Here is a 288358-nt window from a genome sequence, read left to right on the forward strand (position 1 = left end):
GTGGGATCAGGACACAAAGGATGGTATTGGTTCTTCATACAAACACCCACTGGAGAACCAACTAGAGGACTGCTATCTGACAGAGTTCTCCCACAATTTTGTGTTTTAAACAAGTTCTGTACAGGGACTGCTGCTGCAAAGTCTGTTCCAGAGCCCATCTCAGGCTGCGAGGCATGTCACATCATGTACCATGATAGCTCGGGAGGTTAGGTCTGGAGGAGCCTCCAGCACCAGTCACAGACTATGCTTAAACCAGCCCTTCTCCATAAACTCCAAAACCCCTGTCTTGGTCCCTGTTCACAAGCCCCCTTTCCTCAGTCATTGCATTTACAGGATTTCATTGTCTGTCTCTGCCACTGGTTCTCAGAAGAGGTCTTTCTGTCCTAAGTTTACAGGTCTTCCTAACTTTGAATCTTGGGAAGCAGGTACAGAGTTCTCACATATTTTCCCACACTGAATAATGGGTGCCTTCCCCTCTTATATTTACATCACCAAAGGAGTTCTGTAGCTTTTATAGAACAATGAAGATCATTTCAAGGATACCACCCACCATGGGCACTCCATTCAATATCTGCCTTAACAGGCAATCTATTACACAAGCAACCACAAAGTTCTGCCCTTTTGAATGCCAGAATGCTTCTCATTTCCATTCATTTGCCTCACCACCACCTTGTTCAGGCTACATCTTTCACCTGGATTATGGTGGCGGCTTCCTAACGTTGCCTGCTTTGTATTGCTCCGTTCCAATCCATTCCCCAAACAGTAAGCAGAATACCCTTTGGAAACGCGAGTCAGATCATGTCACCTCCTTGTTCAAAACAAGTCAGATGTTTCCCATTGACCTCCTAGTGAACCCCTTAACATGATTTTACAAGACCGTTGTGATCTACATACTTCTTCAGCTTTACATGTCATCTTCCTCTGCCTCCGCCACTGCTCTCTAATCATCCCAGTCCTTCTTTCCTAGTCCTATCCTCCTGATTTATTTTCCCTTTCTGGCAAATACTAATCAATCAATCAATCTCTCTCCCTCTCTCCCCGTCCCTGTTCCCCTACCTTTCACTTCCCAGCCTTTCCCCTTCTTGTTCTCCAGCCTGAAATAATCTTCCCTCCATTCTTTACTGCTATGCTTCCTACTTCTCCTTTGCGTCACAATTTAAAGCCACTTCATGGAAAAAGTCTTTGCTGATCCCCCAAAACTAGGTAAGAGTCATGTTTTATATGCTCTCATAACTATTGAACTAACTTTATTGTACTGTAATACCCATCATGTTGGTATTACAATTGCCCATCTCATTTGTTCTGTCTTTTCTTTGTTTCCTAACTAGAAGGGAAGCTCATTGAGGGCAGGGACTTTTAAGAGTTCAGTCGATAGGAGGTACAGAATAAAAATGTAACCACAGGAGGTCACATACATGAAATAAAACCTAATAAAATTTAATATCAAAAGTAACTAAACTATTGAATTCAGGGCACTGGTAATAAATAGCCTTTGTTATGGTACAAATCCAGTTAGACCTAGATTTTTTTTTTTTTTTTTTAATTTTAATTTATTAATTTATTTATTTATTTTATTTTTGGCTGTGCTGGGTCTTCGGTTCGTGCAAGGGCTTTCTCTAGCTGCGGCAAGTGGGGGCCACTCTTCATCGCGGCGCGGGGACCGCTCTTCATCGCGGTGCGCGGGCCTTTCACTATCGCGGCCCCTCCCGCTGCGGGGCACAGGCTCCAGACGCGCAGGCTCAGTACTCGTGGCTCACGGGCTTAGTTGCTCCGCGGCATGTGGGATCTTCCCAGACCAGGGCTCGAACCCGTGTCCCCTGCATTGGCAGGCAGATTCTCAACCACTGCGCCACCAGGGAAGCCCTAGACCTAGATTTTACCTTCTTGAAGTTTAAATCTAAAAAAGATAACGGAGAAAGATAGATGGCAATAATCTCAGCTGTCTAAAACTTTATATAAAAATAGTATTTTATTATTAAAATGCATTTTATTATAGTTATGCAAGATGTTAGCATAAGGAGAAGTTTGGGGAGTAGTATACAAGAACTCTATATAGGAACTCAAATTTAAAAGTTTTTAAAAATGCTTTTTTGTATGCATTCTTTCCTTAGCTATGTAATCCCCTTCAAAAAAAAATGAATTCCACAGATATGTCAAGACAAAAGAGATGAGAACCTGAACATTTTTCAAAGTTAATACTGATCTAGAAATTCAGATATATATTTGGAGTGCCTAAAATATTCTATTCATTGCTTTACTAAAAGTATAATGATTTTGGTCTGTTACAAATTTCTTTTATTTCTATAAAGATAAAAGCATATATAGAAAATTGATATTTTTACCATAAACAGCTTTGATTCTCAAAATTCCATAATGCCTTCAATGGCTAAAATATTATTTTTAGGTAAGAAACTGCCACATCAATTTCGTTGAAATACACTACCGTTGTACCACAGTTCAGTAATAGGTTACAAGTCTCAATTACAGAAAATCCTTGACAGAGAAAAAAAAAATCACATGAAAAGTGAAGCCCCATGCTGAGGGTATAAGCTTGATAAAAGCCAGTAAAGCAGGAAAAAAGGCATCTATCTAATTTCATGTTTTCATTATATTTTAAAATATGTATTCAGAAAATGTTGCCCTCTAACAAATTAACCCTCTGTCATACGGACGACAAATGGTTATGACATAGGACATAGAACATAAAATAGAATAAAACATTTAATGTGATTTCTGATATATATAACCTAATTATTTAAACAGATTATTATTCCAGAAGGTTCTCTTTTAGTCTGCTACAAATTCATATAGTCACGTAACCAGGCCATGTTAAGCTAATGTAAAGTGATATTAAATGGTGCTTTTCTTATTGTCTGAGGGGTCCCATGAAGCCCTCAGAGCTGAGGCCAATGGGTGTCATGTGTCTAGTCATTCTAAAGACAGGTGATGACTTAATCACCCAAGTGATTGGTTCAGTGCCCACCACCTCCGCCAGCTTATTCAGGAGAAACCCAGAGAGACTTATTAGAAAAATTAGAAGAGAGGTAATTTCTCAAAGTGAAAAGAAATGAGAACATCCTGGTATTTTTGTTTTCTTTCTCGTGGGGTCATTCCCTCCTCCTTCAAACTTAGGTCAAGGGGGTCAAGGAGGCAACAAGAAACTCCTTTGGGGAGATGGGAGGACAGGACTAGGAAAGAAGGGAAGGGACTGGTAAGCAGTGGCGGAGGCAGAAGAAGATGACATGTAAAGCTGAAGAAGTATGTAGATCACAACGGTCTTGTAAAATCATGTTAAGGGGTTCACTAGGAGGTCAATGGGAAACATCTGACTTGTTTTGAACAAGGAGGTGACATGATCTGACTCGCGTTTCCAAAGGGTATTCTGCTTACTGTTTGGGGAATGGATTGGAACGGAGCAATACAAAGCAGGCAACGTTAGGAAGCCGCCACCATAATCCAGGTGAAAGATGTGGCCTGAACAAGGTGGTGGTGAGGCAAATGAATGGAAATGAGAAGCATTCTGGCATTCAAAAGGGCAGAACTTTGTGGTTGCTTGTGTAATAGATTGCCTGTTAAGGCAGATATTGAATGGAGTGCCCATGGTGGGTGGTATCCTTGAAATGATCTTCATTGTTCTATAAAAGCTACAGAACTCCTTTGGTGATGTAAATATAAGAGGGGAAGGCACCCATTATTCAGTGTGGGAAAATATGTGAGAACTCCGTACCTGATTCCCAAGATTCAAAGGAAGAGGAGTTAAAGGGGAATTATAGGAAGTCATTTCTCACCCTGGTCATGGAATGCAGCAGGGCCAACACCTCCAGGAGGATCTCTGAATAGCTCACACAAACAAGCCTTGAAATGAAGAGCCTTCAGTCGGGCAGGCTGCTGGGACAGAGGTACCAACAGCCAGACTGTGCTAAGGCCAATCCAGAGGGACTGCTCTTTGCCTTGAATCTCCACGTCAGGAGCCAGCCGGGACAGCTGAGCGAGCGCGGTCCGGAATGCAGTCTAGTCCTCTTCCTCACCGCCGGTCTGCAGAACTGGGGGCCCAGCCTGAGAAGAGAGGGAAATCTTTGAATTAAAGGAGAGATTTACAGTTTACATTTTTTTTAATTTAGTTATTTTATTTATTCATTTTTGGCTGCGTTGGGTCTTCATTGCTGCATGCGGGCTTTAGTTGCAACGAGCGGGGAGACTCTTTGTTGCGGTGCACGGGCTTCTCATTGTGGTGGCTTCTTTTGTTGTGGAGCACGGGCTCTAGGCGCGTGGGCTTCAGTAGTTGTGGCTCGTGGGCTCTAGAGCGCAGGCTCAGTAGTTGTGGCGCACGGGCTTAGTTGCTCCGCGGCATGTGGGATCTTCCCAGACCAGGGCCTGAACCCGTGTCCCCTGCATTGGCAGGCGGATTCTTAACCACTGTGCCACCAGGGAAGCCCTACAGTTTACATTTTAAATGTAAATGTACTCATCTCATTTGACAAAATAAACACTATAAAAAGATTATCAGTGAAAAATCTTACTCCCACCTCTGTTTCAATCACCTAATTCTTCATGAGGTAATTATTTTTATCAGTTTCCGAATGAGCTTCTTATGGCTACTGTAACAAATTACCACAAGCTTGGTGGCTTAACAGAAATGTATTCTCTCAAACTTCTGGAGGCCAGAAGTCTGAATTTAGTGTCACCGAGGAGAAATGAAGGTGTCAGCAGGGCCATGCTCGCTGGAGAGGCTCTAGGGGAGACCCTGTTCCTTGCCTCCTCCGGCTTCTGATGGCTGCTGGCGTCCTTTGACTGCGGCTGTGCCACTCTATTCTCTGTCTCCATGGTCACACTGCCTTCTCTTCAGTGTCTGTAATCACTGTCTGCCTCTCCTGTGAGGGCGTTTAAAGCCCACCTGCATAATCCAGGAAAATCTCCTTAACTGAATCACATCTTCTGCCAAATAAGGTAATAGTCACAGGTTCCAGAGTTTAGGAAGTGGTTCTATCTTTAGGGGCCATTATTTAGCCTACCAGTTTCTATGCATCTCTCCAGATAGAAGCAAATGCAATCATACAGGAAAATATACTCACATTGTTTCATATTCTAACACAAAAGGTGATTTGCCATACACAGTTCTGTACCTTGCTTTACTGATGGAACAATATATACCGAGATCTTTCCATATCACTGCATAGAGGGCATCCTCCATTTTGACAGGTGCATAGAATACCACTGAATGGATGTATGCAATTTCTTTACTTCCTTTCAGTTTTCACTTTTTTGCCGTTACAATGTCAAAGTAAATACATACACACAGATACATATGTTTGCAAATATATTTTAGGATAAATTCCTAGAAGTAGGATGTGTCAAATAGTATACGCGTTTGTAATTTCGTTTAGATATCGCCAAATTGCCTGGTTAAGGGATATATCTGCACTCCCACCTTTAAAACATAAGAGTGCCAGTTTCTCCATGTCCTTGATGGCAGAAGGTATTGTCAAAGAACATTTAAATTTGTGCCAATCCAATCAATGAAAATTGTTATCTCAGTAAATTGAATGATTTTTGAGAGTTGCAGAACATTTCATCACATGTATGAAACAAATTCTAAAACCATTTTTCCTACTGCTAGACATTTCATTTTTTACTGTTTGAAACATATATCTTTTCCCACATACTGGATTGCTTCCTTACAATAAATTTCTAGCAGTGTCCATGCTCAAAGAGTTTGAGTATACATAGAGTCTGTGATACATATTGTAAAGTGGCTTTGTAGAAAAGTTTTACCTGTTTTATTCTCACCAGTAGCATAGGAGGGGCAGATAGCAGAGTCTTAACTGCAATTATTTATAGGAATTGCTTACAAGTAAGCAACTACACGTCTCGGGTTTTTGGACCCAATTTCAACGTGTGGGGGTGGTTTCCACACACCTCCAACAAACAATTCTCTGGACACCAGCTGGTGCCTATCTACCCAGAGGCAGCATCAGATGCCACAGGTTAAGGGTTCAGTCCTACAAGGCAGCCCGCCCTCCCACTTCAGATGCCAGTCGCAAGCCCAAGTTATTACCTGTACTTCTTGACCAACCAGTTATATATCAGAGGTTCCCATGACCCCCTCCTTGGGTTCCATCAATTTTCTAGAGCAACTCACAGAACTCAGGAGACCCATTTACTCCCTAGATTACCAATTTATTATAAAAGGATAGAACTCAGGAACAGCCAGATGAAGGAAATGCATAGGGCAAGGTGTGGTGAAAGAGCCCGGAGCTTCTTTGCCCTCTTCGGGCACCACTTTCCCCAAATTCCCCCATGTTCACCAACCTGCAAGCTCTCCAAACCCAGTCCTTTGGGGTTTTTATGGAGACTTCATTATATAGACATGATTGATCAAATCATTGGCCACTGGCGACTGAACTCAATCTCCAGCCCACCCCCTCCCTTCCCCTGGGGGCGGGAGGGTGGGACTGAACATTCCAACCCTCGAATCACAGGGCTGGCTCCACTGACAACCAGCCCCCATCCTTAAGTGCAGTCCAAAGGTCACCTCATTAACATAACAAAACACACCATTGTAACTCTCTTTACAGGAAATTCCAAGGGTTTTAGGAGCTCTGTGCCAGAAATGAGCATGAAGACCAAATACATTTGACCTTTGAACAATGCAGGGGTTAGGGGCGCTGACCCTCTTCGAAGTCAAAAATCAGAGTGTAACTTAGAGTCAGCCCTCCATATCCCTGTTTCTGAATCCTTGGATTCAACCAAGCTCAGATCACATAGTACAGTAGTATTTACTATTGAAAAAAATTCACGTATGAGTGGACACTCAAGGTTCAAACCCGTGTTGTTCAAAGGTCAACTGTATATATATATATATATATGTATATATATATATGTATATATATATGTATATATATATATATCTTATTATATATCACAACATCACAAGAAGTTTTAACTCAGGGGTAATACTAATAATAACAATACAGACACTTATTGGGAGTTTACCATGTGCCAGGTGTTCTCCTAAACATTTTATATGCATCATGTCATTTAAGATCCCTCATTTTACAGTTGAAACTGAGGAGTCCAGCTTCTAGCCAAAAACCTATGCGTGATTTCTCAGGCCCAACCAGAGGCAATTACAAAGGTTTACCTGGCAGGTGTCCTGATGCATATGTGCCTTCCTAGCCCAGGCATCTTCATTCAGAGGCCTTCTTCTCATCCTCTGGTGCCTCCCATGAGACATCTGTATCAGGGGGGAGAAGAGGAGATCCTTGAACACACTTTCCTCCACTCAGACTCAGTCCTTTTCCACTCCTAGTCCTTCCCCTCTCCCTCCCCCTGGCCCCCAGGTCCATAAAACTGCAGCAGCCTCTTGTATGGGGCTCCCTCAGCAGGGAGATGACCCCTCTGTCTGTGCTGATCCAACTGATGCTCCACCAATGGGCCCTTCCACGTGGGCCCATGCTCTCTCCGCTCTTGCTTATACTATAACAGTAGGTACGTAAATGCTTGAATGCTATTCAGTACTTTTATTTTGGCTGGCTGTCTTAACCAGCTACTTTGACACCTGGCAGCTCAGCTCTCTCCAGCTCAGCTGAGCTCCAGACAAAAACCGAGGCCCGTGGAGGTTAAGTAACTAGCCTAAAGTTCCTAGCTACTAAATGGTGGATCCCAGATTTGAATCCAGACTGTTTTCTAAAATAAGAATAACATGCATGATTAGCTGAGAGTAATTAAACCTACAATGAGCCATTCCATGCAGAGTTCACAAAATAGTAAACTTTAGTTAGCATAGTTTAGTTAGTTTAGTAAACTTTAGTTTAGTATAAGACTTCATACTCCTTGCAAATAATTCACAGGGTTCTGGTATTAATTTTTGGTCTGAACCCTCCTGAAGCCAAGTGTGTGGTTGAGGGAAATGACTCTCCCAGTTCTACAAACTCTAGAAAATTCCCAATTAACTATATTTCTAGGTTTGCTTCCTTCTAATGACTCTGCAAAATGTTGCTTGCTCTTTTTACCTGAATGATCTCCACAAATCTGAACCATGGTAGTTTTTCACTGTGAAAATGGGGATCACATGATATTTGGTGTTAACTTTATATGTGGGTATATTCTGTAGTTTCTAGACAACATGGAACCTGAAAAATTAGTCTATTCTTACTGTCTGCAGATTAATATCACTATACTAGCCTGCTTTGGCTTAATGTTGGCATGTTATATCTTTGTCCACCCTTTTACTATTCACCTTTCTGTATCTATTTAAAGTGTATCTCTTGTATGTAAGACAGACAAATCTAAAGTAAGAAATATACAAATAACACTAACAACTTGTAACTTTTATCTGGAATATTCAATCCACTTACATTAAATGTAATTACTGTTATCGTTGGACTTATATCTGCCATCTTACTATTTGTTTTCTATTTGGCCCATCTGGTTTATGTTCCCTTTTCCCTTTTCATTTGCCTTTTTTTTGTAATTGAAGTATAGTTGATTTACAATCTTGTGCCACTGCCTTTTTAATTAATAAAATTTTTACTACTCTTTCCTTATGTTGTTGTTTTGGCAATAATTTTTTATCAAGGTAAATTTACATAAAATAAGATGCACAGACCTTAAAGGTATAGTTTGATGATTTTTAACAAATATATATTATACACTTTTTTTTTTTTTTTTTAAGATTTCTTTAGTGATGGATTGATTGATTGATTGCTATGTTGGGTCTTCGTTTCTGTGCTAGGGCTTTCTCCAGTTGTGACAAGTGGGGGCCACTCTTCATCGCGGTGCGCGGGCCTCTCACTATTGTGGCCTCTCTTGTTGCGGAGCACAGGCTCCAGACGCGCAGGCTCAGTAGTTGTGGCTCACGGGCCTAGTTGCTCCACGGCATGTGGGATCTTCCCAGACCAGGGCTCGAACCCGTGTTTCCTGCATTAGCAGGCAGATTCTCAACCACTGCGCCACCAGGGAAGCCCTATTATACACTTATGTAACCAATATTCCAATCAAGATTTAGAACTTTCTATCACCCCAGAAAATTTCCATGTGCCTTTCTAGATAACATCTTCCCCAGTCATGGATTTTTTATTATTATTATTATTTTTTTTTTTAATTTTTGGCTGCGTTGGGTCTTTTGCTGCGGCACGCGGGCTTCTCACTGTGGTGGATTCTCTTGTTGCGGAGCACAGGCTGTAGGCACGCAGGCTTCAGTAGTTGTGGTTCACAGGCTCTAGAGTGCAGGCTCAGTAGTTGTGGCACACAGGCTTAGTTGCTCTGTGGCATGTGGGATCTTCCTGGACCAGGGCTCAAACCTGTGTCCCCTGCACTGGCAGGCGGATTCCTAACCACTGCACCACCAGGGAAGTCCCTGGATTAATTTTATCTGTTTTAGAACTTCATATAAATGAAATCATGAAGTATTTGTTTTTGTTCCATACAACATTGTTTATGAGATTAATCCATGTCATTGTTCTTTTTTATTTCTGAGTAGTATTCCATAGTAGGGATATTATACCACAATTTGTTTACCTGTTTTCCTATTGAAGGACATGTGAGTTCTTTCCTTCAGCAGTTATTAAAATAAAGCCACATAAACATTGGTATACAAGAATTTTGAGGGATATATTTTTAAAATTATTTTGAGTAAGTACCTAGGAGTGGACTTTCTAAGCCATCCAAACATCTATTAACCTTTAGTGTTTAACTTACAGATTACAACATGCTTTTTTAGCTTACTACAGCCTAATACAAACTATTATTTTTTCATTTTCCTGATATGTTTAGAACCTAATACTCTTAAAATCCATTTACCCTCCAGACTGCTTTGTAATTGTTGCCATGCATTTTATATTACTATTTTAATAATTTATTTTTGACAAATAAAAATCGTATATTTTAAGGTGTACAACATATTTTGATATACTGTGAAATGATTACCACAATCTAATTAACATACCCATCGCCTCCCATAGTTACTTTTTTTTGTGATGAGAGTACTTCAGATCTACTCTTTTAGCAAATTTCAAGCATATATTAACTACATTCACCATGTTGTACACTAGGTTCCCAGAACTTATCCATCTTATAATTGAAAGTTTGTACCCTTTGATCAATTACTTCTCTTCCTCCACCCCCCAGCCTCTGGTACACACCAATCTACTCTCTTGTACTACCAGTTCAATTTTTTTTCCTTCCTCTTTTTTTTTTTTTAGATTTTACATATAAGTTAGATCATGTGATATTTGTCTTTCTCTGTCTTGCTTATTTCACTTAGCATAATGTCCTCCAGGTTATCCATGTTGTCACAAATGGCAGGATTTCCTTCTTTCTTAAGGGTGAATAATATTCAACTATGTATAAATAACACATTTTATTTATTCATTCATCTATCAGTGGACATATCTTGCCTGCTGTGAATAGTGCTGAAATGAACATGGGATTGCAGATGTTTCTTCAAGATACTGATTTTATGTCCTTTGAATATATACCCAGAAGTGAGAATTGAGGGATCATAAGAATTTTTCATTTTTAATTAATTAAACTTAATTTCCATTTTGAATTTTTTGAGGAAACTCCATACTGTCTTCCATAGTGGCTGTACCAATTTACATTCCCACCAAGAGTACACTGCTCTTCCAATTTATATTTTTGCTGTCACAATTTACACCTTTTTATATTGTGTATCCAATAACAAATTCTTGTAGCTATATTTTTTAATATTTTTGTCATTTAACCTTTACACTAAAGTTATAAGTGATCTATACACCACTATTACAATACTAGTGTGTTGTGAATTTCACTATGTATTTACCTGACTGGTAAGTTTTATACTTTCATATGATTTCATGTTACTACTTAGCACTCTTTCCTTTCAACTTGAAGAACTTCCTTTAGCTTTCTTGTAAAGTATGTCTAGTTGTGATGAACTCCTTCAGCTTTTGTTTGCCTCAGAGTGTAATTATCTCTCCTTCATTCCTGAAGTTCAACTTTGCTGGGCAAAGTATTCTCAGCTGGCATTTTTTTTTCTTTTAGCAATTTGAATATATCATCCCACTCTTTCCTGGCCTGCAAGATTTCTGCTGAGAAATCTACTTATGTTGGGGGTGGGAGTGGGGATGTGGTTTCTCTTGTATGTAATGAGCTTATTTTCTCTTGCTTATCTTCCTTTCTCTAGAAAGATGCTCCCTTTGTCTTTGATTTTGACAGTTTTATTACAATGTGTCTCAGTGAAGTCTTAGTTGGGTTGAACCTGATTGAGGACTTTTGACCTTTATGTACCGGGACATCCATATCTTTCCCCAGATTTGGGAGGTTTTTGGCCATTATTTCTTTAAATAAGCATTCTGTTCCTTTCTCTCTTTTCCTTCTATGATTTCTATAATGTGAATATCATTTGGCTTGATGTTGTCCTGTAGGCTTTCTTCGTTCCTTTTCATTCTTTTTTCTCCTCTGACTGGATAATTTCAAATGAACTGTCTTTTTTTTTTAATTAATTAATTTATTTATTTATTTATTATTTATTTTTTTGGCTGTGTTGGGTCTTCGCCTCTGTGCGAGGGCTCTCTCCAGTTGCGGTGAGTGGGGGCCACTCCTCATCACGGTGCGCGGGCCTCTCACCGTCGCGGCCTCTCCCGTTGCAGAGCACAGGCTCCAGACGCGCAGGCTCAGCAGCCGTGGCACACGGGCTCAGTTGCTCCACAGCACGCGGGATCCTCCCAGACCAGGGCTCGAACCCGTGTCCCCCGCACTGGCAGGCGGACTCTCAACCACTGCGCCACCAGGGAAGCCCTGAACTGTCTTCTAATTCACTGATTCGCTCTTCTCTTGCCCAAGTCTGCTGTTGAAGCTCTCTACTGCATTTTAAAATTTCAGGCATTATATTCCTCAGCTCCAAAATATGTTTGGTCTTTTTAATGTTTTCTCTCTGTTGAACTTCTCATTTTGTTCTTGCATCATTTTCTTGATTTTGTTAAATTGTCAATCTGTGTCCTCTTGTAGCTCTCTGAACTTTAGAACAGTTATTTTGGATTCTTTGTCAGGCAGTTTGTGGATCTCCATTTCTTTGGGATCAGTTACTGGAAGTTTACTTATTCCTTTGGTGGTGTCATGTTTCCCAACTCATCGTGATCTGTGTAACCTTGTGTTATGTGTCTGTGCATCTGAAGAAGGAGTCACCTCTTTCAGATTTTATGGACTGATTTTTAGTAAGGAAAAAACTTCACCTGTGAGTCAGGGCATGCTGGTGCATGCTGTGGCCCTTGGTCTGGTGGTGTGAGGTGCCAAGTGTGGGGGCATGTGGTATCTCTGGGTCTGGGGGGTGCATAGTGTCTCATTGGCTCAGGCAGCTGTTTATCACAATGTTGACAATTCCAGGATCCTCTGTGGTGAGAGCTGCAGGGTATCTGGTGGCTGCAATGGATGTTGGGGTCCTTAGTGATGCCTCCAGGTCCAGAGGTGAGGGTGTGGGACTGGTAATAGTTCTGGCCAGAGCTGGTGGTGAGCATGTTTGACTATGGGCACTGGCTGTAGGTGCCTTTGTGGGGGCAGAGGCCAGCTGCGGGTACACATGCAGTGATAAGGGCCAATGTCAGGGGCCAGGGCCATCAGTGGACACAGAAGTATCTGCAGGGTTCCAGTCTATATAATGTGACCTTGTGTGGCTGCAGGGGCTAACTGCAGGTACATGCATGGCAGTAAGGTCCAGTGAAAGGATGCAGGGCCAGCTCCAGGCATACAAGGAGCTGTGGTGCCTGGGCTTTGGCATGCACTCATGCATCTACTGGGGCTAGCTGCAGGTATGCACATGGTGGTAATGCATGGACCTAAGCTGGCATTACGCACCCACACAGTCACAAAGACCGTGGCTAGTTGTCAGTGCAGATCCTGGGTCCTGTGCATCCTGCAGCAAGGTCACCAGGAGAAGGTAGAGGAAAACAGGAAGGGACTCAGGCAGCTGCTGTCTGCAAATGCAAAATCCTGTGGGGCCCTCAGTAACAGACGCTGTAGGGGGTCCACAGTGGCTGTGGTGGCTATTGGTTTCCTCAACATCGAAAGCTGTTCGGATCATCTGTGGAGAGGTCTGCTGAGGTCTGTGATGAGGTCCTCAATGATGAAAGCTGCAGGGGTTCTGCAGCATCCTGAAGGCTGTCATGGTCCTCAGTGGCAAAGGCTACTGGGGTCCTCTGCAGAGCAGGCCACTGGGAATCACGTTCACTCCCACTGCATGGCTGATACTGGTAGCCCCTGCCCTTCTTCCTTGTTCCTAGCCATCTCTAGATGTCTCAGCTATGCCAGTCTCTGGGTAGGATGAAATCAAGCAAGTCTTTTGTGCAGTGCCCTGAAAGCCTGGGTAAGCTGATCACTTATTCCTTTCTCCTTTTCCCAGCAAAGGGAACTATTTTGGACCAGGGAGCTCCCTCTTGGCACTGAGCAGTGTTGACTTGGCACTGGGATGATGCAGGCAAAATGAAACTGTTCTTCCTACTCTTGTTTTATAGTTATTCTCAGGTTTGTGGTCCACTGTGTTGCTGAAGCTTCTTAAGTGGACTCTTGAGCACTCCCAGAGCTATTTTTCTTTGTGGATTGCTAATTGTAGTTCTTTGTAGGGAGATAGAGGCTTGGGTGTCCTGCTGCAATCTTGGCAATGCCACTCTTCTGTTGTCATGTATTTTAATTGTACATATAATTTAAACTCAAGACATGACAATTGTTTTGTACAATATTTATTCATATGTATTTACTATTTATCTTTTAATACATTCTTCATTCCCTCCTGCAATTTTCATGTTTCCATACAGCATCATTTTGTTCCTGCCTGGAGAAATCCCTTTAATATTTCTTTTAGAGCAGGCCTGCTGGCAATGAAATCCTTTAGTCTTTGAAAATGTATGTATTTCATCTTCATTTTTGAAGCATATTTTTGCTACACCTAGAATTCTAGGCTGTTATTTTCTATAAGCAGTTTTTTTTAAACATCTTTATTAGAGTATAATTGCTTTACAATGGTGTGTCAGTTTCTGCTTTATAACAAAGTGAATCAGTTATACATATACATATGTCCCCATTTCTTCCCTCTTGCATCTCCCTCCCTCCCACCCTCACTATCCCACCCCTCTAGGTGGTCACAAAGCACCGAGCTGATCTCCCTGTGCTATGCAGCTGCTTCCCACTAGCTATCTATTTTACGTTTGGTAGTGTATATATGTCCATGCCACTCTCTCACTTTGTCCCAGCTTACCCTTCCCCCTCCCCGTATCCTCAAGTCCATTCTCTAGTAGGTCTGCGTCTTTATTCCTGTCTTGCCCCTAGGTTCTTCTGACCTTTTTTTTTTTTTTTTTTAGATTCCATATATATGTGTTAGCATACTGTATTTGTTTTTCTCTTTCTGACTTACTTCAATCTGTATGACAGTCTCTAGGTCCATCCACCTCACTACAAATAACTCAGTTTCGTTCCTTTTTATGGCTGAGTAATATTCCATTGTATATATGTGCCACATCTTCTTTATCCATTCATCTGTCGATGGACACTTAGGTTGCTTCCATGTCCTGGCTATTGTAAATAGAGCTGCAATGAACATTTTGGTACATGACTCTTTTTGAATTATGGTTTTCTCAGGGTATATGCCCAGTAGTGAGATTGCTGGGTCGTATGGTAGTTCTATTTTTAGTTTTTTAAGGAACCTCCATACTGTTCTCCATAGTGGCTGTATCAATTTACATTCCCACCAACAGTTCTATAAGCAGTTTAAAGGTGAAATTCCCTTGCTTTCTGGGTGTCAATTGTTTCTGATAGGACATTGACTGTTGGTTTATACTCTTGTTCTTTTGAGGGCAATGTAGTCTTCCCTAATGCCTTTTAAGATTTTCTGACTTTGTCTTTATCAGCTGTTTGTCCATGATGCACATAAGTGCAGTTTCCTACTTGCTTCTTGAGTCCCTGGGTTGATGTCTTCCACCAGTTTTAAACAAATTCTCAACTATTACCTCTTCAAATATTGCTTTTGCCCCATTCTCTTTCTTCTTTTCCTCCAGAATTTTGATTACATGAATGTTAAACCATTTGAGTATGTCTTACATGTCTCTTATACTCTAATCTTTTTTCCACCCTTTCTTTCTCTGCTTCAGTTTGAGCATTTTTTATTGACCCATATCCCAGTTCACTAATCCTACATTCTGCTATGTCCCCTCTGATGCCAAATTCATACACTGTATTTTAACTTTTAGATATTGCCTTTTTTTAAAAAAATTTTTTGGCCACGCGGCATGTGGGAACTTAGTTCCCTGACCAGGGATCGAACTTGCACCTGCTGCAGGGGAAGCACAGTCTTAACCACTGGACCACTAGGGAAGTCCCTAGATACTGTCTTTTTCAGTTCTAAACTTTCTATTCGATTGTTTGTTGTTTTTTTTTAATAAAGTGAATGGTGTTTTTTTTTAAATTTATTTTATTTTTGGCTGCATTGGGTCTTTGTTGCTGTGCGTGGGCTCTCTCTAGTTGCAGTGAGCAGATGCTACTCTGTTGCAGTGCGTGGGCTTCTCATCGTGGTGGCTTCTCTTGCTGCGGAGCATGGGCTCTAGACACGTGGGCTCAGTAGTTGTGGCTCGCGGGCTCTAGAGCACAGGCTCAGTAGTTGTGGCTCACGGGCTTAGTTGCTCCACGGCATGTGGGATCTTCCCGGACCAGGGCCCAAACCCGTGTCCCCTGCATTGGCAGGCCGATTCTTAAGCACTGCACCACCAGGGAAGCCCTGATTATTGTTTAAACATTCCAAGTGTTTTAAATTTTCTATTCTTGTCATCTGTTTTGTCCTTTTCCTCTATTTAGACTATATTATATAACATATTTGAGTTCTTATCAGGTAACTTCAGTATCAGCAACATCTATGGATCTGCATCTATTTTTTTCCCTCTTAATTGCCAGTCTGACCTTTTTACACATCTAGAAATTTTACTGTGTGCCTGGTAGTGTGTATAGAAGAACCATAGAAGTTTCACAGAAAAGAGGGTTTCCCTTTTATTTCATTAGGCAATTAAGGCGAGTAGCTAATAAACTCCATCCAGTCAGAAATTGAGCTTGATCAGGAATATACTGTTAGTAAGACTCGATCTCCTTCTGGTATGTTCCTGTTCCTAGATTCTGGAAATATACATCTCCTCAGCCCTAGAAGCTAACAGACAGTTCTGACCTTCAGAGGTTTTCAGCCTCCTTTAGCCTCCTACTTCACGCAGCTTTAAAACTTGGCAAACGTCTTTAAGAGAAAACTCACTGTGTGTTTGAAGAAGAGCTCCTCTCTGGCAGCACTGTGTAACTGAGAGGTATCTCAGTCTGTCTTTTAGAAGTTTTTGTGCTAGCTCCACCATTTCTTGTGCAGCAACAATGAAAATATCCCAAGGTGAAAACTGTGTGCATTTAGGGTCCCTTAATATTTGAATTTGTCACTACAGTACTGTGCAACTGCTAAAAGGCTGCTGACTTCTCTGTCCTCAAGCAGAAGCACTTTGCAAGGAACAAGCCTGATCTACATCCTGCCCCCAGATAAACAAAGTGCTGGCAATTATCAAATCACTTTGTAACAATTTTCCCTTTTCTGTAAGTTCAGTTCATCCAGTCCTTTGTTTCCACAGCTCTCTGAACCCCTTAAAATGTGATTTTCGCAGTGTATCCAATTTTGTCTAGTGGGAGAGTGGGCCTGTGGCAACACATTTCATTTCACTGCTACATGAAAGTCCAGGGTTTTTGGTTTTGTCACTAAGGGTATTTGTTATTTTCATTTACACTTTGAATTTTATGTACAAAATTTCCTACCAGTCTGAACGTTTTTTACAGCATGCATTTCAAGGTTTAGGCTTGCTGAAACCACATATACATCCAGTTTACCAAGATCACAGAGCTGAAAGCTGTTAATGAAAGTCCAGTTTTATTGATGCAGATTTTTTTTGCTTTTGTGAAGTTGCACACGTTGTTAAATCTTTATTTGCATCTCCTTTTCAATTAGTTTTTTTTCTTTGCCCTTTTATTCTACTGACATTTTCCCTTTACCATTTTCAAGACATTTTCTCTGTAATGCAGATACTAGTCCTTATTTTGAGCTATGTCACAAATAATGTTTTTCCCATATTATCTTGTCTTTTCACTTTATTTTTTAATAAAGATGTTTTGAGTTTTTCGTTTCATGTGACTGAATTTTATGGCTTCTGGATTTTGTGAAATAGATTGGTAAGTCTTTCCCACTCTAAGTTAACATGGAAGTTATTACTTATTTTCATCTTTTTGTTTGTTACCTTTTTTTATACTTGAAACTTTGATCCTGGTAATGGGCACATTCTCCCTTGTCTTCCCCAGATGGCTATTTGGATTCCGTAAGATGATCCTTTACTCACTGAAGTGGAATGCTGTCATTATAATGTACAAATTCTCATATGCATTTCGTTCTATTTCTGAACTTTCTATTCTGTTCTATTCTGGTGTGTGTCTATGTGTGCACTAGAAACACACTTTTACTTATTGATATTCTACTACGTATCTTAATATCCAGTAGGGTGACTCTCCACTTGCCACCATGCTTTCCTTTTCAGAGTTTTCATGACCTTACTGGCTTGCAGATTTTTCCACAAGAACTTTAGAATCAGGATGACTTGTTCCAAAGAAAATCTATTGGTATTTTTATTGGGATTGGTATATATCCATAAACAAACATAGAGAGAACTGACAACTTAATGACACTGAGTTTCTACCTTAAAATAATGTGTTACTATTTATGTTTTCTTTTTGGAGGGGAGGATCCTTTAGTAGTCTTTAAATGTTTTCTTCATTCAGGCCTTGCACATTTCTTGTTATAGGTATTTTTTGTTGTTACTGTAATTATGCTGTATCTGCTTTCTTATATAGTCTCATTTTGCAGATAATAGATTGAAATGAACTTTTCAATACTTGAAAATGGAGATTGCTCTTCAGTACCTAGGAGTACCAGAGAAGCTATAGGGATGTGCGAGAAACACTGTTTGAGAGTAGGGAAAGAAGATTGCCTTCACTGAGTTCAGTCCATTTAATAAAAAACTGTTTTCATAAAATGGAATAGATTCATTGAAGGAGTTCAAACTACTCTTTTCCCTAAATTTTATCATTAACCCAAAATAAAAACCTGGGAGTATTCCTTGACTACTCCCTCTTGGTCTGCTGACCATCTATCCATGGTTTTTATTCTGATGGTGAACATGAGAATTATACTTGTAGCTTTTAAAAATACATACAGACTGAGGAGAGATGATGGCGGAAGAGTAAGACGTGGAGATCACCTTCCTCCCCACAGATACATCAGAAATACATCTACACGTGGAACTGCTCCTATAGAACACCCACTGAACGCTGGCAGAAGACCTCAGACCTCCCAAAAGGCAAGAAACTCTCCACGTACCTGGGTAGGGCAAAAGAAAAAAGAAATAACAGAGACAAAAGAATAGGGACGGGACCTGCACCAGTGGGAGGGAGCTGTGAAGGAGGAAAGGTTTCCACGCACTAGGAAGCCCCTTCGCGGGCGGAGACTGCGGGTGGCGGAGGGGGGAAGCTTCGGAGCCACAGAGGAGAGCGCAGCCACAGAGGTGCGGAGGGCAAAGCGGAGAGGTTCCTGCACGGAGGTTCGGCGCCGACCAGCACTCACCAGCCCGAGAGGCTTGTCTGCTCCCCCGCCGGGGCGGGCGGGGCTGGGAGCTGAGGCTCGGGCTTCGGTCAGATCGCAGGGAGAGGACTGGGGCTGGCGGCGTGAACGCAGCCTGAAGGGGTTAGCACACCACAGCTAGCCGGGAGGGAGTCCGGGAAAAAGTCTGGAGCTGCCTAAGAGGCAACAGACTTTTTCTTGCCTCTTTGTTTCGGGGTGCGCGAGCAAAGGGGATTAAGAGCGCCGCTTAAAGGAGCTCCAGAGACAGGCACAAGCCGCGGCTATCAGCGCGGACCCCAGAGACGGGCATGAGACGCTAAGGCTGCTGATGCCGCCACCAAGAAGCCTGTGTGCAAGCACAGCTCACTCTCCACACCTCCCCTCCCAGGAGCCTGGGCAGCCCGCCACTGCCAGGCTCCCGTGATCCAGGGACAACTTCCCCGGGAGAATGCACGGCACACATCAGGCTGCTGCAACGTCATGGAGGCCTCTGCCGCCGCAGGCTCACCCCGCATCCATACCCCTCCCTCCCCCCGGCCTGAGTGAGCCAGACCCCCGAATCAGCTGCTCCTTTAATCCCGTCCCGTCTGAGCGAAGAACAGATGCCCTCAGGCGACCTACACACAGGGGCGGGTCCAAATCCAAAGCTGAACCCCGGGAACTGTGCGAACAAAGAAGAGAAAGGGAAATTTCTCCCAGCAGCCTGAGGAGCAGCGGATTAAAGGTCCACAATCAATTTGATGTACCTTGCATCTGTGGAATACCTGAATACACAACGAATCATCCAAAATTGAGGAGGTGGACTTTGGGAGCAAGATATATTATTTTTTCCCCTTTTCCTCTTTTTGTGAGTGTGTATGTGTATACTTCTGGGTGAGATTTTGTCTGTATAGCTTTGCTTTCACCATTTGTCCTAGGGTTCTGTCCGTCCGTTGTTTGTTTTTCTTTGATTTTTTACTTAAAAAATTTTTTTTTCTTAATAATTATTTTTCATTTTTTTTATTTTAATAACTTTCTTTTATTTTATCTTACTTTATCTTATTTTATTTTACCCTCTTTCTTTCTATTTTTTCTCCCTTTTATTCTGAGCCTTGTGGATGAAAGGCTCTTGGTGCTCCAGCCAGGCATCAGGGCTGTGCCTCTGAGGTGGGAGAGCCAACTTCAGGACACTGGTCCACAAGAGACCTCCCAGCTCCACGTAATACCAAACGGCGAAAATCTCCCAGAGATCTCCATCTCAACACCAAGACCCAGCTTCACTGAACGACCAGCAAGCTACAGTGCTGGACACCCTATGCCAAACAATAAGCAAGACAGGAACACAACCCCACCCATTAGCAGAGAGGCTGCCTAAAATCATAATAAGCTCACAGAAACCCCAAAACACACAACCAGACGTGGACCTGCCCACCAGAAAGACAAGATCCAGCCTCATCCACCAGAACACAGGCACTAGTCCCCTCCACCAGGAAGCCTACACAACGCACTGAACCAACCTTACTCACTAGGGAGAGACACCAAAAACAACGGGAACTACGAACCTGCAGCTGGCGAAAAGGAGACCCCAAACACAGTAAGATAAGCAAAATGAGAAGACAGAAAAACACACAGCAGATGAAGGAGCAAGGTAAAAAAACACCAGACCTAAAAAATGATGAGGAAATAGGGAGTCTACCTGAAAAAGAATTCAGAATAATGATAGTAAAGATGATCCAAAATCTTGGAAACAGAATAGACAAAACGTAAGAAACATTTAACAAGGACCTAGAAGAACTAAATAGGAAACAAGCAACGATGAACAACACAATAAATGAAATTAAAAATACTCTAGAAGGGATCAATAACAGAATAACTGAGGCAGAAAAACGGATAAGTGACCTGGAAGATAAAATAGTAGAAATAACTACTGCAGAGCAGAATAAAGAAAAAAAAATGAAAAGAATTGAGGACAGTCTCAGAGACCTGTGGGACAACATTAAACGCACCAATATTCGAATTATAGGGGTCCCAGAAGAAGAAGAGAAAAAGAAAGGGACTGAGAAAATATTTGAAGAGATTATAGTTGAAAACTTCGCTAATATGGGAAAGGAAATAGTTAATCAAGTCCTGGAAGCACAGAGAGTCCCATACAGGATAAATCCAAGGAGAAACACACCAAGACACATATTAATCAAACTATCAAAAATTAAATATAAAGAAAACATATTAAAAGCAGCCAGGGAAAAACAACAAATAACACACAAGGGAATCCCCATAAGGTTAACAGCTGATCTTTCAGCAGAAACTCTGCAAGCCAGAAGGGAGTGGCAGGACATATTTAAAGTGATGAAGGAGAAAAACCTACAACCAAGATTACTGTACCCAGCAAGGATCTCATTCAAATTTGATGGAGAAATTAAAACCTTTACAGACAAGCAAAAGCTGAGAGAGTTCAGCACCACCAAACCAGCTTTACAACAAATGCTAAAGGAACTTCTCTAGGCAGGAAACAGAAGAGAAGGAAAACACCTACAATAACAAACCCAAAACATTCAACAAAATGGGAATAAGAACATACATATCGATAATTACCTTAAATGTAAATGGATTAAATGCTCCCACCAAAAGATACAGACTGGCTGAATGGATACAAAAACAAGATCCGTATATAGGCTGTCTACAAGAGACCCACTTCAGACCTAGGTACACATACAGACTGAAAGGGAGGGGATGGAAAAAGATATTCCATGCAAATGGAAACCAAAAGAAAGCTGGAGTAGCAATTCTCATATCAGACAAAATAGACTTTAAAATAAAGACTATTACAAGAGACAAAGAAGGACACTATATAATGATCAAGGGATCGATCCAAGAGGAAGGTATAACAATTGTAAATATTTATGCACCCAACATAGGAGCACCTCAATACATAAGGCAAATACTAACAGCCATAAAAGGGGAAATTGACAGGAACACAATCATAGTAGGGGACTTTAACACCCCACTTTCACCAATGGACAGATCATCCAAAATGAAAATAAATAAGGAAACATAAGCTTTAAATAATACATTAACAAGATGGACTTAATTGATATTTATAGGACATTCCACCCAACAACAACAGAATACACATTCTTCTCAAGTGCTCATGGAACATTCTCCAGGATAGATCATATCTTGGGTCACAAATCAAGCCTTGGTAAATTTAAGAAAATTGAAATCGTATCAAGTATCTTTTCCGACCACAATGCTATGAGACTAGATATCAATTACAGGAAAAGATCTGTAAAAAACACAAACACATGGAGGCTACACAATACACTACTTAATAACGAAGTGATCACTGAAGAAATCAAAGGGGAGATCAAAAAATACCTAGAAACAAATGACAATGGAGACACGACAACCCAAAACCTATGGGATGCAGCAAAAGCAGTTCTAAGAGGGAAGTTTATAGCAATACAATCCTACCTTAAGAACAGGAAACATCTCAAATAAACAACCTAACCTTGAACCTAAAGCAATTAGAGAAAGAAGAACAAAAAGAACCCAAAGTTAGCAGAAGGAAAGAAATCATAAAGATCAGATCAGAAATTAATGAAAAAGAAATGAAGGAAATGATAGCAAAGATCAATAAAACTAAAAGCTGGTTCTTTGAGAAGATAAACAAAATTATTAAAACCATTAGCCAGACTCATCAAGAAAAAAAGGAAGAAGACTCAAATCAATAGAATTAGAAATGAAAAAGGAGAAGTAACAACTGACTGCAGAAATACAAACGATCATGAGAGATTACTACAAGCAACTCTACGCCAATAAAATGGACAACCTGGAAGAAATGGACAAATTTTTAGAAATGCACAACCTTCCGAGACTGAACCAGGAAGAAATAGAAAATATGAACAGACCAATCAAAAGCAATGAAATTGAAACTGTGGTTAAAAATCTTCCAACAAACAAAAGTCCAGGACCACATGGCTTCACAGGCGAATTCTATCAAACATTTAGAGAAGAGCTAACACCTATCCTTCTGAAACACTTCCAAAATATTGCAGAGGGAGGAACACTCCCAAACTCATTCTACGAGGCCACCATCACCCTGATGCCAAAACCAGACAAAGATGTCGCAAAGAAAGAAGACTACAGGCCAATATCACTGATGAACATAGATGCAAAAATCCTCAACAGAATACTAGCAAACAGAATCCAAAAGCACATTAAAAGGATCATACACCATGATCAAGTGGGGTTTATTCCAGGAATGCAAGGATTCTTCAATATACGCAAATCAATCAATGTGATACACCATATTAACAAATTGAAGGAGAAAAACCATATGATCATCTCAATAGATGCAGAGAAAGCTTTTGACAAAATTCAACACCCATTTATGATAAAAGCCCTGCAGAAAGTAGGCATAGAGGGAACTTTCCTCAACATATTAAAGGCCATATATGACAAACCCACAGCCAACATCGTCCTCAATGGTGAAAAACTGAAACCATTTCCACTAAGATCAGGAACAAGACAAGGTTGCCCACTCTCACCACTATTATTCAACATAGTTTTGGAAGTTTTAGCCACAGCAATCAGAGAAGAAAAAGAAATTAAAGGAATCCAAACGGGAAAAGAAGAAGTAAAGCTGTCACCGTTTGCAGATGACATGATACTATACAGAGAATCCTAAAGATGCCACCAGAAAACTACTAGAGCTAATCAATGAATTTGGTAAAGTAGCAGGATACAAAATTAATGCACAGAAATCTCTTGCATTCCTATACACTAATGATGAAAAATCTGAAAGTGAAATTAAGAAAACACTCCCATTTACCATTGCAACAAAAAGAATAAAATATCTAGGAATAAACCTACCTAAGGAGACAAAAGACCTGTATGCAGAAAATTATAAGACACTGATGAAGGAAATTAAAGATGATACAAAGAGATGGAGAGATATACCATGTTCCTGGATTGGAAGAATCAACATTGTGAAAATGACTCTACTACCCAAAGCAATCTACAGATTCAATGCAATCCCTATCAAACTACCAATGGCATTTTTCACAGAACTAGAACAAAAAATTTCACAATTTGTATGGAAACACAAAAGACCCCGAATAGCCAAAGCAATCTTGAGAACGAAAAATGGAGCTGGGGGAATCAGGCTCCCTGACTTCAGACTATACTACAAAGCTACAGTAATCAAGACAGTGTGGTACTGGCACAAAAACAGAAATATAGATCAACGGAACAGGATAGAAAGCCCAGAGATAAACCCATGCACATATGGTCACCTTGTCTTTGATAAAGGAGGCAAGCATATACAGTGGAGAAAAGACAGCCTCTTCAATAAGTGGTGCTGGGAAAACTGGACAGCTATATGTAAGAGTATGAAATTAGAACACTCCCTAACACCATACACAAAAATAAACTCAAAATAGATTAGAGACCTAAATGTAAGGCCAGACACTATCAAACTCTTAGAGGAAAACATGGGAAGAACAGTCTTTAACATAAATCACAGCAAGATCTTTTTTGATCCACCTCATAGAGTATTGGAAATAAAAACAAAAATAAACAAATGGGACCTAATGAAACTTAAAAGCTTTTGCACAGCAAAGGAAACCATAAATAAGACCAAAAGACAACCCTCAGAATGGGAGAAAATATTTGCAAATGAAGCAACTCACAAAGGATTAATCTCCAAAATATACAAGCAGCTCATGCAGCTCAATAACAAAAAAACAAACAACCCAATCCAAAAATGGGCAGACCTAAATAGACATTTCTCCAAAGAAGATATACAGATTGCCAACAAACACATAAAAGAATGCTCAACATCATTAATCATTAGAGAAATGCAAATCAAAACTACAATGAGATATCATCTCACACCGGTCAGAATGGTCATCATCAAAAAATCTAGAAACAATAAATGCTGGAGAGGGTGTGGAGAAAAGGGAACACTCTTGCACTGTTGGTGGGAATGTAAACTGATACAGCCACTATGGAGAGCAGTATGGAGGTTCCTTAAAAAACTAAAAATAGAACTACCATACGACCCAGCAATCCCACTACTGGGCATATACCCTGAGAAAACCATAGGTCAAAAAGAGTCATGTACCAAAATGTTCATTGCAGCTCTATTTACAATAGCCAGGACATGGAAGCAACCTAAGTGTCCATCGACAGATGAATGGATAAAGAAGATGTGGCACATATATACAATGGAATATTACTCAGCCATAAAAAGAAATGAAATGGAGGTATTTGTAGTGAGGTGGATGGAGTTAGAGTCTGTCATACAGAGTGAAGTAAGTCAGAAGGAGAAAAACAAATACAGTATGCTAACACACATATATGGAATCTAAGGGGAAAAAAAAGGTCATGAAGAACCTAGTGGCAAGACGGGAATAAAGACACAGACCTACTATTGAATGGACTTGAGGATATGGGGAGGGGGATGGGTAAGCTCTGACAAAGTGAGAGAGTGTCATGGACATATATACACTACCAAATGTAAAATAGATAGCTAGTGGGAAGCAGCCACATAGCACAGGGAGATGAGCTTGGTGCTTTGTGACAACCTAGAGGGGTGGGATAGGGAGGGTGAGAGGAAGGGAGATGCAAGAGGGTGGAGACATGGGGATATATGTATAGGTACAGCTGATTTACTTTGTTATAAAACAGAAAGTAACACACCATTGTAAAGCAATTATATTCCAATAAAGATATTAAAAAAAAAAAGCAAAGAGGAAAAAAAAATAAAATAAAATAAAAATACATACAGCCAGGTTCTACCCTTGACCATTCTGATTCAGGTCTAGGGCAAGTCTAGGCATGTGTGTGTGTGTGTACACGACTCCAGTGATTTTGATTCCCCACCTTTTAAGAATCATTAAAAAATCAAAACCTAAGTCCTGTTGACCATACATCCTAAATATCTCTGCAATATACTTCTTCATTTTTACCTTTGCCAATTTAAACCAATACTTCATCATCTCGTGCCTAGACCACTCTAGCAATCTCCTTGTTGCTCTTCTTAAATCTACTCTTTGTCCCTTACAATCCAGCCTCCAAACAGCTAACAAGGCTATATATGTAAAATAAAAATCAGACTGTGCCACATGCCAACATAAATTCCTTCAAAACTTCCCGTCTATGATTCCTAAACACTGATGCACTGACGAGTGCCAGTCCCTACGTTTCCATTGGTGTGTTGCACAATGAGACTGAGAAAAAATAAACATGGTGATTTTTTTATGAAACCAAATTTATTCAGTTTAAATTATCTGCATTCTATGATTATATATTTAGCACCAATATGTTATGTTTTATGAAATGATGGTGGCATGGGTGCCATCTCTTAACATTAATTTTACGTGGTAAAACAAAAAGATGTCAAATCTATGCTGGTCTCCTCAATTGTAAAAATTACACCCGCTCACATAATCAAAGCCTGGGAACCACTGATTGAAGAATTAAGTACAAGCTTCCTAATGTGATCTGTGATATGGAAATCCCCTAGTACCACACAAACACACCAAGGTTGGCTCTTTACTTGAATCTGTTAAAACTACATTTCATTCATTAACATTTTTTTTTTAAATTTACACTAATATTAGTTAAGTACCAGTTATGTGCAAAGTACTATGCCAGATGGGATAAAAAGGTGATCAAGACAGAAAATGGGCCCTGCCCATAAGGAAGTTAAGCGTATTGGGGGTTTTAAGTTTTGGAGTCAACAGCCCTGATTTCAAACTGGAGTTAACTATAGTGCCTGCCTATAATTAGTTAGCTATTAAATTACAATTATAGTCACTGGAAAGAAGTACGGTGTACTACAAATCTACACACCAGGGGAACTTGGCCTGGTCCTCGAAGGTGAGAGGTTTCCATGAGGAAGTGAATTAAGAACTGAGATCTGAAGGATGAATGGGCATGAAACTAGGTGAATGAAGAGCAGGAATGAAGAGAGAGCAGCACAGATCATGGGAAGAGCATGTGCAGAATATGAGATGGGAAGCACAAGGCTGTGCTTGAAGAACTGATGGGCTGTCGGTGACTAGCGCCCACGGGGACAGGAGCAGAATCCTAGCTAGGTTCGTGAGGAAGACTAGGTGACACCGGACCTCACATGTCACATATGGATTCTGATCTTTATTCTAAAGGTAATGGGAAGTCGCTGAAGGGACACTGAAACAATGGAAAGATGATGACAGAATCTTATATTGGATTGGCCAAAAAGGGTCATTCGGGTTTTCCTGTAACATCTTATGGAAAAACCCGAATGAACTTTTGGGCCAACCCAATACTTTAACACTAACAACCATCGGCTTACAGTCCTATGCAAACATCATGCTGTGGTACTTTTCACTGCCTTTATAATAACCTACCCTCCTTCCTCCAATACACTCTTGATTTTTTAATATTTAAAACTAACGTAATGGATAAGTGTTGCATTAGTTTCCTAGGGCTGCTGAAACAAAATGCCACAAACTCAGTGGTTTAAAACAACAGAAATCTGTTTCACAGTTCTGGACGTTAGAAGTCGGAAATCGAGGTGTAGGCAGCGTCATGCTCCCTCTGAAATCTGTAGGGGAATCCTTCCTTGCGCCCTCCTAGTTTCTGGTGGCTTGCTGGTAACCTGTGGCATTCCTCAGCTTGCAGCTATGTAACTCCAATCTCTGCCTACATTGTCACACTGCAGTCTCCCTGTCTCTGCCTTCACATCTTCTTATAAGGACACCAGTCATACTGGAGTAGGGGCCCACCCTACTCCCGTATGACCTCATCTCAACTGATCACATCTGTAACAACTCTATTTCCAAACTAAGTCACATTCTGAGGTACTAAGGATTAGGACCTCAACGTATCTTGGGGGGGACAGGGGGAGGATACAATTCAACCCATAACAAATACCTACGTAAAAACATTTAGGTAGTAGTAAACAGGAAGCAGTGAGGTCTCCCTCTCATAACCCAGGCCTAAGCCAATAACTACAGGATATTCAGTGACCACAGACCATTTCAGGACTGAATGTGGGTAGTAAGACATGAGGGGAGATGTTCCTCACTCTTCTGTAAGCTTTCTCCCTCTGGACTGAGTGGTGTGTAGACGTGTACACCTTAATATCCTGCTGAGCTGCCTAATTAAACCATCTCAAGCTTGCACACCTCCCACCAGTTACAATAACCATGACATCTCCTTCACTGGTACGTTTGTTTTGAGTTGGATGTTCCTTTAATATAAGTCCTAATGGATAAAGGGTGTCATCTGGCATTGTACAATCATTATCTTTCCATTGTTTCAGTATTCGGAGTAATTCTTCATGGTTACAAATTAAAGAAAAGACACCTTTCCACAATGATTATGGACATAAGATATCGAAGATAACCTAAAGTGGGAAATGTCAAAGAAGAAAGTAAGATTAAGCTTATGTATTCCTTGGTTTTCCTTTCATCACCAAAGATGTTGGGATAATGCAGGGCAATATACTTCTGGGTAGGATTTATATCAATGGAAGCACAATGCCAGCAGAGATGGATGACCTTGTAGCTAGCCATCCAGAAAACACATCAGACTGTAAGGATTTTATGGAATGACAACAAGATGATATTTGGAAACTTGAATTTTCCCCAACACAAAAGTCCTGACTTTGACAATACCATAAAGTTGCTTATCACCTTGCCTTTCAGAGTGTGGTCCATGAACCAGCAGCATCAATATCACCTGTGAGCTTGTTAGACATGCAGTCTCAGGCCCCACTCTAGACCTGCTAAATCAGAAAGTAGAGTTGAACAAGATCCTCAGGTGATTTGTATATACATGAAAGCTTGGGAAATAACGGCATTATTACATTGTGAACAGAAAGATGACAAAGAGAAGTCTGTGAAGACACGTCCCCTGGAATGGCCAAGCTGATTTGCTGCTTGTTGTAATGCACTGGCTCTAGCTATACATCAGAATAACCGTGGGAGCTTTTACACTGATGCTAAGGCCCAAGGCAGAACCTAGACCAACTGGATCAGAATCTTTGGGGTGAGGCTTAGGATCAGCAAAGCCCTTTAAGAAGTCCTCAAGTAATTCTTATCAAAAACCATGGCTAAGGCTTCCCTGGTGGCGCAGTGGTTAAGAATCCGCCTGCCAAGGTGGGGGACACGGGTTCGAGCCCTGGTCTGGGAAGATCCCACATGCCATGGAGCAACTGGGCCCGTGAGCCACAACTGCTGAGCCTGTGCGTCTGGAGCCTGTGCTCCACAACAAGAGAGGCCGCGATAGTGAGAGGCCCGCGCACCGCGATGAGGAGTGGACCCCGCTTGCCGCAACTGGGGAAGGCCCTCGCACAGAAACAAAGACCCAACACAGCCATAAATAAATAAATAAATAAATTTATTTAAAAAAAAAAAAAACATGGCTGAGAATTATTAGTGTAAAGCAAGGGCTAGGGAGAGGAGGACTGAGAATTCATGTTTAATGAATAAAGAGTTTTGGTTTCACAAGATGAAAAAGTTCTAGAGATCTATTGCACAACAGTGTGAATATACTTAACACTACTGAACTGTACACTTAAAAATGATTAAGACGCAAATCTAATATTATGTGTTTACCAGAATAGGCAAAATCATTCAAATAATCAATTTTAAATTATTTGCTTTACTATACACAGATATGTTATTTGAATGTTTAGAATAAATTTGGTTTTCTAAAAGGGTTTTGAATGTAATTATAGTATGGGTTCACCAATACAGTAAAACCAATTTTTCGATCAATAAATATTTCAAAATTGCATGATTTAAATGCTTTAGACCACTTTTTACTGTCCCAAGTGCTCTGGTTTGAACTTCTTTCTTTGTGTATACGTATCTCTCTGGGCCTTTCTTCATGGGGCAGCAACAGGTCTGGTGGAGGATCCCTGAATCATCAGGCAAAATTCCAGTATATTATAATACCACTTAATCCACAACCACGCCAACATAAATATCCTTAGAGTTTATCAGATCCCCGAAGAGTCCTGTTATGCAAAATTAAGAACTCTTGCTTTCAGATGGTGTCCCTACTGGGTACAGTGCCCCATAAGGGTATTCCCATGAGACCCCAGGAATACTTTTATGAATTAGTATAGCATATAGCTCTGTGCCACTGTCTCTCCCATTAAGACTGCAAGCTTTCTGAAAGCTGTGGAGAGTCATATTTATCTTTAGATCTCTAGCACCTACTTATATATTTGGGCATGACAACGTATTCAATGAAACATCAATAAACACATGACTGGATGAAAGATCTCCATATCCTCTTCCACTTCATACACTATTGATATTTTGAAAAAGACAAAATGTTTTCTATAGGCACATCATTTGGAAGGATTAGAGCACACAAAGGATGAAAAAGGAAAACAGAATTCCACTCCTTTTCTTCTCAAGTTTTGTACTCATGTGGAATAAAGACGTAAGTTTTCTAAAAGGGCTAACTTTTCCTGGAATTCCAAGCTCTACTGCAGTGACTCCCAGCCAATGACAAACACTTCAGAGAATCTTAAGACTTCCTAGAGATGTCTCAAAGACAAGTTACTTAAGGGTTATTTAAAGAACTGACACTTTCTTTTAAGAAACCCCAAAATATAAATGAGCAATGGTAAATGCAATAATTCTGGAGAGTGATAGTTCTAACAAAGACAACTGAAAGGAAATAAGAAAGAGAGACTCAAGTATTTAGATATAGTTGGAGGCAGGAGTCAAGAGATAAAACTCAGCTGGGGCCAGCAATCACCTCTAAGAACTCGCTCATTATAGGATTTAAGACAACATGGCGCACAGCAAAGGAAACCATAACAAAATGAAAAGACAACCTACTGAATGGAAGAAAATATTTGCAAATGATATGATCAATAAGGGATTAATATCCAAAATATATAAACAGCTCATACAACTCAATAACAAAAAAAACAAAAAACCTGGTTAAAAAAAAATAGGCAGAAAACCTGTATAGACATTTCTCCAAAGAGGACATGCAGACGGCCAACAGGCACATGAAAAGATGCTCAACAACGCTAATCATCAGGAAAATGCAAATCAAAACCACAATGAGATTTCACCTCACATGTGTCAGAATGACTACCATCAAAAAGAACACAAATAACAAATGTTGGTGAGGATGTGAAGAAAAGAGAACCCTAGTACACCATTGTTGAGAATGTAAATTGGTACAGCCACTGTGGAAAACATTATGGAGGTGTCTCAAAAAATTAAAAATAGAACTACCATATGACCAAGCAATTCCATTTCTGGGTATATATCCAAAAAACCCCAAAAACACTAATTCTAAAAGATACATGCACCATTATTCATAACAGCATTACTTATAATTGCCAAGATATGGAAGCAACCCAAGTGTCCATCAACAGATAAATGGATAAAGAGGATATGGGGTGTGTGTGTGTGTGTGTGTGTGTGTGTGTGTACATACACATAATGGAACATTACTTAGCCATAAAAAAGAATGAAATTTTTCCATTTGCAACAGCATGGATGGACTTGGAGGGCATTATTCTAAGTGAAGTAAGTCAGACAAAGACAAATACTGTATGATATCACTTATATGTGGAATCCAAAATAATACAGCAAACTAGTAAATATAACAAAAAAGAAAGCAGACTCACAGATATAGAGAAGAAACTAGTGGTTACCAGTGGGGAGAGGAAAGGGGGGGAGGGACAATATAAGAGTAGGGAATTAAGAGGTACAAACTATTATGTATAAAACAAGCTACAAGGATATACTGTACAACACAGGGAATGTAGCCAATACTGTATAACTATAAATGGAATATAACCTTTAAAAATTGTGAATCACTAAATTGTACACCCATAACCTACATAATATTGTATATTAACTATATTTCAATAAAAAATATTTTTAAAAAAATAACATGGCCCAGATCATATAAATCTTTCACCTTTTACTAAAAAAAAAAAAGGCCCACATTTCCCGATATCTCAATATTAATAAATTTATACTTTTATTGAACTATACATTTTTTGTAAATTTTTAAAACAGTAAGTGCTTTTTGTTAATATAAAACCGTCAGAAGACATGGCACTATATTATTACAAATTGACTTTATTACAAACTGACCTTTGCTCTTTCACCACAAAGAGCATAGTGGTGAAAAAGCAAAGGTCCTGGAGCTACAATGGATGTCAATCTTGGCTCTGTTCCTTACTATAGCTATATGACCCTGGGTGTAGTATTAAACCTGTGTGGGTCTCAGTTTCTTGATTTGTAAACAAGAGATAGTTAATAGAGCACATCTTATAGAAGCATTGTCTAATAAAACTTTCTGAGACTAAGGAAATGTTCTATTCTGTACTGTCCAAATAGTAGCCACTAGCCACATGTAGCTATTGAGCATTTGAAATGTGGCTAATGCAAGTAAGAAACTGAATTTTTAATTTAGTTTTAATTCAGTTAAATGTAAACAGCCACACAAGACTACTGGCAATGTCCTGGAAAGCACAGTTTCAGAGAGTTGTAAGGATCATATGGGGTAAGCATTCAAATCAATGTCTGACACACAAAAATCAATAAATGTTAGCTACTGCTATTGCCCAGCACATCACATTATAGAAAACTAGTACCCAAGTGCAGATTAGTTTTCTTCAACTCTTTCCCTAAATTTTATGTAATCATTTTTCCTACTATTTATAGTTCCAGACTAATTCTTTCCCCTTCCAGGTGGCACTGGCTTCAGGAAACACAGACCAGTCTGCACACCAAGCCCCATCTCCCCTTGTTAGGCTCAACACATGTACTATATGGTCACTTTCTCTGAAGGTTTTGAAGACTGTCAGAACACATTTGGTCCTGGCTCCCTTCGGATGGTACCCGCTGCCTCCACTCCCAATGTTTTGACTACATTTACCAGAATCTTTCAAGTGTTAGAGCATATTCATTTCCTTTTTGGATAACGTATAAGAGGATTTTATTGTCACACTTGACATAACCAAATTAGTCATTCTACACCTTAAAACATTTTATCAGGCTTATAAAAACTACACTAAATATTTCCATCATCTTGTTTTTTGTACGAGGCTACAGTGAAGTTTAGAAAGGTTATCTTTTGCTCCCTGGTATATATTAAAATGCAACTACTCATGTTCTAGCACATATTTGTTACCTTTAAAAAGGCTGCAAGCTCTAAATCAATAAGGCTGTTCATCTCTTTTGATATAGCAATACTACTCTATTTCTAAAACAGTCCCATAATATCACATTCGTTTTTCCTAGCACAAAGACTCCTAGAACAATCAAAATTGGTAAAGATTCCTTTCTCTTCCCATTGGAGAAGATATAGCTGAGAATATGAGAACAGCTGTCAGAAGAGAATTACAAGACTGAATTCTCCTGCTATCTAAGTAACACAATAGATGTGGTCCTTACATTTATAATTTTATATTCTAAAACAGGAAATATGGAGAAATAGGTTAAATAATCTGACATATATCTCTAACCCAATGAGGAAGGCATCATTAAACAAGTGCCCTGGTGTAATACCAGAGGAAAGCTAAGGAAGACAGAAAAGATAAAGAATTTTTTAAAAAATACAGCTTATCTCAGATATAAACTACTATCAGGTATGAATTAATTTGAGTTGTAAACTTAAAAAAAAAAAGGAAAAGACAAAACAGGAAAGAAGCCTAGCAAGCCACTGCCCAGAAATGAACTGTGGGGAGTGGGGGCAGGGAGGTGCAGCTTTTGCCTGCACGGCTTTTAGCAGGTACAAGCGCCCTGCTTCTGTAGGAAACAATTCCTGTCCTGGGACTGCACATGTATGGACAGTCAGCTTGGTTCTCTGGGATTCTTTATCCCATTTCAAGCAGTGAGAAATGATTTCAGCTGCAAGTAACAGAAACCTTGACTTCTGTCACAAGGAATTTTTTTTTTTTCCCTGAAGTAATGGGCAGTCCCGGGAAAGGGTGAGCTTACATTCGATTCAGTGACACAATAAAATAATTTTTCAGTCTACAGTGTCAGATTCATTCTAAAGCCTAATTTCCTGTGATTCTAACTCTCAACTTCTCAAGTTAGGGCCAGCTACTTCCAGCGGGACAGGAAAAACCTCTTCCTAATTGGACTGAGGGGAAGAACCAAGCCTTTCCCCTCAGTCTGATTTGGCCCAATTTAGGTTTTGTGCCCAGCCCAGTAAGGGCTGCCTGGGAAATGGGAAATGTCCTGGGAATGCCTGGGAAATGTCCTGCACTAACTGGCTTACACTAGTCAGGACTAACCTCTGGAACTGGGGATGGAGTCCACTTACCCAGTCACATGAATGGTGGGAAGGAAGTTTCCTGAGCAAAATGAGAGTTCTGGTATGAGAAAAGGAGGAAATCGATGTGGACCAGGCAATCAACCGATTGCATCACACTTACCTCCCACTCCTGGCGGACTTGGTATCTAGCACTAAATGCTTTGGCTGGTTACTAAGAGTATGTTTTACTGGCCCATAACACTGCTTATACTTTGTGGGTAAGTGACTGCTGCTGTGGGGAAATGGATAATCCAAGATGAAGTTAAAGATGCCAAAGAAGTTTCCTAGCTGAACTCAGGACTATTATGTTGACCTCCAGTTAGGCACACAGGCACTTGTCCAGTATAGCTGCTCACAAGTGTAGCACAGGAAAAATCTGCATAGTGAGGGCACAGCAGGTGTCTGATTTTCTGCCCTTATGAACATTCACTACCTGAATAGTGCCTGCTACCCTACTGAACAAAAAGGCAACACAGGATTATTGAAATAAGGTCCTAGGAAATGGCCACACTATTAGCACTGTGAAGATACTCAACACAGTAGGATTTTACAGGATAGGGCTATTTTGTAGAGGCGGTAAGCAATTCAAGTCAAAAACTGAAAACAGAACAAAGCTTTGAAGGATTCAATTAAATACACTGTTTACAGATCAGCATTCTTTCCATTGCACCATACTGTCTTTAGCAGTAAAAGCCTCAAGTTCTCCAGAGGACATTACCCAAGAAAGAGGTCTCACTCTCAAATTGTTAGGATGTTAAGTAATGTTTTCACATTTTGAATACAAGAAAAAGGATACCTTTCAACATCTGGTATTAGCCAAGTTTTGGGGGGGGGAAAAAAAAGAAAGGATACAAAGCTTTGCTTTTATTGGGAAGGGCAAGCAAAGAAGTTAATTGGATCTTTTCCTTCCTGAGACAGGGAGAAAACTGAGTGGTCAATTCTATGTAGTACAAAGAGATGTTATCAGGACAATAGAAGATTCATTTGTACATTATTAGAATTCTTAAAGGGTCTGCTGATTTCAAAAAAATGTCTAACAAGGTTATAGGATCAAGTTGCTTGCATGCACCCCTTTAATTTGGTTTAACTTTTTTTTTTCATACTGGGGACAACATTAATGAGCTGCTAAGAAGGATTAAACCATATATATGTATAGATATGAATATTACTGTGCGTGGGGGGGTATGCGTGTGTTTTCAAGCTGTTTGGTATATAGTTGATAGTCAATAAATGAATGTTACATTTCTTCTTCCTTCCCTCAACCTAGTCACAAAGCTGAATAATGTCCTGCCAAAGCTGGCTGGCACACGTTCCTTACTCAAGGGATCAGGAGGCCAATGCAAAGTTTTGTGTCTGAAAACTGTGGTGGGCTCTGTTCCAAAACAAAACTCATTTCTACTTCAGCAGTGTGGATTTGCGAGGACAGGATTTCTGTTTTTCTTTTTTTTTAATTGAAGTATAGTTAATTTACAATGTTGTTTTAGTTTCTGGTATATAAGCAAGGTGATTCAGTTATACATATATATATATATCCTTTTTCATGCTCTTTTCCATTATAGGTTATTACAAGATATTGAATATAGTTCCTTGTTCTAAACAGTAGGATCTTGTTGTTTATCTATTTTATATATAATATTTTGTATCTGCTAATCCCAAACTCCTAATCCCTCCCCCACGTTCCCCTTTGGTAACCATAGTTTGTTTTCTATATCTGTGGGTCTATTTCTGTTTTGTAGATAAGTTCATTTGTATCATATTTTATAGTCTACATATAAGTGGTATCATATGGTACTTGTCTCTCTCTGTCTGGCTTACTTCACTTAGTATGATCATATCTAGGTCCATCCATGTTGCTGCAAATGGCATTATTCCATTCTTATTTATGGCTGAGTAGTATTCCATTGTGTATATGTACCACATCTTCTTTATCCATTCCCCTGTTGATGGACATTTAGGTTGCTTCCATGTCTTGGCTATTGTAAACAGTGCTATGAACTTTGGGGTTCATGTATCTTTTCTTTTTTTTTAAATTAAAAAAAAATATTTATTTGGTTGTGCTGGGTCTTAGTTGTGGCAGGCAGCCTCCTTAGTTGTGGCATGCGAACTCTTACTTGCAGCATGCATGTGGGAATCTAGTTCCTTGACCAGGAATCGAACCCGGGCCCCCTCCATTGGGAGCATGGAGTCTTAACCACTGCGCCACCAGGGAAGGCACCAGGTAGGCACCCTGGGGTGCATGTATCTTTTCAAATTAGAGTTTTCTCCAGATATATGCCCAGAAGTGGGATTGCTGGATTATATGGTAGCTCTATTTTTAGTTTTTTAAGGAACCTCCATACTTTTCTCTGTAGTGGCTGCACCAATTTACATTCCCACCACAGTGTAAGAGGGTTTCCTTTTGGGAACACAGGTTTTTGAGGACAGTCTCAGATCGTTTATGAAGTGGTCAAATGAATATGATTAAAGAGGCAAACACAATTGAATAATGAGAGCATGGCAAGGGCATCATTTCCTCAAACTCTGACTTTTCTACTCTGTAGTAAGTAGAAAAATTATACTGGAGGAGAGGAACCAAGATGGCAGAGTAGAAGGACGTGCTCTCACTCCCTCTTGTGAGAACACCAGAATCACAACTAGCTGCTGGACAATCATCAACAGGAAGACACTGGAACTCACCAAAAAAGATACCCCACATGCAAAGACAAAGGAGAAGCCACAATGAGATGGTAGGAGGGGCGCAATCACAGTAAAATCAAATCCCATAACTGCTGGGTGGGTGACTCACAGACTGGAGAACACTTATACCACAGAAGTTCACCCACTGGAGCGCAGGTTCTGAGATGCACGTCAGGCTTCCCAACCCGGGGGTCCGGCAACAGGAGGAGGAATTCCTAGAGAATCAGACTTTGAAGCCTAGTGGGAATCAATTGCAGGACTTTGACAGGACTGGGGGAAACAGAGACTCCACTCTTGGAGGGCACACACAAAGTAGTGTGCGCATCGGGACGCAGGGGAAGGAGCAGTGACCCCAGGGGAGACTGAACCAGATCTACTTGCTAGTGTTGGAGGGACTCCTGCAGAGGCGGGGGGTAGGGGCTGTGGCTCACCGTGGGGACAAGGACACTGGCAGCAGAAGTTCTGGGAAGTACTCCTTGGCGTGAGCCCTCCCAGAGTCTGCCATTAGCCCCACCAAACAGCCCAGGTAGGCTCCAGTGTTGGGTCACCTCAGGCCAAACAACCAATAGGGAGGGAACCCAGCCCCAACCATCAGCAGTTAAGTGGATTAAAGTTTCACTGAGCTCTGCCCACCAGAGCAATACCCAGCTCTACCCACCACCAGTCCCTCCCATCAAGCCTCTTACATAGCCTCATCCACCAGAGGGCAGACAGCAGAAGCAAGAAGAACTACAATCCTGCAGCCTGTGGAACAAAAACCACATTCACAGAAAGACAGACAACATGAAAAGGCAGAGGGCTATGTACCAGATGAAGGAACAAGATAAAACCCCAGAAAAACAACTAAATGAAGTGGAGATAGGCAACCTTCCAGAAAAAGAATTCAGAATAATGATAGTGAAGATGATCCAGGACCTCGGAAAAAGAATGGAGGCAAAGATCGAGAAGATGCAAGAAATGTTTAACAAAGACCTAGAAGAATTAAAGAACAAACAAACAGAGATGACCAATACAATAACTGAAATGAAAACTACACTAGAAGGAATCAATAGCAGAATAACTGAGGCAGAAGAACGGATAAGTGACCTGGAAGACAGAATGGTGGAATTCAGTGCTGCGGAACAGACTAAAGAAAAAAGAATGAAAAGAAATGAAGACAGCCTAAGAGACCTCTGGGACAACATAAAACGCAACAACATTCGCATTATAGGGGTCCCAGAAGGAGAAGAGAGAGAGAAAGGACCAGAGAAAATATTTGAAGAGATTATAGTCGAAAACTTCCCTAACATGGGAAAGGAAATAGCCACCCAAGTCCAGGAAGCGCAGAGAGTCCCATACAGGATAAACCCAAGGAGAAACACGCCGAGACACATAGTAATCAAATTGGCAAAAAATTAAAGACAAAGAAAAATTATTGAAATCAGCAAGGGAAAAACGACAAATAACATACAAGGGAACTCCCATAAGGTTAACAGCTGATTTCTCAGCAGAAACTCTACAAGCCAGAAGGGAGTGGCATGATATACTTCAAGTGATGAAAGGGAAGAACCTACAGCCAAGATTACTCTACCCGGCAAGGATCTCATTCAGATTCGATGGAGAAATCAAAAGCTTTACAGACAAGCAAAAGCTAAGAGAATTCAGCACCACCAAACCAGCTCTACAACAAATGCTAAAGGAACTTCTCTAAGTGGGAAACACAACAGAAGAAAAGGATCTACAAAAAGAAACCCAAAACAATTAAGAAAATGGTCATAGGAACATACATATCGATAATTACCTTAAACGTGAATGGATTAAATGCTCCAACCAAAAGACACAGGCTTGCTGAATGGATACAAAAACAAGACCCATATATATGCTGTCTACAAGAGACCCACTCTAGACCTAGGGACACATACAGACTGAAAGTGAGGGGATGGAAAAAGATATTCCATGCAAATGGAAATCAAAAGAAAGCTGGAGTAGCTATACTCATATCAGATAAAATAGACTTTAAAATAAAGAATGTTATAAGAGACAAGGAAGGACACTACGTAATGATCAAGGGATCAATCCAAGAAGAAGCTATAACAATTATAAATATATATGCACCCAACATAGGAGCACCTCAATACATAAGGCAACTGCTAACAGCTATAAAAGAGGAAATCGACAGTAACACAATAATAGTGGGGGACTTTAACACCTCACTTACACCAATGGACAAATCATCCAAAATGAAAATAAGGAAACAGAAGCTTTAAATGACACAATAGACCAGATAGATTTAATTGATATTTATAGAACATTCCATCCAAAAACAGCAGATTACACTTTCTTCTCAAGTGCACACGGAACACTCTCCAGGATAGATCACATCTTGGGTCACAGATCAAGCCTCAGTAAATTTAGAGAAAATTGAAATCATATCAAGAATCTTTTCTGACCACAACGCTATCAGATTAGAAATGAATTACAGGGAAAAAACGTAAAAAACACAAACACATGGAGGCTAAACAAGACGTTACTAAATAACCAAGAGATCACTGAAGAAATCAAAGAGGAAATCAAAAAATACCTAGAGACAAATGACAATGAAAACACGATGATCCAAAACCTATGGGATGCAGCAAAAGCAGTTCTAAGAGGGAAGTTTATAGCTATACAAGCCTACCTCAAGAAATAAGAAAAATCTCAACTAAACAATCTAACCTTACACCTAAAGGAACTAGAGAAAGAAGAACAACCAAAACCCAAAGTTAGCAGAAGGAAAGAAATCATAAAGATCAGAGCAGAAATAAATGAAATAGAAACAAAGAAAACAATAGCAAAGATCAATAAAACTAAAAGCTGCTTCTTTGAGAAGATAAACAAAATTGATAAACCATTAGCCAGACTCATCAAGAAAAAGAGGGAGAGGACTCAAATCAATAAAATTAGAAATGAAAAAGGAGAAGTTACAACAGACACCGCAGAAATACAAAGGATCATGAGAGATTACTACAAGCAAGTCTATGCCAATAAAATGGACAACCTGGAAGAAATGGACAAATTCTTAGAAAGGTATAATCTTCCAAGACTGAACCAGGAAGAAACAGAAAATATGAACAGACCAGTCACAAGTAATGAAATTGAAACTGATTAAAAATCTTCCAACAAACAAAAGTCCAGGACCAGATGGCTTCACAGGTGAATTCTATCAAACATTTAGAGAAGAGCTAACACCCATCCTTCTCAAACTCTTCCAAAAAATTGCAGAGGAAGGAACACTCCCAAACTCGTTCTATGAGGCCACCATCACCCTGATACCAAAACCAGACAAAGATACTACAAAAAAGAAAATTACAGACCAATATCACTGATGAATATAGATGCAAAAATCCTCAACAACATACTAGCAAACAGAATCCAACAACACATTAAAAGGATCATACACCACAATCAAGTGGGATTTATCCCAGGGATGCAAGGATTCTTCAATATACACATATCAATCAATGTGATACACCATATTAACAAATTGAAGAAGAAAAACCATATGATCATCTCAATAGATGCAGAAAAAGCTTTTGACAAAATTCAACACCCATTTATGATAAAAACTCTCCAGAAAGTGGGCATAGAGGGAACCTATCTCAACATAATAAAGGCCATATACGACAAACCCACAGCAAACATCATTCTCAATGGTGAAAAACTGAAAGCATTTCCTCTAAGATCAGGAACGAGACAAGGATGTCCACTCTAACCGCTATTATTCAACATAGTTTTGCAAGTCCTAGCCACGGCAATCAGAGAAGAAAACGAAATAAAAGCAATACAAATTGGAAAAGAAGAAGTAAAACTGTCACTGTTTGCAGATGACATGATACTATACATAGAGAATCCTAAAAATGCCAGCAGAAAACTACTAGAGCTAATCAATGAATCTGGTAAAGCTGCGGGATACAAAATTAATGCACAGAAATCTCTTGCGTTCCTGTACACTGATGATGAAAAATCTGAAACAGAAATTATGGAAACACTCCCATGTACCACTGCAACAAAAAGAATAAAATACCTAGGAATAAACCTACCTAGGGAGACAAAAGACCTGTATGCAGAAAACTATAAGACACTGATGAAAGAAATTAAAGATGATACCAACAGATGGAGAGATATACCATGTTCTTGGATTGGAAGAATCAACATTGTGAAAATGAGTATACTACCCAAAGCAATCTACAGATTGCAATCCCTATCAAATTACCAATGGCATTTTTTACGGAACTAGAACAAATCACCTTAAAATTTGTATGGAGACACAAAAGACCCCGAATAGCCAAAGCAGTCTTGAGGAAAAAAAACGGAGCTGGAGGAATCAGACTCCCTGACTTCAGACTATACTACAAAGCTACAGTAATCAAGACAATATGGTACTGGCACAAAAACAGAAACATAGATCAATGGAACAAGATAGAAAGCCCAGAGATAAACCCACGCACATATGGTCAACTAATCTATGACAAAGGAGGCAAAAATATACAATGGAGAAAAGACAGTCTCTTCAATAAGTGGTGCTGGGAAAACTGGACAGCTACATGGAAAAGAAGGAAATTAGAACACTCCCTAACACCATACACAAAAATAAACTCAAAATGGATTCAAGACCTAAATGTAAGACCGGACACTATAAAACTCTTAGAGGAAAACATAGGAAGAACACTCTTTGACATAAATCACAGCAAGATCTTATTTGATCCACCTCCTAGAGTAATGGAAATAAAAACAGAAATAAACAAATGGGACCTAATGAAACTTCAAAGCTTTTGCACAGCAAAGGAAACCATAAACAAGACGAAAAGACAACCCTCAGAATGGGAGAAAATATTTGCAAATGAATCATCCGACAAAGGATTAATCTCCAAAATATATAAAGAGCTCAGGCAGCTCAATATTAAAAAAGCAAACAACCCAATCCAAAAATGGGCAGAAGACCCAAATAGACATTTCTCCAAAGAAGACATACAGATGGCCAAGAAGCACATGAAAAGCTGCTCGACATCACTAATTATTAGAGAAATGCAAATGAAAACCACAATGAGATATCACCTCACACCAGTTAGAATGGGCATCATCAGAAAATCTACAAACAACAAATGCTGGAGAGGGTGTGGAGAAAAGGGAACCCTCTTGCACTGTTGGTGGGAATGTAAATTGATACAGCCACTGTGGAGAACGGTATGGAGGTTCCTTAAAAAACTAAAAATAGAATTACCATATGATCCAGCAATCCCACTACTGGGCATACACCCAGAGAAAAGCATAATTCAAAGAGACACATGCACCCCAATGTTCACTGCAGCACTATTTACAATAGCCAGGTCATGGAAGCAACCTAAATGCCCATCGACAGACGAATGGATAAAGAAGTTGTGATACATATACACAATGGAATATTACTCAGCCATAAAAAGGAACGAAATTGAGTCATTTGTTGAGGCGTGGATGAATCTAGAGACTGTCATACAGAGTGAAGTAAGTCAGAAAGAGAAAAAGAAATATCGTATATTAACGCATGTGGAACCTAGAAAAATGGTACAGATGAACCGGTTTGCAGGGCAGAAGTTGAGACACAGATGTAGAGAACAAACATATGGATACCAAGGGGGGAAAATCGCGGTGGGGTGGGGAGGGTGGTGTGCTGAATTGGGTGATTGGGATTGACATGTATACACTGATGTGTATAAAATTAATGACTAATAAGAACCTGCAGTATAAAAAAACAAACAAACAAAAAAACAACTAACACTAAACTTTTTTTGGGTTATTTGTATGGAAATATGTTAATATAAATGTTTCAGACATTACATGAAATTTCTAAAAATCTTATATGTTCTGGTATAATGTTATAAGTCATAATTCTAGTTATTACTTTAAAATGTATATCTCAGAAATAACTAAATTTCCTTGTCAACTGCATTATTATGAACTTTCATCAGATATTTAACCGTGGTCATTTTTAAGTCTTTTGTCATTTACAGACAGTTCTGGGTGTACTGTGATGCTTTTGCAAAAATGTTCCTATAAAAGGGTTTCATCTTCAGGGAATTCATGGAAAAGACTCTGACAAGTACAGGTTTCTGGTAACTGACTGTACTGCTGAACTGAATGAATAAGCATTTTCAGAACTCTAATGAAAAACTGATGAATTCATAAAAGTGCTAACAAAAGATCAAGATGAAAAAAAAATTAATTACATGGGACTGAGTGAACTGATGAGGATGATTATAATTTTGTGACTTTCTGTTTGAATTAAAAAAAAAATCCCACAAGGACTCAGAGGCAAAAAATATACAAATCAATTTTCACTGCAGAGTAAAGGAGCTGTTACAGTGGAGGATTACTGGACTGAATGTCAATATTATGACATAGTATGAGTGTGTTTCGTGTTTGGTAACTGCAATCACTGTTGCTTTTGTTGTAGTCATCCATTTACAATGCTTGGTGTCAGTGTATTTATCTCTTGTAAAAATAAAATACAGTGTGTGTATGTGAAAAAATAAAAAGAAAAAAAAGAAAAAAAAATTATACTGGAGTACAAAGCTCACTTGTAAAGAGGTTATTTGGTACATACAGATTAATACCTTTTGGTTGCTTTTATAAATAAAAAGTAAGCAATATGCTTTTTTTTTTTTACTATCCTAGCTTTTCTATAGATAAACTATTAAACTATTACAATTATATTCTGTTTAGTTTTTTGACAGCCTCCATTTTACAATTTAGTTCCTATATTTTCTACCTGGTTGTTCTTTCAGAACATGTCATGGGAAGTTTCACTACATCTACTGACACACATTGCTTTCAGACTTCCACAATTAATCCTGAAATTATCACATTTTCACTTCCAGAAAGTCTGAAATATTTTTCATTGAAATTTCATAGAAATCGAGCTATAGAGTTATAGAACTCAATTTGCAATGGATTACTAAAAAAAGAGGTAGCATATTATATGGACAACCATAAAAACCGAGACAAGACAGTAATAACCTAGCTTCTCAAAAACCCACTTGCATCACCAGATCATTAGGGACAAGCACTTCTGAGGCACGGGGTGGGGGGGATTAGCACTTCACTGCTGCAAGTGTGAAATACCGCTTTCTATAATCATCTTTATGTCTTTCAAGTGAGACAGAAACTTCCATCTCACTTACGGATTTTAGAGCAAAAAGGATCAGAAACATTCTTTTTGGCCCATATCCTTTTGTGTCTTTTCCCTTCTCCTGACATTCTCTTATTACTTCAGAATTCTTATTTTTTCCAAAAAGAAAAGAGAATAGGTTGAATTTTTATCCCTTTGAAATGCCTCATTGGACCCCTTAAAAATCACTTAACTGAAGTGAATTTTCACTTATTTTTAAACTTCTCAGTCCCTAAGGAGTGCCATATTCTTTAAGTTACTTTAGTTAGGATTTTACATTTTAGCTTTGCCTAGAGTTGGAATTTCAGATGGCTTAAAGGCAATTTCAATTTTTTAAAAATAGTGGCCTGTGAGGTATGCTTAGCCTTTTGAAAGAGAGATGCTTTTCAAAGAAATGCCCCCAAATTTTCACATGCCTATAGACTTATGCAATTTCATAGAGGCTTTCTAAGAAAATTTAATTTAATAAGGGTTTCCACCATAATGGTCTCACCTAGACACTCTGCCATTTAAATTTCCACAGGGGCTTGATGTTTACAGAAACTTCTGAATCGTGACAACCTTGTTTATCTGTTTGAAGCTCATTTTTATATGCTAGGTTTTACTAAGCAGAGTATAATAAAAGGGCTATTTAAGGTTTTTTGAAGATTTAGAACAAAATATTGTTCCATCACCTATGTCTTAAGTGGAAACACTAAGGCAGGATTTCTCCACCCCGGGCATTACTCACATTTGGGCTGGACCCTCCCTTGTCGGGGGCTGCGCTGTGCTGTGTAGGAAGTTTAGCCACATCCCTCACCTCAACCCACTAGATCTGAATAGCACCCCTCTCTTGCCCTCCCCACCTGCCACTACTTCTGACAACCAAAACATATCTCCAGACATAGCCAAACACCCCTGGGAGGCGAAATGAGCCCAGGTGAGAAGTGCTGCTCTAAGGCACGCTATTTTGTGCATCTTCAAAACCAAAGATTCTACAGTAAGCCTCAATCTTTATTTTTACAGAGAAGGCATACAATGTAAGATGAAAACAAGTAGGACCAAAACACTCTGGCAGGGAAAAGTATTCTAAAATATAACCAAGCTGAGGTTGTAATTATAAATCAGTCACTTTCTGGGCAGCAAGGTCTGATTTCAGCTGAACCTCAGCTAATTTCAAAGTCTTTTCTCTGTAAAGGGCACCACTCACTTTTAGGTTCGTCCCCAACATTTGCTCCTTTTCCCTCTGAAGCTCTTTTCTGTAGGGGTGGGTGCTTTCCTCTATGTCTGATAAGGCAGCCGCATCACCACTACTCTTTTCTTTGCTTGCTTCACAACTCTGCACCAAGTTGCTTTCAACCTTAACTAAGGCAGAAGAAAAAGAACCAAGGGTAACCAACTCCTTCTCCAAAGCTAATGCCAAATGACCAATTAGGAAATCCTCACTTCCTAATTTTAGATATTTGAAGAAACTGTTTATAGGGAGAACTCTGCTGAGATTATGAAGGCACTGGAACAAAACTGTTTGATTCCTGGAATAAAAAACCAAACACAATATTACACAACTTAGGACAGTGCAAAATGGTCATGTACAACATACTGTAGTAATCAATTAATATTCATTTCTAAACTCTCTAGTAATCATCAGAACCAATAATGCATTCATGTGGTCACTGACATAATTCAGACTGTAGCAATCAAATACAGTCAGCCCCCTGGTTGGTTGAATTGCAGATGTGGAACCCATGGGTATGGAGGGCGGACCATACTACGCCGTCTTCTAGGACTCGAGCATCCGTGGATTTTTGTGTCCACTGGGGTCCTGGAACCAATCCTCCATGGATACAGAGGAACAGCCGTATACATATCCTAAACCAACTCAGTATTAATCAGGTTGCTTCCTGATTAAAGTTCTTTCTCTGAGTAATACGATCAAAATTATATTTTTAAAACTTCATTGTGGGGGAGCAGTAAGGGGAAATCTTAAAGTCATTATTAGGCCCTAATCAACCCCACCAAAAAGCCAAAAACAAACATAAAATCAAAACGGCTTCAGTTTCTAAATGAGACCACCTGTTCATTCATGTTGTACCAGGCAATGACCTGGACATGTCCCACAATGGTATAGAACACTACCACGGGGATCCCTGTTGACACACACACACACACACACTTCCCTGGACCAATTCCAATTTGATGTGCATTACCTGGAATAGACTATTAAAATCCCTTCAAATGGTGTTCTTTGTTTCCAGTTGAAGAGTGTCCCATAGAAACTTCCTGGCCTTTTGCAAAAGCAAATTTCTGGAAATTCTTTGATAACTTCACATTCCATGTGTTCTAAGAGCCACACCTTCATTGAAGTCAGAGCATAGCTGGGTGATATGATTTGAAAACAAGCTCTCTGCCAGGCCGCAAGAAGCGCAAAGACATCTTCCATGTGTTCTATGGCAAAAACATGTCACAAGTGCTGTCATTAAACTCTGCCCATTATCACATAAAGGGAATTCTTAACATTTTCTGATTCAATTAGGTATATGATTAAAAAGGACCCACAAAAATTACCTATAGGTTTCTTCTTTGGAAATGTCAGCAGGTATTTCCCACTTGAAAGATCTTCTAGACTTAAAAAAATTCTGCCACACTGAACATAACGAGTTGCAGAATGGTTACCATTCTCTCTCTCTCTAATTTGTAGCAGCACAATGCAACAAAAATTACTGAATGCTAAAAGTGGTGAAAGAGATGTTACAGCAGTAATCATCTGCACATACTCTTTCTCAGATGGTTGTACACAAACAATGCTTTCCTCTTTCTCTTCCTCTTTCTCACTCTCAACACTCAACTTGATTTTTTTTACCTCTGATCCTATTTCATATGGCACTGAGCCTGGTACTGGGGAAGATATCCTACTCAACTTGATCACCCTATTTTGACACTTAATGAGCGGAAAGCTGGAGTTAGGGGCTTGATCCATTGACAGCGATAAAGTCACATGATTCAGGGACCTGTAAAAAATACAGAGCTCTGTTTACTCTAAAAGCTCATTCTTTAAAATCAAACAGATGATTAAATGCCATACAAACAACAACCAAAAAGTTTTATTCTCTCCTTTCCTAGGAAACATCATTTCAAATGTAAAATATATCAGAAAATGAAGTGTAAAAGCCAAACACATTTTTAAAGATTCTGTAATAGCACTTCTCTTGAAATAGGAAAGCAAAGACATTATAAATATGCTGGACTTAAGGAAGTAATTTTTTTAGGAGAAAGGAAAGGTAAAGTAATGCCTGTATTTTATTTTTTAGGTAGATTTTTCTCCTTGCCTCTTAAACAAGAAAAAAAAAACTACTAAGTTTTTAAGAGTCGATTTTGGTAATTATTTAGAATGAAATACCTCCATGCACTATATTTCTGTTGGACAGTGCTGTTGTAGAGCATCAAGATAATGTTATCATGTTAGAATTTACTTACACCTTCAAAGAAGATGTGGTTTTCACTCCAACAACCAAGCTATCCTCTATTACACGATACCATATCTTCTCTACCAGCTGTTCTGAATCTTGAAAATTATCTGATAACTTTTCATCAAAGGTATAGACAGGATTTTCTTCTTCACCACAAAGAGTGACAAGACATTCCTTATGGAAAAATGTTTAAATAACTGATTACAAAAAAAAAAAAAAACAACCTGCCAAATGCAGCAAAACTAAAAAAAATAATGTAAACCAGCTTTTGGCTGGGCCTTACGGCTTACATATTTTAAAATAAATTATCATCAATAATATACTATAGATTATATATAATTCACTAAAATAAAACTTATAAAACATACAATTAACCATCTACTTGGATCAAGAAGCATGGCCTGACTGTAAACAGGGCTCTGGGTACCCAACACAGAGCCAGCAGGGATGTAAACCTGGAGTCCATTTTGAAAAATAATCTCACAATACGTGCTCAAGGCATGCTGAGAACAATCCAATCTTTATTTTAGCAGTGACTAACTCTAAAATGTAACTGGAAACTTTTGTATGAATAACAGTGATTAAACTATCTTAGGACAGCTGATCGATTATTGCTAAAATGTTCTTCTTTTATTTATCCTTTTTTAAAAAAAATTCTAGTAGAGTTGATGCTAAAATTTTCTTCTTTAAAGTCCAGGCCACACTCACTTATTTCCGCACACATATGGATTTATAATAGAAATGGAAATAGGAGGAGGAGTAATGATAATAATAATACACAACACTTACTGAATGCTTGCTATATGTTAGGCACTGTTCTAAATGCCATTCATGCGTCAATTTGTTTAACCATCACAGTAACTCTAGTACCCTAGGTCGGTAGTATTATTATCTACATTTTCCAGATAAGGAAACTTGAGGCGTAGGGAGGTTAGGTACATCGCCCCAGGTCACACAGTTAGCAAGACTCAGCTGGAATCTGAACCAGAGGCAACTGCTTCCAGAGCCCATGTTGCATATTAACCATTACTCTATACTGCCCCTCTATGTGGTAATTACTGAAAAAAGATATGGGCACTTACATTACAGTGAACGAAACATGTTCCTAGGAATCTGACACTTCTGCCAGTAGCTGTCAGATTTGAGGCAGGCTATTCACCTGAAACCCGCAGAAATTTTTATTACCTGCCAGAAATGCTCTTAAAGTTAACAATGTAAAGGGCCCAAAACAGTGCCTTGCACGCAGTGGCTTCAATGCATTAATTTCTAACATTTCTTCCCCTTTTCTAACACCGGCAAAATCACCGGGGTCAAGTGGGGAAGGGAAATGGGAAGACTTTGAACAGTGACTTTCTACAAGGACTCACATTAGGTTTCCCAGGAGATGAGAACAGTAATACAGAAATGCAAGACGATGTGCTTTTGTTTTTTATGTTAATGGAATAATATTTTGGGCCAAAATCATCATATGGCTAAGACCGAAATACAGACACAAGGCAAAGAGCATTACAAGAACAGTAAATCTTAAAGGAAGTCAAAGCAAGGCACTAGAGTGACTTGAGGGAAGAAAATGTAACTTCAAGTGTGTCTATGTCCAGCTTTTCTTGATTTATCTGTAACTCTGCTATGCTATCTTTCTCTGTAGGGAACAAATGTGCATAAATCCTATTTTTTATGAAGTCAAAGCAGTTTTTGCTCACTTTCTACATTACTATACTGGCATAAGTAACTGCAAGGTACCTGAAGAGGTTCTTACGATGGTCAACCACAAGGGAAACGAGAGTAAAATTATAAAAAGCAGATATGAGGACTAGAAGAGCACAGCAATTTAGGGACATTAAGTAGAGGAATAAATATCCTTCGAAATGAACCATGCAACAGACTAAAAGAATAATTATATTAATGATGAAATTATGTCACCATTAATACAAGGTAAAATAATACTCAGTATATTCTGTTTAAGAAGTCAGAAAACATATACAATTGCCCCTTGAACAAAAGGAGTTTGAACTGTGCAGGTCCACTTACATGCGGATTTTCTTCAATAGTAAACACTACAGTACTACTTGATCCCCAGTTGGTTGAATCTGCAGATGGGGAACCAGGGATACAGATGGCCCACAGTAAAGTTACTTGTGGATTTTCACTGCGTGTAGGGTCGGCGCCCCTGACCCCCATGTTGTTCAAGGGTTATCTGTAGTTCACTTAGGAGTAATTTCTATTCAAACTATACAAATAAAACAGTTTAATATTTAAACCTTGTTTAAACAAAAGGACTTGTTCCCCGAGGTTCCTGATAACTGAGATTTTAATATCCTACAGAATAATCTGCAAATTGGTAAAATATTGGCTTTTTAACCAAATAGTTTCAATGTCATAAAAGCCCACCATTACATAATCCCTGCCACTTTGCTTCTTGATCCATTGTGCAGCATTTTCTAATATATTCCAATATTCTAATTTAAAGAACTCTTCAATAGCTTGTAGGTTTTCAATTCATAAAAATGATAAAATGGTCACATGATCAACTTTACCTCCTCTGCACTTGATGTACTATCATCTTTCCCTTGAAACAGGTTCATTAAAGCCTTGTAAGATTTTGAAATAATTTTTTCCTTAAGCAAGAGATGCTGCTGTAATTCCTGAACAGAAACCAAACCAACCTGTAGAGTATAAAGAAAAATCATTGCCAGAGATATAATTTCAAATGAAACCGAACGTACCAATAATACGTATTTTCTCCAAATTTGCTTATTAATTCATTTTTCTATAGACAAGTAAAGAATACATCTCAGAGCAAAACTATTTTATTTACAAATTTTGAGTCTCTAATTACAAAGGAAAATAAACACAGCAAATAATTACAATAGTTTACATATCAAATTGAGAGAATGCCAATGTATTTGCATCTGTTTCACTACTGAGTTAAGTAATGAATCAATATGAATATGAATAAGTCCAATCAACATTAATAAAAAGCAAGGCCTACCAACACTCCTACTCCAACAAGAAAACTGTTTTTCTTGTTGAAATAATTTCTGCTTCAAAAAGCAAGATGTATCATTATGAACAGAAATGCTTACTTTTGATTTGATACTGCTTGAAATCCTCTGTTCATATGAGCTTCATAGCAAAATTTTAAAGGTAACATGTAACAGATCCCAAACTGTCACACGTTAATTGTTGTGCAAATAAACTCAGTGCTCGGGTCCAGTCTTAACTACCGGGGGTAAAAATTGGCTCTGAACTGGGCATACAGCAAACCGTTCCTCTTATTATACCAGGTAAATAGATTTCAGCACTAAGGATGAAACATTCATGAAATATATTTTACTCCTGAAAATTTAAAAAGAGTCGCGTCACTGAACATTTAGAAGCTGTTTCATTTCAGATGGATATCTGAGACTGTTTAAGTATTAATCCAGCTTTTAATATAACATGTTTTTCTAGACTGAAAAAAAACAAGATGCAACCTCTATTTGCCTTTCTTTTAAATTACATTTTAAGGCAGATAAATTCTTTTTCCTTTTATCAATGAATAGAAGTTGGAGAGTAAAGACTGAATTCTATCTTCCCTCGGTGCACAAAGTATGTAAAGTGTCTACCTAACGTTTTAAAACTTCATCTGTTAGCCTAGTTCTGAGGGCTCCACGTCATTCACGTTCCATCACTCATTAGTCGAGTAACTCATGACTGTGGGGCCGTGAGATGTACCTGTCTGGGGTGGAGAGCCAAGTCTGAGGCTGCTGGAGGGGCAGGGAGTGGAAGAGAAGGATACACGGGCAGACTGACAATGAGGGCACCCTCAGAAATTATCCGTGGTCTCTCTTCCCTACTCTCTTCAATGTGACCCCCACTCCAGGAATAAATCGTGTGTCATTAGACTACTTAAATATTCTATGTTGTTACAAGTTTTGTTATAAAATTATGAAAATAAGCCCAAGATAACAAATTTAAACAACATAAAAAGACATCTCACCTTCCCTTCCTGGACCCTCAATCCCATTTGCACAGCCAAAAGATTGCTTATCTTTCCAGAACTTTTCCATGTATATGTTAAGGTATGCTTTCATTCTCCTCCCCATAAACAAAACCTACCCCAAACCAAATACAGGAGCACACTGCACTGCGTAACACCGAATCTTGCTTTCCTGTTCTTATTGTGATCTCTTTCATATGTGCAGAAGAGTGTGCAAGACAAAAAAGCAGTTCATAGACTAATGATGAAGTAGACACCCCTGGAACCACACCCAGGTCAAAAAAGCAGCACTTTAGGAGCAGCCCATGGGCCCTCCCCGATGGAGAACCTCTCTCTGCCGGAGGCAACACTACCCTGGCCTTTCAGGATAACTTCCTTGTTGGTCCTCATCATTTTACCACCATCATATGAACTCCTAAAGAATATGTTTAGTGTGTGTGTGTGTTGTGCTTCTGAGCTTTTGTAAGTGGAATCGTTCTGTATGTAATCGCTTTTCGAGTCGTCTATTTGTCGCTAGTAGCTGTAGCTCGTGCCTTGCACTGCTCTGTAGCACCCCATCGACTCACTACACCAGTTCCCCTCTCCTTCCTCCCGCTGATGGACAGTTGGGTTATACCCAGCTGTGGAGCATTACAAACAATGCTGCTGTGAACATTCCTGTACATATGCACAAGTGTCTCCAAGGTCCTGGCCTCTCCTTATCCCCTCCAACAAGTGGCTGGAAAATAAACTGCATAGGGGAAAGAACAATGAGCCGAACTCTAGTTCTAGCTCTGCAAGCCACCTCACATTTCTGGCTCTCCATCTGCTTCCTCGTATGCAAAATGGCGGAGAGGGTAGATTTGTTCATCTCTAAAAGGCCTTCCAGCGTTTAGAAATGTTTTGAGCCACATTGAGAGCTAGTGGTAACATGTGGATACTTGAAACAACATGGACGCTCAGCTATCTCTTAGTCCCTGCCTTCATATGTCCCTGCCTTCCCTCTCTGTTTCTTTCATATTTTCCTTCTTTGTCTCTGTTGATACCTTCTAGATAATTTTTCTAACAGTCCAGTTTGCTTATTTGCTCCACATCTCTTTGAGTCAACTGTTAAACTCATCTGTTGTTTTTTTTGTAATTTCAATTTATTTTTAGTTTATAGAAATGGTTATTTTCTGTGAATAATTAATCATGATGCCTTGTTTCTTCATGTGCTTAATTATTCTGTAGGTGGCTCATTTTCCTTAAAAAATTACTTGTGAGATTTAGATATGGGAACATATGTATATGTATAACTGATTCACTTTGTTATAAAGCAGAAACTAACACACCATTGTAAAGCAATTATACTCCAATAAAGATGTTAAAAAAAAATTACTTGTGAGATTCAGAAGAGACCTAGGATAAATGTGTATTCCTAGAGAGGATTTTATGTTGTTTCTGCCAGGTGACTAGGGCACTCTTGCTTTATGTTAAATACAAACGCTCCCAGGGCAATAGTAGCATCAGTGTTCTGCTTGTCTCCCTGGGTTCCAGCCTTTAGAGTTTGGCCCGCTAATTTATTCTCATATTTTCAGCTTTTTGAAGCCTTTAAGAAGATTTTAAAAACATATTTCATCTATCATTTTAAGTTGTTTTTATCATCAGAGTTGATCCAAATAAATTAAGTGACATATTACCAGAAGTGGAATTTCTAAAAGTCATGCTTTCATAAATTAAATTATTTTGGCATCATTTAAAAATCAGTATAAAGAGGTACCTTATTCTTTCTGACAGCTGCATAGTATTCCATGGTTCAGTTATATCATAATTTATTTACCATACTCCTAATGATGGATATTTAGATTTTGATTGAACTTTGTTTATTAATACTACTTAAACGTTCCTGTAAAATCAGCTTTGCTTACATGTATAAGTATATGTTTAGAACAGATTTCTAGAAGTGAAACTGCAAGAGTAAAAAGATATGTGCAATTCACATTTTAATAGCTATAACAAGTTTCCTTCTGAGGAGCTTGGACCACTTTACATACTCAACAATACTGTTTTAGAATGCCTATTTATATTAAGAAAATTAATCCTTTGTCAAATATGTTCCAATTTCTTTTTATATTAATTTGTCTTTTTATTTTTTTTACTTTGTTCGCAACACAAAAGTTTTTAATGTAATCAATCTTTTCCTTTATGGTTCTATGTCCATTATGTTTTATTTATCTACTGTTCACATTCACATCTAATATGTGTTCACTAAGCATTTACTGAATTCACTTTATTAAAATACTTGCAAAAAAAACTTTTAAAGGGCCTGCAAAGTACAAATATTTACTATCTGGCCCTTCACCAAAAAAGTTTGCCAGGGATAAAGGAAAAAGATAAATGACAACACAAGGAAACAGACAAATCAGAAAGGAGGGACAACTGGCCTGGCCTCCTCATTAGTGTCACTTTTTTCAAAAGGGGGAGAGGGCATAATTCTAGATAAAAAGACCAATGAGACATATAATAATCAAGTGCAAGTGTAAACTGATTGGATCCTGAAAAAAGCAGCCATATAAAACACTTTTGTGGCAACTGAAGCCACCTGAATATGAACTGAATAGTAAATAAGATTAAGAGATTATTATACTAACTTTCTAAGTGAATAATGGTATCGGGGTTACATAGGAGAACGTCTTTATTTTTAGGAGATTCCTGCTAAAACACATAGGAGTGAAGTATTAGAATATATGCAACTTTCAAATGGTTCTGCAAAAATGTACAAATACATGTACATACACACACACACAAGCAGAAACAGATGAGGCAAATGTGATTTTTTATAAAATAACAATAGTTGAATCTACATGGGGACTAGAGATAATCACTGTTTTAGTCTATGAATTTTCTGTATATTGGAAAATTTTTATAAATGAAAAAAGGCAGGTTACATAAGAACAGGCATCGTATAATCACATTTCCATGTAAACTTGCATATATTCATTAAAAACATCAACAAGAATATGCAAGTCAAAGTGTTAAAATTGGCTATATCACAGTAGTGGAATCATAGGTAATTGTTAGTGTCTCTTGAATATTTCTTGGCATAGTCTGAGTATTTTGCAGGGAATGTGTGTTACCTTTGTACATTTGGAAAAAAATCAAAAACTTTTTTAGAGAGCTTTGTATGGAAAACTTGAAGGTAAACTGATCATGTTTAGAGCATGTCATGATTCATCATATTTGCTGCTCCTTTAAGAGTTATGGTATATTGATCCTAAAAACTAGGAAGAATGTGTTTTCACAAGTCAGCCTCTATTTTATCTTATAAGGCTTATTAAATTTACATAATCTTACGACAAAAAGGTATCATGTTTAGATGACACATTTATAAGTAATGTCATAATAGCTTTTACAGAGGTACCAAAAAAGGAAATAGATCCTTTGAAATAAAGGTTTCCCCACTACCCAAAAGTAGATCATGCCTATGAAACCTTTTGAAAGCCATTATGAAATGATGTAAAGCAAAGAAGCAATTACCTTAGGACACACCTTGCTAAGGGATGCACAAGATAAATGAGAGATAAAGCACAGGTGCTCACAGACACAGGTCAGAGCTATGGCGGCTGGATGCTGAGATGCCGAGCGCAGTCCCCAGGAAGGAGCTTGGTGGGGCCACTCTCGCTTCTCGGGATGCGCGCTGCCTCTGTAACCAGCTTCTTGCAAAACAAATGCTGAGTGCTATTTTCACTTTCGCCTGTTTTCATAAAAGCGAGTCCTCTTTGGATTTCTTTTGGTTAGCAAAAACAGGTGCTAACGTAGGTCTTTCGTAAAAGCAAAGTGGCATAAAGCAAAGCGGCATAAAGCAAAGTGGCGTAAAGCGAACTTTCAAAAAGCAGGGGATGATACCTGTACCATATTTTTCCCTCCCAATCACTCAGTTTCTTATACTTCAAGGACCTTTCTTTCAATGTTCTTTCCTTCATTTAGAACAGCACTAATCCAAAAAAGCAAAAGCAAAAACCAAACAAAGACACTAACTTTCAATCTTCTTTCCAGAGGTGGAACCACCAAATAATTCTTTTTGTTGTCAAGTAAGTCATCTTCATTGTAATCCAATGTTTCACTCTAATAAATAAAACAATACACTAAAACTGAAATTTTGAAATAAATTGAAAATTCTTAAGATTAACAAAATACAATTAAAGTTTATCCAAAAGGCAGTGTGCCACAATACACATTGTTATATAAAAGACAAGATACATATTTTCCCCCTCATCTTCTCATAACTAGAAAAAAGAAATTATTATTTCCACTATTACCACCCACCTAACATTTGTATACTGCTTCAAAAAGTATCAGCTTACTAGGCTTTTATAAAATCCCTTAACTAGAGAAAATAAGAATTATCCTCATTTTACTAATGGGAAAAAAAAACAGAAAAAAAAAAACCTGAGGCTCAGAGATGTTTTATATAGATCTGAAACTTCCAGAGTATTATTTTCCTTATGCTCAAAATCTTAAGATATTATGAACTGTTACTTCTTTTAGTAAAGCAGTTTCGCTTTATTTTGTTCCTTAATTAATCCAATATTATCATGTTTATTGGTATAAAATGTGCTTTTCAGAAGCAATGATAAAGTTAATTTACAGTATTATTGTCACTTGAGTGAATACCAGATATACTATATTCCAAATTTGTAACAAAAACACCTATACTAATATGTATAAAAGAGATAACTAATAAGAACCTGCTGTATAAAAATAAAGAAATATTTTTTAAAAGTCAATTTGTATAACATTTGTTGAAAGAAGAGTCACTGTACTATTTAAAAGATTCAATGTATGTATTTTTAAAGTTCTAAAAGCTTACTTTAAGTATGAAATCAAAAATATTTAAAGGGTAAGTCAAAAACTTTAAAGTGCTCAAATTTTCTAAAATGTTCTTAAGTAATACATAAAAAGTAAACAGAACTTACTGAATAGTTTAAGCTGTCCAGGTCTGTTATTTTAAAGGAACTGAGGCAATCTGAATTCAAGGGGTCCTTAAAAAGTAGCAGTACTTGTTCAGTTCCAGTTCCAAGAAAGTCATCTATCAGTACTGAGCTAACTTTCTCCCACTTAGCAGCAACCTGAAAGAGAGTGGTAAAGAAGGAATAGAGAAAGAAAAAAATCAGATGTGAAGTAAGCTAAAGCCTTTTGTTGCACGTAGTTCTAATTTGTCATCTTCAATCTTACAAACAAGCAATGAAAATGGCAGGGTAAACACTGAAAACGAAACTAAAATAAAGATATTGGGAGATGAGAAGACATAAGGAGTCATCAATTTATAAACAGCAAGGTACTGAAATTTCTTTATCAACATTTGTCCAGGGACTGTCACGTTCCTGATTTCTATATTAAAATTTTATAATTTATAAATTCTAACACTTCTCATGACTAATTCTAGTGAAGATTCTTTCTCTAACTGGTTAATTTAAGGATGACCCTCACTCCCATAAGCCTTAGTGGATATGTATTTATAATCAAACCAATTAAACAAAGAATTCAGTGGCATTAGGTAACTAGACGGTACTAGCAAACACTTTAAGAGCTCTCAAAGCAGAATAACGTTTAAGAGTCCATATGAAATTAATTAATACCCTAAACTCTGGTAGGACAGAACATCGTCATTATGAGGGGCACAGAAAGGGAGGGATCCTAATAGTGGGGCACCTAGAATCATCCTAGCCTAATGAAATGATTTCTTAAGTTTATACAAGAACGTGACACCCCAAGTTTAAAACAGAAGACGGCTTCTTAAAGATCCATAAAGCTGAAAGCTTCCAGATTGGTCCCCTAGAAAACTAACACCATGGGGATCAGAAACCCCTTCTCCCTCAGGCAGAAAAGCTGAAACTCCCACTTAGAATCCCGCACGGATACATCCTCCCCTAGGTGGAGGGTAGCCGGCATTAGAGCAAGAACATAAGACTCTCAATCTATATAATGAAATATCAATCTTTCCCCTATAAGGTTAATTCCAAAGCAGTGATTTTTCACTCTTGCAGGGAGAAAGCTGTAAACTCATATCCTCCCTTCCTCCCACTGCCCCGCCATGAATAGCATGGACTATAATGAACCATGTGAAGAGACACTGGTAATAAGAATGTGCTCAGCACGCAAACACCATAGAGCTGTGCACGCATGCATGCACACACACGCTTGCAATCTCTAGCTCTACAATAGCGCCATCCAAAAGAAATATACGTGAGCCACAAATGCAAGGCACATATATAACTTTAAATTTTCCAGTAGCCAATAAAAGAAAGTTCTCTAGTAGCAGTAAAAAGGTGAAACTTATTTTATTTAATCTATCTAAAATATTATTTCAATGCAATATAATCAATAAAAATTATTAAAGAGATATTTTATTTCCATTTTTTACTAAGCCTTTGAAATCTGGTGTGTATTTGACATGGACAGCACGTTCTAATTCACACCAGCCACATTTCAAATGTTGAATTGCCACCTGGGGCTAGTGGCTACCGTATCAGACATCGCACCTCTAGAACATATTAGCCTCTTTCTATCTACAACACACCGCTATCTGTTTCACATATACTTGACAATGATCTCAATTTTGAAATGCCTGCTACATAGATACTTGTCAAAACTTGCAGAGACAATTTCTTACTTGTGGCATGTGGGATCTTTAGTTGCAGCACGCGGGATCTAGTTCCCTGACCAGGGATCCAACCCGGGCCCCCCCCCCCCCGCATTGGGAGCACGGAGTCTTACCCACTGGACCACCAGGGAAGTCCTGTGATAGAAATTTTAATTGAGCTTCTAATTAAATGGACAGGGCACATCAAGTAAGGCAGTATCTGCTTTTTTTCCCAAAGCAGCACAAGAACTTAAAAGGTTGTATAATGTACTAAAAAAACTACTTTGGAAGATCTTAAACTATAAACACTTCATATCACATAACTGAATGTGCTGATAACATCTTAAGCCAGGAGGACGCAATGTTAACAAAACACCAGGGTCAGAGAAATATTATCGTTACAATCCTCCAATTGCCTTTTCATTTTCTGCACCTTTTTACTCGTTATTGAATGCTCAATACCACTGAGTATTTTAAAGCAATTTCCCAACCTTACATTAAAAGACATGAGTACATGTAGATAAAATGTGAATGCTTGCTCAAAGGACAACTCTGAGTTTCAAAATGTAACATAATGAAATTCTCTAAGCAACGGTTTTTAGAAAAATTAACACATCACTTTTCTCTGGAGAACAATTATTTGTCTCTAAAGGGACAATGACAGCTTTCAAGGAATTCCTCTAGATTTCATTTTAAGTTTAAAACGATAATGACCAACTTTTAAAAAGCTCAACGACTGATTTGAGTTTTCTAGAAAGGTTTATGATCTTATTCTAAGTAAAAATACAAAGCCAATTATTACCAATTAATGAAAATTAGAAAGTTATAGTAAAAGACAAATAAATAGATAATAATTGTAGTTATGTATTTATGTATTTCCAAAAACTCAAGGGTTTTATGACTCAAAATCGCAAGGCAAAATCTTTATCAAGTAATATTCAGATAATTTTAAGAAAAAAGAATGATGTAACATATATGATTTTCTTTTTAGTGCAGCACCAAAAATTGATTTGGATAATAAGACTCCAGGATGAATCCTCTGAAGCACAGGGATGCTTAGTTGGTCTAAGACTATGCCAACTGAATGATTAAAAGTACCATACCTGAAAGTTCTTTTCCCAAACAGCACAAGCATCACTGGACCTAAAGGATATGACGAAAAGGAGGTCTCCTCCACCTGAATCCATAAGTTGAACTGCACAAGGATCTCCAAATGGAAGCTGGCACACACTTTTAGGAGTCCCATTTTGGAATGAAATCAGCTGATTCTTTTGAGTAAGAGCAATCAGAGACATTCTTAACTGGTTGTTGACAATCTCAGTTGCACAGACATGCACACATGCTATCACACTGGTATAAGCAGGAGGGATAATGTATGTTTCATTTATTACTTCTCCCCTTTCAAGGGAGTATACACAAAATTGAGTATTCCAAGTTGCATAATCTGATTTTGAAGGCTGTGGGGTACATCCTTCCTCAGGTAAGTAACATGTCTTTCGTCCTAACAAAACCATACCTACATTTTCAATCTCCCCTGCCCACTCAATAGAGGAAAACTTAATGGACACAGTAACAACTTTGCCAGTTTGGGAAGAGATATAAAATAATGTTTGGACATGTCTCCATAAAACTAAAGGGCCATTAAGGACCCTTATGCTGTCCTTCAACTCATAGAGTAGTCTAAAACTCAAACGCTTTTCAAATTTATTGGTACTGTGAAGAAATAGTAGAAAATATCTGAAAATGTTAGTCTCTTTAATGCACTGTATCATAATATAAGGCAGATTAATTCCAGTTCTGAAATCTGAAACACAGTCGCAACCCATAATTTTTAAATGAGAGTATTCTTCTTTTATGCTAAAGAATCCAGTGGATTTCTGAACAAATACTCCTGTTCCTCTGTCAAATACCATTCTTCTGACATGTAACACAGGTGTTTTTGTAGGCCCTTCATCTACAAAATTTCCTTTAGACAAACGAAAAACAAGGACTTCTCCATTATAACAGAAGAGCCTTTCTTGTTCATTAGATGACATTGCTTGTTTGCTAGTAAAGCCAGAGTATCAAGTCCAATTTTCGAATGTAAATCGATTCCAGTTGATGCTTCTAAACCTAAAAATGAAATGAGGGAAACTGCCATCCAGTAGGCAGAGCTGAAAAGAAAACACATGTTTTTGTTAGAGAACTATCACATAGGTAACTATAAACTTTGACATTTTTAAGCTTTTCATGCTATTTTAACAATGTCACGCTTATCAAAAAACTGTATCCCAAATATTATTTCTGTACAGCCCTTAAAAAACACAGTTTGCAAATAATCGCACCACAAAAGATAACCGAATGTGTTAACAGCATCTATTAAAAGGTGTGGGTGCTCTATTATAAGGAACTGCACACATTCTCTCTGGCTCAGGGAATTTCTTAAGGGTTCTACTTCTGTCTCTCAAACCTACCGACCTAATCTGGTTTCTCCCTCTCGGCCTCAGCCCCTCTACAATGACAACTCAGTCAGTCAAGGATTCAAATTAGAGCACTCCCACAGCCCAGGCGCTTGGGCTCCTGCTTCCCTGAGAAAGGAGTACGAACGGACTCGATGGCCAAAATGAAAGCCCAGAAAGAAAAACAGGAGATGCTGTAACATGGCTTTAAAAAATCTCCATAAGAGTAACAGAAATAAATCTTAAATCTTACTTTGCAAAAACAGTGCAGTTTTACACCCTAAGGAAGTCACTATCCTCATTCAAAGTAGAAGAAAATAGAGATTATAGAGGATCTATAAAATAGAGGATCCTCTATAAAACAGAGGATTAAAAGAGTATCATTATTATAATGAACACAAGAATTAAATAAAGCTATCAATTATTCATGCTTATTATATGCCAGGTACAATACATGCATTATTTCACTTAAAGCTCACAACTACTCTTTTAAAGTAAGTATTCTTATTATCCCATCTTATAAACAAGAAAACCGTATTTTAACAAAGGTCAGAAAATTCTTCCAAGCTGACAAAGCTAATCAGCAATGGCACTAGATTTGGAAGAGGGGCCCATGGCTCCTGAACCTACACTTTTAACCACTACAGTGTCCTGGCACACATTCCCTTACTCTGAACACTGGTTATAAGAAAGGCGACTTGAGAGAGTTAGTAAAGTAGAATACAGAACAAAGGAACACCCCCTCCACTGAACACATGTAAGAAAACATGTAAGAAAAAGATGTTGATGTCTCTTTATCCAGTGGCTATATATGCTGAGTCACTCCTGTAACAGTTACCAAATGCTTAGCATATGCTAAGAACCGTGCACCTTTAGAGCACCCTCTGAACGTTGGGCCTGCCTTTTACTAGATGTGTGATCTATGGCAAGTTACTTAACCCCTTCGTGCCTCACATCCACATCTATGTAATGGGGTGTAGTAACAGTATCTACCCCACACGGTGCTGGAATTAGCTAATACAACTCACTTGAAACAGAAGCTGGCACACAGAAAGTGCTAATAAAGGCTAGCTACTATCATTCTCATCATCATGGCCGGCTCTGGCTCATACAGTACCTAATCTTAGAAACATCAGAATAGTTGCATACTTAATGGTCTGTGAATGCTGAAATGTCTCTCGTCACTCACTATAAGTAACTCTAACTCATACTCTCTCTTTTCTCTTATTTGTGGATCACTTACACCAGGAAAATAAAGTACTTTAGAAATAAATGAAAACTAGGTCATGTACAAGGAAGTAATATTGTTTTCCTGTTTCAAATGAGAAGCAAACTCCAAAGGCTTAGGTTTTGTTCTTTTAATATAAAAATCTACCAATAGTCGAATTAGAAAAAAAATCACTGAACCATAATCTATAAATCTAACTTAATATAGCCTGCATTTTATTGAAATGACTTGATTTAGAGGCAATTCTACTTAAAAGCAGACTAGATTAGTCAGCATCTACATTCGAATTGGAGATGCTGCACCTTATTGTCTAACTTCCAAATACATGTGGTTTTAAAATACGCTCACACAGCAACTAAGCCCATGCGCCACAACTACTGAGCCTGCGCTCTAGAGCCCACGTGCTGCAACTACTGAAGCCCACACACCTAGAGCCCGTGCTCCTCAACAAGAGAAGCCACCGCAATGAGAAGCCCATGCACCGCAAAGAAGAGTAGCCCCCGCTCGCAGCAACTAGAGAAAACCCACGCGCAGCAACGAAGACCCAATGCAGCCAAAAAAATAATAATAAAATAAAATATGCTCACAAAGTTATTTGAAATTCCTTCCATCAAGAAGGAACTCTCCTCCCCTTGAGTGAGGCCTGGTCATTATGACTCACTTCCAGCCAACAGAATACAGCAGAAGACTGGGTGACAGAGCATGGTGGTTTCCTCAGTGACCTCTTCCTTGGCTCACTTGCACAGGGGAAAGCCACCTGCCGTATCATTAAGACACTCGGGCAGCCCCGCGGAGATGTACACATGGCAAGGAACTGTGGCTTCCTGCCAACAGCCAGCAAGGGACTGAGGCCTTTTGCCAAGAGCCATGTGAGTGAGCCTTCCAGAGATCCCATCTCCCAGCTCCAGTCAAGCCTTTCTGAGCAGAACCACCCCGCTAAGCGGCTCCCAAATTCCTGGTCCTCAGAAATTTTAAGTTAATAAATGTTTGTTGTTTTATGCTGCTCAATTTGGGAGTAATTTGTTATGCAGCAACAGATAAATATATTCCTCTATGCCATTTGGGGGTTTTTTTCAAATCGATGATATTGTTTTTGAGACTTTCAAGAAGTATTAGTGAAGTAACTGGAGATACTAGATCATAATACAAACTAGCAGAAGCCAGTTTCCTGGCTTGTTGTTAAGCAATTCATGCGGAGATCTGGGACAATAGGTACCCCAGAGTAGTTTCAGCTTCATCAGTAAAGAAGATAGGCAGGGTAACCAAAGGTGTGGCTTTTACTTATGAAACTACGTTTTACTTGAAAGGAGATACACATATTGGTTATATTACATCAAAATGTATGACTACTAATTTATTTCAAATTTCCCACAGACATCTCAGACCTCTTAGAGGACTTCTAAGAAAGTTTCCTTTTTTAGCACTAAATGATATATTCTTTTTTTAGCATTATATATTGTAAATATAAATTATATATTCTGAGGTAAAGATCTAAGAACTCATTGTCTTTTACTACCTACTCACTTCAAAAGGTGTTCAGATTTCTTAATACTAAAAACAACCAAAAATACCTTTTGTCCAGGAAAGGATTTTGTTATTTTAATAGTAAATGTCACAACTAATGTGTCATCAACACAATGCTCTTGTTCACCAACACCCAAGTGTGACAGGAGTAAGGAGGATCTTAGTGGTAAGACCACTAAGTAAAAGGTTACAGAACCGCCCCCTTCAAAAAACTTTGGAGTATGTATTGTTGCACCTTCATAAAGTAGTGAGTTAGGAAAATCAGGCCCCTTACATTCTATTCTTTTAATGCTATCACCAAGTTCCTTAATTTAGAAACTTCTTTCTTCCAATTCTCTGATCCAACTGCCACTACGATGAATCAGGCTTTCATCTCTCATTTACGTTGCGATAAAAGCCCTTTAATCAGTCTTCCTTAATCTAGTCTCTCTCCCCTCTAATATATCCATTCATTTATGCTACCTCAGTTATTGTTCTAAAACACAAACTTGACTGGGTAACTGTCCCCTAATTTAAAAGCTTTGCATGCACTTACCGCCACTCCCCACCACCGCCCAGATCTACGATCTATGATCCCTAAACTACTACCTGGAAAGACAGATGCGAAACAGTGTATTGAACGTATGAATGACATAGAGATAAACGGGTGCAAGCCACTGCTAACAAGCTTGGCATGGCATTCAAAGCCCTATTATAATCCTAACCCAACATGCTTTTAGCATGAGCTGTAGGCAAAAAGCAAAGTTCTTCTCATGGACTTAGACTCAAATAGATTTAAAAAACATAACTGTTACATAAAAGGTCATTATTTTTTTATTTTAAAATACTACTGCAAAAACATGCACATTTTTAAGATAAGTTATTCTAAATGGACCATCTTCAGGGTTAAAAATTAGAAACTTTAATATATTTACAAAGATAAATTTTTTCCTCAAACTTTCTGTAATCTCAAGGTTCACTGAATTCACATATCTGTGAATACCTGTTTTATTTTATACTATGCAACATCTTTTTTAAAAGTAAAAGTTCTGAGTATATGTTCATAAGACAAATCTTTAAGGCTATGGAGTAAGTGATAATGTTCTTTTTTCAGATAGAAATAATCTGGAAACAAACCCAGGTTCAATTTAGAGGTTCTTAAACCAATATAAACAAGCCTTGATTAATCAAATCAGGACACCAGGCTTAGTATTCCAGCCTATTAGTCACTTGACTTTTTACTTGGTACTCTTATAACAGTGGCTGCAGAATAAAACAGGTAACTCAAACCAGTTAAGTTTTACCTCCTGTTTCAGCTCTGAAGGAGGGTGGGGGAGGGAAGGAGGGAGGGGAGATTTGGGTGCAGATTATTTGCAAAATACTAGGTAGTTAATTTGAGCTTTTCCTGTTCTGTATTACCACACATCAAAGTTGACTGTATATATTTTACATACAAAATGAAAACAGATGTGTGAGTATACTAGAAAAACAATACATGCTAACCTAAATATAGTAGATGGGCAACGAACTATCACCCTTCTCTCCCAGCCTCCCACCAAGTAAACAATGTTCCTGTTCAATGCTAATAATAACATTTGGCATTATAAATTTCAGAACTCTTAAATAAACTACAAGTCTGGTTCAGGAAGATCCTAAAAGACACTATATTATCTGCAAATGAAAGCTATAAAACTCTAAGAAACCAATCGATAGATTGCGACCAATGGAAAGTGTCTTTGGAATCCTACCTTTGGAAAAAAGATAGAATTAAGACTCCCAAAGAAAAACTTCACCTAATAATATTAAACATAAACTTATGAGCGTAATACCCATAGATATCATTTTTCCAACATATAGGACATTGTTTACCTAAGTAAATTAACTTGGCTACAGAATGGGTCCACTGTTAAAACTTTTTCTACCTATATACCTAGGTCATTTGTTGGGGCTTGCCCAGAATCAATCTCCCCTTTCCCTTTCCCAACAACACTTAGTGTACCTGAAATGTAGATGAATGTGGGGGGATGGTGATCCACTAAGAGAATCAGGAAAGATTAAATTAAAGGTTCTTGATACCATACTAAGGAATTCTAGCTTTCTCTAAGCAATGATAAATCACTGAAAGATTTCAAAAATAGAAATCACAGGATTGTACTTCTGAATAATAAAGATCCTGGTGACAGTGTTGAAGATGGGGGAGTGAATTGAGATTGGAGGAGGAGCCATCTGTTAGGAAATCATTACAAGTACTTAATTAAAGGGAGACTTTGGGAGGCAATTTGGCAGTAAACAGAAATGCATATACCCAGCAATTTCATTTCTAGATATGAACCCAGAGAAATAATCCTACATAATAATGCACAAAGACATTGCTCTAGAATGTTCACTTTGCTGTTATTTGCATTTGTTTTTAAAAAGCAAAAACTTCAATGACCACCAATAGGGGAATGAATAAATACAGATGGAATATCATACTACAGTTAAAAGGAATGAATTAGATGTGTATCATTGTGGCTAGACTTCAAAAGTCAAATGAAAAAAATTAAGTTGAAGAAAAATGTATACCGTAGTACATTATGTATCAAAATCAAAACACATAAAACAGCATGATATATTTTGTTGACCTGCAATGGCTGTATTCCCTGACTGCTTTCTCTATGCCAGGCACTGTTCTAAGCACTTTGGACTAACTCATTCCTCATGACGTCCTTATGCTGTAGGCAGTATTATCCCAGATGGGGAAACTGAGGCATGGAGTTTAAGGCCTACAGATAGGAAGTGACAGAGCCAGGATTCAAACCTAGGCAGCCTGGTCCAAAACAAAAAAAGCAAAGGTGCAAAGATTCATGCCAAATCCCAATGACTGTTGATTTTGGAGAAGAGGAATATCAGAGTAGGCGAGTGGAGCCAGAGAGAGACTTTAGCCATATCTGAAATACTATTTCAAGGACGTATTCAAATACTTATTAAACAGTGTTCATTTTTCCCCCATAAAAAAAAGTGAAGATATAAACAAAATTTGGGGCAAAAGAGTGTCCATCGTGGTTGACTATGGCTGGTGGGAATACGGGGGCCGTTCTTAAAATTTCTTGGTAGTCTTCTGTTGCAAAAACCAAAACTGTCTCCAGACATTGTCAAATGTCCCCCGGGGGGGCAAAATTGCCCCGGCTGAGAACTACCTTACTTAAACCGTAAGACGCTTTACATCTTTTAACTCTATATACCTGTTTTAAAGATGTCAAAGATATATCCTCTGTTAAGTATTTCACCCTCCAAGTGAGAAAGATGCTGCAGAGGTGAAGAAAGTGTCAAGCGAAATAATCCCCGAACAGAGTAAGCACTTGGAGTAATCTAGTTATGCTTCCAGAGAAGGGTGGGCACAGGCCCCGGGAAGCCCACTTCCTTCGCGCTCTTCCGCAATAAAGGGACTTAGGGGAGCAAAACCCTGCGCCGCCGTCGCCACCCCCTCGGCGAAGGCTGGGTCAGGGAACACGCCACGGGCCCTACCTCAGCGTGTGAGGCTCTAGCCCACCGCGGCCGCCACGTCCCCGACGCCGAAAACCCGCTCAGCACCAGACGGCTCCAAACCTCCCGCCCGCGCGCTGCATCTTGGGAGGCCCAGGCCGGAGGCTGCGCCCAGCGCAGAGGAGGCGGAGCCTGCCTAGCCGGCCAGGACTCGGTTGCCAAGGGAGGCTGAGGAGGCGGGGCCTCCGGGGAATGTTGTGAAAGCGAATGGCAGGAGGAGCTAGCCCGGGCTGAGCTTGAAGAGGGAAGCGCCCGCGATCCGCCGGCTGGCGGGGGCGGGTCCGCAGTGCAGGAGATGTCGGGGGGCGGCGTCCGAACGGGAAGTGAATGGGAAGCCAGGTTGAGGGCCTGGTCCCGCCTCCATTCCCAGGCGGCCGCGCCGGATTGGGCGGCGTGGCGGCGCTGCTGCCCGCCTTCCATTGTCACGCGACCGCCTCCACCTCCCGCCCTTCCCTCTTTACCTCCGGGCCGGCTTGGCCTGTGATGAGATAGTCGGACCGCAGTCGTGGTAGTGGCGACGGCAACTGCAATCACGTCCACGACCGCGACCATGGCCGAGGTGAGGAGCGGACCGCACCGCTGCCGAGCCCCTCCAACTCGGACCCCGAAGCCGCCTCTGAGGCCCGGGGGCCGCGCGCCCAGGTGCAGGTGGGCTGGGCTGCGGGGAAGTGGGATGGTGCGCGTAATGTCTAAGCGTCCCTTCGTGTCTTCCTTATAGTATCAAGCCCAGAATAAAGCCAAGCTCATCTCTGACGTGCGACGGAGGTTCGAAGCTGAGTATGTGACAGGTGGGTACCGCAATCTCGGTGTTGAGGCAGGTGTGCAATGAGCGTCCCCAACTTTGCTGGGGTGTTTGCGGGAGTCTCTGTGGGAGGCGTTAGGGACCATTTCGATCCTCACGGGGTTAGGGACCGTGCCCTCCACGTTTCCCAGGTTTTACTTTCCGTAATATGGCAAGGACACTGCTCCAATTGGGCAAGTGATGCGTCCATTGCTTCCTAAAGGGTTAACGTAAGTTGGAAGTGTTTTGAGCGTCTCGAGTTTATGGAACTTGCAGGACACTTGTTAGGCCCTCGGCTCAGGTGACACTGTTCCTCTGATGACCTTTCACCAGCAACAATCGAGAAAATGAACCTGGAAACAGCTGTAATACTACTCACGTGTGCTTAATTGGGGATCTGAATTCCTCGGCCATTTTGCCTAATTCCACCTCCTACAACCCAGCAGGCTCCCCACGAAGTAGGCCCTCTCGTGCTGGAGCAAGTTCTTATCTTTTCATCCCACACTGTACGTAGCAAAGTACCTGTGAGTCCAGAATTGATTTATTGGGTGAACGTTCTGTGTCCAGATGTCACAGATAACTTGAGTAGTCCAGTATTTAACTGATGATTTAATCTTTGTAATTAAAGATTACAGTAATTTTCAGAAGCCTGCAGGATAATGTATTATAAATATGGAATAAGTAGTCTAATCCAGATCCTGCCACTTACTAGCTTGCTTGTCTTCTCTGAGCCCCTGATTCCGTAAGTGTGAAATGTGAATAATTAGGTTAGGAGAATTAAATAAAAAGGCATATATCAAACTGTGTAGCATGGGGTTAGCATATAGTAGGCTCTCAGTATTTTTCCTCAGTAGTCTTTTTGGTTATGTGAAAGTTCAGCTTCTACATCTTGACTTTAGTGCTGAGCGGAGGTTCCCTACAGCTTTAGACTGCCCTAGATGGTATGTCAGTTAATAACCTAGAACAAATAAAGAAATCTGTTCAGAATAACCTAGTCAGTAAATCTTTTCATCCCTCCCTGTCAGTTTTCTTCACATTCCAAACTTTGTACCAGAGAGTTGCAAAAGCACTTGATTCACTTTTAGCCCAGAGATCTCATTTCTAATGACAGCTGGTTCCAGTAAAGAGAGAATTCTAAAATTGCTTTCTGTAGAAATGTAACTCTTAGAGCTACATGGTTTATAACATTGTAAGACGTAACCCAGAACTTGACCTAATGAGCTAGTGCTCCCTAATGGTCATTTACTTAGGCCCGAGGGAGGAAGCAGGATATAGTCATGGAATTTAGCGATAGATAAGATCTTGTAGGTCATCTTGGTCCAACCTTCTCATTTTTACGGTGAAGAAAGTGAGCTCTAGAGAGATGAAGTGATTTGCTCAAACGCCCTAGTGTTAGTAGCTAGGCCGGGGCTGGTGCTCAGGTCTTCTGAATTCACTCTAGTAATCTTTTTATGCAGGAGCTGGATGAGCTCCATCCTCATCTGTTACTACTCCTCTTGCTTAGTATAGATTTCACCACTGCCCACAGTAAGAAACGTATTATACGTTGTAACTTAGTACACACACGCACACACATAACTGAAGCAAAAGTTCATTAAAAAATACTTATGCTGAAAACGTATGACTCCCTGATACAATGACCCGCAAAGTTGACATCTCAACCTACAAATGTGACCCACAGTTTGAATAACATGACCAGCCACACTGCTGCTTTTATGCACTTCAGATGGACTGAGTCTGTTTCCATCTCGGGACCTTTCCGCTTCTCTCTGCCTGGAAGGCTCTTTATAGGGAGTGAGCATGGCTACGTTCTTCTTTTCTTTTCCATCTTGGTTTACATGTATCTGAGAGGCCTTTGCCAATTATTAAGTAGCCTCCCTGTCTTGTCTCCTTTACGGCTCTTACCATAACCTGTAATTCCCTGTTCATTTGTTTCCTTATTGTTCATTTCCTTCAGTAGAATGTCTGTGGGTCTGGGGCAGCCTGTGGGCCTTGAGGGCAGGGTCTGACTCACCTCTGTATACTTAGCTCTGAATACATAGTCATTGATTGAATATAGCAATGCTTAAATACATACATATGAAGATAAGTCCAAGTCTAGATTAAGAGCTGTTCTGACTGTCTCCCCCCCAACCCCCCACCCCCCCACCAAAATCTGGCAAAGAGCAGCCCTCACAAAATGTCTCCTAAAGACCAGTGTTATTTCAAAGTAAAGCACTGTCTGGCATTAAGTATAGGGAGGGTTTTGTCACACCTGGGTATGTGTGAATGTATGTGGGTCGGTTATCTGCATAGCCATTGCAAATATTAATTTAATTAAAGACTTGCGTTGGAAAGGAAAATAAAAATTCTTTAAAGACTTTCTCCCCTTAAAGTTTCAGTTGTTTCCTGAAATACAGCACTGGGCAAAGGTAGAGTAGGAAAGTGGTGAAAAGGGTTTTTTGATTTGCCTGTGTTCTCCCTTTCAAGTTTACTTTTTAGAAATTAGGTGTTGAGAACATCCACTTTCCTCCTTCCTCTGTCTTTCATTTTACCCTTTCTCTTATTGTTAACAATATTTTGTTTCAGAAGAGGCTTAAGGCAGACTTAAGCAAACATGATGTTTTTCCTAAAGGAAAATATTTATTATTTGCAAGTATGTCGCCTTACACACTGGCTGTACTCCAACACCTCTTTGGGGAGTAGGTTCTTGGGAATTCCGAACATGTTTTTGTTTCCACAGAAATTAAGTTACCAATTATGGATAGATTTGTAGCTGCAAAAAGAATAAAATCTAAGTCCATAATTGTTGTAGCACTACTACTGTTTCTGTCCTCATTGTTTCTGTAAGAAATTTCATGCTGAGTCTCGACTGAGAAACATTTTCCCTTCTCTGTTCCTCCTTCTTGTGGCCAAGGAAAGAGACTAATCCCTTGTGACAATAATGTATTCAGTTCCTCACATACTTACTATGTGCTTAATTCTGGGAAGCTGTGTCAATATTAGAGAAAGAGCCGAAGAAGGATAGAGCCCCTTCCTGAACTACTGCAATCTAGTAGAGTCATTAAAACAGCTCTATCAAGAGGAATGAGTGCTAAAATCATTTCTGTACAAGTCAAAGAGCAGGAAAAAATCATATCTAGTGGGGGTGACTGGGTTAGCACCGAGTTAGAAAAAACTTCTTAGAAAAGGTGGTGTTTCGCAAGAACTTTGGAAGATGCTAGAATTCGGCTAGGTAGAGAATGTGATCCAGGTGGCTCAAATAGTCCAAGCTGAGATGCTTAAGTGAGAAGGTGTGGGGCTTGTTCGGGAAGCCCTAGAAAGTCCGCTTTGATGAGCCTTAAGGAGGGTAAGCACACCTGCCTAAAAACAGTGGGAATATAGTGTAGAGAGCCTTGGCCACCAAAGCGATGCATTTGTTCTTTATTGAGGTTTAAGAGCAACTGAGAGGTTTGTGGGTTTTGTAATTTTAGGTTTGTTTTCTGACTCTGTAAGTATATGAATTCATTTAAATAAATTTGGGTGATACCAGAAACAGTCTGGAGAATCTCCCATAAGCTTATCATCCAGAGATAGCTCTTCTAACAGTGGGTGCATTTTTTTCTGGCTTTTTTTTCTATACATTAAAAAAAATAGTTAAAAGGTCATTCTGTATGTAGTTTTTCTGTGTTGCATTTTTTTTATTGACATGATCTTATTTCCCCATATTACGAAGTAAGCCATGTTTTACATTACTACTTAATATTCAGTTTTATAAATAAAAGAGAATTTTCTTATGTTTTATCTGAAGTAGTCCCTTTTGGACATTTAGATTCTTTCCAGTTTTTTGTTAATACAATATTTTGCACAGTAGTTCAGATTTTTTCCTTAAGAGTCATGTGTAGAAGTAGAATTGTTGGTTTGAAGAGTGTGAATATTTTAAGATACTTCATATGTATGCTTAATTCTCCTCCATACAAGTTGCACCACGATTCATTCCCACCAGCACATATGAAAGTGTTAGTCTCAGCACAGCCTTAGGATCATTTAACTCATGCCTCTTTGTTTGCATTTGATTACTAATGAGAATAAACTTCTTTTCATATGTTTACATCCATTTGTAGTTTAAAATTTTTTTTTCTTTAGTATGGCTTTTAAAATTGCTTTGGGCTTTTCTTGTTTATGTCACTTTGACTTTTTTCCTTTTTTGAATGTATTCAAACTTATCCATTCCTTTGTGGTTTCTCCCATTGCTGTTAAGTTTAATAATTGTCTCTCGTCCAATAACTTTTTCTAGTCTTTTTGTTTTGTCTTGGCCTCTTATTTTTAATTTTGAAATATCTTTTATGTACAAAATGTATAAAACATGAATGAAATAAACACCCTTGTACTCACTATTCAACAAAAGAAAAAGAACTTTGTGGGTATCCTCAACCCGGATATTCACAAGGCAGCTGCTTATCCTACATTTGCCGTTACTCATTCTCTTGCTTTTCATTAGCTTTACCACCTGTGACGTACTCCTCACCAGTACTCTATTAAGTTTACCTCTTTTTTGAACTTGAAATATCAATAAAAGCTGAATATTTTTTTTTCCATGACTTGCTTCTTCTGTTGCTCGAGTCATTCATACTGTAGTTGATTCCTTTTTATAGCTGTGTTGTAGCTCACAGAATGAAAATACCAGTTGATGGATTTGGGGTTCTTTGTAGATTTTACTATTATGTACAATGCTGCTATAAACATTCTTAGATATACCTGGTGCCTAGACTTTCTCTAGGGCAGTGGCTGTCAAAGTTGGTCTAGGAATTATAGTTCCTTGAGCCCATTTCAAGGGGCTTGAGACTCCAAAACTATTTTCATAATAACAGTGAGACATCATTTTCCTTTTTCACTGGCATTCTCTCACAAGCATACAGTGGCGTTTCCCAGAGGTTACATGGCATGTGATGATATTGCTCTGACAGATGACAGAATGTGTGCTCGTGTGTCCTTATATTTAAATTTTTTCTGTTATAATACCTAATATAGTAACTACCAGTAAATATAACCCATATAAACAAACAAACTCTTTAGAGCCCTCAGTTATTTTTAAGAGTGTAAAAGGGGTCTGGAGACCAAGAAGTTTGAGAACTGCTGCTCTAGTTTGTAGCCAACAGTGAAACGGGTGGGTGGTAGAATAGGCACACGGTCCACTTTACTAGATAATGCCAAACTAGTTTCCAAACTGATTGCATCTGTTTTCATTTTAACCAGCACTTTTTGAGTGTCCTTGTTTTTCTACACCCTGAAATCTGGCATTGTTAGTGGTTTTTTAAATTTTTGCCCATCTGATGGGGGTGTTGGGATATCTCATTGTGGTTTTAATTTGCATTTCTTTAAGTACCAGTGTGTTTGAGCATCTCTCCATATCTTTATGGGCCATTTGGTTTCTGCTTATGAAAATCACTTCTTCAGGCTCTTCTTGGCCCTTTGTTCCTCCATATAAATTTTAGAATCAGTTTATCATGTTTTTGCAAAAAAACCCAAAAAAACAAAACAAAACCTCTTTTGGGATTTTGAGTGGAATCATGTGAAATCAGAAGATCAGTTTTGGGGGACTTGACATCATCATGGTTAAATTTTCTAAGAACCTGGTATACCCATCTGCTGAACTCTTCCTTCTTGAAAGATTTATAATTTTCTCCATAAAGGTTAACCCATTTTTGTTCAGTTTGTTTCCAGATACTTTATATGTTTTATTTTTGTGGTGGTTTAAACAGTATCTCTTCAGAATTTATTTTCTAAATGATTGTTGCTGGTTTATAGAAAGTACATTTGACTTTTTTTACATTAATATTGGACTCAACCTTACTAACTCTTATTAATTTCAATAAGTTATCTCTAGATAAGTTGTATTTCTATGTAGACAAAAATATCACCTTGAAATAATGATAGTTTTCTTTCTAACTTTGCAATTTTTAGAGCTTTAAGTGCTTCTGTTTTATACTCACTGGAACATTTAGAACACTGTTGAATTGAAGCATTGATAAAAGCCTACTTGTCTTATTCCCGGTCTTAGAGAGATACCCCCGAACACGATCTCTGTAGATATCTTTTATCAAAATGAAGAAGTTTCCTTCTGTTCCTGCTTTGCTAGTTTTGGGGTTTTGTTTGTTGTTTTGTTCCCATCACAGTTGAGGGTTGAATTTTACTAAATGCATTTTCTTCATCTATTGAACACATTGTATCTGATGAAATAAATGTTCACTTGGTTTTTTGCTTTTAATCTGTTAATATGGTAAATTATATTAATCAGGTTTTTAAAATATATTGCTGTAGTCGGTTAGCTGATATTTTGTTTGGGCGTGTTGCATCTGAATTGAAAAATTGGCCTGTAAATTTCTTTTCTTACACTTTTCTTGTGTGACTTTGACATCAAAATTATGCAACCTTCATAAAATGAGTTAGCAGTGTTTCCTCTTTTCTACTCCTAAAAGGTATGGTCATTGTGGAGTTCTAACCTGGTTTCCCATAAATCACCCCTCCTCCAATTGATTTTTGTTGTTCTATATATCAGTGGTTGCTTACATACCATGTATTTGCCAATATCTTTATCTATCATTCCTTAAGTTTCAGATCTTTTATCTGGTAGCATTATTGTTTCATCTTAAGTATAACCTTTAGATTTTCCCTTGGTGAGGTCTTGGTGGTAAACTTAATTTTGAAAATGTCTTTATTTTCTCTGTTTTCTTTAAATTATGCAGTTAACCTTGCAGAATGCCTTCATCTTATTAGGCTGAGGGAGACAAAGTAGTTAGAGAAGTAGAAGAACTAGGAAGTGGTAGTATCATAGATGATCTCTGAGAGGAGAATTTCAAGGACAGGAAGATCAGTGAATAGAAGGAAGCTCTGTACGTAAAAGGACATAAAAACGGGATTGTTCTTATCAACTGCCCTCTCTGGAAAGGAAGGGTGTAAGGAAAATGGCATTTAAAGTGGAACTAGTATAGCTGATTGACTTTGTTATAAAGCAGAAACTAACACACCATTGTAAAGCAATTATATTCCAATAAAAATGTTAAGAAAAACAAAGTGGAACTACACTCCTGGACATTTTACGTAAACTCTCTAGATTATGAACCATCCAAGGGGTCAGCTCAGGCTTTATTCATCTTTGCATCTGCAATTCCTAGCTCTCTTTTGAGCTAACATATGGTGGGTGATAATAAATTAGTCCTCATAACTAATGAATTATGTATTATCCCCAAGAGAGGAGGCCTTTAGAAGATAGGTAGACAGACACACACACACACACACGCACGCACGCACGCGCGCGCTTGGATTTCCTTAAATTCTACTCCAACATTCTCCAGGTCAACCTTTTAAAGTTCTCATGATCACAAGAAGAGGAAAAGATGTGTTAAGAGTTTATCAATTTTTGTCCTTAATACATGTCTAAAAATATCAAGCCTCTGCTAATAGAGAGTATAATATGATGTTGTAACTTTATGTGGGTAGAATATATATTTGTGCTCTTGGAACTTTTGCAAACATTCACCACATATTAAGTCATAAAGGAAGTCTCAGAAATTCCAAAGCAGCTAGATCATACAGACCATATTCTCACCCCATTAAGCAACTAAATGAGAGGTAAGGTACTTAAAAAGAAATCAAATGTTAGGAAACTAAAATAACACCTCTAAATAACCCATGGGTTAACAACTTTCCAGCAATGTGTGTAATTCTTACTTCTGCTAAATAACTCGTAGGGTAAAGAGGATATCACAATGGAAATTACAAAATACTTAAAAGCTGAACAAGAGAATATCTGTGGTCTCACTTTCATTTATTAGAAAACAAGGCCCAATAAAAATCAGCTAAAGATTCAATTCAAGGAGCTAAAAAATGAACACGAGTAAATTCAGAGAAAGTAGAAGGAAAAAAGAGCAGATATTCATGGTATAGGAAAGAAAGATAGTAGGTATAATAAACCTAAGTTGGCCTTTTGAAAGGACTAATAAAATAAACAAACCTAGGATGACTGATTAAGAAGACAGGGAGAACACTAGGAACAAAAAGCAGATAGAATTATAGATGTGGTAGAGATTTAAAAAATCATAAGAATTCAATGACCAGCTTTATCACAGTAAGTTAGAAAACTTAGATTAAGTGGAAAACTTTATGGAGAAAAGAAAAATCATCTAAAATTGTCTCAACGAGAAGTAAAAAACCTAAATACATCAATGACTATTAAAGAAATTGAATTGGTAGTCACAGACCTCTACCACTCTTCCCACCCCACCATCACAAAGGCACACACATACACATAAGGCCCAAGGTCTTTTGTTAGCCCCAGGAATGCAAAGATAATTCATAATCAGAAAATGCAGCAGAGGAATTTACCACGTTAACAAAATGCTTCTCAGTGAAGTTTTTGAACGGGCACAGTTCACAACCAAAACTATAAAAAGGTACACATTGCAAAGTGTCTTACATTTCGTATGCCTCTCCACTCCCTCTTCCTCTTCCTTCTTTAGCTAGCCATATTTGTTTTCTGTTTCTTTTTTCTATATTTGTTTAAGCAAATACAAACATATTTGCAGTAACCAAATTAAATGAGGGAAAATGTTTATTTCAGTAAAGACAGAAACCACACTGGCTATAATTCACCTTTATGAAAAACAAACAAAACTTTTACCAAACAAGATAAACTTTCTTAGCTCTGAAGCGTGCCTTCTAAAATTCTACAGCAAAGGTCATGGTTAATTATGAACCTTCAAAATGATTCCCAGAGTGTCAGGAAAAAGACAGTGATCTACAATATTATTTCTGTAATTCTACTGGATATAAAATAACCTAGTTATCAATATGGCAAGGAATATAAGAGGTATAACGTTTGCCAGTCTTGTCATTATTGGCTCATGGTAGCAACACAAAAATCTCTAGACTGCTTAATAATCTGATAGAAGAAATACACAACTTTTTTTCTTTTATGGAGAAAATTATAAAGTATTATTAAAGAATATTGAAAACAATAGATAAAAAGGGAGATAAGTCATTCAAGATATAATATCTCGTACATATCCAGCATATGAATTCAGCTCTTCAAGGATAGGAGCTGAAGCACAAAGCACCTCCCCTCTCTACAACAGACCAGAGGTCAGCAAAGTCCTGTTGTCGTTGTTGTTGTTTAATAGCCCTTGAGGTAAGAATATTTTTTTGTATTTTTAAAGTGTTGCTAAAAAAAAAAAAAGGAAGAATCGGCAGCAGAGGCCATATGTGGCTTCAAAGTCTAAGATACTTAGATGTTTACCATCTGGCCCTTTACCAAACAATTTTGCCAACCCCTGTGATAGACCCGTAGTTCTCAAAGTGTGGTCCCTTGGGCAGCAGCAGCATCCTGTAGGAATTTGCTGTAAGTGCAGATTCTGGGATCCCACCCATGAATTAGACACTCGAGAGGTGGGGCCCAGTTATCCCCGTTTAACAAGCCTTCCTGCTGACTCTGAGAGGTGCTAAAGTTTGAGAATCGCCGCTATAGGCCAATGGCTTAATCCCATCGTAGATGATCACCTGCCTCTCAGTCTCTCACCAGCTAGCTTCACAGGAAAGAGGAGATGCAGGGTAGGTTGTGGCCAACCAGCAGAGGATGCCCTAAAGGGAATATTTCGTTATTTCAGCCTGATCACACCCATTGTTGACATTTACATGGTCCAGCCAATAGAAGTGGTCCATCCAGTACAAATGCTCTTCCCGGGTCCCACCAGGACTTTAAGTGCATCAGTGCTCAGAGTCCTTGGAGAAATAACAGATGCTAAGAGGTTTTAAACTACTGTTGATGTTTGATAGCTGTATATTTGCTGCTTTTGAACAGTATGCCACCCAGTTCATAACTGTTTTCTGGTTTTCATTGTCAGAATACTTTTGTATTTTTTCAACCTTTTTATATGAATTCTAGGCACATTTATAATAACTATAATATACTTTCAAGATTTTCTCAACCGACTAATAGGTCAATTAGAATTTAATCTTCTGTTCATAGGGAGCATTCTACCTTATGTTAATGAAAATTCATTGGTATTGTGTTTAAAATTTTCAAAGTGCCCTTGATCTTCATTAGACTGTGGATAGGCAGACCTTATCTCCATTTTACAGAGAAGAAAATCAAGCGCAGAGTGACTTGCTCAGTCTCCCTGTACATAGTAGTAGCAGGGGCCTTCTGATTTCATCACTCTGCCCCATATCCTGAATCTGGCTATGAATTTTTTTCACACCTGTTAACCTTAAAACACAGTTTCTGGCTGGTTGGTAATTTCACCAGCCAACAAGTACAAGAGAGAAAAAGAAAAGTTAATAATGGAATTCTCTGTTTTATAAGCACTGTATTCTGTTTATCCTGCAACACTTAAAATTGTGTATGTGAGAGAGAGCGTGAAGGAGGTGAGCATGCACACGCAGGGAAGAGCGGAAGAAACAAAAAGCTGAGAGGTCATCTTTACCCTGGAACATTTAGTCCTGTCTAACCCAGAGGTGAGTTACCATTGCCATTTATCTAGTTCTTCCTCTGCAAAATTAGGAACTTTCCACTTTGGTGGGGATACACTGTATAAATATAAGACCAATTTACAGAGCAAAATTTATGGAAGAAGAAATAAATAGTAGAAAGAGACAGTGAACCATATAGGTGTGGTGATAGTTCACTGAGGTTTCTTAACAGAGGAGTGGCCAAAAATGAGCTTTGAGCTATTTTGAACAAATGTAAGGATGAGGCTTAAAAGTCCGCCACTTGAGATTAACGTTGGTTTGTGATGAAGTTTTCCCTGGTCCTCAGCAAGGTGAAAGTAATAAGGACAAGGTATTATGAGACTATACACATATATATCTGTGTGTAAGGCAGATCTCTTCCTCATCTCTGCTTTAATCACTGAGAGGTAAAGTATTTCAAAGTGATGTGTCTTAGGTGGGGGGGAGGGGTGTGCGCACATGTGTGTTTTGATATCTTCAGATACCTTTCGAGTGTACATCTTTAGCTTCTTCCTGTAACATCTGGATTTACTGAAGGACTGGTTTTCAGAAAACTCCCTAACACTTGAGGGTTCTGTGGAGGGGAAAACATTTTCCTTTTACCCTTCTAGGTTCTTTGACTGGCCTAATAATTAAATTGATACAAGACAGATGAACCGGAGAAAAACAAAAGTTTAATAACATGTGTATCCACTGTATACGTGGGAGAGACCCAGGAGAACTGAGTAACTCTCCGAAGTGGCCCAAGCCACCACCTTCAATACCATCTCCAGCTAAAGACAGAAGATGCTAGGGTGGTGAGTCGGTTATTAGAGGTGACCAAGAAAAGCTCAGTAAACAAGGGTATGGTTGTGCAGATTTATGTCCTTGCCTTTCCCATTGATAAGAATTTCTGGAGATTTCCAATCATTCTCCTCTTCCTGTTACAGAAAGGGAGGCACTTACAAATGGAGACTTCCCTTATACATGTAAATGTTTCTTATAAAAGGGTGACTTTTACTCACTTTAAAGACTCCTGTATGTGCTGTTTGTTAAAAATATCAGCCTAAAATAATCAGTATGCCAAAGAGGTATGTTTTGGGCTGTGTAGTTTGCTTCCCCTCAGTTCAGTTGTCTGGGAGCTGTGTTTGAAAGCAGCAAATTGTGTTGTCATAAGCAGTTATTATTACACTTGGCCTTGTGGTCCCAGGCCAAGTTTTCCTTACCTTGAATGCTCAGTTTTCTCTCTGTTTCTCCCTGTGTGTCCTTCTGTCTCTCCCTCTCCTCCCCTCAGCCCTCTTCTCTGTCCTCTTCTGCCCCTACTTTTCTCCAGCCTCTCTCCCTCCACTCCTACGTGACCTCCTCCCCAGTCCTCTCTTGCTCTGTCTTTTCTAGCTGCTTCCATCTCTACCTGTCTCTAGGGGTAAATGTTTAACAACAGGTGTCTCATATGTAAGTACATGTCCTATTAATAACAATAATTAATCATTTTAATCTAAATGGAGATTTCTAATTTCAAAGATCTGCATCCCTAAAAGCTATCCAAGAGCAATAAGCTTTACATTTCTTGGTAATGGGCACTGTGTTGTTTATGGTATCCGTAGTGGTAATATCAGCAGTGGTAGGAATAATGATAATAACAACAATAATGTTTGATTCTTCTTATGGCTAATATTTTTTGAGTTTTCACCACTTGCCACGTGTTGTCCTGGGGAAGTGGTAGTCTGCGGACCCTTGGAGATGCCCAGGACTCTTCAGGAGCCCATGAGGTCAAAGCTGTTTTCACAGTGATACTAAGAAGCTTTTTTCCCTTTTTCGTTTGCTCTGATTACACGGAAGCAACGGTGGGCAAAACTGCTGCCTCCTTGGCACTCTCAGTTAAAACTTTTTTTTTAAGTCAGTTTTATTTTAGAAAGCCCCCGATGAAGCAGTAAATTTTATTAAATCTTGACCCTTGAGTACATGGACTTTAAATGTTCTGGGTAACAAAATCAGGAAGTACACATTAAATACTTATGCGTATTTGAGTTGCTAGCTAAATTAGTCACATTTTTCATGGACCACCGTTTTTATTTGAAAGAACAACTGTTAAGTAAACTATGGTTATTCAGACTAGGGTATTTGGGAGAAATTTTCTTGAAGTCAGACAGTAATTTCAAGGAAAACACTATATTGGTCCAGTGGAGAGAGCTGTCCAGTGGCCAAACTGGATGATCTGACTTTAGGGGCAGGTGCTCCCAGGGTCCTTTTTACTGCTAAACAGTATATAAATTCTTTTGTATCTCAACTCGTGTTTATAAATCATAATTAAAGAAAAGTTGTCCTTTGAATACTGATGAACTTTTGAATAGACAGAGCTAAAATACCATTTTCCAAGGTTTACCTACAACAGAACCACTCATTGTGAAGATTAGAAAAATAGAGCCCAGATATTGAAAGCCATATCCAAGGTAACACTCTACAGATACATGATTTATGGCCTCATCTTATATTTTATAGTGCTTGAAACTTTCAAGTACTTTCATATATACATTTTTCTCTGATCCTCACACAACCCTGTGAGTATCTAAAACAGTTTAAAGATAAGGAAATTGGGACTCAAAGAAGATAATTCCATGGATGCTCTTTATATTTCCCCGCCCTTTCAGCTATTATCGCTGAGGGCCTGAAATAGCTCAGAACTACTGGAGAGGAGAGAGAATCTATACAATTTGGCAACTAACTAGGGGCAAAAAAAAAAAAAAGAGATGAAGGAGCCAGGCAATTTTCTGAAGTTTCTTCCTTGGGTCCCTGGGAGGGTACCACTTGACAGAGAAAATAAAAAATAGATTCAATCAACAAATGTTTCCTGAAGGCCTTTTCATTGGCACTATGTAATCTGCTCTGGGGGCTTCTTAGGATGTATATAGACTGTGCTGTTACGATCTCTATATGGGAAGATACGGCATAAACACGAGTAACTCTGATTCAAGGGTGCTAAGTGCGTAGTTTAGGTCGTGTAGCTATTCACAGGAGGGAAGGAATTACTTCTAGGCCCAGGGAAAATTTTTATGGAAGAGGAAGCATTTGAAAGGAGTCTTGCAGAACGGTAGAATTTGGATGTGCAAAGGTGGTTGTGAGGAGACAAGGAAAATTCAGTTACAGAAAGATAGAGCGGGGCGTAGAAGGAGGATATAGAGGTATGTAGAGGTTGGTGAGAACACAGCATGTGTGTAGGTGGATAATGAGAAATTATTGGAAATAATTATTCCAGTGAATTATGGGAAACGTTGACTGCTACATACATAGTTTTCCATTTTGTATTTAGTTCATTTTCAAAAAAGACACTTGGCAAACACATGTCTTTTTAAGTACAACCTAGTTCTTTCTTTATACATAAAAGTTCATTTTTCATTGACTAGGGTGAGTATTTTAAGTTCAGATGACATAATCGATCTTCCCAGATGTTGGTTTATGGTTTTAGAGGGTTATGCAAAATATTTTACTATGGTCTTATTTTTTAAATCTGTGGTGGCTTGTCTTAAAATAAAGCTGCAATTTTTAGATAACTTTTTTCTAGTTACACTTAGAAATTCCATCAATCCTTTAAATTGCGTTTTCCTCTGAACTGCATCCCTGTGTCTATCTTCAAGTAGCTTCGCTTTATCTTCCAGGTCTTTCTTCTCCTTTGGTATTAGTGTTGATTATCATTCACTGCTGAATTTATCTGACTTGGATATTTATTACTGTTTTTGCCCTAGATAAGTCAGATAAGTATGATCCACGTGATGTTGAAAGACTACAGCAAGATGATAACTGGGTTGAGAGTTACTTATGTTGGAGGCATAATGTTGTAGACGAAACATTGAAGATGCTTGATGAGAGTTTTCAGTGGAGGAAAGAAATGTCTGTCAATGGTAAGCTGTTCAATTTAACCTTGACTGTATACTATATCCCCTGCATAAATGTTACTGTTTTACACTTATAGCGTATTTGCAGATATTCTTGGCAGTCATCATAAATATCAGAATATAATGTTTTATAAAGACCCAGTAACATTTGAAAGGAACATCTCATGAATAAATCTTAAAATAGGATTATTCATAAGGAAATCAGATCACCAAGGGAGCAGAGTCACAGTCAGATTCTTCACTCACAGCGGAGTCTCCTATTCTGTGTCTGTTTGGTTTAGAACCATTAAAATACCAAGACAGGGCTTCCCTGGTGGCGCAGTGGTTGAGAGTCTGCCTGCCAATGCAGGGGACACGGGTTCGAGCCCTGGTCTGGGAAGATCCCACATGCCGCGGAGCAACTAAGCCCGTGCGCCATACCTACTGAGCCTGCGTGTCTGGAGCCCGTGCTCCGCAACAAGAGAGGCCGCGACAGTGAGAGGCCCGCGCACCGCGATGAAGAGTGGCCCCCGCTCACCGCAACTAGAGAAAGCCCTTGCACAGAAACGAAGACCCAACACAGCCAAAAAATAAATTAAAAAAAAAAAAACCAAGACAGCATCTTCACTACTAGGCCTAGAAATAAGGGGATACCATTTGCCTGTTTTTCTCAGTTGTTGCCTGGTGTCTGTCTCTATTCCCAGAATTCCTTGTGCTAATAGGTGCTCCATGTGGAATTACTAGACGAATGGGAGTCCCCAAAAAGCAAGCTTATCCCCAAGGATGCCTATAGCAGCCTCCTCTTAACTTCTTGATTTCAAGGCCCAATTCTAGATTGAAATTCCCCACCTCCCCAAAAAAGGAGTTTTAAATATTAGAGGGGATTTTATAATAGTGTTCAAGTAAATGGAGAACTCTTTTCAGGAAAGGTTACCCATTATCTCTCTCCTCCTAAAAAATTTAACAGGAAGAAACTGACACAACTACTAGTTTCGATGAGGTATAAAGAAGGATTTCCTGACCTTGAGGATTATAAACTCTGGAGTGACTGAGTCTGGAGACTTAATACAAAATAGTCAACAAATAAATCCAGAGCAGATACTCTCCCCAGTCATCCTACTTGGAGAAGGAATCTATCAGAAGGAGAGTATTTAAAAAATAATTTGATTGGAAATATAAAAACTGTAGGTAATTTCAACAGTGAAGCATTTATTAGTCAAGCAAAGAAATGTAAACCTGATGTTTCTAAATCATTTAAGTACAGAATAAACCTTTAAACTCAACAATTGTTTTCTCTTACATAGAATTGCTAGTTTCTAGTAGCAGACAGCAGAGAGATGATGAAAGGTGGGTGGGGAAAGATAAAGAAATCTTTGAGAGTTCTCGGAGAAGTACTGATGAATGACACAAAAGCCTTGACATTTGCTGCCTTGCTGTGTTGCTTCTCGGCCTCACTAGAGAGTGGACCTCCTGCTGAAGGATCTAGCATTTTTCTTGAAGTATTTCCCACCTGCCCCAAGATTATAAATGTATTAGACTCTACTGGTTATCAAACTTTGATTTCTTATACCACTTCTGAGGCTATAATGTGGATATTTACTGCCATGTTCTTTTGAAATTGTCCAATCGTGATAATATTTGTTTGCAAGTCATTATGTGAAATACAGCTAGAACATGAAGATGTGTCTACATGTAAAAGGAAATGGATTTTTCCCATTTCTGTCATCTGTGTCTTTATGTAGTTTTTTTTCTACTTAGTAAGAAACACCATTTTTTATCGTCCGAGGTTCTTTCCAGATGTTTGCATAAGCTTTTTCTTTTTTTAATAAGTTTATCTTTTTTTATATCAGAGCTACTATATTAACAGTAACCTTTATGTTGTAAGTTTTCTTTTTAAAAGGCCTCTAAGTTACAATTACTCATCAAACTTTATCACTTTTTAGACCTGACTGAAGCCTCCATTCCCAGGTGGTTATTGGAAATTGGTGGTATTTATCTCCACGGTTATGACAAAGAAGGCAACAAGTTGTGTAAGTATAATGTATGTACTGGCTTTTCAGGATTTTGAGATGTAGCCATCCATCTCAACTGAATTAACAATAGGCAGAGCTTTCTACGTATGTACCACACGTCAGGTTTCCTACAATAGGGATTGTTAGGGCCAGCTGGACCAATACTTAGTCAGATACTTAGTAGTTGAATGTACCATTTGCATCATAATAAAGTAGGCTGTAAAGGCAAATGCCACATCCCATTACACAGCCAAAATGATGTAACTCAGAGTCATTATCTTCTTTCTAATTTACTGATGTTAAAATTCAACCCAGTATCTTTATGGAAAATCTTTTTGATAGTCACTAAGGGTGGCTAAATGGACCAAGCCGGATTTTGGGCAAAGGGGATACAGGAATAACTTGGTTTGTACCAATGCTGGGACTCAGCAGGAGTGTCAGAGCCCCATCCTGAGCAGATGTCCTGCCAAGGCAGTTTCCTGCACGGTCGTGCCCACCTTGCGCACCCTGTGTGTGGCCCGTGGTCGGCTCCTGTTGTAACAGTACTCTTGTGATGGTCCAGCCACCGCAGGGGGTCTTCCAGGTCCCCACGCAGAGGGGTAAGGGACTGAATAGCACCGTGGGTATGGGGTCAGAAGGACCAAGACAACTGATGGTTGCAAGATACTTTATTTAGAATCTACTGAATCTTATATGGACGGAAGAGGAACTCATTATTAGACAGTGAACCCATAGAATTGCTTATCGTCTCAGTTCATTCACCACCATGGACGTCAACAAGTTTACAAGACCATCCTTGAACATTATCTTCCCCTAACCAGGCACACACACAGCCCCCAGCCATAAGGAACAACCAGGACTCTCAGTTCCCTGAGGTCTCCTGGCCTGAGATAGCTTTGCTAATCTCTTTTACATCCCTCAGGCCTGGGACAAAGAGTGCATTCCAAGTCAAGGATAAGGGATTTGCTTTTTGTGAGAGACATACTGTCTCCTCCAGGAGTTACCTCCGGCTAAGACTGCATGCCTCCCACATACTCTCGTAGCATTTTCCTCCCATTGCTGGCTCCTCCTCCTCAATCTTCCTTTCCCATTCCTCTTATTCCACCTGTACCTCACATGTGCTTCCCAGGCTTTGTTCCTTTCTTGGCCTCTTTTACTTTCCAGCTGATGCAGTCTCCTTGGGTGATCTCAAGTACCTTGGCACCTTCAGCTGCCTTCCCCCCAACAGCAGTGACTCCAGGCTGTCCCCAGGCCACATGCATGTACACATCCAGCTGCCCACCGCATTGATGGTTGGCCGCCTTCAGTACAACACACAGCTGAACCACATGCGTCCCACCACCCGCCCTCCCTGTACTCCCAGCTCGGGCCCACAGCTCTTCCTCTGACAGAGCTTCACTTTAGCCCCTCCTCTGATTTCAGTAGCACTTCCTCAGTTCACTCCCAACCCCTACCCCCTTAGCATTTCATGCAGAGTCCTTCAAGCCCCGCCTGTCTCTCTGTTTAGCTGCTCCTCTCAACGCTGGTCACATTTTGTCCTAGCTGCCACCACTGTGAACGGTTGCCAGGCTCCGTCCCCACACACGACACCCGCTCATGCTGCCATCGTGCTTCCGTCTGGGCTTTTCCTCTGGACGGAACATTTTCCTAGTGCTCTGTTTTCTGTTAAGCACAGTGTAGAGTACTTTTAGGTTATTACCAAATATTGTTTTTTCCCTTACTTACTAAGGGGGGAAGTGTATTTTCTAAGGGGGCAAAATAGTTTACCTTTCTGCTACTCTTTAAGGTTCCCAAGTATATACTATTTCGAAGAGATGTTTTTAATCTGAGAAACAAAATAAAGACAAATGTCAAGGAAAAGGAATGATATAATATATGCATAAATAATATTATAATGCCATAAATATTTTTTCTTATTTTTATCTTATGACCTGCTTAAAGTCTGGATCAGGGTGAAGTATCATATAAAAGACCATAAGACCATATTGGACAAAAAGAAGCTTATTGCGTTCTGGTTGGAACGGTATGCTAAGAGAGAAAATGGGAAACCTGTAACAGTGATGTTTGACCTGTCAGAGACTGGAATAAATAGCATAGTAAGCATTTTTCATTAATCCTAAATCATTGTTTATCATGGCATCCTCCCTCTCTCCTGTCCTCCCTGCCACTACCCCCTTGACCAAGTAGTCCTATAAAATAGAGCTAACCAAGTCATGTTTGGGATTTATTTCCACCCCCTGCATTGTGACTGAAGTCAAACGTGGAATAGGATTTGCGAAAACTTAAATGTGCTTCAGTATTTGGCATTGAAACTGTAGATTTCCTAGAAATGTTCCTCGTCTGATACACAGGATATGGAAGGAAGACGTCGAGGCTGACAGGGTAATGAGTAGATGTGGTAACAGTGAACTTTTCTATCAGAGCTAATAATACCCTATACAGCACCTCCCCTGTGCCTGGCGCAGAGTAATGCACTCAGGAAATGTGGAGTACAGTAATGTACGCTCTCCAGCGTACCATTACCCGCATGCCGTGTTTTGCAGTGGCGAGATGTTCACCTGCATTTTTGCACATCCAGCACTTTGTGATTTTGTTGAGGTTTTTTGTTTGCTCGTTTAGGTTCACTTTCTGTTTGATTTGGTTAGCTTTGGAAACCAGTTTTCTTCAGGTGATTTTGCCAAGCTTAAAAAGTAAATAAAACCTACCTGTCTTTAATTTGGGCCCTTGTGACCTTAGTGCTAACTACAAACCCTTCAGCAGCGATGGGGATTTGTTGGCGCATTTATTAGAGCTGTTGTCTCTAACACTCAAAGCTGGGCTAATTCTGGTAGCAGTGAAGTGGCGTTCGGAGACGTGCGTGGGGCAATGTTGAAATCTTTTTCAAAATCCAATTGGCTAAGTATGTTAATATCCCTGAAGTGTTCGTATTCATACTCTTTGCCTGGTAACTAACTTCTGGAAATCTATTCTAAAGAAATAAACCTGAGTATAGAAAAAGTGTACATCAAAATGTTTTCTCAGAGTGTCATTTAAAATGGTGAAAAATTAGAAAAAATGTAAATGTCAACACAGTGAAGTGGCGAATTATGGTGTATCTAATTGATGGAGTATGTGTAGCTATGTAAAATGGTGTTTGTAAAGAATTTGTAGTAATATTGGAAAATAGCTTTTTTTTTTTTTTAAGAGAAAAGGGCGACAGGGTTATATCATAGTGATACATAGCCCCCAAAAGGGAAACCTTAGACATTAAAAAAACAAACAAACAAAAAACAGGCTAGAGTTTTTTTAGGCAGTGGGACTACAAGTTTTTTTCCATCTTTCTTTGTCTCTAAGAGTCATTTGCCCTGGATTATTTTTTCAATCTAGTTTCCATGTCAAGGAGTTCTAGATTACAGAGTAAACCATTTTATACCCAAAACCTGAATCAAAATGCCTAGATAAATAAATATTGCATAAAAATAAATTATGATTCTGTTATCCTTTATGTATGATTTATTAACCCAGAATCATAAAAAATAAATCTTAATGTTTTTTATTGACAAATACAAGGGCAAGGAATTGAGCTGATTATTTTTCAAGCTACTTATATACTATTTCATTATCTTTAATTTATAAAGTTTATTTGCATTACTAAGTAGTTAAATCATTAATGTTTTCAAATACTAGAATCTTACTGAATTATGTTTATACATGACCCTCGTAATTCAGAAAAGATTTAAGTCAACCTTTAAAGATGTATACATAAGTGCAAGTCAAAATTTAAATTATTTACTACAGTTAGGCCACTAATTTGGCTTTAAGCTTGCCTGAAAGAAATGGAATCATTTAAAATTACTCAGTGAACACAACATCGTAAAGCAATTATACTCCAGTAAAGATAAAACAAATAAAATAAAATAACTCAGTGGACATACTTTAAAACCAGCATCTTAGGAGAAGTGTATCTATTGCTGATACTTGAACCAGAAGAAAAGTCTTTCTTTTTTTTTTTTTTTTTCTTTCAAGTTTTATTCTTTAATTTAAAAAATTTATTTATTTATTTATTTATTATTTTTTGGCTGCACGCATGTGGAATCTTAGTTCCCCTACCAGGGATCAAACCCACACCCCCTGCATTGGAAGCATGGAGTCTTAACCATTGAACAGCCAGGGAAGTCCAGAAAAGTCTTTCGTGGGTCTTCAAAGGGAAGACATTTTACAAGATAATGAATAGCATCCTTGAAAACATCCTCACAGAATGCAGAGCAATGGGTTTCATGGAGCTTCTTTATGTAGTACCCACTAATACACGTACACCAGTGGCATCCTATCAAATCGACTTGAATTAGCAGTAATTTGGGATTTTATAAGCAAGGTTATTCAATTAAAGATGAAAAGAATATTGGACAGAGACTTTTGGGGCAAAGTCTGGAGGCCACAGATCATAGAATAGGTAACCAAATCTTTACATAACTAATTATTTTGAGATATCTTCTTTGACTCTTACTTAACTACAAATTATTCAACTCTGTGCACAGTGGATATAATGATTAGTTATAAAGGTATTATTATATGCTAGGATTTATCCCATAATAAATACGTAATATAGTTATGGTTGCTTATTTTCAGTTTATTAGCGTTAAAGATGCTACAACTCACATGCTAGGAATAACTTTATAGACTCAGATCTCTAGGGCAGCTCACCTTTGAGTAACTGATGGATTTAAGTTTGCCTGGTTGTATCTTTCATCCTACAGTCCTTATAAGATGGCTGATCAGTAAGTCAGCCTGTGGTCAGTGGAAACACACAGAATGAAATGATCCATGTGAATAGTAACCCTAATAGTTTAGTTTCATGTTGCTGTGTTCAGTGCAGTAGAACCAATAGTCGGCTGTGTCTCCTAGAAAGTGAAGTCAATGAACAACATTTAAATATAAACTAAAAAACTCTAATTCTTATTCTGGGTTCCTACACAAGAGGAAAGAAGCTAGAAGTGAAGTAGATACAGCAGACCAATATGATCAGATTAACTGTTGTATAAAAGATCAATAAAATATATTTTATTGACTCTATTATGAGGTATAGAAATTAGGTTTAAAAAACAAACATATCAGAATTAACATGCATATATATTGTCGTACCAAGTAGTCAGGTTGTAAACTATATACTTGTTCTAATCATTCTTTAATTGTTCAACAGATTTTTAGAATTTCTTTATGGGGGTTCCTCTTTAGATCCGTTTTATAATGCCACATTACCTTAGCAGCCTGAAGTATCTAACTAGTCTGAGGTAACATGAATGATGTTTAAGCTAATTTCTTTAACTCAGTTTTAGGACTGATTATTATAAGTAGCTTAATGACTTAAAAACTAACTCCTGGGAATATAAATATTTATTTATGAGCTATTTTTAAAAGAATTTAATAATTACCTCATTTATATTTAATAATTTATCACCTTTAGAAATAGGCAATCTAAAATTCTCTAATGTGGACAGTCTTAAGGATTTAAATGTATAATCTTTCTTTTAGGACATGGACTTTGTACGCTTCATCATCAACTGCTTTAAGGTTTATTACCCTAAATACCTCTGTAAGTAACTTCCTCCTTTATAAAAATACAATATAGCGAAATCGTAGACAGTGTCTAAGAATTGTGGAGCTTTGTATTATTTTAGACTTTAATACCTGAGACATTGTTTTCTGGTGAAGAGCTTAAATGTGTTCTGGAAGTTGAAGTTCGTATCCTAGTAGGTACAGGAGAAATTTTTCATAAATAATCATTGTCCTTTACAGTTAGTTTTAAGAGTTCAAGTTATAATCTGTGTATATGCCATCCTATCTCACACACACACACACACACACACACACACACATACATACATACATGCAGAGACGTAAAAACATACATTTATTTCCAAGATTATCCCATTTTTACTAATTTTTCAATTGAGAAATTAATTTTAAATATTATTTGGAACTTCTTACATGCAAGAAACAGATGAGCAGTATTGGTAAGTAAAGTATACTGTGTGATAGGCAATACTCATACATAAAGTACATTGTGTTTCTAGTTGCTATTTTTAAATTGTCATTAAGAAAACACTTGACTAGTGTTCACGACCTTTGAATCTGGCATTTGGAGTTTGTTTTTAATTGTGACTCTTCTATTAATTACCTGAATGAAGAACTCCTAAATCTTATATATTCATTTTTGACTGAATAGGTTTATATGATGGCTTTCCCCTAGGAAAATCAAGATGCCATTCCACATAAACAGTCAAATATTTTCAGAAACCCCAGTGGGTTGAAAGTGAAGAGACAGAAGAGAGGCAACAGGGACATCAGAAAAGGAAACTCACAGGTCTGCCTGGGCACACCCCTGGCAAATACCGCAATTAGCATCTTTGGGGACTTGTGACTCAGGTGACACTAAAGCATGAAATGCCTAAGTCATTTTATTTTGATGTGCTTTCACATTAGTGTTAATGTGATGTGAGAAACAGACAGAAAGCATGGTGGATATGGAGGATCAGTGCCACTCCTAGCCCTGTGCTCTCGTGTCTTCAGAGAGAGTGTTCATGAACATTTTTAGGTAAAAGGAATGTCTAGTTTGGGGAACCTGTAGGATCTGCTGTTCCTTCTGAATTCTTCCTGGATCTGGCATATACCCTGATTCATTAAGACTTGCTGAGTGGTGCCAGTCATTGGTCAGTAGGGAATCACTGCCCTGTATTATTAGATTTTTTCTTTCATGTACAAAATGAAAATAAAATATCCACTTGTTTATTGAAATATCCAAAGGGGTTTGTGAAGAGCTATTTATAAAGAGCATAAATATCACTATTACTTTATAAAACACATCTAAGATTCTTTTGAGAAAACTATTAATAAATTCATGGGTCTATATAAAGATGAACTGAACACTGTCATTCCAAATAACTAGAGATAATGTATTTATTCTAGCTACATAATGTTTTGCAGACATTGAATTTTATAGAATCTTAAGTTGATCGTGTTTCAAAATTTGTCATGAAATACAAATATTCTTAAAATCTTGAGTCCAAATCTTTTTAGGCATATCTCAGATGAAGACTGAGGTATTGAGCACCAGGGTACCTCTTTGCAAGTACCTTGTTCCTTACATGTACATTATTTGTCCTACATTAATATAATCATTCTAGGAAGTTCTCTGTTCAGGGAAGAATGAAATTATGTTTTGATTCATCTGGAATAGAAGAATGAATTTGTTATCAAAAATCCCCTCTGTGGGTTCTGATTCTTTCTCACAATTGTTAATAGGGTTGCTTAATATCTTCATCTAAGTATACAAATAAAATTTCTGTATACTTTGGAATTATTGGCTTCCTGAGGCTCATAATATTAAGAAAAGTTGAAATAATTTTTGTTTCTTAAAACATAATGGTTTATTAAAAATGGGGCAACTGTCAGAGTGGGTTTAACAATATAATATCTAAAAAACTAGAATTGAAGCCATAAATTAGACATTGAAATCATTTTAAAGCTCAGTGGACTTTAGCACTGATATGACATGCCACATCCAGAGTTTCCACTTACCCACTTACTATTTTTTTTTGGTACCTTTCTGCAAACAACAAAAGCAATAAATGAATAAAAGAACACACTATTTGCCAAAGGGTAGTGATAGTACATTATTCATTTCACACAAGCCATCCTCCTAGGTGAGCCCCTCACCATTGTAAGAAGTCAGTTTAGTTCTAGCACCACTCACACTTTATGGAATTAAAACTGAGTCATCCATCTCAGTTTTTAGATACATTTAGATCACTAGTTTTTTTTAGGCCAGGTATAAGTGACTACTATTGTTGTACTAAGTCACAGACAATGAATTTTTTTTCATCTTTCAGCAAAAATGGTGATCTTTGATATGCCTTGGATAATGAACGGTGAGTATATTACTTATACTTTGCTAACATAAAACGTCTGATTTTTTTTTTCTTTGCCAATTTAGCCATATTTCTATGGTTGTTTTAAAAAGAATGTTATTGTGTTTGGTGTGTAATTTTAAGAGGCTGGAGCTAGAACACGCAAAGGCTGTTCCTAAGCAAACTGGGCTAACATTGTACCCCCAGGCTCTGGGGATACCCATTAGTCTTGTCTAAAAACAGTTTTAAAATGTCAGTCATTCAGGTAAAACTATAGCCAGAAGCCTGTTTGTCATCTACAGATGGGATATGTCACAGAATGCAGACCTTGGCTAGGTTCTCTCATGGGCTTCAGGTGTTGAGGAAGAAAATGGGATGAATCTAAAATTTAGTCCAAATCTCTATAGTCACATAATCCTTAAGACAGTCATGGTATATTTTTTGGCAAAAAAAAAAAAAATTTTAAACCATTGAAAAACATTCTTTACCAACTCGGATGTGGTTGTAAATTTAATGTTATTTTCAGAATGTGCATTTTCATTTGTGTTTGCCAATCAATTGTTAAATAGAAAGCAGTAGAGAAAACCAATGAAATCAAAACTCGGTTCTTTGAAGGGTTCAACAAAATTGACAAAACTTTAGCTAAACTGATGAAGAAAAAAAGACTCAAATTATTAAAATCAGGAATGAAAGAAGAGACATTACTACTGACCTTACAGAAATGTAAAGGATTATAAGGGAATACTGTGAACAGTTGTGTGCCAAGAAATTAGATAACCTAGATGAAATGGGCAAGTTCCTAGAAAGACACAAACTATCAAAATGGACTCAAGATTCTGAATAGAAGTATAAAAAAAGAAATTGAATTAGTAATCAAAAAACTTCTCACAAAGAAAAGCTAAGACCCCAAATGGCTTCACTAGTAAATTCTACTAAACATATAAAGAAAAATCAACACCAATTCTTCTCAAACTCTTCCAAAAAATAGAAAACACTTCCCAACTCATTTTATGAGGCAAGTATATCCCTAATAACAGACATCACAGAAAAAGAAAACTAATATTAGACTAATATCCCTTATGAATATAAATGGACCAGCCCTCAATAAAGTAACAAACTGAATCTAGCAGCATATTAAAAGGATTATATACTATGATCAAGTGGGATTTATCTCAGAAATGCAAAGTTAGTTCAACATATGAAAATCAACCAGTTATCCAACATATTAATAGACTAAAGAAAAAAAACCGCATGATCATCTTAATAGACCCCAAAAGTATTTGACAAAATCCACTACACTCTCCTGATAAAAGCATCTAAGAAACTAGGAATAGAAGGTGCAAAGAGTTGGGACAACTGCAAAGTTAGTTGGATCACAGTAGTTCACACAAGACTACCCTCACTTATGACACCAATTGTAAGTTCAAGCGGTTTCCAAAACTACCCTCAGATTTACTAGAATCATTCACAGAACTCACTGAAAGCTATTGTTCTCACAGTTATGGTTTATTACTAGGAAACAATTCAGATTAAAATCAGCCAAGGGTAAAACAAAAAACATATGGTAGAATCCAGGGAAGTACCAAATGTGGAGTGTGTTACTTTCCCGTCATCAATATGTGACAATGCTCATGAAGTATTTTCAAACAGGGAAGCTCACCCAAACCTCAGTGTTCAGAGTGTTTATCGGGGCTCCATTTCCTAGGCCTGACCAGTTTATCACATGGTTCATCTCAGTCTCCAGTCTCTCCAGAGGTCTACAGATACTGTGTGACCCAAAGCCCCCACCCTAAATTGTATTGTTCCAGTGTGACTCAGGGTCCCTAGGCAAACAAAGACTCCAACAGGCATGAAGGTTACCTCCAGAAGCTGAGGGTAAAGGCCAGACCTTTCTTTGGGTAAAGTTAATTTTTCACAGAAGAGAATTTCCTCACCCCAATAAAGGGCATCTATGTAAAACCAACATCTATGAAAACCCACAGCTAACATCATACTTAGCAGTAAAAGAATGAATATTTTCCCCCTAAGATCAGGAACAAGATAAGGTTGTCAGCTCTTACCACTTACATTGCCAGGGCACTTTGGCAAGAAAAAGAAATAAAAAGTATCCAGATTGGCAAAGAAGAAGTCATACTATCTATATATGCAGGTGACATCTTCTATATGGAAAATTTTAAGGAATACACACACACAAAAGCCTATTAGAACTAATAAATGAGTTCATCAAGGTGGCAGGATACAAAGTCAATACACAAAACCAGTTGTATTTCTGTACACTGGCAATCAATAATACAACAATGAAATTAAACAATTCCATTTATAATAGCATCACAAAGAACAAAATACTTAGAAATAATAAAAGAAGTTGAAGACTCATATGCTGAAAACTACGAAACACCATCAAAGGAAATTCAAGACCTAAGTAAATACTCATCTCTTGTTCATAGATTAAAAGACCTAATATTGCTAAGATTCAATGCAGTCCCTGTCAAAATCCCAACTGCCTCCCCCACTTTTTTTTTTTTTTACAGAAATTGACAAGTTTGTCCTTAAATTCATATGGAAATGCAAGAGACCCAGAGTAGGAAAAATAATCTTGAAAAAGAACAGTGAAATGGCAGGACTCAACACCTCTTGATTTTTTTTTTTTTTTTGGCTGGGTTGCGTCTTAGTTGAGGCACACAGGATCTTTTGTTCTCATTGCAGTGCGCGGGCTCTTTGTTGCAGTGCACAGGCTTCTCTCTAGTTGTGGCGCGCTGGCTCTGGAGCACATGGGCTTTGTAGTTGCGGCATACGGGCTCTCTAGTTGTGATGTGTGGGCTTAGTCGCCCCGCAGCATGTGGGATCTTAGTTCCCTAACCAGGGGTTGAACCAGCATCCCTTGCGTTGCAAGATAGGTTCTTAACGACTGGACCGCCAGGGAGGTCCTGTACCTCTTGATTTTAAAACTCACTACAAAGCTATAGTAATTAAGATGTTGTGGTGTGGACATCGGAATAGACACATAGATCAGTAAAACAGGATTGAAAGTCCAGAAATAAACCCTAACATTTATGATTAATTGATTTGTTAACAGTGGTGCCCAGACAATTAGGTGGAGAAAGATTAGTCTTTTTATTAAATGGTACTGGGACAACTGAATATCCACATTCAAAAGAATGAAGTTGGACCTCTACCTTCCATCATATACAAAAATTAACTCAAAATGGGTCAGAGTTAAAATTATAAAACTCTTAGAAAAAACCATAGGAGTAAATCTATATGACTTTGGAGTAGGCAGTGGTTTCTTAGGTATGACACCAAAAAAGCACAAGCAACAAAAGAATAGATATATCGTATTTCATTAAAATTGAAAACTTTTGTACCTCAAGGGACACCATCAAGAAGGTAAAAAGACAACTCTCAGAATGGAAGAAAACATTTACAAATAAGACATCTATGAGGGACTTAGGTCTAGAATACATAAATAACTTTTATAATGCAACAATAAAATGACAAATGGCCAAATTAAAAAGGGTGAAAGATTTTAATAGACATTTTTCCAAAGAAGATATGCAAATGGGCAATAAATACATAAAAGATGCTCAACATCATTAGTCATTAGAGAAATGCAAGTAAAAACCAAATGAGATACTACTTCACACCTACTAGGATGGCTGTAATCAAAAAGACAGACTAAAGTAAAAAGTGTTGATAATGATGTGGAGAAATTGGAACCCTTATACATTGCTGGTGAGAATGTTAAATGGTGCAGCCACTGTGGAAAAACAGTTTGGCAGTTCCTGAAAACATTAAACATAGAATTACCATATGACCCAGCAGTTCCACTCCTAGGTATATCCCCAAGAGAATTGAAAACATATGTCTACACAAAGAGTTGTACACAAATGTTCATGGTAGCATTATTCATAATAGTGAAAAGTGGAAACAATCCAAAGTTCATCAATTGATAAATGGATAAACAAATGTTACATATCCATAAAATGGAAAGTTATTCAGCCATAAAAAGGAATTAAATACTGATACATGCTACATCACAGATGAACCTCAACATGCTGAGTGAACAAAGCCAGTAGGAAAAAAAACACATGTTGCATGATTCCATTTATACAAAATGGGCAAATCCATAAAGACAAACTAGATTAGTGGTTGCCAGGGAATGGGAGAAGGGAGGATAAGGAGAGATTGCCAGTGGGTGCAGATTTCTTTTCGGTGTGATGACAAGTGTTCTAAAATTAGATAGTGGTGATGGGTTACACAACTCTGTGAATATACTAAATAAAAACCATTGATGTGTATACTTTAAAAGGGTGAATTTTATGGTATGTAAGTTTAATCTCCATAAAGCTGTTATAAAAAGTCAGATTTTGCACTTCAGTTAATTCAAGTAGCATAGCTTCAAACATGTCAACTCAGACTTTTTAAATTGAAATTAATAAAAATGTAAATGTTATGTAAAAAAATTTTAAGCATAATTAGCCAAAGTAAAAATGCAATTTTCTGAACTACTGTTTAATGTTTATCATGCTGTTTTATTTCCTGATTTTTTTTCATTGACGCTTTTGCAAATTTAATGCTGGATTTCTCTTTTAATTCCTTTAAAGTGTGCTTAGAAAGTCATGATGGAAACGAGGTTTAAAAGTTTAAGTATAAATCAGAATGGCATGACAGAACAAAATTGTAATTACTAAACAGCTGTGTTTGATAACAGTTTATTCTTGCAGGTTCTATAAGATCGTCACAGTTCTAAGCTGCAGGGCTTGGGAGAAAGGCACAGAAGTTTAGGCTTAGGATGGAAAGTCTGGGTCTGGCTCACGCATAATGAGGAAGCCTGCTTTTTTCTCTTCCTGACTTCTCATTTGAGAAGGTTTTTCAGATTGGGGGTTTATCAGAGAGGCATAAGGCAAATGACTCTTCTCATACTATTGTACATATTAGTGAATCACAATGCTGTTTGATTCATTGTCTGGAAATCTTAGTAGTTGGGATCATTGATGGATTTGTACAGAGGCCAAAACCCTGATAGGTTTATTAATGAACATCAGGATAATTTAATCTTCCTGAATCTTCCTGGAACATTTGAAACCCATAAGGGACAGTCAAAATGTAGATGCCTACAGAGATTAGAGAATGTGAATTAAGTACTGTGCCATGGAAAAATACATATTAACAGATTTTAGCCTGAACTAATTTCAGAGGACGTGGGTTAGCACATACAGTAAGTAAATCGAGAAAGAGAATGAAAGGAATTTAATGAAGTGACTGTTTTTTCTTCAGCTGCTTTCAAAATTGTGAAATCCTGGCTTGGTCCAGAAGCAGTGAGTTTGTTGAAGTTTACAAGTAAAAATGACGTCCAAGACTATGTCAGTGTAGAATACCTGCCTCTTCACATGGGCGGAACTGTAAGTACAGTACTTGAAACCTGTTTCTAAAATAAGACTGGGTCATGGCACATGAGGCTGTATTCTTTCCTCAAGGAAAAAGGAAAAGCAATATCTTACCATCCTAAGAAAAATCATAGATACCCTAAAATAGCAAGCAGTGTTACAGACACTTTTTATTTAAGTTTTCGAGGTGTTAAATTTTTATTTGTGAATAGGTCATGTCTTTACATGGTTCTAAACTGAAACCTATGGAGTGAAAGTATTCAGAAACAAGTATTCAGTAAAAAGTCTTTGGACTGCTATGCCAACCACACTGTTCCCCTCCCTAGTTTCATTTCTTATTTTTATTTCCAGGGATCTTTGTTACCTATATAAGCAACTATAGTAAATATGCAGTATATATATAAGCAACTATAGCATATATATATAATTCTTTCTCGCTCCCACCTGTTTTAAAAAAGTAGTGTATTTATACACTATTGTGTATCCTGCTTTTTTCTTCACGTCTTACAGATCATTCTAAATCAATATGTGATAAGCTGTCTTACTCTTGTTTATGGCTGCATAGTATTCCAGTGTCTAGAGATGAACCATAAATTGTTTAAGGAATAACCATAAGTTATTTAATTTCCTTTTGATGTGTCTTTAGTTTGCTTCCAGTTGTTTACTGTTGAACAGTTTTTAATTTAAAATGTAATATATACTGTCATTTCCATTTTTTGGAAATGATCTTACTACTTAGAAGTAAGAGACCAGGAGTAAGTAGATATGTGTTAAATTTTTAATACTCCATAACAATGAAACATATTTGGATAATGACTTTTTAAAGTAAACTGTGAAACCTATGGATTTGGTATGCTTTGGGTTAATTTGATTAATAATATTTCAATTATTTGATTTTTACAATCTACTTTGTACTGGCAAAATTGTATTCAACTAGAACCAAAGGACTAGCAAAATGAAAAGTTTTGGTGTGTGCTTTACTTTGTCTTCTTTCATTTTAAAAAAGTTGAACCAATATTTTTTGGGGGGAGTTATCAACCTTTTATTTTTACAATACATCTTTTATTTGTACAATACATCTGGCACCTATCAAAGATCATCTCAGCCACTGAATAAAATATCTAAACCACAATTTACTCTTACTCTCCACGAGGATGGTGTGTTATACAGAAAGTTCTCAGCAGCTTTTGGCAACCAGCTAAAGATGATTTTAAAAAGGAAAAAAAGAAAAGAAGAAATAGTACAAAGTCCCTAGACAACACTTATGATCTGAGACTCAGATTTATTTTAAAGGATAACAAATATATATTATCCTTAGGTCTGAGATTCTGTTTCCAGACTATCAGAACTCAACATAATCCTCCACAGAACTCCCAACACACTTCAACTAACTGCAAGAGAAACTGGGTGGGGTGGGGGTAACAGAAAATTAAATTTTTCCTATACAGACATGCACAATTATTTCTTCAGCCAAATTGGACCTTAAACTGGTTACGAGTATCTTGATTCCCAGACATCTGAAAAACCAAATGAAAAGTCTCTATTATTACTGAATGATGGTCATTAAAGATGGCTGCAGAGATGTTTCTTTTTTCCCCCTTAAACATCCAGTTATTTGTCTTTTTTTTTTTTTTAACTTTTATTGGAGTATAGTTGCTTTAAACTGTTGTGTAAGTTTCAGGTGTACAGCCAAGTGAATCGGGTATACATATGTATACATATATATCCATTCTTTTTCAGATTCTTTTCCCATATATTACAGAGCATTGAGTAGAGTTCCCTGTTCTATACAGTAGAACAAGCGACTGAACACGTCCTTGTTACTTATCTATTATATATATAGTAGTGTGTATATGTTAATCCCAATCTCCTAATTTATCACTACCCCCATGTTTCCCCTTTGGTAATCATAAGTTTGATTTTGAGATCTGTGAGTCTGTTTCTGTTTTGTAAATAAGTTCATTTGTATCATTTTTTATTAGATTCCACATATAAGTGATATCATGTGATACTTGTCTTTCTCTGTCTGACTTCACTTAGTATGATCATCTCTAAGTCCATCCATGTTGCTGCAAATGGCATTAATTCTTTCCTTTTATGGCTGAGTAACATTCCATTATATATATGTACCACACCTTCTTTATCCATTCCTCTCTTGGGCATTTAGGTTGCTTCCATGTCTTGGCTATTGCAAATAGTGCTGCAGTGAACGTTGGGGTACATGTATCTTTTCAAATTATGGTTTTCTCTGGATATATGCCCAGGAAGTGGGATTGCTGGATCATATGGTAGTTCTATTTTTAGTTTTTTAAGGAACCTCCATACTATTCTCCATAATGGTAGTACAAATTTTCATTCCCACCAACAGTGCAGGAGGGTTCGCTTTTCTCCACATCCTCTCCAGCATTTATGGTTTGTAGATTTTTTTTTTCTAAAACGATGGCCATTCTGACCAGTGTGAGCTGATACCTCATTGTAGTTTTGATTTGCATTTCTCTAATAATTAGTGATGTTGAGCATCTTTTAATGTACTTCTTGGCCATCTGTATATCTTCTTTGGATAAATGGTCTATTTAGATCTTCCGCCCATTTTTTGATTGGGTTTTTTTGTTTGTTTTTTGATTTTTTTTTTAACTGCATAAGCTATTTGTATATTTTGGACATTAATCCCTTGTTGGTCGCTTTGTTTACAAATATTTTCTCCCAATCTGTGGGTTGCCTTTTTGTTTTGTTTATGGTTTCCTTTGCTGTGCAAAAGCTTGTAAGTTTAATAAGGTCCCATTTCTTTATTTTTATTTTCATTTTCATTTTTATTACTCTAGGTGGTGGAACAAAAAAGATATTGCTGCAATTATGTCAGAGAGTGTTCTGCCTATGTTTTCTTCTAAGAGTTTTATGGTATCTGGTCTTACATTTAGGTGTTTGATCCATTTTGAGTTTACTTTTGTGTATGGTGTTAGAGAGTGTTCTAATTTCGTTCTTTTACATGTAGCTGTCCAGTTTTCCCAGCACCATTTACTGAAGAGACTGTCTTGCCTCCTTTGTCCTAGTTTAGTTGACCATAGGTTGGTGTGTTTATTTCTGGACTTCCTATCCTGTTGCATTGATCTATATTTCTGTTCTTGTGCCAGTACCATAATGTTTTGATTACTGTAGCTTTGTAGTATAGTCTCCAGATTGCTTTGGATATTTGGGGTCTTTTGTGTCTCCATACAAATTTTTAAATTTTTTGTTCTACTTCTGTGAAAAATGCCATTGGTAATTTGATACGAATTGCATTGAATCTGTAGATTGCCTTGGGTAGTGTAGTCATTTTGACAGTATTGATTCTTCCAATCCAAAAACATGGTATATCTTTCCATCTGTTTGTGTCATCTTCAGTTTCTTTTATCAGCATCTTATAGTTTTCAGAGTACAGGTCTTTTGCTTCCTTAGGTAGGTTTATTCCTAGGTATTTTATTCTTTTTGATGTAATGGTAAATGGGATTGTTTCCTTAATTTCTCTTTCTGATCTTTCATTGTCAGTGTATAGGGATGCAAGAGATTTCTGTGTATTAATTGTGGATCCTGCACCTTTACTGAATTCATGGATGAGCTCTAGTAAGTTTTCTGGTAGCATCTTTAGGATTTTCTATGTATAGTATCATATTATCTGTAAACGGTGACAGTTTTACTTCTTTTCCATTTTGGATTCCTTTTATATCTTCTCTGATAGTTTTGGAAGTCCTATACACAGCAGTGTTGTATAAAAGTGGTGAGAGTGCACACCCTTGTCTTGTTCCTGATCTTAGAGGTAACGCTTTCAGCTTTTCACCATTGAGTATGATGTTAGCTGTAGGTTTGTCATAAATGCCTTTTATTATGTTGAGGTATATTCCCTTTATGCCCACCTTCTGGAGAGTTTTTTTTTTTAATCATAAATGGGTGTTGAATTTTGTCAAAAGCTTTTTCTGCATCTATTGAGATGATCATATGGTTTTTATTCTTTGGTTTGTGAGTTTGGTGTATCACACTTACTGATTTGCGGATATTAAAAATCCTTGCATCCCTTTGGATAAATCCTACTTGATCTTGGTGTATGATCCTTTTAATGTATTGTTGGATACAGTTTGCTAGTATTTTGTTGAGGATTTTTGCATCAATGTTCATCAGTGATATTGGCCTGTAATTTTCTTTTTTTGATCTCTTTGTCTGGTTTTGGTACCAGGGTGATGGTGGCCTCATAGAATGAGTTTGAGGGTGTTTCTTCCTGTGCAATATTTTGGAATAGTTTCAGAAGGATAGGTGTTAACTCTTCTCTAAATGTTTTATAGAATTCACCTATGAAGCCATCTGGTCCTAGACTTTTGTTTCTTGGGAATTTTGTAATCACAGTGTCCATTTCAGTACCTGTGATTGGTCTGTTCATATTTTCTGTTTCTTCCTGGTTCAGTCCTGGAAGGTTTTACCTTTCTAAGAATTTGTTCATTTCTTCCAGGTTGTCCATTTTACTGGCATAGAGTTCCTTGTGGTAGTCTCTTGTGATCCTTTGTATTTCTGTGGTGTTTGTTGTAATTTCTCCTTTTTCATTTCTAATTTTATTGATCTGAGCCCTCTCCCTTTTTTTTCTTGATGAGTCTGGTTAAAGGTTTATCAATTTTGTTTATTTTCTCAAAGAACCAGCTTTTAGTTTTATTGATCTTTGCTATTGTTTTCTTTGTTTCTGTTTCATTTATTTCTGCTCTGATCTTTATGATTTCTTTCCTTCTGCTAACTTTGGGTTTTGTTTGTTCTTCTTTCTCTAGTTCCTTTAGGTGTAAGGTTAGATTGTTTATTGGAGATTTTTCTTATTTCTTGAGGTAGGCTTGTATCGCTATAAACTTCCCTCTTAGAACTGCTTTTGCTGCATCCCATAGGTTTTGGATTGTCGTGTTTTCATTGTCATTTGTCTCTAGGTATTTTTTGATTTCCTCGTTGATTAATTCAGTGATCCATTGGTTGTTTAGTAGTATATTGTTTAACTTCCACGTGTTTGTGTTTTTTTACGGTTTTTTACTTGTAGTTGATTTCTGTCTCATAGCATTGTGGTCGGAGAAGATTGTTGATATGATTTCAGTTTTCTTAAATTTACCAAGGCTCACTTTGTGGTCCAGCATGTGATCAGTCCTGGAGAATGTTCCCCGTGTACTTGAGAAGAATGTGTATTCTGCTGCTTTTGGATGGAATGCTCTATAAATATCAGTTAAGTCTATCTGGTCTAATGTGTCATTTAAGGCCTGTGTTTCCTTATTGATTTTCTGTCTGGATGATCTGTCCATTGATGTGAGGTGTTAAAAGTCCCCCACGATTATTGTCTTACTGTCAATTTCTCCTTTTATATCTGTTACCATTTGCCTTATGTATTGAGGTGCTCCTAAGTTGGGTGCATATATATTTACAATTGTTATATCTTCTTCTTTGATTGATCCCTTGATCATTATGTAGTGTCCTTCTTTGTCTCTTATAACAGTCTTTATTTTAAAGTCTATTTTGTCTGATATGAGTATTGGCACTCCAGCTTTCTTTTGATTTCCATTTGCATGGAATACTTTTTTCAGTCCCCTCACTTTCAGTCTGTATGTCCCTAGATTTGAAGTGGGTCTCTTGTAGACAGCATATATACGGGTCTTGTTTTTGTATCCATTCAGCCAGTCTATGTCTTTTGGTTTGAGCATTTAATCCATTTACATTTAAGGTAATTATCTGTATGTATGTTCTTATTGCCATTTTTTATTCTATTTTATTTTTTTGACCGTGCTGCATGACTTGCAGGATCTTAGTTCCCCAACCAGGGATTGAACCTGGGCCATGGCAGTGAAAGCACCAAGCCCTATGCACTCGACCACCAGGGAATTCCCTTCTTAATACCATTTTGTTAATTGTTTTTTGCATTTGTACATCTTTTTTCTCCCCTTCCTCTTTTGTTCTCTTGTGATTTGATGACTTACTTTAGTGTTCTGTTTGGATTCCTTTTTCCTTTTTGTGTATCTATTGCAGATTTTTGGTTTGCGGTTACCATGTTTTGATATAGCAGTCTATATACGAATAAGATTGTTTTAAGTTGCTGGTCTTTTAATTTCAAATGCATTTCCAATATCCCGCATTTCTACTTCCCTCTTCTCATGATTGATGGTTTTGATAGCATATTTGTGTGTGGATTATTTCCTACCTTTACTGTTAGTTTGCCTTTACCAGTGAGCTTTTCCATTCATAATTTTCTTGTTTCTAGTTGTGGCCTTTTTTTCCCCATCTAGAGAAGTTCCTTTAGCATTTGTTGCAAAGCTGGTCTACTGGTGCTGAATTCTCTTAGCTTTTGCTTGTCTGTAATGCTGTTGATTTCTCTGTCGAATCTGAATGAGATACTTGCTGATAGAGTAATCTTGGTTGTAGGTTTTTCCCTTTCATCTCTTTAAATATATCGTGCCACTCCCTTCTGGTCTGCAGAGTTTCTCCTGAAAAATCAGCTGATAACCTTCTGGGAGTTCCCTTGTATTTTTTTTTTTTTTTTACTTTGCTAATGTTGTTTTTATTTATTTATTTATTTATTTTTAATCAGCCATCAATTTTATACACATCAGTGTATACATGTCAGTCCCAATCGCCCAGTTCAGCACACCACCATCCCCACCCCACTGTGGTTTTCCCCCCTTGGTGTCCATACGTTTGTTCTCTGCATCTGTGTCTCAACTTCTGCCCTGCAAACCGGTTCATCTGTACCATTTTTATAGGTTCCACATACATGCGTTAATATACGATATTTCTTTTTCTCTTTCTGACTTACTTCACTCTGTATGACAGTCTCTAGATCCAACCACGTCTCAACAAATGACTCAATTTCGTTCCTTTTTATGGCTGAGTAATATTCCATTGTATATATGTACCACAACTTCTTTATCCATTCATCTGTCGATGGGCATTTAGGTTGCTTCCATGACCTGGCTATTGTAAATAGTGCTGCAATGAACATTGGGGTGCATGTGTCTTTTTTGAATTATGGTTTTCTCTGAGTATATGCCCAGTAGTGGGATTGCTGGATCATATGGTAATTCTATTTTTAGTTTTTTAAGGAACCTCCATACCGTTCTCCACAGTGGCTGTATCAATTTACATTCCCACCAACAGTGCAAGAGGGTTCCCTTTTCTCCACACCCTCTCCAGCATTTGTTATTTGTAGACTTTTTAATGATAGCCATTCTGACCGCTGTGAGGTGGTACCTCATTGTAGTCTTGATTTGCATTTGTCTAATAATTAGCGATGCTGAGCATCTTTTCATGTGCTTGTTGGCCATATGTCTGTCTTCTTTGGAGGAATGTCTATTTAGTTCTTCTGCCCATTTTTTGATTGGGTTGTTTGTTTCTTTAATATTGAGCTGAATGAGCTGTTTATATATTATGGAGATTAATCCTTTGTCCGATGATTCGTTTGCAAATATTTTCTCCCATTCTGAGGGTTGTCTTTTCGTCTTGTTTATGGTTTCCTTTGCTGTGCAAAAGCTTTGAAGTTTCATTAGGTCCCATTTCTTTATTTTTGTTTTTATTTCCATTACTCTAGGAGGTGGATCAAAAAAGATCTTGCTGTGATTTATGTCAAAGAGTGTTCTTCCTATGTTTTCCTCTAAGAGTTTTATAGTGTCCAGTCTTACATTTAGGTCTCGAGTCCATTTTGCGTTTATTTTTGTGTATGGTGTTAGGGAGTGTTCTAATTTCATTCTTTTCCATGTAGCTGTCCAGTTTTCCCAGCACCACTTATTGAAGACACTGTCTTTTCTCCATTGTATATCTTTGCCTCCTTTGTCATAGATTAGTTGACCATAGGTGCATGGGTTTATCTCTGGGCTTTCTATCTTGTTCCATTGATCTATGTTTCTGTTTTTGTGCCAGTGCCATATTGTCTTGATTACTGTAGCTTTGTAGTATAGTCTGAAGTTAGGGAGTCTGATTCCTCCAGCTCCGTTTTTTTCCCTCAAAACTGCTTTGTCTATTCGGGGTCTTTTGTGTCTCCATACAAATTTTAAGATGATATGTTCTAGTTCCGTAAAAAATGCCATTGGTAATTTGATAGGGATTGCATTGCATCTGTAGATTGCTTTGGGTAGTATGGTCATTTTCACAATATTGATTCTTCCAATCCAAGAACATGGTATATCTCTCCATCTGTTGGTATCATCTTTAATTTCTTTCATCAGTGTCTTACAGTTTTCTGCATACAGGTCTTTTGTCTCCCTAGGTAGGTTTATTCCTAGGTATTTTATTCTTTTTGTTGCAATGGTTAATGTGAGTGTTTCCATAATTTCTCTTCCAGATTTTTCATCATCAGTGTATAGGAATGCAAGAGATTTCTGTGCATTAATTTTGTATCCTGCAACTTTACCAAATTCATTGATTAGCTCTAGTAGTTTTCTGGTAGCATCTTTAGGATTCTCTATGTATAGTATCATGTCATCTGCCAACAGTGACAGCTTTACTTCTTCTTTTCCAATTTGTATTCCTTTTATTTCTTTTTCTTCTCTGATTGCCATGGCTAGGACTTCCAAAACTATGTTGAATAATACTGGTGAGACTGGACATCCTTGTCTCGTTCCTGATCTTAGAGGAAATGCTTTCAGTTTTTCACTTGAGAATGATGTTTGCTGTGGGTTTGTTGTATATGGCCTTTATTATGTTGAGGTAGGTTCCCTCTGTGCCCACTTTCTGGAGAGTTTTTATCATAAATGGGTGTTGAATTTTGTCAACAGCTTTTTCTGCATCTATTGAGATGATCATATGGTTTTTCTTCTTCAATTTGTTAATGTGATGTATCACATTGATTGATTTGCATATATTGAAAAATCCTTGCATCCCTGGGATAAATCCCACTTGATCGTGGTGTATGATCCTTTTAATGTGTTGTTGGATTCTGTTTGCTAGTATTTTGTTGAGGATTTTTGCATCTATATTCATCAGGGATATTGGTCTGTAGTTTTCTTTTTTTGTAGTATCTTTGTCTGGTTTTGGTATCAGGGTGATGGTGGCCTCATAGAATGAGTTTGGGAGTGTTCCTTCCTCTGCAACTTTTTGGAAGAGTTTGAGAAGGATGGGTGTTAGCTTTTCTCTAAATGTTTGATAGAATTCACCTGTGAAGCCATCTGGTCCTGGACTTTTGTTTGTTGCAAGATTTTTAATCACAGTTTCAATTTCATTACTTGTGATTGGTCTGTTCATATTTTCTGTTTCTTCCTGGTTCAGTCTTGGAAGGTTATACCTTTCTAAGACTTTGTCCATTTCTTCCAGGTTGTCCATTTTATTGGCATAGAGTTCCTTGTGGTAGTCTTTTGTGATCCTTTGTATTTCTGTGGTGTTTCTTGTAACTTCTCCTTTTTCATTTCTAATTTTATTTATTTTTTTTTTTCCACACACACACACTGTATTTTATTTTTACAAGAGATAGATAGACTGACACCAAGCATTGTACATGGATGACCACAACAAAAGCAACAATGATTGCAATTACCAAACATGAAACACACTTATACTATGTCATAACATTGACATTCAGTCCAGTAATCCTCCACTGTAACAGCTCCTTTACTTTGCAGTGAAAATTGATTTGTATATTCTTTTCCTCTGAGTCCTTGTGGGATTTTTTTTTTTTTTAATTCAGACAGAAAGTCACAAAAATTATACTCATCCTCATCAGTTCACTCAGTCCCATGTAATTAATTTCTTTTTTTTCATCTTGATCTTTTGTTAGCACTTTTATGAGTTCATCAGTTTTTCATTAGAGTTCTGAAAATGCTTATTCATTCAGTTCAGCAGTACAGTCAGTTACCAGAAACCTGTACTTGTCAGAGTCTTTTCCATGAATTTCTTGAAGATGAAACTCTTTTATAGGAACATATTTGCAAAATCATCAGAGTACACCCAGAACTGTCTGTAAATGACAAAAGACTTAAAAATGACCATGGTTAAAGATTTGATGAAAGTTCATAATAATGCAGTTGACAAGAAAATTAGTTATTTCTGAGATATACATTTTAAAGTAATAACTAGGATTATTACTTATAACATTATACCAGAACATATAAGATTTTTAGACGTTTCCTGTAATGTCTGAAACATTTATATTAACATATTTCCATACATATTTCCATACAAATACAAATATAAGATTTTTAGAAATTTCATGTAATGTCTGAAACATTTATATTAACATATTTCCATACATATTTCCATACAAATACAAATATAAGATTTTTAGAAATTTCATGTACTGTCTGAAACATTTATATTAACATATTTCCATACATATTTCCATACAAATACAAATATAAGATTTTTAGAAATTTCATGTAATGTCTGAAACATTTATATTAACATATTTCCATACAAATAACCCAATGAAAGTTTAGTATTAGTTGTTTTGTTTGTTTTTTTATACTGCAGGTTCTTATTAGGCATCAGTTTTATACACATCAGTGTATACATGTCAATCCCAATCGCCCAATTCAGCACATCACCATCCCCACCTCATCGCAGTTTTCCCCCCTTGGTGTCCATATGTCCATTCTCTACATCTGTGTCTCAACTTCTGCCCTGCAAACTGGCTCATCTGTACCATTTTTCTACGTTCCACATACATGCATTAACATACGATATTTGTTTTTCTCTTTCTGACTTACTTCACTCTGTATGACAGTCTCTAGATCCATCCACTTCTCAACAAATGACTCAATTTCGTTCCTTTTTATGGCTGAATAATATTCCATCGTATATATGTACCACAACTTCTTTATCCATTCGTCTGTTGATGGGCATTTAGGTTGCTTCCATGACCTGGCTATTGTAAATAGTGCTGCAATGAACATTCGGGTGTACGTGTCCTTTTGAATTACGGTTTTCTCTGGGTATATGCCCAGTAGTGGGATTGCTGGGTCATATGGTAATTCTATTTTTAGTTTTTTAAGGAACCTCCATATTGTTCTCCATAGTGGCTGTATCAATTTACATTCCCACCAACAGTGCAAGAGGGTTCCCTTTTCTCCACACCCTCTCCAGCATTTGTTGTTTGTAGATTTTCTGATGATGCCCATTCTAACAGGAGTGAGGTGATACCTCATTGTAGTTTTGATTTGCATTTCTCTAATAATTAGTGATGTTGAGCATCTTTTCATGTGCTTCGTGGCCGTCTGTATGTCTTCTTTGGAGAAATGTCTATTTAGGTCTTCTGCCCATTTTTGGATTGGGGTGTTTGTTTCTTTGATATTGAGCTGAATGAGCTGTTTATATATTTTGGAGATTAATCCTTTGTCCGTTGATTCATTTGCAAATATTTTCTCCCATTCTGAGGGTTGTCTTTTCGTCTTGTTTATGGTTTCCTTTGCTGTGCAAAAGCTTTGAAGTTTCATTAGGTCCCACTTGTTTATTTTTGTTTTTATTTCCATTACTCTAGGAGGTGGATCGAAAAAGATCTTGCTGTGATTTATGTCAAAGAGTGTTCTTCCTATGTTTTCCTCTAAGAGTTTTATAGTGTCCAGTCTTATATTTAGGTCTCTAATCCATTTTGAGTTTATTTTTGTGTATGGTGTTAGGGAGTATTCTAATTTCATTCTTTTACATGTGGCTGTCCAGTTTTCCCAGCACCACTTATTGAAGAGACTGTCTTTTCTCCATTGTATATCTTTGCCTCCTTTGTCATAGATTAGTTGACCATAGGTGCGTGGGTTAATCTCTGGGCTTTCTATCTTGTTCCATTGATCTATGTTTCTGTTTTTGTGCCAGTACCATATTGTCTTGATTACTGTAGCTTTGTAGTATAGTCTGAAGTCAGGGAGTCTGATTCCTCCAGCTCCATTTTTTTGCCTCAAGACTGCTTTGGCTATTCGGGGTCTTTTGTGTCTCCATACAAATTTTAAGATGATTTGTTCTAGCTCCGTAAAAAATGCCATTGGTAATTTGATAGGGATTGCATTGAATCTGTAGATTGCTTTGGGTAGTATACTCATTTTCACAATGTTGATTCTTCCAATCCAAGAACATGGTATATCTCTCCATCTGTTGGTATCATCTTTAATTTCTTTCATCAGTGTCTTATAGTTTTCTGCATACAGGTCTTTTGTCTCCCTAGGTAGGTTTATTCCTAGGTATTTTATTCTTTTTGTTGCAATGGTAAATGGGAGTGTTTCCATAATTTCTCTTTCAGATTTTTCATCATTAGTGTATAGGAATGCAAGAGATTTCTGTGCATTAATTTTGTAACCTGCAACTTTACCATATTCATTAATTAGCTCTAGCAGTTTTCTGGTGGCAGTTTTAGGATTCTCTATGTATAGTATCATGTCATCCGCAAACAGTGACAGTTTTACTTCTTCTTTTCCAATTTGTATTCCTTTTATTTCTTTTTCTTCTCTGATTGCCGTGGCTAGGACTTCCAGAACTATGTTGAATAATAGTGGTGAGAGTGGACATCCTTGTCTCGTTCCTGATCTTAGAGGAAATGCTTTCAGTTTTTCACCATTGAGAATGATGTTTGCTGTGGGTTTGTCATATATGGCCTTTATTATGTTGAGGTAGGTTCCCTCTATGCCCACTTTCTGGAGAGTTTTTATCATAAATGGGTGTTGAATTTTGTCAAAAGCTTTTTCTGCATCTATTGAGATGATCATATGGTTTTTATTCTTCAATTTGTTAATATGGTGTATCGCATTGATTGATTTGCGTATATTGAAGAATCCTTGCATCCCTGGGATAAATCCCACTTGATCGTGGTGTATGATCCTTTTAATGTGTTGTTGGATTCTGTTTGCTAGTATTTTGTTGAGGATTTTTGCATCTATATTCATCAGTGATATTGGTCTGTAATTTTCTTTTTTTGTAGTGTCTTTGTCTGGTTTTGGTATCAGGGTGATGGTGGCCTCATAGAATGAGTTTGGGAGAGTTCCTTCCTCTGCAATTTTTTGGAAGAGTTTGAGAAGGATGGGTGTTAGCTCTTCTCTAAATGTTTGATAGAATTCACCTGTGAAGCCATCTGGGCCTGGACTTTTGTTTGTTGGAAGATTTTTAATCACAGTTTCAATTTCATTACTTGTGATTGGTCTGTTGATATTTTCTGTTTCTTCCTGGTTCAGTCTTGGAAGGTTATACCTTTCTAAGAATTTGTCCATTTCTTCCAGGTTGTCCATTTTATTGGCATAAAGTTGCTTGTAGTAGTCTCTTAGGATGTTTTGTATTTCTGCGGTGTCTGTTGTAACTTCTCCTTTTTCATTTCTGATTTTATTGATTTGAGTCCTCTCCCTCTTTTTCTTGATGAGTCTGGCTAATGGCTTATCAATTTTGTTTATCTTCTCAAAGAACCAACTTTTAGTTTTATTGATCTTTGCTATTGTTTTCTTTGTTTCTATTTCATTTATTTCTGCTCTGATCTTTATGATTTCTTTCCTTCTGCTAACTTTGGGTTTTGGTTGTTCTTCTTTCTCTAGTTTCTTTAGGTGTAAAGTTAGATTGTTTACTTGAGATTTTTCTTGTTTCTTTAGGTAGGCTTGTATAGCTATAAACTTCCCTCTTAGAACCGCTTTTGCTGCATCCCATAGGTTTTGGGTCGTCGTGTTTTCATTGTCATTTGTCTCTAGGTATTTTTTTATTTCCTGTTTGATTTCTTCAGTGATCTCTTGGTTATTTAGTAACGTATTGTTTAGCCTCCATGTGTTTGTCTTTTTTACGTTTTTTTCCCTGTAATTCATTTCTAATCTCATAGCGTTGTGGTCAGAAAAGATGCTTGATATGATTTCAATTTTCTTAAATTTACTGAGGCTTGATTTGTGACCCAAGATGTGATCTATCCTGGAGAATGTTCCGTGTGCACTTGAGAAGAACGTGTAATCTGCCGTTTTTGGATGGAATGTCCTATATATATCAATTAAATCTATCTGGTCTATTGTGTCATTTAAAGCTTCTGTTTCCTTATTTATTTTCATTTTGGATGATCTGTCCATTGGTGTAAGTGAGGTGTTAAAGTCCCCCACTATTATTGTGTTACTGTCGATTTCCTCTTTTATAGCTGTTAGCAGTTGCCTTATGTATTGAGGTGCTCCTATGTTGGGTGCATATATATTTATAATTGTTATATCTTCTTCTTGGATTGATCCCTGGATCATTATGTAGTGTCCTTCCTTGTCTCTTGTAACATTCTTTATTTTAAAGTCTATTTTATCTGATATGAGTATAGCTACTCCAGCTTTCTTTTGATTTCCATTTGCATGGAATATCTTTTTCCATCCCCTCACTTTCAGTCTGTATGTGTCCCTCGGTCTGAAGTGGGTCTCTTGTAGACAGCATATATATGGGTCTTGTTTTTGTATCCATTCAGCCAGTCTATGTCTTTTGGTTGGGGCATTTAATCCATTCACGTTTAAGGTAATTATCGATATGTATGTTCCTATGACCATTTTCTTAATTGTTTTGGGTTTGTTTTTGTAGGTCCTTTTCTTCTCTTGTGTTTCCCACTTAGAGAAGTTCCTTTAGCATTTGTTGTAGAGCTGGTTTGGTGGTGCTGAATTCTCTTAGCTTTTGCTTGTCTGTAAAGCTTTTGATTTCTCCATCAAATCTAAATGAGATCCTTGCTGGGTAGAGTAATCTTGGTTGTAGGTTCTTCCCTTTCATCACTTTAAGTATTTCATGCCACTCCCTTCTGGCTTGCAGAGTTTCTGCTGAGAAATCAGCTGTTAACCTTATGGGAGTTCCCTTGTATGTTATTTGTCGTTTTTCCCTTGCTGCTTTCAATAATTTTTCTTTGTCTTTAATTTTTGCCACTTTGATTACTATGTGTCTCGGCGTGTTTCTCCTTGGGTTTATTCTGTATGGGACTCTCTGCGCTTCCTGGGCTTGGGTGGCTATTTCCTTTCCCATGTTAGGGAAGTTTTCGATTATAATCTCTTCAAATATTTTCTCTGGTCCTTTGTCTCTCTCTTCTCCTTCTGGGACCCCTATAATGCGAATGTTGTTGCGTTTAATGTTGTCCCAGAGGTCTCTTAGGCTGTCTTCATTTCTTTTTATTCTTTTTTCTTTAGTCTGTTCCGCAGCAGTGAATTCCACCATTCTGTCTTCCAGGTCACTTATCCGTTCTTCTGCCTCAGTTATTCTGCTATTGATTCCTTCTAGTGTAGTTTTCATTTCAGTTATTGTATTGGTCATCTCTGTTTGTTTGTTCTTTAATTCTTCTAGGTCTTTGTTAATCATTTCTTGCATCTTCTCAATCTTTGCCTCCATTCTTATTCCGAGGTCCTGGATCATCTTCACTATCATTATTCTGAATTCTTTTTCTGGAAGGTTGCCTATCTCCACTTCATTTAGTTGTTTTTCTGGGGTTTTTTCTTGTTCCTTCATCTGGTACATAGCCCTCTGCCTTTTCATCTTCTCTGTCTTTCTGTAACTGTGGTTTTTGGTCCACAGGCTGCAGGATTGTAGTTTTTCTTGCTTCTGTTGTCTGCCCTCTGGTGGTTGAGGCTATCTAAGAGGCTTGATGGGAGGCTCTGGTGGTGGGTAGAGCTGACTGTTGCTGTGGCGGTCAGAGCTCAGTAAAACCTTAATCCACTTGACTGTTGATGGGTGGGGCTGGGTTCCCTCCCTGTTGGTTGTTTTGCCTGAGGCAACCCAACACTGGAGCCTACCCGTGCTCTTTGGTGAGGTTAATGGCAGACTCTGGGAGGGCTCACGCCAAGGAGAACTTCCCAGGACCTCTGCTGCCAGTGTCCTTATCCCCACGGTGAAACAGAGCCACCACTCGCCTCTGCAGGAGACCCCCCAACACCAGCAGGTACGTCTGGTTCAGTCTCCCCCAGGGTCACTGCTCCTTCCCCTGGGTCCCGATGCACACATTACTTTGTGTGTGCCCTCCAAGAGTGGGGTCTCTGTTTCCCCCAGTCCTGTCACAGTCCTGCAATCAATTCCCACTAGACTTCAAAGTCTGATTCTCTAGGAATTCCTCCTCCCTTTGCCGGACCCCCAGGTTGGGAAGCCTGAGGTGGGGCTCAGAACCTTCACTCCAGTGGGTGGACTTCTGTGGTATAAGTGTTCGCCAGTCTGTGAGTCACCCACCCAGCAGTTATGGGATTTGATTTTACTCTGATTGCGCCCCTCCTACCGTCTCACTGTGGCTTCTCCTCTGTCCTTGGACGTGGGGTGTCCTCCTTGGTGAAGTCCAGGGTCTTCCTGTCAATGATTGTCCAGCAGCCAGTTGTGATTCTGGTGCTCTCGCAAGAGGGAGTGAGAGCACGTCCTTCTACTCCGCCATCTTGGTTAATCTCTCTAATTTTATTGATTTGAGTCCTCTCCCTCTTTTTCTTGATGAGTCTGGCTAATGGCTTATCAATTTTGTTTATTTTCTCAAAGAACCAGCTTTTAGTTTTATTGATCTTTGCTATTGTTTCTGTTTCATTTATTTCTGCTCTGATCTTTATGATTTCTTTCCTTCTGCTAACTTTGGGTTTTGTTTGTTCTTCTTTCTCTAGTTCCTTTAGGTGTAAGGTTAGATTGTTTACTTGAGATGTTTCTTGTTTTTTGAGGTAGGCTTGTATCGCTATAAACTTCCCTCTTAGAACTGCTTTTGCTGCATCCCATAGGTTTTGGATCGTCATGTTTTCATTGTCATTTGTCTCTAGGTATTTTTTTTATTTCGTCTTTGATTTCTTCAGTGATCTCTTGGTTATTTAGTAACGTATTGTTTAGCCTCCATGTGTTTGTGCTTTTCACGTTTTTTCCCCTGTAATTCATTTCTAATCTCATAGTGTTGTGGTCAGAAAAGATGCTTCATATGATTTCAACTTTCTTAAATTTACTGAGGCTTGATTTGTGACCCAAGATGTGATCTATCCTGGAGAATGTTCCATGCGCACTTGAGAAGAAAGTGTAATCTGCTGTTTTTGGATGGAATGTCCTATAAATATCAACTAAATCTATCTGGTCTGTTGTGTCATTTAAAGCTTCTGTTTCCATATTAATTTTCTGTTTGGATGATCTGTCCGTTGGTGTAAGTGAGGTGTTAAAGTCCCCCACTATTATTGTGTTACTGTCGATTTCCTCTTTTATAGCTGTTAGCAGTTACCTTATGTAATGAGGTGCTCCTTTGTTGGGTGCATATATATTTATAATTGTTATATCTTCTTCTTGGATTGATCCCTTGATCATTATGTAGTGTCCTTCCTTGTCTCTTATAACATTCTTTATTTTAAAGTCTATTTTATCTGATATGAGTATAGCTACTACAGCTTTCTTTTGATTTCCATTTGCATGGAGTGTCTTTTTCCATCCCCTCACTTTCAGTCTGTATGTGTCCCTAGGTCTGAAGTGGGTCTCTTGTAGACAGCATATATATGGGTCTTGTTTTTGTATCCATTCAGCAAGCCTGTGTCTTTTGGTTGGAGCATTTAATCCATTCACGTTTAAGGTAATTATCGATATGTATGTTCCTATGACCATTTTCTTAATTGTTTTGGTTTTTTCTTGTAGATCCTTTTCTTCTGTTGTGTTTCCCACTTAGAGAAGTTCCTTTAGCATTTGTTGTAGAGCTGGTTTGGTGGTGCTGAATTCTCTTAGCTTTTGCTTGTCTGTAAAGCTTTTGATTTCTCCATCAAATCTAAATGAGATCCTTGCTGAGTAGAGTAATCTTGGTTGTAGGTTCTTCCCTTTCATCACTTTAAGTATATCTTGCCACTTCCTTCTGGGTTGTAGAGTTTCTGCTGAGAAATCAGCTGTTAACCTTGTGGGAGTTCCCTTGTATGTTATTTGTTGTTTTTCCCTTGCTGCTTTCAATAATTTTTCTTTGTCTTTAATTTTTGCCAGTTTGATTACTGTGTGTCTCGGTGTGTTTCTCCTTGGGTTTATCCTGTATGGGACTCACTGCGCTTCCTGGACTTGGGTGGCTATTTCCTTTCCCATGTTAGGGAAGTTTTCGACTATAATCTCTTCAAATATTTTCTCTGGTCCTTTCTCTCTCTCTTCTCCTTCTGGGACCCCTATAGTGCGAATGTTGTTGCGTTTAATGTTGTCCCAGAGGTCTCTTAGGGTGTCTTCATTTCTTTTCATTCTTTTTTCTTTAGTCTGTTCCGTAGCAGTGAATTCCACCATTCTGTCTTCCAGGTCACTTATCCGTTCTTCTGCCTCAGTTATTCTGCTATTGATTCCTTCTAGTGTAGTTTTCATTTCAGTTATTGTATTGTTCATCTCTGTTTGTTTGTTCTTTAATTCTTCTAGGTCTTTGTTAAACCTTTCTTGTATCTTCTTGATCTTTGCCTCCATTCTTATTCCGAGGCCCTGGATCATCTTCACTATCAGTATTCTGAATTCTTTTTCTGGAAGGTTGCCTATCTCCACTTCATTTAGTTGTTTTTATGGGGTGTTATCTTGTTCCTTCATCTGGTACATAGCCCTCTGCCTTTTCATCTTGTCTGTCTTTCTGTGAGTGTGGTTTCTGTTCCACAGCCTGTAGGATTGTAGTTTTTCTTGCTTCTGCTCCCTTGTATGTTATTTATTGCTTTTAATATTTTTTCTTTTCGTTTAATTTTTGTCACCTTGATTAATATGTGTCTCAGGGTGTTCCTCCTTGGGTTTATCCTGCATGGGACTCTCTGCACTTCCTGGACATGGGTGACTATTTCCTTTCCCATGTTAGGGAAGTTTTCAGCTATTATCTCTTCAAACATTTTCTCAGGTCCTTTCTCTCTCGTCCTTCTGGCACCCCTTTAATGTGAATGTTGGTGCATTTAATTTTGTCACAGAGGTCCCTTCAGCTGCCCTCATTTCTTTTTGTTCTTTTTTCTCTATTCTGTTTCATGGCAGTGATTTCCACCATTCTGTCTTCCAGCTCATCTGTTCTTCTGCCTCATTTATTCTGCTATTGATTCCTTCTAGTGTATTTTTCATTTCAGTTATCATATTGTTCATCTGTGTTTGTTTTTTCTTTAGATCTTCTAGCTCTTTATTAAACATTTCTTGTATCTTCTCGGTCTGTGCTTCCATTCTTTTTCCAAGATCTTGGATCAACTTTATTGTCATTACTCTGCATTCTTTTTCAGGTAGATTGACTATCTCCACTTCATGCAGTTGTTCTTCTGGGGTTTTTATCTTGTTCCTTCATCTGGGACATAATCCTCTGCTGGTCTCATTTTGTCTAACATGCTGTGATTGTGGTTTCTGTTCCTCAGCCTACAGGGTTGTAGTTCTTCTTGCTTCTGTTGTCTGCCCCCTGGTGGATGAGGCCTGTCTAAGAGGCTTTTGCAGGGAATTCCCTGGCGGTCCGGTGGTTAGGAGCCCATGCTTTCACTGCTGAGGGTGCACATTCAGTCCCTGGTTGGGGAAACTAAGATCCTTCAAGCCACACAGTGTGGTCAAAAAAAAAAAAAACATTTATTTAAGAGGCTTGTGCAGGTTTCCTGGTGGGAGGTACTGGTTCCTGCCCATTGGTATATGGAGCTGGGTCTTGTCCCTCTGGTGAGCAGCTGTGGGCTCAGGAAGACTTTAGGCAGAATGTCTGCTGATGGGTGGGGCTGTGTTCCCACCGTGTTGGTTGTTTGGCCGGAGGCATCCCAGAACTGGAGCCTATAGGCTGTTGGGTGGGGCCAGGTCTTGGTGAGAGAATGGCAGCCTCCAGGAGGGCTCATGCCAATGAGCACTCCCCAGAACTACCACCAGCAGTGTCTTTGTCCCCACAGTGAGCCACATCTGCCTCCTGCCTCATAAGGAGACCCTCCAATACTAGCAGGTATGTCTGGCCCAGGCTCCTGTGAGGTCACTGCTTTTTCCTGTGGGTCCTGGTGCTCATCAGACCTTATGTGTGTCCTCCAAGAGTGGAGTTTCTGTTTCCCCCCAGTCCTGTGGAATTCCGGTGATCAAACCCTGTTGGCCTTCAAAGCCAGATGCTCTTGAGGGCTCCTCCTGATGCCAGACCCTCAGGCTGGGCAGCCTGATGTGGGGCTCGGGACTTTCACTCCTGTGGGAGAACCTCTGCCATCGAATTATTTTCCAGTTTGTGGGTAGCCCACCCAGCAGGTATTCAATTTGATTTTATCGTGATTGCACCCCTCCTATCGTCTCGTTATGGCTTCTTGTGTTTGGATGTAGAATATCTTTTTTGGTATGTTCCAGTGTTTTTTTATCAGTGTTTGTTTAGCAATTAGTTGTGATTTTGGTGTTTTCATGAGAGGAGGTGAGCTCATGTCCTTCTACTCTGCCGTCTTGTCTCTGCCCTCAATCAGAAATGTTTCGTTTTGGCGTGCTCAATTTTTGTCAATATTTTTATGCCTTCTAGGTTTCATGTTTTACTTAGAAAAGGCCTTCCCTTACTTAGGTTTTGTGTTTTTTGGGTTTTGTTGTTGTTTTTTTAATTCTCCTATGTGTTGTTCTGGAGCTTACGTTGTTTTTTAAAAATATACACACACATTTAAAGCTTTTATTCATCTGAAATTCTTTTTGGTATAAAGAATGAGCTAGGGACTTCCCTGGTCGTCCAGTGGTAAAGATTCCACCTTCCAATGCAGGGGACACAGGTTCGATCCCTGGTCGGGGGACTAAGATCCCACATGCTGCGGGGCAACTAAGCCTGCACGCCACAACTACTGAGCTTGTGTGCCTCAATGAGAGAGCCCTCATGCCGCAAACTACAGAGCCCATGCACCCTGGAGCCCGCACACCACAACTGCAGAGCGCATGTGCCACAGCTAGAGAGAGAAAACCCACACGCCACAACTAGACAGGAGTCCGTGCGCTGCAACGAGAGATCCCACATGCCACAACTAAGACCCGACACAGCCAAAAAAATAAAATAAATAAATTTTTCTAAAAAAAAAGAATGAGCTAAAGATCCAATTTGGTTCTTTTACAGATGGCTGGCCAGTTGTCCCACACCACATCCTGCTTTTTCCCTTGCTGTTTCGAAATGCTTGCTTTGTTTTAAATTTCACTATCTAATTAACTCTGTTTTCTTGGCCAGAGGAATGGATTTTAACTTTACTAAGAGAATTATTTCTCCACCCATCTCTTAGCAAGCTGATACAAAATTCTTTTCTCTCAGGATCCTTTCAAGTATAGCTATCCACCACTTGTAGATGATGACTTCCAGACACCGTTGTGTGAAAATGGGCCTGTTGCCAGTGAGGATGAAGCTTCAAGTAAAGAAGATATAGAAAGTGATGGCAAAGAAACCTTGGAAACAATTTCTAATGAAGAACAAACAGCTCTTCTTAAAAAGGTAATTTTCACAAAAAAAATGAAATTGAGACAAAAGCTGTGACCTAGCCCCAATTCTGCCACTAGCTGGCTATGTAATTTTAGGTAATTCACTTAACTTGCTGCCCTTCCACATCTTTGTACGTAAAAAGAAAGAAGGATGGCACTAGTTGACTGGTAGTGTGCTACAGTATATAAAAGGTTGATTCCCTGCTTTTGTATAAAAATTGGCTAAACACATCTTAAAAGAATCCTTTTATCTAAAATATTTTTTATCTATCTAAAATAAATAAAAAGTAATTAACTGAAAATATTACCTTGATTTACTTTTTTTTCATTTTTAAAGAACACTTAGTTATGTTTTTATGAGATATCAGGGACTTGATAGAGGGATAAATATATTGCAATGTAGAACAGATTTTAAAACGCTTAAAAGGGAGGGGAATTCCCGGGTGGTCAAGTGGTTAGGACTCTGTGCTCTCACTGCTGAGAGCCCTGGTTCAATCCCTGGCTGGGGAACTTAGATCCCACAAGCCGTGTGGGGCAGCCAAAAAAATAAAAATAAAAACTCTTAAGGGAAAGACCATGTTACATTTTCTAAAGGGGCCTATTTACATAGTAGGCACTCAAATATAGGTTAATCATCAGGTTACTATATGTTAAATATATAATTTAGATATAATAAACCTATGTTAAAGATTGTAATTTGGATTGAGTCACTATAATGCTTACTTTTTGACCTAATGAACTTCCTATCAGTGTGAAATTCAATTTCTTTATCTTTCTTTCTTCATATATATATATTTTTTGTCTTTAGGTTAACATAACAGAACCTACTTCCAAAGCAGAAGAGAATGAAAAAGTTGATTCCAAAACGAAAGCTTTCAAGAAACCATTGAGTGTGTTTAAAGGGCCCTTATTACACATCAGGTACTAGTTGAGGATTTTATTAGTTGTGCTTTCATAATATATCTTGATCATTTTGAGGGAACTGCAAAATTAAGAAAACTTCTGGACTGTTTTTGAAACTGGAAATATAAAATTAAGGGTTATCTGAAGACTCACCTTGGTTTCCAGATATAGTGGATATTTGTAGCTACCTTTTTGTTATTTATTCTGTTGAGTGTGTTTAAAGGGCCTTTATCCCACATCAGGTAATAAGATTGAATATTCATATATTAACAACAAATCTGAATGACGTGTATTTTTCTCATTTTACTGATAGTGTTTGACTTGCACAAGTTTGAGGTTGCCAGAAATGACACTGAAGTAGCCATTTATCGATTTGACCTTCCGAAAGCTAAAGCTGAACCAGAAAAATAGGGTTTTTACCAAAGCCAAATTTCAGCACATCTCTATTTTTCTTTCTAGGTTGTTCAATCCAAAAAATTCAGTATTGTTTCCTTATCATTATGTAAAGACCTTTCTCACTAATGATGCTTTTGGTTGGTAAATCTATACAGCCTTATGTTAATACTGCTTTACCAACTTTATTTAGTAATGGCCTACTGTATCATTTTCTATCCCTTTACTTGAAACCTTTCTATGTAACTGTTAAAGACTCATGAACAATAGAGCCAGACATTTTAAACATCAAATCTGAAATTCTCTGACAAGATGAGTTTGTTTACATATATTTTGATTACTGTTCTATTTGGATTTATCTTCACCATCTGCATGAGTGTGTGTGTGAGAGGGAAGGAGGGAAACACATGTGCATGTTCTCTTTTCCATGGTTTTTCTTTGTCGTTTCCCCCACTTTGGAATTTGTTTGTTTCCCATTTTTCCCTCTACTAGTTTGGAAGTTACTGTTTTTTCTCTGGAGGCCTGTCAAAACCATAGGTCCTGGCTTATAACTATCAACGTATGGCTAGAAGATCCGGCTAGGGAGAAAGCCAACTCTGCAATGCCCACCCATCCCTCCAGAAAATCAGTGCTTATCCTACACACACACACAGGGACCTAACCAACCTCTGTCTCCCTAGAGCTTTTCATGGTTTCTGTGCTGGATACTGAGAGCAGTTCTGAGATCCATAACCTTCCTGTCTTTTCTGTGGTATATTTCAGATTGGGTTTTAAAAAGACACCAGCAACCATACTAATTTATGTCTTGTCCAAAACTGGGCACAGCTCTCCTGGGAGAGCACTTATTTTAAAATGTGTGTTCTTTACATGAATAAATATCTCTGATATGCAGATATTCCTGATATAAAATGAATCTATTTAAAGGTGGAGCTCAAAGTCAAGGGCTATCTGAAGAATTCACCTTTTTATCTAAACATCACAGTCCGGGCTTCCCTGGTGGCACAGTGGTTAAGAATCCGCCTGCCAATGCAGGGGACACGGGTTCAAGCCCTGCTCCGGTAAGATCCCACATGCTGCGGAGCAACTAAGCCCGTGTGCCACAACTATTGAGCCTGCGCTCTAGAGCCCGAGAGCCACAACTACTGAAGCCCGTGTGCCTAGAGCCCCTGCTCTGCAACGAGAAGCCACCCCATGAGAAGCCCGTGCACTGCAACAAAGAGTAGCCCCAGCTCGCCGCAACTAGAGAAAAGCCCATGTGCAGCAACAAAGACCCAATGCAGCCAAAAATAAAAATAAATTTTTTAAAAGTAAGTAAATAAATAAAAATCACAGTCCTTTGCATTATTTGGAGGTACCCGATTTGGCTCATGTAATTAAACTACACAAACTTTGCTTGAGTCTTTTTATTTTTAATATACAGTGGCCAATAATAGTAAAATTTGCATTTTGAGCCTCACTGATTTTTTGACAATTTTTTCCTGTAGTTTCCACCCCATATTTTGTGTTTATCTCCTTCCATATTACTTAGAAAAAACCTTTCTATAGTCAGGACTTATTCTTTTACTTAAATACATCCCTGATGATCTTTTTAAGTTATACTCTTTTCTGTTGATGTATAAAAATGTGCCCCATTCTAATGTTTGTAATTAGGTAAAGTTGAAGCAGGAATTTCTTCTCTGATTTTCATCTATCAATCAATAACCTACCAAAGAGTTTTAATAAATAAACCTTAAGGTGGTGCTGATTATAGGACTAATTCAGAATTCCTAATTCACTCCTGTTCTTTCCTATTTTGCTTTTAGATCTTGGGGGAAACCATAGGACATTTAAATAGCGTGCATTGAATCAGTAAGATTAAAATACAAAATATATTAGGTAATTGTTTTGTAATCTTCTTTGATGAAATCTCTTTATACAAATGAGTGTAAAATATTAACCAAATATTTTTCTTCAAGCTGATGATTAGATTGTCATTTATTCTGAGCAATACCATTGGCTTATGCTTTTGTTGCCACCTAGCCCAGCGGAAGAACTGTATTTTGGAAGTACAGAATCTGAAGAGAAGAAAGCTTTAATAGTGTTGACAAACGTAACGAAAAACATAGTGGCATTTAAGGTAAATATCTGAAAGACATAAATTATGTGTGAAAATTGAAAGATTGATAATTTTGAACTTGCACAGTATTTTTATTTATATTTTTAGGCTTATACTGCCTTCTATCTCTAACCGTGTGTCACAGCTTATCTAAAATTTTCCGAGGTCTGTATCTTAGTCTTTAATGTGCAGTAATAGGGTACTGTCCAAATTAGTCCCAGGATTTAATGTTTGTTTAAAAAAAAAAAAAAGAATCACTTTTCATTGTATGAATAATTTAATTCATAGAGAGAGTGAAAAAATAAAACTATAAAATCTAAAGTGCATTTTCCCCCAAGTGTGGTATATTCTGGAGTATAGTTTATACTGGATACTAACCTGACAGACACTGAGCATTAAGTGTAACAGGACTGAGCCCACCGCTGCCCCATATTGTAGGGTATTCCTTCCTTAAATCATCTACTTCCTAGTGTCCTTTGATTACTGCTTTTAAATTTCTGGACACTATTGTAACATGTGTTCTAATGTGTGTTGTTTTTTGAACATGAATTATTAAATGCAGGTGATTAACAGGATAAATATTTAACAGTTGGATTTCTTTTTTTAATTTGAGAGGAAGGCTGACAGACTGATGAGTGTTTTTTTCTACTCGATTGAGATGCTTTTTTCCTGCAGATGGGAAAATATATATTCTATACATAACCACCAAGATTGTTTTATAGACTTTATTACTGATTTTTAAGTCATTTTAAAGCCATTTGCCCCCAGAGAGTGTAAAGGTCATGTGACTACTGTTTTTTATAAACAGGTGAGAACAACCGCTCCAGAAAAGTACAGAGTCAAGCCAAGCAACAGCAGTTGTGACCCGGGTGCATCAGTTGATATAGTTGTGTCTCCCCACGGGGGTGAGTTGTCACCTGGCTGGCCACAGTTGGGTATTATGGGGGGCCTGGGGCTGGGTGATGACTCAGCAAAGCTGGACTGGAATCTAGAAATTAGCAGGGTATCAGCAAGTCACCTCGCCACACTCTGGGCATCTGTTTTCTCACCTGTAAAATGAGACGGGTGAATGGCTGTCATTAAAACAAAATTTTTTTAACAAGTAAAATTGAATTTCAAACAAAAAAATTCATCTTCTTTAGGAGAACTTTTTCCTTTTTTAAGATAGTTCCATATTATTCTTTTTCCTTAGTGTTGTTTTCTAGAATAATGCCTAAGCCACATAGCCAACCCTTTGTCCCTTTGTAAAGGTTCCTGTTTGTTATATAATAAGTTACCTTTTTGGAATGCAGGTTTAACAGTCTCTGCCCAAGACCGTTTTCTGATCATGGCTGCAGAAATGGAACAGTCATCTGGCACAGGCCCAGCAGAATTGACTCAGTTCTGGAAAGAAGTTCCTAGAAACAAAGTAATGGAGCATAGGTATGCTTTTCCCTTACAGGCTCTCAAATTGCAATGGGAAAAATCCCAAAGAGGAATGCGCCTACATGGGCTAAGCAGGCATCCCTTCCTCCTGGCATTTGGCAGATATCTAGGCTTACACTGTGGGCCCCAACCCCTACAAGGCTCTGGGGTAGCCAGGTGAATAAGACCTGGAGTTTCCCTAGGAGATTGCTAATAGAGATTTGCTTGCCAGCCTGTGCAAGAATCTGGATGTGTCAAAATTACAAACACAGATTTTCTCTTACAGCAGTTACCTTTGTAGGAATGCTCACCTTATGTACTAGAATGTTTGCTGCAGTGAAACAAACATTGTTTTACAAAATTGTTTGTAGTAGTGAAAAATGGAAAAGAACCTAAATGTTCATCAGTAAAGTAATAGTGAAATGCATTTGAGAAGGAGTACTCTGAAGCCCTATCAAAAGAGTGTAGTACGTCTGTTTGTTCTGATACAGGAAAAAGACATCTGTGATATACTATTAGGAAAAGAAAAAAACCTACTCACAGAAAAATACGTATGACAATTATCCTATTTAATAGAAAACCCTGTGACTATATAGGCATACACATGTATGTCTGTGCATGTGTGCAAAAAAGATGTATAGAAAAGAGGAGGAGAATAGAGAAGAAGGTTGGTTGTGGGGTTTTTTTCGGAATGTGCCCAGTTTTGCCCCCCAAGGGACGCTTGTCAATACCTGGAGACATTGTTGGTTGTCATAACTGGACAGTGGGGTGCTGTGGGCATCTAGTAGGTGGAGACCAGGGATGCTACTCAGTATCCCACCATGCACAGGACAGCTCCCCATGACGAAGAATGATCCAGCCCAAGATGGCAGTGGTGCCAAGATTGAGAAAGCTCAGTTGAGGGTAGTTAAGGATGGCCACACTGATGACATTTGAGTAGGACCTGAAGGAAATGAGAGTAGGCCACATTAGATAATGGGGAAAAAGAGCTTTGCAGGTAGAGGGAACCATAAATGAAAAAGATGTGTGCTTGGCCTGGGTGAGGAACAGCAAGGTCAGTGTAGCCTGAATCCAGTAAGGGATGCCAGATCATTGCCATAGTGAGAACTTCTGATTTTGAGAGGAGAGACCATTAGTTGGTGCTGAGCAGAGCCATGAGGAGGTGATCGGCTTGTTTTTTGGGTTTTTTTAAAGGCTTACTCTGGGAGGCTTTGTAGAAAAATAGACTGTGGGCAGACATAGGTGAAAGAGTGATACTGAGTTAACAACACTTAGACTAGCGCTGGCATATAGCAAGTTCTATTTAAGTGTGTGACTCTTATTTATTCATTTAGTCACTAAAACAACCCTAGGTCATAGGTAGTTATTGTTCCCATTTTATAGACGAGAAACTGAGAAACCTAGTAAGGGTTGTGGTTGAGTTGAATCTTCAAATAAGGAGTTGAAAGAATACAGATGTGGCTGGAACAGAGTGTGAGAGGATCCATAGTAAGAAAGAATGTTGGAGGCAGACAGTGCCCAGAGGAGCAGCTTGGGCACCATTGTAAAACCACTGGGAGAACGTCAACCTGATCTGAAATGCCTTGGACAAGATTACCCTTTGCGGGCAATTCATAGAGCGTAGGAGAACAAGAAGAATAAGAATGGGCCTGGGAAGACGAGCTTTATTTCCTCTAGGCTAGGTCTAACTTGTACCCAGCGAGAGAGGGTGAAAGTTAGACAGACAGAGCTCAGAGGAATATTTAGTAGCCAAATGAAGGAGGACCATACAGGGAGTCAGGAGGGAAAGCAGTAGGTGAGCTGTGTCATTAAGGCCCAGGTTAGAGTGTGTTTCACAAAGTGCTGCCAATGTCAGTCAAGGATGAGGTGTGAGAGCTGGCCATTGCTGGTGACCTGATGGAGATAATTGATGACCTCACGGGGAACACTTTCAGGTGGTAGGAGCCAGATGCCAAAGAAACAGAGGTAGTAAGACTTCTGGAGGTTTGGCTTGTTGGGGAGGGACCAGGGTCATACATAGTTGGAAGGAAGACTGTGTTGTTGAGAAGGGGTTGTTTGGGATTTTGTAATGGGAGATATTTGAGCGTTGTTTAAAACCATAGTAAGGACCATTTCAGAAGGAGAGGCTGACCTTACAAGATAAACCATTGACAGTGGAATTCCTGAGAAAGTTAGAAGGAACAGAACCTAAAGCCGAGGTAGGAAGGAACACAGATCTAGATAAGGCTCATGCCAGTTGTGACGTGTTTTTAGATAGAGTAGACGTTTAAATTTTCAAGTTACGTTTCAGGAGGGCCTACTTTTGAAGTTCTTATGAAACAGTACCTCAAAATTATGGGGTTTTTTCTTTCTTTTTGGTTTTGTTATACATGAGTTGCTTTGTAAATCAACTTCTAATGGCTTGCTGTTCTGTAACTGTCAAAAGAGAATCACTTACCTCACCGAAACAGGGAGACTTGGTGGTTTGGTACTGAAGGCCCAGGTGAAAGCACTGCCTCCCATCTAGAAAGGGTGGTTTCCTTCACATCGTAAGATCAGGTGAATTCTACTGAATATCATATAAAAAAATTTTCTTAGGTTATTGAGCACTGTGTATAATTGTGTTATTTATACCTGCATTAAGAAGCTGGAGGATGTAGGAAAGGAAAAATAATTTTCCCTCTACCCTTCTAAGTTCTTGGCTGAGACCCACTGTAATAAAAGACAGGTGAACAGGAGAGAAAAAGAAGTTTCATAACATGGATACCTCCTGTATATGTGGGAGAGACCCAGGAAAACTGAGTAACTCTCCCAAATGGCCCAAGCCACCACGTTCAATACCATCTCCAGTGATAGACAAAAGAAAGATGTTGTGGGGTGGAGGAAAGCTATCAGGAAAAGCACAGTAAACAAGGGTAAGGTTATTATGCCAATTTAGGCAAATTCCTCTCTTCTTGAGGTCCCCAAAATATTGAGGTTCCTGAGCTTGCCAGGAAGTGACTTTCCTTACTCACCTAGTAAGGCTGTCTGGAGCCCTGTAAGCAAGGTACCAGGTCAGTTGTTTCCAAGGGTCTTTAGTTCCTTAAAGCCATCTGGTCATATCTGACTTTATGCATTTCATTTTCAAATATGACATTCAAGTCAAAACGTTGATAATACAACCATGTTTCCAATTGTGTCCTGTTACAAGGAGAACAGATTCTCATTGAACTTGTGCAAATAACTATATCACCATGAAAATGAGAATATTCACTAAGAGTTTCTAAATTCTGGAGGGATCAGGTATGGAGAAAAATTGTCTCAATTCTGCTTACAAAGGTATAATTCACCAAATTGCAGTAAATCATAGATAGCTTAAGAGGAAAAGTTTCCCTTAAATCTGGAGAAACAAAACATGTTTCAAACAAAAAGTCATAAAAAGTATAATCATTCTCATCAATTCATTCAATCCCACGTTATTAATTTTTTTTCTGCTTGAATTCAGTTTTTTCCATTAGTTCTGGAAATTCTTACCCAGCTCAGTTTTACAATCTTCAAGTCATCAGAAACCTGTGTTCTAGAGTACTTGTCAGAGTCCTTTTTGTGAATCTCTTTGAAGGTGAAACATGTTTCTATACAAATACAATCAAGAAGGTTTAGTATTCTTATTTGACAATGTGTCCCACGTAATTTAACATATCAAATAAGCCTAAGTGGTTTAATATCTTTTTATAAAGAGAGAGAACACATCTTTTGAGATGTTCCAGGGGCCCTGGGGAAAATCCCAAAGTTAGTTTGAGGTCAAAAAGACTTCATTTAGAATTTGATTTGGGGAAGTTTGTCAAAAATATCAAAAGGTTTTGGACGCTTGACTAAATAGAATCATAAATCATTATGAAACAATACTTAATTATCCAGTTAACCAAAGTGACAGTTAAAAACATTTCAAAGGCAAATACAGAAGGTCACATAGTTTCGAGCAAAACTTAGCCTTAATCTTAAAACTGAGTCTTTTAATCAAAGACCTGATGATAAAGATAACATGAAGCACAGGAAATTATTTTGATAAAATGCAAAATCTTTGCTTTCTAGGCAGATTACTTAAAAAGGTAAAGAAAAACCTTTCACAATCTCTTATCAGGAGCAGACCAGACCAACAGCCCAGTAAAACTGTCCTCTTAGCAAAAAAAGAAAATTTAGTTTTATGTAATTACACTAAGCTTATTAAGCTTATTTTTAAAACCCTTAAAACAAATTTATTCAATTTTAGCCAGCTTGACTACACAAGGTAAAATTTTCTCTTGCTCTCTTCCCAACTTTCTGTATCCCTTTAGTTTGTCCTTTATTCTCCTACTTTCTACTCTGAAATAACTATAGCTCTACTTTAGGATAAAATCACTTTCACTTCCCTTAACAAAAATGCATCTCCCTACTTCTCTTGGCCAAAAACACATCCTAATTCTTATGTACAGGGTTGATATACTTATTTCTAGTCGTTTTAATAATCCTTAGAAACCTTACTTTCTAGTGAAAACTAATAAATAAGCATTTGCAGTCTGTTACACCAGCATTCTTTAGATTGGCAAATTTATGAATATATTTCATAATTTCTAGAAATTATGAATATATTTCATAATTTCTAGAAATTATGAATATATTTCATAATTTCTAGAAGTAGATACTTCCTCATAGTATTTCATTGTGGCACAAGATATGTTTACTAATATGCCCAAATAGCTTTCATTCTGTAATAAGAAGCCAAAAGTAGATAAACCTATGTGTAGTAATTAATGTTTAAGTATTTTATCTTATTTGGAAATGATCTAGATATTCAGTGAATTTCCTATCATTTAACTGAGCAAAACTCTAAAGTTTCAAGTTACCAAAGACATTTGGAAAACTGTTTTTAAAGATATACCATAAAACATACTCATTGCTGGTAAGTTCACCTAACTTTTATCTCGCTGACATGTATCTAAATCACTTGCTCCCAACAATTGTTTAGACTCTTCACACAAACGCCAGGAGACATTACGCAAAATCAGCCATCATGCCAAGGTGGTGTTCTTGCTGACAAATTTTGTAACAGAGATAACATGAACTTATTTGAATAGTAAGCCCAGGTAGAATGAAGGTTGCATGTCTCTATTATATCTAATGTTGCTAACTCTGAAGACCTGCCTGTCTAATTAAACCAACCAATTAACCCAGTTTGTTTGTTTTCTATTGAAGTATAATTGATTTACATTATATTAGTTTCAGGTATTCAACATAGTGATTTGATATTTTTATAGATTATACTCCATTTAAAGTTATTATAAAATAATGGTTGTATTCTCTGTGCTATACATTACATCCTTGTATCTTATTTTTTTAACATATTTATTGGAGTATAATTGCTTTACAATGGTGTGTTAGTTTCTGCTGTATAACAAAGTCAATCAGCTATACATATACATATATCCCCATATCTCTTCCCTCTTGTGTCTCCCTCCCTCCCACCCTCCCTATCCCACCCCTCTAGGTGGTCACAAAGCACCGAGCTGATCTCCCTGTGCTTTGAGGCAGCTTCCCACTAGCTATCGATTTTACATTTGGTAGTGTATATATGTCCATGCCACTCTCACTTCATCCCAGCTTACCCTTTCCCCTCCCTGTGTCCTCAAGCCCATTCTCTACGTCTGTGTCTTTATTCCTGTCCTGCCCCTGGGTTCTTCGGAACCTTTTTTTTTTTTTTTTTTTTTTTTTAAGATTCCATATATAGGTGTTAGCATACAGTATTTGTTTTTCTCTTTCTGACTTACTTCACTCTGTATGACAGACTCTAGGTCCATCCACCTCACTACAAATAACTCAATTTCGTTTCTTTTTATGGCTGAAGAATGTTCCATTGTATATATGTGCCACATCTTCTTTATTCATTCATCTGTTGATGGACACTTACGTTGCTTCCATGTCCTGGCTATTGTAAATAGTGCTGCAGTGAACATTGTGGTACATGACTCTTTTTGAATAGTGGTTTTCTCTGGGTATATGCCCAGTAGTGGGATTGCTGGGTCATATGGTAATTCTATTTTTAGTTTTTTAAGGAACCTCCATACTGTTCTCCATAGTGGCTGTATCAATTTACATTCCCACCAACAGTGCAAGAGGGTTCCCTTTTCTCCACACCCTCTCCAGCATTTGTTGTTTGTAGATTTTCTGATGATGCCCATTCTAACTGGTGTGAGGTGATACCTCATTGTAGTTTTGATTTGCATTTCTCTAACGATTAGTGATGTTGAGCATCCTTTCATGTGTTTGTTGGCAATCTGTATATCTTCTTTGGAGAAATGTCTATTTAAGTCTTCTGCCCATTTTTGGATTGGGTTGTTTGGTTTTTTTTTGATATTGAGCTGCATGAGCTGCTTGTATATTTTGGAGATAAATCCTTTGTCCGTTGCTTCGTTTGCAAATATTTTCTCCCATTCTGAGGGTTGTCTTTTCATCTTGTTTATGGTTTCCTTTGCTGTGCAAAAGCTTTGAAGTTTCATTAGGTCCCATTTGTTTATTTTTGTTTTTATTTCTATTTCTCTAGGAGGTGGGTCAAAAAGGATCTTGCTGTGATTTATGTCAAAGAGTGTTCTGCCTATGTTTTCCTCTAAGAGTTCTATAGTGTCTGGCCTTACATTTAGGTCTTTAATCCATTTTGAGTTTATTTTTGTACACGGTGTTAGGAAGTGTTCTAATTTCATTCTTTTACATGTAGCTGTCCAGTTTTCCCAGCACCACTTATTGAAGAGGCTGTCTTTTCTCCATTGTATATTCTTGCCTCCTTTATCAAAGACAAGGTGACCATATGTGCATGGGTTTATTTCTGGGCTTTCTATCCTGTTCCATTGATCCATATTTCTGTTTTTGTGCCAGTACCATACTGTCTTGATTTAACCCAGCTTTTATTTACCAAAGAAAGATTATCCCAGATCATGTGAACTTGAAAAAAATTTGGGGTTAGTTTCTACATTTCTGAGAGTTTTAGGAATATTTAATTTGAAAAGCACTTATTTTTCTTTAAGCCAGTTGAATAGTTTTTATGAATTAATCTTGGCGGTACCATTCAGAGGTAGAAAAATATCAAACATTTATAACATACATATATAAACACATGTAAACATACAGATGCAAACCAGAGACCTTATAGCTTTGGTTCCAAAATTTTAGCCATGAATTTAGGTACAATGACAAAACTCACTAGCTTATAAAAGAACAGTTCGATCTGAACTCTGTTTCTGGCAGTTGGAATAAGTTTACCTACTTAGAGTGCTAAAGCTTTTTTTCTTTTTAAACTGATATTTGTGTGTGGGGGGGGTTTGTTTTGCTTTTCTCATTTGCCCAATTTCAAAATAGCTCCTTTTTTTTAACTTCTGATGAGCTTCATTTTCCTAAAGTTTGCATTTCTAAGAGCTGGCTATCAGGTCCTAGAGAAGGTGGGGTAGAAATTTTATATCTCAAAGGGACAGAAAAAGTAAGTTTTTTTCCTGGAGTTTTGGGGGTACTTTACCTATTATCAGAGGTTTAGAGTAATTAATTACCATTTAAATTTTTTCTTACTTTTCTAAGTACAGAACAGTTCTGTTTCCAGTGACCTGGTCTTTTATAATACCTACAAGTATTTTGAGATAAATAGGGCAGGTTTTGGAATGGTTAGAATAGGTGAACTTTGAATTGCTTCTAGAGCTGAATTTCTGGTTTTGTGAAGATTTGCAAGACAAAGACAGTTGCTTTTAATTCCTCAAAAAATTGGATTGCAGCCTGAATGACATCAAGGGACTGACCTGCCCATCCAACTACATTTTCTTCAATTTGCTTTAATATCAGGGAGATTTCCAATTAAGATGGAAATCAAATGATTTCTATGTTCTGGAGTTTCAGGGCTTAATGCAGCATGCCTTTACAAAGTCTGTATAAAGCGTTCAACAAAGGCCTTTGAATGCTCTCCTTTTTCTGAGTGCACAATTCAACCTTGGACCAATTCACCTTAGGGGAAAAAGACCCTACTATTGCTTCTGTCAGCCCCTGAATACTGGCCTTCAGCTGATCCATTTCCTGATAATTTGGGAGGAATTCTGGTCATGCTGCCCGTGTGAGTGTGCCTCTTTTCCCTAGGGGGCCATCTGGCTTGTCTGATAACTACAGTATAATCATGGGTGTGAAGAACACCCCTTAGCAGCCAATCAAGGTCCCTGTGAGTGGGGAACTGAATGGCCACTGATCTTTTTAACTCTTCTCTAAATTTGGTAGATATCTTCTGAAAGTGGAGGTAAAAAGAGCTTTGTAATTTCATCTTACTAAGGACGTCCCTAAGGCTGGCCACCATACTCCTTCATGTCCTCCTTTCAAGTTGGTCTTTCCATAGATACCAAGAAGACAGTTGTTTAGGCTGAGAGCTCTCTAAAAAATGTTTGAACACAGAAGTTTTTCCAATTCAAAAGATCCATCATTTGGCCAATGATGAGTAGTAGTAGGATCTTATATTAATCTCAATAGCAACTCAAACCTATAAGCCTTTTTGTGGCTTAACCATGGATGCAAGAGGCATCCCGAAAGGGGGTGCAAAAGATGCAGCCCTCACAAGATTCAGAAAGCTCACTCCCAGAGTTAGCCTAAGAAAGCAAAGACCTTCATTGTCACAGGTGGTAAGAATGGGGTCGTGAAAAGTGTCTCCAGTTTCCCATAAGAATGTGATATGCCTTCAGTTACAAACCTGCGACACTGGGTAAGCGCTACTGGAATAGGACTTTTCCAGCCCTAAATAAGACAAGAAGGTTGAGACAAGGGGTCCTTATGACAGACGCCCACGAGAGCCGGTACCATCGGAGAATGCTGCTTATCAGTTAGTGTCTCGGATCCCCAGCCTATTCAGGTGGTCGCCAGATGCATGCAGACACATGCATCATCCAGCTGGCAGAGACCAGAGAGAATATTCTCACTGGTCATAAAGCCAAGCTCTCAAGACAGAATAAAACAAAAGGAAAATCTCATCTGTCCTATGGTTCTCCTTATGACAACACAAAAGACAGAGATAAAAGAAAACAATGACCATCTCTGGGAGGAAAGAGGACCAGTAGAAGACAAAAATACTCAAAACAAAAATCTCTACCAAAGTCACAATACCTAAGGAACTAGCTGACACAAATATTTTCTCCTGCTAATCTCAATTTGGAAAAGAAGGGACAAGGTGAAATTTTTACCTTCCTCTCTCAACTGCACCAGACTGAGATCCAGGAGAGCTGACTTTGGTAAGAATTCTTACCCTTCTCGGGCTTCTGCCAGTTTTCCAGAATCCCATCTGCAGGCTCCCAAGTGAGTATGGTATCTCAGCAGCTCCCATGGTAGGTTGCCAAACTGTAGGAGAGGAAAAATAATTTTCCCTTTATTTTTCTAGGTTCTTGGCTAAGATTCCCCCCCATCCCCCTGTAATCATAGACAGATGAACAGAAGAAAACAGGAAAAAAACAGAAGTTTAATAGTTTAATAGCATGTATACCTCCTGTATACTTGAGATACCCAGGAAAACAGTAAAACTTCCCGCAATGGCCCATGACGCCACCTTAAGTACCACCTCCAGCTAAAGAGAAAAGATGATGTTGGGGGTGAGGGAGCCAGTTCTGGGAGGATGGCAGGAAAAGCAAAACATACACGGCTAAGGTTGTCCTGCGGATTTAAGTCTCTGCCTTCTCCATTGATAAGAGTTTCTAGAGATACAAAGTCCTCCTCCTCTACCTGGCAGAGAGGGAGACACCTTACAAATGGAGATTTCCCTTGTAACTGTACATGTCTCACAAAAAGGTCTGTTCACTTTTCAGAGCTTTTACTGAAAAGTGAAAAAGCTTTCCACTTTTGTCTGCTTTTTCTTAAAAAATAACCAGCTCAAGATAAACCTTGTGCCACAGAGGCACGTTTTGGGGTGGCAAATTCTGCTCCCCTTCAAAGATACACACACACTGAGCTAGCTGCTCCCTTAGGTATATCTGGGGAGAGGAATGAGTACTTTCACCTCTGTTACATACACTTCTGTGTTTAACTTTTTTCATTTTACATTTTACTATCTAAAAATTCATTAAAAACTTTAAGAAGTTATGTTTCCTTTGCACTTTCATAGGTTAAGATGCCATATTGTTGAGAGCACTAAGCCAACCACTCTTACATTAAAAGACCATGCCTTTAACATGTCAGAGAAAACCAGTGAGGATCTCTATCTACAAGTAAGTGTTCTTTCTTCCTAACTAAAAGTCTTTAATGTTAATCAATATTAGAAATCCATTTTTTCCCCACTGACATAAAGAAAACCTTTGGCGTAGACACGACAGAAATGCTCTCTTCTTTGTGAAGGGAAGCCAGATCAGAAATGGTAAGTGGTGAGTTACTTTTGGAGATCTTCTAACTAACTTTCTGAAAGCTCTGGCTATTTCAATTTGGGCTAGGGACCTTATAGCAAAGCGCATGGTGCTTTGGGGGGTATCGAAGAACTTGATCTCATGGAAAAGGTACCATGTAGTGCATTTAAATTTGAAAAAGGTGGAGGGGCTCTCTTTCTGAATAGCTGGTTTCAGTACCTCCAGGAAATGATTGCTTTGTTCCTTTCTCAACTAGAGAATTAGACCTTTTCAAAATGAGAATAAACAGATACACATCTGTTCACCAACCAAATCTAATTCTGCATTGCATTTCCAGCTCCCAGCCTTTCAGAGTAGATGGACTCTATCCCATAAATGTTTGTGGGATTTCTAATATTCCTGTTTGTCATGCACATGATTATTGTACTGTTTTATTGATACAAACCTTTCGTCCTTTTTTCCCCTCTTTAGCTCAATCGTTTACTAGAAAGCAATAGGAAGCTTGAAGACCAAGTTCAGCGTTGTATCTGGTTCCAGCAATGGCTGCTTTCCTTAACCGTGCTCTCGCTTGCTTTTGTCATCTCTTTCTTCTATTTGTTGTACAGTTAAAGAAGCGGTGCTCGGTAGGAAACATGGCTTTTCCGTTCATTAGTTGGAAAAAGTAACACCCAGAACTTCTCCACCGTGCTGAAAGTGTCGCACATCTGTGCTTCCTCCAAGGAAATGTACGGCATTTAGGGGGCGAACTGAAACATGTCTTGAAAATAAACTGTTAGAATAAGGAAACGCTGAAGGTATTGATTATAAGAGACTATAGGTAGTTAAGTAAGTAAAGGCATATCTGTTGTGTGACTTAATAGAGATAATTTATTTTTCCTTTTTGATTTAGTACTTTTAAAGCTTGTTTTATCATGTATATATGTTAGCTGAACGGAAAAGTAACATGCTTTGTTGCAGCCAAAAACTGTCATCTGCTTTTTTTTTGACAGAATTATTATAGCTGAGCCAACTTATTAGCTTTTCTATACTATGTATATAGAAGAACATGTATATTGAAAAAACATAGAGTAATTTCTGTAACCATGACTTTGTAATTTTGAGAACTACTAACAGATGCTAGTTGATGTTCTTTTGGAATGTACAACTACTTAATGCCAAACCACCTTTAGCCTTTGTTTCTTATCCGTCTTCCTTAACGGCCTGCCTGCCCTTTATTAATCTCAGACTTTTTAATGAACACTCACACTCTCTCATTTAGCTAGGATTTGGGGAACTAAGTCTGGTTGGATTTTCTCTAAATTCTGTCAGTCAGTAACGTCCAGAAGAAGAACCTCTCCAGTCTTTTTTTACGCAGTTCCACATTGCTCTCTCTGGCTGGACTCGGACCCTTTTGCTTCACTTATTCTAAAGGCCTGATCCTCCACTGGACCCCCTTCACCCTCCTTTCTAAATGAAAGGAGTTAGATAAAATTTTTTTGAAAAGTAAGTTAGTTTTTGAGATGCATAGCAGTATAATTCATTTACATTTCAATTCCTTGCTAAAATCAGCCACGAGAAGGGAACTTGATGAAAGACTGGAGTATCGGTAAGGGTGAAAAAAAAAAAATCGAAAGTGTCACTTCTCCGTTTAAGACTGAAAAATACTGTAAAAACTTCAGACCAGGGTTAATTGACTCACTTGATATATTCTGCCTTTGTCACAGCAATACTGAGGACGGTTCCTCAATTCGTAACATGATACACCTCGCAGGAGCGGAGCCTAATAAAAGTAGTTTGTTTTCTCATTTAATATAACCAGTTTCGGTCCATGTTGGTTCACATATAAATCTACTTTATATGAAGGAAAAAAATAGTCTGCCTGTAAAATAAATTTTGAGTTTTGATTGAGCCATGTTTGGAGAATGTTTTATTCTGAGGTTGTAGTGTTGGCGGCTTTCATCTTGAGAACGTGATCCAAAACAGCATTATGAAGAATGAAAAAACAGAGTTCCTTCAAAATTGGCCTAGGAAATAAAACCTTAAATGGACACTGGTCTGATACTTTGTCTTAATTTGGGTTTTTCTGTTTCAGTTTGCCACCTCCAGACGTGAAAGTGACTGCAGCCCACCCTAAGTACTGTCCATAGTATCTCCCTGTGTGTGTGCACAGCGGTTTCCCCTTATATGTTAGATTCCTGGCTTTGTTATAATCTAATCCCAAAGTATCTGTGTATGTGTTTTGTTCTTCAGCAAATAAGCGAGGAAATAGTCAAAATTGGAAATGTATTGTCCTAACGGTGTCCCTTTAATGTTTCACATGAAAATTACATTGACTCACTAAAATGTTTTTCCCTGATGTCTGGCCAGTTGAATTTAATAACATTTCTTGTTAACATTTGTGTGTCTATTAAATGTGACTAAGCAAAATTTACTGAAAATTAACCATAAAATCAAAGGCATCTAAACTTTTGTACTTGTCTTAATTGATCACATACATTTACATTTGATTTTATTGTCTTCATTTGACTTTATTTAATCACATTTGTATGATTATTTTGAGTACGCTATAACTAATAATTTTATTTTTTAATATGTCATTACCTGTTCATGACCAAATTGCCAAGGACCAACGTTCAGATTTAAATTATTTTCACTTGGAATGGAAATTCATAGAGTTTCCATGAAAACATTAATGAAATATCATTATAGGCAAGTAGCCTAAAAATATAATTGCTGGTAAACCTAGCCTCAAATTTCATAATATACCATAACTGTTTTTATATCTTGCCACTAATTTTGACTGGATTTAATAGCACTTTATTGTACAATTGCAAAAAAAAAAAATATATTCCTAGAATTGTTGCCGGTGTAATTTCTCTAATATTCTGGTGCTTTTCATATATTTTCAGTATTTTTATTACTATATTGGTATTTTCTTTGTATAAATTGATCAAAAGAACATGTTTTCTATTTTAATATGTTTTAGAAAAATAATTACATTTATGCAATAAATATCATCAGGAAAAACCTCTGGTCTCTAATTGATAAAGCATCTTAAAAATCAATGCTCAGGTTCACTCTGATCTTTCAAAGATCACATTAATTTCTTCTGGACCTACTTACCTTTTTATAAGGACAGCACCACAAACTTCCAAAGACACAATTGTGTCCTCAGGTGAACCCGTCCTTAGTGTGTCCCGTTTCTCCTCGCCCCTGGGTCAGGGTCTGGCTGCTCTTCAGGGGAGCTCTCCATTTTCCCGACTTAGCATTGGCCTCACTGTCACAGCTGGGGGCTCCATCACAGAACCTATCACTAGAGTGGCCACACGTGTCAGAATTGCCCTACATCCCCCAATCCTAGTACCTAGACACCTGCCTGCTGACAGGAACCTGCAGGAAGCAGGCTGACAAGAAGTCCTACCTGGCTGCCGGGAGCATGGCAGGTGGTCCCGGCGAGAAGGCACCGGAGCACGGGACGTGGGTGTGGTTCAGGAGGGGCGGCCCCGGATAGTGATGGCAAAGGCCCTGGGGATTGTTGGTGTGGTTCCCCTCGCCACTGGAAGACACAACTCCCAAGTGCAGCTCCATAAAATAGAACGAAAAAGACAGGTCCATCTTCTAAACTGCAAAAGAGGTCGAGAGACAAAACCATGGGAGAAATTCAAAACCGAGCCACAAAAACAGACCGGTAACCTACCAAGGAGCCCCACACCTACCCAGGACTCTGAGGGTGTGGCCTCCTTTCCCGAAAGATGCAATTTTCTAGGAAAGAGCTCCTGTGTGGGGAAAGCTCCAGCTAGAAAAGGATCAGTTACTTTACAGCAACCCAGCTCTTCTCTAAATTTTACCAGCAGCTTGAGGTTTCTTGATGTCAGAACAACATGGGTCCCCAGAAGCATAGGGCTCCTTTTCTCCCTGGCCCAAGGGCACGGAATGGAAGTCCTCCCATTTGTCCCAGCTGAGGGAGTGGTGGTCAGGAGTGAGGGCTCTGAACAAAGACTGCCCGGGTTCAAGTCCCCTCTCTGACATTTGCTACCTGTGTGACCCGGGAATGTTAATTAACCTCTTTCAGCCTCAGTTTCCTCATCCCTAAGTGCCTCTGATATCAAAGTACAACTTCCCAGGATGAGTGTGAGAGTGAGAGGAAATCTTGCATTTAAAAGCAGCCCCGGAGAGGCTAGCCTGGCTTTGCTGATGTTGCCTCCAACACCTTCCATTCCAGCTCCCTAGAACTTTTCACACTTGGGTTGATGTCCTGAATATCCCATCTCACTCAAAGCCAAATGTCAGTTCTCCAAACTTTTCCCTGCTTTGTACTACCATCCTTGCCTTCTTGGTACTTCACTCTGAATTCTGGTGCCCAGGTCAAGGGACACATGTAGATGGCCAGTGATGATCCACTGCCCTGAATCCTGTAAAGGAGTATCCCTTACCAGTCTGAGGAAGACTTGGCTTGATGCTTCCTTCCACCATTGCACCCACACCCCGTCATAACACCACACCCACACCTGGAATTCATCTTGCAATATTCCACCCATAACAGTTTCCCCTTACATTTGTAACAATTCCATAAAAATATCACATAGGATCTTTCACATCTTCGTAACAATTTCATCCTTAACGCTGAATATAATTACTTCCCTCTAATGTCCAAAGATTCTCTTCCCTACCCTACTCATGTCCCCTGCCATGCAAAGTAAAGCCAATCTCTTGCACGTGTTAAAATATTTGAGACAACTGGTTCAACTGGCGAGAATACAGAGGAACATCTCTCTGACCCATAGGAACACGATCATGCACACTTTCAAGTCTTTCTAGAGTGAGAATTTGAGTGATCCTTGAAATTACCAGTTGTTCGTGTTCCTTTGTCTGAATAATGTGAGAATACATGATAAGACCTTGTGTTTTACAGATAAGGAAACCAAGAGCCTGAGAAATAATTCTTTTTCCCAAGGTCACAGGCTAGTTGGTTTCAGAGCCAAGAGTTGAACTAGTCTCCCAAGTCCACTGCTTGTTACAACCACTCAGAACTGCCACATCTGAGTAACAGGTTACAATGTTGAAAGGACAGCTCTGAGAACTTTACCTACCCTAAACAGCAGGAGAGGAAAAAGAGAAGATAGAATACTTGAGAAGCAGAGGTGACAAAACACAAATAACCACTCAAGACCCTTGGTTGGAAACTTACTTGGTATTCTAAGCTACAGACAGAACTTACTTTGTGAAAGGTTTGAAACGTACAGGTTAATGTACTGTTTACTTTGATGGAGGGCTGTGTTGTGCAGCATCAACCTTCTGAGAGGTTTACCCATCACTCTGTAGAAGGGCACCTAGTAGGGTGTGTCGCTACTAGTCGTCTCAGCCATAGTCTAGTCACCTCAAGGAGTCATGTGTTTAATACAATCAGATCATAGAAGTTTTCTATTGCCACGTAACAAATTACCACAAAGTTAGCATCTTAAAACCACCCAAATTATTTCATAGTTTGTGTGGGCTGAGTCTGGTACAGCATGGCTGGGTTTTCTGGTCAAGGTCTCACAAGACTGTCAGCCAATGGCATCCTCCGTGGAGGCTCAACTGGATAAAGATCCACTTCCAAGGGCTCACCTGATTAGATCAGATCCACCCAGGACAAATCTCCCTTCTGATGAACTCAAAGGTAACTGATTAGAAACATTACATCTGACAAATCCCTCCTTCTGTGTAAGCTTACCTAAATCATGGGAGTGTTATCCCATCACATTCACTAGCCCCAGCCCCCACTCAAGGGAAAGGGTTATATAGAGTGTGTGTTGGGTAGAACCCGCAAGCTCATCCAATCTGGTCCCCTCACTTTGCAGACCAGGAGACAGAGGGTCAGAAAGCTGAACCCAATCTTACCCAGTCTGACTGACTGCTTTGAATTCACAGATGTCCTCACATGAAAAGAAATAGACTAGAACTTCTGTGTTACGCATCAAATGATAGTCGTGGAGGACAGTATGTCTCTATCCTGGTTGGCTTTCTCCAGTCTCATAACTTCAGTGCACACAAATATTCAAACTTTTATAAATCATTTGTTAAGGGAAAGTATGTCTCCACTATTTTAAACATTGATTCAATCATAAACACTCGAGAAACATTCTCACGATGAGTTAATGTACTAGGGCAAAGAGGACTTCCAGTAATTGTGTGCTTTTGTAAACGAAGCTGTAGTGAAAAACAATTTGTTTTTTTTTTAACTTTCCTTTTTTTTTTTCCGAATAATCCATTTCAGTTAGTTTATTTAAGTTAGTGTTCTCGGACATACATATGCTCTGTTAAGGTAGCTATGAGAAAAGATTAAAACTAAGAAAGGAAAAAAATCCTTTTCTTATGGAGGCTTGCATCATGATTCCCAGCATATTTACTGTCTAATTTACTTTGTATCAAAGTCCAGTGCCTTGAATTCTATTATTCCAAAAAGTCCCCTGCAAATTTTCAGGTCATTATAGAGCAGTGTATGTATATGTGTGTTGAAAATGTCACTAGCTTTTGTTAGTCACCCAAAACTCCTTCTGCATGGATTTGCTATTGCCCCATGAATTCAAACTTGATTTTACCTTCTATGTATGTTTGTTTCTGACGGCAAGAAACTTTAAAACTACTAATATTATGACTGTCCCCTTTTGCAGGATCTGGGACTATAACAAACTAAGACGTGAATCATTTGTCTTTCCCATGCCAATATTCCTTTCTCTTTTCTGCAGCAAACCCTCACCCTAATATTGTCATACAGATTCATTCAGTAGAACTTACTATTTGCAGTTAAATTTGCCCTGAACTGCTTTCACCCACTAACAGGCAGATGTGCTTGAGTCAAATACCAAATCACTGTTCTCAGGCATAAACTAAATGTCAAAAATGTGTTTTAGGTACTTTTCCAATACTCCGTGACTCCAACTACTTCCTTTTGCAGGGGTGGAGAGGGAGAAGGTTATAATTAGGGGGAATAACAATGGTATGATGCAGTCTACCAAAATTTAAATTTTTTTCATGTGGCTGAACTAATAAGTTGCTTAAAAGGAAACTGATGTAAAAAGCAAAGCTTCCTTGTAAACCCAGTATTTACTGCTCTGAGATCTCTTAAACCACTTAAGATCTTAGTCATTAAAGGTGGAGCTGTACCTTATAGAGGAATTATATCTTAAACTCAGTGCTTAGGGTAGAATTGAGTATAGTCAGAATTTTCTTTCCTAAATTCATTGGGAAGGTGCCAAAATAGAGATGGATATAGTAACCATATCTTGGTGAGTCCAAACCTTTCTAACACCAGATAAAGCATTTGGTTTGCTTCATAGTGTGTGGCGGGGGGGGTGGGGGGGGGTCATGTAGTATAATAAATATATGTATTGTCTTTAAAACTAGAATCACCATCAGCAAGATTCTCTTAAGAGACACAAGAGAATTGGGAATGAATGAAAGGAAAACATTCATATTTACCATTCTATATACAGTGGAATAGACCATCTTGATTCTAAGAGCTGAGAGCCAGATATAAGTGAGGTTGCTCACATAGTTAAGGCCAAAATCAGAAGTAAAATATGGGCTTCCTCTTAGACAAACCTCTTTAAGAAGGGTCCTCACCACATCTCCACTTCCACCTTGCTCCCTGCTGTCTCACTCCATCCTAGTGTCTATTCCCATCATTCTAGCAAAACAGTACTTGCTAAGGTCCAGCAACGACCTCCTTATCACTTCTTCCATTGCACTTGCTTCAGCCTGAATCCGAAGTGAGTTCTTGCAGCAGCATTTGGCTGTATCAACCACTAGGTTTCTGAGACAACAAACTCCTGCTTTTCTTTTCTCCCACTTTAGTGTCCTTTACTGGCTCACCTTCCTCCACCAAGTCTTCAAGACGTTAAAGTTAGAACTGGGCTCTCTTTCCTTTCTCTCCATAGGTGATCTCCTCTACACCCAGGGCTGCAATTAGCACCAGCAAGCCATTAACCCTTCGATATTCTAACCATACCTCCTGTTCTAGGTCTAGATATATGTATCCATCATCAACTCAGCAGTTCCAGGTGTCCATCACAAAATGTCAAAAAACAACTCATGATCCTCCCCCAGACCTAGTTTTCCAGTTCCTATCTCAATGGATGGTACCACCCTCCATCCATGTAAAACCAAGTACCCCTAAAACTGAGTTCCTCTGCTGAGTTTATGATTAACCTCTCTATCTAAAACTTTATTCCCTTTCTTGTTCCACACCTATTCCCCCTCAAGATTTAGGAGTATCAAGGAAAAGGGAGGATTGTAATCAAGCAGGACCCTATGGGGCCTTCCTGGGACAGACATTCCCCCCTGCCAGGTCCTCTGCCTGCCTCCTGTTTATAGAAAAACTTTAGCCTTTTAGGCCTTCCCCGAGTTACAAAGAGCAAATTTAATCAGAGGAGTGAGAAAAAGCAGAAACAAAGGGAAACAAGCAAGACAAAATAACAATAGTTTAGCTATGGAACAAATTTAGTTCCTCCTCAAGGACTATAGATAATATTCTGAGCCATATCCTTGAGCTGTTTTGCAAATACTGAAACTCCCACCAGGTGGAAGAAGTTAACTGCATGTTAGCCACAAGCACATAGACCCTAGACCAGTTGGAACCAGATGGTTGATGATGCTGAGTCCCGATTACCTCACCACCAACCAATCGGAAGAATGTCCACGAGCTGATCACACACCCTAGAACCTTCTCCCTCACCTCATCTTTAAAAACCTTTCCCTGAAAGCCAACAGGTCTTTTGAGCCTTAGCCATCCATACTCCCTGCTTGGCCTTGCAATAAATGCTGCACTTTCCTTCACCACAACCCAGTGTCAATAGATCGGCTTTACTGCACGTGAGCAAGCAGAACCCAGTTTGGTTCAGTAACACACTTACACCAGCTAGAAACCTGACCTTCATCCTTGACCGTACAGGGCCCCTCCCCTCTCCACTGCCATCCCCCTTCTTCAATCCACAGCATCTCTCACCTGGACTTCTGCAACAATCTCAGGCAGTGTCTGGGCCTCCCCTCTGACTCTCTGCAGTCATTCTTTCATATTGTAGTCAGGGACATTGAGGACTCTTTGAAAATGCACATCCTATCATATCACTCCCCAGGTTAAAACCTTAAGTGTCTTCCATGGCTCTCAGCCCATGATTAAATTTCCTAACTTGGCCTACAAGCTGCTGAAGGACGACCTTCCCAGCCTCATTTTCCCCCTCTCTCTCCCTCTAAATAGTCTGGTTCCATCTCTATGCCTGGAACTTCCCCCCATCCCAACCTCCCACCTTCACCTCTTCAAGGTGGCTCTCAGCTCCTCATTTGTTCATAAAAGGTACCTCTCTGCACACTCTCACCACTTTTCTTCAACATGGTATTGGAAGTCCTAGCCAGAGCAATTAGGCAAAAAAATAAATAAAATAAAAGGCATTCAAGTTGTAAATGAAGAATAAAACTGTCAGATGACATGATATTATATATAGAAAACCCTAAAGACCCCACCAAAAAATGTTAGAACTAACATATGAATTCAATACACTGGCAGGATACAAAATCAATATACAAAAATATGTTGCATTTCTATACACTAATAATGAACTATCAGAGAAATTAAGAAAATAATCTCATACACAAGTGCATCAAAAAGAATAAAATACCAAGGAATAAGTTTAACCAAGGAGGTGAAAGACATGTACAGTGAAGCAATATTAGTGAAAGAAACTGAAGAAGACACAAATAAATGAAAAGATATTCTGTGCTCATGGATTAGAAGAATTAATACTGTTAAAATGGTCCATATTGCCCAAAGCAACCTACAGATTCAATGTAATCCCTACCAAAATTCCAGTCCATTCTTTCACAGAAATTGAACAAGCAATCCTAAAATTTGTATGGAACCACAAAGACCCTGAGTAGCCAAAGCAATCCTGAGAACAAAGAACAAAGCGGAGGCATAATGCTTCCTGATTTCAAACTCTACTATAAAGCTATAGTAATCAAAACAGTATGGTATTGGCATTAAAAACAGGCATATAGATCAATGGAAAAGAATAGAGAGCCCAGAAAAAAACCCATGCATATATGGTCAATTAATTTATGACAAAGAAGCCAAGAATATGTAATGGGAAAAGGATAGTCTCTTCAGTAGATGGTGTTGGAAAAATTAGATAGGCACATGCAAAAGACTGAAACTGGACCACTATCTTACACCATACACAAAAGTTAACTCCAAATTGAACGTAAGACCTGAAAGACTTGAATGTAAGACCTGAAATCATAAAACTCTTAGAATACATGAGGGTAAGCTCCTTGACAGTGGTCTTGGCTATGATTTTTTGGATTATAACACCAAAAATCAAAGGCAATAAAAGTAAAAATAAGCAAGTGGGACAACATCAAGCTAAAAAGCTTCTGCACAGACAAAAAAAAAAAGGCAACTAGCAGAATGGGAGAAAATATTTGCAAATCATATATCTGATAAGGGGCTAATATCCAAAATACATAAAGAACTCATACAACTCAATAGCAAACAAACAAACAAACAAAACAATACAGTTAAAAAATAGGCAGAAGATCTGAAGAGACATTTTTTCAAAGATGACATACAGATGGCCAGTAAGCAAGGTACCTTAGGTCAACTGTATAAGGCACATGAAAAGATGATCAACATCACTAATCATCAGGGACATGCAAATCAAAACCACAATGAGATATCACCTCACACCTGTCAGAATGGCTATCACCAAAAAGACAAGTAATAACAAGTGTTAGCAAGGATGTAGAGAAAAGAACACTTATGCACTGTTGGTGGTTACATCTGGGGATGTAATGTACAACATGGTGACTACAATCAATAATACTGTATTGGATATTTGCAAGTTGCTAAGAGTGTAGATCTTAAAAGTTCTCAACACAAGAAAAAAAAATTCTGTAACTACATGTGGTGATAGATGTTAACTAGATTTGTTGTGATCATTTTGCTATATCAATATTGAATCCTTATGTTTTACACCTAAAACTAATATAATGTTCTATATCAATGATATCTCAAAAAGAAAAGGCCTCTCTCTTTCCAAGGACGTGGTTGATCAGTTTCCATTATCAGATGTTCCCATGATACCACCATGTTTTCTTCATAGCACTTATTGCTGCTTATATTTAGATATTTATGTGACTTTTTTAAAAACTGAAGTATAATTTACAATGCTTTGTTAGTTTCAAATGTACAGCAAAGTGATTCAGTTATACATATATATATGCACATATATATTCTTTTTCAGATTCATCTATTTTATATATATTAGTGTGTATATATTTTTTTGTTTTTTTAATTTTTGGCTGCTTTGGGTCTTCGTTGCAGTGCACAGGCTTCTCATTGCAGTGGCTTCTCTTGTTGCGGAGCACAGGCTCTAGGCGTGTGGGCTTCAGTAGTTGTGGCTCGCGGGCTCTAGAGTGCAGGCTCAGTAGTTGTGGCACATGGGCTTAGTTGCTCCATGGCATGTGGGATCTTCCCGGACCAGGGCTCGAACCCTTGTCCCCTGCATTGGCAGGTGGATTCTTAACCACTGCGCCACCAGGGAAGCCCTATAGTACTGTGTATATGTTAATCCAACACTCCTAATTTATCTCCCCCCCACCACTTTGGTAACCATAAATTTGTCTTCTATGTCTGTGAATCCATTTCTGTTTTGTAAATAAGTTCATTTGTAACATTTTTTTAGATTCCACATATAAGTGATATCATATGATATTTGTCTTTCTCTCATTTACTTCACTTAATATGATGATCCCTAGGTCCGTCCATGTTGCTGCTTGTGTGACATTTATTAATGACTTTCTCCCCATTAGACTATAAACTCCACAAGGGGAAGGGATGACATTCACCATCCAGTCCCTAGCACCTAGCACATACCTGCCACACGGGTGGAGCCTACTTGATGAAGGAATTAATTCCTTAGTTTTAAAAAATAGACTCTTCTGAAGTTCAAGGTTAGCCTTTCCCGTCCTCGTTTCTAGCTTTTGTTAATTAAGAATTAATTAATTGTTCATGTCAATTAATTAACATTTACCAAGCACAGCTTTAGGCAAAGCATGTAACTTGGTGGCATAGGAAAAATATCAAGTAAAAGAGACAGTGGCTGTCCTCAAAGAACCTAGAATAGCTGGTTTGCAGCCCTGAGGGGAATTATAGGTCAGCAAGGCCATTGTCTTTCCAAGCCTCACAATGATGGAATTCCTTCCGTCATTCGTCATGGGCTCACTAGAGCCAGACAGTGTTCAGGCTCACCCAGATGTTGAGTGAGCAGGGAGCTTCCCCCAGCTTTTCTGACCCTACTCGCATCTCAGCAGAAATGACTATAGCTTCATTAACATCATGCCCGAGCAGTTTCTCAAGTGCTGCTTTCTCTCTCCATAGGCCTGCATTTCCCCCCAAGGAGACCCCTTAGAATACTAATTCTATAGTTTACTCTGGGCCAAAAGGTTTCCATCGTCATACAATTTTGAGAAACACTATTAAACAAAACTGAAGTTTTCCCCCATAAACTTTCTCAGACTCTTTAGTGTACTAATGTGCCTGACAAATCTCTGAGAATATTATGTATTTCCCCAATTTTTATAACCATGGAATCCTCTTTTCAAGCAATATATTTTGGGACTAAGTACCCTAAGAATACACTCGGGAAAACATTGTGTTAGGAGTATTAACACATGTTGAAGGGATCCTGTATGCCTGTAAGCCCAGCCTGCAACAGAAATTTGTCAGAGCCAAAGGTGACGCTTCCAAGTTAAAATGCCATGACACATGTAAATATAAAGATCTATACTGTTCAGCCTGGTATTATAGCTCTTTAGACTCTCATTTTCTAAATTCCATTTGTAAAAGTAACTGAATATGGCAGAAAGTGTATTTTAACTCAATGCTACCTGCACGCTCCAAGACCTTCCTGTGGATTTGCATTTTGATGTCCACTTTCCCCCCTATAGCTAGTTTATATTTTAGTCATGACCAGACTGCCTATGTCTGACTCTCCCTTCCTTCCTAACCCTATCTGGACCAATATTTGTCTGCTACATTTCTGTGGATCAAATATGTGAAACGTGTTTGGGACTCCCTTAGATGGAAGCTTATCATGAATGGCAGCCATTGTTGCTCTCTGCTCGTCAGGATTTCAGCCAACCCATGCATGACTTTGGGCCCCAGCTCATAGCCCATAGGCAGCTATTACCTCCGGGAAACACACCCACTTTTGTTGGCTTTCCTTCACTAAGGGCAAATCCAAATAGACCTCAAGGCCATTATGAGAATCCTAATTTAGGGGATTTCATTACAGCCACTAAATGTAAGTATGTTTCAAGTTAATGGCATTTTTCTAAGTATTGGCAGACTTGGATATAACTGCATATAATCCTATCATCTCAGCCTGCCTCTCTCCCTGTGTTAATGGCATTTCCTTTTTGAGTCTTCTTTTCCATCTTGATGTTTCTCTGAAGACAGAAATGCTGCTGAGTACTTCACTTCATGCCAGTAGTAGTTTCTTCTTCACTTACATCTTTGAATTTCAAAGGTTCTGGCACTGATCTTTGGCTACTTGTACCTATTAACCCTTCCATTTCATGGCTTAAAAATCAGTATACAGGGGCTTCTCTGGTGGCGCAGTGGTTGGGAGTCTGCCTGCCAATGCAGGGGACATGGGTTCGAGCCCTGGTCCAAGAGGATCCCACATGCCGCGGAGCAACTAGGCTTGTGTGTCACAACTACTGAGCCTGCACTCTAGAGCCCGCGAGCCACAGCTACTGAAGCCCACGCACCTAGAGCCCATGCTCCGCAACAAGAGAAGCCACTGCAATAAGCCTGCGCACTGCAACGAAGAGTAGCCCCCGCTCGCCGCAGCTAGAGAAAGCCCGTGCGCAGCAACAAAGACCTAACTCAGCCAAAATAAATAAATATGTAAAAAAAAAAAATCAGTATACATTTTTTGTTCAAGGTTCAGGGGAGAATAAAAAGGTGACTGACTCCTGTGAGGTACCTGAATACAAATGCATTTTATTTACTCCAGGTACATTTTTCTCTAGCTATTGAATCTAATGTTCTTTGACTCAATTATAGGTGAAATTTCCACGTGCCTTTCCTTGCCCACAGGACTCATTATTCAATATTGGATTTGCCCGTCCTCCAGTAAAGAGCATGCATAATAGTATTAGACTGTTTGCCAGGCAGCCCCTAAACAAACACGGCTTGAATCAAATGGACTGCAAGTTCAAAGTTTTATGGTTTCAGGAAGTTACAAGAGATAGAAATCTGCTTTGTTGCCCCTCAACCATAAGCCTGGAAAAGCCAATCAATTATGAAGGAGCTATAGAGGCACCAAAGAAAATATCACTTCTCAAGAAGGACCTGGTAACCTGAGAGAGACAGAGACAGAGACAGAGACAGCAAGCACAATAGAGAGTCCTTGGCCCTTTTCAAAGAGTGAGTTCGAAGGAATCAAGAACCTATGAAAAAAGAGCCAGAATCTGATTAAGAAAGGCTGGGCGGGGCTGAAGATTCTGCATTTCTAACAAGCATCTAGGTCATGCTGATGCTGCAGCTCCCGACCACAAGGCTTTAGAAATGTTAGAAAAGACCATCTCAGGGCCCACAGCAGATCCCCTGCATTAGAAATTGCATACAGACACGATCCCAGGTGGTTCATATGCACATTAAAGTTTAAAAAACACTGATCTAAACTCCTTCCTTTTGCTCCAAAGTCCTTTTTCCTAAGGGCCTTCCCATTTTATTTGACTTTTCATCATTCCCTTGGCTGCAACAGTTTTGGTTAGAAGCTGTTATGCTCTTTTTATGGATTTTGCTAGCTAAATAGTTTGTGGCCATTTATAAGTGGGCTACGTATGTATATTCTTTAAAATAAGCTAAACATTTATTGACTGTTCTCTAGGTACTGGGTACTGTGCTGGGCACAGTGTTACAAAGAGGAATAAGACATGGGCTCTATATCCTCAGGGAATCACAGCCTTCAGATGGGGTGGCCCTGGCCCAGGTTTAACATATGGGGTATCACTTACACAAAAGGAGCTATTTTTGTCATGAAACTTATTCATTGTATACTCTGATAATTAAAAGGATGACACTGACATTTTCCAGCTGGCCGTGAAATCCATAGATTCCAGGTACATTTACCATAAGTAATCCTATACAAACCTGGTATATCCTGACAAAAACATTCCATAGGTAAGGACTCCCCATTAGCAAATACCATCATGAAGTCCAGCTAGCAAATCTACAAGATTTGCTCAGGTCATTTTCCCCTGGTGTGACCCCAAGGTGGGAAAAGCTGGATTTCAGATCAGCTGTTAACTCTTTCCTTCCCACTTATACAGCTGTGTCATGCTGGGACCTGGCTAATGAAGCACACTGTTTAGAGAGTGTGGGCTTTTCAGAGGCAGAAGGACAGGAGAGGCAAATTTCTAAAAGACTTATGTGGAAAATAGTTGACCTTATTCTAACAAAACTCATCCTGGAAATGTAGCATCTGAAGCAGGGGAGGCATTCAATAAATATTTGCTGAATGAATGACAATGTAAATCTGCCTTAGGGGAAACAGCTTAGAACACTAACCATAACACATCCCTGCACTGGTCTTGAGGCAATTAATGATTACCCTCTTCCACACTGGTGGAAGCATACCCCTTGTGCAGGGTTCATCTTGCACAGTAAAAAAAAAAAAAAAGGGCAGGGTATGGCCTGACCTCTATTTGGTTGGGTCTAGTTGTTAGAACTGCTGGTGTAATCACTAGTAATAAGTGGCTCTAGGTTTATTCTCATTTCAAAAATTACTTTGATATTCAGCTTTGCAAAACGAATTCAGATGTTTAATGCTCCACTGAGAATTAATGGATTCATTTAATGTTTGAAACCCATTAGCTAAACAGAGTTTATTCTGGGGACCAATTACTCAACATTCTGAGGCTCTCCAAAGCACCTATAAAAGAGACACCTTAACAGGTGCCATTAACAACTTTCTACCCTCTAAGATGGTCCTCGGAAACAGAAAATACTAACCGAATCCTCTCCTGGCAATCGCTCCTATTAAGTATGTTTTCTCTGGGTGCTAATTAAATGGATTTTTGCTTTGCTGGATCTGTGAAATTACTCCATTTCTTATTTAGCTCCTTTAGATAACCCGTAACTCCACTACTTTGTCTCCTTTATTTTCTTTATATCAAAAAGGGATTCCCAGGGACTTCCCTGGTGGTCCAGTGGTAAAGAATCCGCCTTCCAATGAAGGGGATGCAGGCTCGATACCTCGTCAGGGAACTAAGATCCCACGTGCTTCGGGGCAACCAAGCTCACGTGCCACGGCTATAGAGCCCATGCACCCTGGAGCTCTCGCGCCACAACTAGTGAAGAGAAAACCCACACGCCACAACTAGAGAGAAAGCCGCGCGCCTCAACGAAGACCCCGTGTGCCACAACTAAGACCTGAGTTGCAACTAAGACCCACTGCAGCCAAAAAATAAATAAATAAACAAATAATAAATGTTTTTTAAAAGGGGGGGATTCCTGAATCTAGGGCTAGCTACCAAGTATTGCCAGGACTGGAGAGAAGGGCAGGGCTTTTAGATTATGATTAGAGCCAAGAAATGTCACTGGAAGGCAGATGGGGAAAGAAGAGTTGTTTTGCATACTACAGCAACCCTGCCTGTACAAATAGGTTCTACAAATAGCCACTGAACAAAAGCAGCAACTCGCAGGCTTCGCTGCCAATACAACGATTAGATTCCTTCTTCCCAAGTGAGGAAAGTGCTTGGTTGTACTGGAAAGGGCTCTTGGCTCAAAAAGCCCTTTGAGTAGATGGTGGGATGTTCAGGATATTATGTGGAGGACGTGTCTCTCCAGGTTAGGAAATATAGGACCTTTGAAATTCACATAGGTCTGTGCAAATCCAGGCACCTCCCACAAATCCTCAGAATGGTTTTGAACTGTTCAAAACAAGACAGCAGGCCCCAAATGGAATTGCTTATGCTAAGCCTCATGTCACCGAACCAAGACTTAATTACATTTTCGGCTCTCCCAGAAACGGAAACTTAAACCAGTCGATAAGGAAATCACCTGATCAGCACTAGTTAGGTAATCCATGTGATAGACCCCTGCCATCCCCTGAAGGAAAGGAACCTTGCAATAACCAACCTGCTTTTTGTCCAGAATGACTTCCTTGTTCCTGCTCCCTTCTGCCTATAAAAAGTCTTTCACTTAGTACAGCTCCTCAGAGCTCCTTTCTATCTGCTAGACAGGATGCTGCCCTTCATGAATCGTTGACTAAAGCCAATAAGATCTTTCAAATTTACTCACTTGAATTTTGTTTTTTAACAGAACTCAAAACGAGGCAAAGATCATACAATGACAAAGAATAAAGATACAGGACAAAATAAAAACAAATTGTGACTTACGTTAGTTATATGATATTTTGATACTTTAAAAATGTTAACTATCAATCATCAAAAAACAAAATTAAAAAGAACTGTCACTCGGGCTTCCCTGGTGGCTCAGTGGTTAAGAATCCGCCTGCCAATGCAGAGGACACGGGTTCAAGCCCTGGTCCAGGAAGATCCCACATGCCGTGGAGCAACTAAGCCTGTGTGCCACAACTACTAAGCCTGTGCTCTAGAGCCCGCAAGCCACAACTACTGAGCCCATGCGCCACAACTACTGGAGCCTGCGCGCCTAGAGCCCGTGCTCCGCAACGAGAAGCCACCGCAGTGAGACGCCTGCGTACAGCAACGAAGAGTAGCCCCCGCTCCCTGCAACTAGAGAAAGCCCGCGCAGCAACGAAGACCCAATGCAGCCAAAAATAAATAAAATAAATTTAAAAAAAAAGAACTGTCACTGGGTATTAACAAGCAGCATAAACACAACTCTAGCACAGTCTATGACATGTTGTAGACACTCCATGTTTCCATGGCCGTTCTAGCACTAGGGCCCTTTCATTTTTTATTCATTATAGCCAAGATCTCAAAACTTGAATTACTTTTCTGGTTCTTTAGTTAATGGACCATAAATAATGATACATCTCAAGTCTCTGTAGAAACTACTCAACTCCGCTGTCATACAGAGAAAGCAGTTGAAGGGGAGCAGAATATGCCACCCCAAAATGTGCCTCTTTGGCCTGAGGATTATTTTGAGCTGATTATTTTTAAGAAATAAAATATTCAGCAGACACAGGAGACTCTCCAGAAACACGGTAGAAGCTACTCTCTTGTAAAGGACATTTACATTTTTAAGGGAAATCTCTATTTGTTAACATCTCCCTCTCTGTACCAGGAAGAGAAGGATGACACTTAAATCCGCATAACCTGACCCCTGCTGACCATGCTTCACTTCCTGCTAACCTTCCATAACTAGCTCCCTCCCCTCTCCAACACGTGTCTTCTGTCTTTAAGTAGAAGACATTTAAAGTGGTGGCTTGGGGCCATTTCAGGGACTCTTACTCAATTTTTCTGGGTCTCTCCCATATATACAGGAGGTATACATTATTATTAAACTGTCTTTGATTACAAGGTTCCCAGCTGAGAACTCAGAAGGATACAGGGAAAAAATGATTGTTTCCCTCTACACAACTATATCTAAGTGTGTGACCTCACTATGATGCAATAAAACTTTCTTTACAAATACAAGCAGGAGGCCACGTTTATTTATTTATTTGTTTGGGGTTTCTTTTGGGGTTTTTTTGTTTTTTGTTTCTGGCCGCGTGTGCAGCATGCAGGATCTTAGTCCCCCGACCAGGGATTGAACCCAGGCCCCTTAAGTGAAAGTGCAGAGTCTTAATCCTGGACCGCCAGGGAAGTCTCAGGAGGCCAAATTTAGCTTATGGCCAGTAGTTTGTCACCCCCCGCCTTCGAGTATTCCACCACCTAATCCATTGTTTTGCCCACCTCCAGTGTTCTTTCCCTACAACCTGTTCTCCTCACTGCTAGCAGAATGATCTTCCTGAAATGTCAACCTGACTGTGATGGAATTTTCCAGAGAGGTATGGATATCAAACATCTTCTTCCTCCCACTTATTATGTCATACAGTTCTAGTCTTTAGTTTAGTACATAGCAACCCAGAAAAACAAATACATTACCTAGCCTCCTTCACAGCAAAGTGTAAATACGTAGCAAGTCCTGGCCAATGAACTGTATGTAGAAGTATGGTGTGGGATTTCAAGGAAGACTCCTGAAAAATTAGGAAGTGGTCCACTGACCTGGAGGGGAGATGTGATGGGTGGAATGTCAGCAGCTATCATGAGGATAGAAGGCAAGCAGTGAAAAAGACAAAGATAATAAACATAGTTCCTGGTGTTTTGTGGTAAGGAACTGCCATTCTAGTCTAGACTGCATATTGCTGTATTTTCTCTATGTGAGAGCAGTAAATATATTTCTTGCTTAAGTAAATGTTGTTTTGGATTTTGTGTATGTACAAACACAACACTAAGTGATATATTAATGATGTATCATTCTAGGCTAGTCATAGGAGGGCTTTCAGTTGCAAGTAACAAAAAAAAAAAAAAACAAATAGTATCTGGAGGAAGCGTCTCCTGACTTCGGTTCCACAGTCCAACAGATCAAGGCTAGCCTAACACTGGCCTTTCTCCCATAGTCAAGATGGCTGCCACAGCTCCAGGAATACAACCTCATTAAACGCAGAAAGAAACAGCCAAGGGACCTGCCGGCCACACATGTTATTTTAATCAGGAAAGCAATAGCTTTCTTAAAGATCTCCACTGAGGTGCTCTGCCCTTCCTCCAGCAGCAAGGGAGTCTGGGAAAGTCAATATTGAGCTACGTGCACATCTACCTGGCACCTATGGCAAAGGCAGGCAAGAGTGCCTGGGGATACTAGTTTAGCCAACCTCCAGTGCCTAAAAACCTTGTAATCGTTACCTGTATCCCTCAGGATAAAGGCTCAATAAAAAATTCAGCCTTCCTATGTCTCAGAAGTGTTTCTCAGGCTCTACTGAGAATCCCCTGGGGTTCTTATCAAAACACAGATTCTGATTCAGCCGATCCGGGGGTAGGGCCTGAAAGTCTGCATTTCCAAAAAGTTCCCAGGTGATGCTAGTGCCACTGGTCCTTGGCACCATAGCTGGCATGGCAAGGGCCGACAAGGACTTCATGATCTGATCCCTGCATTATTTCTACAGCATCATCTTTTTTGCCTCTTCCCCTTCTACTCTCAACTCCAGCCATGCTTTACTTTCACTTCCCTGGAAGGGTGGTGACTGCTGACTGCCTCACATGCAGTATCCTCTGCCTGAAACTCACTCTCTGCCTCCTCTGCTTCGTCCTGTGAATTGTTAGTCATGCATTGGGTCCTGCTGGATATCACTTCCTCCAGGAAGGTTCTCTGAATGCCACTACCCTCCTCTCAGAGGTGGAACTTCTTCCTCACTTATCTTTGGATCCCCAGTGCCCAACCCAATGCCTGGTACACTGTGGATTGTTGAACAAATACATGTTGAATTAATGAATCAATGAATGAATCAAAGAAACGATGTACTATCTACAAGACAAATGCTGTATTTCAGCGGGAGTCTTCATAGCCAGCTTTCTGGTGGATAACAGCTATAAATTATCATGCCAAAAAAACAAAACAAAACAAACAAAATTATCATGCCTTTCCAAAGGCATGTACTCCTTTTAAAAATTAAATAGAAGTCACCAACAGAACCACTAAAGCTAACCTAAATCATCTTATTTATTTATATATTTTAATAAATTTATTCTATTATTTTGTTTTATTATTATTTTTTTTGGCCACATTGGGTCTCTGTTGCTGCATGCAGACTTTTCTCTGGTTGCAGTGAGCGGGGGCTACTCTTCGTTGCAGTGCGCAGGCTTCTCATTGCGGTGGCTTCTCCTGTTGCAGAGCACGGGCTCTAGGGTGCAGGCTTCAGTGGTTGTGGCGTGCGGGTTCAGCAGTTGTGGCTCGCGGGCTCTAGAGCGCAGGCTCAGTAGTTGTGGTGCACGGGCTTAGTTGCTCTGGGGCCTGTGGGATCTTCCCGGACCAGGGCTCAAGCCCATGTCCCCTGCATTGGCAGGCGTATTCTTAACCACTGCGCCACTAGGGAAGCCCTAAATCGTCTAATTTAAAGGTGACGAAATGTTGAACATGATATAAAGACTAGAACAATTTCTTACTATGCTGCAATTACTTGATTCAATGCATTTTTTCTAAGTCGAACTTGCTCCAAATAAGTACTACTGAGGACTGAAGCCAGTCTACTGGTCATTACTCATCCATATGAGGTAAGTACAGAAATGGAGAGTAAGCATTTGGAAACCTTTTTGCCAACTTCATAGAGTAATTTTGTTTCATTTGAATCTAACCATTAAAAAATTGGTTTGTATTTTACATCCTTTTGTTACTTTACTTTTTATAAGTAATTCATTTTTATTGTGTTTCAGAATGTCTTGGTTCACAATGGATTGGAAATGTTTTCAAAACCGGTTTTCTCTGCAGATCATTTGGGGACCACTTTGAAGTTTTCTCATCTGGGTCAGATCTAAAGCAGTGGTTCTCAACTTGGGGGTCATCCTGCCTCTCAGGGGACACCAGTCAATGTCTGTAGACATTGTTGATCCTCACAACTGCAGATGAGGGGCAGGTCCTACTAGCATGTGGTGGGGAGAGACCAGGGATGCAGCTCAACAGCACCCCACAATGCACAGGACAGAGCCACCCCCCCCCGCCCCCCAAGAATGATCCAGCCCCAAATGTCAGTAGTGTGAGGTTGAGAAACCCTGACCTAAAGATCTAAACCCACAATCTGAAGCCAGTTTAGGGCCTAAGACTTTTTTTTTCTTGTGCTTCTTCTCAGCTGGTGAGTTGCTTCTTCCCATCAGAACCACCAACGGAAAAGTCACATGCTCAACATGCTCACAGAGTTAGACTTGATAATAATCTTCTGCCCTTCTTCTTCTGTGTGTCAAAGATTCTTCCCTCTTCCTGACACCCTTGATTCCTTCGAGGCAGAGCAAAAAGAGAAGCACAGTCTGATGATTTTGCTGCAAGAGGGCCTCATGACTCTTTTCCCCTCTCATCAGTTTTTTTTTTTTTTTTGACAGCTGGCTCTTTGGTTTCTCAATCTTGCATTTAGAATGTGTGCGAGCGCTAATGCGAAAGCAATGCTTAGATGTTCATGTTACACAAAATCCTCTGCTGACCCTTCTGGCAACCATCTCGAACAGGACTAAATGAAAACTCTTTTCTTGTTGGACTTGCAGTTGCTGTTTAAGCTTCTTTGAATATAACTTTCCAAACACATGTCAATAGGCTCTCACAAGTTTTGCTGAAGAAAAATAGGAAGCGATGGATCTAAAGTTGTTCATGCTTATTTGCATTGCTCCGAGAAATCATTTCATTTTGGAGAGTTTTCATTCAATGACCTGAGCCTTTTTTCACTTTGGCAGGGTCAATGACTCTTTGAAGATAAACATGCTCATTGGCAACTGGGCCAATGCATGTGAACAACTGAACCTAACAGATTTCCTGAAGTTCTTGGAAATGAGGTCTTTGCAATCTTTACTGAAGCTCTTCTTAAAAATAATCTGCCCTCTGCTATTGCCTGGTATTTTTTTTAAAATAAAGAACATGGTTGATTTTACTTTGTTGATTTATTCAAATGCTGCTTATAAAGCTTATATTCCATAATAAGAGTTCTGATTGGGATGCTATAATAAGAACTAATACTTTTGGAGCGCTCACTATGTGTGGGTTACAGTGCTAAGCACTTTAAATATATTATCTCACTTAATCATTGTGACCAACCTACACAACATGTACTATCATTGTTCCCTCTTTACCGTTGAAGAAAGTGAGGCACACAGAGGTGACAAGAGTTGGCCAAGCTTATAAAAGTAGTGAGCAGCCGGGCTAAGATTCCAACCCAAGCGCAATGGATCCAAAACTGCGATCCTACCCATCTCCCGTCTTGCAAGGTGAGAGTCACTTAAACAAGAAATGCCAGTAGAATAAGAAATTGGAAGTTATGATTTGTGTGCTCTCAGGCTGATCATGAGAAGCACCATGAAGAAACTAATGTAAGTAAGTTCCGTACCTTTAGGAAATGCATCTTACCCATCCTTGTTTCTCCCACAGGCTTGTTGGGTACCATAAGAGTGCCTCTCACAGAACGAGCGGGCAGTCAGTATCGGGAGCGTTGCCCCACACTAGAAGCTGGTCACTCACACCCTTGTTCTCCACTCACTCCATCTTCACCCCTCTGTAATTTGCAAGTCTGGTCTGGAAGCAGTAGCTACGAAACCGGGCATTCTCTCCCCGGGCAGACCCTGAGGACAACCCATGAGCCACAGTCACACATCTGTGCTACGCTCTGTCACTATCTCTAGCTGCCTGTTCGTCCTCAGCAGGGATCGTGGAAGCTGATGTTCAAGGTAGATTAAAAGACAAAAATCTTGAGCACCTTTGCTGTTCAGCCCTGGGATGGGAAGTCTCAGGCCCCTTTCCGCAAAAGAGGGGAGGGATGCTGAACAATGGTTAGGATTGCCTCCCCTCTGTCCTGGTGAGCTTTTCATTCCTTCAAGTCAAGGTATCTAAAGTTTTTTATTTTTTTTTTGGTCTTTATTTTACTTATTTAAAACTTTTTTAAAATTTTATATTGGAGTAGAGTTGATTAACAATGCTGTGTTAGTTTCAGGTATACAGCAAAGTGATTCAGTTATACATACACATGTATCTATTCTTTTTCAGATTCTTTTCCCATTTGGGTCATTACAGAGTATTGAGCAGAGTTCCCTGTGCTGTACAGTAGGTCCTTGTTGGTTACCCATTTAAAATATAGCAGTGTGTACATGTCAATTAAAGTTTCTTCCTCTCTTCTTCTTCATGTCGTCAGGACTATTTGTGGCTTAGCAGTCTCAAAATTAAAATCACAGCTCAGAATGAGACCAAAGAGTGAGAATTACTTTTCAATGCATCCCAGGACAGCCTGGGAACTTGCAGAAATGCAGATTCTCAGATCCCACCCAAGACCTACTGAATCAGACCCGCTAAGGGTGGAGGCCTGCAATCTCTGTTTTTAATGTTCTCCTGGTGATTCTGATGCACTGTCAAGTTTGAGAACCACTGGCATAGATTCATGATTCTCAACCCTAATTGCATATTAAAAATCACCTTGGGAGTTTTAAAAGTCCTAAATTCCAGGCTACATGCCAGACTAATTAGACTTTCTGGGGCTGAGACACAGGCATAAGAATCTCTTAAAGCTCTCCAGGTAATTCCAGTATGGAGCCGAGGTTCAGAACCAGTGGGTTTGCACAGGGTTCCTCAACTGTGACAACACTGACATTTTGAGGCAGATCATCCTCTATTGTCGGGGCTCTTCTGTTCGCTGTAGGATGTTTAGGAGCAACCCAGGGCTCTGTCCAATAGCACCCCTCTCTCAGCTGTCACAGCCAAAAGTGTATCCAGACATTAGCAAACGCCCCTGGTGGCGGAATGGGGGTGGGGGCAAAATCACCCCCAGTTGGGAATCACTGGGTTAGAGGTCAACATTCTCTCTGCAAGAATGATTATAGGCCAATGCACATCACAATTATCTGCAGGGCTTATTTGAAAAGCAGATTATTAAGCCCCAGCAGGCCTCCTGAATCAGAATCCTCCAGGAAATCAGGCAGCTTGAGTGTCTGAAATTCTCAAGTACCTTCAAGGTGGAGAACGACTGAATTGAGTATTTCTTCTTAAAGGCAAATTGAATTTGATGGTGGTGCTTAGGAAAGCAGAATTCGGCATGTTTGGAATCCTTGTTCTTGATCACAGGTGGAAGTGAATTGATTTATGTTTCTTCCAAACATTCCAGCTTAGCCAGACAGACCTACTTGGAGAGTTTAGCCATCTCCCTGATGTGCACTGAGATAAAGTAAAACTCTAAAATTTCCATCTGGGCTTCCCTGGTGGCACAGTGGTTAAGAATCCGCCTGCCAATGCAGGGGACACGGGTTCGAGCCCTGGACCAGGAACATCCCACATGCCGTGGAGCAACTAAGCCCGTGTGCCACAACTACTGAGCCTGTGCTCTAGAGCCCGTGAGCCACAACTACTGAGCCCCCGAGCCACTACTACTGAGCCTGCGTGCCACACCTACTGAAGCCCGCATGCCTAGAGCCCGTGCTCCGCAATAAGAGAAGCCACCGCAATGAGAAGCCCGCACACCGCAACTAAGAGTAGCCCCCGCTCGCCGCACCTAGAGAAAGCCTGTGCACAGCAACGAAGACCCAACGCAGCCAAAAATAAATAAATTTATAAAAAATAAAATTTCCATCTAGTGACAGTAGTGTCATGTTTTGTGTAAATGAGTATTTCAGCATCTGCACAGTAACTTTTTATAGAGATTCTTGACTGTTAAAGGACATTTACTGTGAACGTCAATTCAGACATCTTGAAAGTCACAAATTACAGGGCGAGAGGAGTTTGCAACATTGATTCCAGTTTACTTAAGGGTATGAACAGCACTGATGACCATTTTTCTTAACAATTCTGGTCTTGGGTGTTCTCTTTATGGATGCTATCACCCCCTTAATTAATTTTTAAATATTTTTGGAGAGCTTCTCGGCCATGTTCCAAGCATGCGTCTACTTCTGATTGCTTTTGCTCTGTCCATTGACTGTGGGTGCATGAAACATGCTTCTTGGTTTAATAAGAGCTGGCTGTGCCTCATCCTCCAGCTCTTGCCCATAATGTCACTTGGAATCATTCCTTCATTCGCTCACTATGCAGGGATAACTGTAATAACGAATAGATGCTTTTAGCGGAGCTTCAGACCTCTGACAAAGGCGTCATTTTTCTTTGGAAATTAGCAAAGACTTTACAAATGAGGCGGCATTTGGGCTGGCCTTACAGGATGAGAGAGAATTCATCAAGCAGCCAATAGAGGTCTTTTTCGAAGATAAATCTTACATCGTAGAGTAGATGAGAATCTGTTTTTGTGTCTCAAAGAGTCCATAGTACCGTGGCCTGAAACTAAGGGCGCCATTTTCCCAACGATTAAAGTCTGTTATAGGTACATTTAGAAACATAATTTCTCCCAAAGAAGAAAACAAATTGCAGAATGAAATATTCCATAATTTGAAGTGTTACAAAACCAGACAACAGGCCCCAAATGAAGTGGCTTACGCTAAGCTCCACATCACCAACCCAAGAGTTAATTCCAGTTTTAGCTCTCCCCAAAATGGAATCTTAAACCAGTCAATCAGGAATCACCTGCTCAGCACTAGTTAGGTCACCTGCCCGAAAGGAAAGTCACCTTGCAGTAACCAACCTGCTTTTCTCCCCTATGTAACTTCCTTGTTTCCACTCCCTTCTTTCTGTGAGAGTCTTTCATTTTTTCATTTTGTACAGCTCCGCAGAGTTTTCTGTCTGCTAAATTGGATGCTGAGTTTGAATCATTGTTGCTTAAATAAACTCATTCTTTAATAAGCCTCAGTTTATCTTTTAAGAGTTCGAACACAGTCATGTAAAATTTCAAATGAGGCCAGAAAAGCCCAAAACAAAACCAAATCCACCAAAAAGGCCATACATGACTCAGAAATTCATTTCATTCCAGCCCAGTGATTCTCAGCTGGGGGGGGGGGGGGGGCGATTTTGATCCCTAGGGAACATCTGGTAATGTCTGGAGACACTGTGTGTAGTCACACCTGTGGAATGTGTAGATCCTAGAGACGCTGCTAAACATCGTCAGGTGCAGAGAAGAGCCCCACCAGCCCCCATACAAAGAGTGCTCCAATCCAAAAGGTCAACAGCACCGAGGATGAGAAACTCGGTTCCAGCCCACACCGTACGGCTAAGGGGACATTTATTTAAACTGCCGTGCTTGGTCGAATGGAAATCAGTCCTGCTCTGCTCTTTGTTCCTTAGATGGTTTAAATGATGACATGTAAAATTTACCTTGTTCCGCCCTCACTGCTGCACAGTTCCATCTATCAACAGGGTCCTCATGAACTTAGAACACTGCACACTCATGTGAACTTAATAATTTGAGTTGAGGGAAAATAAGGTAAGAATCCAAGGGTGGGGGGAGAGCATCGTGACTCCAAGGCTGGGGGCCCATCACTGTTGGCGCAACATAAATATTTATGAAAGTACATTCCACCGCGAGTGCATGTGTCTAGAAGAGAATTGTTTCACGCGGCTGTAAGAAGAAGCAAGGTTTTCTAAATACAGCCTGTATTATTTGAAATGAGTAGCCTTTCATTTGTGCCAGGTAGAAATAGCGCAAGAATTTCATATTCAGTCAGCAAACATGCAAAGAACAGGGGGTGGGGAACAAGGGTGTCTTTGTCTAAAACTCTATTTTTCAGTTTAGTAGTCACCAACCACATGTGGCTGTTGAGTACTTAGAATGTGGTGAGTCCAGCTTAGATGTGCTATAAATACAAAATACATACTGGCTTTCAAAGACTTAGTCCAGAAAAAAGAATGCAAAATGTCTCAACAATATTTAGTTTGATTACAAGTTGAAGTAATTTTTCAATATTCTGGGTTAAATAAAATATATTATTAAAATTAACTTGGGGGCTTCCCTGGTGGCGCAGTGGTTGAGAATCTGCCTGCTAATGCAGGGGACACGGGTTCGAGCCCTGGTCTGGGAAGATCCCACATGCCGCGGAGCAACTAGGCCCGTGAGCCACAACTACTGAGCCTGCGCGTCTGGAGCCTGTGCTCCGCAACAAGAGAGGCCGCGATGGTGAGAGGCCCGCGCACCGCGATGAAGAGCAGCCCCCACTTGCTGCAGCTAGAGAAAGCCCTCGCACAGAGGCGAAGACCCAACACAACCATAAATAAATAAATCAATAAATAAAAATTTAAAAAATAAATAAATAAAGCTAACTTCGCATTGATAGATTTGTTTAAAAAAAAAATTAACTTGGCCTCATTTTGAATGGGGCTACTAGAAAATTTTTAATTTTGTATATATATATATAAAATATACTAATATATTATATACTATGTATTTCTATTGGACAGCACTGTTCTAAAAGCACACATCTCTTCCTGTCGTTGTTTTTAAATCCTACTGTGATGTTGCTCCTGAAAAATCTCAGAGTTCGGATTTCTAACAGATGTGCCCTTCAATCACCAGGCCACTGGTTCTCAACCCTGGTTGCACATGGAAATCACGTTGGAGACCTGTTCAAAATTACTGATGCTTCGACATCCATCAGCAAAAACAAAGCAACAAAACTCTAGACCTAAAGCCCACGTCTTGTACAAAAATTAACTCAAAATGGATCAACAGATTTAAATGTAAAATGTCCAACTATAAACTTGTAGAAGAAAACACAGGGGAAGAGCTTCAGGATCTAGGGCTAGGCAGCAAGTTCTTAGACTTTATACCATAAGCACCATCCATAAAGGGAAAAATGGATAAATTGGACTCATGAAAATTAAAAGCTTTTGTTCTGTGAAAGCCCACTGAAGAAGACAAACTACAGACTGGGAGAAAATATTGGCAAACCGCATATCTAGACTACCCAGAGAAGGCTCAAACTCAACAGTAAAAATACAAATCATCTAATGAGAGTATGGGCAAAAGACATGAACAGATATTCCACTGAAGGAGGATACAGAGATGGCAAATCAGCACATGAAAAGACATTCAAACATCATCAGCCATTAGCGAAATGCAAATTAAAACCATTGCACAGGAATCTACAATGATCTCAATTTTAAAAAGTACTACCACCCCCCTTCCCATCCTCCCACTCCTCTAGACTCTGATTTAAGTGGTCTAGAGTATGGCCTGGGCATTGAGAGTTTAAAATCTCCCCCTCGTGATTTTAATGTGTGGCTAAGGTTAAGGACAATTCTTTGGGGATAAAGAATGTAGCTTAATAGGAATTGATAAAATAGAGCCTGAAGGCAGGTGAGGGAAGGTACTGACTTGGAGCTTTCTGATTGAGGGTTATCTTCACACTCAGTCCCCAAATAAGAGAATGCGGCTTGTTCTCAGGATGTTTTATGTTCCAGTATAATGTCTAGCCAGAGATCCAGCTATTTCTATCCACTAGAAAGAACAGGATTTGGGCAACCTGACCAGGTGGGATTAAATTGTGATGCCTTCTTATATTCTCTCACCTTCTGAAACCGAGCGGGGCTTTGTGAGGTTCCCAGGCATGGAGGCCTCTTTTTGGTCCCCCTTTCTTGTAGGCGAGACACCAGCCTCCATGACCTTCCCTGAGTTCCAAAGGACACATTAGAACAGTTCCTAATCAAGGGAGGAACAGCCAAGAAACCACCTGAGGCAAGATTAAAGGGACCAGAGAAGCTCATCAAGATTAGGAGACCCACCACCTGAGACCCTAATCTTGTCAGCAACCCCACCCTTGGGAAGTATTGCTATAAAACTCCTCAGCAAATCCTCCTGGGTTGGGACACATAGTTTTTCAAGGCAGGAGCCCGCTGTGTCCCCCTTTGCCTGGCAAAGCAATAAAGCTCTCCTTTTCTACTTCACCCAAAACTCTGTCTCCAAGATTCGATTTGGCACCAGTGTACAGAGAGGCTGTACTCTTCGGCACAAAGATTATTTTGAGAGACAGCAGGCACAGGAAAAGATCTGAAGACAGAGTAGAAGTTACCTTCTTGTAGGGGACATTTACATTTACAAGGGAACTCTCTATTTGTAAGAGGGTCTCCCTCTCTCTACCAGGAAGAGAAAGATGACTAAATCACCAGAAACTCATCAGTGGAGAAGGCACTGCCTTAGTCTTCGTAACAAAACTTACCCTTGTTTACCGTGCTTTTCCTGGTCACCTCCCATAACTGGACTCCCTTTCCCCACCACTTTTCTTTTGTCTTTAGTGGAAGGTGGTATTTAAGGTGGTGACTTAGGCCGTCTCGAGGCCACCTCAAGGAGTTACTCATTTTCCTTGGGTATTTCCCATGTGTACATGAGGTATACATGTCAATAAACTTCTCTTTGTATTTCTCTTGTTAATCTTTTATCACAGGGTCTCAGCTAAGAACTCGGAAGGGTTGAGGGAAATTATTTTTCCTCCCGTACAGCAAGGAAATTTGAGGACCACTGTTTTAGGCCACTGGCTCTCAACCTTGCCTGCAAGTTGGAATTACTTATGGGAGCTTTTCAGTATCCTGATGCCTGACAGCCAAAGACCCTGATTTAATTGCTCTGGGGTGTGGTCAGGTCAGCTGGATTTTTAAAGCTCCCCAAGGGCTTCTAACATGGAGTCAAGATTGAAAACCACTAGTTTAGGTATTCATCTTCCCTTATCTTCAACAGCAATATCCTTACGGAGCAGGACCCTGTGGGGCTCCTGAGCACAAAAGCCCTTCTGTGTCCCCCATTTCTTGATTACAGGAAATAGGCTTCATTCAGCCTCCCTGACCTTCCCTGAGTTCCAAGGAGCAGGTTCAAACCGATGCTAATTAGGGAAGGGAGGGGATGTGGAGACAAGGGAGGAACAGTCAAGAGAAACAACAGTGCAGCCTTGGGGCAGGGTCCTGGTTCCCCTCAAGGGACACACATAACAATATCTTTGAGCTGTTTAGCAGATACTGAAACCACCTCCAGGTGGGAGAAGTTAACTGCATGCTGCCCACAAGCACGTAGACCCCAGACCAGCTGGAACCAGAAGGTTGATGATGCTGACGCCCACTTACCTCCCCACCAGCCAATCAGAAGAATGTCCACGAGCTGATCACGCCCTCTGTGAACCATTACTATAAAACTCCTCACTACCCCCTCCAGGTCGGGACACACAGTTTTGAGGGCATTAGCCCACTGTGGCCCCTTTTGCCTGGCAAAGCAATAAAGCTATTCTTTTCTACTTCACCCAAAACTCTACCTCCAAGATTTAATTTGGTGTTGGGGTACAGAGGCTGGATTTGGCTTCAATATCAGCTGTGTTTTGGCACACAGGATTCAAGAGTGAATGCTTTCATAGGTAGGAGAAAACTTTACAGGCTGGGGGGCGGGAGAGAACCCTGTCTGTTTCTCCAAAATCACTGATTACTTTACCTGTTTTTAAGGCTGGGCAACTTTTGCCACTTAGCCTCATTACCAGGGCATAGCACAATATCCCCTTTCCCTTGTGAAATGGATTCACCTATCCTGAGCCCACAAGACCCTTCCCAACCACACATCCAATGGCCATGTAAATTGCCTAAGTCAGTGGTTCTCAATTTGCTGCGTTTTAGAATCTCCTGGAGACTTTTAAAAAATACCAATGCCTGGCCCCCAACCCCAGATGGTCTGATGTAACTGGTCTGGGGTGCAACCTGGGCCTTGGGTTTTTGTTTTTGTTTTGTTTTTTTTTTTTTTTGCTGTGCCGCAAGGCTTGTGGGATCTTCGTTTCCCAACCAGGGACTGAACCCAGGCCCTCGACAGTGGGAACGTGGAGTCCTATCCACTGGACCGCCAGGGAATTCCCAGGGCCTTGGGATTTTTAAGATACTCCACAGATCCTAAGATTCAGCTAAGTTTGAAAACAATGGATCCAACTGAGATTTGATTTAGTGTTGGGAAACTGACTTTGCACCAAAAGATCCTAACAAAAATAGTCAACAAGGTAAGCAGGCATGCAGAATGTGTCGTATGTTCAAGCTAAGGACTCCTAAACAATGTGGTGAAGCGTTCATAAATGCAACAGAGAATGCTTGCAGGTGAATCATTCCTGGGAACACCGTATTCCAAATCTAAGTCGCCCCCTCCCACAGCCAAGAGGCCTACAGTGTATCAGAGTCTCTGGCATGATCTATGCAGAGTTCACGCGCATGCCCAGTTCTACAGATGTGAAGGCAAAGTACTTCTTATGCAAAACAGTGACTCTCAACTCATCAACTCTCTACCTCCTGGTGGGCCAATGTTATACCAACATCAAATGCAAATTAAAGATAAACTAATTTAAGTCCTAACTGCCTCTACCTCATCTCCCGAGGGGGCTGGTGTTTGTGATCACACCTCCAAAGCGGTCTGCCACCTGCGGACTGTCATTTTCACCAGACGTGCCTAATTACACAGCTTCATTTTGAAGCTATCCGCCTGCATTCATTCCCAGGTTCCACAGTAGTGGAAGACACTTTCCCCAGTTAAAATATCCTCTCTGCCCCTTTTCAGTTTCCAGATGAGCATCCGAGAGGAGGTGCCACCCCTGGCAGCAATCTTTAGGGAGATTTGGAAGAGAAGTTTAAATAAATGTCATAAGAGAGAATCGGGTGTTTTGCACTGTGGTTAAAAGTCCATCCTCTGCCTGCAAGGGATGAATGCCAGAAGATGAGTCACACCGAGTGGGATGTGAATGTGAATAGCAAGGAACAGCATGTAACAGGGGCCTTCTGAACCATGGCTAAAGGCAGACAAAGTGGGATGAAATCTTGCTGCCTCAGATTTTCTTGGGCTGAGCGATCTGGAAGCAAACACACAGAACATCTGGGAGACACTGTGGTGGCTTCGCCCAGCTGAGCCCCCTGGAAGCTCTCACCACATGCAGATGGAGATGTGGACTCGAGAAAAATGCGGGTTAGAAGGAAAATGTTACTTCTAAACTTCCCACTGGTTTGACATGGTCCTCTTCCCACACAAAGGGCAGTCTGTCCTGGGGTAAACAGATGACTCAACCAGGGAATAGAATGACTCTGTTAGGTTCAGCCGGGAAGCTCAGGAGATTCTGCTGGCAAACCTGTGTCTCCAGGTTACAGCCAGAAATAGAGAGACGAGAAGCAATTGCACTTCATGAAGCTCACTGGCTTTTCCGTACTGAGTTTCAAATTCCAGTACAATTAAAAATCTATACAAGTGGTTCTCACACTTCAGCGTGCATCAGAATCCGCTGGAGAGCCTGTTAAGATGCACCCCCAGTGTTTCAGTGTTTCTGGTTCTGCAGGTCTGTGCTAGGGCCTGAGAATTTGCATCTCTAACAAGTCCCCAGAAGATGCTGATGGGCCAGGGATCATACTCTGCGAGCCACTGCTCTGAGGACAACTCTGGGTATTTTTTAACCACAAAGGATGACTTACACATGACTCTGAGCACTTACACCCAAGTACCTCTTTCTCTGTAGATATTTGGGACCCCAGTAGGTCAAGTGAGCACAGGATTTGGAGTCACATGCAAGATTCTGACTGTGGATGCCCATGATGTGACTGGTGCGACAGCCACTTCTGGTTTCATATACGAAACAGCAGCTGACTGCAAAACAAGAAAAATAACATTAAAAAACTGGTGGGAGCGTAAAGGGAAATACCAAATCCCACATGCAGAATACAGAGTGTGTGTGGGACTGGGGAAGGACTCAGAAGATGAAGAGATGTTATTTTGTGGATGAGATGCTCATCTTTTATATGGAAGACAGACCAGCCTTGAGGGATGGAGCAGGAGGGTTTTGGTTATTTATTTACTAATTTCATGATTATTAATGCCCACAGGGTGCACAGGGTTGTGCTGAGTTACACATCTGAAAGAATATCATAGTTGGGAGGTTTGTGATGTTGGGATACGGTGCCAGTGGAAGTGGAGTTCATCTTCCCTGAAGATTTAAATTTGGGACTTGACCACTGTTTATTGGTCAGCCAGAGCTGGTTTTAGTTAGACTGTCCTAGATGCAGGAGAATGGATTTAATGATGTCTCAAGTGCTATTTCTTCTTCAGGTAAAGAGAGCATGTAAAGGAAAGTCAGTGCTTCAAGGGGAAGCTATGCTATGTCTATAGTTCACCCTTCCCCATGATCTCATTCTGAGTCTATGAAAGCTATTTAACAACTCTGTAAGCTGGAGATAACTGATAGCAAAACAATTATTGCCTACAGACATGCAAATGGAGGGTCCATCAACTTCCCTCCCCCATGGGAAGAAGGAAGAAGCTGGTTTTATCTCTACCATTCAGCAATACCATTCTGAGTTAGGGTGGACTCAGCAGGCTAAGGGCAAGGTCCCCAACAAGACTGCCCTCATTTCAGATGCCAGCTGCAAGTCTGGGGGTCCTCAAGCTACCAGCGCTTCTGACTAGCTGGCTACAAATTCAGGGAGGCCCACTACTCCTCCATGTTTGAGAATTCATGAGAATGACTCATGGAACTCAGGAAAACTCTATACCTAAGATTACAGTTTTATGATAAAGGATACAAATGAGGACCAGTCAAATGAAGAGACACATAGGGTGAGGTCCGAGAGGGTCTCAAACACAGAGCTACTGTGTCCTCTTCCCGTGGAATCAGGGCACGTCATACTCAGCACACGTGTGTTCACTCACCAGGAAGCTCACTGGAGCCTGGTGTCCTGAGTTTTTACTGGGGTCTCATTACATAGGCATCATTAATTGGATAATTGGCTACATGACTGGACTCAATATCCAGTCCCCCTCCGCTCCCTGAAGGTCCAGCTGACATCACCTGGCTCAAAGCCCCAACCCTCTAATCACAAGGTTGTGTAACAGGGAAGAGCCAATTCTGACTGCATGTTGGATCTGTTTCTTTGACTTTAACCTTTGCTTCTCCGTTGCTTTTGTTATTATAATCACTGTCTATAGCTGCAAGCATACATAATAGCCTGTCACAGGGAACCCTGCCCCTCTGCCTGACTGTTAAACCAAAAGGCCTTTGTTCAACTCACAGAGAGACATTTTGACCCTGCCCACCTGTGAATGGCTGCAGAAAAGAAAAAATTAACACATCCCCTCCTATTTTGCAAGATAAACAGCCTTTTTACTTTACTTCCTCACCTCCTCCCCCTCTCTGTTCTATAAAAGAAACTGGCATCCAGACCCCAATAAGATGGCTTTTTGGGGACCCTAGTCCGCCATCTTCTCGATCTGCCGGCTTTCCGAATAAAGTCGCTATTCCTTGCCTCAGCACCTTATCTCTCCATATGTTGGCCTGTCGTGCAGTGAGCAGAGCGAGCCTGGATTCGGTAACGGTTGGTCTAATCACATGAGTCGTCTCCTTAGCATAAACCCAGTTGTGGTCCAAGGACCCACCATGCATAACAGATGCTTCAAACACTCAGGAAATTCCAAGGATTAAAATTTCCCTCCCGGGAACTACGGGGACAAAGGCCAGCCAAAGTATTACACGTCAGTCCCCATCTGCATATTCATTTGAATATTTTTGATCCATAAACGTGTCTGTTTTTCAGATGGATGGCTTAACTGGTTACAACATCACTGGGTTCCTTTGTTTTTAGTTTTAAAACTTAGGTATCTGTAGCGGGAGGACACTTGGAACTGATCTTGGATCACCCCATCATTTTGTGGTTAAGAACCCAATACCAAGAGATAAGTGACATGCCCTGGGGCCTCACAGCCAGGTGAAGCTGACCTGGTGTTACCGAGACCAAGCTCGCTCTGCTCGCCACAGGACAGGCCAATAAATCAGAGACGAGGTGTTGATGCAAGGAAGACGACTTTATCCCGAAAGCCCGCAGACCGAGAAGATGGCGGACTAGAGTCCCGAAAAACCATCTTATCAGGGTTTGGATGCCAGTTTCTTTTATAGCACAGAGAGGGGGAGGAGATGAGGAAGTAAAGTAAAAAGGCCATAGGATTTGCAAATATCCCCTGAATGGCCAGCCTCGGGGAAGGGATGTGTTAATTTCTTCTTGCCTGTAGCCATTCACAGGTGGACAGGGTCCGGATATTTCCCTGAACAAAGGCACTTTGGTTTAACATTCAGGAAGAGGGGCAGGGTTCCCTGAGGCAGGCCATTATGTATAGACAGTATCCTTTTAGTGAACAAAAGCAATGGGAAGCAAAGGTTAAAGTAAAAGAAACAGATCCAACATGTAGTCAGATTTGGCTCTTCACTGTTCCACTGGGATTGGAATTTCTGCTTCCAGACTCAGACTCGAATAAGCTGTGTTTGTAGAAGGGAAAAATAATTTTCCCTCTACCCTTCTAGGTATTGATTCTTGGCTGAGCCCCGTAATAAAAGACAGGTTAACAGGATAAAAACAAACAGCAGTTTAACAGCATGTATACCTCCTGTATACATGGGAGAGACCCAGCAAAACTGAGTATCTCCCCAAAAGGGCCCAAGCCACCACTTTAAATACCATCTTCAGCTAAAGACAAAAGATGTCAGGTTGAGGGGAGTGGGTTAAGGGGAGGTTTTCAGGCAAAGCACAGTCAACAAGGGTAAAACTGTTATGCAGATTTAAATTGATGCCTTCGCCAGCCACCGAGAGAGTTTCTAGAGATTTACAGTCGTCCTTTTCTTCCTGGCACAGAGAGGGAGACACCCTTACAAATGGAGATTTCCCTTATAAATGTTAATGTCTCTAATAAAAGGGTAACTTCTACTCTGTTTTCAGAGCTTCTCCTGTGTCAGCTGTTTCTTAACAATAATCAGCTCAAAATAATCCTTATGCCAAAGAGGCATATTTTGGGGCGGCATATTCCGCTCTCCTTCATGTTCCTCATGAACAAAGTGTTCCCCTCCCTACCCTTCCCCAGACTCCCTGAAGAGAACACCACCCAAGGCCTGATTTACTCCAGTTAGGAACTCTCTGCTTGTCCTGTCTGACTCTTCCTTTAGATCAAGAACCTGTAACCGAGCAAGACACCATGGGGGCCTTCCGCCACGTCCTCTGCTTTAGCTCCTCTCTGAAGTACCTAGATGATAGCATTTGATGCAGATTTCCTGAGTCGTTTCGCAGATGTAAAAAAACCCTCCCCCTCTCCAAAAAATTGAAGAACTACTTGAGGACCGTGAGCACATATCCCCAGGCCTCCTGGAGCCTAAGGACTGATAATGTGAACCCCTGTGACACCACCCTGCTGCTGCACCATCAGCCAATCAGAGAATTGTGCACAAGCTGATCACAGACCCTGCGACATCACCCCTCACCTGGCTTTTTAAAGTGCTTTGCCGAAACCCTTCGGGGAGCTCAGGGCTTTTTAGGGCATAAGTCACCTGTCTCCTTGCATGGCCTGGCAATAAACCTCTCTCTGCGCCAAACTCCTACGTTTCAGTTTGTTTGGCGTCACTGTGTCTCTCGGGCGCACGAACTTGCGTTAACAAACCCCTTGGGGGTGAGTGTGGAACCTTGTCCCAATTGGCATCTACATTACCTAAGACAATTCCACTGGCATGTGGAATGTACTTAAAACTGTTTACAAATGTATAAATGATACTTAATACAAAAGTACCGTAACTGAATAACAGCAAACAATGATGATTAACATTCATAGGACATTGGCTATCTGCATGCAAATAACTTTCCTTGCACTAACACATTTAAAACTCACATCAACTCCACGGATTAGGTACCATTATTATTATCGTTACTTTACAGTTGAGGAAACTGTGGTTCACAAAGTTTGAAAAACTTACGGAGACAGAAAACGGCAGAGCATGGTCTGTTTGCTTCTCGAGTTGAACTCAACCTCTAGCCCAGCAGTTCTCAAACTTGAGTGTACATCAGGATCAGCTGGAGGGCTTGTTAAAACACGTGGGGTGGGTTGTGGAATTTGCATTTCTAGCAAGTTCTCAAGGGATAATGACGATGCAGGCTTAGAGTCCACAGGTGAACCACTGCTCTAGGCTTTGCCGGCCAACAGTGAATAAAAATAAACACAGGGCAACACAACCTAAGAAGAAATGCAGGCCAAGTTTTATACACCACGAGCGATCTTCTTATACATTTTACATTTTTCCCAAGCAGACAGGAGCAACCCAGGTTTACTCTTTCATTGTTTATTAAGCGTATGATGGGATTGGGGCGGAGCGTGAAATTAAAGGAAAGGATGTCTTCTAGCGTTATCCTAATAACGCTTCTTTCAAGAAATGGGAAAAAATGCCAGTAACCTATTTCTGTGCAGATTTCAAACCTGAAATACAGGACTGTCTTCAAATCAGAACATTATATCAATTGTGTGTTCTGAGAAAATGATACAGAGGAACAGAAAAAAATTATTTGAAACTCTTTTTCTTCTATCCAAGCCTGTGCCAAACAGGAAGAAGGTGCTGGTGGTGGTGGTGGGTACCTGCAGTGGCCTTTAGGGGAAAAACTAGTCATTGTTTATCAGCCCAAGCCTTTTGTAACATAGCCCCCAGCTGTGACACCGTGGTCAGCTGCTTCTCTGCCGACCACGGTCCACACAATACCCCTAGTCTTTTTCAGTTTCAGGTGAATGGATCTGGACTGTTGGATTAGCTATCAAACACGCACTGGAACAATCCTTTAAACAAGTGCCCACACTGACCAAGGAGGAATCTTTGGAGAGGAAGAGTGGGCCATTTAAAGTGGTGGTTCTCGAACTTCACTGCAAAATGGCATCACTTGGGGAGCTTTTATAAATCCAAAGCCTGGGCCCTAGCCCAGACCTATTACAATATAATCTCTGCAGGTGGATTCAAGCATTAGCATTTTTGAAGCTGCCCAGGTGATGCCAATGTGCAACCAAGCTCAAGAGTCAGTGTCCTGAAGGGCACTTCTAATATTTTAAATTGCATAGGATTCCCCCGGGGATCTTGCTAAAATGCAGATTCCAACTTAGTAGGTCTGGGGTGGGGCCTGAGATTCTGCATTTCTAACAAGCTCCTAGATGGGGCTGATGCCGCAATGTATCTCAAGTGCAAGAAAAGCAGCAAAATGACTGGCAAAGTTGTGCTCCATTGAATGCAAAGATCTCCTGTTGCTGAGACCCTCCTGCTTGCCTGGAGTCAGAGCAAACCCCAGATAACGTCAGGAGGATGTCTGCTGTTCAGCCCCATTGAGCGTGTTAATATCCTGTCTTTGGTAAGGAGGCAAGGAAACTCCAGAAACAGCTGAAATACTAATTTCTCTTACCTAGCCTCACTGCATGAAATGCTCCAGATTTCCTGGCATAGAATATTGTGCCCCTCTGGATAGACTGCTGGATTCAATGAGCCCTTAGCAATCCGATGTTTAGCATTGCTCAGTGAAATCAGATTTCAGAGGACAGGATATTCTTCCATATGATGTGCATCGGCCTAAGCCTTGCAAATGAATTTCTAAGTCGTCAGGCATTCCCCTTACCCTCCACCACCAAAATTCTGTGAAATGTGTGATTTGCATTGGACATGTTATTCAATAACATCCCCCCCCTTCCTTCCCACACTAGCTGTTCACCAAATCCCATCATCTTCTTCCCTAGTGGTCTACCAATCACAGCCTCCTTTGCTCTTAGGTATGGTCATGTGACTGGACTGTAGCCAATGGAATGTAAGTAGAAATAATGTGCGTGGCATGCAGACCAGGCCCATAAAAATCTCTCCCCACGTGATCTTCTAAGTGCTCTCCCCTCTGCCAACTTTGTGCAAGTGGGTTCAGCAACTTGGAAGCCATGTGTTGCAGATGGCAGAGCCACAAGATGGAAAGGGAGCTTCCTGCCAATTAGGAACGCTTCTTTTTGACTTTATGGAGAAATACAGTTCTTTTGTGTTTGAATCATTCCACCTTTTGTAATTCTTTACAGCAGCTAGCCATATTTTAATTAGTATACCTTGCAACCAACACGGTCTACCTTCCATGGAGAAGCAGAACTTAGGGATGTGGAGAGAGAACCATGGGTCACCCAGTTCACAGCATAGCCCCCATCCCATCCTAGAGAGCAAGGTATTTGTCAGAGGACTGGAAGAGAGTCTCTTCCTCCTTGTGGACCCCTCTTGCTATGCCTCTCTGCTGCTAGACTGTTGCAGTAGGGCTTGGGAAAGTCCCTCTACTAAGAGAAGAGTATGGGGAGACAAAGAAGGAGAAGCTGATTGCTTAGGTCTACTTCTTGTGTTGGTTTTAAGAATGAGAATGATGATACATGCACCAACAATGTTCATAGCAGCACTATTTACAATAGCCAAGACATGGAAGCAACCTAAGTGTCCATCACCAGATGAATGGATAAAGAAGATGTGGTACACATATACAATGGAATACTACTCAGCCATGAAAAAGAATGAAATAATGCCATTTGCAGCAACATAGATGAACCTAGAGATTAATCATCAAATAAGTGAAGTCAGTCAGACAAAGACAAATATCATATGATATCATTTATAGGTGGAATCTAAAAAAAAGATACAAATGAACTTATTTACAAAATAGAAATAGACTCACAGACATAGAAAACAAGCTTATGGTTACCAAAGGGGAAAGGTGGGGGGATAAATTAGGAGTTTGGGATTAGCACATACAAACTACTATATATAAAATACATAAACAACAAGGTCCTACTGTATAGCACAGGGAACTATACTCACTGTCCTGTAATAACCTATAATGGAAAAGAATCTGGAAAAGAATATACGTATCAATATAAATAATTAATATATATTAGTTAATAATTAATATATTAATTTTAATTGATTGATGGAATGATTATTAATATATCATTTATTAATTAATATATTAAGAATATGTTAGTAATATCATTATAACTATATTATAATTTATAATATTAATTATACAATAAACAATAATATTAATTATACAATTAACAATAAGCAGTGATTAATAAATTATTAATAAATAATAATTATTAATAGATATTGATATTAATTATATAATTAACATATGGTTAATTAATATATATTCTTTTTCAGATTCTCTTCTATATATATTATATATATATATAACTGAATCACTTCACCGTACACTTGAAACTAATACGACATTACAAATCAGCTATACTTCAATAAAAAAAAAGAATGAGAATGATGAAAAGACGGATTCACACAGTGTCCAAGTAACCTCACCAGAGGAGACAAGGCAGGGATAATAACAGTGATGGTGATGATGATGATGGTGATGATGATGGTGATGATGGTGATGATGATGATGATGAGATAACTAACACTATTAAGGGGTAATCACGTGCCACCACTGTTATACAGTTTTACACAGATTACCTCATTTACTCTCCAGAACAACCCGATTATTAAGTACTATTAATATTCTCCTTTTGCAAGGGCAAAAACAGAGGCCCAGAGAGATGAACTTGACCACTCTGCAAGTGGCAGAGCCAAGAGCCAAGGCAGTCTCCCTCCAGATCTCATGCTTGTATCCACTGAACTAGGCAGTTTCAGGGTCTGGGAGAGGAGATCCCACCACCAGTGGAAGGTAATGTGTGTGTGTGTGGTTTCTCTTCTCTCTCAGGAATGAAACTGCAGCTGAACAGAGCAGGGATCTGGCAGAATCAGGGAACCCCAACAACTGGGGAACCCTCAACACATGTGGCATAGTCATAAGAAGAAGCTCTCAGGTAGCTCACACCTGGCCAACTACGTGGTCTATTTTTCACGACTGCTCCTGGCTGAGACCCGAAATAACACCTTCAAACATAACTTAATGGGAACCTTAAATGAATTAATGCAGGCAGGCATCAGAATAGGCTCATTTTCTTCTATGCCCTGTTTCCTTACACTTATAACTTATCTGTATCCTCATAATTCTTGAATTTTATTATCTTGTAAAAATTTAATTATACAGGCAAAAAGTGTATGCAATATATAAGTATATTTGAGGATTATAAAATGCACATCTGTGTACCCACCAGCAAGCTGAAGCTAGAAGACATTCCAGGATCTTTGAAGTACCCTCCCTAGTTTCATATTTTTACTCCCCGACCCCCAAAAGGTATTCAAAATTATTTCAATCATTCCCTTGCTTTCGTTTTTGCCGTACTCCAGGGTTTCTCAGTAGCAGCAATATTGGCATTTTTGATGGGATAATCTTTTGTTGTGGGGCGCTGGCCTATGCTGTTATGAGTTGAATTATACCCCCCGCAAGGATATACTGAAGTCCTAACTCCCAGTACCTCAATGCAACTTTGTTTGAAAATAGGGTGGTAGTAGATGTAATTAGTTAAGATGAGATTATACTGGAGTAGGGTGGGTCTTTAATCCAGCATGACTGGTGTCATATAACTCTACATACATGGAATCATACATGTGTTCTTCTGTGACTTGCTGCTTTTTTGATCAGTGTTATGTGTCTGAGATTTACCCAGGCTGGTGCATGGAGCTGTCTATAGTGTATTCATTTTCTCTGCTGTATAGTATTCCACCACATCAATATGCCTGGTTCCCCACTCCTTCCATCTGGGGAAAAGGTGGAGACAGGGGAGTTTCTGAGCTGTCTCGTCTGCATTATGGGTGGATTTCTTGTTCACTCTAACCCTAAGGATGAAACTCTTCATGATCCTAGCCTTATGGAGGGCTCTCCTATTAAAGTCTCTACCTTAGTATTTCCTAAGCTTTATTTTCTGCTCCCTGGGCCCCATGAAGCCTCTAAAACAGAACTTGGGGGTCATCAGACACCTTCAGGGTGAAAACCAGGTTGAGCCCGCCTCAATTCTTGGGATTCCCACTTTCCCTTCCCCTTTGACCTTTATAGATTTCCTTCTTTCTTGCCAGCCTAGGAAGTGCATTTGAAAAGCTCATTTTTCCAGAACTATGATCAGGACTCTTAGAACTGAAGAAAGAAGAAAAGCAATTCTTGGAAATGAACTGCTCAGTCTGGTAAACCATAAGAAGTCTTGGAGTTGAACACTGAAACACCTCAAGAAACGGTATGTTTACAGCCAACCATCATTTTTCATGTCGCATAACGAGATCTTGGGCCATCTATGGAAGACTGATCCTCCAGCATTTCCCTCACCCATTGCATTCCCGTTCATTACTTAACTGAATAATTCCACCATTAAGCACACATCCATCCCTGAGCCTAGTTCCAGACGAATCCCCTTTGCTTTATGTAGAGAATCAGAAACATTGAGTTAGAAGCATCATCTGCATTCTTAGCCCGAATTTACAGAGGTCACATGCCCCCTCTGCATTCTGTTGAGATTTCTAGGGCCATTCCATAATTTCCGGGTCCAGTCATTCTCTTGTAGAAATTTCACTACAATGACTATGAGACCCGCCTTGTAAAAGCCGCACAATCATGCCAGAAGCCAGCTCTGGGGCATCCTTTCCTATCAAGAGATTTAAATCCAAAGCCAGAGGCAAACTTTTATGCAAAATGAATAAAACAAAACCAGGTTGGGGAGCAGCAGGGGATGATTGCAAATGTTCTGACATATTCCAAATGCTAAAAAGCCCACAAGTCTAATTTCTACTCTACTGGTTTATGTGTCTTTCTGTGAGAGGTCAGCTGCTTAATAAACACCTGCTACCTGGCCTCGCATCCTCAGAGAACTCTTTTGGAGTTGAGTAGACCTCACGGGAATTCAGACACACTCTCAAGTTGAATTCAATGCCATGTTTAACTCCTGTCCTCCCTCTCTTCCTCGAATGCCAGCGAGCAAGCAGGTGACAGATATCCTTTTATTCCCACAGCTTTATTGAAGTACAATTGACAAATAAAATTGTAAATATACATCATGATGATTTGATACACATATATACTGTGAAAGGATTCCCCCTATCTAATTAATGAACATGGCCAAGGTGATGGACATCTTGACGCTGCCAGGCATGCTTCTGCTGCCTTGATCAGCTGCAAAGCACCACTAGGGCAGTTCCCTGTGGCTCATGTCACCCTTCAACCAGCTGCTCTCCGTGGATGTTGGAAATAGGCAGAAATCACTATACAATCACACACCATAATTCCTCTCTCTAATACTGCACTCAAGAATGACTTTGCTTTACACACCAAGAATAACCAAAGCAAGGCTCTAATCTCATGGAAAATCTGTTAGGACAGACTTCTGCACCCGTGGAACAAAACTGATCCTTTATTAAAGTTGGAGTGGGAAAGATGTTACTGGAAAAAGCTGAGCAAGGTTAAAATGATGTCATTCTCCCGCAGACAAGCCTCCAGTGATTTCCGGGAGCACGTATAACAAAGCCCTTACCATGCCTTACACGCTACATCTCAGGTTGGGGCGTCACCCAGGTCTTATCCTGCTGCCTTCACTCACTTTTCTCAGACTTCTGCTTTCTGGTCCTTCTTCCTGGAATGCTCTCCTTCCAGGTCTTTTCATTGCTGCCTCCTTCCTCCTTATAATTCAGGTCTCTGACCAACAGTGATTCACAGAAAGGCCTTCCTAGACAACCCCTTGTCAATTGCTTCCACCCCTGTCATCTGTCTCTCTCCACACCTTTACATTGCTTTACTGTCCTCAGAGCACTGAACTCCACTTAAAATACATTATTTATTTTCATAATATTATAATAAAACCATTATATTATTTTTAATAATAATAATATATGTATAAATGATTTATTTTAACCTACTTACATTCTGTCTTCTCCACAAGAAGATCTTGGTTACCTCTGTATCCAGGCTTCGCTCAGAGTCTGGCACATAGTACATGCTCAATAAATATTTGCTGAATAGTGAATGAATGTAAGATATGGAGAATTGGAATTAGAAATAATATATATATATATATATATATTACTAGAAAGTATGTGCTGTTGTTTAACTTTTTTTTTTTTTTAATTTTTTGGCCATACCGCGCGGCATGCGGGATCTTAGTTCCCCAACCAGGGATCGAACCCACGCCCCCTCCAGTGGAAGCACAGAGTCTTAACCACTGGACCGCCAGGGAAGCCCCCTATTTAACTATTTCAACCCATTTTCTGCATTCGTAATTAGGGACCAGGTGACATTAATCTAGCATTTAGGGGGAACCAGTGTTCCCCACGTGAATAAGACGGTATTAAAATTAGAACGCAGCTGACTTTTGAGCAAAGAACCTTTCTATTAGGTTTTGATCATGATCAAGTCTCTCTCATCTGGATAAAAAGAAAGAAAACCTCCTTTGAGTCCATTTCGACCCCACCTCCCACCCCCAGAAAGTGGTCCCCTTTCCCTCTCCCTTTAAACTACACTTTGTGTCTGAACTTTCAGCATTTATTCACTTCCCAACAAGGCTTTCACCAAACAACTCCCTCTCGTGTCATCAGGATTTGCAAGCCACTAAATCCCAGAAAAACTCTTCTGCTCCCATCCTTCCTGAGTTCTTGGCATCACTAAACACAGGTGACTGTTCCCTTTCCGAAAGCATCCTCTTCATGGTGCTGGCATGACACCAGTTTTTCCGGTTGTCTTCCTAAGGCTCTGGATGCTCCCTTGGAATCCCCTTGTCTCTTCTATTTGACCTTGAAGCCTAGTCCTTCCCCTTTGTTTCTCCCCTTTCTTCTTCCTACTTTCTACCCGTGTCATTCACTCTCTGGCTTGATTTACCCATTGTACCTCTCTCAGCCACGGGTTAAAGACCTGTATGCCTAACTCTTAACTTGCCATCTTTATCCAGTCGTTGCAGAAGCGTCTCCATCTTAACATGCTGCAAACTGGACATGCGCCCTTTCTCCCATCCTAGGGTTGCCCCTCTCTGGGAATGGCCCCATCACCTACCCACACAGTTTAGAAAAGTCAGAGGCCCAGGAATCACTCCTGATACCTCCTTCTTCATGTCTACATCCCAAATCCAGACAGTTAAACATCTGACACTCTGTACTTTGCTCCATCCCCATGGCCCCAGTCTAGTCCTGGCTTGCTACAACAATGCTGTCTTCCTTAAAAGCAATTTGTCCCCTTCAATCAGTTTACTAATGATAACCTTTTAAAATGCAAACCTGCTCATATTGAAGCATTTCAATTTCTTCCACTTGCTCCTTAGTATAAAATTCAAAATTCTCACCCGGGTATTTCACGTTCTCATTCCTTTCTCCAATCCTCCACCCCCAACACAGAAAACTTTCTGCTCATTATGTAGCTCTCAGTTTAAGTATATTTTCCACCAAAAAACCTCTTTCCTGATTCCCAGATAGGTGAGACCTCCATTATATGATTTCTTAGCATCTAGTACTTCTTCTTAGCACTTATCACAAAGGTAATGAAGTAATCATAAATAATAACTATACAAACTATTGTTTAATATATGTATGGTCTTGTAATAGGATGAAAACTCAGTGAGGTTAGGGGTTTGCCTATGGTTTTTAATTGCTTCCTAACGTTTTCCCGCATCATGGCACAAGGAGAAAAATGATATTTATAAGGGAAACGGCAATAACCAGGGGAAGAGGCTACTTCTGGCCAGAGGCCACCAACCTGTGGTCTCTGGCTGTCCTAGACTCTGCCCTCCACCTTGGAGGCTGGGGGAACAAATGTGTTAGCACACGTGGGTACTGGGCTAGTTGGGAAAGTCTGCTTTACATTAGCACTACATCCCTAGGACTTGCATGACTTTTCTACTCTAACACATTGCTCTCTACAGCTTCCCCCCACTCCCGCAGAGATATTTAAGACAGAGTCTGGAGGAAATTGATTCAAAGTAAAAAGGTTACCCAATAGTCATCCAGCAAGGCCTTGGATACTTCACTAGCTTAGATGAACAAGGAGACTGTAGGTACAAGTCAACATGGGAAGGGAGGAGGGGGCACCCACAGAAACACCATTGAATACAGGCATTACAAAGGAGCTCCAGCACACAGAAGCCTGGACTTATGGTAAAGGGAAATTTGAGTACCCACCTACTGTTACATGCTTGGTTGTATATTTATTTTTAAATTATATGCATATATTATAGTTGATACAGTACATAGATTGTAAAAGAAAGCAAATTTGCAAACTTAATATGATACAGATGAAATAAAAGAGATCTTAAAAGTCTGAAACACAACAGATACTTAATGTGAATTTTTTTCTTTTTTTAAAAATTTTTATTGGAGTATAGTTGATTTACAATGTTGTATTAGTTTCAGGTGAATTTTATTCTTAATTGCACTGCATGAGAAACTTTATTTCAAGTAAACTTCTTGATCATTTTGGATTTCTCTTAGCGGACCTTTTAAAATTAGATTTGATTGGTTTTCATTCCTAACATGACTGATACACATCTCATTTTCTTCCCCCTGGTGCTGGCATTATTAGTGTTATTAATATTATTGTTGTTTACTGGTATCTTTTAAAGTCATTTGTCCATTTGGGGGGTTCAAGTTAGTTACCACTCGATAATACAATCTGGAGACACACTGCATGGGCATCTGTAAAGTCCACTATTTCACGATACACTGACAGCCAGAAAATGAAGGCAAAGGGGCCACTGGCCACTCCCCCCTACTATGAGATGCCAGTACTTTCTCCAGATGCATGAGCCCACCTGGGGACATACTAGAAGATCTAATTGTTCCCTTTTATTAATAATGAGAAAACCGTAAAGAAAAGTTTTCTTTCCCCTGTACTACACTAGAACATCTTGTCCATCCCTAAGAGGTGTGGACTCTATATTTTACAGATCTCTAGTCTCGACCAGGGGGCAGCAAACTTCCTCTGTAAAGGGGCAGAGAGTAAATATTTTCTACTTTGTGAACCACATAGTGTTTGCAACTACACAACTCTGCTGTTACTGTGCAGAAGCAGGCACAGACAATACATGAATGAATGAGCATAGCTGTGTTCCAATAAAACTTTATTTACAAAAACATGTGGCAGCCCATTTGGCCCATGGCTATAGTTTGCCCACCGTTTGATGAGGGCAGCAAAAGCCCAGGTCCTCACAAGGGGAATTTGACACGAAGAGCCTTACTCACAAGAAATAGTACAAGGTGATAAATACTTTTAGGCTCCAAGAATTCTAAGTGTAGCTAAGGGTTAGGAAAGCAGGTGCTGGCTTCTAGCTCACTGAATCAAAGCCTTAAAGGGTAAACTGCCAGGTCCCAAGATCAGAGGGGCTCTCATGGTGTGTGTTAGGTTGAACCGTATGAAAGTGCTGATAGTTGACCGTTTTGTTTTGTCTTTTTGCCTGCACCACGTGGCTTGTGGGATTTTAGTTCCCCGACTAGGAATTGAACCCGGGTCCTCAGTAGTGAAAGTGCGGAGTCCTAACCACTGGACCACCAGGGAAGTCCCTGATAGTTGACCATTATTGACAAGCAAAGATGGCAGCTTCCTAACTTATCTATATGTAGAAATATGAATAATAATGGTTAGAGTTTTTAAAAAATAAATTTATTTATTTATTTATTTTTGGCTGCGTTGGGTCTTTGTTGCTGCGTGCAGGCTTTCTCTAGTTGTGGCGAGCGCAGGCTACTCTTCGTTGTGGTGTGCGGGCTTCTCATTGCGGTGGCTTCTCTTGTTTGGAGCCTGGGCTCTAGGCACGTGAGCTTCAGTAGTTGCATCAAGCAGGCTCAGTAGTTGTGGCTCGTGGGCTCTAGAGCACAGAGCTCGGTAGTTGTGGTGCATGGGCTTAGTTGTTCTGCGGCATGTGGGATCTTCCCGGACAAGGGATTGAACCCGTGTTCCCTGCATTGGCAGGCAGATTCTTAACCACTGCACCACCAGGGAAGTCCCTCCTCCTTTTTTTTTTTTTTTTTTTTTTTTTTTTTTAAGATGTGGACACTCCCAGGCATGTTTTATAGGCAGCCTTTCTGTGCTTTTTAGTAAAAGGGACCTTGATACATGCCATTAGTGGTCAGTGGTGTAGGTGAGTTATTCACCATGAAATATCTAATGTTTGTTTTATTTTACAAAGCACCCCTGCTTAACTCAATAATCTCAGTATTCCATTTCCATGTTCACTTGGTAATTCATGAATGCTATGGGCAGAACGTATTTGGGTCATTATATTTTTTTTCATTATTAAAAAATCATATCTACACCTAGAATAGTAATGCAAATTCAGCAGAGATAGCTTCTCACAGTTCAGTCATTTCTTAATAGAGGGTCTGTATCCTATTAGAGTCTGGTCCAATATAATCACAGTATATAGACTCCAGCTCCAAGCAGAAATATAGATTATGCTGCTAACATCCAGTTCCAACAGTTTGATGAAAGGATCCCATCAAATTCGAAGCCTTCAAAGAGTCTCCATACATTTTCTGGCATGCTGAATTTGTATGAGAACATAATATTTAAATCCACTGTAAAATGTGTTCTCTGAAAAGGAAGAGAAATCACAATTCTGGTGCCCTAGAGCTAAAGTAGTAAGTTAGAACAAGTTACAAAAGCACTTCAGATGTTAGCCTCATGGGTCTTCACATTGAGGATGGGGAACCTTTGATTTTCAAAGACCATTTATGATGAAAGGATCCTGCACTGCTCTAAGGCTGAGGGTGTCTATCAAAGCATTGAGCATTTACATTTTGTAAAATACCTAAGAGGGCCACTTAGGCTGTAACTGCTAAAGAGGGAGGTTCTTGAGTCCATAAGTTTCCTCCAGCACAGTTTCCCATGATGCCAAGGAGACATTGATCATTGGAGCCCTTGGTGTCTTTCTGTCCCAAGTGCGTTCTAAAGCAAACAGAAATTCTTCAGAAAGTATCAGAAGAAATATTTTTCTCTGTTAGAATTCTTTTTCTTCAGGGAGAGTTGCCAGAAATTGCCTTCTACAGCTAATACAAAAATTTCTCATTTAGTCTTACAAGTTTTAGGCCCAATGAGTTGCAAAATGATGAGAAATGTGTAATGTATTGGAATTTGAGTTATGTTTTCATTTATGCAAATATCCTTTTGCAATTTGTTACGTAACCACAGGAGGCAGGGTTCCATATTAAACCAAGCCCTCTAAAGAACTGATATTGTTCTCAGATAAATGCTTCCTCTTTTGGTAGAGCTCAGGAGGAGGAAAAATAGAAAGAACGTTTGCAAAGATATAGGATAGTTGAAGGTGTATTAAAATGAAATATTGTAAGTCAGATATAAAAGACTATTTAACTTTTTCTCTTCTAGATTTGAATGAGAGTGCAGTTATGCAGTATTTTAGATGAAATAAAGTATTCTGGTTAATCAAAGTTCTGTTTCCTAAAACTTTAACGAGATATAGATTATCTACTTTTAAGGAATCAGGATTTAGGAAGGTAATATTAATGCTATTCTTAAATAGAATCAAATAACTAGTGCAATTGAGCTCATACTATGTGCTAGTCACTTTAGAATACTATCACTTTCAGTTTATTATTACATGTATTAGTAAACATGGTTCCATTGAAAAATATACTTTAATTTGTCCTGTACTTGGGAAAGATTAGATGGACTGATTGATAGACACTTCCAAGTGATAAAATGTTTGCTAAGTAAACCATTTCATTAAAAATAATGAAAATGAAAGGAAAATATTGATAATAGAACTGCATAAGAATTAAAATGGAAGGTATGTTGAAAATTAAATAGATTTTAGCTTAATTATCTTAATCTTTTTCAACTTTACAGATAGCCCACTATGAACCATCAAGGAAATTAATACCATAAAGTACATAGAGATAAAATGTACACATTAGCACGTCCAGTGCCTGGTGAGGGCAAATTAGAAGATTAAGATCAACCTTCCTATTGATATATAAAGACCTCTTACAAATGAATAAGAAAAAGACAGACAATGCAAGGGGAAAATAGGAAAACCACCTGAACACGCACATTCCAATAGAGGAAATTCAAGTGATCAATATCATATGGAAAGGTGTTCAACCTCATTGGCTACTAGGTAAATGCAAGTTGAAACTACAGCAAGATGTCACTACATACACATCAGAGCGGCATCTGATAATACGCGTGTATCAGAATGGCAAGATTTTTTTACATATATGGGTTTGGTAGATATTAACAAGGATGTGGAGCAATGAGAACTCTCATGCACTGTTGATGGGACTAAACAGTGTAAAATCACATTTAAGCAGTGTCTGACAATAAAGTTGAAAATGTGTACAGACTATGACCTAGCGATTCTATTTCTGGCTCTCTATATCCCACAGAAATGCATGCTTATGTGCACCAGGAAACATGCCCTAGCATGTTCCCAATAGCATTGTTAGTAGATGCTTCAAATAAGAACAACTCAACAGTAGAACTGGTAAGCAAATGGAGGTAGGTCCACACCATACTCTACAGCAAGAAAATGAATGAACTACACCTCCATACGACAGCATGGATAAATCTTAAGCACAGAAGACTGAGCTAAGGAAGCCAGACTACATACTGTATGATCCCATTGATATATTTATATTTCAAATATTGGCCAAATTAAATTATTATTATACAATACAATAATGATAATATAACTATATAATCATTATGCACAACTCCAAAGGAAGCAAAACAATACAGTGGAAGTCAGGATAACGGTCTCCAATAGGAGGTAGTTTGGGATTGTGATCAGGAAGAGACAGGTGGAGGCCTTCTAGGGGGCAGATGCCATTCTATGTTTTGACCTGCAGGGAAGACACACGGGTGTTTGTCAATAATTTGTTAAACTAAATATTTATGTCTTATGCACATGTTGTATGTTGTATCACAAGATAAAACATTAAAGAAACTTATTTCACTGGTATTTCAGAAAGATGAGTTTATTTATGCCATAAATATTTAATGGACGCCTAGGGTACCTGGGCTTGTGCTAGAGATAGCTCATGATTTAAACCAGGTGAGGCAGAAGAGAACCAAGGGAGACTAAGGGAATTTCACTGATTTTATTTAGTTAGAGTTATCAACAGAGGATGATTGGAAGATGTTCCAGTTAGGGATGAAAGGAACAGAAAAACTGGTGACTGAATAGAGCCAAAAGACTGTAAATGGTCCCAGAAACCTCTTACATCTGGGAGGAACTTTATTCTCTAATGAATTTCCTCCTCAGGTTTGAGCTCTATCCTCAAGCTTATTTGAAAATTGCTTGACTTCTCTCTCTGGTTCTTTGTGCTCTTTCTACATTGCCTGTAAGAATGTTTTTTCTTAATTTCCTTAAACTACTGACCAAGCACCTATAACATTCATTATTTGGAGGAAACTAAATCAAATTCCATCAACTTGAAAGCCCCTGAGTAAGTGTTGCAGCCTATGGGGTAAATACAAAAATCAAACTTGAGAACTTCTGACCTTCCTCTTACTGATGTACATTGAAAGCAATTACATGAATGTGTATTTCTGCCCTGGAAAAAGAACAAAACAAAACACACAGCCATGACTAAATTTCCCACAAAGAGCTTACTGTGTCATTTTTTGACAGCTTCCTCTACTACCATAATTAATAACCTTGACTGTGACAAGAGATTTTTCAACAAAGTTTGTGGCTCTTGAGTTAAGAAGTGTAGAAGTTGAATCCCGAACAAGGGAGTGAGTCTTTAGTCAGAATGCACTTGTGCATCAACCAGTATAGTGGCTAGAAAAACAGTGTTGTAATAAATAACAATTTACTAACATTTTATTGTGAGTGGCATAGAAGACCAAATTTGAATGCAAATCCCTGAATTAGAGCAAGCCAACGTGTTCTACCACTGTAGCCAGGTAAGAGTGGGAAGTCAAGAAACTTGGAGTCGATTTGTCATGAAGATAATGTACAAGGTATGACTACTGAGATGAAAGTACTCTTATCTCTGTTAAAATACCTTGCTCTATCCTGTTTAAATACATTTTAAAAACATTCTATGGGAAGTTTAGATAGTAACTTCAAATCTTTCCAGAAAAGCACATGTACTATCCACGCTAAGTGTGTGAATCAGCTATGGTTGTTAAGAGACCAGAGCTTTTAAATTAGTTCTATCTTCAATGGGCAAGGTTAGGAGAGAAAAAAAAATCATTTTCTCCTAATTGGGAAAAAAGAAGTATGCAGTTTAATGTTTAACTGTATAGAATGTCTCTATTTGTCTCAGAATTCATTTGCATGTTGCTGGAAATCATTTAGAACCATGTGTCCACTAACTCCTGGCAAAACAATTTGCACTGAGGGAATATTAATTAAGAAAAACTAATGCTTGTTTTTAATTAAATGTATGCAGATATTTAAGCTTTTTCTAGAATGATGTAGAAACTTCCAACATGTTAATGTCATATCTGCCTTAACCTTCTCAATCTATGATCTTCACTCCCCATCCACTTAAGACTTCTACACTCCTAGTCACCTTTTGGAACATAACATTGCCTGAAAGTTTTCCACCTCTAAAATCTTGGACTCTGAAGTACTGCTCTCAGTTCATAACTTCGTATGGTATGGTTATCTCATTCTCTTACTCCTATGACAGGACTTGATAGAGGATGAGGCGGTCATCAACTTTTGACTCTCAGGTTTCTGCTTTTAGCATTGGACAACATTATGGAAGGCTATCTACTAAGATACAAACCCTGAAGGTGAAGCAGGTTTTGGAAGCGAAAATGATGAGTTCAAGTTTAGATACAATTAGCCTAATATGCCCCAGAGATAATAAATGTATCTAGAGTTCATGAGGGAGAACCAGTCTGAAGCCACTGACACACAGACAATAATGAGGCCATGGCAAGTGGTGAGATCATTCAGGTAGACAGTAAGAATGAAGAAGAGAAGCAGGCTTAGGGTCAGTGTCTCAGGAACTCTAACATTTAAGAGTTGATTAAAAGAAGAGGGCCTTAGAGCGGCCAGAAAGGCATGGTGTACGTAAACCACAGAGAGAGAGAGTTACAAGAAAGAGACAGAGAGCACAATATTGTCAAAGGTAGTGAGATGTTAAGTCAGAAGTCTGAAGACTGTCCACTGGATTTAGCAACATGGAGGTCACCAATGATCTTGGTAAAAGCAGCTTTGATCACATGGAAGTTGTGGAATCAGAATGTGAGGTGTGAGAGAAAAGTGAAGAAATGGAAAGTATTGAGCATCCTTTTGTGACGTTTGGGTGAGAAGAGGGAGAAAAAATAGAGCATCTGTTTGATGAAAATTGGATAGAGTGAGGGATTTTTAACTGGGAGAGGTGTAAGTGACTTTGAATGTTAATGGAGAGAGAGAAAGACCTGGGATCCAGAGCATGGGAGACACCTGCAGCTTAGAAAGGAAAAGGCATTCCACCACTGTAAATCTGGTTTGCAAATTTGGTGATAGGCTGTTTAATAATTTCTTCTTCCTCCTTGAAATAAAAGGAAAAATTATCTGCTGAATTTGTGGTAGAGACAAAGAGCTCACCTGACTAAACATCATGCTTCAGGTGTGGTTTGAGCAGGGCTCTGGCTCCATTTCTTTGTCATCCCCTCAGCCTTTCCCTTTTTCAGGAGTCAGCACTCTTCCAAGACAGGCTTTCACCATAATGGTAAGCTGTGGAAGAAGTTCCAGTCTTCACATTTGCATACCACAGTGTCCATGAGGAGAAAGGGTTTGTGTTTCAGAGTTCCTCCCAACAGTCCTGAGATTCATTCCATTGGACAGGCATAGGAGATGCGCCCGCCCATGAGTAGATGGCCAGAAAGATGAAATGTTCTGACTAGCTTATCTGAATTCATGTTTGAGTCACGGGCCTGAGAGAAAAGTAAGTGCACCTAAAACCCATGGGTCTCCAATGGAAATAGAGGGTTGCTTGAAATGTGAGACATGAGAAATAGATGGTGAGAAGGAAAAGAAAGTGGCTACTACAAAAGAATAAAGAAGGGATCCTGGATTCTTTCACAGCACTGAGAAGGAAGCAACCTTGCTACAACTTGATTTTGGACTTCTAGACTCCAAAACGGTGAGACAATAAATTTCTCTTGTTTAAGCCACACAGTTTTTGTTTTTGTTGTTGTCATTGTTGTTACAACAGCCCTGGCGAACTAATGCATTTAGTTTCTAAATATTTGGGGAATTTTTCCAGATATATTTAGTTATTTCTCATTTAATTCCATTGTGACCAGATGATACACTTTGTACAATTTAATTCCTTTAAAATCTATTGACACTTGTTTTCTGGCCCAAAATATTATCTATCTTGGTCAATGTTTCATGTGCACTTTTTGTTGTTCACTAGTTTGTTCTATAACTGTCAAGGGGTCAAGTTGGTTGATCACGTTATGTCTTCCATGTCCTTGTGGATTTTCTTCTTGTTCTAATCAATTATTGAGAAAGATACGTTAGAATCTCTCACTATAATTGTGGGAATTTATTTCTCCATGGAGTTCTATCAATTTTTGCTTTATGCATTTTGAAGCTGTTTTAGGTCTAAGGTCATTTAGAACTATGATGTCCTTTTGATTAATTAATCCCTTTATCATTTTGAAACTTGCCTTTTTATCATTGGTAATATGCTTCATTCTGAAATCTACTTTGTTTGATATTAATATAGCCACTCTAGATTTCTTTTGATTAGGGTTATCATGAAATATCTTTTCCATCCTTCTACTTCTAAGCTATTTGTATTTTAATATTTAAAGTGATTTTTTTGTAGGCAATATATAGTTGGGTCTTTTTTTTTTTAACTTTTTATTTTATATTGGAGTATAGTTGATTAGCAATGTTGTGATAGTTTCAGGTGTACAGCAAAGTGATTCAGTTATACATATACATGTATCTATTCTTTTTCAAATTCTTTTCCCATTTAGGTTGTTACATAATATTGAGCAGATATAGCAGTGTGTACATGGAAATCACAAACTCCCTAACTATCCCTTCCCCCAGTTGGGTCTTGATTGTTTATTTAATCTCATGATTTCTCTCTTTTAATTGGAGTGTTTAGACCATTTACATTTACTGTGATTATTTATTTATTTGGCTGCACCGGGTCTTAGTTGCGGCATGCGGGATCTTTAGTTGTGGCATGCGGGCTCTTAGTTGTGGCATGCATGCAGGATCTAGTTCCCTGACCAGGGATCAAACCCAGGCCCCCTGCATTGGGAGCGCTGAGTCTTAACCACTGGACCACCAGGGAAGTCACATACTGTGATTATTTCTATGTTTGGGGTTAAATCTATCATCTTTCTATTTTTTAATATTTGTTTTATTTGTTTTCTGTTGCTAATTTCCCCTTTTTCAGGAACATAATAGTGTTATCTTACATCAAGTTTGGAATCTAACTAAAGGATCTCTTATTCCTGACGGAACAAGAACAGGTATATAAATACATTATTTAAAATTACAAAAGTAACCAAAAGAAAAACTTACAATAATAACATAACTATAAACATTGGACATAGGATATGGGAAACAGGTGGAGGAAAGTATATAATGAGCTAATTCTCACATTTCCTAGAGGTATCAGTAAAATTATCATAATTGATAAGTCAAGAATATTATTTAGAATTATAGAAATCATCACTAGGAGAACTAAAAATAGAAATGGTTAAAGAGACCCATCAAGGAATATCACTGGATGGTAGTATGGGGTGAAGTAAGAGATTATTCTTTTTCTTCATAAGCTCTCCAGTCCTCTTTGCTTTTTACTATGCAGATGCTTCAGTTCAATCATTTTTAAAATGAAAATTAGACATTGTAGAGAGTAGGAGAGTTGACTAGGAAATATTAGTGGGACTTTCAACTAATATTAAGGGCCTTTCTAAAATTGTTATCTGTTCGAAAAATAAATGGGAGGGAACCTTACTTTGGGAAACAGAGGTGGAATGTATGCCCTTGTGACCTGAGTGTTCTCTTGGATCAACTTTCATACATTGGGTTAACAAAAGGGGTACCATATAACAGAAAGATTCTTAGAATTATCCATGGAACCCAGAATCATCCCCATCAAGATTTAAGCTGGAGCAGACAACTGTCACCAGGTGATGTTAAACCAGAGCAAGGACAAGAATGGGTTGTGAAATAGATAACTAATAAGGACAGGGAACTCTAATAGTATAGGAACTCTACTCACTACTCTGTAATGACCTATATGGGAAAAGAATCTAAAAAAGAGTGGCTATGTGTATATGTATAACTGACTCACTTTGCTGTACACCTGAAACTAATGCAACATTGTAAATCAACTATACTCCAATAAAAATTAATTTAAAAAAAAGAATGGGTTTGTGGTCAGCTAGCTGCACAGGCTTGCAGCAAATGATTCATTCATCATGCAGTAACACAATTCAGCTTTTTGGACTAACTTATTGCTTTATGCTAGGGAAGAGTTCCTGTATTTTTTTTATCCTTGACTGTAATTGTGTGTCCTTCTCATAAACACTGTGATTTGTAGTGTTTCTTACGATTGATATGCTATGCTTAATTGATTATTGCCATATTATTTTTCATTATCCTACCACCAGTTAGTATACTATTTTTCTATGAGAAGTTTTGCGTTTTTAGATTATAAGACATTATTATCTACCTGATCAAATGTGTAAAATACACATACAGAAATAACTAGAACAGGGACTTCCCTGGTGGCGCAGTGATTAAGAATCCGCCTGCCAATGCAGGGGACACTGGTTTGAGCCCTGGTCCGGGAAGATCCCACATGCCGCAGAGCCACCAAGACCGTTGAGCCGCAACTACTGAGCCTGCACTCTAGAGCCCGCAAGCCACAACTACTGAAGCCCGTGACCCACAACTACTGAGCCTGCATGCCTAGAGCCCGTGCTCCACAACAAGAGAAACCACCGCAATGAGAAGCCCGTGCACCGCAACAAAGAGTAGCCTCCGCTCACCACAACTAGAGAAAGCCATGCGCAGCAACGAAGCCCCAACACAGCCAAAAATAAATAAATAAATAAATAAATTTTTTAGAAAAAGGGAAAAAATTTTTTTGCATAGATCAGTGTCTATGCAAATTTAAATCTTCAAAGCAAAAGGAAATTCCATTGTCTTACCAGTCCCTGCCTTAGTAGGGCTTATCTTTACTCTTCACTCATCTCTTTCACTTTATGAGTATTTGAATAGTACATAACGTAACCATGGTTACTGGAAGAAAACTCCTTTCAGGTGTGAAGGCAGAGGCTGAATATGTTTGAACTTTTACTTCTATATCTTAAGATTGTTTAACAAATTGGACTTGTCTCTACTGTTCTGCTTCATGTGGCTTTCGTCATTATTTGAAAAGCGTATACTTCTTCATCGGAAGTACCTGCTGGTTCAATACTCATCACACTTCCTTGATATCACATTTAGAGAAAATTCTCCTCCTGCCCTATTGCCTGCTGTTTTCCCCTCCATGGAATTCATTTCCAAGTAAATAGAGTAAGAAGTGGTTTTATGAGACTTAAACAAGTAATTCTCTGGCACATTAATTTTGAAAGCACTGGATGGTAGCAACTATGGAAAAAGAACAAATCTCAAGGTTGACATTTTCTACTCCAGGGAAAAGAAAGCTTTTATTCATAGATTACCTAAATCAGGTAGCTGGACATTCAATGATTTAATAAAAATATAAACAAAAATATGAATATTGAGTGCCAGATAGTGTCTTAGCCAAGGGAAATAAAATTTCTCATTTCTAATACAACAACCTTGCAAGGAAGATTCTATCATCCCTATTAAACATCCCAACTAATAAGTCCCAGAGGTTGAAGTCCAAGACTGAAGATCCCACCCTCACCATGAATCACTTACTATTTTTAAAAAATAATTACTGGGGCTTCCCTGGTGGCGCAGTGGTTGAGAATCTGCCTGCCAATGCAGGGGACACGGGTTCGAGCCCTGGTCTGGGAAGATCCCACATGCCACGGAGCAACTAGGCCCGTGAGCCACAATTACTGAGCCTGCGCATCTGGAGCCTGTGCTCCGCAACAAGAGAGGCCGCGATAATGAGAGGCCTGCGCACCGCGATGAAGAGTGGCCCCCACTTGCCACAACTAGAGAAAGCCCTCACACAGAAACGAAGACCCAACACAGCCATAAATAAATAAATAAATAAAAATTAAACTTAAAAAAATAATAATAATAATAATTACTGAATATCAATTTTTATGCTAGGTATTTTTAAGGCACTGTGATCTTTTCTTTTACAAAATTTATCTTTGAGAGATTTGATCTGTTATCCCACTATGTTATGGTAGACATTTGCTTCACAATGACTTTTAAAATTCCCACTTCTGAAATGTGGGTAAAATCATAATAAATGGCCACTACTGATCTTGATTTTATTTCATCTTCTATTACCATAATAAACTAGTGAATGTTGGTTGTCATTTTGATGAAAGTGGCATATCTAAGAATAATGAATTAATATGTAGTATCTGTCAAAGCAATGATTATTGACATGTTGCCAAGATTTTGCCTTACTATAATCCTCTCTTTTTAAGGACTCAAGGTAACATGAAATGATGGTATCTCAGCTTAGCCCACAACTAGCTGAGTGAACTTGGGTCATTTCTTCACTTATAAAAAGAAAGGCAATAATGCCAACTTCACTGGGTTTTGTTAGACTCTAGGGAGAAAACACGAATAAGAACATTTTGGAAATGGAAATGCCCTTTACAAATTTTATGTTTATTACAATTGCTGCTAAATTTGGAAATGCTTTTCTTCAGTTTGATTATTTTCAGACCATAATACAATTAAATCATGAATCCAAGTGATAATTTTCTCAATTAAGAATTTCAACCCACTTTCCATGAAAATCCAAGAAACCCTGAGATATTGACATATTTTTAAAGAAAATATGATCACTGTTAGTATTCCGCAATCTTTCAGCGTCAATCTGAATACTACAGCAGGAAAGATAGTTTCAAGGTTTGGAAAAAATCTTAACAGCATTCCCAAAGCCTATAAACCTTGAAAGTCATGCTTCCATTTTAAAATGAAATATTTTGAAGAGAACAACTGGTGTTAACCAACACTACTATCCAACTACAGAGAACATATACGAAGGTAACACTCCCAAGGGTGCCAAAAGATATTAATTATAAAGTCAGTGTAAACAAAGGTAAACCTCAAGGATCAAAAAAAGTCAAGAACGGTCAGGACAATATCTGCAAAGCCTAAGAAATTCTGAATTGCCATCAGCTCTGAGACAATCATCAGAATCCTGTCGGGAAACTAAACCAGTGACAAAGTTTTTCTCTCTATTCGACTTTCAACCTGGGACCACAAATATATGTAATTGAGACTTCTTACCTATTTTTGAGTTATTCAGGTAGAGTGAAAGTCAAAGAATTCTTTTCTCCCCAATTTATTTATTTCGTCAGTCATTTACAGATATTAGTGTAGATGCACGCCTATTTATCTTATACTTTGGGTTATAATCTAATACTACTTTATTCTGTTGCTCAAATGGTTCCTGAGAGCATGTTCAGATTAGCTCCTGACATTCCAAGAGTTTCACTGTGCTTTGGAAAAGGAACAACGAGTGTGGATGGTGGTGCCTGGAAATAGGGGTGAAGCACTGAACTGGAAACAAGGAGACTTCAACTCTAGTCTCAGTCCTGAAATAACTGGTTTTGTGACTTTGAGCCAATCACTTAGGCTCTCTGAGCCCCAAAGACCTAAAGCACTGTAGCTTAGTGGTTACGGGCAAGACTTGGAGCCAACCCTTCTGCTCACAGTCAGGCTCCTCCACTTACTGTGTTAACTTGGGAAAGTCAATTAACCTCTCTGTGCCTCAGTGTTCTCCTCTGGAAAATGGGGATGAAAATAGTAACTACCCTCTAGGGTTGTTGTAAGGATTAAACAAGTTACATGATGTTATAATCTAATCTGTTTAGAACTGTGCCCAATAAATTGGGAGCACTGAATTATATGGTAAAATGAGGACAATATGTAACAACATTGTAAATCAACTATACTCCAATAAAAATTTAAAAAAAAAAACAAAAAAAAATGAGGACAATATAATCTGCCTTACTTTACCTCTTCAGGTGCTGTGACACATGGGAAAGAGCAATATATTCCATCAAATTGTTGTTGCTTTGTAACGAAGAATAATAAACACTAACACAGTGTTTTATAACCACAGTTCATCTTTCTTCAGATCACCAACCTCCCACACACTCCCTTTTTGTTTTTTCTTTTTTTTTTTTTTTTTTTTTACTTTATTTGGATTTCACCAGTGTTTACACTAATGTCTTTTTTGTATTCCAGGATCCTGTCCAATGTACCACATTGAATTAGCTGTCATGTCTCCCTAGGCTCTTTGGTCTGTGACTGTTTCTCACACTTTCCTTGATCTTAATGATTTTGAAGACTGGTTTTAGAATGTTCTTCGATTTGGCTTTGTCTGATGTTTTCTCATAATTTGGACTGGAGATACAGATTTTGGAGGAAAGAACCAAGCAGGTGAAGTACGCTTCTCATCACATCAATTCAGGGGATACATAATGTCCACATGACTTATCACTCGTATGTTAACCTTGACCACTTGGATAACGTGCTGTCTACCGGGCTTCTCCACCGTAAAGTTACCACTTTCCCCTGTCCATCCTCTAGTCCTTAGAATGAGTCACTAAACCTAGTCCACACTGGGGTGGGGGATGAAACTCCACCTCCAGGAGGGGGTGGGTATTTAAATGTATTATTTGGAACCCTTCTATAAGGAAGGTATGTCCTTTCTCCCCTATTTATTTATTTGATCATTTATTTCTATTTGTATGGGTGCTTGGCTATTTATTTTCTACTTTGGGTTATAACCCAATACTACTTTATTTTGTGGCTCAAATTGTTCCAACTTTGACCACTGGGAGCATGTTCATGTTGGCTCCCTTGTCCCTTTGACATGCCGCCATCCTTGTTTTTTTGAGTACTTCCTTGCTCTCTGGCACTGCAAGATGCTTGAGGCTCATCTTGTCTTACCTTGTCTTCCCTGCTCCAGTTTTAGAATCAGCAATTTCCCTAAGAGGCTCTGGTGCATTTTAGTGGAGAACAGTACAGCTCTGATTCTTAACAGGATGGGAACAATATGGGGTCTGAAGTCCAGATCTGAGTCCTGACTTCCAGCACATAACACCTGTGTAGCTGGGGACAAGCTCCCTGATTATAACACGGGATAAGGAGACAGGACACTTCATACCACTTAGCACAGTGCCTGGTACACAGGGAGCACCCAATAAGTGCTGCTTATTGGATTCGTTTCTTAGGGCTGCTGTAATAAATGACCACAAACTTAGTGGCTTAAAACAATACAAACTTATTCTCTTACAGTTCTGGAGGTCAGAAGTCTGAAACGAGTTAAAAGGGGCTAAAATGAGGTGCTGACAGGTCTGGACCTTCTGGAGGCTCCAGGGAAGAATCTGTTCTTCACCTGTTACAGCTTCTGGAAGCTGTCCTCATTCCTTGGCTCCTGGCTGCATCTCTCCTATCTCTCCTCCTCCTTCTTCACGTAAACTTCTCCTCCTCCTGTCTCCGCCTTATAAGGACCCTTGCGATTACATCAAGTCCACCTGTATAATCCAAGATAATCTCCACACTCAAGAACTTTAACTTAATCACACCTGCAAAATTGCTTTTTAATCTAAGGTAAGATATTCTCAGTTTCCAGGGATTAGGATATGGACATCTTTGGGAGCCACTATGCAGCTTATTATCTTTATTCTTATTATTTCAGGTCTTGATTGGTTAAATTAAGGGTGTAGGAGAAGAGAACACTGAAAATAAAGGGAGTGAAAATACCAGATATTCATTTTCATGACAAAATTAACGACAGTTAATAACTGTTATCTTAACTAATAATTAGTTTGGAATCTTAACCCAAAGGCCTTAGAAATATATTTTTTTGAAGTTGTTAACCACATTTGGCATTCTCTTTTTGGCCTCAGAGGTCTCTTTGCCAAAATGAACTCCCACCTACTTAGGAAATGTTCTTTTGCAGTTAACCCCTCTCTTTTTGTCTTCATAATGTTTTTTCTTCTTTGCCATCAAAAAGTCACATGTCTTTTCTGTGATATTCTCTGAATCTCTCCTCTGGCTCTTACTCGATCTTCTCATTTTTCTCTCTGTCAAGCTCTTAGAAAGAGTTCCATACACCAGCTGTCTCAGTTATCACTTTTTAATATTTTACTATAATGAATACGTCAATTATTATAATGCTATATTATAAAAGTACTTATTATTTATTAATAAATTAATATTATTTTAAAATTTCTAATAACTACCTAAAATCTTAGTTTGGTCTCCTCTTTTCTGGTGAAAATATACACTTGAAGGTAATCATGACTTCCCTGGTGGCGCAGTGGTTAAGAATCCGCCTGCCAACGCAAGGGACACGGGTTCAAGCCCTGATCTGGGAAGATCCCACATGCCACAGAGCAACTAAGCCCATGCGCCACAACTACTAAGCCTGCGCTCTAGAGCCCGCGAGCCACAGCTACTGAGCCCATGTGCCACAACTACTGAAGCCGGTGCGCCTAGAGTCCATGCTCCGCAACAGGAGAAGCCACCGCAATGAGAAGCCCGCGCACCGCAACGAAGAGTAGCCCCCGCTCGCTGCAACTAGAGAAAGCCCGCGTGCAGCAACGAAGACCCAATGCAGCCAAAATAATAATAATAATAATAATAATAAAATTAAAAAAAAAAAGAAGATAATCAATAGCATCTTTAACCACCAAGCGCAATAGCCATTTCTTTGTTCTCTCTGGACATTTGTTACTATCCGTTTTGAGACTCTTAAATCTTTTCCATGCTTGGAAACCATATGTGGTAGATGGCATTACTGTTTACCAAGTAGTCACCTCCCCTGCTCCCTGCTCTGTTTCCAAGGGAGAAATAGTATTCTTCCCATCTCCCTATGAATACTGAACTTGACCATTGAAGTGACAGGGGTGAGTTCAAAGGCTAGTCCTTAAAAAGCCTTGCGTGCTTTCTCCCACCTCTCTGGGAGTCTGCACCTCCTGCCATGGGGAGAATGTACCACCTAGTCTCTGTCCCTCTCGCCTGAGTCAGGGAGTGAGGCATGTGTCATAGATCTGCATCCTGAAGCAGTGCAGTCCCGGCCAACTGTAGACCTGTGGGCATGAGATTGGAGATGGCTCCGTGAAGGGGACCACCAACTTCTAGCATCTCTGTCTCTTTCCAAAGAGCTTCCTCTGGCCACTGGAGTCCACCCTGCCCATGCTCACACGGGCCAAAAATGCTGCAAAGTTTACATCCCTGACAATAACTCTCAACTCATGACTGACGAAGACGGCTATATAGCGTCCGTCTCCCTTCCTCCTTGGGCAGGATAACTCTAAGACCCACATTCTATATTAGCTCCTGGAGTTTCCCAGGGAACTGAGCTCCAGCTTCCCTAAGGGGTAAGTTGCTTGCTAATACACTCTTCACTGGCTGGCTTCCTTTCTCTGTTTCACTTCCTACTCCTTTTCTGCATTCCTTGTCTGAGAGTATGCTTCTGGGGACCCAAACTAAGGCAGTAAAGGGATTTGATCCATCCTGTTGATATGCCAGCCAAGATCGCTGCCTACTCAGTGAGATAACCTCAGGAATGAGAAGCTGTGGGGGATGAGAGGTTGGAAGGGACCAAAGCTGAATGTCTCAACGTCTTCAGGGTCTTGGGCAGCAGAGAGACCGCCTGAAATCCTTTATCCTCAAGAGCTCATACCCTTGAACCTCCAATCCACCAGAGAGCCGGTATTTGGCTCCTTTGGATGTCTGCCACAGGGGTATCAATGATCAGACACTGATTATCCAGTGACACAATGATAGCCAAAGAAGTTGACAACAGCTACCTTAAGTCAAGAGGCACTTGTCTCCTTCCTTGTCTCTCCTCCCTGACCCTCTCTATAGTTAGTTCTGGAAGGGGAGTGCAGAAAACCATGTCTCAGAGCTGATTAAGCTCCTCTCAACTAGTTGTAATCATTGTGCCAGCTTAAGTTTGTGTTAGGGGTGATGGAGGAGATGAGCTATAAATCATGCCAGAGACTGAAGTTTTAACCTGGGCTGGTCTTAAAGTAACTGAAAGCCACCAGAAAGTGATAGCATCTCCCAAGCTATCCATTAAGTGATTCACTATTTGACAGAACATGGTTGAAAGTAGTGATTGGAGGAAAAATAATCCAGTCGTATTTAAATCTTCTTCTTAAACTGGTTATGAGAGTAATTTCAGAGATGAATAAAACTCAAGCGCCTGTGTTGCAATGGTTTTAACCTGAAGAAAAAAAATGTCTGGCAGAAACTTATCTAATAATATTGAAGCATAAATCCAGCTTGTGCTCCCCATACACCATCCCAGAGTGAAAGTCAAAATGTTTGCCTGTGAGCATGCTCCCTGTTACGTTGTCTGATGAAAGCTCTGTGCTGATGAAAACCGTTCGTGACCTAGAGAAATAGTTACTACAAAATCCTTGACATTTTATTGTCGAGTTATTTCAACTCTTGAAGGTCAAGAATAAAGTCCTCTTGGAAAAACAAGACGACGGAGTGTCCACAGAGCTGTTCAGAGTTCTTAACCCCATAGAACAATACTAAGCCGGGAAAGCTTAGAATTACAGGGTTTAGTCGACTTAACTTTTCCACTATCCCTGGAAGGAGAGAGGTATAATGGAGGGATTGAAGGGGAGGGACATATCATATTCTATAAAGTGGGGGTTTCACAAAATAAGGCTTTTGGGCCTTCCCTGGTGGCACAGTGGTTAAGAATCCACCTGCCAATGCAGGAGACATGGGTTCAATCCCTGGTCCGGGAAGATCCCACATGCCACGGAGCAACTAAGCCCATGTGCCACAACTACTGAGCCCGTGAGCCACAACTACTGAAGCCCGTGTGCTCTAGGGCCCATGAGCCACAACTATTGAGCCCACACGCCGCAACTACTGAAGCCCATGCACCTAGAGCCCGTGCTCCGCAACAAGAGAAGCCACCGCAATGAGAAGCCCGCGCACCGCAACGAAGAGTAGCCCCCGCTCGCCGCAACGAGAGAAAGCCCACGCACAGCAATGAAGACCCAACGCAGCCAAACATAAATAAATAAATAAATTTATAAAAAACAAAAACAAAATAAGGCTTTTTTTCCCCTTTAAAATGAAAAGAACAAGAAGAGAGAAAATTCTTCCAAGAGGGCACAGCCATATTGATCTAGAACATAAAATGTTACAGCTGGAAAAGACCTTAATGATCTAATCTAAATTTTATAAATCCAGAGGCACAGCACACGGTCACTTCAGGGGAAACATATACTTAGGATCGTAGCCTTATGATCATGTAACCAGAAACCTCCTGCCTTTGGGCCGCTAGGAACAATGACAATGACATTGGTATAGATGAATCTGCTTCTTTTGCACAGCCAGATTTCATGGACACTTCATTTTCTAAATATAAGAAATTTCACACTGCTTTATAGATCAAACTCTGTAATACTCTTCCACTGGCTGGAGAAAGAAGAAGGTGTGAATTAAAAAAAACTCCTCCTTGTCCCACCTTTTGGATATTTTCCAGGTGGAAGGAGGTACTTTCCAGAATCCTTGAAAAAAAGGTAATGGAAACTTTTAGACTGGGTCTGTCTCCATTATTAAAATTTTGTATGTGCTCATGTATCATTCTTTATTTGTTTCACTGTAGTGATACTAGCAAGTTGTCCTTAAATTAGGATGCATACTGTATTTGCCTCCAGATCAAATGACTGAAAAGCTAACAAGTATTTTAAAATCAGACAAGGCCCAGAGAAAAAATAATCAGACTGGGTTTATCTGTGGAGTCATATTTTGGGAGAGAGAGTGAATAGAAATATTAAAAATGGAAAAATTGGCAAAATGTAAAAAGAAAAAAAAGTGAGATTGAGTCATGGATCCCATAGAAACAAAGGGGGTAAGAGGGGATACAGGAAAGGATTGAAGGGTCCTCTTGGGGCCTTAACTATCAGGTGGTGATGTCTGAGGGACGCCTGGTCCTTCTCTCCAGGGTCTCTAAGTGCATTGCCTCTTTTCGGTGATGCCCAGTTCCTTATTTTAAAATTCTGGCCCTATAAGCAACTCCTGGCGCTGAGATAAGAGCATATTTCTTGTTTTTATGATACTTACTGTTAGAGCATGAAACTTAATGAATGATTGTCTTGTTTTCCTCCAGCCCCAGGATCTTATAAGCATGACCAGAGGCTCATGAGTGATGGAATCGACTAATAAATATGCTAAACACCACTTTTCCAGCGTTTTCAGAATCAAGAACATTGATTAAACAAATCACTAAAAATATTTTTGACAGGAAAAACTGTTTCCAAGTAAAATTAGTCATTATTATGAGGCTTTTTTTTATGGACGTAGAAAATACATTAGGTCTTGTGGATGCAGCAGTGTGAGACGCAGACTCTCAATTGCTTTCCAAAGCAACCTGATTTTGCAGGAATATGAAGTTTATGAGAGCTATCTTTAGAAGCACTGGAAAGCTAAAGGCATTTAACATTCAGACATGGCTCAACTAAAAAGAGTATGATTATGATAGTCTAAATTCTCATTTACCTTAGAGGAATCTAAACCAGAATTTGCTAAATAATAGACGTACTTCCCAAATTGAGAAGTTATCTCTCATCTTCCAAAAGGAGTAACTGGAAATTGCATAAGAAATATGAGTTTTAAAGTGGTAATATAAAAATGTTCAAGATCAAGAATAGTTGCATCTGGGAAATAAGAACATTATAAATAAGGAATGTTTACACTATTCTCACAAACAAGCTAAATGAGGAAAAACTCTAAGAAAGAGGCATTAATACATATGCCATCAAGAGGAAATCAGAAAGAGTGAAAAATAAGAAATCAGAGAACAATATTTGGCACAATTTCTCCCTATCTAAATAGCCTGGAACCGAATGAGATCTTTGAGGGAGAGGAGATGGCCCTCAGAGAAAATGTGAATTTATCATCACTGTTACTTACAGATGATAATTTTGTGTCTGTTCCCATACATCCATTCTCACTGTTGCTATATTGGACACTGGATGACACACTGGGACTCATAGGATATATGAGCCATTATGAGAAAGCTGAAGTGAAATGATGAATAGTTGATGACACTTTGCATTTGTAGGTGCATAAATTGCATTATTTTCAGGCAGACAGACAAACATTGTGAAAAGACATTGTATCTGTCAAAAAAACTTTCAGTTGAAAGTCATAGAAACCCAACTCAAAATAATTTAAGCAGGAAAAAACTCAAAAGGGTACAGTAGCTGAAGTTATGGAGAAGTTAAAGGATGTAATTAATCAGACCCAGGGCTTCAAGTGATGTCATCTATCAACACATTCTTTCTCTCCATCTCTTGAAATCTCTCTCCATGCATCAGTCAAGATCACACCAGTAAATCAGGACTCATGTCCTGCTAGCTTAGTAACACCAGGAATAGGAAGTCGTTTTTCCTCATCATCCAAAGAGGATACATATTAACCCAGCCTGGAGCAATATGCTCATCCCCGAATTAATCACTCATTCAGGGGGATGAGAGACTCTGATTGGCCAGTGTTTCTAACAAGATATTTAATCTCAAAATCCTAAATATGAGCAGACACCAAGAATTACCAGATATCTGAAGAAAGCCTCTAACACACAATATTGAGACCAACACAACCTACCAGAAAAAACACCAGTTAGGTATTACAGTGGCTATGTAGGGAGAGGACAATTAAAAAACCAAAAACCTTAAAAGTCTATCATTAGTATCACCAGAGAAGATATTGCAAGCATGAAACAAGAACAAGATATCATTAAAAAGCAATATTCAGAAGATAACTACGCCTCTTAAAAAAAATTTTTTTTTAATGATAGTGCAAATGAAAACCTCAATAGTTGGGTTGGGAGACATATTTCAAGAAGTCTTCCTGCAAGTAGCTCAAAAAATAAAGAGACAGGAAAATAAGAGAGAGAAAACAATTAAGAGAGCGGTCCAGCATGTCAAAAATCCAAATAATAGGTGCTCCAAAAGAGAAAAAAGAACAGAGGCAAAAAAAATCAAAGAAATAATTAAAGAAAATGTTTAGAATCAAAGGATATGTGTTTCCAAATGGAAAAAACTGACAGAGCAAATAGGGCAACAGATAAACATAAACACACACGAGGACCCATCATCAAGAAATTCAGGATCCTGGGTACAAAAAGATCCTAGATACACATTGAGAGAGAGAGAGACAGAGCGAGAACCTGAGAGAGAATAAACAGGTCACAAACCAATACTCAGAAATTGGGATAATTTCAGATTTCTTAACAGCATTACTGGAAGCTCAAAGACAATGGAACAATGCTTTAAAAATGATTTCCCACCTAGAATTCTATATTCAACCAAATTTATGTCAAATGAGAAGATATATAAGGTCTCAAAAGCTTACTTACCATCTTATATTCGTTATTAGGAAGCCACTTCAGGGTGTGCTTTACCAGTGAAGAAACCCTTGAATATAGGACCCAGGAGATCCAACACAGGAGAGAGGCAGCAATTCTCTAGCATGGCAGCAGTGCAGAAGGCACAGAAGGCAATGCAGCCAGAGTAGCACAGATGCGAAAGCACTGGGAGAGGTTTCTAAAAGAAAAGTAAACATTGTAGAACAATGGGTGTGACTGGACCTCTTGAAAAGAGATTCAGACAGTTGTTAAAAAGTATGGTATTTCATTAATGTTTAATGCTAAATACATAGAAAAATTAGCATTCCTATGCAAATTCCTATGCAATTATCAATCACAGGAGAATCAAAAGTATATGAAAGGAAAAGTAACCATATTTTACTACAAAGCTCACCATTATATAGTATTTATATAGCCATAATGAGGTAAACAACAATATTAGCCTACCTGGAATTAACATATAAGAACATTGGGGAAAGGGGAGGATGTTAAATGCTCATTTTCCACAGTGGGAAGTCAACTAATTATTCCTGAGCTGAAAAATCAAGAAGCAGCGATTATTGAGAGAAACGTGCTATTTAGAGAAATAGAATAGTTAAATAAAAATAAATCATCTAAGAAAAGGAGAAAGTGATTTTTCTCTGGAAGGGGGCAAATGGCAGGGCAGACATTTGGTTTTTATATAAATCAGTAAAAACATTATATGCACATTATAACTTCACACATAGAAATATAACTTTGATAAATGTAGAAGTTAAAGAAACAAAAACAAATCTTGTGTTCTATCTAGTTCATTCTCTATTCTTAGAAACCCTAAGCTCTAAATTTCTTTGGAACTGATGGTTTTCATGTCAACAATTAGCTAAAAGAAGGTGACAGCAAATAGATTTGGTTTTCTTTCTTTTGAGATGTAAATTTAGTAAGAGTGACATAAATAAAAAGGAGACTGAATGAGGCATGTTCACAGTAAAAGAAATCATTTTTATGCCACAGTCCATTTATTTACACTAACATCAAGATTTTATTTTTTAAAAGACCTATTTTTCCATAGTAGATAAATATTGGAAGACGATTATACTTTTCCCTTGGGGGGATATCAATGAAATTATCTTATAGCAATTATTTAATAACTTTTATACTTTTATGATATGTAAAATCAGAACAATGTCTTCTAAAGTTGGTATGTGCTCAATCAGTAACAAAATCTCTCTCAAACCAAATTTTTTCTCAGAAGCAACTCACTTTTATCAGGACAATCAAAAACTGTGAAATTAAAAACAAGCTCTGCTATCATAGAAATAAAAATAAAATAGCTTTCTAGTCAGCTATATACTGGTTGCAGCCCTCAAGTTGCTCACAGTCTGGTATTGACTGGAGAGACAGAAGTGTAAGTAGATACAATGTGAATGGACAATTAAAAGACAACATGGCCAGGGTCCAAATGCGGTTGTGGGAAGAAAATAGAGAGGGGTATATCTAACTTCCTGAAGATGAGGAGGGCACATTTCAGGCAGAGAACCCCCTTCTGAAAGACCAGGAGGCTTGAAGCACCAGAGCATGAGCTGCTGGTAGCCTCTGGTTCAGTACACAGAGGGACGCCTGGATAAGGGGATCCAACACAAAGTAGATGCCCACCCTAGAGGAGGCCATTCACCAGGGAGGGAACACATTTAATGGGGTGCAGAGGTGCAGGGTGGTCTTGAGAGGTTGAACAGGAACAGCTGAGGTACAGGCTTGGGAACCAAGGTCAGAAGGTCAGAAGATTAGGAAGAAGAGTGGGTCTGGGAGAAACATCTCAAGAGAGTGGAGTCAGTTCAGACCTCTGAGGTTTTTTCTACAGGCCTCCTGCTAGGATCAGGTCTGAGCTGCAAGCAGAACCAGTAAGTAAGCCATTCGCTACTTCATTCTTGACCTAGAACGCCCCACTATCTTTTTTTTTTAATTGTAGTAAAAAAATCACATAATATAAAAATTAGCCTTTTAATTTTTTTTTAACTGTACAATTAAGTAGTGTTAATCTTATTCACATTGTTGTATAACAGATCTCTAGAACTTTCATCTGGCAAAACTGAAACTCTCCACCCATCTGGTTCTCTTCCTAGATTTTCCCTCCATGTTGGGAGACCCACCAGATATTTAAAGCATCAGCATCGCCCACTTGACTTCTCCCACTTGGAGGAGTTCAGAACCCCAAGCCAGGCACTTTGAAGCTCTAAGTGTTGGGATTTTCCAAAATCTGTTAGCGTACTAGGGTGGAATTTTCAAGTTTATTCCTTTTCTAGAAGCAGTTCAGCAAAGATCTGCAAGGGGCTGCATAAATCAGCATCTGGTTTGAAAGAAGATCAATATAGCTTAGTGTTCTCAATAAAATAAAAACAGACAGCCAATTTAATTATTATGTTTCTATTGAGTTTTCTAACCCCAAAGCTAATTATTTTTTGCTAAGGATCTCTACCTTGATTATAGCCCATGTTATACAAAATTTAGAATTGATACAGCCACTATGGAGAACAGTATGGAGGTTCCTTAAAAAACTAAAAATAGAACTACCATACGACCCAGCAATCCCACTACTGGGCATATACCCTGAGAAAACCATAATTCAAAAAGAGTCATGTACCAAAATGTTCATTGCAGCTCTATTTACAATAGCCAGGACATGGAAGCAACCAAAGTGTCCATCATCGGATGAATGGATAAAGAAGATGTGGCACATATATACAATGGAATATTACTCAGCCATAAAAAGAAATGAAATGGAGGTATTTGTAATGAGGTGGATGGAGTTAGAGTCTGTCATACAGAGTGAAGTAAGTCAGAAAGAGAAAAACAAATACCGTATGCTAACATATATACATGGAATCTAAGGAAAAAAAAAAAGGTCATGAAGAACCTAGGGGTAAGATGGGAATAAAGACACAGACCTAAAAAAAAAAAAAAAGACACAGACCTACTAGAGAATGGACTTGAGGATATGGGGAGGGGGAAGGGTAAGCTGTGACAAAGTGAGAGAGTGGCATGGACATATATACACTACCAAATGTAAAATAGATAGCTAGTGGGAAGCAGCCGCATAGCACAGGGAGATCAGCTCGGTGGTTTATATGTATAACTGATTCACTTTGTTATCAAGCAGAAACTAACACACCATTGTAAAGCAATTATATTCCAATAAAGATGTTAAAAAAAAATTAGAATTCAATCATGTTGCACCAGCTTTAGGGAGTCAGGCTCAGCAAACACATTATTATTAGCTAAAAGTTTTGGCAAAGGCAGAAACCCTGACAAAGACAGAGAAAGATAAATATTATATGATATCACTTATATGCAGAATCTAAAAAAAATGATACAAATGAACTTATTCACAAAACAGAAACAGACTCACAGACTTAGAAAACAAACTTATGGTTACCAAAGGGGAAAGATGGGTGGGGGGAGGGATAAATTAGGAGCTTGGGATTAACATATACACACTACTATGTATAAAATAGATAACCAACAAGGACACACTGTATAACACAGGGGACTCTACGCAATACTCTGTCATGGCCTATATGGGAAAAGAATCTGAAAAAGAATTGATACATGTATACGTATAACTGAATCACTTTGCTGTATACCTGAAACTAACACAACATTGTAAATCAACTACACTCCGATATAAAATAAAAATTAAAAAAAAAAAAAAGCAAAAGGGAGTGGTGGGGGGAGAAAGACAGACAGACCAGACTTTGGGGTAGACAGCCTTTAAGAATTTCTTTCAATATGAACAGATTTTCCCACAAATTCAAATTAGAAGAGTTCGTTATAGCACACATTTAGATTTACTCTACTGTTTCAGATACTGTGACTTCATCTCTGATAAATGGATTTCAACTACTGGCGATGCTGAGTGAATTCAATATCTGGCTGTGATCCCGGTTAGCTTCATTTGGTCCATCATCTTTGGCACCATCTCTCCAGACCCTTCCTATGAGTCCTTCAGCAGGTGAGGGAAGGAGTAATTATGGGAGGTGGCAGTCCCCTAGTCTGGTGTCACAGATGTTAGGGGAAACCTGTCAGGTTTTAGGTCTGAAAAGCAGACTCTGAGATGGGGATTAGCATGAGGGAAATCTATTGGGAAATGGTCTTGGAATCAACACCTATGAGGGAAGGGAAGGAAGCAGGCTTGGGCAGAAGGAGAAGATGGGCCTCAGACAATCACAGGGGGATCTCTTAGGGTGATCAACTTGTCCCAGTTTGCCTGAGTCTTAGCACCAAAGTCTCGAGTCCTGGGAAACCCTTCAGTCCCAGGCAAGCGAGGATGGCTGGTCACCCTAGGACCTCTAGAGCTGGGATGGCCCTACAGAAATATCCTGATTGCAACCAGGTGGCTGGGCCTTTATGCCCCTATATCAACCAGGCATTGGATAGGGGATGTCCTCTTAGCTCCCAAAGAGGCATAACCTTGGATGAGGTGGCTCTCTTCAGCCAAGGGCAATTTCTAGAGAGGGACTCAGCTGTGAGCTGTCCGTGACCAACCTTTTCAGCAGCTGGAAGAATGAGTGTTTCACCTGAAGGGGGCAGTATTGGGAGATGCCTGATTTTGCAATAAGTTACATTCTGGGCTCTTAGAAAGTCCCTGAATATTGATGGATCCCAATGTGGGTCCAGTTGGTCCCTTACAGAGCAGCCATCTTAATCTGGAGAACCAAGGGCCCCACACTGAATGGCCTTTCCCCCCAACTGTTTCTGCTAAGTTCTTGGCACTTAGGGAAATTCTGCCCAACCTTCTGTCTATATGAGAAGCTATTCCAGCCCTTTGATGTGAGTACATCAACATGAGGGTGCTATAAATCCTGGTGGCCCCAACTCATCTTCCCCATTCATTTCAGCCACTTTGGAGAGGGGCTCTGGCCAGGTCAAGGGCTGCCAATGAGCATTGGGAGGACAATGGCTGGTCCTACCTGCTGAAGCAAATATAATCTTCTAAACGCCAGAAGCACGTGCTCAGGAGTCAGCCAGCCTGCATTCCCATCCACCCCTGACCCTGTGGGCAAGTTGTTAATGTTTCTAAACTTCAGTTGCCTCATCTATAGATGAGGCTACAATGCTTACTTTTTAAGGTTCTTGGGAAGATTAAATGGAATTTAGATAGAGATAGATAGATAGACAGACAGACAGGTAGACAGACAGGGGTATAGACATAGGTTAAAAGGTACTATATCTTAATGGTTAAGAACTCACATTTTCTTAGTTTCATATTTTTGGCTCCACTCACTAGTCACTAGCTATACATCATATATCGCTGGGTAAGTTATTAGCTTCTATATACCTCAGTTTCCTCATCTGTACAATGAGCTATAGTGAAAATCAAATGAAACAATCTATTGAAATGACCATGACTACAGCTTAACCCACAGGTAAGCACTCAGTGTATGTTAGCTCACTATTATTCAAAGCCCTACCACAGTGTTTGGCATATACTAAGTGTTCAACAAATTGTCTGTTATTAAGATTGAGGTACAATTCCTGCAAAGAGCAATGAAGCAATGATAGAAGACCTCCTCCTTCTGATGATGCTTCTCTTTTCCTTTTTGAATGGGGCATCTTGGGTAGTGAAACTTAGAGGTCCATGTGCCTTCTTGGAAGGTGCCTTTGGGACAGAAGAGCTGAGAGGGCCTAGAGTGGTATCTGGGTGAGAATAACAGGGGCTCTGGTTGCTTGGGGCTGACTATGTCTTGGCCCAGTGGTTCTAAAAGTCTGGTTCTGAGACCAACTCTATCATCAACTGGGAATATATTAGAAATGCAAATTCTCAGCCTTCACCCCCAAACTACTGAATCCAAAACTCTGGGGCTGAGGCCCAGTAATCTGTTTTTTTAACAAGTCCTTCAGGTGATTCTGATGCGCATTCAAGTTTTAGAGCTGATATTCTAGGCTTTGAAAAAGAGATGAAAGGGACCTTGATTTTTTCATGTTAGATGGGGAGCAGTACCTCTGGAGGCAAGAAACTTCCAGAAAATTCCTTCATGGATGTCCATAAATGGACATCAACCCTTAGAGTTGGCCTTCCATGGAGCAAGCAGTAAGAGAGGACCAGTACCACCTCTCTGCATGCCACATCAAAATGTGTAGATGCAGCTCAGCTACTCTGTGTGTGCTTGGACCATTGGCCCATAGTAGGTGTTCAATAAGTAGTTACTGAACAAGGGAAGATATGCCAAGGACAAAAGTCCTCAGTGTGTTCCAGTGCTTAAGCTACCATAATCTCTTCTTCACACAAATCCTAGAATAAGCAACTTCCTGTCTGTGGGCCTCCTTATGCCATACCTGTGTACCTGGCTCAGCATAGCTGTTGAGTTGAATAAGCACAGGATTTCTTTCAGGCTAGGGATATGGTCATCCATCACCTAAACTACCCATGTGGCCAGGCCCCCTGCCCACACACTCAAATTTCTAAAATATTAGAGATTTATGGAATCAGGAGAAAACCCCCTGAAAAATCTCCCTCCATTCAAAGGTTTTGATGTTCAGTGTAAACTCACTGCTATTAATCACGTACACTTTAGAATCTTGCTGTAATCAGAGACATGAAAATTGTGATCGTTGAGAAAAAGCTGAAACACTTGTTTCTGTATTTTTGTTTTAAGATACGAAAGCATATGGGAGTCTTGTTGGACACAAATGGCTCCATATTTTCTAAATCTCTAAAACAAAATGTGTAAGTTAGAATCTTCTGCTCTAAATTCCATATGGCTTTAATTAATTCACAAAGTGAGTAAATGTATTTTCCATTTAATGGAAAAGGCTTTTGGCAGTAGGACTACTTACTGTGCAGTAGTTAATGGAGCATTAAGAAAAAGACAGAGAAATATTAATCACATTTGAAAATATGGCTAGCTTTGGGGTTAGGCTATTAACCACGTATAGTGCCACTTACAGAAATGATACAACATATTCAAAGGAAATGATTATCCTACTATTAATAGTATCTTATAAGAATGAATAAACCAAGATGTGATATTCTGTAAAAATAAATAGAAAACATTATATCTCCTGCAACTGAATAACCCATCTTCCCAGTTAAAGTGTCTTATCATTTCAAACATGAGACTTTATCATTTGTCACACCTGCTCTAAGAAAAACGAATAGAAAGTAGAAATATTAGAGTTCTTGGTCACAAGATTTGCAGGGAATGTTGTTCTTCAAAAAGAGAGGGAAACTGTAAATTCCCCAACCACAAAGGTGTCATGAAAAGCTCGAAGTCAGCTTCCTTAAAAAGTACTGCCTTTTGCTTCTAAAAAGGCTGTCTTTCGTATTATTGATTTCTACCCATAGAGTGAGGGTACTACGCATAACACCAAGGTCATTTAATCCCCCAATTTATAAAAATTGGCTTTCAAGCGGAACACATGGAACAATGATGAATGCTGCTTCATTTAGAGCAGATGGGAACATCCTGGCAGCATCAAAAACTGTATTTGGCAAAGTGGCAAAGTATGTGAGAACAGTTCTTGAGGAATAAGATGGTGTTGGATGTATTCCAAGAGAGTATATGCCAACCCATTGAGATAACCAAGATATATAACCAAGATATATTAGTTTGCTAGGGCTGCCGTAACAAAATACCACAGACTGAGTGGCTTTAACAACAGAAATTAATTTTCTCACACTTCTGGAGGCTGGAAGTGCAAGATCAAGATGTGAGCAGGTTCAGTTTCTTCTGAGGCCTCTCTCCTTGGCTTGCAGACGGCTGCCTTCCCGCTGGGTTGTTACATGGCTGTCCTTCTGTGTGTGTTTTCTGTGTCCTAATCTACTCCTCTTATAAGGACACCAGTCATACTGGTATAGGGCCACCCTAATGACCCAATTTTAACTTAATTACCTCTTTAAAGGCCCCATTTCCAAATACAGCCACATTCTGAGATACTGGGGGTTAGGGCTTCACTACATGAATTTTGAGGCGGGTGGGGCACAATTCAGCCCATAACAGAAGAGAACAAACTTCTTCTAGCTTTGAGACTGTAGTTTTTCTTCATTCACTAATTCAACGCAGTTATTCATTTAATGAACAAATAACTGTGAATCTCAACTGTAATAACTTTAATTCAAGCGAGATACATAGGGTGATGAAAGCTTATTTTAGGAAGAATCAGGCTGGTCAGAGATGTGAATGAAAACCATCCCTAAGGAAGTAACAATTCAACCAAGGTCTGAAAAATTATTAGTTATGGAACAAATGAAGGAGAGAAGAAAGTGTTTTAGAAGACAGTATACACAAAGACCCCCCCCCCCATGTCACGGTAGGATGTGTGAAGGAGTAAAAGAAGGTCACTATAGCCAGATCAGGAGGATGGAGGGGAAGTCTGGGACAAGACGAGGCTGGAAAAATGGGTAGAGGCCATACAGGAAGGATCTTGTGGCACAGACTAACGATTTTGTGTCTATTTGATGAGTAATGATTTTAAAGTGTTTTAAACCTAGGGACGAGGATGAGGGAGGAAATAATCCTACCAGTTTGATTATAGTGTTAAGAATGAATCATAGGGCTTCCCTGGTGGCGCAGTGGTTGAGAGTCTGCCTGCCACTGCAGGGGACACGGGTTCGAGCCCTGGTCTGGGAAGATCCCACATGCCGCGGAGCAACTAGGCCCGTGAGCCACAATTACTGAGCCTGCGCGTCTGGAGCCTGTGCTCCGCAACAAGAGAGGCCGCGATAGTGAGAGGCCCGCGCACGGCGATGAAGAGTGGCCCCCTCTTGCCGCAACTGGAGAAAGCCCTCGCACAGAAACGAAGACCCAACACAGCCATAAGTAAATAAATAAATAAATAAAATTAAAAAAAAAAAAAAAAAAGAATGAATCATAGATAGCGGTAGAGAAGAAGTGGGCAAGCAAGTGACGAGGTGTTTGTAGAGGTTCAGGAGATGGTGGAGAGGCAAAGGAAGTGGACAGGTTTTTATTTTTTATTTTAAAAAAATTTTTGGACAGGTTAAAAAATATTTAAGAAGTAAAATCAAAAGGATCCAATTAATGATGGATTAGATGTGTGTTGGGGAATGGCGATAAAGAAGAGAGACGAATTGAGAATGATTACTAGGTTTCAGCCTTTCAAAACTTGATGAATGGTGTTAACATTCCCTGAAGTAGAGATCAATAGGATAGTACAGGGCGTGGGAGGAAAGGTCATATTTTCCTTTGAATCCTGTTGAGTTTGAGCTGCCTTCAAGAGATCAAAGAGGTATAAAGTAGATAATTAGATATGCAGGTCTGGAGTACAGACTAAAGATTTGGGCTAAAGATACTAAAGATGCAAATGTGTGAGTTATTTCCTTATGGGTGGCAACTGAAAACGAAAATGTAGATGAAATTATCCAGAGAGAGAGTCTAGATTGAGAAGAGGAGTGGGTGTAGAATTGAGCCTTGGAGAACTTTAACATTTAATCTTTAGTTAGAGACAGATGGGCCTGTGAGGGAGACCAGGCAGGAACAAGCAGAGAAGTAAAAAGAGAACCAGTGGTACAAAAATAGTGTCAAGGTGTCAAGAGAGTATTGCAAGAGGTGTATGCAGTCAATTTGTGTAATGTCACTCAGAGACTAAGTAAGTAAGGATTGAAAATGCCCTTTGCATTCATTGACACAGAAGTCTTCAGTGACATGATGGGGCAGAACCCACATGGGAGTGATTGGAGAGTGGTAAGAGGTGATGAAATAGAAATGGGTTGTCTGAGGTCTGGCTCCCCCAGAAACAGATCCTGAGACAGGAGTTTGACATAAAGTGGTTTATTTGGGAGACAATCTCAGGAAGCACCAGTAAGGGAGAGGGGAAGTGAGAAGGAAAGGGAAAGAAGCAAGCGAAGGGTAAGATACTGAGCGTATTAATGCTGTGGGCAACTGTCATTCAGCCCTGCTGGGGACCTCTGGGAGACGATGTAGAACATAACTCAAAGTATGCTCATTTCACCCAGTTGCTGGGAAGTTTGCATTTTTCCTCCAACCCCCATCCATCATTGGCTGAGGCATATTCCCAAGGGCACGAATTTCCCAATTCTTCTGGTGTGCCCTGCAATAGACTGGAGAGAAGTCTCAAGATGGGTATCCAAGGTGCTTAAAGTCGGATGCCACTGGCCTGTACCAGGAGCTGAGTGTTGAGTGGAGTTGAGGGGGTCATTGACCATTTGCCTCAGGGTAGTATGGATAACTCAAGAAATTTGGAGATGATGAATAGGAGGGAGATTTGGACTTGGCTGGAGTGAGATATAAGGTTAAGAGAGATTATTTTGTTGTTTTAAATGGAGAGATTTAAAAGTTCATGGGAAGGCAATAATGACAGGGAGAGAGTAAGCATACCAAAAAAAATAAAGGATAATCATTTAGACAAACTGACTCCTCATATTTTGTACCATTGTTGATAGATACGTCAAGTTGTGTACTCCATATTTTCTTCATTTCCACACCACCTGTAATCATGATTACTACCTATACTGATCAGCTGGCAGAAATTTCTGTAAATAAGATCAAAATCATGACATGCATTAAATGACTTCCTGTACAGTTTTTAATCTAAGACGATCTGCTGAGAGGCTAACTGGGAAGGACTAAAGGATGAGGCATGTTGAGCTGCTTTAGGGGGTACTTATGTGGGAGAATTTCATTTTCAAATGGAAGTAATAGATCAACACATTCCATACAATGCTATATATATTCTTCTGGGTGACTGAAATATATTAAAAGATGATGTAAGCTGAATCTTTAGATTAGTCTCTTCAATTTACACCGAATTCTTTATTCTAGTTCCACTATTGGGTTGTTCCCCTGCCAAAGTACCTTATGACAGAGCCAGGAAAAGCTTTTAGTCTCCTCTTATTTGCATTCCATTTCTTAAATTTAGCAGATATCTAACCAAATCAAATATGTGTTTGGCAATTTGCAACATCTCCAACTACTTGCTGAGCTTTGGCATTAAGGTACATTGTTTTACGTAACAATCATCAAAGTGTGTCCACTAGGGTTTATCTTGGATTTTGATTTTTGTATTTTCATCTCTCTCCTTCCTACCTCCCTCCCTCCCTCCCTCCCTTTCTTTCTTTCTTCAATAATTGTAATAATTATTTGTTGAGTGCTAGTCAATATGATGTGTTCTTTGGATATAATAGTGAATAATAACAAAAATACAGTAAATGATTGTATGAATGTAGATCAGCATTCATTCATTCACTTATTATGTCTTCTTTATGTGATCCAAGTCACAGAAAACCTAACTAACATAAAGATATTGTTTACTACATGAAGTCTGTTGGTAGGTGGTCTAGGATTAGCTCAGCAGTGCAATGGTGTCATCAAGGACCATGCTTCTTAACTTTCTTGTTCTTATTGGCCCAGCTCTAAATAGAACATCTTCCCAAGACAGTGTTCAAAGCACTAAGTGGAGGAAGAGGGAAAAGGGCTTTCTCTTTGTGCAGATTTTAACTTCTTTGCTTCCCCAGAATCTCCCCAACAGGGTTCCCATTCCACCTCTTTTGCCAGAACTGTGTCACACACTCACGCATCAACAGATTGCTAAGCAAAGGAGAACAGGACTGCTGTTATGGTTTAGATTCGTCATGGTTCACCCTCTAGTGTGGATCCAATTTTTCCCAAGTAAAATTAGGGTTATGATAGCTACGAATAAGGGAGAATGGTGCTGGGTAGACAGCTAAAGATGTCTATCACAGGTTTCATCTTATAAATAGTCTTCTAAACATCATAGTCAATATTTACCGAAAACATTCTACACACACACACACACACACACACACACACACACACACACGAGGTTCCATAGAGAGATTACTCCTGTGATTGCCATGGATGTTGTCAGCTGCTTCCAACAAAGGAATAGAACTATGGCCTCCTCCTTATTTAGACTACCCTCTTGGGAATACAGTCCTGGTGTGGATTCCACTGAACAATATTTTCATTGTTGAATCACTGACATGAATAGTAGAGTTCAGCCAAATATCTAGAATATAAGGTCCATTTGACCACAGGGTTAGGAATCTTTGTCTATAAAATGTCTATACAAAACAACTACACAATACCATTATGTGGCATGAGAAGATTTAAAATCCCCTTTTCTCTGCTGTCTTTGACTCTCTGAGAAACTGTGTAGAGTCACCACCTCATTGCATCCTCTGTTGTTTCCATGATTATCATGGTGTGTACACATTTAATTCTCTAATCATCTCTCTTCACTTTAGTTTTCCCCGGTCATTTCTCCCTTGCTTATCCTTGCATTTTTCTCATCTTTTATCAACCATCTTGGAGCTCCATTTTGTGCCTCATATCTTTTTTCATTTTCCATTTACCAACTTCTAATATGTCAAAAAAGAGTAAGTACAAACACCCACATATATGCTTAATGCAAGGGGGTTTGTGTTTGTTACAGGAATGGAGAGGATTCATGTTAATGGAAAAGTGCAATTGAATTTAGTAGCAAGTGCCCTGCAATCAGACTGCCTAGATTTCGATCCCCTCCCTACCACTTATGAGTCCTATGATCACGGGAAAATTTCTTAACTTCTCTGGGACTCAGTTTCTTTATCTGAAAAATAGGAATAATACTACTACCAACCACATAGGGTAGGTGTGAGAATCAAATATGAAAACACAAAAGCACTTAGCATAATCTCTGACACATAAATTCTCAATCCTAACTTTTATTATTATGTCTATTAGATAGGAGTGGGATGAGAATTAATGAGGTGTTTTATTTATTCAGTATTGCTTATTTTGTTCACAAAGAATGAATTCACATATTACTTGTGGAAAAAATTAAGTAAAGATAAAGAAGAATGAATTTTTAAATAAGTTTTTAAGAACCTGAGAGTTGGATTTAAAATAAATAAATGGTATTCCTTTGAATAGACTGCAGTTGATAATAAACTATCTCCCATGACCTCAATATTTTCCATATGTTCTATGCCATTAGTATTACCTTTACTCTTATTTTAAGGCATGGATAGATGTAGGCTCTGGCTGCCATTGGCCTAAGACTTGAAATAACAAAGTGATTATTTCTTAGAGGAATTTCAATAAGGAACGTATTCTTACATATACAAGTATAATAAAATCGAAACAGTCCTGAGCACTTGATAACATGGAGCTTTTGCTCCAAAAGGATGTCCTTTCTTGGACTCTCACCCTCAGGACTATCATTAAGCCAGAATATCTTATACATTTTTTATTACCCATGGTTAGGATAAAACTAATATATAAAATTACTTGATAAGCTCTTTGGTCCTAAGAGAGTGGCACTACTTTCTGACTAGTGCTAAATTCTCATTGGCGTGAACTTGGTCTCAGAATGATTCAAATATGTTGCAAATTGGAACACAGTGTTACAAATGACTACCATACTTTTTGGTTGTCCTTCCTTATGTTGTTGGCCTGGAAAGCACCTTTGTCAAGTGTTGTGTTTTTATAGCCCACAGTAGATTGGATGGGAAAAGTGAGACCTGAGAGACAGCGATATATTGGCCCTTCTGATCTGGGTTAGATCAGAAGATACTAACTATAGCCTCTATGCTTAATGTATTCTTTTTTAAATATTTCTATTAAATATTGAGTAGATACAAAATAATTTTAAAATTACGTGTGTATGATAAAGAATTCCAAAAATATGAGCACATATGAACACTTCCTTCTTTAAAAGTCCCCATTCACCCATTCTCATCCCATCCTGCCCCTCAGAGATAACCACTGTCTTGAATTCTGTGTTTAACTTTCTCTTGCTTTTCTTTATAATTATTTTTTCTTTATAATTGTTGAATTTCACATGCTTTTGAACTCTTAAAAATACAATCATCACACTGTATCCATTCTCCTGGGACAAATATTTTCACTTAACATTATGTTTTGAGATTCATTCACACTTTTATGTGTAGCTGTAACTAATTTCCCTTCGACAGCTGTACACAGATCCAAACAAGTGTTAATTATATGGGTGTTCACTGTGCAATACTTTTTTTAAAGTTCAATATTAGTATTTTAGCCTACTTTCCTGGATGTGTGTTACATTTCACAATAAGAAGTTTTAACAGTTTGGGGGTAACAAAAAGCAGAACCCAGAGAGATGGGCAGGAGGCACTGGGGAAGGAGGGGTGGAGGGAAGTGGGGGGTGCAGCTATGGCTTGTGTGGTGGGAGGACCCAGTCCACTCTCCCTGACCTGGACCCAAGTGCCTCAAGTTTCCTAGGTACCCAAGACAAGGGGGAGAAATTGTATCAACATAGGACCCCAGCAATAATCAGCCCTGTCCATTCCAGGACAGTTACTCATGCCTGTCTTTTGGTGGTCCTACCTGGTGGTCCCAAGGTCTCTGCAGGGTGGAGAGTTACAGTAGCCTCAACTCAAGCACAAAGGGGCCCTGGGTGGCTGCCACAGACACAGGGCTAAAATAAGCTCTAAAGTGGGAAAGCAGCACCGTCAGGGATGGAAACAAATTAAAGGCAGCGATCAGTGGGCAACGTCTCCCTGATAAAGAAATCTAGAGGTTTTAATGTGCTAGTGGGTAAAGCTAGAAGGGAGAGAGGCAATAATAAGGTAAGGCTCAAGCCCCAGACCTCTGCTTGTGTAATTTTGTTATACCGCCCGCCTTCTGTAATTGTCCTTCCTCAGACTTCTGGCCTGGAAAGCAGTTTTTCCTGGTATTATGGTCTTCTAGCTCACAGTAGATTGAATGTGAGAAGCGAGACCACACAGATAGCCACGTGTGGTGTTGACCCATTGCCTGATATTTAGCAAGAAGGTAGAAAATGAAGGGTCAAAGCATTCCCTGAGTGGCATGACCTGGGGCAACTGTCACCTATATCAATACTCATAGAAGTTATCTCTGCTTGATTACACAGTGTAAAGATAGACGTTCTCACTGAACCTGACCCTTAATGGAAGCTTAAACCATGTTTGTTACAGTCTACATAAGAAGATAAGAAAATATATACCTTATTTTATTGATTCAAAGATTTCCCCTCATTTCACATCTCCGAACCTGGATGTAACTGTCCATTTGTGACATAGTTTTATGTGCCCAAGCATGCTCAGACTTGGTTGTGACTATTGATATTGTTATCACTTCAACAGTCACATACATGGATCGTTGGCATCTCACTTGTATAGTCGCCATTTTTTAAATGGCTTCCGAAGTTTACATTGTGATTTGGGATTGAAATGAACAGTTACTGGGTTCATAGAAAGGCATAAAACAATATAGGGATATGACTTTGATAGTAGAGAAGCAGGGGGAGACCTTCAAGATGACGGAGGAGTAAGACGGGGAGATCACCTTCCTCCCCACAAATATATCACAAATACATCTACATGTGGAAAAACTCCTACAGAACAACTACTGAACACTGGCAGAAGACCTCAGACTTCCCAAAAGGCAAGAAACTCCCCACGTACCTGAGTAGGGCAAAAGAAAAAAGGAAAAATAGAGACAAAAGAATAGGGACGGGACCTGCACTTCTGGGAGGGAGCTGTGAAAGAGGAACAGTTTCCACACACTAGGAAGCCCCTTCACTGGGGGAGATGGGGGGGTAGGGGGAAGCTTAGGAGCCATAGAGGAGAGCGCAGCAATAGGGCTGCGGAGGGCAAAGCGGAGACATTCCCGCACAGAGGACTGCTGCCGACCAGCACTCACCAGCCTGAGAGGCTTCTCTGCTCACCTGCTGGGGCGGGTGGGGGCTGGGAGCTGAGGCTTGGGTTTCGGAGGTCAGATCCCAGGGAGAGGACTCGGGTTGGCTGTGTGAACACAGCCTGAAGGGGGCTAGTGTGCCACGGCTAGCCACGAGGGAGCCTGGGAAATAGTGTGGAGCTGCCGAGGAGGCAAGAGACCATTGTTTCGGGGTGCGCGAGGAGAGGGGATTCAGAGCACCACCTAAACAAGCCCCAGAGATGGGCACGAGCTGTGGCTATCAGTGTGACACCAAAATACACAACCGGATGCGGTCCTGCCCACCAAAAAGACAAGATCCAGCCTCATCCACCAGAACACAGGCACCAGTGCCCTCCACAACCCACTAAACCAACCTTAGCCACTGGGGACAGACACCAAAAACAATGGGAACTACCAACCTGCAGCCTGTGAAAAGGAGACCCCAAACACAGTAAGTTAAGCAAAATGAGAAGACAGAGAAACACAGAGCAGATGAAGGAGCAAAGTAAAAACCCACCAGACCTAACAAATGAAGAGGAAATAGGCAGTCTACCTGAAAAAGAATTCAGAATAATGACAGTAAAGGTGATCCAAAATCTTGGAAATAGAATGGAGAAAATACAAGAAACGTTTAACAAGGACCTAGAAGAACTAAAGAGCAAACAAACAGTGATAAACAACACAATAAATGAAATTAAAAATTCTCTAGAAGGGATCAATAGCAGAATAATTGAGGCAGAAGAACGGATAAGTGACCTGGAAGATAAAATAGTGGAAATAAGTACTGCAGAGCAGAATAAAGAAAAAAGAAGGAAAAGAATTGAGGACAGTCTCAGTGACGTCTGGGACAACATTAAATGCACCAACATTCGAATTATAGGGGTCCCAGGAAAAGAAGAGATAAAAAAAGGGACTGAGAATATATTTGAAGAGATTATAGTTGAAAACTTCCCTAATATGGGAAAGGAAATAGTTAATCAAGTCCAGGAAGCGCAGAGAGTCCCATACAGGATAAATCCAAAGAGAAACACGCCAAGACACATATTAATCAAATTATCAAAAATTAAATACAAAGAAAAAATATTAAAAGCAGCCAGGGAAAAACAGCAAATAACAAACAAGGGAATCCCCATAAGGTTAACAGCTGATCTTTCACCAGAAACTCTGCAAGCCAGAAGGGAGTGGCAGGACATTTTTAAAGTGATGAAAGGGAAAAACCTACAACCAAGATTACTCTACCCAGCAAGGATCTCATTCAGATTCGACGGCGAAATTGAAACCTTTACAGACAAGCAAAAGCTGAGAGAGTTCAGCACCACCAAACCAGCTTTACAACAAATGCTAAAGGAACTTCTCTAGGCAAGAAACACAAGAGAAGGAAAACACCTACAATAACAAACCCAAAACAATTAAGAAAATGGTAATAGGAACATACATATCGATAACTACCTTAAATGTAAATGGATTAAATGCTCCCACCAAAAGACATAGACTGGCTGAACGGATACAAAAACAAGACCCATATATATGCTGGATACAAGAGACCCACTTCAGACCTAGGGACACATACAGACTGAAAGTGAGGGGATGGAAAAAGATATTCCATGCAAATGGAAATCAAAAGAAAGCTGGAGTAGCAATTCTCATATCACACAAAATAGACTTTAAAATAAAGACTATTGCAAGAGACAAAGAAGGACACTACATAATGATCAAGGGATCCATCCAAGAAGAAGATATAACAATTGTAAATATTTATGCACCCAACACAGGAGCACCTCAATACATAAGGCAAATGCTAACAGCCATAAAAGGGGAAATCGACACAGTAACACAATTGTAGTAGGGGACTTTAACACCCCACTTTCACCAATGGACAGATCATCCAAAATGAAAATAAATAAGGAAACACAAGCTCTATATGATACATTAAATAAGATGGACTTAATTGATATTTATAGGACATTCCATCCAAAAACAACAGAATGCACTTTCTTCTCAAGTGCTCATGGGACATTCTCCAGGAGAGATCATATCTTGGGTCACAAATCAAACCTTGGTAAATTTAAGAAAACTGAAGTCATATCAAGTATCTTTTCTGACCACAATGCTATGAGACTAGATATCAATTACAGGAAAAAATCCGTAAAAAGTACAAACACATGGAGGCTAAACAATACACTACTAAATAACCAAGAGATCACTGAAGAAATCAAAGAGGAAATCAAAAAATACCCAGAAACAAATGACAATGAAAGCATGACGACCCACCATCACCCTGATACCAAAACCAGACAAAGATGTCACAAAGAAAGAAAACTACAGGCCAATATCACCGTTGAACATAGATGCAAAAATCCTCAACAAAATACTAGCAAACAGAATCCAGCAGCACATTAAAAGGATCATACACCATGATCAAGTGGGGTTTATCCCAGGAATGCAAGGATTCTTCAATATACGCAAATCAATCAATTTGATACATCATATTAACAAATTAAAGAGAAAAACCATATGATCATCTCAATAGATGCAGAAAAAGCTTTGCACAATATTCAACACCCATTTATGATAAAAGCCCTCCAGAAAGTAGGCATAGAGGGAACTTTCCTCAACATAATAAAGGCCATATATAACAAACCCACAGCCAACATCGTTCTCAATGGTGAAAAACTGAAACCATTTCCTCTAAGATCAGGAACAAGACAAGGTTGTCCACTCTCACCACTATTATTCAACATAGTTTTGGAAGTCCTAGCCATGGCAATCAGAGAAGAAAAAGAAATAAAAGGAATCCAAATCAGAAAAGAAGAAGTAAAACTGTCACTGTTTGCAGATGACATGATACTATACGTAGAGAATCCTAAAGATGCTACTGGAAAACTAGTGGAGTTAATCAATGAATTTGGTAAAGTAGCAGGATACAAAATTAATGCACAGAAATCTCTTGCATTTGTATACACTAATGATGAAAAATCTGAAAGAGAAATTAAGGAAACACTCCCATTTACCACTGCAACAAAAAGAATAAAATATCTAGGAATAAACCTACCCAAGGAGATAAAAGACCTGTATGCAGAAAATTATAAGACACTGATGAAAGAAATTAAAGATGATACAAAGAGATGGAGAGATATACCATGTTCTTGGATTGGAAGAATCAACACTGTGAAAATGACTATACTACCCAAAGCAATCTACAGATTCAATGTAATCCCTATCAAACTACCAATGGCATTGTTCACAGAAGTAGAACAAAAAATTTCACAATTTGTATGGAAACACAAACGACCCCAAATAGCCAAAGCAATCTTGAGAAAGAAAAACAGAGCTGGAGGAATCAGGCTCCCTGACTTCAGACTATACTACAGAGCTACAGTTATCAAGACAGAAGGGTACTGGCACAAAAATAGAAATATAGATCAATGGAACAGGATAAAAGCCCAGAGATAAACCCACACACATATGGTCACCTTATCTTTGATAAAGGAGTCAAGAATATACCATGGAGAAAAGACAGCCTCTTCAATAAGTGGTGCAGGGAAATCTGGACAGCTACATGTAAAAGCATGAAATTAGAACACTCCCTAACACCATACACAAAAATAAACTCAAAATGGATTAAAGACCTAAATGTAAGGCCAGACACTATAAAAGTCTCAGAGGAAAACATAGGCAGAACACTCTATGACATAAATTACAGCAAGGTCCTTTTTGACCCACCTCCTAGAGGAATGGAAGTAAAAACAAAAATAAACAAATGGGACCAAATGAAACTTAAAAGCTTTCGCACAGCAAAGGAAAACATAAACAAGACGAAAAGACAACCCTCAGAATGGGGTAAATATTTGCAAACAAAGCAACTGACAAAGGATTAATCTCGGAAATATACAAGCAGTTCATGCAGCTCAATATCAACAAAACAAACAACCCAATCCAAAAATGGGCAGAAGATCTAAATAGACATTTCTCCAAAGAAGATATACAGATTGCCAACAAACACATGAAAGGATGCTCAACATCACTAATCATTAGAGAAATGCAAATCAAAACTACAATGAGGTATCATCTCACACCAGTCAGAATGGCCATCATCAAAAAATCTACAAACAATAAATGCTGGAGAGGGTGTGGAGAAAAGGGAACACTCTTGCACTGTTGGTGGGAATGTAAATTGATACAGCCACTATGGAGAACAGTATGGAGGTTCCTTAAGAAACTAAAAATAGAACTACCATACGACCCAGCAATCCCACTACTGGGCATATACCCTGAGAAAACCATAATTCAAAAAGAGTCATGTACCACAATGTTCATTGCAGCTCTATTTACAATAGCCAGGACATGGAAGCAACCTAAGTGTCCATCGACAGATGAATGGATAAAGAAGATGTGGCACACATATACAATGGAATATTACTCAGCCCTAAAAAGAAACGAAATTGAGTTATTTGTAGTGAGGTGGATGGACCTAGAGTCTGTCATACAGAGTGAAGTAAGTCAGAAAGAGAAAAATAAATATCTTATGCTAACACATATATATGGAATCTAAAAAAAAAAAAGTTCTGAGGAACCTAGGGGCAGGACAGGAATAAAGATGCAGACGTAGAGAATAGACTTGAGGACACGGGGAGGGGGAAGGGTAAGCTGGGGCGAAGTGAGAGCGTGGCATGGACATATATACACTACCAAATGTAAAATAGATAGCTAGTGGGAAGCAGCCGCATAGCACAGGGAGATCAGCTTTGTGCTTTGTGACCACCTAGAGAGGTGGGATAGGGAGGTTGGGAGGGAGGTAGAAGAGGGAGGAGGTATGGGAACATATGTATATGTATAGCTGACTCACTTTGTTATAAAGCAGAAACTAGCACACCATTGTAAAGCAATTATACTCCAATAAAGATGTTAAGAAAAAAATAGTAGAGAAGCAAACGTTCATCACCACTGGAGGATCACACAGAGCTTTGTGGGATTAAAAAGGAAGATGCTCCCAAGTGAGTGAAACTGCATTACATTTTGCTGCTGAGATACAGGGAAAAGTATTGCCTGTCAACTCCAAGCGTTGAGACGGAGACTGGAGAAACTGCCAAATTTGTTGGAAAAGATGAAAAAGGTTTCGAAGGAACGAGAGGTCACTGTGACCAATTCATGCGGCACTATCATTAAGGAGCAGAATATCAACATGTCAGAAGCTTCTTGCTGACTCTGAACAGAAGCTGATGCTAAACTTGCAGCCACGTTTAGTTTAATAGAGGAAATATAAGAGAATGAGGCAAGTAGGCAGTAGTAACAAAACCTAGTGTTCTTCAACGTGCCACAAAATTATACTGTCAATATTGAAGATCAAAAAAAGTCCTTACTGTAAGCAGAAGCTTAAATTCAATTCATGAGAAAGCACTGTAGCAATTTAATTGGCAGGGATTTTTCCTCCTTAGTGGCATGTAACGGCGAGTCTTGGCATCTTTGACTTATCACAATACAGTACATCCAGAAAATGTTCCATAAAAACTTCTATATATATTATAAAAAAGATTTTAACAAGTTTTGATAGACAAACAAGAGACTTGGAAAAATATTTCTAACACAGAGAACAGACAGTGGGTTAGTATAAATAATGCACAAAGCACTCTTAAAAATTGCCCAAGGGGCTTCCCTGGTGGCGCAGTGGTTGAGAGTCTGCCTGCCGGTGCAGGGGACACGGGTTCGAGCCCTGGTCTGGGAGGATCCCACATGCCGCGGAGCAACTGGGCCCGTGAGCCACAATTACTGAGCCTGCGCGTCTGGAGCCTGTGCTCCGCAACAAGAGAGGCCGCGATAGTGAGAGGCCCGCACACCGCAATGAAGAGTGGCCCCCGCTTGCCGCAACTGGAGAAGGCCCTCGCACGGAAACGAGGACCCAACACAGCCAAAAATAAATAAATAAATAAATTAATTAATTTAAAAAAAAAAAAAAAAGAAAAGAAACTGTTTAAAAAAAAAAAAATTGCCCAAAAGGGAAAAACAACCTACCAAAAAAAATGGATGAAGAATCTGAAGAGAGATTTTCCAGAAGGGTAAATCCATTTGGCCAACGAACAAAAATACTAATCTGGATAATACTTTTTTTTTTTTTTAAACATCTTTATTGAAGTATAATTGCCTTACAATAGTGTGTTAGCTTCTGCTTTATAACAAAGTGAATCAGTTATTCATATACAATATGTTCCCATTTCTCTTCCCTCTTCCATCTCCCTCCCTCCCACCCTCCCCATCCCACCCCTCTAGGTGGTCACAAAGCACCGAGCTGATCTCCCTGTGCTATGCGGATGCTTCCCACTAGTTATCTATTTTACATTTGGTAGTGTATATATGTCCATGACACTCTCTTACCCTGTCACATCTCACCCCGCCCCCTCCCCATATCCTCAAGTTCATTCTCTAGTAGGTCTGTGTCTTTATTCCCGTCTTGCCACTAGGTTCTTCATGGCCTTTTTTTTTTTCCTTCCCTTAGATTCCGTATATATGTGTTAGCATACTGTATTTGTTTTTCTCTTTCTGACTTACTTCACTCTGTATGACAGACTCTAACTCCATCCGCCTCATTACAAATACCTCCATTTCATTTCTTTTTATGGCTGAGTAATATTCCATTGTATATATGTGCCACATCTTCTTTATCCATTCATCTGTCGATGGACATTTAGGTTGCTTCCATGTCCTGGCTATTGTAAATAGAGCTGCAATGAACATTTTGGTACATGACTCTTTTTGACCTATGGTTTTCTCAGGGTATATGCCCAGTAGTGGGATTGCTGGGTCGTATGGTAGTTCTATTTGTAGTTTTTTAAGGAACCTCCAAACTGTTCTCCATAGTGGCTGTATCAATTTACATTCCCACCAGCAGTGCAAGAGTGTTCCCTTTCCTCCACACCCTCTCCAGCATTTATTGTTTCTAGATTTTTTGATGATGGCCATTCTGACCGGTGTGAGATGATATCTCATTGTAGTTTTGATTTGCATTTCTCTAATGATTAATGATGTTGAGCATTCTTTCATGTGTCTGTAGGCCATCTGTATATCTTCTTTGGAGAAATGTCTATTTAGATCTTCTGCCCATTTTTGGATTGGGTTGTTCGTTTTTTTGTTATTGAGCTGCATGAGCTGCTTGTAAATCTTGGAGATTAATCCTTTGTCAGTTGCTTCATTTGCAAATATTTTCTCCCATTCTGAGGGTTGTCTTTTGGTCTTGTTTATGGTTTCCTTTGCTGTGCAAAAGCTTTTAAGTTTCATTAGGTCCCATTTGTTTATTTGTGTTCTTATTTCCATTTCTCTGGGAGCTGGGTCAAAAAGAATCTTGCTGTGATGTATGTCATAGAGTGTTCTGCCTATGTTTTCCTCTAAGAGTTTGATAGTGTCTGCCCTTACACTTAGGTCTTTAATCCATTTTGAGTTTATTTTTGTGCATGGTGTCAGGGAGTGTTCTAATTTCATACTTTTACATGTTCCTGTCCAATTTTCCCAGCACCACTTATTGAAGAGGCTGTCTTTTCTCCACTGTATATGCTTGCCTCCTTTATCAAAGATAAGGTGACCATATGTGTGTGGGTTTATCTCTGGGCTTTCTATCCTGTTCCATTGATCTATATTTCTGTTTTTGTGCCAGTACCAAACTGTCTTGATTACTGAAGCTTTGTAATACAGTCTGAAGTCAGGGAGCCTGATTCCCCCAGCTCCATTTTTCGTTCTCAAGATGGCTTTGGCTATTCGGGGTCTTTTGTGTTTCCATACAAATTGTGAAATTTTTTGTTCTAGTTCTGTGAAAAATGCCAGTGGTAGTTTGATAGGGATTGCATTGAATCTGTAGATTGCTTTGGGTAGTAGAGTCATTTTCACAATGTTGATTCTTCCAATCCAGGAACATGGTATATCTCTCCATCTATTTGTATCATCTTTAATTTCTTTCATCAGTGTCTTATAATTTTCTGCATACAGGTCTTTTGTCTCCTTAGGTAGGTTTATTCCTAGATATTTTATTCTTTTTGTTGCAATGGTAAATGGGAGTGTTTTCTTAATTTCACTTTCAGATTTTTCGTCATTAGTGTATAGAAATGCAAGAGATTTCTGTGCATTAATTTTGTATCCTGCTACTTTACCAAATTCATTGATTAGCTCTAGGAGTTTTCTGGTAGCATCTTTAGGATTCTCTATGTATAGTATCATGTCATCTGCAAATAGTGACAGCTTTACTTCTTCTTTTCCGATTTGGATTCCTTTTATTTCTTTGTCTTCTCTGATTGCTGTGGCTAACACTTCCAAAACTATGTTGAATAATAGTGGTGAGAGTGGGCAACCTTGTCTTGTTCCTGATCTTAGTGGAAATGGTTTCAGTTTTTCACCATTGAGGACAATGTTGGCTGTGGGTTTGTCATATATGGCCTTTATTATGTTGAGGAAAGTTCCCTCTATGCCTACTTTCTGCAGGGCTTTTATCATAAATGGGTGTTGAATTTTGTCGAAAGCTTTCTCTGCATCTATTGAGATGATCATATGGTTTTTCTCCTTCAATTTGTTAATATGGTGTATCACATTGATTGATTTGCGTATATTGAAGAATCCTTGCATTCCTGGGATAAACCCCACTTGATCATGGTGTATGATCCTTTTAATGTGCTGTTGGATTCTGTTTGCTAGTATTTTGTTGAGGATTTTTGCATCTATGTTCATCAGTGATATTGGCCTGTAGTTTTCTTTCTTTGTGACATCTTTGTCTGGTTTTGGTATCAGGGTGATGGTGGCCTCGTAGAATGAGTTTGGGAGTGTTCCTCCCTCTGCAATATTTTGGAAGAGTTTGAGAAGGATAGGTGTTAGCTCTTCTCTAAATGTTTGATAGAATTCGCCTGTGAAGCCATCTGGTCCTGGGCTTTTGTTTGTTGGAAGGTTTTTAATCACAGTTTCAATTTCAGTGCTTGTGATTGGTCTGTTCATATTTTCTATTTCTTCCTGGTTCAGTCTCGGCAGTTTGTGCATTTCTAAGAATCTGTCCATTTCTTCCAGATTGTCCATTTTATTGGCATATAGTTGCTTGTAGTAATCTCTCATGATCTTTTGTATTTCTGCAGTGTCAGTGGTTACTTCTCCTTTTTCATTTCTAATTCTATTGATCTGAGTCTTCTCCCTTTTTCTCTTGATGAGTCTGGCTAATGGTTTATCAATTTTGTTTATCTTCTCAAAGAACCAGCTTTTAGTTTCATTGATTTTTGCTATTGTTTCCTTCATTTCTTTTTCATTTATTTCTGACCTGATCTTTATAATTTCTTTCCTTCTGCTGGCTTTGGGGTTTTTTTGTTCTTCTTTCTCTAATTGCTTTAGGTGCAAGGTTAGGTTGTTTATTCGAGATGTTTCCTGTTTCTTGAGGTAGGCTTGTATTGCTATAAACTTCCCTCTTAGCACTGCTTTTGCTGCGTCCCATAGGTTTTGGGTCGTCGTGTCTCCATTGTCATTTGTTTCTAGGTATTTTTTGATTTCCCCTTTGATTTCTTCAGTAATCACTTCGTTATTAAGTAATGTATTGTGTAGCCTCCATGTGTTTGTATTTTTTACAGATCTTTTCCTGTAATTGATATCTAGTCTCATAGCGTTGTGGTCGGAAAAGATACTTGATACGATTTCAATTTTCTTAAATTTACCAAGGCTTGATTTGTGACCCAAGATATGATCTATCCTGGAGAATGTTCCATGAGCACTTGAGAAAAATGTGTATTCTGTTGTTTTTGGGTGGAATGTCCTATAAATATCAATTAAGTCCATATTGTTTAATGTATCATTTAAAGCTTGTGTTTCCTTATTTATTTTCATTTTGGATGATCTGTCCATTGGTGAAAGTGGGGTGTTAAAGTCCCCTACTATGATTGTGTTGCTGTCAATTTCCCCTTTTATGGCTGTTAGTATTTGCCTTATGTATTGAGGTGCTCCTATGTTGGGTGCATAAATATTTACAATTGTTATACCTTCCTCTTGGATCGATCCCTTGATCATTATATAGTGTCCTTCTTTGTCTCTTGTAATAGTCTTTATTTTAAAGTCTATTTTGTCTGATATTAGAATTGCTACTCCAGCTTTCTTTTGATTTCCATTTGCATGGAATATCTTTTTCCATCCCCTCACTTTCAGTCTGTATGTGTCTCTAGGTCTGAAGTGGGTCTCTTGTAGACAGCATATATATGGGTCTTGTTTTTGTATCCATTCAGCCAGCCTGTGTCTTTTGGTGGGAGCATTTAATCCATTTACATTCAAGGTAATTATCGATATGTATGTTCCTATTCCCATTTTCTTAAATGTATTGGGTTTGTTATTGTAGGTGTTTTCCTTCTCTTGTGTTTCTTGCCTAGAGAATTTCCTTTAGCATTTGTTGTAAAGCTGGTTTGGTGGTGCTGAACTCTCTCAGCTTTTGCTTGTCTGTAAAGGTTTTAATTTCTCCATCGAATCTGAATGAGATCCTTGCTGGGTAGAGTAATCTTGGTTGTAGGTTTTTCTCCTTCATCACTTTAAGTATATCCTGCCACTCCCTTCTGGCTTGCAGAGTTTCTGCTGAGAGATCAGATGTTAACGTTATGGGGATTCCCTTGTGTGTTATTTGTTTTTTTTCCCTTGCTGCCTTTAATATGTTTTCCTTATATTTAATTTTTGACAGTTTGATTAATATGTGTCTTGGCATGTTCCTCCTTGGGTTTATCCTGTATGGGACTCTCTGTGCTTCCAGGACTTGATTAACTATTTCCTTTCCCATATTAGGGAAGTTTTCAACTATAATCTCTTCAAAAATTTTCTCAGTCCCTTTCTTTTTCTCTTCTTCTTCTGGTACCCCTATAATTCGAATGTTGGCACGTTTAATGTTGTCCCAGAGGTCCCTGAGACTGTCCTCAGTTCTTTTCATCCTTTTTTCTTTATCCTGCTCTGTAGTAGTTATTTCCACCATTTTATCTTCCAGGTCACTTATCCTTTCTTCTGCCTCAGTTATTCTACTATTGATCCCATCTAGAGTATTTTTAATTTCATTTATTGTGTTTTTCATCATTGCTTGGTTCCTCTTTAGTTCTTCTACATCCTTGTTAAATGTTTCTTGCATTTTGTCTATTCTATTTCCAAGATTTTGGATCATCCTTACTATCATTATTCTGAATTCTTTTTCAGGTAGACTACCTATTTCCTCTTCATTTGTTAAGTCCAGTGTGTTTTGAGCCTGCTCCTTCATCTGCTGTGTGTTTTTCTGTCGTCTCATTTTGCCTATCTTACTGTGTTTGGGGTCTCCTTTTCACAGGCTGCAGGTTCGTAGTTCCCGTTGTTTTTGGTATCTGTCCCCAGTGGCTAAGGTTGGTTCAGTGGGTTGTGTAGGCTTCCTGGTGGAGGGAACTAGTGCCTGAGTTCTGGTGGATGAGGCTAGATCTTGTCTTTCTGGTGGGCACGTCCACGTCTGGTGGTGTATTTTGGGGTGTCTGTGGCCTTATTTTGATTTTAGGCAGCCTCTCTGCTAATGGATGGGGTTGTGTTCCTGTCTAGCTAGTTGTTTGGCATAGGGTGTCCAGCACTGTAGCTTGCTGGTCGTTGAGTGAAGCTGGGTCTTGATGTTGAGATGGAGATCTCTGGGAGATTTTTGCCGTTTGGTATTACGTGGAGCTGGGAGGTCTCTTGTGGACCAGTGTTCTGAAGTTGGCTCTCCCACCTCAGAGGCACGGCCCTGATGCCTGGCTGGAGCACCAAGAGCCTTTCGTCCCCACGGCTCAGAGTAAAAGGGAGAAAAAATAGAAAGAAAGAAAGAAAGAGGCTATAATATAGTGAAGTAAAATAAAGCTATTGTAAAGCAAAGCTATACAGACAAAATCTCACCCAGAAGCATATACATATACACTCACAAAAAAAAGGAAAAGGGGAAGAATTAATATCTCCTGCTCCCAGAGTCCACCTCCTGAATTTGGGATGATTCGTTGTCTATTCAGGTATTCAACAGATGCAGGGTACATCAAGTTGTTTGTGGAGCTTTAATCCGCTGCTTCTGAGGCTGCTGGGAGAGATTTCCCCTTCTCTTCCCTGTTCGCACAGCTCCTGGGGTTCAGCTTTGGATTTGGACCCGCCTCTGCGTGTAGGTCGCCTGAGGGCGTCTGTTCCCCGCCCAGACAGGACGGGGTTAAAGGAGCAGCTGCTTCGGGGGCTCTGGCTCACCCAGGCCGCGGGGAGGGAGGGGTACAGAGGAGGCGGGGCGAGCCTGCAGCGGCCGAGGCCGGCGTGACGTTGCACCAGCTCGAGGCGCGCAGTGCGTTCTCCCGGGGATGTTGTCCCCGGATCCCGGGACCCTGGCAGTGGCGGGCTGCACCGGCTCCCGGGAGGGGAGGTGTGGAGAGTGACCTGTGCTCACACACAGGCTTTTTGGAGGCGGCAGCAGCAGCCCCAGCGTCTCACGCCCGTCTCTGGGGTCCGCGCTGATCGCCACGGCTCGCGCCCTTCTCTGGAGTTCGTTTAGGCGGCGTTCTGAATCCCCTCTCCTTGCGCGCCGCGAAACAAAGAGGCAAGAAAAAGTCTCTTGCCTCTTCGGCAGCTGCAGACCTTTTCCCGGTCTCCCTCCGGGCTAGCTGTGGTGCGCCAACCCCTTCAGGCTGTGTTCACGCCGCCAGCCCCAGTCCTCTCCCTGCGATCCGACCGCAGCCCGAGCCTCAGCTCCCAGCCCTGCCCGCCCCGGCGGGGGAGCAGACAAGCCTCTCGGGCTGGTGAGCGCCGCTCGGCGCCGAGCCTCTGTGCGGGAGTCTCTCCGATTTTCCCTCTGCGCCCCTGTTGCTGTGGGGTCCGCGCTGATCGCTGCGGCTCGCGCCAGTCTCTGGAGTTCGTTTAGGCGGTGCTCTGAATCCCCTCTCCTTGCGCACCAGGAAACACAGAGGGAAGAAAAAGTCTCTTGCCTCTTCGGCAGCTGCAGACTTTTTCCCCGGACTCCCTCCCGGCTAGCTGTGGTGTGCTAACCCCTTCAGGCTGTGTTCACGCTGCCAGCCCCAGTCCTCTCCCTGCGATCCGACCAAAGCCCGAGCCTCAGCTCCCAGCCCCGCCCGCCCCGGCGGGGGAGCAGACAAGCCTCTCGGGCTGGTGAGTGCTGGTCGGCACTGCTCCTCCGTGCTGGAGTCTCTCCGCTTTGCCCTCCGCACCCCTGTGGCTGCGCTCTCCTCCGTGGCTCCGAAGCTTCCCCCTCCGCCACCCGCAGTCTCTGCCCGCGAAGGGGCTCCTAGTGCGTGGAAACCTTTCCTCCTTCACAGCTCCCTCCCACTGGTGCAGGTGCCGTCCCTATTCTTTTGTCTCTGTTATTTCTTTTTTCTTTTGCCCTACCCAAGTACGGGGGGAGTTTCTTGCCTTTTTGGAGGTCGGACGTTTTCTGCCAGCGTTCAGTGGGTGTTCTGTAGGAGCAGTTCCACGTGTAGATGTATTTCTACTGTATCTGTGGGAAGGAAGGTGATCTCCGCGTCTTACTCTTCCGCCATCTTCTCCAATCCCTGGATAATACTTTTTAAAGTAACAAGACATCACGTTACACTTACCAGACTGGCAAAAATTTGAAAGAATCATAACATTCATTGCTAACAAGGGGAAAGAGTACTTTCAAAATTTGCTTGTGGAAATCTGAATTATGACATTTCTTTTGGAAAGCAGTTAGGTAGCATCTATTGTAACTAATATAAATATATACTTTAACCCAGCAGTCCCTTTATTAAAAGACTATCCTGCAGAAGTAAGAGTACTACAAATAAAGGAAGATATGTTTGTCAAGGATTGAGGCAGACAGTACATACATTTCTTTGCCTGAGAGTGTTGCTAGAGCCTGCTTGGCCATACTTACAAAGTACTAGGGAGTACATGTTCCCCAGCAGTAGCCCACAAGCAATCACTGTTGCGAACTGGTATAAATACCCCAGCTCCCTAACCCCTGGATAGAAAAATCCAGAAGCACGTTTTCTATTACTGGCTCCGAGAGCTCCCCAATGGGATTAAGTTCCAATTGTCCACAGGGACTGCAGTCTGGATAATGCACCCTTCATGGCTGTCTTCCCTCCCCTGTCTCATTTTCCCACTCCCCTGCCGGGAGTGCCTTCCCACTTTCAAAAAACGATCACACTTAAATCCTAAGGAAGCATGGCATTTTGCTCACAGGTTAAGTGCTGTGGTGGCCAGCAGTTTCACACAGATGCAACGTGACAGTGCTCTGCCACGTGTCACACCTCTTACTTCTTCTTCGTGCCCCAAGGTTTCTGCAACACCACAGCATGAGCCGCTCAGAGGAACCCACTTGGCCCTCATGCAAATACAAGGAGAAAGTATGTGTGGGGATGAACACGTGCAGATCCACCCTTGGCCAGTGGGGTTGGCAACTGAAGGATAAAGGCTCCCTTCTTTGTGCCCTGGGCAGACAGTTCTGAGCTGAGATGCATCTCCTAAGTCTCCTGGGAGGGGCCTGGGTCATCAAGTACAAGTAGCCTAGAGTAGGAGCTGACTCAATGACACATTTTTGCATTGGCTTTCCTACTTCCCTGATTTACGAACTGACACCCTCGCCCCGGCCCCAGTCTTCCTCTCCTACATCCTTGGATCAGGTCTCAAATAAACTCTCTGCACACAAGTCTTTTTCTCAGGCTCTGCTTTTGGAAAATCACAGGCTAAAAGATACAGATACCTGTAAATTCTCTCAACTCTGTGATACCTCCATACCACCCATAAAATGTTTCGACAGCATTTCTTTAGCACTGAGAAGAGAAGAAAAAAAAAAATCCACAGTAGCACTTTTACTTTAACCTTGCAGAAGAGAGGGATTAACTAGATGGCGTGGAAGAGGTGCCTGCTGCAGAATTAGAGGAGAGGTCTTTGCCAATGGCACTGAGGTTAACTGAGTGATGCAAGTCTCCTGCAGGACCGGACTTCCGGTGAAATGGTGCATTCAAAAGGAAAATACAAGTTCTGATAAGGAGTCTGGGGAAAGGCCTCCTTGTTCATGAGGAAATACAGTGTGGATACATTAGGCTAGTGATTTTTACTAAATATAAGGAGCCTTCAGAAAAGGCTAGATTTACTTTGATTGATGCATTTGGGAATGAAATGCGTGTTCCCCGACGTGCAGTCTCGCCCCTACCTGAAAATCATACTTGGGCCAACTTCATGAAGCCTTCCTTCTCACCTGAATGGCATGCTTCCACTCGAGTGCTAAGTGCCAAGGATGGGGCTGTGACTCAGCATGGGAGAAGTGTTCCAGAAAGGGAGAGGGGAATTACGAATTCCGACTTTGCCTTTTTGGGGGGTTCCTGCTGTGTGTGTTTGTTCTGTGGACTCAGTAAGACAACCTCTGTACAAGAGGAGCTGGCTGTGGAGCAGGAGAGCAGGAGGCTGGTAGGCAAGCATGTCCTTTCCCTTCCTTCCCTTTCCTCTGGAGTTCTACCAATAGACGTGTATGCTGGGGATCAGGGCAAAGGGAGAGGGTTGGCCAATTCTGAATTTCCCAGCTCCAACAGAAGCTGCCAGATGAACTCAGAACAACTCTGTCCTGCTGGGAGGATCTCAATGAGCTTATGTCATAACTGGGTCTTAAGATGGCATAAGTCTACAGCTCTCTCTCACCTAAATGTATTTCATTTTTCCTCGATATTATAGAGGTACATACCTCTATGTATACCTCTATGTATTTGGGTACATACACAACACACCAGTAAGAGTAAATTTCAACAGTAGTTTTCACTTCAGAGAAATCAAAATAGTGATTCTTTTTGTTTTAGTTTTTAACCCCAAATCATCATTCTATGGATGTTAGAGTAGATTCCATAAAAGCCTGAATTTGTCTATTTTCCTACCTTATATTTTGCATCAAGTAGAAATGTAAAATATTGAATAGATAGAATGTATAGGTTGGAAAGAATTAGAAGAGTTCATACAAGGATATGAGAAATTTAAATCTCAAAAATGCATTTGAAAGTGGTACTTCTTAAATAACAGATTGATGTAGCCATGATAATAGCAAATATATTTCTCTCTTTTCATTTAAGCATATTGCATGTGTTCAGATTATAAGAAAAAAACTGATGGAAAATAGTTAACCTGTGTTTGATTCCTTTAAGTAAAGTTATTTCCTCTGGAAGGGAGATAGGATAATCTGAAGGAGGTAATTTTGGAAATTTTCATTAAAACAGCATGGTATATGTCTTCCTATGCAACATTATCAGAAGAAAACGTTCAATTTAAATGAAATAAGATAATATTACTACACTTTTTCTTGGAAAGATATAAATGCAATCAACAAAATTGAAACTAATTTTTTTCTATGTTTTACAGACTATCTATAGATAAGAAAACAAATGTTCCTGTTGAGGGCTGACTGAAACCATAATTAAGATGAGCAAAAATTACAAATATACTATATGTTTGCACAGCTAATTTGGCTTTGCATAAAAATTTAGTTGAGAAGTTGAATTCAGATCCCAAAGCTGAATATTTGCACATAAATGTAAGACCCCAAAGAGGTATCTTGTGAAAGAAAGGCCACATAATTTTTCACCCCCCAAAAATTCAGAGTAATACAAAAATTATCACGGAATGACCCTTTTCTTGTTTGTTTTCTCGGCCGCATCGCGCCACATGCGGGATCTTGGTTCCCTGACCAGGGATTGAACCCGGGCCCCCTGCAATGGAAGTGCGGAGTCTTAACCACTGGACCACCAGGGAAGTCCCGGAATGACACTTTTAATTCAGAATAGAGAGTAATCTTTCCCAAGTGACTTCAAAGCTGCCACGGCCTTCTGGAATTTTGAGGGCTTCACGACAACATGCTCCTGAAAGCATCTACATATTTCCAACAGAGGTACTGGGGAGCAGAGAGCAGACAGAGAGAAAGAAGAGATGACTGATGTATTTTTAATTGATTCCTATGGCTACAGAGAGAATTCACCCAATACTGGTAATTCAGTAGACTCTGGAAGTCCTACTCATCCTGAATCCCTGCCCATATGCCATTTTCCCAGTGATCCCAGGCCATGACAATCAGAGTCACTCTCTTCCTTGCCCACAACCGCCAGGGTGCCAACTTTCAAAACCACTTAATGAGGCCTGTGGGTTTACACAAACCACACCAGGCAGGTTTTGTGGTAGGGGTAGACGCTGGGGCCTGGCACTAAACCTGGCCAGGTACAGGAGTGCTCGACTGAGCTGTCAGAAGAGATTTGGCCACCAGGCGTGGACGGCGTTCAAGGGCAAGATGACCCCCGGCTTTAGTTCAGGCAGATATTCACACCCAGGGAAGAGGTGAAGTAATCTGTGCTCTCCCTGGTGGATGGAGCCCTTCTTGCGTGACCCTGGCCCTTGGTCTTTGGAAGAGCCCGTGGTCAATCATCTGAGAGTATGTTCACAGGTAACTGTGCCTTATCCAATGACAAGAAAGGTGGTTTAGTGAGTATTGTCAGGGAGGACAAGACCAGGCTCTGGTTTTTAAAGAAAAGCTGAGAACCAGACAGACTACTGGCAGAGGAACTGTAACTAGACAGCAAAGCAGAAGCACGGCACTGCTCTGAGATGTGCAGAACATAGAGGCTGGGGAGAAGGAGGAACTCAGGTCAGGAACTCAGTTGCCGACAGTTAGACAACAATGGGGAGGAGGAGTGAGCCACCACAGAGAGGCAGGGGGCCCTGTGATCTGCACTCATTCAATAGTAGCAGAGGCTTTACAGGGGCAATGATGGAACCTGCAGGGAACTTCCAGATCAGCCTCATGACTTAGGTGCCTAAGTATTTCCCCTGTGAGCCTGGATCACTCTGGGAAGTGGGACCGAGATGATCAGCCCACAGACCAGTGCATAAAGCTGCCAGGGAGATGGGGAAGACAGAGGCAGGTCATCAATTATACTTCAGTCCTACCCCATGTTAAAGCTTTTCATGTATGTCTCATCTACAATGATTAGTTCACGGAGGGAAGGAGGAGCACCCCGCCTAACTCATGTGTGCATCTCTCCATGGCATCCACCATGGTACAGGCTCTATGCACAGTAGGTGCTCCAAAGATATTTATAGTGGCAGGTTTAATTTTGAGTGGGATTATGCAGATTTCTTGTCTGTAGCAGCCCATCAATCAGGATGATAGGTGTTAAGGTCGAGGAGCAGGTAAAAGGTGCTTAGGACCAGCACCTCTTCCACCCAGTGGAGTACTTATGAGACTGTCTACCCTATCACCCATTGGGGTCACCATCCAGGGCCCAAGAGTAAGCTCCTTCTTACGTCATCAACATCTACTGCACAACAATGGCAACTAACACACATTCCTTCTCTCAATACATGTTGACACAGCTAAACTCTAGGGCTACAGCAGTGAAAAAGACAAAATCCTGCTCTTGTAGAGCTTAGTTTAATGAAGGGAAATAAGGGCATTAAAAATAATCACAAAATAATTGATGGCACTTGTGAAAAGGGCTGCAAAGGAGAGATGCAAGGTCATATGGAATCTCTCACAGGGCATTTTCTGAAGCTGTGAGAGGTTGCTTGGCCCAAACAGGAGAGTGCTGGAGAGTCAGTTTCCCAGGGCAACCTTCAGAACGGATGCTCCAGCCTCACCATCCATGGAAAGGGCAATTGTGAGCCTTATTCTGCATGGTCCCTCAGAGGGCCCGTGGTGGGACTGGGCCTCAGTGGCCTCCCAGGGGTCTAATGACTCATCAACATGCCATTTGGATTTTTCTCCCTCTATGTCTCACTGCTTATTTTTTCCATGATGCCTCCTGGGATAGGGTTGCCAGATAAAACACAGGACAGTTCAATTTTTTTCTTTTTTACTAAAAATACTTTCAAAAGTATTCACTGTTTATCTGAAATGCAAATTGAATGGGGCATTCTATATTTATTTGCTAAATCTGGAAACCCTAACCTGGGAACCAGTCTCCAATCAACAACCTCTTTCTCAAGTTCTTGTTTTGAGCTCTATTTTGAGGGGGAACACAAACTAAGACAAGCACTGACATCCAAAGAAAGGTCAGCAAAAGAAACAGAGTGGCCAGGCAGCCAGGAGGAAACACGGGAGAGTGATGGTCTGGAAGCGAAGTGGACACTGTTTCAGGGAGGCGTGCTTATCATTTGCCAGGATTTGTCAGTGATGCCAGGTTCTGCCAGGATGTTTAGAATTTTCATGGCTTATCTCAGTTCCTCCCACACAGCCCCACGGGATAGGTAATGTTCTCACCCCCCTCTTCAGAGGCGAGGACCGAAGTGCACAGAGGTTAATTAACTGGGCGCGAGTCGCACAGTTGCGCAGGAAAGAAAAGTCATCCTGGACCCCTGATCTAAGCTGGTATCCCTCCATTGTGCTCCTAGGTGGCCCCAGGCCTTTATTAAGGACTCATCCCTCCAGCCTTCAGCTCTTAACTCACAGTACGAGGTAGTTCACTCAGGGGAATATGGAGGCAAGAGGACTTGTAATTAATAATATAATTAAGAATAGTCAACCTCTGAATAGTCATGCCACAGGGAAAGAGGTCTATTTGTTTATTTACTTGTCTTAAAACTTTTTATTGGAAAATTTCAAATATATCCAAAAGTAGAGAAAATAATATAAGCCCTCACGTCACTCACTCGGCTTCAAAAATTGTCATCATTCTGTCATTCTTCTTTCATCCCTCCCCTCGCTCAAATATTTTAAAGCAAATCTCAGTCAACGTACTATTTCACAGGCGAATACCTCCCTGGGAATTTCTTACAGATAAGAACTTTTGAAAAAAAAAAAAAACATAGCCATAATGCCAGTCTCAAACTCAACAAAATAGAAAATTTCTTCATATCATCTGTAGTAGGCTGAATAATGGCCCCAAAGATATTAGGTCCTTATCCCTACAACTTGTAAATGTTACCTCATAAGGGAAAAAGGTCTTTGCAGATGTGATTAAGTTAAGGATTTTGAGATGGGGAGATGATCCCGGATTATCTGGATCAGCCCTTACTGTAATCACAGTTGTCCCTAGAAGAGGAAGGCAGAGGGAGATTTGACACGGAAGGCTACATGACAACATGACGATGGAAGCAGAGATTTGAAGATGCTACACTGTTGGCTTTGAAGATGGAGGAAAGGGGCCATGAAGGTATGTAGCTCTAGAATCTGGAAAATGCAAGAAAACAGATTTTCCCCTAGAACTTCCAGAGGGAGCCTGGTCCTGCTGACATTTTGGTTTAAGCTCAGTGAAGCTGACCTCGGACTAGCTAATTTTAAAACATTTTCATCACACCCCGCCCCCCCCGCAAAGAAACCTTATACCCATTATTTTCAACGCAATTTTTGTCAAATCTACAGAGTAAGGCATACTTATAGGAGTCTAGCTTACAGTTCTGTCCCTTACATCTTTCCCCCACTCTTCCTATAGGTAACCTCCTTTGTAAAAGTTTTTGTTTAAACACTGTTTTTCTTATTATAAACAAATGTGTGTAGATATTCTTCTCATCCTTTTTTTTTTTTTTTAATTTCTTTTTATAGCTACTTTATTTATTTATTTATTTTTGGCTGTGTTGGGTCTTCGGTTCGTGCGAGGGCTTTCTCTAGTTGCGGCAAGCGGGGGCCACTCTTCATCGCGGTGCGGGGACCGCTCTTCATCGCGGTGCGCGGGCCTTTCACTATCGCGGCCCCTCCCGTTGCGGGGCACAGGCTCCAGACGCGCAGGCTCAGTAGTTGTGGCTCACGGGCCCAGTCGCTCCGTGGCATGTGGGATCTTCCCAGACCAGGGCTCGAACCCGTGTCCCCTGCACTAGCAGGCAGACTCTCAACCACTGCGCCACCAGGGAAGCCCCCTCATCCTTTTTTAGTTAAAATTTATTATTTATATTTTAGTAAAATATATATATATATATATATATATATATATATATATATATATATATTTTTTTTTTTTTTTTTTTTTTTTTACACCAAGCTTTTTTCACTTGATAATATATCCTGGCAGTCATTCCAAAGTAATACTAGAGATGTACCATGTTCGTTTTCACAGCTGTACTGTTCTTTGTTATGTGGGTGTATCCTAGTTTACTCTACCATTCTCCTAATGATGGGCATTTGGATGTTTCTAAGTTTTTTGCTGTTATAAACAGAGCTGCAATAAATAGTCTTGGGCACATGTTTTTCATATTTTTGCTAGTGTATACATGAGATAGATTCTTAGAAGTGGGGTTGCTGAGCCCTATTTAAACAACACAAAACTTCTACTCTTGTCAAAGCTAGTTTATTTAGTTTTTCCATGCTCACTCAATTTCCTTTGGAGATCTTACTGAAAGGCTGTTTACGGACAAATAATCAAGATGTGAATAGACAGCATTTGAATACTACTTTCAAATCACAGCAAAATCTGGGCTTACATTGTTCTATATTAAAACAGAGTCATGTTCATTAGTGATGGTGCTGGCCATTCCAAAAATGACATATCATGGAGGATTTGGGTTTTGAATATTCCAAGGACACCATGGATTTACTTTGACTTGTTTTTTCTGGAAAAGAGAGAATGTCCTGGTATGAGGACCTGATCTAAAGTTCTATCGGAATTCCTGGAGGTCCAGTGGTTAGGACCCCGTGCTTTCACTGCTGAGGGCCCAGGTTCGATCCCTGGTCGGGGAACTAAGATCTCGCGAGCCGTGAGGTGCGTCCAAAAAAAAAAAAAAAAATTGGCACTCCTGCTACAATTGTCAGTGAATCTCTTCCACATGCATGTCTTTGGATTAAAAAACAAAAAACAAACAAAAAAATAAAGTTCTAATAGCATTTATATCACCTCCATAAGTAGCACTTAAATAAAGTCTGAGCTTTCTTCATTTCTTATCTATTCTTATGGATACACAACTCATTAGCCTGCCTGTTCACATTATTTCTTTTCTAGAAATGGAAAACATTTCATTCCTTTAAAACTCTCAGATACACAACTGTGCAGACAACAAAAGTACCAAAATCATGTATTATTCAGATGACATTCAAAGGGACACTATAGCAAAATCATTCTACTAGCCCGTGAACTAGTGGAGCAAATTCACCTTTGAGCAACATGCACATTTACAAGTTTCTCTGAGAACACTTTGTTCTTATTCCTCACCTTTATGAACAATAGCTATGAGCTCTTTCAAATCACATTGTTAATTCTCATAATCTCCCTGTACAGCTTTGGCAGGTGAAAATTACAATACTGAAATTTCCCCAATGGAGACAGACAAATGCCCACTACATTAACCATGCAAGATAGATTAGATTTCAACTTCTCTGTAATGACTAAGACTCTGCCAACAGCTGAGGAAAAAAGAAAGAAATTCCCCCACCCCCATGTTTTCCTCACCTATCCTCGCAAGGCTGATATTTCAATGCCTAATAGCTTTCTTTGTTGTCCCAGGCAAAAGTAGTGAGTGATCAACCATCCTCTTTCCACTTCAGTGTTGATAGGATATAAGAAGCCATTTTACCAGTATGATTACTTAGTTTTTTAAAATCTATTTTATGCCAACACTTTGGCCTGAATTATTTCATTCAAAGCACACTAACTAGAAGGCATGAAGTCTTATGGTTAAAAAGAAGGGCTTGGAGTCTGTCCGACAAAGGCTGGAATTTACCTCAATCAATGCCTCTGAGTCCCTGCCAAATTCCCCCAACTCTCTGAGTGTCACTGTCTTATGCATAAATCAGGGCTAACAGGGCCCACCTCACAGGATATAATGATACGACCCAAGATTGAATAATATAATGTATGTAAAAGTCTTAACTCTAGGCATCACACTTGGTAAGCACTCAATATGTGAGAGTGTTTCATGTTGTTATTCATATTTGTAATTTGCAGACCTGAGGGTTAAATTAGTTTAAAGAATTTGGTTAGGGACCCCCTGTGTAGTGAAGAATTAACCTTACCCAAAAGATGTCTCACCTTTATCCTTGACTACTGGGAAGTGATCTCTACCCCTTGGAATGTCATGCCTGGTTGGAACATCTTTGCTTGCTTTGGGATGTTGGTCACAAGATAGTCAAATAATAAGATTTATGACAGGACCTTTGGACCATGAGGTATCAATTCTACCTCTGGAAGGGCTCTCAAAAATAAGGACAGCCACATGGGTAGTAACTGATCAGGCCCCAGTAAAAACTCCAGACACTAAAGCTCGAGTGAGTTTCCCTGGTTGGTAATACTTCGTATATATTGTCACACATTAATGCCAGGAAAGTAACACTGTCAATGACTCCATGGGGAGAGAACAAAGGAAGCTCTACATTTGGTAGTTCCCTGATCTCTGCCCTATGCAATCAAAACCACAATGAACTATCACCTCTCACCTGTTAGGATTGCTATTATAAAAAGACAACAAGTGTTGGCAAGGATGTAGAGAAATTGGAAGCCTTTACACTCTTTGTGGGAATGCAAAATGATATAACCATTACAGAAAACATTATGGAGGTTCTGCAAAAAATTAAAAATAGTACTACTGTATGATCTAGAAATTCTACTTCCAGCTATATATCCAAAAGAATTGAAATTGGGATCTCATAGAGATATTAATACTCTCATGTTCTTTTTTTTAAAGTATTTTTAAAAATTAATTAATTAATTTTGTTTTTTGGCTGCGTTGGGTCTTTGTTGCTGCGCGTGGGCTTTCTCTAGTTGTGGCAAGTGGTGGCTACTCTTTGTTGTGGTGCACGGGCTTCTCACTGCGGTGGCTTCTCTTGTTGCAGAGCACGGGCTCATGGCGTGTGGGCTTCAGTAGTTGTGGCACGCAGGCTCAGTAGTTGTGGCTCGTAGGCTCTAGAGCGCAGGCTCAGTTGTTGTGGCGCACAGGCTTAGTTGCTCCGTGGCATGTGGGATCCTCCTGGACCAGGGATCAAACCCGTGTCCCCTGCACTGGCAGGCAGTTTCTTAACCACTGTGCCACGAGGGAAGTCCCAATACTCTCATGTTCTTTGCAGCACTATTCACAACAGCCAAGAGGTAGAAACAACGTAAATGTTGACTGACAGATGAATAGATTTTAAAATGTGGCATATACATACAGTGGAATATTATTCAATCTTAAAAAAGAAGGAAATTCTGCAATATGTGACAACATGGATAAGCATTGAGGATACTATGCTGAGTGAAGTAAGCCAGTCACAGAAGGACAAATTCTGTATGATTCCACTTATATGAGGTGTATAAAATAACCAAACTCATAGAGTCAGAGAATGGAATGGTGGTTACCTGGGGCTGGAGGGAAACTAGGAATTGGTAATCAATGGGTATAAAGTTTCAGTTATGCAAAATGAGTAAGTTCTAGAGATCTGCTATACAACACTGTGCCCATAGTTAATAATACTGTACTGTACTCCTAAATTTTTGTTAAAAGAATTGATTTTATGTTAGGTTTTCTTACTATAATAAAATACTATTTTAAAAAACTGTAGAAAAATATTGTGTTTCAATGAACAACAATGCATTGTCTAGAGCTCCCCCTGCCCAGGTATCAGATTCTAGCCTTTCACTGTCTGAGCTATTTCACAATTCTGTAAACCATAGTTAAGTGATACCAATGTAAAATAATTCTTATAGGCATGCAAATTCTGTCCTCTCTGATAGAGGTCTGACTTCTTTGACCCTTGTGGAAAAACCAGTTTTGTGTCCATTTGCACACTCAATTAAACATTTCTTTTTTGCATATAAATCTGTGCTTTTTTTTTTTTCTTTTACTTTTCCCTTGAAATGGCTTCCTCATGAGTTAAATAATATCTTTAGGGGCTTCCCTGGTGGCGCAGTGGTTAACAATCCGCCTGCCAATGCAGGGGACACGGGTTCGAGCCCTGGTCTGGGAAGATCCCACATGCCGCGGAGCAACTAGGCCCATGAGCCACAACTACTGAGCCTGCGCATCTGGAGCCTGTGCTCCGCAACAAGAGAGGCCACGACAGTGAGAGGCCCGCGCACCGCGATGAAGAGTGGCCCCTGCTTGCCGCAACTAGAGAAAGCCCTCGCACAGAAACGAAGACCCAACACAGCCAAAAATAAATAAATAAATAATTAAAAAAAAAAATCTTTAGCACATGTTTATTTTCATATCTGTATGGGAGTCATGATTTTACCATTTTCTGAAAATTATCTTTGAGTATGCAGAGTATGCTTTTGGGGGCGGTACCCCTAAAGGTGAGTGACTATCATTCTTATTGATGGTAACACACACCTTATGGTGTGTTGATTGGGGAAAAATGAGAACTTGACCTTAGCAAAATATCATAACTTGTTAAAGTGGAAATTTACTGATTACAGCTGGTAGCCATCCATTTTCAATTCTTTTCGGTAACAATTTCTGACATTTTCTGTGGTAAGTACCCTTCTGCCATTCCAAGTCCATTGATTCTTATGTGAAGGTGACTCCACCCCAGTTCCAGAGATGGACATGGGAATGCAGGTCTAAGCCAGATAGAGAACAGAGTATAGTGGTTTATATTGGGGGCTGGAACAAAAATACCCAAGTTTGACTTTCAATTCTACCACTTATTAGCTCTGGGACACAGTCTTTCTATGTCTCATTTTTTTCTTCAGTGAAGTAGACAAAATAATAATGCCTATTACATGAGAAAAGTGCTTGGAACCAAGCCTGACACGAACTGAGTACTCAATAAATGTTCATTTTTATTATTCTTCCATAAACCTGCCCACAGTGCTTGCATCCGGGATGAGCCCATGACTCTCACTAGAAGTTGAGTCAGTGAGAATGAGGGCTAAGGCTTCTGTAAAGGTTTTTGGAAAAGATTCTCTCTCGCCGATCTTAAATCAGCAGGATGTAGGTCTGAAGCCTTCATCTTGGTCCCCTATGGGAGCCTGAGCACGAGCCAATACAGAGAAGAACGGATCAAAGAGATACAAAAAGAACACCTCCTGCTGATAAGGCTGGAGTTCCTGGATTTACCAGCTGACTGACTCTGAAGCCAAATTGACCTTTGCACTTTTCATCTGCATGAGTCAGTTTAGTTCCTTTTTGGTACTAAGCCAGCTTGACTTGGGTTTTCTATCACTTGCAATCAGAAGATCCTAACTGATTCAGGAGACAAAGATGAAATATCTTTGGGATCCATATCGCAAAATATTTTCTAGTATCTCTCCAACTGCATTACTGAGGTGATTACTCGCATGTAAAGCCTGGTCCACTCACCACTTTCCATTGCTGGGGTGCACAGGAGGGAGGGAGACTGCATCAATGACCCAACAGGAAATCCAACTCTCAATTTAGGACAATTTGAGAAAATCTGTTTACAAAGAGATTATATATAAAGCTGTGGAGAGAGTGTCACAGGACCACAAGGAATAAGCAGAGCACCGGGCTGGGCACAGGGCAGCCACTGCCGCTCATAGGCCTACAGGATGAGTGAGATTTAGAATACAGAAAGCTGAGAGAGTCGTATGGAAAAAGCCACTTATGAAAGAACACTGACCTTCAGTGGAGGTCCAGGAGAGAACCAGAGGAAAAACAAAACAAAACCCTGATTTCATTCTCCTCCTTCCCCCAGCCTCTTGCCAAGCTCCTCATTAGCTAAATTGGAAGAAAGATGGCAGAAAGCAGAGGAGGAAAAGATGGAGTATGGATCTGGAGCGGCAACGAGAAGATTCCAGTCCAAGGATCCTGGTGAAGCTGTGCTGGTTCAGACTCTCTCAACAACTCAAAAAATGTTAAGCTCTACCATATTTGATTCTATGATAAGATTTCCTGATGAGTTCACTGAAACTGCCAATTTGGGGGGCCTACAGGGATCATGTTTTAGACTAACCATCCCCTAGAAAACAAAGATGAACTTGAAGTTGTCCAAAGAGAAACAGTGATCATAAAAATAACTTCAGTAAATGAAAAGTTTTATCCCTGCAAATGCTTTATAAGGAAACCAGGTAAATTAAGTATGGTATACAGTATAAGCAAAACTGAATAACATGCAGCCATGTAGAAGATTGAGATGGATTTATGTGCTAATGGGGCTATCGCTAAACTATGCTGTTGTGTATAAAAGCTATGTACATAATAATCTACACAGTATGGTCCCTTTTGGGGAAAAACAAAGAATAAAAAAGAATTTGATATATTTTCACTACATTTTCTTTTGTCCTATTTGAAATTTTTTCTACATTCAAGTCTTACCACTTCCACAAACTAAAACAAAAAACATGGAAAAAACCCTAAAGACTGATAAGAACCAACTGTAAGTCATTAAAAGATCATCTGTACATCAGTGCTTTTCAAATATAAATGTTCATACAAATTACCTGCGGATCTTGCTAGAATGCAGGTTCTAATATAATACAGTAGGTCTGAGATGGGACCTGAGATGTTACATCACTAACAAGCTTCCGCGTGACCCTGATGCTTCTGATCTGTGGAGCGTACTTTAAGGAACAAGGTTCTAGACCAAGGATCGGCAAACTTACTCTGTAAAGGGCCAGACAGTGAAAACTTCAGGCTTTGCAGACTGAAGTCTGAAGTCTCTGTCACAACTCTGCCTTTGTAGCACAAATGCAGCCACAGACAATACGAAGACAAATGGGTGGCAGCCGGATTTGGCCCACAGTCCAGTTTGTTAAACCCTGCTCTAGACTGTTAATAATAGCAATAATGAGTATTTACTGTGTTATGGGTTTTCTGCAAAATGCCTGTTATGGGTTAAATTCTGTCTTCCCTAAAATATATGTTGAATTTCTAACCCTCGTACCTGTGAATGTGACCTTATTTAGAACTAAGGTCTTTGCAGATGTAATCGGGTTGAGATGAAGTCATATTGGATTAGGGTGGGCCCACCCGGTGGGCCCACCCCACCCTAATCCAATATGACTGGTTTCTTATAAGAAGAGGAAAATTTGGACACAGACACAGATGGAAGATGGCCACGTGAAGATGGAGTTCCATCGCTGTAAGCCAAGGAATGACTGGGGCAACCAGTAGCTGGAAGAGACGAGGAAGGATGCTTCCCTAGAAGATTCGGGGAGGGGGAGCACGGCCCTACCAACACCTTGATTTCAGACTTCCAGCCTCAGAAATGTGACAGAATAAATTTGTTGTCTTAAGCCTTCCAGTTTGTAGTACTTTGTTACAGTAGCCCTAGGAAACTGATACTATGCTTAACACAAATTATTTAAGGCTTACAAGTACCCTATACGGCATATATAGTTATTACCTCTATTTTAAAGATGAAGAAACTGAGACTTAGGGAAATTAACGTACTCTTTTAGGACAGGACTACCATTTGAATCTTCTTCAATTCCAGAAGGACCACCATGTATCTTTTTATTTATACGAGACATTACTACGGAAGATACAAAGCTGAGTAGGATATTCAGGGCTTGAGGGCTTCCAATGACACAGTGGGGTAGGTAAAAGAGAGAATATGAACTGATTCAGAACGGGTAGCAACTTTCCCACGGTCATACAGTTTCCTAGAGTATTACAGTTAAGAAGTAGAACTCGGGTCTCCTAATTACTAGTCCAGTGATCTTTCCCCTGCTTCTTCAAACACAAGGTAAGGCACTGACCCCCTTTTCCTTCCTTTAAAATTCTTAAAGGGTACCCTAGTTTTATTAGACATAGATTTATTTATATAGTTATATGTTTATGATTTATTATGCATAAATCAAAAATAGGATCAATTAACGGCCCTCTTCCACTGTGAAGAATGACTGCTACATAAATCAAAACTAGGATCAACTGTTTAATATTTTTTGGCTCAGTTTGAAAAAACCTTGTAGATATCCTTTTTACCCTTTTGGATATAACAGCTTACTTGCCATTCTTCAGCACAGCAGTGTCTGATAGGAATATGTGAGCACAGAAATAATTTTAAAATTTCTAGTAGCCATGTTAAAAAGGAGTAAAAAGAAATGGGTGAAATTAATTTTACTGATAAGATCCCAAATACTATCATTTCAAAACATAATCCATAAAAGCAATTATTAATGAGATATTTTACATTTTTTCTTACTATGTCTTCGAAATCTGGTGTGTATTAGCCACATTTCAAGTGCTTCATACCCATGTGTATCTGGGGGCTACCAAATTGGACAGCATGGCTTCAGCAAGTCTTGGTGCAAATGTCAAGATCCACCATCCTGAATCTGAACAGTTCTCCCCACCTTGATCAATACTTCCTGGGTCTAAACCACCATTCTCTTTTCCCTGGATCATTTTGAAAGCCTCAAAGGCGACCTCTCTGATGAACCCTTAGCTCAATATACTCTAATCTTACCTTAATAAATTCTAATCCTTAAAGATCCAGAAGGCTCTTTAGAAAATAGAAATTATTTCAAGACCCTCCCCTGATTTTCAACCAGTCTGTGGCTGAGAATTATCACATGTAGCGTAAAACATGAAGTCCTCACCAATGATTCCAAGGCCCTCATTATCTGGCCCCTGACTATCTCTGACTCAATTTCCTACCAGCTTCTCCTTCATTTGCCCTATTTCACACTCTTCTTCCTCTGTTTCTCAAAAGAGCCAAGGTTACACTTCAGGGTTTTTATACTTGCTTATGTTAAACTTGCTTGTGTTGAAGGACAGTTTTCAAAAAAATAGTAAAATCATGGCTCATACAGCTATAAAATGAACATGTGTTACGGATTTTATTTAACTCATTATCAATGAAGGAACCTGTAGGATGTTACAGTCAATTCAAAGGACAGACACATTTATAGATTAGAGATATTGAAATGAATGTGCAAATGGAAGCAAAATCAGCCTCTTCCCCAGTGTGGGGAGGGACGTTAATTGAATCTCCAAGGGAAAGAATTTATTACATGTCCACAGAGCACTATTATTTTGCATTCCTATCACTTACTGGCAACTTACTGAGTTGTACGATAACTCGAAGGTAACGAAAGGCACAGAGCCGCCACACAACCAGAATCAAATAATCCGGGAGGGTGTGCTTTAAACCAGGATTTCTCAACCTCAGCACTATTGGCATTATGGGCTAGATAATTCTTGGTTGGGGTGCGGGGAGAGGGGGGGAACCTTTCTGCACACTATGGGATGCTGAATAGCATTCCTGGCATCTACCGATGAGATGCTAATAGCAACTTCCCCCCCCAAAGTTGTGACAACCAAAAATGTCTCCAGGTATTACTGGACATCATGGGGTGGTGGTAGGGGTTATGCAAGTCACCACCAGCTGAGAGTCATTGCTCTAAACAATGTATAGGTTTCCAGTGAAACACGTTTTCCTCTACTCTTGTTCCTGTATCTGGAATGTTCGCCCCATATCTTTTCTTGGCTCTCTCCTTCACTTTATTCAAATCTTTGCTCAAATGTCACCTCTTCCAAGAGGCCTCCCTTGCTACCCTCTCTGAAACAGAGCCCATCTCCCAATCGTCCTCTGCTTTATTCTTCCACCTAGCACATTTCTTTCTCTTAAGTGTTCTTGTTTGTTGCTTGGCTTCCCCACTCTAGAGCATAAGTTCAGTGAGGACAGAAACTTTGTCTAGTTTGTTCATTTATGTTCTTCAAGCTCCTACTACAGTGCCTGGCACAGAGTAGGTTGTCTGGAAATGTTTCTTGAATTAATGAATCATTCAGTGCATGACAGAACCAAGACAAATTTACACCAAAAATACAAAATATCAAAAATATCAAAACATAAATGTAATAGATATATGGATTTTTTTTCTTTTTTTCTGAAATAAAATAGCCACTTGAAACATGAATAAGAAGGGAACTCGCAGGGTGCCAATTCTTTAGACTTGGGCCCTCCTCTCTTTCCATGTGACTGGTGAAGATTATTGAAGCAAAATTCCTTAAACAAATTAATCTGAGTACGTCAAAGTTTATTACTCATTAGTGAGGGGATGAGCAGATGGAGAATGCCAGTTTGAAAAAAAGTTGGGGGACACAGTCATACGTTCTCAATGAGGGGCTGACTGAGCACACAGCTCGGTTGCTAAGTGATGGCTCTGGTTTCTCTCACTGAGTGCGCATCTTATCACAGCACCAAACTGGCCATTTCTTTACCAAGTGGCACGGGTCAACATTTAGGGCATAGGGTCTTTAGGATCATCTTTCCATAACTGCTAGACATGTATGAAATAACAGGTAATATGCATGAGATGTAAACAATAAGCCACCTATCTATGGTATCACTTAGATGTACCAAGCAACAAAGGTCGTATCCCCTGACAGAGGCAATTAGCACAATGGTACCAAACAGTACCAAGCAAAAATCAACCAATGTAGACAAAGGTCCTGCTTTTCCTCCAAGCAGCTATTAGCAGATTTCTCTAGCAATCAAAGACAAGTGAACACTCAGTTTGCTTAATTCTCAGTTTGGGGATAAACCTTTTCTCTTAGGAGTCACTAAATTTTCCACTGCACATCACTGCGCACTGGGACATAATCAGCCTTTATTCAAGTGTAATTGATTTATGTTATGAAGTCTCTGTTTTGGCTCATTAGTCTGAGACAATTGAAGTTGGCACTAAAACACTGTCGAGATTAGGTTACTAGTGGTGCCTCCTCCTTTTACTAACCCAAAGCAGGTTAGTTCACCTCTCTGTGGAAACCTTACTTATCTTCAAAACAGGGATAAAAATAAACTTACTTTACTGAACTTCCATGACTACCAAAATAAAATAACTCTAAGCAGTAAGAGCTCAATACATTTCTTAGAGGTGATCATCTTGACAACCTATATTGTGCCTAAATAAATTTTCAGATTTTCACCAAAAATAGGGCCAAAGTTTAATAGGTTAGTAAGAACTTAACTCCCCTGAGAGGCCAATATTAGAACCCCAGACATCTAAAAACCCCAACTTGGGCAAAGAATATGAAAAAGAATATGTATATATACATATGTATAACTGAATCACTTTGCTGTACACCAGAAACTGATGCACCATTGTAAATCAACTATACTTGAAAGAAAGAAAGAAAGAAAGAAAGAAAGAAGGAAAGAAAGAAAGTAAGAAAGAAAATTCCAAAAAATAAAAATAAAAATCCCAACTAGAAAAATACTGTTCTTCAGGATAGAAAGTCCAGAGATAAACCCACGCACCTATGGTCACCTAATCTATGACAAAGGAGGCAAGGATACACAATGGAGAACAGACAGTCTCTTCAATAAGTGGTGCTGGGAAAACTAGACAGCTACATGTAAAAGAATGAAATTAGAACATTCTCTAACACCATGTAAAAATATAAACTCAAAATGAATTAAAGACCTAAATGTAAGGCCGGACACTATAAAACTCTTAGAGGAAAACATAGGCAGAACACTCTCTGACATAAATCGCAGCAAGATCTTTTTCGATCCACCTCCCAGAGAAATGAAAATAAAAACAAAAATAAACAAATGGGATCTAATGAAACTTAAAAGCTTTTACACAGCAAAGGAAACCATAAACAAGACGGAAAGACAACCCGCAGAAAGGGAGAAAATATTTGCAAATGAAGCAACCGACAAGGGATTAATCTCCAAAATATACAAGCAGCTCATGCAGCTCAATATCAAAAAAACAAACAACCCAATACAAAACAGGGTAGAAGATCTAAATAGACATTTCTCCAAAGAAGACACACACATGGTTAAAAAGCACATGAAAAGATGCTCAACATCACTAATTATTAGAGAAATGCAAATCAAAACTACAATGAGGTATTACCTCACACCACTCAGAAAGGCCATCATCAAAAAATCTACAAACAATAAATGCTGGAGAGGGTGTGGAGAAAAGGGAAGCCTCCTACACTGTTGGTGGGAATGTAAACTGGTACAGCCACTATGGAGAACAGTATGACGGTTCCTTAAAAAACTAAAAATAGAGCTACCATATGATCTAGCAATCCCACTCCTGGGCATATACCTGGAGAAAACCATAATTCGAAAAGATACATGCACCCCAATGTCCACTGCAGCACTATTTACAATAGCCAGGACATGGAAGCAACCTAAATGTCCATCAACAGAGGAATGGATAAAGAAGATTTGGTACATATATATAGCATGGAATATTACTCAGCCATAAAAAAGAACAAAATAATGCCATTTGCAGCAACATGGATGGACCTAGAGATGATCATACTGAGTGAAGTAAGTCAGACAGAGAAAGACAAATATCATATGATATTGCTTATATATGGAATCTAAAATAAGGCTACAAATGAACTTATCTACAAACCAGAAATAGAGTAACAGATATAGAAAATAAACTTATGGTTACCGGGGGGTAAAGGGGGAAGGGATAAATTGGAAGATCGGGATTGAGACATACACACTACTATATATGAAATAGATAACTAATAGGGACCTACTGTATAGCACAGGAAACTCTAATCAATACTCTGTCATGGCCCATATGGGAAAAGAATCTAAAAAAGAGTGGATATATGTATATGTATAACAGATTCACTTTGCTGTACACCTGAAACTAACACAACATTGTAAATCAACTATATCCCAATAAAAATTCTTTAAAAAATAAATGAATAAAAATAAAAGGTATTAGTTCTGGGGAAAAAAAAAAAGAAGAGAAAAATACTGTTGTTTACCAAAATGCCATGCCATGGATATAGTGCTGACAGGTGAATAAAGAAAGGAAAATGCCATAATTACAATAAGTTTAATGCAAAGGTGGAACTAGAGATTTAATAGCAAAGTCCCAAGACTCCTTTAACAAGGGGAATCACCACCCCCAAATAGCACTGTTCAGGCATTTCTATGTACATTTTCCATGTGCTGCCATGGAAAAAGCCGTGCTTATTCTGGGTTCATAACACCACTGCCTAGCAGTGACCATTCTCTCAAAACATGCCACAAATCTCTGTAGGCATGTTCCCAAACGAACTTCCTCAGACAACACAGACCACTGTTTTGCCCGGCAACGGGAGCCCCAGGGAACAGGCTTCCAGGAACAGCAGCTGCCGCCATCTGAGGTAGCACTGGGTTGGAGAGCATCTCACCTCCGTCTCACGCTCCTTTGCGCCCCCATCATCCCTGTTCCCCTAGTACAGGGGTCCCCAACCTCCGGGCCGCGGACCAGGCTGCTCAGCAGGAGGTGAGCGGCGGGCGAGCAAGTGAAGCTTCATCTGCCGCTCGCATTACCGCCTGAACCATCCCCCCCAATGCCCCGCTCCGTGGAAAAACTGTCTTCCACGAAACCAGTCCCTGGTGCCAAAAAGGTTGGGGACCGCTGCCCTAGTACCTCGCTTTCCACATTGGAGTGGCCCTTCGCCGTCAGCTGGACCTGAACAAAATTGCACAGTAAGGCAACATCTGCTTTTGGTCCTGCCTCTGCTGCCTTCCAGCCCCCACCCACCATCACAGGCGATGCCAGCTCAGTCCCAGAAATATTGACGGCTGACAGTTTAAGCGTTCAGTCTTACTCTGGGCACTTGTATTTTCATTGGTCATTTTTGAAGGCTGACCAGGGAGTGACAGACCTAAGGCTTGGAAGCATGGAGACCTTGCATTAGAGATGGCCCTTCCTAAGGAGGCAAGAATATACAATGGGAGAAAGACCAGCCTCTTCAGTAAATGGTGTTTGGAAAACTGGATAGCTATATGCAAAAGAATCAAACTGGACCATTTTCTCACAGCATAGACAAAAATAAAATCAAAATGGATGAAAGACTTAAATGTAAGGCCTGAAACCATAAAACTTCTAGAAGAAAACATAACACGCTCTTTGACATCTGTCTCCTCAGGCAAGGGAAACAACGACAAATTAGTAGCTTTTCTTATTACGCCATGCCCTTGCTAGGCCTGCCTTTCCGGTGCATTTGCTACACCTGCTCCTTAAAATCTTCTGGTACCTCAAGGCAGTGGACCCAATGATGGACTGAGCTGGGTGGAAAGGAGGAGAAGCAGATGGACCCAGGTATAACACCTGCCTAGGTACAGTCGTAGCCTCAAATGGAGCTGAGTGAAATTTGAGTCCTGGGCATAGGTTTTCCAACCCTAGGTAAATATACTGAAATCAACTGAAAAAATTTTAAGACAGCCCGATGTGTACCCTACATCCAGAGCCAAGGTTCTCAACTGTTAGCCGCCCACTGGAATCATGTAGGAACTTTAAAAAATACTGGGGTGCCAACCCCAGAGATTCTGATACAATTGGTCTAGATGTGGTCTGGGCATGGGGAGTTGTCAAACCTCCCCAGGAGATTCTAATGTTCACTCAAGGCTGCAAAAGCCTGGTCCAAATCAAGACTCTTCATGACGCATCCACCGCCCCCGACCATGTTTCTAAAACCCCCCAGGGATTCTAATCCACAGTAGGGCTGAGAACGGCTACTTTACGTGGGGCAAACAAACAAACCAGAAAAAACAGATAATAAGATAGCAGTCACCATATTATTATAATTTTTTTAAAGTCTATGTTTGCATAGGGGAAAAAAGGCGGAAATGATAGGCTCCAAAATGTTAACAGAATTCTTTCTGGGAGATGGGATTACAAGTCATTTTCTACTTATGTTTTCCTTGACTTTCCTAAGTTTTCCACCTAATTATTCTTGAAATCAGTGAGGAAAACATCCCAGCGAAATTGTTTTATAGTCAATGCTAGAAATATCAAAGTGGAGCAATATGGCGCCATATTTTGCCCAAAGTAATGAATCTCTAAGCGTACAACTTCATCAGGATATCAGATTAAATCCTATAAACTGACTCATTGTTTGATACATAAGGCTGGCTTCATTTGCTATCTTTGTCTTCTTTATTAGACCCTCCAACATTATTCTGTTGATCGTGCCCTTCTTCTGCAGAGGTTCTCTAAAAACTATTACTTGAAGGCATCCTCAGTCACTTACTGCTAAGGGATTTGATGACATTACATAAATATGCATTTCCCTGCAAAGAGAGACACTTACCTCTGAAATCCAAGCATCGTCACTTCCCAGGAGAGCACAGCTAATGTGGGGATTTTACAAATGGCATTTCCTTTATGTCAACACAACCTCCAGCTTCCTTTTCTGAAAGATAGTCTAAGCTCCAAGCTGAAAGCGGGCGGTGCTCTGAGACTGACTTCAGTATGGATATTTTACGGTTTAACGCTAAACGATTTTGACGGGATAGATTGAAATCATAGAATTTTCTCCCTCTGGCTTAAAAAAACTACTCAATAGGGTGCAAACAAATAACTCCAGACAGCACAATGTGTCGGATACTTGATGATTCTAGATAAGTGAGCAATTTATTTAATTAACACTATAATGTTTTTCTTTTTATTGAAACAGAAAGTATCCTCTTTCATCAAAAGGAGTTGGTCATGGAAAGTTGGATACCTTCTAATTTGTACTTAAACTGCATTTAAAAAGAATTAAAAATTGCTTTGCTCTTACACCAGGCCTCAGAAACTTTTCTAAATATCGGCATACTTTTAGTGAGGTGGTTTTTTTAATTGCTTTGGCTCTTAATACGTAACACAGGAAAACACCTACAGGAAGTTAGGCCATCTCAAAGGTATGCGTTAGAGTTTAATTCAGTTACTTAGCACGTGTCAGGGACTGAGCCAGTCTAAGATGATTCCCTGAGATACGGGAATCCAGAAGTCATTTTAAAGGAATTTACAGGTTGCAGGGGAGATGCATATACATCACTAAAAATGCAAATCATTAAACGAGAAACCCAAAGAGGCCACGGTATACAAACAAAAATGCTATGCAAACACAGAAAAAAAATGGATAAAATAATCTAAGCCAGAGAGAAATACAGAGTTGAATGGATACTGCCGGCAGCTCTGGGGCTACCTCTGAAGGGAAGACTGGATTTCAGTAGTCAAGAAAGGGGGGGGGGTGGGAAGTGGGGAGAAAGGGCAGGAAGATATCCCACTTCGACTGAACAGGGGAAATAATGGTTCATGGGCAGAAAAGTACACAACATGTTCAGACCTAAGTAGATAGTTAGATGGAGCTGGTATCCTGAGGCATGGAAGGATTTGGACCAGCTTGTGGATGGTCTTCAGTAGTGAGCTGCGGAGGCTGAATGTTAATCTGTGGGCAGTGGGGAGCTGTTGAGGGTTTCTGAGCACGAAGAGGGTGTGATCAGGATACAGCTGCATTAGCTGTGCTCTGGCAATGGTGTGAAGGCTGCGCTGCAGTGAGGAGAGACAGGAGGCAGGGAGACCAGGTGAGAAGCTGCGGCCATGGACGGATGTGAGGTCATGAAGCTCTGGGTTTGGGAAGAGCAGTCGAGATGTCACCATACATGCAGTCGGAAAAAGATGCCCACAGCTGGCTCCTGTGACCACTGCAGCACTCTTCTGGTGACACTTCACTCGGCCTTTTCTCATTTCTTGCTTCACTTACTTTTTCCCTTCACTCTTGCTGCCCTGGAATTGTACCCCGTACAGATTGTAAACCGTCTATGGCATACAGTTCATAGACTATTTTCTGGAGAACTTGAGCTAAAACGAGTAGCTTGTGATTACTCTTTCTGTGTTACATCTACAAAACAGAACCCAACTCCTTTCTCATTGCAAAAAAAAAATTCCAGTTGATAAACAGCAAAGACCTACTGTATAGCACAAGGAACTATATTCAATATCTTGTAATATCCTATAATGGAAAAGAGTCAGAACAAGAATAGATATACATATATATTTGTATAACTGAATCACTTTGCTGTACACCTGAAACTAATACAACATTATAAGTCAACTATACTGCAATAAAAAAAATTTTTCAAGTTGAAAAATTTGACCCAAAAGTACACAGAAATATCTCTTTTAGGATAAAGGACAAATAACATGACTTTTTACACTGTTAAAACTTAGTTGGCAAGAGGAACTGTGAACCGAAAGGGATAAAATGCATTAGCTTCCCCACAATGCCTGTCCCACAGAACATTACCTTCCCCAGGCCCCATCCCCCAACGTACAGCCCTCCCACTGAGTTCCAGAGTGGTGAGAGGAGCCAGAGCCTCAGTTAGACCAGGTCAGTCTGGCACTGAAGTGGCTCAACTTCCCTGCAAGTGGGACTGAGAGGGTGCTGGAATACGAGGCAGACACGATGGCCTTCAGCCTCTCCATTAGGCTCTTAGCCAAGGACCAGTGAGGAAGGAGAGGTCAAGAGAAAGTGAGGAGGTACATAAATTAGGTGAGATACGTCACCTTTCACCCAAGAATACATTTTAGTCCAGAATCTTAACTCTTTACCAAACTTCATGCTGTCTTCAAATAATTCAAAAATCGATGATCAAAATTCTGCTTGGTCGGAGAAAAAGAAGCGGTAGGAGATTCTAGATCTTGGGCAACCTTGTGAAAATTGGAAACATCATGTACCACGCCATTTCCAAATTTCAGAAATGGTTTTCTCATCTGTTGCTCGCAGCACCTGTGCTGCATGGTAAAAAGCTAGGATTGAGGTGCTAAAGTACACTCCGGGACCTATCATATATCATGGATTCTGGACTGCATGCACAGAGTCACTTACTTTGTGTGAACAGCAAACACTTTACATGTATGTATTCAAATTCTTCCCAGACCCCCATGTTAGGTACTGTTATCACTCCTATTTTACAGATGAGGAAACTGAGGTTTAAGGTGATTAAGAAATATACGCAAGGTCACATAGTAAGTAGCATAGTGGACATCTGAACCCAGATCAGATTACTCTAAAGTCTGTGTGGTCTGCAGATTGGCTGCCTTTTAGCAAACTGTTATTGATCTATGATGAGATCAGGAGCTTGGGCCAAAATGTAAATTCAATACATGAATAAGAACATTGTTTAATTCATCTAAATTTTTTGGTATCAAAATTTTCTCAATAAAGTAAGCAGAGCATTGATTTACATTCTGGTGCCTGTTTCTTATCTTGTCATGAATCAGCACATTGCACTAAAACTACAATGACTCCTAGAAAGACAGTGTCTTAGTTTACTGTAGAGCCTTTCTTCTTTCACATCTATGCGGGAAGAGTACTAAAGTGCACTTAGTTTGTCTTGAGACAGAAGTAACTCAGAGGATCCCAGCTACTACTCTAGGCAGTCTGCTCCAAGTTTTTCAAACCTCCTCGTCATTTTGAATATTCTTCTTTCTGACTCCCAAAGAAACATACATTTTAGAGGAAACTGGCAGTCTTAAAATTGGCCCAGGGAATTTTTTGTATGGTATCATTGCCCAGGACAACCAAGGTGATCGGGACCAGCTCTTCCTCCCTATTGGCACCTGTCAGCATCCATTCCTATATTCAGGGGCTTAACCAGTTGCTTCCTTTCCTCACATGATTTTCTGCCCTCATTTAAGAAAACATATTTCTAAACATATGCCTGCTCTGTGATCCAGCAATTCCAAGAGAAATGAGTGTATATATCCAGGAAAAGATGTGTATAAGAATGTTCGAAGCCACTTCATTCATGGTAGCCCAACTGGAAACAACCCAACGGCCATCAGAAGGACAGTGGATATGTAAATGGTATATAAATTCAGACAACAGACTACTATATAGCAGTTATAAAGAACAAAGTACTGATATATACACAACATGGGTGAATTTCACAGGCGTGATGACGACCACAAGTAGCCATACACACAGAACTATGAATCTATTCATAAGAAGTTTAAGAACAGGAAAACTAATTTGTGGTGATGGAAATTGGAGTAAAAGTTACTCGTAGGGTGTGTGCGGTGGGTAGAGATTGGTAAGAGGCACAAAGGAGCCTTCTGGAGGGCTGGAAATGGTCTATATCTTGATCTGGAAACTTCGAAATGTGAAGAAACCTTTAAAAAATACTCCAAAGGGAAGAAATATTGAAAGGATTTGGGGATTCAGTTAAGCTCAAAATGTACACATCCACTGACTCCGCAATTCCACTTCGAGAAATTTCTCCTAAAGAAACTGCCACGAATATGCACAGATTTAGCATCAACATACTTGTACTTGCAGAGCCCTGTTTATAACTGGGAAAAAATGGAAATGACCTCAATTTTCGACAATAGGGACTTGGTTAAAGAAATTATGATTAAAGAGGAAAAAATAAATTATGATATGGTCATATAGTGAACTACTAGGAGAAATAAAAGATGAGTTTGTAGACTGGTGGTTACCAGTGGGAGAGGGAAGGGGGGAGGGGCAAGAGAGGGGGAGGGGATTAAGAGAGACAAACTATGTGCAAAATAGATAAGCTACAAGGATATATTGTACAGCACGGGGAAATATAGCCATTATTTTGTAATAACTTTAAATGGAGTATAATCTATAAAAATATTGGATCACTATGTTGTACACCTGAAACGAATATAATATTGTTAATCTACTATACTTCAATTAAAAAAATAAAAATAAAAAAATTTTAAATCCTTTTTAAAAAAAAAGATGAGGTTGTAGAAAATATTCAATGTCATGAAAAATGTTAATACTTTGCTAAGTGAAAAGTGGTAGGTTACAGAACAGCATGTAAAATATAAATCTATTTGTATTTTCAAAGTTTGTATGTATACATACATTGTAACATATATAAAATACATATATATGTATTATGAATATATATTGATATTATATATAAAACACTAAATATAGATTCACCCACATGTTAAACTCTGAGGTTATATTGATAGTATGGATAATAGTTCATTTTCATCTTCGGACTTTTAAAATTTTTTTCACGTATTTTCAATAATGAATATTTATTACTCATGTCATCAGAAAAACATTAAAGTCTGTGGGCTGTGTGCCCATTAAATAAAGTCTGTAGGTTTCTAGCAATATGAAATGCAAGTGAGGTTATTAGACAAAACCAAAATTGCATCATTATCTGTGAAAGAATGTAAATCCATCAACCAAATATCAAATGGGTAAATTAAACCACTCTGAAACCAGCGATTATACCCTGAGTGACCTCACAGTAGCATACCTTCACCAGTTTGGAATAATAATAAATATCTAGCCTGGTGTCAGTAATTCTCTGTTAGAGGAACCTGGAGCTGAACTCACTTACTTAAAAACCATCTACGGGGCTTCCCTGGTGGCGCAGTGGTTGAGAATCTGCCTGCTAATGCAGGGGACACGGGTTCGAGCCCTGGTCTGGGAAGATCTCACATGCCACGGAGCAGCTGGGCCCGTGAGCCACAACTACTGAGCCTGCGCGTCTGGAGCCTGTGCCCCGCAACGGGAGGGGCCGCGATAGTGAGAGGCCCGCGCACCGCGATGAAGAGCGGTCCCTGCACCGCGATGAAGAGTGGCCCCCACTTGCCGTAACTAGAGAAAGCCCTCGCACAAACCGAAGACCCAACACAGCCAAAAATAAAGAAATAAATAAATAAAGTAGCTATAAAAAAAAAAAAAAAAAGAGTGGCTGATGATCATTAAAAAAAAAAAAAAAAAAAAAAACCATCTACGATTCCCAGTTGCCAATGCTTACTGAACTTTTTGATAGAGATGAATAGCGATCACAACACAGTTTTAAACCAAGATTTTTTTTCCCTTTGTCCCTTTTACCTCAAAGTTGTCAATTAAACCAAAGGGAAATTTCACTGCTCTGAAGTTTCACAAAGAGTTTCGCTCCTATCAGTAGTTTCAATTCTGTATTGTCAGTTTCTTCCACTCATCACTGAATACTCACAGACCTTAAGACAGAGATTTCTGTTCTTTTAAGAATATAATGGGAACCTAGTGGCAAGACGGGAATAAAGATAAAGACGCAGACCTACTAGAGAATGGACTTGAGGATATGGGGAGGGGGAAGGGTAAGATGTGACAAAGTGAGAGAGTGGCATGGACATATATACACTACCAAACGTAAAATAGCTAGCTAGTGGGAAGCAACCACATAGCACAGGGAGATCAGCTCGGTGCTTTGTGACCACCTAGAGGGGTGGGATGGGGAGGGTGGGAGGGAGGGAGATGCAAGAGGGAAGAGATATGGGAACATATGTATATGTATAACTGATTCACTTTGTTATAAAGCAGAAACTAACACACCATTGTAAAGTAATTATACTCCAATAAAGATGTTAAAAAAAATGTAACTCAGTTAAAAAAAATTCTAAAAAAAAAAGAATATAATGGGAATAGGGATACCAGCTGTAGCAACACCACTGTCAGTGTATTTTAACAACTCCAAGCTAATTTTCACCAATGCCGCAGCATTCTGAAGTTATCAGATAAAACCAGGCCTCCGTGCTTGGTTACAAAATCCCTACGAGGGATAGCTGTAGGCAGTTGAATTTACTCTAGTGGGAGAAAGGTAACTATGGTAACTATTTTTATCTACTAACATTATAATTTCATGTTGGCTAAAGCTGCCTACAGCTTTATTTGTAATAGTCATCTATTAAGGGAATTCTTGAGAACACCGTTCTAGAAGCACTGGTCTCTCTGTTCTCCCTTTACCTGCTAAGTAGTCATTAAAAGAAAATCACACAGGCAAAATAACCCAGTTAGAGTTTTCAGAGGTTTTTGAACCATTGCTTTAGCTGTTGGTGGGTGATTTGTTTTAATGTGCCTTACGTATTTTTTTCTTTTGCAAAACAGACTTTTCCCAGATTGTACACACACACACAAAATCATATACTATTGTGATATTTATACTATATTGTGTGCTCTATTTTTTTAAAAAATAAAATACATCAGGGGTTCCCTAGCTAGCTACTGGGTTTTGTTTTCCCTCAAAGCCTCTGGGTTGAATGTTGGGGTAATGAGTATGGGGCTGAAACACAATAATACAAGCTATTTAGGTTGGAGGCAAAGGGAGGAAATGAACGGAGGTTACTAGCTGCCCTTCTCTCGCCACACAGAATGTCTGCGGAGTTGATGCGTTTGAGCATACAGGCACATTTGTGCATGTTTGTAGGGTGGTGATAGTGGGGGGAAGATGATAAAGGTCAGCCAGAAAAGGCTTTAAGATCAAATGGCAAACTGATTAATTTACTAGAAACTCTGGTCTTCCAAAAAAATAGCTAAACCAGGGGCCAGCAAACATTTTCTGTAGAGGCCCAAGTATTAGTTTCCTGGGGCTGCCATTAACAAATTACCACAGACTTGGTGGCTTAAAACAACAGAGATTTATTCTCTCACAGTTCTGGAGATCAGAATTCCAAAATCAAGGTGTTGGTAAGGCTGTGTTCTCTCCCAAGACTCTAGGGGAGAATCTGTCCCCTTCCAGCTCCTGGTTGCTCCTGGCATTTCTCGGCTTGTGGCCCCATCACTCCAATCTCTGCCCCCAGCCTTCACATGGCCTTCTCCTCCGGGTCTGTGTCTTCTCTTCTCTGTCTCTTATAAAGATTCTTGTCATTGGCTATAGGGCCTACCTTGATAATCCAGGACGATCTCATCTCAAGATCCTCAACTTAATTACGTCTACAAAGACTCTATTTCCAAAAAAGGTCACGTTAATAAGGTTCTGGGTGTTAGGATGTGGACATACCCTTTTGGGGACCACTATTCAACCCCCTACAGGCCAGATAATAAATATTTTAGACTTTTTGGGCTACATGGTCTGTCGCAATGGCTCAACTCTTCCATTGCAGAGCAAAAGCAGCCATGTACACAAATATGTACACAAATGCACGTGACTGTGTTCCAATCATTTTTTATTTACAAAAACAGATAGTGAGCCAGATTTGGCCCATGGGTCATAGTTTACTGAATCCTTGTCTAAAACTCCTTTCCTGGAATTCAAGACCCTTAACAGTCTGGTTCCCACCTGAAAATTCTGACATTAACTCATCCATTCCTGGGCATGCAAACTCAGTTAAAGTCAAATAAATTTGCTCAATGTCCTTGGAAGAGGTTTTCCTGGCTCCCCACATTTTTTGCTCACTAAACGTTTAGCTCTTGTGAGTGTGGCCTCACAGTGGAGTGAGCGCTCAATGTGAGTGACTGTTACAAAGTACTTCAAAACTTAGGCATGCAGACAGTTGACAGTGGTTTTTAGGGCATGACACACAGGGCCTTTTCACTTTCCGTTATACGTGTGTCCCTAAAATTGAGTATTTGCCTTAAGCAAGGTCAACAAGATGCCCAGTTAAAATGTGTTTTAGATGAACAATGAGTAACTTTTCATTACAAATAGGTCCCACATATTTTCTAGGGTATACTTAACACTCAAACAATTATTTCTTAATTATCTGAAATTCAAATTTAGCTGGGCATTCTATGTTTTTATTTGCTACATCTGGCAACCTTAGCTCTGAACATTTCTTACTCTTGTAAGCAGAGACAAAAGTGATAATTAGAAAACAATAATAAAATATAAGATGTCGCTATTATTACTCTTTTCTTTACTCCTTTTTGTGTGTTTTAGTTGTACAAGTGATGCATACCTATACGTCCCCAACAAGGTATGAGAGTGCCTGATTTTCTACCCTTTGGTCACCCCTGTATATCATTCTTCTTTTGATTTTTGCTGACCAATGGCATAACAATGGTATCCTTATATCTAGTTTTTATGTTTGAACATATTTAAGTAACATTATAATAGAGGTAAACTTTTTATGCATATGGACCTTACATAATTATAAAACCAAAATAGACTTACAAACTAAATTCAAGCTGCTAGAAAAATTTAACTGAACGAGATTAAGTTAATACATGATGTAACTTTGCTGAAACATACATTTTAGGGTAGAAAGATGTATTCACATGTTTCCTGGTATACTGGTGGTCAACATGATTTTATTTTATTTTAAAGACGGTGGGCCATGACTTAGCCCTTGTCATCATCATTACTGGTAATTTCCCTTTTTCACAACAAACGTGTTTATAATCACTAGTTCTGTATCCTTTTAGGCCAATTAATTAAATAGTAAAAGCCAAAAATACAGTTCTTTAAAAAGGCTTCTTGACAAACAATTATTAACTACACATTTACTGTTATAGTTATTGAAAATAAACCTGTTGGTCAGCATAAAAAATGTGATATTCATATTCCATCTAGTCATATGACATCAAAGGTGCTTAGGATATGGTCTCTTTTGAATTTGTTTCACCTGTGCTAGAGAGAGCCATACAATGACTCAAATATCCCTCCAGTATTCTTTAATAGCCCTACTGCAAGGCATTTGTATGGACACACACTGTGACATTATTGGGCAAAAACATGTCACTTTGGCCTTAAGTCCTCTTCTGTATGTTTCTCTTTATTTTATGACAATTAAAGTAGTATATTACTCATGTCTACTGTGCTGATTTCATTATATTAAGCCACTTTCAATTTACTAAATAACTTATTAAAAAAGTCTTATTCTATAGAAGTGCTATAAATGTAAATTATAACTGCAAAAGATGAGTTTCATCCTTGCCACTATAGATAGAATTAAACAAGGGCACAATGGTGGTCAGAAGATGACTGTTCTCATTTTGTCTTAAGAATATTCCAAACTGGAGGTAGTTAGATCTACTTATCAGCCAGCATATTAGGAGTTTAAATGCAAATTTAAACATTTTTGTCCTAGTTCTGTGAAAAATGCTATTGGTAATTTGTTAGGGATTGCACTGAATCTGTAGATTGCCTTGGGTCATTTAGGATTTTCTATGTATAGTATCATGTCATCTGCAAACAGTGACAGTTTTACTTCTTCTTTTCCAATTTGGATTCCTTTTATTTCTTTTTCTTCTCTGATTGCCATGGCTAGGATTTCCAAAACTATGTTAAACAAAAGTGGCGATAGTGGACCTCCTTGTCTTATTCATGATCTTAGAGGAAATGCTTTCAGCTTTTCACCATTGAGTATGATGTTAGCTGTGGGTTTGTCATATATGGCCTTTATTATGTTGAGGTATGTTCCCTCTATGCCCACTTTCTGAAGAGTTTTTATCATAAATGGATGATGAATTTTATCAAAAGCTTTTTCTGCACCTATTGAGATGATCATATGGTTTTTATTCTTTAATTTGTTCATGTGGTATAACACACTGAGTGATTTGCAGATATTGAAAAATCCTTGCAACCCTGGGATAAATCCCACTTGATCATGGTGTATGAGCCTTTTAATGTACTGTTGCATTTGGTTTGCTAGTATTTTGTTGAGGACTTTTGCATCTATGTTCATCAGTGATATTCACTGTAATTTTCTTTTTTTTGATATCTTTGTCTGGTTTTGGTATCAAGGTGATGGTGGCCTCATAGAATACGTTTGGAAGTATTCCTTCCTCTGCAATTTTCTGGAATAGTTTCAGAAGGATAGGTGTTAACTCTTCTCTAAATGTTTGGTAGAATTCACACGTGAAGCCATATGGTGCTGGACTTCTGCTTGTTGGAAGTTTTTAAATTACTGATTTCAGTACTGGTAATTGGTCTGTTCCTGTTTTCCATTTCTTCCTGGTTCAGTCTTAGGAGATGGTACGTTTCTAAGAATTTGTCCATTTCTTCTAGGTTGTCCATTTTATTGGCATATACTTGTTAGTAGCAGTCTCTTATGATCCTTTGTATGAAAACACAAAAGACCCCGAATAGCCAAAACAATCTTGAGAAAGAAGAATGGAGCTGAAGGAATCATGCGCCCTGACTTCAGACTATACTACATAATTACAATAATCAAAACAGTATGGTAATGGCACAAAAACAGACACATAGATCAATGGAACAGAATAGAAAGCCCAGAAATAAACCCACGCACTTATGGTCAATTAATATATGACAAAGGAGGCAAGAATATACAATGGAGAAAAGATAGTCTCTTTGGCAAGTGGTATTGGGAAAACTGAACAGCTACATGTAAAAGAATGAAATTAGAACATTCTCAAATACCATATACAAAAATAAACACAAGAATGGATTGAAGACCTAAATGTAAGACCAGACTATAAAATTCCTAGAGGAAAACATAGGCAGAACACTCTTTGACATAAATCACAGCAATATTGTTTTGGATCTGTCTCCTAGAGTAATGGAGATAAAAACAAAAATAAACAAATGGGACTTAATTACACTTAAAAGCTTTTGCACAGGAAAGGAAACCATAAACAAAATGAAAAGAAAACCTACAGACTGGCAGAAAATATTTGCAAATGACGCTACCAACAAGGGCTTAATTTCCAAAATATAGAAACAGCCCATACAGCTTAATATCAAAAAAAAAAAAAAAACTCAATCAAAAAATGGGCAGAAGACCTAAACAGATATTTCTCCAAGGAAGACATAAGATGGCCAAAAGGCACATGAAAAGATGCTCAATATCACTAATTATTAGAAAAATGCAAATAAAAACTATAATGAGGTATCACCTCACACCAGTCAGAATGACTATCATTAAAAAGCCTACAAATAATAAATGCTGGAGAACGTGTGGAGAAAAAGGAACCCTTGAACACTGTTGGTAGGAATGTAAATTGGTGCAGCTACTATGGAGAACAGTATGGAGGTTCATTAAAAACTAAAAATAGAGTTACCATATGATCCTGCAATCCACCCTTGGGCATACATCTGGAGAAAACTCTACTTCGAAAAGATACATGCGCCCCAATGTGCACAGTGGCACTATACACAATAGCCAAGACATGGAAGCAATTTTTTTTTAACATCTCTATTGGAGTATAATTGCTTTACGATGTTGTGTTAGTTTCTGCTGTATAACAAAGTGAATCAGCTATATGTATACATATATCCCCATATCCTCTCTCTCTTGCATTTCCTTCCCACCCCTTCCTATCCCACCCCTCTAGGTGGTCACAAAGCACCAAGCTGATCTCCTTGTGCTATACAGCTGCTTCCCATTAGCTATTTTACATTTGGTGGTGTATAATGTCAATGTTACTCTCTCACTTCATCCCAGCTTACCCTTCCCCCTCCCCGTGTCCTCAAGTCCATTCTCTACATCTGCATCTTTATTCCTGTCTTGCCCTTAGGTTCCTCAGAACAATTTTTTTTTTTAAGATTCCATATATATATGTGTTAGCATACGGTATTTGTTTTTCTCTTTCTGACTTACTTCATTCTGTTTGACAGACGCTAGGTCCATCCACCTCACTACAAATAACTCAATTTCGTTTCTTTTTAAGGCTGAGTAACATTCCATTGTATATATGTGCCACATCTTCTTTATCCATTCATCCAATGATGGACACTTAGGTTGCTTCCATGTCCTGGCTATTGTAAATAGTGCTGCACTGAACATTGTGGTACATGACTATTTCTGAATCATGGTTTTCTCAGAGTATATGCCCAGTAGTGGGATTGCTGGGTCGTATGGTAGTTCTATTTTTAGTTTTTTAAGGAACCTCCATACTGTTCTCCATAGTGGCTGTATCAATTTACATTCCCACCAACAGTGCAAGAGGGTTTCCTTTTCTCTACACCCTCTCCAGCATTTATTGTTTGCAGATATTTTGATGATGGCCCTTCTGACCGGTGTGAGGTGATACCTCATTGTAGTTTTGATTTGCATTTCTCTAATGATTAATGATGTTGAGTATCCTTTCATGTGTTTGTTGGCAATCTGTATATCTTCTTTGGAGAAATGTCTGTTTAGGTCTTCTGCCCATTTTTGGATTGGGTTGTTTGTTTTTTTGATATTGAGCTGCATAAGCTGCTTGTATATTTTGGAGATTAATCCTTTGTCAGTTGCTTCATTTGCAAATATTTTCTCCCATTCTGAGGGTTGTCTTTTGGTCTTGTTTATGGTTTCCTTTGCTGTGCAAAAGCTTTTAAGTTTCATTAGGCCCCATTTGTTTTTGTTTTTTTTTTAATTTCCATTTCTCTAGGAGCTGGGTCAAAAAGGATCTTGCTGTGATTTATGTCATAGAGTGTTCTGCCTATGTTTTCCTCTAAGAGTTTTAAAGTGTTTGGCCTTACATATAGGTCTTTAATGCATTTTGAGTTTATTTTTGTATACGGTGTTAGGGAGTGTTCTAATTGCATTCTTTTACATGTAGTTGTCCAGTTTTCCCAGCACCACTTATTGAAGAGGCTGTCTTTTCTCCATTGTTTATTCTTGCCTCCTTTATCAAAGATAAGGTGACCATATGTGCATGGATTTATCTCTGGGCTTTCTATCTTGTTCCATTGATCTATATTTCTATTTTTCTGCCAGTACCATACTGTCTTGATAACTGTAGCTTTGTAGTACAGTCTGAAGTCAAGGAGCCTGATTCCTCCAGCTCTGTTTTTCTTTCTCAAGATTGCTTTGGCTATTCGGGGTCTTTTGTGTTTCCATACAGATTGTGAAATTTTTTGTTCTAGTTCTGCGAAAAATGCCATTGGTAGTTTGATACGGATTGCATTGAATCTGTAGATTGCTTTGGGTAGTATAGTCATTTTCATAGTGTTGTTTCTTCCAATCCAAGAACATGGTATTTCTCTCCATGTGTTTGTATCATCTTTAATTTCTTTCATCAGTGTCTTATAGTTTTCTGCATACAGGTCTTTTGTCTCCTTGGGTAGATTTATTCCTAGGTATTTTAGTCTTTTTGTTGCAGTGGTAAATGGGAGTGTTTCCTTAATTCCTCTTTCACATTTTTCATCATTAGTGTATACGAATGCAAGAGATTTCTGTGCATTAATTTTGTATCCTGCTACTTTACCAAATTCATTGATTAGCTCTAGTAGTTTTCTGGTAGCATCTTTAGGATTCTCTATGTATAGTATCATGTCATCTGCAAACAGTGACAGCTTTACTTCTTCTTTTCTGATTTGGATTCCTTTCATTTTTTTTTCTCTGATTGCTGTGGCTAAAACTTCCAAAACTATGTTGAATAATAGTGGTGAGAGTGGGCAACCTTGTCCTGTTCCTGATCTTAGAGGAAATGGTTTCAGTTTTTCAGCATTGAGAGTGATATTGGCTGTGGGTTTGTCAAATATGGCTTTTATTATGTTGAGGTAGGTTCCCTCTATGCCCACTTTCTGAAGAGTTTTTATCATAAATGGGTGTTGAATTTTGTCAAAAGCTTTTTCTGCATCTATTGAGATGATCATATGGTTTTTATCCTTCAGTTTGTTAATATGGTGTATCACATTGATTGATTTGCATATATTGAAGAATCCTTGCATTCCTGGGATAAACCCCACTTGATCATGGTGTATGACCCTTTTAATGTGCTGTTGGATTCTGTTTGCTAGATTTTGTTGAGCATTTTCGAATTTATGTTCATCAGCGATATTGGCCTGTAGTTTTCTTTCTTTGTGACATCTTTGTCTGGTTTGGGTATCAGGGTGATGATGGCCTCGTAGAATGAGTTTGGGAGTGTTCCTCTCTCTGCAATATTTTGGAAGAGTTTGAGAAGGATAGGTATTAGCTCTTCTCCAAATGTTTGATAGAATTCGTCTGTGAAGCCATCTGGTCCTGGGCTTTTGTTTGTTGGAAGATTTTAAATCACAGTCTCAATTTCAGTGCTTGTGATTGGTCTGTTTATATTTTCTATTTCTTCCTGGTTCAGTCTCGGAAGGTTGTGCTTTTCTAAGAATTTGTCCCTTTCTTCCACGTTGTCCTTTTATTGGCATATAGCTGCTTGTAGTAATCCCTCATGATCCTTTGTATTTCTGCAGTGTTAGTTGTTACTTCTTTTTCATTTCTAATTCTGTTGATTTGAGTCTTCTCCCTTTTTTTCTGGATGAGTCTGGCTAATGGTTTATCAATTTTGTTTTTCTTCTCAAAGAACCAGCTTTTAGTTTTATTGATCTTTGCTATTGTTTTCTTAATTTCTTTTTCATTTATTTCTGATCTGATCTTTATGATTTCTTTCCTTCTGCTAACTTAGGAGTTTATTTTGTTCTTCTTTCTCTAATTGCTTTAGGTGTAAGGTTAGGGGTTTTTTTTTTGAGATGTTTCTTGTTTCTTTTTTTTTTTTTTTTTTTAATTTACCATCTTAACCATTTTTTTTCAAATTTTTATTTATTCACTTATTTATTCATTCATTTATGGCTGTGTTGGGTCTTCGTTTCTGTGCGAGGGCTTTCTCTAGTTGTGGCAAGTGGGGACCACTCTTCATCACGGTGCGCGGGCCTCTCACTGTAGCGGCCTCTCTTGTTGCGGAGCACAGGCTCCAGACGCGCAGGCTCAGTAATTGTGGCTCACGGGCGTAGTTGCTCCGCGGCATGTGGGATCTTCCCAGACCAGGGCTCGAACCCGTGTCCCCTGCATTGGCAGGCAGACTCTCAACCACTGCGCCACCAGGGAAGCCCTGTTTCTTGTTTCTTGAGGTAGGATTGTATTGCTATAAACTTCCCTCTTAGAACTAACTGCTTTTGCTGCAACCCATAGATTTTGGGTCATCGTGTTTTCATTGTCCTTTGTTTCTAGGTATTATTTGATTTTCTCTTTGATTTCTTCAGTGATCTCTTGGTTATTCAGTAGCATATTGTTTAGCCTCCATGTGTTTGAATTTTTTACAGTTTTTTTCCCTGTAATCGATACCTAGTCTCATAGCGTTGTGGTTGGAAATGATACTTGATATGATTTCAATTTTCTTAAATTTACCAAGGCTTGATTTGTGACCCAAAATATGATCTATACTGGAGAATGTTCCATGAGCACTTGAGAAGAAAGTGTATTCTGCTGTTTTTGGATGGAATGCCCTATAAATATCAATTAAGTCCATCTTGTTTAATGTGTCATTTAAAGCTTGTGTTTCCTTATTTGTTTTCATTTTGGATGACCTGTCCATTGGTGAAAGTGGGGTGTGAAAGTCCCCTAGTATTATTGTGTTACTGTCGATTTCCCCTTTTATGGCTGTTAGCATTTGCCTTATGTATTGAGGTACTCCTACGTTGGGTGCAAAAATATTTACAATTGTTATATCTTCTTCTTGGATGGATCCCTTGATCATTATGTAGTGTCCTTCTTTGTCTCTTGTAATAGTCTTTATTTTAAAGTCTATTTTGTGTGATATGAGAATTGCTACTCCAGCTTTCTTTCGATTTCCATTTGCATGGAATATCTTTTTCCATCCCCTCACTTTCAGTCTGTATGTGTCCCTAGGGCTGAAGTGGGTCTCTTGTGGACAGCATATGTATGGGTCTTGTTTTTGTATCATGGAAGCAATTTATATGTCCATCGACAGATGAATGAGAAAAGAAGATGTGGTACATATATACAATGGAATATTACTCAGCCATAAAAAGGAATGAAATAATGCCATTTGCAACAACATGGGTGGACCTAGGGATTATCATATTAAGTGAAGTAAATGAGAGAAAGACAAATATCATATGCTGTCACTTGTATGTGGAATCCAAAAATATGATACAAATGAACTTATTTACAAAACAGAAGTAGACTCACAGACATAGAAAACAAACTTATGGTTCCCAAAGGGGATAGCGGCAGGGGGCAGAGATAAATTAGGAGTTTGGGATTAACATATATACACTACTATATATAAAATATATAACCAAAAAGGATTACGGTATAGCACAGGGAACTATACTCAATATCTTGTAATAACCTATAATGGAAAAGAATCTGAGAAAGTACACACACACACACACACACACACACACATGTATATATAACTGAATCACTTTGCTGTACACTTGAAAGTAACACAACAATGTAAATTTACTATACTTCAGTTTAAAAAAAAAGAGTTAAATACAGGCACTTCAGGCACTAGTGTGACTAAAAACACAAATGCGAATGTGGACTGGGCTCATTTATAATGTGATCACAGACATCGGGGATCAGCAAACATTTTCTGTAAAGGACCAGATAATAAATATTGTCCACTCTCTGGGCCACAGAATCTCTGTTACAACTACTGAACTCTATCAGTGTAGCACAAAAATAACCATACATGGTACACATATAAATAATACGTGGCTGGGTTCTAACACAACTTTATTTACAAAACCAATAGTATTTCAGTTTCTAATACTGCTATGAATAAACTTTAGATTCTTTTTGTGTTCACTATTATATTTTCTACTTGGTTGTGGATGATTTGAAGGAAAGCTACTGATTTGCATATGTTGATCTTACATTTGGTTACTTACTGAATTCTAATATTCTATTAGAGTTTGAGTAGATTGAATAGGCTTTTCTAGGTGGATAATGGTAATAACTCCAAATCATGACAGTTTCTAATATTCATGTATGTATCTTATTTATTTTTCTTGTCTAAGTGCCCTGTCTAGGGATACCAGAATAATGTTGATTGAGCGAATGAAAGCAGTCAAACTTGTCTTGCTCCTTTTTCAGTGTTTTGCTTAGTTTTTTCTTTGTAAGAAACTTTATTAAAGTTTTCAAAAATTCTTCTGGGTCTTTGATACGAAGCAGACAATAAGGGCTCAAATTTGCTACCTGTCAGCTCTCTGGATCTAAGCCCTAATGCCAGTGGTTGCGGCTTATTAAAAATACTGGCACTGGACCAATTTAATTAATTTGCTGAAGGGCATATAAAACTCTTAGGTTACACATAAAATATGAGAAACTCATTTCTATATCAGTCACTAGCAAGGGGTATGGGTTTTGGCTCCGATAAATCACTAGGGACCACTGGATGATGTGGAGTCAATTAGCACGGCCATCCAAGTGATCTATAGGCAGTACTTTAATTTCATAACCAACTCACACCGTAGATGGGGTTACTTCTGCAAACTTAAGTGCCAGTTGTTAAACTACTGTCCCCCAGTTCCAAACCTGCCCTTGTATACTCGGCTCTTTGATGCTGGGGCTGAGAGTCTGCAAAACACATTTTTAAGTTGCCAGCTAACGTCTGTTAGGCTCTCACTAGGGGATGCCAGTAATACAGTGTAAGGCCAGAGAAGGAAGAGGGGCTTGATTTTTCCTGTTTCCTCTTTGTTTTCTATGGGCTTCCTGTTGGACTCTTGTTTCTATCATCACCCCAGTCTCACTTCTTTACCCTGGCTGTGGCAAGTCCTTGCTGTAGCAGCAGCTGAATTCAAATTTCACTTTGTTTTTATTTTCATAACACAGGCACCGGCAGCCTCACTGCACTCCACCACCGGCCAAGCGGTGTGCCTTTCTCAGGGCTCAGAGTTTTAAATCCATGGGCCCCTCCTCCTCCAACCTTCTACAACAGTGGTCCCCAACCTTTTTGGCACCAGGGACCGGTTTCATGGAAGACAATTTTTCCATGGACGGGGGGGAAGGGTGGTTCAGGTGGTAATGCGAGCGATGGGGGCGGCAGATGAAGCTTCGCTCACTGGACCACCGCTCACCTCCTGCTGCGCGGCCCGGTTCCTAACACGCGTCAGACCAGTGCTGGTCCGCGGCCCGGGGGTTGGGGACCCCTGTTCTAGAACATTACAATCCCAACCTCTTCCCTTTGTTTCCCCAGGGGTAATAGTTGCTTCCTGCAGTTGCTACTTCTACAATGCCCTTTTCAGTTACCTAGTTAACACTTTATACCTAGTTAACAGTTCTTTATATTAAATTCTTTATTAAGAAAGACAAATACTGCATATCACTTATACATAGAATCTAAAAAATGCAACAAACTAGTGAATATAATAAAAAAGAAGCAGCCTCACAGTGATAGAAAACAAACTGCTGGGTGTGAGATAGACTCAAGGATGTATTGCACCACCTGGTGAATAATAGCCAATATTTTGTAATGACTGTAAATGGAAAGTAACCTTTAAAATTGTATACAATTTTTAAAAAATTAATTTTAAAAGATAATAATAAAAAGAAAATCTCTCTATTAAAATTGCTGGTGTGATTTTTGTCTTCTGACTGAGCCCTGATTGATACTTACCTACAGAGAAAGACTTCCTTACTGGTTGCATGGATTCATGTTAACTCTCATACCAAAGGGCTTTTCCTGACATTGCCCCTCATTTTGAGGATCACTTTACTTTTTGAGAGTGGAAGGTTCTAGCTGAGGATCACAAGTTACCCACGATTAAAATAGATAGATACATAGATACATAGATATCCTATTTAAAAATTAGTTTCATTTGTATCATGTTCTTCCCATTACTTTTAAGACTTTTCTGCCCTCTAGAAATCTGAACCTCAAATCATATTTTATGAAGTGCTCCTTTGAACAGCAATTGGAAAGCAAAACTAGGTTAGGCTGAAGGCAAATAAATATCAAAGTTTGCAGAGTATGAAAACTCAAAGACTGCTTTCATCAACATCATTAAGTTTTGTCCACCAGAGAACGTCATTTGAGGAGAAAGAAAATTGAAGATTCAGGACAGAACACATTACATTAGTGATCAAGAAGGCAAAATGTTGGAAGCGAGAGAATTTTTTTTACCCTGTAGAAGTAAAAGTTCTTATAGTTATATATATCATTGTCAACATATCTAATAATAAATATGTTGAGCAAAATCACCTTTGTGTGCAAAAGAAAATAATTTGCTCCCATGGGGTCAGGAGTATGGAGAAATCATTGAAAAATAATGCAATTAAGTTGGATGAGAATGAAACATCAGCACCCTGGTGGGTGTTCCCAGCTTGCCTCAGGCACCAAGACACAGGATGAAATTTGAAAGTAATCAACTTAACAGTTAGAAAGACTTGGCATTGAGAGCAGTCAGTACTTATAACAAGTTTAGGTTCCCATAGGGAAACCCAGCACACATTTAAGTTGATGGGGAAGGGAGAATTTCCTTCCCCCTGTACACTGACATAATATCTGAGCCTGTAGACCTAGCGCCTCCTAATTCTCAATGTCATAAAGCACCTAAATTGGATGGGAGGACCCAGAAAATTGAGCAATGTCCATCTTACCTCCATGCAGTGAAGTAAATAACAGTTTAGTTTGTGTTTGTTAATTAGTGGTTCGATTCAATTCAACAAGCCTTCTAGATAGATATTATATATAGATATAGATATGTGTGTATTCGTACACACGAACACACTTCTGTCTTCTAAGCCTTTCTGTCCATCCGTTCATCCATCCATCATCCATCCATGAGCCAGGCACTGAAGTGCCAAAAAAAATGTGTCTACCCTCATTCCCTTGTCCCCTTCCTTATACTTTGCTTGTGGCACCAGGGATAAGAGGGAGAGTAAACTCTGCATGGAAACACAAATATTCTGCAAAAAGTGTTTTGCAGCATTCTCTTCTCCACTTTAAGAATCACTGTTTAGGGACTTCCCTGGTGGTCCAGTGGATAAGACTCCATGCTCCCAATGCAGGGACCTGGGTTCAATCCCTGGTCAGGGAACAAGATCCCACGTGCATGCCGCAACTAAGAGTTCACATGCCTCAACTAAGGAGCCCAAGTGCTGCAACTAAGGAGCCTGCAGGCCGCAACTAAGGAGCCCGCCTGCCGCAACTAAGACCTGGCGCAACCAAAAATAAATAAATAAATATTAAAACAAACAAAAAAAGAATCACTGTTTAAAAGTCAGGTAAAAGAAAAAAAAAAAGACTTGATACTCTTTCAAACTACATGAAATTCCCCTCCTCAGAACCTTTAGCTCATACTTTTAATTGTGCCTAGAATAACCTTCTTTGCCTGGCTAATGATTACTTATATGACTCAATAGTCCATCCATCCTGTGCCCCAACAGGTCTTTCTTACAGCACATTTCATATTGGAATAATACATTATTTATATATTAGAATAATCCTTTTATATTAGAGTAGTCCATTTAATTGTTGTCTTCACCTATAGACCAAGGCAAGGACTTTGTCTGACTTGATTTTATATTTCTTGTGCTTATCTCAACCCTTGGCACATAATGCGTGCACAATTAGTGTTTGCTGTTCTGAACAAGTTCACTGGCAAGTTGGAGATTAACACATGCAAACATGAGGACGTCATCAGAGTTTTCTGCCCGTTCTTCTGTTTTACAAACCTATGTCCTCTTTTGCCAACTAGATTTAAAAGTGCTCCATGACAGAGACCCTATCTAGTCATTACTTTATTCAACATTTTTCTTCCCTATTTCTTGCCAGTGCCAGTACAGTGTCTTTCTAGAAACTAAGCAAATTTGAGAATTACAATTTTTCATTGAGATAACATGGTTGTAAGCTTTTTTTTTCCAATCATACCCAAAGATGAATACTTTTATTTCCCTAAAGCAAATACCTCGCATTGTATAATGAAATACGCTGTTGAAGCCTCTTTCTCACCCAGTGGTCCAAGTCCTTATTCATACTCATTTTTGAATTTCAACAGGCTCCCAGAAACAACAGCTAATGTTCCCTTCTGGGATATAGCAAAGTCTTCAAGGCAGTTTCAAACTGCCACTGTGTGCACAGAACAGGCTCTTTAGCATAGAAAAAGTTAGAAATAGAAATCCAATGAGCTGAGTTCAATCAACATTTCTAACTTTTATGGAAGCAAAGGAGTTCATAAGAACTCATGTATTTTCTTTGGTTGCAGGTGGATTTCCTCCTACATTTCTTTCTCTTGAATTAGCATCACCAGCCAGTACTTTAATAGGAAAGGAAAGGTCTGGAAAGCCAGCAGCCAGAATAAATAACAACAAGGAGTGTCTCGGGGGGAAAAGTGGAAACATGGTAACTGTGTGGCCTCCTTTAAGCTTCTTAAGGGGCCATACAGCAAGCAGGTGGCATCGTCTCACAGGAAACATTTATTGTCAGATGCTCATCCTCAAATTCAAGGCTAACCATTTCCATCCCTACTTATATCCCACAGGGCAGGAAGCAGGTTTAAAACAGTCCTGAATACCAATATATGTAATGTAAATTTTATGCATGGTAAAACTGTTTAGAAATCCATTTGCTGTCCTATTCCTCTGCTACAGGTATAAGAAATAATAAGAATGTAATACCCAGGAAAAATATTTTGATGATTTATAAAAACATACTGGTCTTATTTTGTCTAGAAGTATAAGGCATTTTCAAACATACAGTTACAGTACAGAAAATCATATAATATACCTTTGTTTCTACACCAATATTAAATAAATGCAAATGTCTTACCTTTTTAAAATCTTTTTTAATAAAGTGTTAAGAGATACGGCAGTAAGCACTCCATTCTGTCCTCATTCAGCCGGAAGCTGATGTGTATTCTTCTGTATGTTTTTAACTTTAACAACATAAGCATATATCCATAGGAAATTACATTGTTTTCTTTTGTTTTTAATTTTTACATAAATGATATAATGATGCATACTGTGTTCCTTGCTACTTTCATTCAATGTTATGTTCGTTAGATTTATCCAGATAATACATGCAGACTTAGCCCATGCATCTTCACTGTTGTATGATAGCCATTTTCTGAATACTACAGCTCCCCATTATTCTATTGAGGGATAGAGTTAGATTATCTCCAATGTTCCACTAAATTATCTTGTACTTGTCTTCGGGTGCACACGTGTGAAAGTTTCTAGAAATGGAATTGCCCAGTTGATGTGTATGTTCATCTACATCTCTATTAAATGTTGCAAAAATGCTTCCCAAAGTAAGTAATCCAATTTATAGTCTACCACCAATGCCTTTGACTTCCTATTTCTCTATGTTCAACTCTTGCCAACATTTGGTGTTTTCAGACTTGAATAATATGTGCCAACCAACCTGAGAGTGGTGGAATGATATTTCATTATTATTTGAATTTTCATTCCTCTGGTTATAAATGAGGCTGAGGAACTTTCTACAGGGCTTGTCAGCCATTGAGAATTTCTCCTCTCTGAATTATCTGTTCATCCTTTGCCCATTTCTCTTTCGGGTTGTTTTCCTTTTTAGTAAAACTTGCCTGTAAAACCACCTGGGTCTAGTGCCCATTTTATAAACAGATTTTAGATTACTGATTCTATTTCTTTAGTGGTTATGTTTTAATTTTTTTTCTTTTGGTCAATTTTATAACTTAAATGTTTGAGTAAGAAATGAACCTTTTTTTTTCTAAGTCTTCATTCTGTCCTTTATTTTGAATGCTATTTTAGCTGGGTGTGAAATTATAGGTGACAGTTAATTTCTCTCATTATTTTGAAGATATTATTCCAGTGTTACTAGGTCTATATTACTGCGCTACAAAACCTACTGTCTTACTGTTAGTATAGTGGATAATCTGGTTTTTCTTTTTGGCTGCTTTTCAAATGTTTTCTTTGTTTCTTTGCCTGCAGTTTCACTTCCTATGTCTAGATGTAGGCATGTTTGCTTAATCCTACTCAGGACGTGTTGTATTTTAAAAATTTTAGGAATTATGTCATTAATCCATTATGAAAAATTATCAGTTACTATCCTGCAAGTACTGCCTCTCTGCCAATCTCTTAATGTCTCTTAACCCTTCTTTCATATTTTCCATCCCTTTATCTCTTCATACTTCATTCTGATGAACATATTCAGATTTACCTTCTTGGTGACTAAATCTCTCTTTAGCTACGTATAATTCACTGTTTAATTTGTCCAATAGTTTTAAAATTTCAATAACCATTTTTTTTTTATTTCTACAAATGCTATTTGGCTATCTTTCAAATGTCTATTCTTTCATTGTAATTTTATTTCTTCTGCACCGTGAGGCATGTGGTATCCTAGTTCCCCAACCAGGGATCGCACCTGCGCCCCCCTCATTGGAAGCGCAGACTCTCAACCAATGGACCGCCAGGGAAGTCCCTCATTGTATTTTTTATGATTTTGATTACTTCTTTTACATCTTTAATTATGCTAAACATATTTTTTATAGTCTCCACTAAATTGTTCTTTTTTAAAATTTTTTATTTTATATTGGAGTGTAGTTGATTAACAATGTTGTGTTAGTTTCAGGTGCACAGCAAAGGGATTCAGTTATATATATACACGTATCTGTTCTTTTTCAAATTCTTTTCCCATTTAGGTTGTTACATATTGGGTTGGCCAAAAAGTTCATTCAGGCCTTTCCGTAGGCTGTTACAGAAAAACCTGAATGAACTTCCCGGCCAGCTCAATAATATTGACCAGGGTTCCCTGTGCTATACAGTAGGTCCGTGTTGCGTATCCATTTTAAATATAGCAGTGTGTACGTGTAAATTGTTCTATTATTTCAAGTTCTTTGAGTTCTAATTATTCTATTTGTTAGGTCCATGGACTCTTGGCTCATGGTGGATTTTGTCCTCAATTATTATCATGAATATTAAGTTTTTAAATTATCAATAATATATCAGTCAAATTCCTGGCAGGAAACAGATGGCATATCAAATAGAGTAATTGTGGAGAGTTTAATGAAAGGACTATTTCAAAGGTGTGGGAGGCGCTAACAGAAGCCAAAAGGTAGTGAAACACGAAGCTTTTGCTAACCCTAACCCGAGTGGCACAAGGAGGAAGTGAATATCAGACATGTAGTTGGAGGACAGGGTTGCCTGACAGGAGCCATGTGGTCTTTGGTAGAGGCTGGCTGACACTGCCAACCAGCAGCCCAGTAGCTGGTGGAACTAATAACATGACCTTACTAATCTATTGTTTTTCAATATCCTGCCATTACCTCCCACTGGCTGAACACAGTGAAAAGCCAGGAACCAGATTTTTTAAATGGGCAGAAGAACCTGAATACACATTTTTCCAAAGAAGACATATAGATGGTCAATAGGCACATGAAAAGAGGCTCAACATCACTAATCATCAGAGAAATGCTAATCAAAACCACAATGAGATATCACCTCACATCTGTCAGAATGGCTATCATCAAGAAGTCTACAAATAACAAATGCTGGCAAAGATGGGGAGAAAACGGAACCCTCAAACACTGTTGGTGGGAATGTAAATTTGTGCAGCCACCCTGGTAAACAGCATGGAGGTTCCTCAAAAAACTAAAAATAGAACTACCATATGATCCAACAGTTCCACTTCAGGGTATGTATCTGAATAAAATGAAAACACTAATTCTAAAAGATACATGCACCCCAATGTTCATAGCAGCACTATTTACAATAGCCAAGACATGGAAGCAACCTAAGTGTCCATCAACAGATGAATGGATAAAGAAGATGTGGTACGTATATACAATGGAATACTACTTAGCCATAAAAAATAATGAAATTTTGCCATTTGCAGCAACATGGAGGACCTAGAGGCCATTATGCTAAGTGAAATACGTCACACAGAGAAAGACAAATACTGTATGTTATGACTTATATGTGGAATCTAAAAAACAAAACACACAGATGAATATAACAAAACAGAAACAGATTCACGGATATAGAGAATGAATCAGTGGTTACCAGTAGGGAGGGTAAATATAGGGGTAGGGGAAAAAAGAGGTACAAACTACTATGTATAAAATAAGTAGACTACAAGGTTATACTGTACAGTACAGGGAAATATAGCCATCATTTTGTAATAGCTTGAAATGGAGTATAATGTATAAAAATATTGAATCACTATGGTGTACACCTGAAACTAATAAAATATTGCAAATCAACTATACTTCAATAAAAAAAAAAAAAGCATAAAAAAAGCCAGGAAGCCCAGATGATTCAGTATATACAGGTCAATCTGCTGGGGGAACAAAGCAGAGTGGAGAAGGATGGAACAAAGATCTGCAGGGCCAACTGGAGAACATTCAGCACAACTGTAAGCTCATGATCAGGGTTGCCTTATCTGTTAGAAGCCCCTATTGCTTAGGGGGGAGGGCAACCCCAGCCAGAGAAATTTTATAATTGCTTTCTGATACCTTAAGTTTATCACTAGCTTGGACTCAAGTTCTGTGTCAATTTCCAGCTCAAGCATTCCTGATCCAGAAGAATAGCTTAAAGTCTAACCCTAAATCACGTGAAACACACATCCATAATTATAAAACCTAAAAGGACTCAATTTTTATTTCTACCCAAAGCCCATTCATGGGCAGAAAAGTTTTTTTGTTGCCTTGTTATACTAATGGATGAAACTTTTCGACTCTTGCCCTATATATGCAGCACGTTAAGAATCTTGGCTTTTTGCAAGGATCTTGGTTCCTATTATCTGCCTTGCATAAACTGAAAACCTTGTGTCCAGTCCCTGCATGGGTGGTGAAACCCAACCCCCCAGCTTACCACAACTGAAAACCTCCTTACCCACCAGTTAGAGGCTATAATTTCCATCACAGACATACAGGGGGAAATATGATATCAATTTATGTTATTTTCATCTGTATAAGAAATCAAGCATCACTAACATTTTATACAAATACTGACACTGGCATGTTCTCTCAATTGTATGCCAGATGGTCACAATTAGTCCATCAGATGTCCCAAAGGAAGAGGGGGACATCAAGATGTGGAGGGATTGACACTCTTTTATCCAGCATTGCACTTTGTGACATTTCAATTCACATACTACAAGATGTCATCAAGTTTTCTTTTATAAGACCTTTAAACAGTAGGTTCTTTATAAAGCCTTGTAACAAGATGGTATACCATTCCATTGTGTTTGCTACAGAATTTTCTGGCTATCTTGTGGCAAAGTACTTAAAATAGTTATTGACTTAAAGATAAGTTAAATATTTTTCTTTCATAAGAAGGCTAGTTTCCTAGTTTTCTGGCAAAGAAGAGAAGTTTTGCATGAGAACAAGTGGCTATCAGTAGTTGGTTACTTAGAATGAAACAAAATTAATGCATTTATGTGTCTTCAAGGTACATATTAACATTTTAGCAAAGTGTGCAAAAGTAACATTTTTCGAAGAGAGCATTTTCAAAATAAATGTTGGGGAAATTCTCCAGCATTATGTAATTTCTTACCAAAAATGATGTAAGTATATCATTTATAAAAATATTATCATAAATATGTACAGAAAAGCCTTGAAATTGAATATTCTAAACTGAAAACTCTATTTAAATGCAAAGGCTTACTGGCTTTTAAACCCATTAAAATATATTTAAATGCGAATGTTGCATCAGTTTGCAAGAACAACTGATTTGTATCATGGAAAGTGGAAATTAATAACCAAATGTCAAACAGAAACTTTGGCATACATGGTGAGTGGGATTTTTAAAAACGAGAATCATGAAACAGAAGCAGTAGGCAATGACGCTCTTCTTATAAAATGTGGTGATGCATTTCAGAGAGCAGAAGCTGGGGCCATCACCCTCTGCAGTTGAAGATCTATCTAAGAGGAGTATCTTCATGGTCGCTACGGCAGTACAACAGACAAAGCTGCCAGGTTCTATGTTAGGTTCAGAGCCAGCAGGACAAGTGAAGTCATTCCTGCCTTTCATCCAATTGTAAATAAGCTTGCCGACACCAGCCTGCATCAGCATCTTCAGTGCCTACACACCAGCCCACCTACCTATTCGCTGAGTATGGAGGGATATGGCGCACCACACAGTCTATCAACAGTGAAGCCTGACAGGGCGCATCATTAGCCCGCCGTGGGATCAATGGGAAGCTGCACAGAAGAAGGAAAGTCCAGTGGTACAGATGTTCTCTCGGACAGAATGCTTTTTTATCGCTTACTGGGCTGTTTTCCAAATCCTTGACCAAACACGATGCTTGAAATAATGAAGTCACCTCTACGAGGTGTTTCTGCTGGGAAAAGGTTGTTTGATGCTACATCCCACAGTTGAATTTTTATTAAATTTTATCCCACAGGCTATGCTCTAATTAGCTCCCACACAAATTTCTTAGCTCTAACTTCATTTTGTTGATTAATGATTCCAACTTTCAATTTAATTATCAAGCGTGTTGATATGAGACTTAAAAACACACACACAGAAGAAGGTCTAAAAATCGTTCGCAGCAACCATTTGCTAAAGTACAGATTCCCAAACTTTATGAAATATTGATAGGTCCTAATACTGTAAGGATGTTGGATTTCCTAATACATAGCCTCCACTCCACCCTCTCCACCATTTAAAAAATCTATTTTGTGTTAGCATACGGTATTTGTTTTTCTCTTTCTGACTTACTTCACTCTGTATGACAGTCTCTAGGTCCATTCACCTCACTACAAGTAACTCAATTTCATTTCTTTTTATGGCTGAGTAATATTCCAGTGTATACGTGTGCCACATCTTCTTTATCCATTCATCTGTCGATGGACACTTAGGTTGCTTCCATGTCCTGGCTATTGTAAATAGTGCTGCAATGAACATCGTGGTACATGACTCTTTTTGAATTATGGAATCTAAAAAAAAAAAAACGGTTCTGAAGAATCTAGGGGCAGGACAGGAATAAAGATGCAGACGTAGAGAATGGACTTGAGGACACGGGGAGGGGGAAGGGTAAGCTGGGACAAAGTGAGAGAGTGGCATGGACATATATACACTACCAAATGTAAAATAGATAGCTAGTGGGAAGCAGCCGCACAGCACAGGGAGATTAGCTCGGTGCTTTGTGACCACCTAGAGGGGTGGGATAGGGAGGGAGACGCAAGAGGGAGGGGATATGGGGATATATGCATATGTATAGCTGATTCACTTTGTTATACAGCAGAAACTAACACCAGTGTAAAGCAATTATACTCCAATAAAGATGTTAAAAAAAAAACTATTTTGTGACACTTACTTATTTTGAAAAGTAAATTTATTTTAAAGTTATATTTTTAACATTTGATTAACCCTTAAAATAATCAAAGATAAATGAAGGTATATAAAAAACAAAGGCCTAAATTAAAGGACAGGTACACTTATGTTGCTTTCTTGTGTCAAGTATAGTATAGTACTAAGGTAACCCTATACTACACTAAACTATTAACCTACTATTATAACTCTATACTATATGGACTCATATAGGGTCCATATGTTAGTTAATATAATGCCAGCTACTGAAACAAATAAATGTTTAAACTGTCAAAGGCATAAAAATCAGACATTTATTTTTTACTCAGGTACAGTCCAGTCAATGGCCAAAAGGAAACTTAGGCCAATGATATAGTGATTAAGAAAGTGGTTTTTACAGGGCGACATCTGTGTTCAAAACCTCAACAATATCATTTAATAAGTGTATAACCTTTGGCACGTTACTTAACCATTCATCCTGTGTCACAGATTGGCAGAGACTAAGGAGCTACAATTAAATCGAATGTGAGATCCAGGACCAGAAAAAGGACATTAGTGGGGAAATTGGAGAAAGTCACAAAAGAGCTGTAGCTTGGTGAATAGTGCTGTGCCAAGGTTAATTTCCTGGTTTTAATCATTGTACTATGGCCCTGCAATATCTAATCATTAGGGGAAGCTGGGTAAGGTCTTTACCTGGAAACTCTCTGTACTATTTTAGCAGCTCTTCTCTATGTTGAAGATTTTTTTAAAGTAACAAGTTTCAAAAATAAATATTTAAAAGACGTTTTTGTGTAGTGGCATTTTATCTGACATTGGCCTTGTAATCTGGTAGCAATGCTATGGGCATGATACCTAACCTATAATTATCACTTAGTCTAGTTATTGGTTAGTTCACAACAAGTGGCCTCGGTTACTCTGGCACTTCCAAGCTTTGCAACTGTTATCCTCAGGCATGGAAAGATCTTCAGAATACGTGAAGGAAGAGGGGTGAATGGCAGAAAATGTGCGAAGAAAGAAATGATGGCTAACTCCTGTCCCCTCACAATCCCCCAAGAGAAAGAGGACATAGAGGACATCTAGTTTCTTTCACAGCAGGGATTAGAATTTGATGGGATTGACTTTGATGCCACCATCATTATTATTAACAACAGCAAAAACAAGACAATGCCTAGATCCCCCATGGAGACATTTTGAAAAGGTACTTCTGGGTTCACAGTTGAAGCGACTTGACTCGGCTGGTGATCTGTAGAGTTCTCTTCCCCTTCTCCTTTTATTCCATCTGCCTGGCATGTCCTGAATACCTGGGCTCTGGAGTGCTGCCTGAGCTGCTCTGGTGTCCCTGCTGTGTGGCTTTCAACAGAACAATGGAAAGGGAGAGGCAGAAGTAATTGGTTTGTCTCACGTTTTGACAGAGACAGATCTATTCTCTGCTGTTCTCCACGTGAGGCTTCTCCAAAATGTGTGGCTTTGATGTGAGATTCATCTGGCAGCATAGCAAAGACTCCAGGGAGGTTGGAATTTATCAGCACAAAATGAACTGACATGAAAGGGTGAGTAGAGAAAGAAGGGATGCAGTTAGAATACAAAGCCAAGCTGGGGCTTAACTGCTTCTCTAGACCACCAAGGTTTTGCTTCCTCTTCTGACACCAGAAAATGAAGAAAGCATTTCCTGCCTAGTCTGTTTCCACTTGGAGTGAGTGATGCTTTCCGACCCTAGGGATTGCCTTGAGATGTGTTAGTTGGGTCATCATCTGTGCCTCAGTTTCTTAGTCTAGAAAATGGGGATGGCAAGAGGATACAGGCCCGTTGGAAGGATAAGTGAGTTCACTTAAAGCAGTGCCAGTCACCTTGTAAACTCAATCGCTATTAGCTGTTGTTCATGGGGAGGGGGCTTTCGAAGTGAAAAGAATATAGGTTTGCATTCAGAATATGTGGGTGTGAGTACCAATTCCAGCACTCACTAGTTGAGTGATTTGGGGAAAAATAAGTCTCAGTGGCCTTAACTGTGAAGGGATCAGAGTGTCTTACATCATGAGGTTTACAGGAGAAAAAGGACAGATTGCTCAATAGAAAGTCATCATTATTTTTACTAGCATTAAATCAGTGACTGGCAGGACTTAGTGATGTTTTGAGTGTGGTCACCTCAAAGGCCACATTTGTACCTGCTGAACGAGCAGACGGCCTTAGACTGCTGTTGGGCAGTAAGCCACACCCAAACTTCACTGAGGTCAAGTTTCTCCCAGTTTCTGAGATGAGGCTGAACCCTAGTAAACAAGGACTGGCAAGGTGGTTGAAGTCATTTGGGGTCCAACTAATAGGATTTGCCCAGCTGTGTTTGTTTACACAAACTAACCACTCTTATTTAGAGATTGTCATCTGATACCTTTGAAGGGCACACACAAAGGAACAGTGGAATTAGTACCCTGACACTGTGAAGCCAAGATTATAGCCTTTCTCGTATGATTTCATGCCAGGGGTCAGCAAACTATAGCTCTGCAGGCCAAATCTGGTCCACCTTCTATTTTTGTGAATAAAGGTCTATTGGAACACCAGCAGCATGCTTATTCATTTACGTACTGCCTACGGCTGCTTTCACGCTATAACAGAGGTGAGTAGCTGCAGCGGACACTGTACGGCCCGTAAGGCCTGAAATATTTACTATCTGGCATTTTTATAGGAAAAGTTTGCTGACCCCTGGCCTTTGCAGTCTCAGGCCACAAACTAATGTACTGATAGTAGACAACGGCATTAAACACACCATTTGCTCAAATGAGTGCCATTAAAAAAAAATGCGGACACCAGGCTTAGAGAATGTAGCATAAAAATCATAATTCCCAATACTTCTTAAAAGATGAATGCCACTTGGTAAATTTTTTTCTAACATCTGTGCAATAAAAAGAAAATCTGAAACAGCTCAAATATTCCTGTCCATTCTGAACACCCCCAAAATGTAATAAAAATAAAATAAATAGTTGTGAAGTATTTCACACTCCTTGCAAAAAAAAAGATACTATAAAGAAGCACAGAGAAATAGGTCAACAGGCCACGTGTCATGTGCTTCAAAGTAAAGTGTCAAATGCCAGTAAAGGTATTCTCTCATAATTCTCTTTATTACTAAACATCAAAAGATAGTGGAAACTTACGAGCATAATGGGATGGTGTAGATGCCTGGAAACTATCATGTCAGAGAAACAGGGTCGGTGTTTCTTTGATGATTACCATCCCCCTCCTCAAATTTACACAGAAATTTTAATAAATAAATGATTACAATCCTCAATTTAGCTACTAAAAAGATAGCTAAATAAAACAACATAATCTCCTAAAGCATTCTAAAACTCTACCCAAACCATCAGTCTTTCTCAGATAAGCTCTGAGTTAAGTGCTCCACTTTGAATTTGAGAGAGCAAAAATATTTTTTTATGTTTGTACAGTTATGAAGGTAATGGTCATTTTCTACCCTGAGCGGGTCGAATCCTTCTGATTCGTGTGACCTGTAGGAAAGGTCCTGGTTACCACTTCGATTTTAAAATGCTGCATTTTCTCCCTCAAACTTCTCATTCACATGTTAATTTCCCAATAAACTTGGGGCAAAATGAGGAAATTAGACTAATCACCTAGTGCCATGGTTGACAGGTTGGGCTCTAGAGTGAGGCAGCCCTGGTGCGACATACAAGATGTTATGCAAACCAAACTCCCCGAGGCTCAGCTGCTCTATCAGTAAAATGGATACAATAATAGCACTAACATAAGGTTTCCGTGAAGATTAAATGAGATCAAGTATAAGAAGTGTGTAGAAAAGCATCTGGACAAAGGAAGACAGTGAATACAATACTTTTAACCGCTCGAGCATTATCTTTAGCCTCATTTTAATAAAGTTAAACTTAATACCATGGCCATATTTGTAGTAGGAAAGTATGAGATGAAATGTTGAGGGGTGTGTATGTATTTGTGCATGCACGTGTGTGGGTGTGTGTGTGTGAGAGACAGAGAGATAGAAATCCTCTGTCTAAACAATTTCTCTAATCTTGTTAAATTTTACTGGATTTTTGACTACACATTGGGATCACCTGGGGAGCTTTAAATATCCTGAGACCGCATCCCAGACCAACTCAATCAAAGACTCTGAGTGTGGAGTCTGAAGCATCAGAATCTATTAAAGTTCTCAAGTGATCCCATTGTGAATCCCAAGATTCAGAACAACTGCTCTAAAGTGACCTTTCTCCCGGGGAGTTAGGGGGATGTCGACATTACAATATGGCTCTTAGCTGAGAAACAAAATGGAATCCAACTCCTCCATCTTCCCACAAACCCCCTAAAAAAGCACCCCAGACTTTATTATAAAATCCAGCTCTTACTTCTGGAATTCCTGTCATTGAATGACACCACCAGGGTCATGCTAAATTTCTTCTTCTTCCTCACCCCTCACTCTTTGAGGCTCCAAGTTCCATCAACTGGTATCTATCTTGGTATCTCGTATGCATCTCTCCCACTCTACCACCTCAGCCTCTTGTGAGGTTCAGATCATTATCCTCTCTGCCTCAGATTGACACGATTATCTCCCAATTCGTCTCCATATCCCTGGTGTGTCCCTCTTCAACTCCTCTGTCTTAGTTTAGGTTCCTCAGAAGCACATCCAGAGTCAAGGACTGAAAGGCAAGTAGTTTATTTGGGAGGTGAACGCAGGAAATATCAGTCGGGCAGTAGTTTTAACCCGTAGGGAGTGACAATTTAGTCCCCCAGGGATATCCGGCAATAGATGGAGATATTTTTGGTTATTACAGTTTGGGGGGGGTGGTCAACGGACTCTAGTGGATAGAAATCAGGGATGTTGATAAGCATTCTACAAGGTACAGGACACCCTCCCCTGGGCACACACACAACAACAGTGAGGTATTAGCCAGCTCTGAATGCCAATAGTACCCACGTTGAGAAACCCTGCAATGGAGAAGTACAGAAGTGAGTCAGGGAAGAGAAAGAAGCCAAATAAAGGTACATTATCAAGCTAGTTAGCACTGTGGGCACCCACAGCTCAGTTCTGCTACTTTAGGAGAGAGAACAGACCACACGCCTCAGTGTTATCCCACCCAAGGGGTGTGGGAACTAGGGTATTTAAACAACATCCTCTGTAAGTCAGTAGTAGCTGCTACAGCAGTGGAACTGTGAGTTGCCTAATTATCCCATACTTCTAGTCTGCTGTACACAGGAGCGGAGAAAGAATACGCTTCCATCACTCAGAGAATGCCATCAGGCAGTTGGTGGGGAGTCTACAATGGTAAATTCCAAGGTATTGGAATATATGGGTGGGACAGCATCTGCTAAACATCCGTCACACATATGCCAGAGGAATCATTCTAGAGCTTAATCAGCTCATTCTTTCATTGGTTTCCCAACATCTTTAAGATAAAAGCCACGTTCTATAAGATGATGTATAAGACACTTCATGATTGAGCCCTATCCATTCCACTGGCCCTGAATCCGCAGTATCAAACAGAATTAGACTTTATAACTCTAGGTTTCACACTGGAATTACCTCTAGAACAGTGATTCTCAACTTGGATGCATGTTAGAATTACCTAGGATAATAGGTAATTAGAAATACTTTTACTGAGGCGCCACCCCTAGAGATTCTGATATAACTGACCTGGGGCATGGCCTGGACATTGGCATTCTTTACAGCTCCTCTGGTAATCCTAAAGTGCAGCCAAGGTTGAGAAACAATGTATTATAATAGAATGCTGTTTCCTGGGGACAGGACTGTCTTATTCATCTTTGTATTCTCCCCACGACCTTCCACAGAGTGAATCCCATAACAGATGCACAACCAATGTTTGCTGAATTAATATAATAAAGAGTAAGAGAGACAAGGCTTGTGTGAAGCGGGGCAAAGCTTAGAATCAACACTGGTTGAGCATCTACTATGATTATTAGCACTTTACTTGTTTCAGTACTTTTATTCATTGCAGCAGCTTTGTGTGAGATAGGTGTTATTCTGCTTTATTTTTTCAGAGGGGAAAACTGGTATTCAGAAAAGTTGACTCAACTCAAGATCGGAGAGCAGAGCCTTGACTCAAACATTGACCTCCCTGACTCCAGAGACCTGGTCCTTTTCAGTACACGATCCCGTTTCAAATAGGAAATGGGAAGTGGGAATCCCATAAGAGTGTGATTCCTTTCCTATTACAAGGATCTGAACGGGGTTCCCAGGAGACTCCTGGAAGCAGCAGAGAAGCATCAGGACGCCCTCGTGGTTCTGCTGCCATAAGCCACTCCTACTGACACCCTATGTATTCGAAGGTACAGATTATACACTGAGCACTAGTGCCATGGTAGGCAATGGAAAATCAGAAACTACCACCTCCAACAGAAGCCACTTCAGCATTACTGAGATATGACCATAGGATCTACTTTAGTGAAACCCAAGTCTTCTTGTACAATTGCTTTCTTATGGTTTGGGCCATGGCAAATGCTGGGATGGACCAGTAAGCAAGAGAGAGGCCAAATAAGTCTATGGCTTCAAGCCTGTGAATCAGAAATAATATAAGT

General features: G+C 39.4%; 2 protein-coding genes across 7 annotated transcripts; one reads left to right on the forward strand and one right to left on the reverse strand.

Annotated features, from left to right (window-relative positions):
- Positions 1–3996: 3996 nt before the first annotated feature.
- Positions 3997–66582, reverse strand: FANCB (FA complementation group B). Of its 3 annotated transcripts, XM_057538208.1 has the most exons (12): positions 66472–66552; positions 66189–66252; positions 58899–59948; positions 56129–56281; positions 55191–55277; positions 49750–49878; positions 47223–47389; positions 46314–46756; positions 45956–46193; positions 44959–45280; positions 7142–7234; positions 3997–4056 (listed from the first exon to the last, which is right to left on the reverse strand). In XM_057538208.1, exons 3-12 carry the CDS (start codon positions 59829–59831, stop codon positions 4012–4014), a joined length of 2610 nt encoding a protein of 869 aa, XP_057394191.1. In that variant the 5' UTR covers positions 59832–59948; positions 66189–66252; positions 66472–66552; the 3' UTR covers positions 3997–4011. The 3 variants fall into 3 exon arrangements, with proteins under 3 accessions (XP_057394191.1, XP_057394192.1, XP_057394193.1); XM_057538209.1 differs by lacking the exon at positions 66189–66252 and having other exon boundaries at positions 66472–66582; XM_057538210.1 differs by lacking the exons at positions 3997–4056; positions 7142–7234 and having other exon boundaries at positions 44994–45113; positions 66472–66542.
- A 330-nt stretch (positions 66583–66912) lies between these two features.
- Positions 66913–136170, forward strand: MOSPD2 (motile sperm domain containing 2). 4 transcript variants are annotated; one of them, XM_057538453.1, is made up of 15 exons: positions 66913–67048; positions 67208–67277; positions 81454–81609; positions 83526–83612; positions 85536–85690; positions 89106–89166; positions 91463–91501; positions 96758–96882; positions 117923–118099; positions 118895–119007; positions 121402–121498; positions 122286–122382; positions 122770–122899; positions 132981–133083; positions 135287–136170. In XM_057538453.1, the coding sequence occupies exons 1-15, from the start codon at positions 67040–67042 to the stop codon at positions 135326–135328; spliced, it is 1461 nt and encodes a 486-aa protein (XP_057394436.1). In that variant the 5' UTR covers positions 66913–67039; the 3' UTR covers positions 135329–136170. The 4 variants fall into 4 exon arrangements, with proteins under 4 accessions (XP_057394436.1, XP_057394435.1, XP_057394438.1 ...); XM_057538452.1 differs by lacking the exon at positions 135287–136170 and adding an exon at positions 133687–135102; XM_057538455.1 differs by lacking the exons at positions 66913–67048; positions 135287–136170 and adding exons at positions 78346–78531; positions 133687–135102 and having other exon boundaries at positions 67246–67277.
- The last annotated feature ends 152188 nt before the right edge of the window (positions 136171–288358 follow it).

Source organism: Balaenoptera acutorostrata, chromosome X, assembly GCF_949987535.1.
Source record: "Balaenoptera acutorostrata chromosome X, mBalAcu1.1, whole genome shotgun sequence".
Taxonomy (NCBI): domain Eukaryota; kingdom Metazoa; phylum Chordata; class Mammalia; order Artiodactyla; family Balaenopteridae; genus Balaenoptera; species Balaenoptera acutorostrata.

What these genes read in the sequence shown, in the direction of transcription:
- FANCB (XM_057538209.1), bottom strand. Translation starts at nt 59,831, where the DNA reads ATGTCATCTAATGAACAAGAAAGGCTCTTCTGTTATAATGGAGAAGTC. An exon ending in GTACATCAAGTGCAGAGGAG is followed by an intron (nt 47,390 to 49,749) that starts GTAAAGTTGATC and finishes TTTTTCCATAAG; the next exon opens with GAATGTCTTGTCACTCTTTG. An exon ending in ACCACATCTTCTTTGAAGGT is followed by an intron (nt 46,757 to 47,222) that starts GTAAGTAAATTC and finishes TATTTTTTACAG; the next exon opens with GTCCCTGAATCATGTGACTT.
- MOSPD2 (XM_057538452.1), top strand. An exon ending in CGAAGCTGAGTATGTGACAG is followed by an intron (nt 67,278 to 81,453) that starts GTGGGTACCGCA and finishes TTTTTGCCCTAG; the next exon opens with ATAAGTCAGATAAGTATGAT. An exon ending in AAACAGCTCTTCTTAAAAAG is followed by an intron (nt 118,100 to 118,894) that starts GTAATTTTCACA and finishes TTTTGTCTTTAG; the next exon opens with GTTAACATAACAGAACCTAC.